At 39.5% G+C, this 288,358-nt stretch overlaps 2 protein-coding genes, 1 non-coding gene and 1 pseudogene across 7 annotated transcripts; 2 read left to right on the forward strand and 2 right to left on the reverse strand.

Annotated features, from left to right (window-relative positions):
* Positions 1 to 592: 592 nt before the first annotated feature.
* Positions 593 to 150,299, forward strand: Dgkh (diacylglycerol kinase eta). 3 transcript variants are annotated; one of them, XM_090342081.1, is made up of 30 exons: positions 593 to 853; positions 57,693 to 57,803; positions 61,100 to 61,180; positions 83,238 to 83,342; positions 83,598 to 83,730; positions 84,834 to 84,940; positions 85,612 to 85,737; positions 91,173 to 91,275; positions 92,488 to 92,647; positions 94,343 to 94,451; positions 94,577 to 94,716; positions 100,457 to 100,532; positions 106,341 to 106,426; positions 110,462 to 110,561; positions 113,316 to 113,589; positions 116,756 to 116,878; positions 120,903 to 121,034; positions 124,221 to 124,338; positions 125,395 to 125,505; positions 125,647 to 125,743; positions 128,360 to 128,467; positions 131,393 to 131,506; positions 131,746 to 131,880; positions 133,407 to 133,570; positions 133,748 to 133,853; positions 136,473 to 136,565; positions 140,840 to 140,959; positions 141,519 to 141,627; positions 143,768 to 143,898; positions 150,150 to 150,299. In XM_090342081.1, the coding sequence occupies exons 1-30, from the start codon at positions 608 to 610 to the stop codon at positions 150,237 to 150,239; spliced, it is 3,708 nt and encodes a 1,235-aa protein (XP_090198207.1). In that variant the 5' UTR covers positions 593 to 607; the 3' UTR covers positions 150,240 to 150,299. The 3 variants fall into 3 exon arrangements, with proteins under 3 accessions (XP_090198207.1, XP_090198208.1, XP_090198209.1); XM_090342083.1 differs by having other exon boundaries at positions 595 to 853; positions 143,773 to 143,898; positions 150,150 to 150,233; XM_090342082.1 differs by lacking the exon at positions 143,768 to 143,898.
* Positions 43,176 to 43,282, reverse strand: LOC150056922 (U6 spliceosomal RNA). The gene has a single exon (XR_016537202.1). It is a non-coding gene; the product is annotated as a U6 spliceosomal RNA (small nuclear RNA).
* A 30,276-nt stretch (positions 150,300 to 180,575) lies between the features above and the next one.
* On the forward strand, positions 180,576 to 224,472 carry Akap11 (A-kinase anchoring protein 11). Of its 3 annotated transcripts, none has more exons than XM_090342084.1 (12): positions 180,576 to 180,686; positions 197,360 to 197,467; positions 200,729 to 200,845; positions 203,007 to 203,054; positions 204,518 to 204,652; positions 205,942 to 206,218; positions 207,815 to 212,279; positions 215,031 to 215,186; positions 216,815 to 216,901; positions 217,675 to 217,715; positions 220,762 to 220,922; positions 223,874 to 224,472. In XM_090342084.1, exons 2-12 carry the CDS (start codon positions 197,408 to 197,410, stop codon positions 224,012 to 224,014), a joined length of 5,688 nt encoding a protein of 1,895 aa, XP_090198210.1. In that variant the 5' UTR covers positions 180,576 to 180,686; positions 197,360 to 197,407; the 3' UTR covers positions 224,015 to 224,472. The 3 variants fall into 3 exon arrangements, with proteins under 3 accessions (XP_090198210.1, XP_090198211.1, XP_090198212.1); XM_090342085.1 differs by having other exon boundaries at positions 216,818 to 216,901; XM_090342086.1 differs by lacking the exon at positions 216,815 to 216,901.
* A 52,376-nt stretch (positions 224,473 to 276,848) lies between these two features.
* On the reverse strand, positions 276,849 to 277,653 carry LOC150056924 (large ribosomal subunit protein eL15 pseudogene; annotated as a pseudogene).
* Positions 277,654 to 288,358: the final 10,705 nt, after the last annotated feature.

The raw sequence follows: 288,358 nt of genomic DNA on the forward strand, positions 1-288,358 counted from the left end.
TCGTAAGACAAACCACAGGGGCAGCTCTAGTCAGTCTCTTGGGCAAAGGGACTTTCGTTCTTCTGGAACCCTGCAACAAGGCCCAAGAGTCTCTGGAGGGATCTGAGTTCGTGGGGTGGACCGGGTCTGGAGGAAGCTCCAGGTTCCCCTCTCTTCTCCACGGGCCTTCCGTGCCCCAGAACCAAGGGAGCGAGTGTAACCACTACCTGGCCTTAGTAAGGACCGGCTACAGAGATGGCCCCCAGCCTCACCCCCAAGACCCCAGCTCCAGAAGAAGGGGCAGGGAGGCTACCCCCATCTTGATGTCACCCCACCCACCCCCACTCCCCTGGTGGTTTTCTGGTCAGTTATCCTAGAACATCCTCCAAGACTGAGTGCGCAGGGGTCCTGCTTGGGCAAGGATTTGCAATCCTCCCCTCCATCCTCCCCGTTCCTCTCTGGGGTCACCCTCCCCACAGCAGAGAGGGGGAGGGCCGGGGGAACGGAAGATGGCGGCTGCGGCCGGGTGCGGGGGTCCAGGGACCCATTAGTGCCCAACCCGCCTGCTGACCTCCGCTGCCGCCCCTCGGGCGGTACTGTGTCCCCGCAGGAGTCGGATTCGGACCGGATGGCCGGGGCTGGCAGCCAGCACCACCCTCCGGGCGCTGCCGGAGGAACCGCCGCCGCCGCCGCCGCCACCACCACCACCACCACCACCACCACCACCACCATCCCCGGGCCCCCCAGTGCCGTGGGCAACCCTGCCGCGGCCTCCTCGGGACCGGGAGAGGATTCGTCTGACAGCGAAGCCGAGCAAGAGGGGCCCCAGAAACTGATCCGGAAAGTGTCTACCTCCGGGCAGATCCGGACCAAGGTGAGGCGGGAGGGCGGAGATGGGGGAGGTGAAGAGGTGGGCAGGAGAACAAGGGGTGGCCCCGGGGCGGCCGGAGCGAGCGCAGACGGTCTGGGGTACCGAGGGAGGGGGAGGGGTCGAGAGTCGCTGGGGCGTGGCCTGTCACGAGGGCGTGGCCGGTCTGGGGGCGTGGCCGGTCTGGGGGCGTGGCCAGAGCGTCGGGACTTGGGCTGAAAGGGTGGAAGGGTTACTTCTGGCTGGAGCGCCGCGGGTGGGTTGCCGGTCGCTCGCTGGCAGAGCGGGGAGGCGGGGTGGGGTGTGTGTGTTGGGGGGCGGGTGTAGGGAGCCAGCCAACCGCTTGTCTGGAGCGTGGGAAAAAGCCTAGGTGCCATTCCGAGTTTCCACTTAAGGAACTGAAAATAAACGTTCGCGTTTTTTGCTTCTCTGCCTCGGTGCCAGGGTTCGGTCGCACGTGTCCAGTGGCGTGTGCCGGCCTGTCCATCAGCTCGACAGGGAGCCTTCGCTCCTTCTCCCGGGGCGCGCCGCCGGCTCGCCGGCCGGCCAAGGAGGCTCTCGCCGCCTTGTCCCCAGCCCAGGCTCCTCCTCGGGTACTGCCTGGTGCTCGCTGTTTAAGTGCCCTCTGTGCCCGCCAAGTGCAGAGTTCAGAGTGCAAGGCCTGGTGGCTTTCAGTAGGAAAAAGGAAAAGGAAAAAGTCTATATTATGTGGACATTCGGAGGATGTGTTGTTACTCCTGTGTCATTTTAAAGTCCATCTTAGTGTAGAAATCTTGAAGGTGAGAATCTGTTATCGGTGGGGGTCTTTTATGAGGAATTTGGAAAAAGAACCAATGAATTCATTGGTTTTTGAGTGCTTTCTTTTAAAATTTAATTAGCAGAGTTCATTCTATAGGTATTTTCATGGGAATTGGTTTCCTGAAATGTATGGACTACATGGAAATACGATATCTGTATGTACATCCATGTCTGTCTATAGACAGATGTAGATACTGTATGCATAGTTATAGATAACATCTATACATTAGTTTGGTGCCTACTTGTTTACTAAATTAAATATATGTAAGCACCAGGAGTAATGGCTTTTTTAAGCTTTACATAAGAGTCAAGTATTGCTTGAGTGTTCTGAGCTGCTTAGCTACTAGTTTTAAAATACTACTACTTTTAAAATAAAGACCCTGTTTTTATAGCATTTATAATAAATTGAGAATGTGGAGCTTGGTATGTTTGTAGGAGATTAAGGCTAAACAAGTCAGAAACTTTTCCAGTAGTGCTTTTAACATTTGAAGTATTAATTTAAAATCATGAAATGAAGTTAGTAGTGATTATAATGATTGGTTATAGAGTGGAATGTTCTCTGGATTTCAAAAGATATTGAATATCAGAAATTCTGCATCCTATGCTTACTCGAATGTTAGGATTCGTAAAATCATCAGTGTTTTCAAATATTAAACAGTTGTGATCAGGGGCTCAACTAGCTGAGATCAGTGAATCTCAGTTTCTTACTCCACACCCCCACAATATAGACTTTTATTTATTTTTAAATTATTGTCATTATTATTTTGTCAGTTTAGAGGCTTAATCACAGTATGCCTCACTCTGCAATCAACTTGATAGCTCATTACTGGTGCTCTTACCACTGAGCTTCCAGTCAGGTTTTTGGCTGATTAATTGGAGATGGAGTCTAGCTGACTTTTCTGCCCCAGCTGGCTTCAAACTTTGATCCTCTAGGTCTCAACATCTTGAGTGGTTAGAATTACAGATGTGAGCCACTGGGGTACTCCTCACAATTTAGACTTTAATACATGTGCTTTATCTGTTATATCTCTTGTCGTAACTGCTGCCACCTTTTATGTTATTGTTGAATGCCCAGAGATTCCAGGATCAGTTTTAGGCCACTTGTTACACTGTCATAAGCCAAGTAGGGTAAACTGCCCATTTCAGGAAATTTTTCATCTCTTGAGTTATCTGTCAAGGTCCTGAAACTTTGTGCGTCAAAATACCTGCTGGTTTATTAACAGCTGACTTTAATAAACTGCTGATTTATTTAACATATTCTTAGAGTTAATTTTGAACAGCCATACTTGGGGAAATGTACCAAACCATTGGAAAGATATTCAGAACTTTGTAACAATATTATATCTGGATTAAGACATCTCTTCTAGTCCAATAAGAAGAGAATAATGATTTTTTTTTTTTTTTTTTTTTTTTTTTGCCAGTACTGGGCTTGGGTTCAGGGCCTGAGCACTGTCCTTGGACTTTCTCAAGGCTTAGCACTCTACCACTTGAGCCTCAGCACCACTTCCGCGGTACCGAGGAATCGAACCTGGGTCTTCGTGCATGCTAGGCAAGCACTCTACCATTAGGCCAAACTCCCGGCCCCAGAATAATGATTTTTTAATTAGTATCTTGGTTTTCATTTAAAATGGAGGTTGTGTAAACTTTTGTACTTTAATGGTAAGGCAGTGTATGAAAATAAGGAATTTTGCTTTTTTCTGCTTTATGGAATACAATTTATGTAATGAAATCATCATCATCATTTTACCATGAACTCTAGGTAGAGTAGATCAGGAAGTACTTGCTCATCATTTTTCAAATTGTAGGTGGCAGCACATTCATAGGGCATGATAGTGAATTTACAGTATTTTTAACTGAAATAGAACAACTCTAAAAATATTAAAAATGTTTAGTGAATCTGAAACTACCATTAGAAATGTTTAGAACATCAGAACTGAGTAATGATCCACATAGGATAAGAAACAGCAATATGGCCAGAAGTGGGTTAAGAAATAAGGGTAAAGTGAGTGTAAATAAGGGTTAATATTCAGAAACTCAATATGGAGTGATGAAGGATGATCAGAGAAGAGCAGGAATCAACATTCATCTAGAGCAGTGGTTGGCTAGCTTTTCTAGAAAGGGCTAAGTAGTAAATATGTTAAGTGACTGTAAGGCCGTTGTCAAAATTACTGAACTCTGAGACTTATGGTGGGAGCTGAAGGAAGGGTTAGGTGACATTGGTCACGAGGTTTAAAGTTTCAGTCAGACAGAGTGACTTTGTCCTGGATAATAGATAAGTTCTGTTATAACTATGTCATAGTGATTATAGTAGGCAATAATGTGTTATACACTTAAAATTGCTAAGAATAGATTTGAAACATTCTTAGCACAAGAATTTAAAAGTAATGGATATATATGTTCAGTGTGACTGTTCTAATTAAACTTTATTGAACTTAAATTAAACTAAGATTTTAATTTGATATTATTTTCAGGCTTTGAAAATTATTTAAAAATTAATTTGTATAAACAGATAAAACCTGGGCCGGGAGTTTGGCCTAGTGGTAGAGTGCTTGCCTAGGATGCATGAAGACTCAAGTTCGATTCCTTGGTACCACATATGTAGAAAAAAGTTGGAAGTGGTGCTGAGGCTCAAGTGGTAGAGCTCTAGCCTTGAGAAAGTCCAAGGACAGTGCTCAGGCCCTAAGCTCAAGCCCAGGACTAGCAAAACAAAAAACAAAAATAACCAAAAAAACCCCAGATAATACCTTTGTGTATATGTTGAACCTTGGGGCCTGAGGGCTATCCCTTAGCTTTTTCCCTCAAGTCTGGTGTTCTACTATTTGAGCCATAGCTCTACTTCCAGTTTTTTGTTTATTCACTGAAGATAAAAGTCTTATGGACATTCCTGCCCAAGCTAGCTTCAAATCTTGATCTTTCTATTGCCCAACTCTTGAGTAGCTAGTTTTACAGGGGTGAGCCCCCAGCATCTGGCTGGTAGCTTTATTAATTCGTGAACTCCCACAATGACTACGTCCTGTAGGCTTGCTTGATAAGTACTGATCTCTATTCTTAAAGATGGAGGATCAGGTGTCTGCAGTACTGCAGAGTTAAGGCACTGTTAAGTATAACACGCATTTAAGGGGCCAAATAAAGCTAAATTTCAATCCATTAAAAAAAAATCTCATCTCTGTAGAACATTTTATTTTTAGCTTGGTTTGCGTCTTTGCTTCCATTTTAATGTGAACTAAATATAGACTGGAAACTCTGACTCTTGGTACAGTAATATATGGTATAACAGCTTTCTTTCCATGTTGATTACAAGCTAAACATGATATCCTGTTATTAAAGATAACAGACATCATAAATAATTGACAAAACCTTTATAGATAGCTTAAGATGCATTATTTCAAAGTATCTAAAATTAGAAGGCTTTTCTCAGTTTAAGGTTGCATGTTTGCCATCCTGGGGGATAGGTAAAAGGTTATGCTTAACACTGTTGTAAACCACTCGGGGTCCTTTCTGTTTCCAGGGTGCTGTGTTGGACTTGTATCACATTTGTTGGGCTTTACTTACTCAGGAAGTGTGTTTATAAGCAAAGGTTTTAATTAAAGAGAGTTTGTTTTACATCTAAGAATAGACTTTTGAAAAAGATCATAACATGTGGATCCCTTACGGTTTCACTTCGCATATTTGTTTAGTTTGGTTGGGTATGGAGTATTTTACTCTGTTGAGCCCCTTGTAGTACATTTGTATTTTTGATTGGGTTAAGTGGCCAAAATGGCCAACGGCTATTGTTAACAGTTTTAATTTAGAATTCATTATACTTTGCTTCCATCTTATATAGCTTTTCTTTTCTTTCTTTTTTAAAAACAGGAGCATAGGTGGTAATAAAGTCCCCTAATGTTTTTACTTATGAGGATGTTTAGAGAACTGTAAAGCTTTTGCTTTATACTGGGGAAATGTTAACTTTATTATGTGTGGAGCTGGCATCTTTAACTTCTCACAGACCCTTTTGAGTGCCAAGACTTTTTGAAAACACCAGAATGTAATTTAGTTTAATAAATTCCTTAAGCATAATTTTTTAATATAACTTAATTTATTTTTTTGAACTACAAAAGGTTATACAAGGTGGTTACAGTTTACCATACCCATCTCAGTGCCTAGTGCTTCCTTTTTAGTTATCCCTATCATCATTCTACCCCATCCCATCTGTTCCCCTCACCCCAGACTCATCTCACATTTCCCTACTTCCTTAATCACACAAGTACACAGACTAATCTTGCTGTGTTTTTACTCTGTTCCCATTTTCATTTATCTAGTCATCTCCTCTATCATCCACTTTACAATCTCATTTCAGCTTCTGGTATTTATTTTTTTAAGCTACCAACTTCTTGAAAGGTTTGCTACATGGAGAGATTCACTCCTGCATATACTATTCTTTATACTAGACTGTGTATAAATAAGCATATGGTTATATGGAAATTGTAGTTTGGGTCTTATATATACATATGAGAGAAATCATGCATCCTTTGGCTTTCTGGGCTTCTCTCAATATGATATTTTCAGATTGAATAATTTCCCTGCAAATGACATAATTTCATTCTTCTTGATGGATATATCTGGTTTATATGTATTTTCATTCATTCATTCCGGGTTATATGTGCTTTTTTGGGGAGGGGGGAGGGGGGTCATGTGGCTTGAACTCTGGGCCTGGGTGTTGTCCCTGATCTCTTCAGCTCAAGGCTACTACCCTACCCCTTTAGCCACAGCCTGCTTCCAATTTTTTAGTGATTAATTGGAGATAAGAGTCTCAACATTCTTTAGTGCCTAGCCTGGCTTTGAACCAAGATCCTCAGATCTCAACCTCCTGAATAGTTAGGATTATAGGCGTGTACCCGGCTTATCTGGGCTTTTATATCTTGGCTGTTGTGAACTGTGCTGCAATGAACCTGGGTATGCAAATGCCTTTGTTCTATCCAGATGTGTAGTCTTTGGTAAGTGTCTAAGACTGGTATGACTGGATTATTTTTTGAGGCATTTCCATACTTCTTTCCATTATGGTTGTACCAGTTTACATTTCTATCAACAGTGTAGTAGAGTGCCTTTTTTCCAGTATCCTACCCAGCTGCTAATATCCTTGGTGATGGTCATTTAAGTATAATCTTACTGCACTCTTTTCAGATTTTTTTTTCTTTTTCTTTTAAAGAATTGTAGTATTTACACATTGTTACACTGGTCCCAAAGTCCTAATCTCAGACTTCCCTGCTTCTGTTTCCTGAGTAGCCAGGGTTACATGTGTACCTACTCAGCCCAGCTATTTTAGAAATGTAAAAGTACTTTCTTAGTTAGATTTTATTGTTTATAAAGCAGATGATTGTATTGAATATCTTGCTTAGCTAAAATTATTTAAAATTTTCAATGATAAAACTAAGCCTGAAATGGAGATTTTTCTGTTGAGTAAATGGCAGAGCTAGACTTCAAAAGCTGGTCTTTTCCTACTTACTTGGGCTCAGAGGATATAGTAAGTGGACTCCATATGCCTTTCCTTATTCATAGCTCTAGAGCTCCTTGGGCAGGGCTGCTTGAATCTGCAGGATACAAGCATATGTTCAGGCTGTGGTATTCTTGTAACCTCTCTCCCTTTCCATTCCTCCCTTCCTCCCTTCTCCCTCCATCTTTCTGAAATTCCCCTTTGCCTCTCCCTTCTCTTTCCTTCTCCTTTTTTGCCTTCCTTTACTAATTTGCTAAATCTGTGAGCATATCTTCCATCTCTGCTTTAGATTTCGTAATGCCTTTTTGCATTTGAAATCTAGATTTTTAAGCAACAATGACAAGAATAGACATTTGAAGTCTGGTTTCAAAATTTTAGCTGAAGCGTGTATGAATTTTAATTAAAAATAATCAAATCATTTAAAAAAATCTTCAGAAGGGCTAATTTAGAAAGAAATGCTTCTAGGTACAAAACCCTTCAAACAGGTTTTCAAAGAAAATGGTTAGTTTCACTTCTGTAAGGTAAGATGATGTTTTTTCTTTTCTTTTTTTTTAAAGGTCACAATATAACTTTAAAAAGAATTATGTGAAGTAATTTTCCGTTTGACCTATTAAAACATATTTGAGGAAAAAATGTGAGTAAAATTTATTTTTAACTAGGTAAAGAATGAAAGAAACAGTTTTCGTTGGCCTACTTTTCACTATGTGTGTTATTTAGAGAAGAAAACACGAAGGTGGCATACCTGAGCAAGCACACCGCGTGAGCTAGTACAGACTTCTGCAGTTCTTGAAGATTTGGTAATATTATGGTATCCTATAAGTATATAAGAACAGACCTGCTGTTTGCAAAGCACAGTTTATAAAAATACAGCCTCAAAACCCAAACATTTTCCATCCCAAGCATCTTCCTGTGTATCTTTCCTTTTATCCTCAGTGTGGCCCCTCAGTGCAAGCATTTTTAAAAATGCAATATTTTAAACTCTGCCAGGGATTGAACAGCAAGTAAAACAGATAAGAACTTCTGCTCTCAAGGAGTTCACATATTAAAGCAAGGAGAATTTATGAATCATAAGCCTGTGAAATACATGGCCTATAAGAGAGTGGGAAGACAGAGTAAAAAAAGCACAGGGCGAGAGGGGTGAGTGGGTTAGGTTGCAAAGGAGGTCTCCTCTAAAAGGGGAGAGGGTATCCTGAAGGTACTGGGCCAGATGGATCTCTGTGGAAAGGGCAGTCTTAAGCAGAAGGAATAGCAGCTGCAAAGACAGGTCATTGGGGGCTGAAAGGAGAATGGGGAAAGCAGAGAGAAAGCTGGAACTGAGTTAAAGAAGTAGAAATCAGACACTAAAGAGAAGAGTTCTAAAGCCTGGTTTCATGTATCCCCAGCTTGGTTGGGCTAGTGACAGGTTTCATTCTCAGCTCTGTCAGATTCTATTAGGTGTCACCGAAAACTTTGCTTTGTATGGCAGAGAATTCTCTGCTTATCCATCCTGTGTTCCATGTGTCCTGGCCCATCTTTAGACGGCCGTTTGAAGGTTAGTGTCACCTGTATAATACAGGGCAGTATCTGTCCCTTGCCCTTGGAAGCTGTTTGGGGGATTCTCTAGGCTTGTCCCTTTCCTTACTTGCTATCTAGATGTAGGCTATCTGGTGGGAGGCTCTTGGATCCCTGAGGGATGCTCCTTCCTAAACTCTCACCATCCCATGATCTACAGTGGATTATGACAAGAAAGGAAAAGAGACCTTTGTGTGTTGTGTTTGGCCTCTGACATGTTAATATACTTCAACAATGTGCTTCATCTCTCTGAACTGTGTATTTCTTATTTTCAAGGTAGGGTAGTGATCATGATGAAAGAAATTCACATTATGCTTTTGTATTCTTATGGTTACTTTAAAAATAGTTTAAAGTAGCTCAATAACAATAAGTAGATCTTAATAATTTAATTGGTATGCTGTAGAGAGCACTGTCCTTTATTGACTATTTAAAAGTCTTTATAAACATAATTTTATTGAGTATTGTTTTTTTTTTAATTTTTTTTAAACCCTTGCTAGGGTGGAGAGTTTGGCCTAGTGGTAAGAGTGCTTGCCTAGCATGCATGAAGACCTGGGTTCGATTTCTTGGTACCAAGTACATAGAAAAAGCTGGAAGTGGTGCTATAGCTTTGAGAAAGTCCAAGGACAGTGCTTAGGCCTGAGCGCAATAATCCCTGGGACAGGCAAAAACAAAAACAAACACAGCCCCCCAAAACAAACCCTTGCTGTTGTGAAACTGATTCTATTCAGAAACCCATATGACAGGACGTGGTCAAGGTAGGGCCACTCTACTTGATGGTTATAGCTAAGGCCAACCCTGTTTCTAGAATAATGTATATCATAGTTTCTTACCAGGAAATACTTTCATAAAATGAGCTGTCCAACTTGGGGTGGGGGAATAGGAGGAAAAACCAAGAGAGAGGGCAGGAAGGCGTGACATTGTCAATAAGAAACATACTCTTTATCTGACTGATGCAAATGTAACCCCTTTGTACATCACCTTTATAATAACAAGTTTTTTTTTTTTTAAAAAGTAATTTCATAGAAGAAAATGATCCCCTGGAGGTGGTAGTGGAGGTAAATGGCTGGAGTTTTGGAAACTTTCATGGCCAGAGCCACTGTGTTTTATAATAATCTCCCCTAGATCTTTCCCTTGCCTTAACTCCTATCTATCTCTCAATCCACTGCCTTTTGGTTTCGGTTGACCTGCTACTTAATGCAGCTTCTTTTCAAAGCTCTCTCAGCAATAGAAAAGCACACTTAAAAAAAAAAAAAGGCATATAAGAAAGGTAACTTTAAATTTCAAAAGCAGAGGCAGATGTGAGAGAAAAAAGTACCCATAGCACCCAAATTTGTTAAGAAATACAGTTGAATGAAAATGAAGGAGAAACCATTGGCAACTTTAGCAATTCCATTATTAAGGGACTTAGAAAAGACATTGCATGAAGTGGTGGGTTGGACAGAAACGCATTCCTCAGAACCACTTGGATTCTGATTGCCTCTTCAGTTAGATTCAACTACTGACTCTTTGTTAGTTTATACTCGACTTGCTTTCCAAGGTCTGGGCTACATTTCCTTCATCTCCAGACATCTGCAGTGGGGCCTCTTTCCATCTCAGCCTCAGGGTTCTCAAACTAAACACATTTTTGTACTCTTCCCGCCACTGCTTGCATTTATCTGCATTATTTTATAGGGTTGGAAAACTTGTTTTCTGCCAAGGGCCATTTGCATATGTGTAATATTTTTATGGGCCATGTAAAATTATCAGTACAGGTAGACAATGATATAGGTAGTGGACAAGAATGATGCCATGCCCATGGCCTGTGAATTGGGTGCACCCCACCAGTGTCCTTGTAGTTAACTTTTAATTTGACTGATCATCTTCACTAGTGCATTTGCTTTCAATAAATAATTTCTTAGTACCTGTTGTGGCTGGACATAGGTTCTGGAGGAAAGAGCAGTGTGCAAGGTACAATTGCTACTCTCATGGAGTGCACTTGTGTCAGCAGTCACTGAATTTAATCAGGTCTGTGTATGCATTATTTATTTAGTCTGATGTGGGGCTTGAAATTTGGGCCTGAGCGCTGTCTCTGAGCTCTTCAGCTCAAGGCTAGTGCTCCACTACTTCCTGTTTTATGGTGGTTAAGTGGAGGTAAGAGTCTCTCAGACTTTTGTGCCTAAGCTGGCTTTGAACTGTAATCTTCAGATTTCAGCCCCTGAGTAGCTAGGATTACGTATGTGAGCTACTGATGCCTGGCTTCAGGTAGGGTTTTTTTTTTTTTTTTAATGTGTTGACTCACTTCATCTTCATCATAAAACTAGGAGAGTTCGTTTCCACACTTTAAATATGGGAAAACCAAGGCTTAGACAAGTAACTGTTGCAAGAACATAGCGGACAAGTGAACTTCTTGAGGCCCAATTTAACATGAATGTATATATGAATGTGTATGTATGTGTATTTATCTATTTTTGAGTTTGTACTGACTCAGCTTGCTTGGTCACTGCTGGTGTTCTATCCCTAAAACCCTGCTCCAGCCTTGTGTTTTGTTGGTTACTTTGGATATAAAACATCATGGATTTTTCTTCCTGAATTGGCTTTGATCCCTGATCTTCCAGTTCTTAGCCCCCTGTGTAGCTAGAATTGTAGATAAGAGCTTTCGGTAGCTGGCTCCAGAGGTTCTTCTCCCCCCCCCCCCCCCCCGCCAGTCCTGGCTTGAACTCAGGGCCTGAGCACTCCTGTTGCGCTTTCTCAAGGCTAGAGCTCTACCACTTAAGCCATAGCACCACTTCCAGCTTTTTCTATGTATATAGTAATGGAGGAATTGAACTTGGGTCTTTGTGCTGCTAGGCAAGCACTCTACCACTAGGCCAAACTCCCGGCCCCAGAGTTCTTTTTATAAAAGACAAATGTGATATATGGTCCATTTCCTAAAAGCTCTTAGATAGCTTAGTTCTAGTGAAATAAAATTTATTTTTTGGCACGGATCAATGGTTTTCTTAAATTTGATGTTATAAAACTTCTCTTATTTATTCAAATAGTATTTAGTTATAACTATTCTAGGAGCAGGACTGAAAAAACAACATGAAAGTTCTACTGTTGCAGAGCTATTATTCTATTGAAAGGGAAGCTGAGGAATATTTGCACACATTTATAAACACAATGAAGGGAAATAGAGCAATGTTAAGGAAGAGTGTGATGGAATGGTGTGTGTGTGTGTGTGTGTGTGTGTGTGTGTGTGCATGTGTTCATGTGTGTGTGTAAAGTGTTTTGGTGGAGTTGGCCAGGACAGACCTTCTCAATGAGGTAATACTTCATCAGAAGCCTTAGTGAAATGACTTGAGCTGTGCAGCTATGTGAGCACAAAACACCCAGGCAGAAGCATGTGTTTACTGTCACTTGACACTCTGGCCAGTCATCCCAAGCTCTTCTCTGTTCCCGAGTAAGGTAGATGTATTTATACCTTCTACATGTTTGTACATGGTTTTTTGTTCATTTGAAATGTCCTTTTTCTCTGCTGAATTACTCTTATATACTGTTCCTTTCTCACATTCCATGCTCCGTGTCTAGCTTAGGTGAGGTTATGAATAGAAGAGGAGAATGAGACCAGGAGGTCAGTGGGTTATTAACGTATACAACAGGATATCCTGTTCCCTTAAAGATGAATTATAAATTTGATCTCAAGCTTCTTGGCAGCCAAAGCAATGAGAGCTGCTACAAAATTATTCTGTCCAAAAGCACCTGTTGGATTTTACTGGGAAAAACTACTTCAGCTTTTCTTGAAGGGACAATGTGTTCTGTTGGGCTTTTTGCATAGTGGGGATGAGAGGTGAAAGTTTTCTTCCTATCATCTGAGTTACAGGACAAACTCCTTATATCATCCTTTCTTCTTAAGGCCCAGATAGAATGCAGACTTTCAACTTGTTGTGTGTTGGCTGATTTGTAGAGGATTTAAGAAAGTCACCTCTAGTTATGGTTGATTCCAGGCATAAAATCTGAATTAGTGTCTGCTGGAATACTTTCAAAATGTAGAATCTCATGTCATCTTCTTTCCTCACTTATTGAGGTACAGTTAAAAAGATGGGATGAAGCGGTATAATCCTTAGCTATTAGGGGAGAAAAATAAAAGCTGTTTCTTGGTGACTGTTAAAAGAAAATGTGATAAAGTCATCCTGCAGTCAGACATATTCTGTTTTGCTTTGGAGATGGGGTAGCCCATCTCCAACTATGTAGTCTAGATTATTCTTTTGATTTTGGGATCCTTCTGCCTTAGCCTCCTAAGTGCTAGGATCACAGCTGTGTGCCCCCCATTCCTGGCTGTAAACAGGTTCTTAAAAAATAGGTTTCTAAAAGCAAGGCACTAGTGGCTCTCGCCCATAATCACAGCTCTTCTAGAGGCTGAGATCTGAGGCTTGTGGTTTGAAGCCAGCCAAGGCAGAAATGTCCCAGTGAGACTCTTATCTCCAATTCGCCACTCAACTTGAAGTGGTGCTGTGTGGGTCAAGTAGTAGAGTGCTAGCTTTGAGCACAGAGGCCAGGCCCTAAGTTCAATTCCACAGATTCCTTGTGGCATTTGGAAAGCTACTATGTGAGTCAGTGCATCTGGACTTGGTTTTGTGAAGAGAGCACCATGAAGTTATCTGGAGGAAGAACAGAAGCAAGCAGAAATAACAGCAATTGCAAAGGCCCTGAGGCAGACAGATAGCATGAGAAACCTAGGGATGGCTATAGTGAGGTTAGTGAGGGGGCACTGAGGAGCAGGGAAAAGGTCACGGGGTGAGGTGGAAGAGATGGGTTGCTGTGAAGATATCCTTGACAATTTTAGTTTAGTGGTGAGCACATTATTAACCCTGGGTGCTAGTGTTCATCTTCGTCTTTATATTAAAGGAATGGGATAATTGCTGTGCAATTTTTTTTTTTTTGTAAAGCTAACATCTCAAAGCTAGCATCGTCAAAGAGAATTAAAACCATAGCTGGAGTAGGGATGTGGGGACCAAATGATTTTTTTTTTGAGGGGGGAGTTGGTTGTAGGGCTTGAATTCTGCGTCTAGGCGCTGTCCCTGAGCTCTTCAGCTCAAGGGTAACACTCTACCACTTGAGCCACAGCCCCACTTCCGAGACCAGGTGATTTATTAGGAAGAATAGAACATGTTTGTGGGCTGAGAAGAACCATCCAGTTGGGTAGGAAGATTGGAAGTAGAAAAGAGAAAGCATGGTTGCAGAGAGGATAGCAGGAAGAATTCCTAGGAGCAGGTCAGTGTGTCTGGTGGATGCATTGACAAGCACTTTTGTGAGTGTTTTTCTTTCTTTTTTTATTTTTTGTATCGGTCATGGGATTTGAACTCTGGGCCCGGGTGCTATCTCAGCTCTTCAGCTCAAGACTAGTGTTCTACCACTAGAGCCCACAGTGCCACTTCTGGTTTTCCAGTGATAAATTGGAGATAAGAATCTTAGGGACTTTTGTGCCCAGGCTGGCTTTGAACTGGGATCCTCAGACTTCAGCCTCCTGAGTAGCTAGGTACAGGTGTGAACCACCAGTTTCTGTTTTTTGCTGATGGTTTTGACTTGTGAGTGGAGTGGGAAATTGATTCATCAGTGGTGGGGGAGAGTGAAGGTGGAAGAGAAGTTGAGTGTTGAGGCCGAGGAGAGAAGGGTAGCAAGTACTGGAACAGGGGTAAGGGGAACATGAATGGGCTAGAAGAATGCAAGCTACATACCATGCTGCATTTAGGGCACCTGTCAGCCTGGAGTAGGACCTTGCTCAGATGCATGGGTGAGGGGAGATCTGGGCCTTTTTTGGTGGCCAGTTGTCTAAGTAAATCTGGCCAGGGAAGAGGGGGCAGGAGGCCTACAATGAGGCGCTATGGGCTCCATGCTCGGCTGGAGTCTGGTTTCAGAGGCCCAAGCCATCATTTCTTCCAAAACACTTCCAAAAAAATGAAAGAGATGAATGTTGACCAAGATTAAGCCCAAGCATAAAACCTTAATCGTTCAGATTTAACAAAACAAGAAAAAATAAAAAGAATAAATTCTATAATAGTTTTAATTCCTTTAAAATATTCTTCAGAGACACAATAATAATGGATTAATGGATTTTTTTTGTTCCCCTTCCCTTCCCTGACTCAGATAAATGTATATACAATACCAATACACTGGGTACCAAAATCAAATACAGTGACAACAGGAGATGAATCATGAGGGAAAGAAAAAAGAAAAAAAATTCACATAGTACATTAAAAACAACAACCACAAAGAAAAACCTTTTGTTTCCATATCTTGGAGTTCATTTTGCTTAGAATCATCTTACACAGTCAGAATGGTGAGACAAAGGACAAAATGTGAACCAATGCTACGGGTGATACGTGCAAGACAATATGTTGGAAATGTACAACTTGGGGAATTAGGAGGGTGGAGGGGGTAACTCTTGGACAGAAATGTATTCACTGCCTTACATATGTAACTGTAACCCCTCTGTGTACATCAACTTGACAATAAAATTAAAATTTTAAAAAATAATGGATTTTGTAGGGAAAAATTTTCAGGTCATACATATACAGCGGGGGTGGGGGAATGGGAGAGGAGTGAGGAGGTGGGGACGTGGAGCTTTAGTAAAATACAAAAAATATTTTACTTAGAATATGAAAAGGGAAGTTCCCCCAAAGAAGTAAACCAATTGAAATTGGAATTTAAAAAACATCTGCATAACACCTAAAACTCATTAAGTAAATGTCAGTCCTGGTTCCAGTTCATACTAGACAAGTTACAGTATCTCTGTAGGTCTAGATGTTGTGAAGACGATAGATGACGTCTCCAGCTCCTGCCTGGTACACAGTAAGGCTGGCATTAACTGCAGGTTCAGGAATTGGAGAGAGGATAGCATTCTTCCAATAGGGTACCTCTGGGATACTGGATGCCAGTGAGTGCTCATGAGCCTGTCAGTCACAGGGAAAACATTTTCTTGCTGTCCTGCTTTTGGTGAGCCAAAAAAACAGACGTTTTTTTGGTAAACTTTTGTGTAGGTTGGCTCTCATCTGAAAAGTAGACAGATTTTTTTTTTTTGAATATCATAGATCTTGTTAGGATTCCACAGTAGGAAGGGAGGAATGTTGAAGGAGCTCCAACCTTTCCCTGGGAATAAACATTTCTCCCTTATCATCATCCATTTATGTCACAATAGTTCTAAGTTACTATCTCTGCTTTTTTTTTTTTTGGCCAGCCCCAGGCTTGGGCGCAGGGCCTGATCACTGTCCTTGGGTTTTCTCAAGGCTACAGCACTACCACTTGATCCCACAGCACCACTTCTGGCTTTTTTTTTCTATGTATGTGTTATGGAGGAATTGAATCTGAGTCTTCATGCATGTTAGTAGGCACTCTACCACTAGCCAAACTTCCAGCCCCCTACCTCTGCTACTTAAAGAAGCCACTTTGAGCAGGCACAGTGCTCATGCCTGTAATCGTAGCTAGCTACTCAGGAGGCTGAGATCTGAGGATCAAGATTCAAAGCCAGCCTGGGTACAAAAGGAGCTGAGACTCTTATCTCCAATTAACCTCTAGAAAACAGGAAGTGGTGCTTGGCTCAAGGGTAGGGTGGTAACCTTGAGCTGAAGGGCTCAGGGACAGTGCCTAGGCTGAGTTCAAGCCCTATGACCCACAAAACAAACAAAAAAAGAAGCCACTTTGTTCCTTGGAGCAACATAATAGTGGGACAAGGAAGAGTCACTGAGAGGAGTGAATGTAGGGCTGGATACACAGAGCTGCATGGGGGCATGACTTCCTTGTACAAAGGGAGAGTTGGGGAGGGGGAGAAGGAAGCAGAAGAGAGGAGAGGGCTGATGTGAGCTTGTGTGAGACTTCCCCTAGAGAATATCCCACGGAGAGAGGAAGACTGGGTGCATAGGAGTGAATTAGAGAAATATGCAGCAAAGCATGCGTTAAAGTCATCCCTGGGATCCCCACATTTACCTGTGGGCTGCTATTGTTTACCTGTAGACTGACTTGTGCGTGTGTGCGTGCGTGTGTGTGTGTGTGCGTGCGCACATGTGAACCTGCATGCCTGCCTTTGAAAGGCTTGAACTCAGGGCCTGAGCTTTCTTTTTTTTTTTTTTTTTAAGCCAAAGCTAGAGCCACAGTTCCACTTTCTCAGGTTGTTTTTGTTTTGGTGGTTCATTAGAGTTGAGTCTTATGGACTTCAGATCTCAGTTCCTGAGCAGTTAGGATTATAGGTGTGAGCCAGTGGTGCCCACCTGTTGTATTCTTTGTTAACCACTTACATAGTACAACATGAGCATGTAATATATAGGACATTAAAGTGATGAAGCAGTAGAAGAACACCATGTTTATAGCAGTTTTATTTGCAAGAGCTGAAAAGTAGAAGTAACTTAAATGTTCACTGACAGCACATAAACAAAATGTAGTGCATAGAGAGAAAATTCTGACACAGGCTACAGTGTGGATAAACTTTGAAGCATTATGTTAAGTGAAGGAATTCAATCAGGAAAGGACAACTACTGAGTGATTCAGCACATGCAAGGAACCTTAGAGTCATAGAGGCAGGGAGAAATGCCATTGGCAGGGGTTGGGGAGGCAGGGTGGAGGATTATGGGTGATGGGGACTGAGTTTCAGCTTTGCAAGATGAAAATGCCATGAATGCTGGGTGGTAAAAATGAAGTTCATGTCACTGAACTATATATTCAAAAATGGTCAATAGGTACATTTTAGATTAGGTATATTTTACCACAATAAAATAATTACAAAGCAAGATTATTATAGGAATAGCCTCATATAGTTAAACAGAATTGTTTTACCATTCTAAAAGCAAAAACTAAATTAAGAAATAAATAAAATAATGTGATCACTGGTGACTCATGCCTATAATCCTAGCTACTCAGGAGGCTGAGATCTGAGGATCATGGTTTGAAGCCAGCCTGGACAGGAGTGTCTGAGTCTCTCTTCCCAGAGAGAAATGTGGCTTGAGTGGTAGAGTGCTAGCTTTGAGCCAGAAAGCTAAGGAACAGCACCCAAGCCCTGATTTCAAGCCCAGTACTGACAGAAAAGGAAAGAAATATGCAATATGCTAACAAGCAAACTGTAAAGCTTTACTGAAAGACTCAATGAATGCTGTATATGTCTCCAAGTTTATCAGTCAATTTTATAAAATTACGAATCCCAGGGTCACAACAGATTGGAAAGAGACTCAATAAATGGGACTACTTTAAAAATAAAAAGTTTCTGCACAGATAAAAACATAGCCACAAAAGTAGAGAGACAGCCAACCAACTGGAAAAAGATATTTACCAATAATACATCTGACAAATACTTAATATCCAGTATCTACAGGAAACTCAAGAAACGAATCCCCCCAAACCCAACAAACCAGTCACCAAATGGGCAAGGGAACTAAAGAGAAACTTATCAAAAGAAGAGATTAAAATGGCAGAAAAGCATATGAGAAAATGTTCATCATCCATGGTCATAAAGGAAATGCAAATAAAAGCAATCCTAAGATACCACCTTACTCCAACAAGAATGGCCAAGATTTTGAACTCAGACAATGACAGATGCTGGTGGGGTTGTGGAGAAAAAGGAACCCTACTATACTGCTGGTGGGATTGTAAACTAGTTCAGCCACTTTGGAAAGCAGTGTGAAGGTTCCTTAAAGAACTGAAAATTGACCTTCCCTATGATCCCACCATACCACTTCTGGGCATCTATCCTGAACATCATAACCCAAGATATGATAAGGACACCTGTTCAGCTATGTTTATCTCTGCACTACTCACAATAGCCAGGCGATGGAAACAATCCAGATGCCCTATTGTAGATGAATGAATACAGAAAATGTGGTATATATATACAATGGAATTCTCCATAGCCAACAGACAAGATAAAATAATGGCATTAGCAGGCAAGTGGATGAATCTAGAGTGAATCATATTGAGTGAGACAAGTCAAGACTAAAGGAACAAAAGGTGCATGGTATCCTTAATATGTGGCTATTAGATCCAAACAGTGCAAGAGTGAGGACTCAATATTTGCATACCCAATGATATGGACATAGTACGGGAAATATAAACACAACTACATAGTCGTAAAAACTTATGACTCTGTAGACATAATGTTTTATTACATAGATTAATATGTATCTATGATATACAAACCCTTAGCCTAATTTTGATTATGTTCTAAAAATTAAGAGCCCGTGATTATATAGAGATTCCATTCTTGAATACTTGTTTGTTAAACACATCATTTGAAATATGATGTAAAAATCAATGTTAATAAATTCTTTAATTAAAAAAATGAAATCTACTATTGGAATGTTAGCTAATTTATTAAAATGACCTATAAGTTCATAAAATAATAATTTGCTTCATACTAAAAAAGGAAGAGTAATAAAGATGCTCTTTGTCAAATCAGGTGTAATAAAGCCACAAAATGATAATTTGGCTTAGATATGAAAAAAAAGATGGATACAACGGAATAGAATTTAGAAATGTGCATATGAGGAAAATATATATAATACATACATATACATATATAATATATATAATGCATAATGTATGTGATATGTGCTCTTTGCCTCATACAGTTTAGTACATATATGGTATATATCACACATATGATATACATCATGCATACTGTATATGACATGTCAATTCATCTGTCTGTCTGTCTGCCTATCTATCTATCTATCTATCTATCTATCTATCTATCTATCTAATTTTACTTGAGGCCATTCTTGGTGTATACCCAAACCCTTTCTCAACCCATAATTGGACATGATGATGCAGCTATATGGAGAATTGTGGTTCTAGGGCAGTCTGGGTAGAGAAATCCATGTGGCTCCTGTTGTAGCTGTTATCCCAGCTACAACAGGAAGCCTAAAATAAACAGATTGAGGTGGCATAAACAAGGCGGGAAATAAGAACCTATTTCAAAGATATAGCACCAAAAAAGGACTCACATGTGTCAGCAGCAAGTGAACACCTACCTAATTGCTGGGCCCTCAGTTTAACTCCACTACTGCCAAAAATTAAAAAAAAAAAGAAATGCAATTTCTAATATAATAATCTGTTCAAGAGTTCAGATACCAGTTTATATTCATAAAGTGCATTTGATAAATAGATTGCATAATACTTCGTATCTCTAGGGGTAGTTTAAGGTAAGTGATATTCTGTAGGTAGCATATTACTATCTATTTTTTTGTGTTTCTATAAAAGGAAACACAGTCCAACACTTTCTAGTTTCTCTAAAAGAAAGAATAAGAAAATTACAGTTGTAATGCATACTTACAATGATGATTTATGTTAAACTATTGTTGAAATGCTAAAAGTGAAAGTCTGCATAAATAATTTTCTTCTAAGTAATAATGATTAAATATTTATAATAAGAATCAATCATCTATAAAGTTGGCCAGATATTTGTAGGTAAAGTAATCCAACTTGCATGGGACAAGGTCTACACAGTGCCACCAGAGCATTAGCATCCTGTGGTTTGGGTAGGGAGGAGCTGGCTGTGTCTACCCATTTGAAGTGGACTTGGAAACATAAACATTAAATCAAAGCAAAGGGACTTATTCACATTAAAAAATGCATGGGGAATAAAAAGGTAAATTCAGTTAAATGCCGAGTGGACAGCTGTTCAGATGGTTTACAGCTAAGATTTTTACACAGTCATTCTCCAAACCTATCTGCACGCAGGCGACTTGCACACATTCAGCTTCCAGCAAGCTTTCCCCACCCTGGCTCGTCCCTGTCACTGGGTCATTGATCATTAGTTTCTAGTCTCTGTCTTAGGAAACTGGCAGTTCGCTTCCTTTTTATTTAATTCTTAAAAAAAAATTAATTCTGAATAGAGCCCCCTCCCCCTTCAAAAGTAACAGTTTGATTTGTAAAGCAAATGACTCACCTTCAAGGCTGATCTATGTTTTTAATTTGTGTCTTTAACAAATGTAATATTCTTAAGATTGATAGCTGGGCTCAGATGGCACACACACCTGTCATCCCAGCTAATATGGGAAGTGCAAATAAGAGAATAATGGTCCAAGTGAGCTAATTAAAAAATAAACAGGACAAAAAGGGCTAGAGGTGTGGCTCAGCCCTACCTCTAGGGCTACCAGCCTAGGCAGTACAAAACTGAGTTTAAATTCTAGTTCAAGAAAGAAAGGGAGGGAGGAAGAAAAGAGAGGAAAAAAAAATAAAATGAAAAATGATTGAAAGTGGCCCTTCGCTTTTAGAAAACCTATCTGAAGCTGGGCACCCATGGCTCATGCTTGTAACCTTAGTAGCTGAGGAGGCTGACATCTGAGGAAGGGGTTGGAGGATAAAGCTCAAGGACAGCTTCCAGTTCAAGCTCCAGGACTGATAAAACAAGCAAACAAACAAAACAAAGGACCTATTTGGGAAAAAATACTTAGCAAATGTTATTGTCTTAACAGAATAGAATTGGAAACTCATTTGACAAAATATACTTATATAAATAGGTTTACTAGGCTGGGAGTTTGGCCTACTGGTAGAGTGCTTGCCTAGCGTGCAGAAAGAACCGGGTTCAATTCCTCAGTGATGCTGAGGCTCAGGTGGTAGAGCTCTAGCCTTGAGAAAGTCCAAGGACAATGCTCAGGCCCCGAGCTCAAGCCCAGGACTGGCAAAAACAAAAAATAAATAAAAAATTAAATAGGTTCACTAAACTTGCTTCTCATGTGAAAACCATTGACATTTATTTTGTCTTTAAAGACAAAGTGCATGACCTAGATTGCCAATGACATGCCTCATGTGACAAGTCCTAGTGAAATGGTGTCCTCATTCTGTCCTGGGTCAGAATCAGGCTCATAATTTGGGCAGTCTTTACTATAACTGCTGATGCCAGTGAGTTCAACACATTTAGTTAGTATCATTTCTCATGCAATAAAAATACTACATAAATGAACTTGGCATTACACAGTTAATCCTTCATACTAATGCCTTCTTCATTTGCAAATTCTTCCCACTGAAATTCGTTTGTGACTTTAACATAGTACTTCCAGACATCCAAGAGCATGGATAAAGTAGTGAAAAAGGTGAGTTGCCCACAGAGGATGAACCAGGTAACCCTTTGCCTGTGGCTTATCAGTCAGTGTGGACATGAATGACCTCACACACATGAAAGCATGTACATAACATGTGTGATACCACAGACCTCTGATCACACCCATGACAGTACAACATGATCCCACACACTGACCTCACATTCGTGACAACACACACACATATGACACAACATGTGCAACCTCACACTCATAACTTTCACCCAACCTCACGTGCTCATCATTGTGTATGTAACTATATATGACCTTACATGCATGATAGCACATGTCCTCATATGCATGATCACACACACACCAACATACACATGCATAATAGGTATGGTAACTACATACTTGACCGTATACACATGACAGCATGGGCGTGACCACACATGACAATACACGTGGATCATATACACGACTTTACATGTGTAATCTCACATGCATGACAACATACAGCACCACCCTCATGGCACTAAACAGGTGAGGTCACCTGTGTAGTCATCTGTGACATGCTAGGTCACAGATGACTTCACATAACTTTACACACACTACCTCATATGTATGACTTTGTGAATATGACCTCATATGCAAACCTCACATGACCTCATATACATAATAGCACACACATGTCCTCACAGACATGTCCTCATTTGCATGATCTCATTTTTTCTCTTTTTTTGTGTTTCTTGTTGGTGAGTGCCCCCACTTTAGTGCTAGAATACACCTGATGTGTACTATCAGCTTTTGGTCCTGAGTCCAGTGTTAATATATTGAATATATACTTCTTTTCCCAGAGAAGTACCTGTAAGCAGGGACGGACACATGTACAACAAGATTATGTATTGGACTGACTGAAATGTGAGAGGGATGTGTGGGATGGGAAGCCAGCCTGCCGTTCATTGTCTCCTGATGCAGTGATATAACCACTTGATGGACTATAGTGGGGACACAATGAGAATCAAATGTATGTAAGACAACTGCCAAGGAAGTTATTACTAATATCACTAAAGCCAGTATTTGAGTTGAAATCTATCCGCTTAGAACCTATAAATCAGAAGAGTATATAACAAATCTTCCACTCACAATATAAACTAGCTTAAATCTTGCTTTTCAATACTTCAAAAAGAATTCTGATGATGAAACACAGAATTGCTCTATTTTATGGAAACAACTAATTTGTCTTAACATTGAACACAGCTTTGGCTGAAAGGTAATCTCATGTCATAAAAAAATGGATATTATCTCAGGAAGAGCATAAAGGCTTGGAATGGCAAATACCTCTCATGGTGTTGGTGAATAATTAAGAGTTTCCATTAATTCTCAATCATTGGCTTTAATTATTAATTAGTGCCTTGACCGATAATAGTAGTCAATAGTATATGTTTTGCTTCTGTGTTGCTTTAAATGTGACAGCTCTGAGACTGGAAATAGACTGGTGGATGGGGTTTACTTTTGTTTCTACCAGTTGTTGTTGTCAGTATGGGGCTTGAATTGAGGTGGGAACTGTTCCTGAGTTTTTGTGCTCAAGGCTAGCGCTGTACCACTTTGAGCCATAGCTCCACTTCTGTTTTTTAGGTGGTTCATTGGAGCTATGAATCTTACAGCCTGCAAGAGAGGGAGGGAAAGGGAGACATGATTCCAAAAGAATTGTATCATTACCTGATTCATGTAGCTATAACCCCTTTGTATATCACCTCTACAATAACAATAAAAATAAAATAAAATAATCAAAACTAAAAAGAAGAACCACAAAAAGATTCTTACAGCCTTTCCTGCCAGGGCTAGTTTTGAATCGAGATCCTAGATATCAGTCTCCTGAGTAGCTAGGATTGCAGATGTGAGACAACTATCAGTATATTTTATTGCCTTTTCTCCAGCACAGTGACCTGTGGCATTTCTACTTGATGTATTCACATAGTAGATTCCAAAGATTATTTTTTTTAAAATGGAGTGGCTGCATTTTGCTTCTGAGTTCATATTGTTTAAACTTACAAGAAAAACTTAGGGTGTTTGCTTCTGTTAGGTTCACATTGGAACAGATATCAAGCCAGTCTAGGGTAAGCTGCTCTTGCCTTAGATGTAGTACTAGACCTAAAGACAATACGCATGATGAAATCCCAGTTGTTTTAGGAACCATAAGTGACTCTGGGCAAATTATTTAATCTCTCTAAACCCGTTTCTCCTTTGAAATTAGAGTTAAGAACTGTATTTGAGGATTTAATTAAGATAATATGACTTCAAAATGGTGACAAGAATATACTTGGTACTTAAAACTAGTCAGATGTTATGTTGATATCAAAAGAATATAAAGGATGTAATGTGTTGAAAGTTTTAACATAAGTCAGTACCTAAAATAAACTTCCCTATAATGGTGACTTTCAAGACAAAAATGAAAGTTTATCTTGCAAAGGTTATCTGGCCAGGCACTGTGGCTCATGCCTGTAATCCTATCTAGGCCGAGATCTGATCAAGGTTCAAAGCCAGCTCAGCACAAAAGGACCTGAGACTCTTTATCTCCAATTAACCTGTAGAAAATGGGAAGTGGGGCTTGGCTAAAGGGTAGGGCGTTAGCCTTGAGATGAAGAGCTCAGGAACGCCCAGGCTGAGTTCAAGCCACATGACCCACATAAAAACAAGGAAATACAGGTTTGCTAAATGACATGAGACAAATATTTCAGTGATGCCCTAAAAATAAAAAATGATAAAAGAATCTATATTTTAAGTATTCACTATCCAATGTGATTATAAAAGCAGGAGACGTGCTACATGGTATTTAATGTAACCAAACACTTTTGAGGTAAAAAGGAATGGAACATTTGAATGTGTAAGCCAGTCTTGAAATGAGTTGTACCTGGGGCTTTGTCACTGAGCCAGGAGTGTGGTAGTGCATGGTGAGGGGTATTATTTTTACTTGAATGTTTTAGGTCAGTTGCTCCTTCATATTATTTTTCCATATATTTTTATTGTGATTAATAGAAGGGTTATATTATATTTGCCAGATAGAAGGTGCATTACTTCACATACATTGATACCCTTTCACATGCCTTGGTCCCCATTTCCCTCCCCTCCACCAGCTCCTTCATATTCTTATCCATTTTTTATTTTTCTTTTTGGTGGTGGATGTGTGCTGAAGATTGAACCTAGCATGTTGCACAGCTATAGAAGCCTCAGTTTCCTAATTTTAAAGCTGAGATAATTAGATTCATGTTGTTGGGTTGTTAGGCAGGAGGCAAATATTAGTGAGCTTCAATCTTACTGTATTTTTTTCCTGCATTACAATCTGTTAAGTTACTGTGTACGATGATGAGTGGTGTTTGACAGTGTCCTAAATCCCTCTGACTTGGCAGTACGTTTTTAATATTAATTTTGGGGCTGGCAGATTTATGGCAGTTATGCTGCTTGCACCTTCTCTCTGATGGAAAGTGAAAGAGCTTTATAACTAAAATATTTACTTCATCATCATAGTGTGTCTCAGGTCTAAGGACATCAATGATTACAAGATCTAAGTGTAAAAGTGTAATAAATCTTTGGTTCCACCTTCCTCTAGCATTGCTTTTTGCACTATTCTTTAGCCTGTGAAAAGGCTGCTATCATTTTCCCTTCTTCCAGTTTCAGAAGTCCTTTTGAAATTTAGCCCTTACACATTTGCCCACTAGTCTCTGTGGTTGTTTAGTCTGCTTGTTTAGTCTACTTAAATGTTGTTTAATAATTTCTACAGAATGCTGGAGACACAAAAATTCAGAGAAGATGCAGGTGGGGATTCTTTTTAAGCCCCTGGTGAATGGGGGTGCATCTGGTTGCCATGGTTACCATGGTACGCACTGGCTGCTACCTGTTCTAGCAGCTTCCTCCTACTCTGCCCTATTTTGAGACCACAAATTCCGTCTTGCAGACTCATCGCCTCCATGCTACCCATGTTCCTAGTACCATCCATGATTTGTCTTGGAATTGGGCATTTCTTTGTGGAAAATCAATCAATCTATCTATCTGTCTGTCTGTCTGTCTGTCTGTCTGTCTGTCTATCTATTTCTGGCCCTAGGGCTTAAACTCTTAAATCTGGGTTCTGTCCCTGGGCTCCTTTTGCTCAAGGCTAGTACTTTACCACTTGAGCTACTGTGCCACTTCTACCTTTTCCCATAATTAATTGGAGACTAGAGTGTCATGGACTTTGCTGCACAGGCTGGCTTTGAACTGATCCTCATATTTCAGCCTCTTGAATAGCTAGGATTACAGGCTTGATCCAGGAAAACCTGGCTGTTCCCTTTTTTTTTTTTTTTTTTTGGCCTGTCCTAGGGCTTGAGCTCAGGGCCTGAGCACTGTCCTTGGACTTTCCTCAAGGTTAGAGCTTTACCACTTGAGCCACAGAACCATTTCTGGCTTTTTCTATGTATGTGGTACTGAGGAATTGAGTCTGGGTTTTCATGCTTGCCAGGCAGGCACTCTACCACTAGGCCAAACTCCTAGCCCTGTTCCTTTTTTTTTTTTTTTGGAAATAAATCTCCAGAACAATTTTTCTTTTCTTTTCTCCCCCACTTCTCTCTCTCCCTCTCTCTCCTTTCCTCTCTTCCTCCCTCCCTCTTTCCCTTTTTCCTTTTCCTTTTTATATCAGTACTGGGGCTTGAACTCATGACTTCAAACTCTTCCTCAGCTTGCATGTTCACAGGTGGCACTCCACCACTTGAGTCTTATCTCCAGTCTTCAATCTTGTTGGAATCTTACAGACTTTTCTGCCTGGACTGGCTTTGAACCTCATTCTGGGTCTTAGTCTCCTAAGTAATTAAGATTGTAGACATGAGCCACTGGCGCCTGGCACTTTGTGGCTTTTCTCAAAATATGTTAGCAATGGAATATTGATTTTTTAAAAGTGTTGCTGTTCAAACCATGCCCACCACCTACATTTGACAGGAGAGCCCATCCCAGAGAAGCTACTATAGGGCACTAAAGTAATTTGCTGTTCCTCCAATTTTTGTGTAACATTCAGAAAGAAGTTATATGTTGTTAGAATATTTCTGGGCTTTAAATATGCCTTTCCTGTGTATATGTTTCCTTTTTATATCTTATAACTGAGACTTTTATCCTATTAACTTCCTGAATGCTTTTCCCCATCAACTTTTATGGACTGTAAAATTACACATCACATTTTTTTCATGTTTATTTGTCCTCCCTCAGACATTTCGTTTAGACATTCTTCTTGGTGCTTTAAAATCAACCATATTGGAAATAGTCCTGTCACTAAACTATTAATAAATTCTGCAACTTAGCCCTAGTGAAACTGGGTAAGATGTAGAAAGACGGTAAGATTCACTTTTATGTTTTTCTGTATTAACTTAACATTTCTAAAAATAACAGTATGTTTTTCCGATGTGGTTTAGATCTCCATTTCATTAATACTTAAAAGGACAGTGTTGCAAACTTCAGAGCAGGAATCTATCATTTAAAAAGCGTGTTGTAAGAGCCTTTGGAAACTTCCAGAAGCTTGGCTATTGATTCTTACTGGTAGTACTTGGCTTAACTGCAGACCAAGAAACAATAAAGTCATTTACCCAAGGAATAAAATAAAAGGAGCTTCTACTGTCCATGTCTCTGACCCTTGACTTTCTTCATCCTTCCCCATCTGTTAAATAGAAATGCTAAGGTGATTTAGTTCAGCTTATTTAGAGATATCTTAGACAGTCTTCTGTTCATTCTAAAGAAATAAGGGTCTGCTCATCATTTAGGTTTAAATGTTGTTTGCTTCCATTGCAGCCATGCAAAAGTTGGGTTAGGGTAAATACACATCTGCACTTGTTAGGACGGTGTTCTAAGTGGCTTTCCTGCCCAGCCTTGCTTCCTTTCTGGCCTCTCTACAGATGAAGTGATCTTATTTCCTAGGAAACACTAATTTATTTGCAAAAACACTCTGAATTTTTGGAGGGCAGACAACTAGAGGAAGGGTAGAAAAATAGAGTCATGACGTTCAGTTTATGTATGTGGTAATTTGAAGGGATGGTCAGGGTTTGGAAGGATGGAGAGAGTGATGGAGGGAATAACATTGATCAAAATTGTATTCATAAACTGACATGTTGAATTGAAACTCTTTGGTATAGCAAAGAAAGAAAGAAGGAAAGAAAGAAAGAAAGAAAGAAAGGAAGGAAAGAAGGAAGGAAGGAAGGGGAAAGAAAGGAAGGAAGAAGAAAGAAAGAAAAAAGAAAGAAAGAGGAAGAAACATTTGCTGGGCATTGGTGGCTCGTGTCTGTAATCTTAGTTATTTAGAAGGCTGAGATCTAAAGATCACAATTTCTAACCAGCCTGGGCAGAAAAGTCTTGGATACGTTTACCTCCAGTTAACCAGCAAAAAAGCCAGAAGTAGAGATGTGACTTAAGTGATAGGGTGCTAGCAAAAAAAACCTCAGGGACAGTGTCCATACCCTCAGTCCAAGTCCTGGGATTGGCACCAGAAAAAAAAATGAATGTAAATAATGATGAATGATGTTATTTTTCATTTTAGCACTCAGCAAATAGTGTGCTGTCAGTTGTCAGCAAATAAAAAACCAAACAATAAAACAAAATGAATTAGAAAAAAAATCAAAGAGGGAGAAAGATTTTCCTCATGCACCATAGGCCTTTCAGTGTACATGGAGAGAGATCTGGTGAGGTGGTAAAGACGTAGGTGGTTCTGTCAGGGTAATAGTGGTGTGACACAGAGAGATGATCAGCAGTTTTCCTTCAGTAAACTGCTGACAGGTCACCCTTCCTTTCTGTTTGGTTTAGCCGTGGTACTCAAATGGAGAAACCATAAGCCACTATGTGGAATGAAAGGTTGGGTAATTTTACTGGTCATAATGAAGGGAGTTCAGGTGCAGTTTGGATTCATATAGCTTGCTGGTTTGAGATGACCCACGGAGGAAGCCAATGTGGCTTTAGGACATGTCACCTCTCTAGCAGGTGGCGTGTTAGGGTGGCATCGGGAGAGACCCCAGTCCTATTCCCTGTAGCTGAATTGGGGTTTCTGTGACCATCCTTGGCAACTATTGCTTTTTGAAAACCTGTGGCCGGCCACTAACCATTCTCCTTTTATTTGTCCAGCCCATTTCCTTTCTTCACTCAATCCGTCCTTCAATCCTAGTTCACAATTCTCAAGGGTGGCTGGACTACTGGAGCAGATAGCTTAAGAGACCCACAGAATGACTTCATTCCACTACTCGTGGGCATATATCCAAAGGAAAAGAAATCAGTGTTTAAGAAAGATACCTGCACAACAGTGTTTTATTACAGCACTATTTATAATAACCAGAACAAATGAATAAAAACACAATGTGTATACATATACACATATATATATTTGTATGTATTATATATATTAACAAACAATAGAATATTATTCATCCATAAAGACAAATGAAGTCAGATCATTTGCAGGAAAATGGCTGGATTTGTAGATCATCGTGTTGATTAATATAAGCCAAATTCAAAAAGCCTTATTTTTGGATTATAGGTCTTCAGTGACAGTCATAATCTTAGTAGTGGTAATGGGACATGAGTGTAAAAGGGAGACTGTTGAGGAGGGGATCAGTGGGATGGAGAAGGGAGGGGAGAAGAAAGGTACTGAGGGCTGAAGAGGATTGGTGGACATTGCATGTGTATACACACACACACACACACACACACACACACACACACACACACACAGCATGGTGAAGCCCAGTCCTATTACAAATGTATTTTTTAACTCAACAGAAAAAAGAGTTTCAAAGAGACACAAATAAAACAATCCCTCTTGAAGGTGATGTGCTGGAGGAAAAGGAGGGGAAGGAAGAAGAGGAGAAGGAGATAATATCTAGAAACTAATAATTATACAGAGTAAGATGTACCAGTTGAAGTTGGTGTTACTGTAATATAGAGGATTTCACACTGATGTTTCCATACATGTGCACAGGTATTTTAAACAAATTCAACCCCTCCACCACTATATTCCCATTCCTACCCTCCCCCTCCTTTTTTAAACAGCATTTGGTGGGCTTCACTATGCTGCATCTGTGTGTGTGTGTGTGTGTGTGTGTGTGTGTGTGTGTGTGTGTGTGTAACCATTAATAGAAACTGGTGAGTAAATATTAATCACAATTGAGATGTAATTGTGATAAAAGGACTCTGGTAACTGGTATTCATTTAACAACATTCAACCTGGGGCATAAAGATGTTTCTACATATGTGAGCTTCATCTGTGTTCAGAGGCTGCGCCATAAAGTGCTTGAAAAAAGAAGTTTGTCCTGTTCCTGCACAGGTATCACTTGGAAGTGCCTCAGTGTTCACCTCGTTGCTGTCCAAGTAGAAATAGTACAATCTGTTCTTTCTTTCTTTGATACTACATCATAGGAAATGAGCCCATCTGCTATTCAGTGTTGTGTATAAGAGTGCTTGTGTGTTTTTAGTTGAGGTATAAATATTTAAAACTACCAGATTTTTTTTTCAGGAAACTATTCACAATAGCCTCATTCATCTTAAAGGCTTTTACAATTAAAAACTGACGTAAGGGTTAACTGTCTATAAACACAGCATGTAGTCACCTACAAGTATCTGGTTACACCTTGGACTTTTGTTTAGTATTTGTGCTTAATGCAACTTATATTACTCTTTTATTCCTATTTTTTATTTGTTCTTGGTTTGGCTCTTTTCTATAATAGCTCAAACTGGAATTGAGAATTATAGGGATGTACCACCATTCTTAGCTCTTTCCACTTTAACAAACAAAGGAATAGTCCAGTTTAACGTAGTGTTATATTTTATGAGTTGAGGATATGACACAGCATAAGAAAAAAGTATTATTTGAGTATACCTAGTAGTATACAAAAGATGGATACAGTAAGCCTTAGAAAAATCACTTAAAAAATAGAAATCAGTAGCTAAGTGCCGGTAGCTCACATCTATAATCCTAGCTAGCTATTCAGGAGGTTGAGATCTGGTTTTGAACCATAATCCTCAGATCAGTTTTCTGAGTAGCTAGGATTACAGGCATGAGCTACCAACACCCAGCTTTGTACTGCTTTTATATGCCGCAAGTAGACACCTTATGAAGGAATAAACCATGGAACCTGGATAGAAGAACACCAAGACTCTGAACTAGTGTTTAACTATTGAAAGTAATTAAGGTATATGAAGTCAAAGCCAGACCAGGCAGGAGAGTCTATGAGACTCTTTTTTTTTTTTTTTGCCAGTCCTGGGCTTCAGCTCAGGGCCTGAGCACTGTCCTTGGACTTTCTCAAGGTTAGAGCTCTACCATTTGAGCCTCAGCACCACGTCTGGCTTTTTTCTATGTATGTGGTACCGAGGAATCGAACCCGGGTCTTCGTGCATGCTAGGCAAGCACTTTAACCACTAGGCCAAACTCCCGGCCCATCTATGAGACTCTTATATCACATTATTCACCAAAAGCTGGAGGTGGAGCCACGGCTTAAATAGTAGAGTGCTAGCTTTGAGCAAATAAGCCGAGGGTCTGTGGTCAGGCCCTGAATTCAGGTCCTGCGACTGACACAAAAAAAAAAAAAAGAGGAAAACTAAAAAGAAACCACTAAAAATAAACCAGAAACATAAACAATAAAGTCAGTAATGGAGTTAAAATTAAATATGAAAAAGCAAGAATATAATTAAAATGCAAGAAAAAAAGGAGCAAAGAATAGATGAGACCAATATGAAACAAATAGCAAATGGTAGATTTATATGTAATTATATTGACAGTCACATTGATTATGGGTTGTCAAAACACTCCCTTTCGAATGAGTTGTTAGACTGGGTAAATAATAGAAACCAATTACTTACTGTCTATGAAAAACCTATTTCAAATACAAAGGTACAGTATTATTAAATGTAAAATAATAGAAAGAAATATATGCCATGTAAATATTAATTAAAAAGAAGCTGGGATAGTTATATTAATATCAAACAAAGTAGACTTCTGAACAAAGACCAGTGTCAGGGATATTATATGACCAAGGAGTCCATTCAACAAAAAGACACTACAGTTCTGAATTCTAACTGGCTACTCACAGTCTCTAATCCTAGCTAGTCAGGATGCTGAGAGCTGAGGATTGTAGTTCGAAATTAATCTGAACAGGAAAGGCTGTGCAACTCCTTTCTCCAGTTAACCACCAAAAATCTGGAAGGGGAACTGTGGATTAAGTGGTAGAACCCTAGCTGTGAGCAAAAAAGCACAGTGACAGTACCCAGGCCCTGAGTTCAAGCCCTGGGACCTGTGTGTGTGCACGCATTCATGCACCCTCCCCCCCGCCCCCCCAGTCAGAATAGAATTTGGAAATACCCTTAAACATTCAAAACCTGAAGAACACATTTCAATCCTTGGGAAAAAAGAAAAAAATTATAGTTCAGATTTCAAGATATTTGGAACAGTAGGGTGAAATCTCAGGAGAGTCCATGGAAAACAATGTGAAACTGTCGCTACTGAAATGGCACACATTGGTTTTGTGGAGCAACAGTCCCATGTGGAGAGAGAAAACACTACATTCCAAGAAGCCAAACATTAGAGGCAATTAGTTGTCTTTCTCATTGACAAACTAGAAAAATAGAACAGTCATAGGATCCACCTGTCAAGTGGCAGCTGACCTGTCATTGGGTAGATCCTTACCATTCTTGTTCAGAAACACTCATGTGAAATCTCCAACTATTGAGCCTCTAGTAGCTCTGGAACTTGGACCCGCCATAGATATTCACGTGTGCATGATTTGGTGTAACTTTGCCTTAGTCAGATGACTATAAACTCATTTGTTTTCCCTGTGGCCCTAAGAAATGGCTGTTGCACATGTGGCTTAAGTAAATCAATGTCATGGTGATACAAATGAAGTTCAGTGGTGAATCTGGAACTGGAGTGACTTGTGCTCCTTCATGGTCTTTGTTTATGTGCAGGGCATAGTAGGCCATGTCCTGTTTTTCTATTGATAAGTTGCTTTTTTACTCACCAATATCGTTCTTCTGCCCTTATAGTTGACATCACAGAAGGCAACAGATCTTTCTAAACTCCCTTGTTCTGACTCTGGTGGATACTAGCCTGTTTTGCTAGTATCCTTGCTATCTAAAATAATGCCTGCTGGCCATCCCTTCCCCAGGACGACTTCACTGTTGGCAGAGTCCTGGAATTAGAAGGTATAGTTGTGCCCAGTATTACAGTTTCCATCATCCCACTAATTGGAGTCCTTTTGACAGTAGCTTTCATTAAATTCTGTATGAGACTAATTAAACATATTTGTTCCAGTCTCTGTCAGTCAGATTAATTAGAATGGCCAATTTAATAGCACATTGGCATGTATTTTCAGAAATCAGGATAGCTAAAAGAGAGGATTGTTTGAGAAGAACAGTCCATGTGTGTCCTCTACTTTTAAACTTGTTGGTGTGTCAGAAATGAAGTTTCCTAAACTACAATTTTTTTCCTAATGTTGTTAGTAATGGGGCTTGAACTCAGAGCTTAGGTGCTGCTTGTGAGCTTTTTCACTCAAGGCTAAGCACTCTACCACTTTGAGACACAGCTCTAAATCCAGTTTTAGAGTGGTTAATTGGAGATAGGAGTCTCACAGGGACTTTTCTACCCTGGCTGACTTCAAACTGCGATCCTCAGATCTCAGCCTCCTGAGTAGCTAGAATTACAGGAGTGAGCCACCAGTACCCAGCTTCCCTGACCACTTTTTACCTGAGCAACTCAGTGTTTTTGAAGGGGGAAAATGTGAGGGCTAAAATTGTCTTTCTTCCTGTAGGAAAGAGGAAGCTTGCTTACTGCCTACTGTAAAGCAGTAGACTCCCGAAGTATGTTGTTTTCTTGTAATGTATGCCTAGGTATCTGTGTGGGTCTATAAGTCACTCATGAGAATTGAGGTTGAGAGAACTGCAACAGGCAAGCTCTCATTACTTGCTGTGTCAAGCATAATGATGTCGCATTCCTTTGACCTTGTAGAGTTAGTCTTCTACCAGCACCCATGAAACAGGTAGCTTATTGGTGAGGGCCTAAATTCCATCTGTCTGACAGAATTAAGGTAAGAATCATACTAGGGGTCCTAGCCTGTGCAATGATAAAGAAAAAGAAGCGTAGTGTTCAGAAAGAAAAAAACAAGCAAACAAAACCAAAACTACTTTCATTCAGAGAAAATATGAATGAACTTCAAAATTGTTACTACCAGTAGTAAGTGGGTGAACATGGAATCCAGTGTCAATATACAAAAGTAAAAAATTGGGCTGGGAGTGTGGCCTAGTCGTATATTTGCCCAGCATGCCTAAAGCCCTGGGTTCAATTCCTAGATACCACATATACAGAAAAAGCTGAAGTGGTTCTGTGACTCAAGTGATAGAATGCTACTCTTGAGAAAGCTAGAGGACAGTGCCCAGGCCCTGACTTCAAGCCCCAGGACTGGAAAAAAAAAGTCAAAAGTAATCTTACATGTTACTGACAAATATTAGTATATGCTAGTATCTCCCATATCCAAGAACCATTATAAGTAGTTCAATTACAAATGGATAGAATGACTTATTGAGTAGATATTTCTCTAAAGGAAATAATAGGCAAATTATCAGCAAGCACATGAAAAGACAAAGATACTGAACACCATTGATCATTAGGGAAAGGTAAACCCAAACCACAATTGGATAACAACTCATATTCAGTAGGATATCACTACATTAAGAAAAAAAAAAGACAATGACAAAAAGAAAATGTCAAAGAGAGGAAGCAAAATCCCAGGACACTGATAACAAGAATTTAAAATAGTTGCAGCTACTGTAGAAAAATAGTATGATGATTTCCCTCAAAATAAAGAAGAAAAGAAGAAAATGGGCATATAGATATAGTCAAAGCATTGAATTTATGCTCTTGAATTGGTATTTGTACACCTATGTTATAACATTATTATTTGCAATAGTCAAAATGTCGAAACAATTCAAATGCTAATGACTGAATGAACGAAGAAACAGAAAAGAATGCCTTAGCTGGGAATGTGGCTTAGTGGTAGAGTGCTTGCCTAGCATACCTGAAGCCCTGGGTTTGAAGTGATGCTATGTCTCAAGTGGTAGAACACTAACCGTGAGCACAGAGAGGCTCAGAGATTAGAGACCAGGCCCTGAGTTCAAGCCCCAGGACTGAAGAGAAACAAAACAAAACAAAAAAGAAGGAAATTCCTTAATAGAATATTATTCAGGCTAAACAGGAGCAAAATTTTGACTTGAACTACCACATGGCTAAGCCTTATGGACATTATGCTACGCTAAATAAGCCACTCACAAAAGGATAAACAATGTTTGATTCTACGTATGTAAGGTATCTAGAATGATTGATGATCAAAAGTAGAATGGGTCAGGAGCTGGTGGCTCACACCAATAATCTTATCTATTTAGGAGTCTGAGATCTGAGGATTGTTGTTCAAAGCCAGCTCAGTCAAGGACATCTATGAGCCTCTTACCGCCTATCAACCAGCAAAAAGTCAGAAATGGAGCTGTGTCTCAGGTGGAAAAACACTAGCTTTGAACCCAAAAGCTCAGAGACAGTGCCCAGGTCCTGGCCCCAGACTCAAATGGATACATTCATGTGTGGGAACACGTGCGCATGCGCGCGTGCACGCACGCACGCACGCACGCACACACACACACACACACACACACATGCATGCACTTGCGCGCACACACACATGAATCGCAAGTCATTCTCACCACAGAGAAAGTGTATTTCCTTCCTAATAAACTTTACAAAAAAGTGTTTGGTCAATGCTAATGCTAACTGGTGATGGTGGCACATGCCTATAATCTCAGCACTTGGATAAGCTGGGGCAATAATAGTGAGACACTGTCTTAAAAACAAAACAATTACTTTGTAGGACTTCTTAAAGTCAAACCAACAAAAATTGCTAACATTCACTGAGTGGCTGCTCTATCTTAAAGAGTATTATATCACAGGAAAATACTGTGATCCAGGCAACAGTGTCTTGGGGAAGCCCACACTTCACAGTCCGTTTCTGTCTTGCTTCTCAGGCCTCCCTCTCCTTCCTCACTTCCTCAAGCTTTCTTCCTTAAGAATTTCTCTAGTCAGCCAGTCACCTGACATCACAGTGCTCATTTGTTTTCTGCTACTTTGCCATTCGTTTTTTTTTGCTTTAAAGACTAGTGACTATTAAAATAAAACAATTGTCTTTGAAGCGAAAGCAGAAAATAAACCCAGGGTACCTATTATGATGCATATATACCCTATGGTATACAGATATAGGAATGGACCAATTTGCCTGTCTTTCTGAGACTGCATAAAAAACAACATATGGGCTTTGCATAAACAAAAACTATCTCTATATTTCTCTCTTGGCAGAACTTTGTATAAAAATGTAAACCTCTTTTTCAAATAAAATTTGTAAATGATACAGTGTTGTGAATTTGGCTCTTAACTCTAGCCAACTGATAATACTCAGTTCATTATGCATATCTCTTGTCTGGGAGAAATAGGAAGGAAAAAAATGTAAAACCTCTGAGGCACATGAAAATCAAAAAAAGCATGGTTGGCATGGAGAGCTCAAGTCCAGTCTCCGAATGTCTTGATGCTTTTTAGAGATCTACCCTCAATTTCAGTATTCCCCCAAAGCCAGTATTCCCCCAAATCACCTAAGGTGATTCAAACACGTATGACGATGAAAATTGCTGAACAACTGAGTCAATAAAAAACCCACCAGTATTAAAAAGTTTGATCAGTTGCTGCCAAAAACTATTTTCACATGATTTTTGTGTTGCATGATAAATTTACCATCTTAAGTTCAGTGTAGTTTACCAGGATTTGGTACTGTTAAGTGCGTTGGTGGGAACTACTACCATAATTCTTTGTTGTGCACAACTGAAACTCAATATCCATGAGTAATACTTGCTGCCCCTCCTGAAGTCCCTGGTAACTAGCTACCTGTTTAGTGAATGTGTGTGTGTGTGTGTGTGTGTGTGTGTGATGTTCATGTATATGCATGCATGCATGTGTATGCACTCCAGGCCTGGGGGCTTTCCCTGAGCTTTTGATACCACAGGTCCCCTTTCATTTTTTTTTTTTCCTGGCTAATTGGAGATAAAAGTCTGGTGTCTGGACTGATTTTGAATCATAAGCCTCTTCAGTAGCTAGGCACAAAGATGTGAACCACATGTGCTTGGCCCATTCACTTTTGTTGTTGCTGTTTGTGGGGTTTGGACTCTGGGCTTGCTCACTGTCCCTGGGCTCTTCAGCTCAAAGCTAGTGCTCTGCCACTTGAAGCCACACACAGCAGGACTTCTGGTTTTGTCATGGTTAACTGGAGCTAAGAGTCTCATAGATTTTTGGACTTTTGTGCCCAGACTGGCTTTGAACCATGATCTTCAGATTTCAGCCTCCTAAGTAGCTAGGATTACAGAAGTGAGTCACCAGGGCCCAGCTTTAAGCCATTCCATTTTATTTTAATTAATCAAACAAGTAATTAATTAATTAATTTTTGCCAGTCCTGGCCTTGAGCTCAAGGCCTGAGCACTATCTTTGGGCTTTCTCAGGCTAGAGCTCTACCACTTGAACCACAGAGCCACTTCCAGCTTTTTCTATGTATGTGGTAGTAAGGAATTGAACCCAGGTCTTGTGCATGCTAGGAAAGCACTCTACCACTAGGTCAAACTCCTGGCCCCCATTCAATTTTAATTTGAGTATTTTATACCTATTGGGAGAAGAAATTAAATAATGTTTGAAATTGTGTTCTTCACAGTGTCCATTTAACTTGAATTAATTACTTATTTATTATTATTATTTTGTGTGTGTGTGTGTGTGTGTGTGTGTGTGGGGGTGGGTGGGGGTCATGGAGCTTGAACTTGTCCTGGGCACTGTCCCTGAGCTCTTCAGCTCAAGGCTACCGCCCTATTCCTGGAGCCACAGCACCACTTCCCATTTTTCTATTGATAAGTCTCAGGTCCTTTTGTGACTGGGCTGGCTTTGAACGATGATCCTCATATCTCAGCCTCTTAAGTAGCTAAGATTACAGGTGTAAGCCACAACGCCTGACTCATTTAATAAATTTTGTTCTGATTAATTTTCTTTCATATTTCTCCTCTTTAGAAAAAAGCCAGAGAAGCCTATTCTTGTTTTTGTTTAAAAATTTTAAATGTTGCCATCTCTACATATCTACAGGAATTTGTATATATTGTTATGCACACATTTTGCATCTATAAAACTATGATTTGATATTTGTGGGTAACCATTAGCCTAATACTGCTATAACTAACTCAGTTTAATTTAGGTTATAATCTAAATTACGTTTCACTCATTTACAAGTAACTGCATTTGTTGACATTGTGGTTTAAAAATTTTGTTTGATTGAATTAAATCTCTTTCTGTCTTTGTACACCAGATGCATACTTGTAAATGTCTATTCATTTTCAGTTTATTTTGTTTCTGTTGTTGCATTTGTGATTTTTTTTTTTAATTTGTGCAAATTCTGTAGTTTAAGGTCCCAAGTGATTTTGGAGAGGCTTTAACTTCATTGCAGATCTGTTTATGTAGTGAACTTCCTACTATCATTCCATGGCTGCCCATTCCCTCTCTCCAGTGAACTCTGCAGTACACATTGTGCAAGACCTGGTGGCTTTGCACAGATGAGTGAACTTGCTGCTCTCCTGGCAGAGTACATTCTTGTGACCCTGGGATCATCTTCATGTGGAGATGTATTTAAGGTGGAATTGAGAGAGCCATGAGAGAGGGAGGTTGATATGCAGGTCAGAGAGAAGAGGGAATTGTACACAGGAGGGCCTCCATGTCTGCAGATGGTTCCATTTCTCACTCACATTGCATTGATATTTCGAGTTCTAAGTGGGACTCCATCTTCCCACTGCTTTCTAGCTCCCAGACCTGAGAAATTTCTTTACAATCTGGATCTTTGAGGCTTTGCAGAATCCAGTCACCACCCCCTTCTCTGGAAGCTTTCAAGCTCTTCCCTCAGGGATCTGTAACTCTGCAGCAAAATTCACAGTGTGGGTTTATTTTCATCCACTGTGTGGGTTCCCCCCCCCCCCCATTCAGTCTTCAGTTCTGGGAAATGACTTTGAGTTATCTCTTCCTTTTGTTTTTTTTTTCCCTGTTCTTGCTTTTTGGCCTCATTCTTATTTGGGTGTTGTATCTCCTGTATTCATTGTCAGGTTTTCCTGTACCCCTCAAGAGTCCCATTTTTTATTTTCCCCTCCCCCATTTTTCTTTCAACAAGATTTGTTGGTTTTATTGTCCAACTCATCTGTTGTATCTTTTATCTCTTTATAGATTAATAAATACATATGTAATGAGATGTGTGTGTGTGTGTTTTCATGCAGTATCCTCAAAGGATTGGCTCTAGTATTCCCTGGGGAGACTAATATCAGCAGTATCTCCCATCCATTTTATATTACATGGATTTGCATGCAATGCCCTCCTGTATACTTTCACTCCTCTCTATATTATTTAGAATGTCTAATGTAATGTAAATGCTATGTACATTGTCGTTACCTTGTATTAGGAAATAATTACAAGAACGATTTTAGAGTGTGTTTTCAGGACAAGTGCAGCATTTCTGGAATATTTTCTGTCTGTGTCTAGTTGAATCCATGCATATGGAATGCGCTCACACACACACACACACACACACACACACACACACACACACACACAGAGCCTATGATGTCTGATGTCTGTGTCTGTGTATTTGGGCTTTGTCACCTAGTGTTTCACTGTCTGATCTTCTTGTCATTAGTCCCTGTTATCAGTATCTTTAAGACATTTCACTTCATAAATTCCCAGAGAAAATCTTTCTGGTGTAAAATTGTGGTCTTGGCCATCAGCAACTGGGAAAACTTTTTGGTAGGAAGTCTAGAGAGCTGTCAATATTCAGTTTATCAAATTTCATGTTATACTTGTTTTTAGGACTGTAGATCCATGTCTGGATTTTCTATTCCAGACCCTGTTTGACACCCCCTCCAGAGTAAACCTCTAGTCTTACTCCAGGGTGGGGGATGGTAGGAGCCAATGGGAGAAGAGGGGATACTTAGTGACTGTAAAACACATTATCCCCCAGTTCTTTTTCACTTTATCATTACCCTGGTACCCAGAGGTGCCTGGTGCTGCCAGTTCTCGAGCCATTTGAGGATTGTTTGTTCAAGGGGGTTGATTTTCAACTCTTCCCCACTGTTGTTGCCTTATGGCTATGTTAAGTCAGCCCTCATTGATCCATCTGCTTAACAGCTTGCAAAAACTTGCAACTTCTGTCTTCTCTCCATTTTGTTAATCTTTGTAGTTTTATGACTAATTTTGAAGTCATGGAAAGTGAATGGAACTAGGAAGCATGGATAGGAATTAGGAATTTGGGAATTTAAAACACAGGTAATAAAATGATGTTATTTATGTGTGTGTGAGTGTGTGTGTGTGCGTCTGTTAGTTAAAAGCTGTTTACTTGTAGAGGCATTTGCACCATTTTTACTAGCCAGGCTTTTTTTTTTTTTTTTTTTTTTTTTGCCAACCATGGGGCTTGAACCCAGGGCCTGAGCACTGACCTTGGACTTTTCTCAAGTCTAGTGCTCTACCACTTTGAGCCTCAGCACAACTTCCAGCCTTTTTCTATGTATGTGGCACCGTGGAATCGAATCTAGGTCTTCATGCATGCTAGGCAAGCACTCTACCACTAGGCCAAACTCCCGGCCCAATAGCCAGTCTTTTTTGATGACATCCTGGAGTCCTGATTCTTAATTATGCTTTTTCTGTTGTTTCCTTCACAGTTTTAGTGTGTGTGTGCATGTGAGATCTACATGATGCAGTAAATACTTGATCAGTGTAAGTAATCTATTCCCAGTTCTTGGTAGTATGAATTTATGAAATGAGTTATGATAAGTACACATTTGTTTAACAAATACCTGAATGTACATATGTGCTGGTTCTGAAGGAGGTCATTGTACTGTTCAGAGAAAATCAGTGCTGCAGTGCTACATAGAGAAAAAATAGATTTTTAAGGTAAAAGGACACATTCCAGAAGCATGCTGAAATGCAGAAGGAATTGCCTAAGTGTTTTCTTGGAAAAAGTCTAAAGTCACAGGAAACTTGACTATATGCCAAATTTTATGTTAGGCTTACATGTTGTAGGCAGTAACAGTAGAGTGAAATCTTTCCTGTGGGGCTAGGATAGCTTCATCTGTGCCTTGGTAGTCTTTTGTCACGTGTATGCTTCAAATGGAGTTTCCCATCTTCTCATCCTTGCTGACTCACAAGAGTCACAGGCTTGCAAGAAACTTCAAAGACATTTATGTCACTGGCCCTTTTTTGGCTGTGATTCCATCTTGTCCTGCTGTTTCTTTATTCCATATAATCAAATCTTGTTGATTCTTCCTCTGTTGTAATCCATTTCTAGTATCTCAATCTTTTCAGGAAAATACTTTTTTTCTGTGTGTTAGTTAATGGTGCTGAGTATTAGGACTATGGATACCTTTTATGTGTGCAAGTAGATATGGCCACTGCTAATTACAAGGCAGAGGTGGGATGTGTCTGGGAAAGTGTTTGCACAGGTTTCTGTGGCATCTTGGAGGACTGGGGCCTAGCGGCAAAGAAGAGCAGCAGAGGGCTGTTGAGTAGAGTTTAGTGCTGCTGAAGTTTAAATAGCAAGGCAAAGGGCATTTTCACCGCACAAGGGTGAGGACTTGAAAAATTCAAGATACAACCAACAGTTAAGAGTGTCAGCCATGTATGTGCCAGGCCACTATTTTGTTTAATTTATTAGTTAATTACTTAATTAATTTATTTTGCCAGTCCTGGGCTTGAGCTCAGGACTGTCCTTGGGCTTTCCTCAAGGCTAGAGCTCTACCACTTGAGCCTCAGCACTCAGCACCACTTCCGGCTTTTTTCTATATATTTGGTACTGAGGAATCAAACCTGGGTGTTTGTGCATGCTAGGCAAGCACTCTACCACTAGGCCAAACTCCCGGCCCCAGGCCACTATTTTGAAAGGCATATGACAATGCTGTGCTCATGAGTGGCTTGTATAGTATGATTAGAGATGAGAAGTGTCCTAGATAAAGCAGGATGGTGGAATTGGACAGCATGTGTCCTCATCAGGAGTTGAATGACTTGCTCACAATATTCTTTAGATCCCTGGGGCCGCAAGGGTTACTTCATGGCATCTAGAAGTATATGAATTTTATTTTTCTTGGGTTTTTAACATTTCAGAGACAGCAATACAATGGAGTGTGGTAAACATATACTACATACATGTGTACCATGGTTGCTGCTTTTGTTTGGGAAAAGGCCCGATGTCAAAGTTCTGTTCATATTGATTGACTTCTTTTCTTTTTTAATTTTTATTTATTTATTTATTTATTTATTTATTTATTTATTTATTTATTTATTTTTTGGGTTATAGAGCTTGAACTCTGGCCTAAGCGCTGTTCCTGAACTCTTCAGCTCAAGGCTACTGCCCTACCCCTGGGCCTAAGTGCTGTTCCTGAGCTCTTCAGCTCAAGGCTACCGCCCTACCCTTGAACCATAGCTCCACTTCCCATTTTCTAGTGATTAATTAGAAATAGGAGTCTCACTGCTTTGTATTGCCTGGGCTGGCTTTGAACCATGATCCTCAAATCTCAGCTTCCTGAGTAGCTAGGTTTATAGGTTTATAGGACCTCTGTGCCTGGCTTCTTTCTTTCTTTCTTTCTTCCTTTCTTTCTTCCTTTCTTTCTTTCTTCTTTCTTTCTTTCCTTCCTTCCTTCCTTCCTTCCTTCCTTCCTTCCTTCCTTCCTTCCTTCCTTCCTTCCTTCTTTCTTTTTTTTTGTCAGTTGTGGAGCTTGAACTCTGGGCCTGAGTGCTATCCCTGAGCTCTTCACTCTTCAGCTCAAGGTTCACCTGCTGTCACTGTCAGGACAGCTCCATTTCCAGTTTTCTGGTGGCTAATTGGAGATAAGAGTCCCATTGACTTTTGTGCCCTGGCTGACTTTGAACCACAATCCTCAGTGGTTCCACTAGCCTCTGGAAGTAGCTAGGATTACAGACACCAATTCCTGGCTTTGATTGACTTTCTGATGTTTTGTTTACATATTCAGACCTACAGGTATATATAACTATGATAGGACATCTTGTGTATTTTATACATAGATAATCGACTGCTAACCTTACTGGAAAATCACTTTCTAGGAATACAACCCACCCAAATTCTTGGAGTACAGTAGTTGCTTTTTAACTTTGAACTGTCTTCCTTTCTAAATTCTCTTGCACAGCATCACCTGAGTGACTTTTTAAAAGATTGTAATTAATAGAAGGATTACATTATATTTGCCAGATGTGCATTTCTTCACAAATATTGATACCCCTTCTCATGTTTTTGTCCCTATTTCCCTCTCTCCACCCCCTCCCCTCATCTTGTTTTCCCCTTTCCCTATCCTATTTCAAATAATCAAACATATATACAATGTACCAGATAACAAGGTTAGATACTGTAACAATACGAGATAACCAAAGGACAACAAAAGAAAAAATATGGAACGCTTCACGAATTTGCATGTCATCCTTGTGCAGGAGCCATGCTTATCTTCCCCTTATTGTTCCAATTGTAGTATAGGTGCTGCCGAAGCGAACATGACTGTTTTTTTGAACGCTGAAACTTTTAATTACATGCTTAAATCTCTAACCTTATTGTGGAAGAAAGCAGATCTAAATATCAGGCACAGCTCTGCCACTAAATGTTCAGTAATCTTAAGAATGTCTTGGGTGTTGACTTCTTTGTTTTTGTCTAGATTTTGACCAGTACAGTGCTTCCTCATCTCTTTATGATATTTCTGGCTTGTTCACCCAGTTTCCTCTCCCCCACCGCCGCCTGCTTACTACTCATCCCTGCTCCAGTCCAGCCATGTTCTTCACTCCTGTCTCTTCCCTTCCCCAAAGCACACAGCATTTGCTGATTAATTATGCTCTGAATATATTCATGCTGTTTTCCCAGGCCAGAGTGGCCTCTTTAGCTCATTGATTTATGTTCTCCACAGTCTTTAAAAATAGTTTTATTAATTATGGTTAAAGAAAATGTCTTGGAAGAATAATAGCAGTACCTAATGATGCCATATTAAGATAGGAAGATGTTAATGAACAAGCCATTTAATCTGCAAGCTTTGCCCTCAGAACAATAGCCACTGGATGGCTGTTTAAATGAAATTCAGTTAAATGACATACAATGAACAACTCAGATTCGCAGTCTTAAAATTCACATATGTCTCGTGGTAGTCTGTCAGATGATCTGTACAGATATAGAACATTTCCATTACTGCAGAAAAATATGTCAGAAAGGGCTGGTCCATCCATAGGTGGCTTGAGAGTTCACTCTCAGGGCCTTCTGCAGGGGAAATTTGCACATTGATTACAGGGATGTGTTTGATGGAGAGATGTGTATAGATAGTTGATTCTAGGGGCAAGAAGAGACATGGGGAAAATGTAGTATTTCAGAAAAAAGAGCGGTATGTGTATGTTTGGGGGAGATGGGGGGGAGAGAGAGGAGAATGGAAAAAGAACATGGTTAAAGACAAAAAGCTGTGGCAATGGAAAGACCAAATCTGTTCTAGACGTTGGAGGTGGAATATGTGGGAGGAAGTAGACAGTGTGGATGTTGGGAAAACAAATGAAAAAAGATGTTGAAATAGGTTTCATTCTGTCTCAGGTTGGCCAGAGGTCCCAGAATGTTGCCAGCAAAACAATGCCTAGTAATGCATGATCTACTGTAAAGCCTTTCTGAGAGTTTGCAAGACTCATCCCACATCCTGGTTGAAGAGGCCTGGAAGGAGCCTGAGGGCAGGGAGGAAAAGGATGATTCCCTGGGACCTCAAGCTTAGTCAAGGGGTCAGCTGGAGGCTCCTGGCTCTCTTGTCTCAGTCTGAGTTCTTTGGAGGCTTTTGGTGGTGATGCTAAACATAAACTGAACATGCGCGCGCGCTCTCTCTCTCTCTCTCTCTCTCTCGCTCTCTCTCTCTCTCTCTCTCTCTCTCTCTCTCTCTCTCTCTCTCTCTCTCTCTCTCTCTCTCTCTCTCTCTGTGTGTGTGTGTGTGTGTGTCCATCCGTCCTAGGGCTTGAACTGGGGTCCCGAGTGCTGTCTTGAGCTTTTGTGCTCAAAGCTAGTGCTCTACTGATTGAGTCACAACACTACTTTTATCTTTTTTTGCTGGTTAATTAGAGAGAAGAGTTTCATGGACTTTCCTACCTAGCCTGGCTTTGAACTGAGACCCTCAGTTCAAAGAAATCCTCTTGAGTTGCTAGGATTACAAGCGTGAGTCACCAGCACTTGTCTGGACTGGACATGCTTAAAAGCCAAACGCGTACTGGAGCTACTCATGCCTGGCTGGCTGCAGGAGAGGAGAGGCAGTCACACAAGGAGCTCACTATGCTTTGGCTAAAGACAAGATAACTGAACCCAGTTTCCATGGGCCAGGCATGAAGGGCCCTAGTAGTCTACAAGTCGGCCCCATCTAAAAAAGCCTTTCCTGTTGAGGACAACAAGATTTCACTGTTGGTTAAAGGTGTGCTCATCAGCAGCTGAGGAGTGGGCAACACTGTATGTGATCAAGATTGCTGGGGCGCTGACTTGCTGGAACAAATAAGAGGCCAACTTGAGGAACCAGACCTTTGGCTTGTGAAAGGAGTTGACAGAGCACCTTCATGTGCTTGAAGTATGTGGAGCAGGGGGAATTAAGCTAGAAGGGCTTCTTCTTCACCGCCTCCTCCTCCTCCTCCACCTCCTCCTCCTCCTCCACCACCTCCTCCTCCTCCTCCTCCTCTTCCTTCTTCTTTCTTCTTTCTTCTTCATGATGGAAAGCCTTGGACTAGATTTTCTCCAGGATTAAGATATAAGTGGGCTTGTGCCTGGCTTTAAAGGTACATGGATAAAAATACAGGACTTTTCTGTCTGACTGTGCAGTACTATTTATTTGGCTTGGCAGCAATGTGGATTTAGAGTTTGATGAACATGCAGAATGTATAGAAAAGCCTTATAGATATGTTGGGCAGTAATAAGAAGTTAAAGTATAGTAACCTGCAATAGACCAGCCTATTTTCAGTGAAGCAGCAGGAGATAAGGAGATTAGGTCTGCTGGAATTTTTGCCTTCCTTTTCAGGAGTAAGCTGTTTTCTGGCATGTGATGAGATTTCTCGGAGTTCACAGTTTTGATCATTTGATGCTCCATCATGATGTGGGTTGTCATTTTGAAGTGGGAGTAAAGTGTGTAGAAAATGTAGCTTTTACACAGCTGGGTTTTCTCTGTGCTGCTTTGACAAACGTCTCTTCCATTTCTTTAACAATGGAGATGGAGGTAGTGTATTATGCTTAAGATAGGGTAGAGTGTTAGGTTATTTCTATTCTTAGCACTGGCTTGTTTATGATGTACATAGTCGAGGGCTCTTGCCACACTCCACCAGTTAGGGTGATATCAGCTGTAGCTAACACAACCCTAAACCATATTCTTTAAGTACTTACTACTGGGGCCAGATCAGACACACATCTCCCTGTGATTCGTAGGGGTTTGCTGTCCTCACTGTCTGAGTAGTATCCTCAGACAAGTGCCTGGATCCATTCCAAGTGTCATATCCAGATGGAGGGCAGAAAATAGGCTGTTTCTGTTGTAGTGCACAAAGCAGCTCTCTAGAGACCTCCCTTTACAGTTCATTGGCTAGAATCAGGGTATATCTCACCTCTGAACTAATTACTGATGACAAGGGGAAAGGAAGTCTCCTGAGCAATTTACTAGAGCAATTAATACCTACTCATGAGAACTTGGAATAGAGTCTGCATCCTCTTAAGCACTTGACTTGTGGAGTACAAAAAGTAGATATTTAAACCATATTTGGGTTGTGCTAGGAAGGGGAAAAGGGGATATGGACTCTGTCTGTGTAATTTGTGTAGTCATCCTGCACCTAGTCCTACAACTATAACAGCTAATGGAGTTAATTTAAAAAAAATGATTCAATGGCAGAGTAGTTGGCAAAAATTTAGTATGTGTAGACTAATAGGCTGTGTCAAAGCTTCAAAATCAAGTGGTCTAAATAATATCGAAATTTCTTTCTGAGACACCAATGACAATTTAGAGGAATGTGGTTTAGAGTTAGAGGGGTAGAATGCACTGTACCACGAATATGAGAGTTTGCTAGGTTGTAACAACAAAGAAAGTCCCAGATCCAAAGATGCAGAAAATGAGAAGGCTTTTCTTCAACAACACAGCCCTAGAGAAGCATTTGAGGTGAGTAGCTATTTCTCTTACATGACACCATTCAAGGACTTAGGTCCTACCCATTCTATTTTCTTGTATCATCTTTCCAAGGGATTAATTGTCTTTCTGATGATTCTTTTTTAAATTGGTGCCGGTACTGGGGCTTGAACTCAGGGTTTTGTGTTTTTGATTGCCCCTCCCCCGCCTTTTTTTTTCATTCTTGGTTCAAGGCTCAAACTTTTATCACTTTAGTCATATCTTCCCTTCTGACTTTTTTGCTGGTTAATTGGTAAGTCTCACAGATTTGTTTTCCTGATCTGGCTTCAAACCATGATCGATCCTCAGATCTTGGCCTTCTGAATAGTTAGGATTGTAGGTGTGAGCCACCAGTACCTAGCAGGATGGTCCTCCTTATATGGTTCAAGGTGTGTCACCATTTCTAAGTTCCCACAAGCAAGTAGAGAAAGAGAGGTGGGATTGTGAAGCCTATGAATAAATCTGAGGTCAAAGTGACAATTGTGATTTTCCATTTCATTGGCAAAGCTGTAGGCACCCAGAAGCTGAGAGGACATAGCAGTCTAGAAAGGGTGTCCTTCTTCTTAGATTTGTGGTGGAGGCCTGAGTGTCTCAGGAGCTGTGCTCCCTGGCTTAGGGGCTGTGTGGTTTGGCCCTGGTGGAGTAGAGATGGAAAGGGTCTGCAAGACCACGATTGTGAGCTTACAGAGAACCAGAAAATCTCATTCTGTGTTTAAAATGGCACTCTCTGTTGACTGCTCATGTTTTGTAGAACCTTAATTGAATGTTCTTGTCTTGTTGGTAAAGACTGTAACAGTGACAATGCATTATAAAGTGACACAGCGCATAAGATTCAACCCTAAGAAGAGAATGAAGTTCTGTCATTTGTTCCATGATTAGAACTGAAAGTCACTATGTGAAGTGAAATAAGCTACACACAGGAACACAAATGCCATGTGCTCTCACTTAGACCTGGAACCTGAAGAAGTTGATGATGTCATAGAAGTTCAGAGGGGCATAGTGGCTACTTGGATGGAGCTGGGAAGTGTGGAGGCAAGGAGCATGGGAAAGTTTGTCAGTAGATACTAAATTGCAGGTAGATTGGAGTGAGAAGATCCTGGTATGCACAGTGGAGTGACTGTGTATATTGACAGTGTACTATATAGTTCAGAAAGCTAGAAGAAATGATTAAAAAATGCTTTCTGAAATGGGGACCAAGACATGAGAAAGGGTATCAATGTATGTGAAGTAATGCACCTTCTATCTGGTGAATATAATGTAACCCTTCTGTTACAATAAAAGTACATGAAAAAATGCTTTCTACCATAAACAGATGATAAATGTGTAAAAAGATATGTTTGACTTGATTTAAACATTACAATATGTGTGTGTTGCAACATCCTGTAGTACTCCATAAATGTGTACAATCTGCCTATAAAAAAATCAATTTGAGTAGTAGTGTGGTTCAAGTTTGACAGAGTACCCGCCTTAAACCAAAAAACTAAGTGAGAGTGTGAAACCATGAGTTTAAGCTCCAATACTGGCAACTCAGACCCCCTGCTTCCCACCTCATGTGCAAGGCACACACGTGTGTGCATGCACACACAAACATAGAGTGAAAATTGAGTAGACTTGCTTTCCACACTTGGGTCAAACTTGCAGGGAATGCAGAGGGGGACAGATGTCCTTGTGTCCTTGTGCCACTCTGCTCTCCACCAGGAGATTCTTCCTTCAGTACGGGGTCCTGGAAGCATTTCTTTCCAGTAGACCATGACTGTGGTCTAGTTAACAATGACACAACTACAATGATTGGGGCCTTGCAATAGAATCAGCAGACCAAATCATTTAGGGCAAGGGAAGCTGAACAGTAGCTTGGCAGGTTGTGTATGGGCTCAGTTTGAGAGTACATTAAGGGTGGGTGACTTATACGTGATGTTATAGTTCATTGCAGGGAGTTGGGAATTAGATTTAGGTTTCCTGAAGCAGGCCAGTGTTCCCCCCACCCCGCCCCCACTGCTTCAAGATAGATCATGCATGAAGTAGATGCCACTGGCAGAGCTTGAGGTGGTGATGCCATTTCCAGGTGGTGATGTTGAGTGGGCAGTTGTAAACGAAGCTAGAGCAAAGAATTGAAAACAAGTATAGAAATTTATTTTTGGAGTTATGTGTGCATATATATATATATATATATATATATATATATGGAGAGAGAGAGAGAGAGAGAGAGAGAGAGAGAGAGAGAGAGAGAGAGAGAGAGAGAGAGAGAGAGAGAATTGAGCTATGGAAAGAAGTTCACTCAGAGCTCTGTTCACAGGCTATAATTGGAAATAGCTGAGGGGCAAGGCCTCTTGAAAGGAAGGAAAGCTATCATGTCATTGTGCAATGAGGCTGAAGGGAAGGAAGGAAGCTACCCGAGAATCATCTTACTTTAAAAAAGGAATTTGCTGTGATGGAGAGGAAGGTTTATTATTTTGTAACACGTACCTGTGAGAAATTTGACATGTTATGTTGAACCATGTTAAGGGGGATAATGGGCTGAGAGAGCAATTAGAGAAGGAAGATGGAAGGGCTACATTTAGTTTAACCAACAAATCCTAAGTGCTGCTGAGGTGTTAGGCCTAGTGCTGGATACTAAGGATGCAAAGATGAAGTGTCCCTCAGGGAACTTTCTTGCCCAGTAGAGGAACAACTAATAATTATTGAGCATTGTGTCCCAAACTGCTGTAGAGATCTCAGAATACAGTAGGTGTTGTCATCATCCATAAGGAAAAAGAAACTCGGGCATGCAAAGGTTACATGATTTGTTAATGATCTTTAACAGCTAGCCAGCTGTGGGGCCAAAGATTAGAATCCACACTGAAGCTCTGTATCTTTGTTCTGCCAAGAGCCGTTTGATTATTTATAACATCATTCTCAGGACATGCAAAATTACCAAGACAGTGAGACAGGCAGGCCACTGAAACCTCAGAGGAGCAGAATGATTTTGGGGAGCCTTACATGTTCCCACCATAATTACAGATAATTAATTACAGGATGGTGCCAAGATAAAAGTAAGGATAATGGGCAGAAGAAGTCTAAATGAGCGAGAGGTTAAGTTTTTCTGCGTAAAGTGGAGTTGTCTAGGGAAGAATCCACAGGGAGAATAAAGAGATGACAGGGATGGATCCAGGTAAAGGAACACACTGTCGAGATAAGGGGCTGGGGTCTGTGGTGGGTGTGGGGTTAGTGCTGATGTTTTTGTAGGTGAGGGGCTCTATTTCTGTCCTAGCTAGTCATTTGTATAGGCTTCACCTCTCACTCTTCCTCAGTCCATTTGTTACCCCTCGAGGACAGTCATATGTGATTCTATCCATTTATGTGATCAGTGAAGATATTTAAGTAAAAAAACTGGGTTATCCTTTTAGGGGTATACTTACTCCCCATCAAAAATGAAACACTGTGTGTAAGTGACCCTTTGTCTCTGAATTGAAAGAACTGAGAGATGTCTGAGATTTTTTTTTTTCCTGTACCGTTTGAGGCCTAGATATTCTCTGAGGGAAGAACTAGACAACAGGAGAAGCAGATTGTTGAAGATACAATTGAGATTCCAGAAAAATCAGCTGATCTTTTGAAGAGGAATGGCCCTTCCCAAATTGAGTCTGAGTAGGAGCATCTGATTCCCAGAGTACAGTTCATCTTGCAGCTCCCTGTTTTTCCCTGGGGCTCCAGTAGTATCTCTGACCACACCACTGTACCTCACTCCTCCCTCATCCTCCAGCTGTAACCTAGAATTGGGAACATTAGTGACACGGCTATGCTGTAAGACTCAGAAGTGGTGTATGGTTGTCTGTCTGATATATTAGCTACTAGTTTAAAAAAAAATAATCAACGTAATGTTTAGCATATTTTGGGCCTCATCAAAGTGCCCCAACATCAAAACAGCTGTATCATGGTGGCCATGTGGGAAAGTAGTTCTTTCAAAATGTCATGTGTGGGCAAAGGGATTATTCTTGGAAGTGAGTAGGGGCGTTTGATAAAGGAAGAAGTTAATTCAGAACTGGAAGAGTTCTTTTTGTTTTTTTAAACTCTTTACAGGAGTCACTGAGATGCCACTCATGAGTTACAGGCAAGGATTTATGTAACAGAAAAAGGCCAAGCTGTGTTCTGGAAGAAAATCGTGAACATTAATATAGCACCACTGCCACCTTGTGGCCTGCCGTTTAGTGCTGCGGAGGCAGAGGCAGGATTACCTAGATCTTAACACCAGTTGGGGGGCTACATGTACAGTTGAGATCCCCTGTAAAACAAAGAAAAAGAAGCTGGGCATGGTAGCTACTCAGGAGTCTGAGATCTGAGGATCATGATTCAAAGCCAGCTGGGTACTAAAGTCTTTGAGACTCTTAGCTCTGATTAACCACCAGAAAACCAGAAGTGGCACTGTGGCTCAATGGGTAGGGCAGTGAGCTGAAGAGCTCAGGGACAGCACCCAGGCCCAGATTTCAAGCCCCATGACTGACCCCCCCCCCAAAAAAAAAAAAAGAAGAAAGAAAGAAAAACTGGCTTTTTTTTTCAGTGAGCTATTACAGTGGCTTTATCTGAATGCCAGTCTTCCTTCTTTCATTTGTTTACGAAATAGTTAAGAGCTATTACAGGATCCTACTGGCTCCTATTCAAAGCCAGGCTGGGCAGAAAAGTTCATGCCACTCCAAAAACTCCAGTAGTTTTTGTTTGTTTGTTTGTTTGTTTGAAGAGAACAATTACCAGGACTAGGAATGGTGGCGATTGTTTCTTGTACTTGTTATTGAATGTATGCTATACAAGATCCAAGAATGGAGTAGTTATGTAGAGAAAAAGGTATTTGCCCAGGGAGTGAACGTTTTTGTTTGGCTGGCACTAGGGCTCGAACTCAGGGTTTTATGCTCTTGCTAAGTAACATTTATGTTTCTTTTTAATCATAAATGCTGAATCAAGATTTCTTTTTAAAGAGAAACTCATTCTCTAAAAGTATTCACCAACGTAATCTTTGTTTCCTTCATACTTGGCTTTTAATATATTTCCTCCTTCCACATTGTTTCTTTTTTCTTTTTTTTTTTTTGGCTTGAATTTAGGGTTTGGCCACTGCCCCTGAACTTCTTTTGCCCAAGGCCAGCACTTTACCACTTGAGCCACAGCTCCACTTCCAGCTTTTTCTGAGTAGTTTATAGGAGATAAGAGTCTTTCAGACTTTCCTGACTGGGTTGGCTTTGAACCTTGATCCTCAGACCTCAGCCTCCTAAATAGCTAGGATTATAGATGTGAGCCACCAGCATCCAACTTTATTCTACTTTTATATGTCACAAGTGAAGACCTTATGAAGGAATAAACTATGGAACTGGATAGAACATCAAGACTCTGAACTTGTATTGGAGTAATTAAGACATAAATGGTCAGAGCTTCCTTAGTCTCAAAGTGAAAATGGTTTGTTTCCTGACACATCTCTAATTATGGCTTGATAATAAATCAGGGCAAAAAGGAAATCCAGAGTGAAAATGTGACATTTGTACATGAGTTGAGGGGATGAATATTATAATTCACATTCATTTTCCATAAAAAAGTTTTTTTAATGATATTGGGAAGAAAACAAGTTGTATATAAATAGTAGTATGTATCCAAAAACCAAAATTTTCAAATTGAATAAATCATAAAATTAAAAAATTAGGCACTGCTTATATATTTTAGAATATGCTTGGATGAGGGCTGTAATTATTAACTAATGTTGAAATCACAGCAGAAAATTGGAACCCAAAATGTTTTTGTTATTGTGCCTTATCCTAAGTAATATTTAAGCATGTCATTCCAAATGCTATTAGGAACTATTAAGCCAACAGAAGAGAAAGTTAAAGGAATTAGTATTTGCTACTCATCATCATATTTAAGACCTAATTTATTTATTCTTTAAAAAAAACCCCAAACTCATACAATATGATGGTTACTACATGAAGGTCATTATTTTCAGTTATAGTACATTCAGAAAGTTCATGAACTCCTTAAAATCATATGAAGTTTACTTGTAACTGCGCTCATGTGTGTGTTTCTAGAGACAGCTTTTTTGTTTTTGAGAGTTTTCTTCAGATTGAAAAAGCCTTCTTGATCCCAAGATTGTGAACTACAGTCCCAGAAGTTATTTTGTCTTTTTTCCTGTTTACACATAGTCTTCAATTCAAAGTAGATTTTGTTCTGGAAGTAGTCTGTGTATGAATTGGTGTTTTGAAACTTAGACCATCCCATATTTCATATTTCCATGACAGCTATATAGAAAATTAGGTGTACTTGTACACATGTGCATGCATGCACAAACACATACACTCCTATAAATACTGTAAAACCTCTATAATAGAAATACAAACTCCAAGTGGTTTGTAATTTTGGGTGTAAAGACACATGTATATACTCAGTTGAGATTGAACTAACATCAGTAAACTCCTTGTTCATTTTTCTTTTCTTTTTTTCCTGTGAGGATTTAGCATTTCATTATGCCACTTAAAAGAGTGACATTGTCGGGGGTTGGGGTGGGGTTGGTCAAAAAAAAAAGAGTGACATTGTCTTCATAATTCTTAATATTCTACCCAGGTCTTGGGAGAGGTTTTGAGATTACACTCCTAGCATACCCTGTCATTGTGGAAGTGGTACTAGAAATTAGTACTTTTATAATATGTGATCATTTGAATGTACATTCCAGGTTGAAAACATACCTTAAGAATTTGAGAATGTTATGCATATTTTTTTAGGTAAATTACACCGTTGGTCTTAGGGAGTTACACCTGGTAGAAACCTTAGCTGTGTAGTTCTCTTTTCAAGTGCCTATGAAGTCCTTACAACTTCCCTAGCCTTCTGACCCCCACAAGTTTACACTGGGGTCAGATGGCTCCATGGCTTTTCTGCACTTAGGTAGCTATGTTCTTCGTGTGTTTTGCCTTTCCATTTTTCTTTGTGCTTGAAATTCCTTTCCTTGAAGCCCTGTTACCTTTTAATGTGTTCCTTTGGCTTATAGCGTCCCCTCACCCTGTGAATTCTCAGTGTAGGGCATCCAATATTTTCCCTATGCACTCTTCAGCTTTTCCTAGAATTTTGTCAAATGTTTTCTACATTTTCACCTATTTTACCTTAAGCCTTATTTTTATTTTATTTTATTTTCAGGATGATGTATAGAGGGGTTAAACCTTTAAACTTACACAATTTGAAGATCCATGACTGGATTTTTATACAAAGGACTTTAAGTCCTGTTGTCTTTTTAAAAACTCCTTAAGGATTTAAGAATCTTTAGGATGCCAAAACTGCCTCTACCATCTATTTTTTTGAAAGATTTTATTAACAGTGAATTTTACATCATATTTAAAATGTCATGTTTAACAAACAAGTATTCAAGAAGGGAATCTCTATATACAATCACTGGCACATAGGTTTTAGAACATAATTAAAATTAAGCTGAGAGTTTGTATCTCATAGCTACATATCAATTTATGTAACAGGTCTATAGAGTATATATCCTATCATAGATTTTTATGTCTATGCAGTTATGTTTATATCTCCAAGACCATGTCCATAACCTTGAATACCTGAATATTGAGTCATCGCTCTTGTACTGTTTGGATCTAATATTCACATATCAAGGATACCATGCGCCTTTTGTTGCTTTGGTCTTGACTTATCTCACTCAACATGATTTCTTGTTTCATCCACTTCCCAGCAAATGCTGTTATTTTATCTTGTCTGTTGGCTATGTAGAATTCCATTGTATATATGTACCACCTTCTTTGTATCATTCATCTGTAGTGGGGCATCTGGGTTGTTTCCATCGCTTGGCTAATGTGAAGATTGCAGCGATGAACATGACTGTGAAGGTGTCCTTATATCCTGGGTTGCACCTCACCATCTTTAAGGAACATCTTTTAATTTAGAGTCTTTCTTTGGGCTGGAAGAAAGAAACTGCTCCAATGAGAAACTCTTGATTTCTTTTTTTTTGGGGGGGGGGGAGGGGTGGTGGTGGTGGTGGTGGTGGTGGTTGGGGCCAAGTTTTATGAGCTTAACAAAATCGTACTGATTTTTCATTGTCTCAAGCAAAGAATAAGATTAAAAATAAAGCTCTTGGGCCGGGAGTTTGGCCTAGTGGTAGAGTGCTTGCCTAGCATGCATGAAGACCCCGGTTCGAGAAAAAGCCAGAAGTGGTGCTGAGGCTCAAGTGGTAGACTTCTAGCCTTGAGGAAAATCCAAGGACAGTGCTCAGGCCCTGAGTTCAAGCCCAGGACTGGCCAAAAAAAAAAAAAAAATAGCACCATTTGCCTGCAGCGTGGGGGCAGAGAGAGAGGCAGAGTTTCAAAAGTTAATCAGGGAAACACCACAATTTAAATACAAATGACAGTAACATGGACTGACAAGAGTCTCTTTGCATTTACTGAGCTGTGTAATGCATGTGCAGAAAATAAATTTTTTGTTTGTTTTGTTATTGTTGTTTCATTTTGTTTTCACTGGCTGGCTCTAGTATACTTTAATCTTGTTCCTCATTGCACTCCCAATGTGAATTTAAGAGGAGTGAAATTTTTGAGCCATGGTTTTTTTGTCTGTTACACATATGCCACTTTATGGTTTTATTAAAAATAAGAACACATTAGTCCAATTAATAAACACATACATGTTCTAAAGAGAAATACTTTAACAATATCAAAATATAGAAGAGTACAAGTAAAGGTACCTGGGTACTTCTCTTGGTACAGATTGTAAAAAATGTAAAAAAGAGAAAAATGAAGAACAGGATAGGCATACTTCACATAAAAGACAATATCAGATTTCACTATAACACAATGGCATTTCAGATTTAAATATTTGAGCTGTAGTTTTGATTTCTTCAAGCAATCCTACTCTCCATCACCCTCTCCTTTGCATCTAGCCCCCCTGCCCCAAGCCAAATGTGTATGTACTTTTCCCCCCTTTGTTCTTGTCCTTCCCTTGCTCTCCATTTCTAGCAGCATTTCCAGTGGAAGGAAGCTGTCTTCAATAGCAATCTCTCCTTTGTCTACCTGGATGAAGGTACTCCAGCCCCAGGATCTGTCTGTCTTCCTTATCATCCTTCAGTAGCCTCCTGATTGTTTCTCCACTTCCTTTTACACTCTCTCTTCCTGCCTCAAACGTTTTACTAGCCTTTTGCACTTAGGATAAAAAGCAGATTTTTCTTGGTGGCCAGCAAATCCTGGCTCTTGTTTCCTATAACTTCATCTCTTGGTACTCCCCATCCACTCCAGCTGTGTTATTTGCCCTGTCCGTGGCCTGCAAACATTTATTTGCTTCTTCCAAGAAGCTTTTATAATTTGATGCCTGGAAAAATACTCCTTGAATTTAATAGCGTAATGATGTAATAATAATAACAACACTTTTTGCCACTAATGTTTTCTGTCACCCCAGCCGGTGTGCTAAGTGTTTTCCAGACATTATCTTATCATGAAATTATATGCAACAAGTTTGTAAAGTTCTAGTCTTTTAGAGAGAAAACTGGGGCTCAGAAGGTAGAGTGACTTTGTCTCACTTCATGCATTAGCATGTCGTGGAGTCTGGGGGTTTGGCTGGCTCTAAGTATGCTTTTTGGTACTGACATTTTTTTAAATAATTTTTTTTATTTCAATGTATAGAGGGGTAACAGTTATATTCTCTAGATAGAAAGTGCATTATTTCTTACACATTGATATCCCTTCTTATGTTTTTGTCCCCATTTCCCCCCACCTCATTTTGGTACTGACATTCTGAAGTATTTTGTTAGCATTGAAATGCAATGATCTCAAAATTACTTGGAGGACCGTCTTAGAGCAAAGAAGCTGTAGAGCTATTTTTGTAGGAAGTTGAAAGTATTTACCTTACTGAGACAACACACTTTTCTGTGTTATGGATAAGAGTATGAGAAAGGATGAGTATGCTGTGAAGGCTGCACATAAACTCTGGAATTAAGCGCAAAGGTGTTTAATCTCAACACACTTGCCATCCATTCATTCCTTCATTCATTTAGACCACATCAATCAGGTATGCTGAATGTTGTTCTTGATACCTGAGACACATCAGTGTACCTTTCAGTTGGATGATTTAAAACTTTGGCTCCATCAGCTGTTTTGTCCTAGTGTATTTAGAAATAAACATAGCTGTCTTTGATCTCATCCCAGAGACTCTGTTTGTGTCAGTCTCATGGCATGTTCCCTGAGGATAATGTTATAGGAAGGAGTCTTACTTTCTCTTTTCCTTCCAATGAAAATGAAATACTACTTTGATATTATTAGACGTAATAAACTCGGGTGCTTTCTCTCCCAATAAGGGTACCATAATAAATAAATGGCATTTGATGTTTGAAGATGGCTGGGTAATAAAGTCATCATGGGGAAGGCCGAGGACAGCAAAATCAAGTTGTGGTAGTGAACAGGTGGTAAGTGAGCTGGGTCTCAGTAGCCATGAAACTTGAAGGCAGTGAAGGATGCAGTTGCTTGTCTGAGAATGGCTGAGCAGAGCAGGTGAGAGAGTGACCTGTTCACAGTTTAACTCAAGAACACGCAAACACATGTTTGAGGGCAGAAAATCATATCAAATTTACTTTTACTCTTTGGGCCTTTGTGCATATACCTTCTTGGTTCAGGGGTCAATGAGAAGGAAATATTCTCTATAATTTTTAGTGTGTGGGAAATATTCAGCTTGTTACTGGTCCTATGTTATCATTTCTGAATTGTATTCAGTGTTGGACTTCATTATAATTATATATCATTATATTCATCATAATCTATATCATTGTTCTCTTTCTCCCCAGACCAGTATTAAAGAGGGACAACTATTGAAGCAAACCAGTTCTTTCCAAAGGTGGAAAAAGCGATACTTCAAGCTTCGAGGCCGCACACTTTATTATGCAAAGGACTCAAAGGTAATTTCAAAGGTTGTGAATGAAGTTAAAGTTTTGGCTTGTATCCTCAGCATAGCATCCTCCCTGAGGATGGACTGAGTCCATCACATGGACTCAGTCAAAGCATGCTACATCTTGGGCCCCATCCCCAAGAGTCATTTTAGTCATTCTTGTAACATGTGCCTAAGAATAATCCTATGGGAAGTACAAGGAATTCACTTTGTTTTCTTATTCTTGTTTTTCTTTCCTCCTGACTTAAACATTAAGCATAATCTTATTAGGTATAACTTGAAAATTTTGGGTTCGTCGACTTTCATGCTAATTTTTTTAAACCGTTTTTGTTTCTGACTATGAGAGGGCGGCGTTTTAAGAATTTATGCTCTGAAGCCAGGAACGGATGGCTCACACCTGTAATCCTCAGGAGGCTGAGATCTGAGCATTGATGTTTAAAGCCAACCTGGGCAGGGTTTTTTTCTTTTCTTTTTGTCTTTTTTTGTTCATTTATCTGTCTTTGGGGAGGACAAGGGAGAGGCATAGAAATGGAGGGATAAAGGAAGAACAAATGCAGCAGTGCTATTCAGTAGATTCTGTACTGAATACTGAAAATGAACTGTGCAACTTGTGGGTGCAGATTGGTAGAAAAATCTGGGAGAGGAGGGAAGAGGTGACATTGTACAAAAAGAAATGTACTCTTTATCTGAGTTATCTAACTGTAACTTTAAAAAGCCTGTACTCTGGGGTTGGGAGTTTGGCCTAGCGATAGAGTGTTTGCCTAGCATGCATGAATACCCAGGTTCGATTTCTCGCTACCACATACATAGAAAAGCCATAAGTGGTACTGTGGCTCAAGTGGTAGAGCACTAGTCTTGAGGAAAGCCCAAGGACAATGCTAAGCAAGAGCAAAAGTCCCTAGTGTACATGCATATACTCAGACATATGACACATACACAGGACACACATACATATTCAAGCTCTGGGTTCAGATACAGGTTCATATTCCACTTCAATTATATCTCATGGTACGTCTGTGACTTACATGTGTTATAGAGAGAAGGCCTAAAGTAACAATGCATGTCAGGTGCTTACATAAAGCCTAGCACAATTTCTCCCATAATTCTAGCAATTAAGAGTAGAAATATTGAAATAAAATCAAGATAAAACAATATTTACATAACAGTTAAATAAACTAATAACATAGTTTGGATGAAAAAAATTGTAATGATGAGCTCCATTACAACTGATATTTCAGTATTATTTCAAAAATAAAACAAGATTTCTTGCTACTATGCCAGTGGAATAATTAATCATTTCTGTTTTTCAAAATATTATGTTCCTGATGTTATTATAGTACAGTTATATAGTAGGAGGTAAAAAACAAACCAACCTAATTCTTAGTCTATGTAAACTATTATAGAATAACCAAATTCTTATGTCTAAGTTGGAACAAAATAAAATAATGCTATTTTAAAAGTCACAAAAGTTCACTGTGGTCCTCCTGATCTGGCTCCATCTGGCTTTGGATGTTTATCTCTGGAAGCATTGACTGGCGGTATTCTTTTCTTTCACTGTGGCTCATTTCCCATCTTCAGAGGGGCTTCCTTCTCTCTGCAGTTGGTGAAGTGCCCTATTTTCTCTCAGGTCCTTAGTCCTTATTGCTATCATTTGTCAGAGAAAAGAATGCCGTCATTTTTTTACTGGAGCAATCATTGGTGATCTCCCTCAGCACTTCTTCTCTTTGACTTTTAACAGTCTTTCCTGTGCTGTAGTGTGTGTGTGTGTGTGTGTGTGTGTGTTGTGTTAGTATCCATCCTGGGGCTTGAACTCAGGGCTTGAGTTTTGTCCCTGAGCTTCTTTTGCTCAAGGCTGATACTCTACCACTCGAACCACAGCTCCACTTCCAGCTTTTTTGGTGCTTAATTGGTTGGCTTTGAACCACAATCCTCAGATCTCATATTCCTGAGTGGTTGGTATTATAGGGTATGAGCCATTGGCGCCTGGCAGTTTTATCTGTTTCAAGTCCTGTGTTAGGTTGGAGACTCCTTTTAGTCAGGAATAGGTTTGTTATTGGTTGAATTGGAGTAGGCTCTCTGGAAAGGGGTGTGGAAGCCTTTCCCCCTGCTGTTGTAGAAGTGTGTTGTTGCCCCAGCCTTGCTAGAGGATTGCAGGATGAAGGTGAACTATGACTCACTCAAAAGTGGGAAGCTGGGGGAGGGTAATGGGTACCAAGACATGTGAAAGGGTATCAACGTATGTGAATTAATGCACCTTCTACCTGGCAAATGTCATGTAACCTTTTTACTAATTACAATAAAAAAACTAAAAAAAAAAAGTGGGAAGCATACTGTTTTGTTTTGTTTTGTTTTTTTTACTCAGACTTTCCTATTGATAGCTTGTTAATTTTTTTTTGATTTCTATTTTCATGGAACTTTTACCATTGACCTATTTTTGGAGTAAGACAATGTTGAAGTACACAAAAATTTTTTTTTTAAAAGGTACAGAAGATGCATCATCTTCTGTTTGCAGGGAAGTGGTACCCACTCATTTGAACGTGGACTTATAGAGGTGGGAATAAGAATCCAGACTGTTAGTAGTTCACTGTGATCTGATCTGGGAGGAGTAAAGTGTGTGTGTGTGTGTGTGTGTGTGTAACACTCAGTGGGTTCGCATAAATTATACCAGTTGTGCTTCTAGAGCGCACAGAACATTTAGATTTAAACTATGCCAAGAATCTTTTGTTGTTGTTGTTGTTTATTTTGATGGTAGTGGGGCTTCAACTTGGTGTCTTAAAGCTTGCTATATAGAAGTTTTACTACAGTATAATGCCTCTAGCTCTTTTTTGCATTTGTTATTTTGTGATAGGGCTAATGCTTCCTGCTTGGGCGTGTACCTGTATCTCAGTCCACCTGTTTTAAGCTTCCTGTGGTGAGATGGCAGGTGCCTATTAGTTTGCTCAGCTTCTTCTGTTCAGATGGAGTCTTGTTGAGGTGGCCTAGAACTTTAATCCTCCCAAATTTTTGCCTCTCATATAGATAGGATAACAGGTGCAAAGCACTGTATTTCAGCTTTTGGTTGAAAAGGGGATCTCATGAGCTTTTCTGGGCTGACCTTGAAAGTGGCTAGGATTATAGTTGTGATTTTCAGTTTATACTTTATGGTTTCACTTACCCTTCCTAAGAAGAAATTGCAAAGTATCACTAACTTTAGTTTTATTTTGTTTCTTCTTCTTAAGAATTATTGTCATGACCTGATAGCAAAATACATAGAAGAGCAGAGAGCTAGGTTTCCATGTAACCTGTTTGTTTTCTTTTCCTCAACAGTCTCTGATATTTGATGAAGTTGATCTCTCAGATGCCAGTGTCGCTGAAGCAAGCACAAAAAATGCCAACAACAGTTTCACGGTATGGTTTATTCTAACTTTCTTCCTGCCGAAGGTTGTAGAATGGTCTTTCCTAAACATGCATAGATGCCTCATTCGGGCACCAGCTGCACATCAGCTTACACAGATTGGGTTCTTACTGATACCAAAAGCTGCAGTGATATATGGGACTGCTGACATCCACTGCTGCTCATGATGGATTGGCTTAATACACTTAGTCCTAAGGGTGGTGTTTTAAAACATATTATTTTCTTTGCTTTAAACTTTTGAATCCATCAATTCTTTCAACTATTATTTTTTCCTAGTCAGTTATGGGGCTTGAACTTAGTAGGGCCTGAGCATTGTCCCTGGGCTTCTTTGTGTTCAAGGCTAGCACTCTACCATTTGAGCCACAGTGCCACTTCCAGTTTTTGAGAGGTTAACTAAGAGTCTCATGGGGGACTTTTCTGCCCAGGCTGGCTTTGAACTCAGATCCTCAGGTCTCATCCTCATAAGCAGATAGGGTTACAGGTTTGAGCTACTGGCACCAGGCTTGTTTAACTATTTTTAAGTATTTAAAAAACTTTAAAAAAATGAACTACAATCTTCAAAGTACTGTTTTCTCTTTCTGCCCTATTTTTGCTGTGGTTGTTGTTGAGCAGACAGTTGTTATAGCTTAGGCCTCCTTTGGTAATTCATTGGGGAACTATTTAGTTGTCCTCTGTTCCAGTTTCCTCCTTTCCATCACAAATTGCCCTGTTGAATAGACAGTTCTCCATTGTTCTCCACTGCCAGCAACGGAGCTCAGTTATGAAGTCTTGTAAGACCAAGTCCCTACGTTCTGTGCCAGTGCTGATTACTTCTTGTCCTGACATGCCCCTGTGTCTGCCTGAGCTCTCCTGTTCCCTCCGACTACAGTGATTCTGCCCTGGCCTGTAGCAATTGGAATCCCACCAATCCTCCCAATTCCTTCTCTACTTCTCTACATTCATAAGTTACCCAGCACTTGCCAGGCACTTATGTTAAGCAAGGAAGGTCAGAGGTGAATATAGATGCAGATACAAATATAGGCACATAAAATTCTCCTCCTGCTCTTCATAAGTGAAGCTCAAGTGGAATACTTCATATAACCTCGTCTTCCTTCACTCCTCTGAGTTGCACAGCTCTTGCTCTGCTGTCATGCTCATTTACGTGCCCAGTTCCTACTCCAGGAAGCTACCACACTACTGAGTAGTAGTAGTACTCACATCCTTGGCATGCCCTATAGAATACCAGGACAGAGGTGAAGGGTGAGCAGTGAGAGGAAGCCAGTGAACTCAGATATAGTCATTGATTTATGGGCACATGGGATAATTCACAGTGTAAATATTCCTCTCCTTCTCCTTCATCCCCAGGGGGAATTCAGTTTGAGAGGAGGAAAGCCAAGAATAGAATCCTGGGAAAATGCTAAAATGTAAGGTTTAACCAGTAAAGACTGAGTCCAGAGCATTCCTGAGTAAAGAAGGAGACTCTTGCAGCAGTGATGTCATGAAAACCCAGTTGGAGAGAGTTCCAAGATGGAAGTTGTTAAATGTCAGGCTCAAATGCTGTGGGGAGGGAGCAGTGAAGAAAGCTCTGGAAAGTGATTGTTGAACTTGTGAACTTGGAGCTCATTTGGTCCTGTTGATGTAAGTGGGTGCAGAGGTGGGTGGCATGCTTTAAGCTGCACTGCCAGTGCAAAGCAGAAGATAAATGCTCTGGAATTTTTTGTTTGTTTGTTTTTGGTTTTGTTTTCCTAAAGCTTGGCTGTTAGAGGATTTGGCTAGAAGAATGTTTAGCCTAGAAGAGAATTGTGGTTTTGTTGTTGTTATTGTTGTTTTGCTTTAAAAATGGCTTTTTGAATATGTTTACATGAAGAAAAGAAAGAACTTAGAGGCAAGAGTTGAAGACTCAGGAAAGATGGGGAGGAATTACTGAAGCAAGTAGACAGAGCACTGGATAGCTACAGGCAGGAAATTCACGTGCCTTAAACCCAATTTCTGCCATTTTGTCAGTGAACTGAAGATAAGATTGTCTGCTAAGAGTGAGAACTTAGGGGTGTCGAGAAGACAGCATTAAAAGTGAAGAGGGACTAGCAGAAAACACTAGGTCAGAATTAGTGACCACCAAAGACTGGAGAGCATCTTTAATAATACCCTCAATTCTTTTTTTTTTTTTTTTCTTTTGCAGTCCTGGGGTATGAACTCAGGTCCTGGGCATTGTTCTTGAGCTTTCTCAAGGCTAGTTGTTCTACCACTTAAGCCGTGACACCACTTCTCGCTTTTTCTGTGTATGTGACACTGAGGAATTGAACCCAAGGGTTTCATGATCGCTAGGCAAACCCTCTAGCACTAGGCCACACTCCTGGCCCCTCAATTCTTGTATTTGTAGAAATGTTCTTTAAGTGGGGATAGAGAATAAAGAAATTAACCCAGATTTGATGGTTAATGGGGCAATTTTTTTTATAGGAGTAAAGGAGTTGCTGGATGCTTAAAGATTTCAATAACTCATTCCTCCTTCAGCTCTGAGCTGTCAGTGTTAGAGCAAAACAAAAACAATAAGAGACACAAAGAATAATAAACACTTTGTTCATGGTAAACATTATCCAGTAGCCACTGGACATTGGCCTTCTGATAAATAGTTGGATGCTTTTCATTCCTGTCAGGTAGACATGGGAAAAGCCTTAGCCGTTTTCCCAATTGGAGTAGCTACTTGCCTTCTCCCAAGGACTGGGCAGTTGTCTCTTCTTCCCTGTGGAAACTTATGGGGAGAGGGTGAGAATGAGGGTTCCTGTTTGTTCCACAGCATAAATTTGGGTGAAAACAAGGTTTAAGGTTTGGAACAGAGGTTTGAAGACATTTTATTCAGCTCATTTGTACAGCTCTTTCTTACCTTCCACCTGGTCTCTCCCCTCCCTCCCTCTACCCCTGCCTCTCTCCTTCTCTCCTTTCCTTCTCTACCTTTCTTCCCTTTTCTTTTTTGTCAGTATGAAGGTTTAAACTCAGGGCCTCGTGCTTGCTCAGTTGGCACTCTTATCATTTGAGCCACATCTCTAGCCTGGCTTTTTGCTGGTTAATTGGAGCTAGAGTCTTGTAGACCTTTTTTGTCTGGGTTGGCTTTGAACCTCAGTCCTGTAGTACTCAGCCTACTGGGTAGGTAGGATTATAGGCATGAACCACGGGCACCTTGTTCTCCCATTGTATCATTCTTGCAGAATTCTTGAATCTCACCTGAGATGACCTGGTTCACCATGTTTTCTGTCTCCCAAGTAGCTGGGTCTACAGGTGTGTGTTGTCACATAGTGCATGTTGGAGATGATATCTCATTAACTTTTATCTAGGCTGGCCTCAAACCGCCATCATCCTAATCTTGACCTCCCAAGAGCTGGAGTTATAGGCAGGAGCCACCATGCCTGGCTCAGAAAGTTTCTTCATTTGCCTTGATGTTGTTTCTGATGTTTGTTGGATTAGAAATGAAGGGATTAAAATGTTAGGTATGTTGCTAAGGGCTTTACAGCAGAGGAACTTGGAATAAAACTTTCTAAGATGTAAACCGAAGCAACTTTGAGGATATATTTTTTATTGTTAAAGTGATGTACAAAGGGTTACAGTTACATAAATGAGATAATGAGTACTTTTTTTTTTTTTTTGGTTGGTAGTGGGGCTTGAAGTGGGGCCTGGGTGTTGCCCCTGAGCTCTTCAGCTGAAGGCCTCCACCTTACCCCTTGAACCACAGCGCCACTTCCAGTTTTCTAGTGGTTTATTGGAGATAAGAGTCTCACAGACTTTAGTGCCTAGGCCAGCTTTGAACCTCAGTCCTCAGATCTCAGCCTCCTGAATAGCTAGGATTACAGGCATGAGCCACTATGCCTGGCATCTAGTACATTTCATTTTGAACTATGTTACCCTTCCCTCATTTATGGTTCTTAAGAGGGTTTAAAACATATTCTACATAAAAAGAAAGAAAGAAATATGGAGAATATACTTTCAGGGCATGTAAAATACTAAGAAGTTATACATTTATGGAATCATCTAGAGAGCAGCTAGCCTTTAATGGGAAGGAAAGAATGTTCTTGAGAGTTTGTTACTTCAAGGTTATTTTGTTCTGTTTTTCTCTTAGCTTCCTCTCAGTTGACGTAGTTCTGTTTATCTCTCTCTGAAGAGGGATATCACATCCTTTAAACCTAATGAAAGTCCCACTTGGTTATATCTGTTAGTTATTTCTGGAAAAAGTTATTAAAAAACATTTTCTTTTCAAATCATGTGTGAAAACATGGCTTGAAAGGTATTTAGGTAGTCACCTGAATAATGAATAGTAAGCCAGATGCCATAATGAATAGTAAGCCAGATGCCAATGGCTTATACCTGTAATCCGAGCTACTCAGGAGGCTAAGGTCTGGTTTGAAGCCAGCCTGGGCAGGAGTCTATGAGAATCTTACTTCCATTTAATCAACAAAGAGCTGGAAGTGGAGCTGAAGCTCACATGGTAGAGCACTAGCCTTGAGTGAAAAAGCTAAGGGACAGCTCACTGAGTCATAGTTCCTGCATCAGTACTAGCACACGCAGGTACCCCTCTCCCTACACCAAAATATAGTTCTTTACCTTATTTGGTATTTTTAAAAAAATTCCTTGTTCCTTCTTTATACTTGATAACTCATTTAATAATTCTCCATGGCAACCCTAGAAGTTAAGACCTTAGCTAGTATCTAATAACTAGAAGCCGAGCAGCTAGTCCAGGCCTGTCCCTTGACCACTTTGCCATCCTATCTTCTCACTGAAGTTCTAAGTAAACATAGTTCTGATAGTATCCTATGAATTGCTTATTCCATGTGCAGTTGTCTTCTCTACTTAGTCAAATCTACTTCAAGTCTGCTTAGACTCTTAGGCGACATTACTATGTATGTATGTATGTATGCATGTATAATGCTGATTAAATTACAAATCTAGTATCTCACATTATGTTTTGGGCACTGTATCTAAAGGGAAATGTTGGTTGAAAGGGCTCATGGAAGAAGGTATCCCATATTATAAAACTTTCTCAGATTTAGGGTATTGTCATCATTTTTTAATATTTGGGAAAATATGGTAGATCTGGGTTATTAAGAATAAGTTGAGGGCTTATTACATAGGAAAGGTGGAGACCTATGGTTGAATCCACAGAGTTGGAGGATTCAAGTTCAATGTGGAAAAGAATTTTATAAATCAAGTCATCTGTGGAACAGGCCCCTTTGTGAGGTAATCACCCTGCCCAGTCTTAGAAATCTTCAGTGATCTTCTTCCCTGGAGCTGAAAGGAGCAGCTCAGGTTCAAAAGCACTAAAAGGTCAGATATAGGGCCATTGGTGGGGATGGACAAGGATGAATGTATTTAGAGATTGTTGATCAGGTGCTAGACTCTTTATACATGCTTTCTCACTGCTTGCCCACCTACCTTCAAGAAGACTGTTGGAGAGAGCTCTGGGTGCTATGTGAATGCCAGAGTGCTGGGAGGAGCTGATGGCGATGGGAATTTCTGAGTAGGTACAATTGTTTTCATTGGATCCCCAAGGCTAGCCTGGGTGCCTGGCACAGAAGGCACAAGCCAGTACATATTTTTGGATTGATTGAAAGACATGTTCTTGTGGAATGAATGAATGAATGAATGATAGCCTAGTTTTTCTTTAGGCATTCAGAATCACCACACGTTTTAGGATAAAACTCTATTTCCTAATTCCTTCTGCCCATGTTTGGCTTTATATAACGTGTCCATAAATATTTGTATGTGCATGAAATTTTTATATGTTGACGTAGAATGTTTTATACACCCAACAAATGGTGATTTCTACTTCTCATTAATAATTGCAGTAGTCTCACCTTTGTTTATATGGTATTAGAAGCCTGGTAGCAGCAAGCTGTATATTTTTACATCTGTATTGGTTAAAATATTTTATAGCACTCTATAATGATACCATCTTAATACAATTTAAATGTAACTTTACTGTTTCATTTTTTAAAATATACATATATACATTTAAATTTTTTTTGTCAGTCCTGGGGCTTGAACTCAAAGCCTGAGCACTATTCTTGGGCTTTCTCAAGGCTAGTGTTCTACCACCAGAGTCATAGCACCACTACCAACTTTTTTCTATGTATGTGGTACCAAGGAATCGAACCCAGGTCTTTGTGCATGCTAGGCAAGCACTCTACCACTAGGCCAAACTCCTGGCCTTAATTTTTTTTTCATATAAAAAGGTGAATTCAATGGGGGAAGTAGATGGTGAACTGACTGGCCAGGGACACAGTGCAGACTCGGGAGCTGACACTGTGACCCTGAGCGGCTCTCATGCTGGGTTTTTAAGGGCAAAACCCATGCAGTTGAACCTGGCTGGCCCTAAATTTTTAAATTTTTTATTGGTACTGGTGTTTGGACTCGGCCTCATAACCTACTTGCTTGTTGCCTGCTCTGCTGGCACTGTAGCATGCTCCCAGCTAGAGTTTTTGCTGGTTATTTTGGAGGAGGGAGTCTTACAGGCTTTTCTGCTTTGGCTGGCTTTGAACCTCAGTTTCTGGAGCTCAGCCCCCTGAGTAGCTAGGATTATAGGTATGAGTCACTGGCACCTGGATAATTTATATATAATTTAGATGGCTATGAAGCTGATGATTTGTACATCTGAAATTTATGTTCCTTTTTCTGTATGTTAGATAATAGGGACTTTTGGAAATGGCACCTCTTCTCACAATCTATGGTGCTTTATCGTATTTGTCCTTGCATGTAGTGATGTAGTATCTTGACTACAAATGTAACCCGGAGAATGTATCTTGAGGTTATTATTGGCCTTCTCAGATAAAAGTCCTGGAAAGTTAAAAACCAGTGATTTTGTAGCAGGGTGGAAGTCGGGCATGGTGATAAATTGTGGGTAGAACCATGCTTTGGGCTCTTATCTTTATTGGGATCTCTGTACAGACTTCTGAAAGCCTTACCTCTCCCTAACTGTCACATCTGGGCCCTCTAAAATATGATAGGGCCTGGTTGTCATTTCTTGCTGGGACTTCAGTCCCCTTAGGCTTTTTCAGGAGTGCGTAGTATTCCAGAGCTGTGTTTGGAATCACTTTCTGAGCCTGCTACCAATAAGAGTCTGCAGAAATGCCCAATGAGGAGATGCTAATCCCAAAGGGTTCAGGGAGCCTGGGCCTCCTGGCCCAGGAAGAGAATTCCACAAGTGGATCAGAACAGTTGTGTTCCCTTCCTGAGAGTTCTATTTGGTCAGGGGTCTTCGAAGGTTGAATCTGAACCCAGGGACAGAGGTTCCAGCACAAGCCCCTGCCACAAGGAGAAAAAGGATCTCACAATAGAACAGGACCCAGGGGTCACCTGACCCCATTGGAGACCCTGAGGTCTACATTGCTGGATGCCTTCTCCCCCTCTATGGGACCTTTTAATAGAGGAGGACTAGAATACAAACCAACCATTCAGATGTACCTGCACTTTCTGTGTGACTAATAATTGGAAACCGTCAGAAAATGCCAGAATTGGAATGGATTAAGACAAGAGAGTTAAACTCTTAGGGGTCACTTATGTGCTGAGATAATTCAATACAGCCCAGGGACAATCCACAGAATGCTACAATCCACTGGTCGAATCACATAGTATATGGTATATTCCAAAATGTAGTGATTCTTTGTGTGTGTGTGTGTGTGTTTGAGAGAGAGAGAGAGAGAGAGAGAGAGAGAGAGAGAGAGAGAGAGAGAGAGAGAGTGTGTGTGTGTGTGTGTGTGTGTGTGTGTGTTCGTTCTGGGGCTTTAACTCAGCCCCTGAGGACTGTCCCTAAGCTTTGTACACAAAATGTTGGTGTTTTACCACTTGAACCACAGCTCTACCGCTGGCTTCTATTTTTACAAGTTTAAAGTCTGTGAGATGCAGATGGGAAATAATTAGGAAACTCCACAAATAATTGATTTATAAAAAGAAGATTTAGGTGTGTACTTATCAGTAGCACATATGTATGTGCCTTATTAAAATTGATCTGTTGGAATAATCAAAAATAAAATAAAATATGGTATGCCTGATGAACATCCTTTGGGTATTCTGGCAGCTTTAGAGCCTGGGAACCTCAGGATTGTTTGCAAAAAATGAAAACAAAAAAGACAAATTATGGAAATTCCAGAACCTAGATCGATTTTATGAAAGGACCTGTCATGGTGGGATGATTCATGGTTTATCAGTAGGTGGGAGAGACCTGTCACTCGGGGAGATCATGCTGTGATTGATCAGTAACCTTTGACTTGCTGCATCCAGGACTTCTGTGTCCTGGATGACACACAGCAGCCCACTTCCCACCTCATCTTCCACTACTGCTGAGATTGCCTTTTGAGTTCATTCATTCATTCATTCAGCTATATTTATTGGGAGCTTATTGTATGTATCCAGACACTGGATGTATATAGACTATGGATGCAAAGAATTGGTTGCTAAGAACCGATTTAAGTTAAAAAGACTTAACTTGAATTAATAAAAATTTAGAAAGATTCAGTGACTGCCTTCAGTGACTGTCCTTATAGCTGTGGCCTTTACAGTATGGTTCTTAGAACAAAGGAATCATATACCATTTTGCACAGGAAACTTCTGTCTCAGGGGTCTGAATTTTAGGAAAGAGAGACTACACGGCCTAATTGACCTTGAGGCCTAGACTGAATGGGGTTTTACACAGATTTACCTGGATTAATTTGTTCTTCATTATAAACATGTCTTCATGCCAGGAAGTCAAAGCCTAGGCACTGTCCTTAAGCTTTCTCAAGGCTAGTACTCTACCACTTGAGTCATAGCACCACTCCCAGCCTTTTCTGTGTATGTGGTATTGAAAAATTGAACTCTAGGCTTTATGCATAGTAGGCAAGCATTCTACCACTAGGACATGCTTCTGTCCCCCCAAGCCAGGATTTCTGATGCCCAATTTGGATAACCGTGTAGAATTTTTTTTTTCTAAGCCTGTCTATCAATGCTTAGGAACTTGGCACCTTATAGATGGCCATTGAAAGACTGTTGTCCAGATGAAATGTTTATCCAGTTTTAACATTGTGTGTTGGCATGCTGACCTTCCCCATGCTCCTGCCATATCTGCCCCTAGTGAATAGTCCATAGTCTGCTCCTTGTCTTGGGACTAATTATAAATCTGCATTTCCAAACAGTTGGTACTAAGTTTCTGCTGACATTGTCACCCTGATTTGACAACCACACAACTATGTTGTGTTCTTTCTGCAGAGACTCTACTTGTCTCAAGGTTTAGAACCTGCAGCCTAGTGCTGCCAACCACTCCTGCTATGCAGATGCTTAGAAAATGTCCGCACACTAAATTCTTTGCCTCCACTCATGTACTTAAAGAAGAAGCTACAGAATATGCTTGATGTCCACCGTGGTCTTTCCCTACTGCAGCAGTTAGTTACAGGTTCTTTCCTTCCATTCTTTTAGCTGACTTTCCATCCCCATTATGATACAGACATCAGCTATGACCGATAGTATCCTATCTCCTGTAGATACCTGGAATCAAGTTGTAGTATGGGAAAACGAGCCATATGCACCAACAAAACATAAAATAAAATACAACACTATATATAAATATTAGCTGAGGAAGGTCTAAAATCTAATGACCATATCAATGAAGTAGCAGAATCCTGGATGGTATTTTTTCATATATTTTTATTGTAATTAATAGAAGGGTTACATTATATTCACCAGATTGAAGATGTATAACTTCACAAACATTGATACCCTTTCTCATGTCTTGATCCCCATTTCCCTTCCCCCCCACCCCTCATCTTGTTTTCTCCCCTTCTCTATCCAATTTCAAATAACCAAATACGCATTATCCAATATATCAGATAACAAAGTGAAATACTGTAACAATATGAGATAACCAAGGGACAGCAAAAGAGACGAGAGATAACAGTACATTAAGGACAACAGTCACTCATTGTATGGCTTTTGTTTTTATATCCTTTCATTTAGCATCATACTGTATGGCCTTATGTATCTACATTTTGCTCTACTGTAAATCTCTGCTAGGAGAGCCCAAGGTTTCTACTGATTATGACAAATGAGGGAAACCATTGAGCCTATGTTCCTTTGGGTCTGGCTTACTTCACTTAATCTAATTTTTTCTAAGTCTTTCCATTTCCTTACAAATGGGGTGATGTTGTTCTTTCTGACAGCAGCATAGAATTCCATTGTGTATAAATACCACATTTTGTTGATCCACTCATCAACTGAGGGACATCTGGGTTGGTTCCATATCTTTGCTATGTTAAATAGTGCTTCAATGAACATCATTGTGCTAGTGGATTTAGTATGCCCTAGTTTCTGGACGAGTGGGTAAGTGCCAAGTAGTGGAATTGCTGGGTTGTAGGGGAGCTCTATGTTTAGTCTTTTGAGGAACTGCCATACTGCTTTCCATAGTGGTTGAAGGAGTTTGCACTCCCACCAACAGTGTAGTAGTGATCCTTCCTGGCCATTCTAACTGGAGTGAGGTGGAATCTTAGAGTTGTTTTGATTTGCATTTCTTTTATGACCAGAGATGTTGAGCATTTCTTCATGTGTCTATAGGCCATTTTTGTTTCTTCTTCAGAGAAGACTCTTTAAGTCTTTGGCCCATCTTTTAATGGGTGGTTGTTACTTTGGAGATTAGTTTTGGAGTGATTCAATTTTTTTTTTTTTTAGCAATTGATTTAACTTTATTTTATTTGGTGGTACATAATTCTAATTCATTTATAAAGCTATTCACTGGTGTGCAAAAAGTCCATAAAAATTCAGTAACTTTTTCTTTTTTTTTTTTTGCATTTTTTATTGTAATTAGTAAAAGGGTTACATGATATTTGCCAGATAGAAGGTGCATTAATTCACGTACATTGATACCCTTTCACATGTCTTGGTACCCATTTCCCTCCCCCCCCCACACCCCCTGATTCAATTTTTTGAGCTGTTGATATATTTTAGATATAAGGCCTTTGTTCGTTGTATGGTTAATGAAGATTTTCTCCCATTTTGTAGGCTTCCTATTTAATTTAGTAGCTATGCCCTTTGCCCTACAGAAGCTCTGCAGTTTAATGCAGTCCCACTTACTGGATGATATTTTTTATCTTGGAAATTCTGCACCTGGCTAGCATAGTAGAGTTCTGTTTTGTAGGAATTTCAAGGTTCTGGATCTTCTAGGCAACCAGAATCTTTGATGTCCTACTAAGCAATTAGAAATTGTCGAGAAGGAAGTGGTGAAACTCTCCAGAAAAATCCATGGCAGTTCTTTGCCTTAGGAAGCAGTCCAAACTTAAGACATCGAATGACCTTGATGATGCCTAAGTTGATGGCGTCAGAAAGGGCCTCTGTGGGGCTGGGAATTTAGCCTAGTGGAGTGTTTGCCTAGCTTGCAGGAAGACCCAGGATCAATTCCTCAATACCACATACATAGAAAAAGTGGTGCTGTGGCTCAAGTGATAGAGTACTAGCCTTGAGAAAGCCCAAGGACAGTGCTCAGGCCCTTAGTTCAAGTCCCAGGACTGGCAAAAAAAGAAAAAGAGAAAGGGTCCCTGTATCCCCCATACCAATCATACTGATGACTTTAAGGCTGGAACTCGAATTCTGCATGATAAGCTCTAAAGATGAGAACACATTCAGAGTTTGGCACCATTAGACAATTAAAAGCATCAACCTTTTACTTTCTAAAAGGATATTAAAATAGTGTTAGGTTTGCCTTGAATGCTACTAAAATATTTATCAAACAGCACTAAGGAAAGCCTATTATTCTGCAAGATAAAAACATGTAAGGTGCTTGTGATACGGGTTTAAAGAATAATGATTTGTTTCTGAAAACTTTGGGATATCCTATAACAAGGGACAAACAGTAATGAACACAGCTATTATTCATTCTGTATCTCATTTGATTATTTCAGTCAGCTCATAAACTATCCTTTTTTCCATTCAGGATAATGAAGGTAAGGTTCAGAGAAATTGATTTGTCATAAAGGACTATAACTATATTTCAACTGCATGTTCTTTCCATGTTAGTAAATGGCACCATGGAATTTTCAAGCCCTTTTAATTAAGAGTATAATTACTGTGACAGGGAAAAATGCCACCATTTAGAATTTATTCCTATGGCGTAAGTTTTCATTTCTTTAGTTCCTTCTGGAATGACCTCCTCTTCTGATTTAGGAATAGTTTAGTCCTTTTCAGGAAGTATGTCAGTGTGGCAGGAAATAAGATCTCAGGTATGAGTTAATGGGACCACAGCCTTTGTACATCTTGGGTATTTGCTACTGACCTGAGCCTCTACATCACAACCCTTCAGTTAATCAGTACTCTCTTCACATCTAACCGTGTGCAGCAAAACCTTCAGTATACTTTCTGGACCATTAGTCTGTGTCTAGCCCGTGGTATGGCTAGGGCACAGTTACCAACTCCACCCTTGTAACACCAGAATGGCACACATTGCTCCTTTACAGTGCCATTTCTCATATACTTGGTAGACCCACCATATTTAAGAGGATGTGCAGCAATCTGGCTGTTCCTGGTGAGTCTTCCTTACCTGCAAGTGAGAAGAAAGATTACATTCAATAGTATGCTTGTGGGCAATGAGTAGATGACTGGCTCATTGAATGGTCGTGATTCTTGTGGTCACAAAGCTAATTGTCTTGATTGGACAAGAGAGGGAAATAAATTTTAGATCACCCTCACTCAGTGTTGTGATCTGAGGTAAGAATTCAGTTTCCTGACAAGAAAGTCATTCGTTTTTGGCAAAATGAGACTTTTCATTCCATGGTTTCTTCTTGTTTTGTTGTTTGGCCAACACCCAAATCTGAGTATACAAAGGCAAAGGTAGGTTTGTACTCATTTGTCATAATCCACTTTGTAAGACAAAAGTAAAATAAACAAGATCCTTCCATTGACAATAGATGGTTAAGTGTTAGTTAGGTGGAGATTTTTAGTTTTTAGTCTAGGAGGTTTTAGTTTTTACAGGTGAAGGCATGTTGGTAGCAGATCTAAAGGCCTTTGGTATTCCTAGGACTCAGGTTGTATTGACTGATCAGTTAGTTAGAGATCACCCGATCTCTTCGGATACTCTGAGAAGCTTTTAACAAGCTAACCCTATTGGTATGTGGAGTGCTTGTTTTTATATTTTGGGAAAAACAGATTGGCTGTGTGATACTATTACAGCAAGCTGAGAGAAGAAGTTGTGGCTATACAATAACCCTTGTCCTTGACATTAAGACTTGCTATAAAGGCAAGCCGGGTGTGGTGGCTCACGCCTGTAATCCTAGCTCCTCAGGAAGCTGAGTAGTAGGATCAAGATTCAAAGTCAGCCTAGGCACAAAAGGACCTTATCTCCAATTAACCTCTAGTAAATGGAAAGTGGGGCTGGGCTCAAGAGAAGAGCTGAAGAGCTCAAGAACAATGTCCAGGCCCAGGGATAGAGTGGTAGCCTTGAGCTGAAGAGCTCAGGGACAGCACCCAGGCCAGTTTAAGCCCCATGACCCCCCCAAAAAAAATAAAAATAAAAATAAAAATGAATTGCTGAAATCCTTTCTTTTGAGAACCCGTAATGTTCTGCATCCATCCAGACATCAGACATTGCTCGGGGACGTGGTCTGTAGTGATTGGTTATTTGGGCATCTTGTCCTGGAAATGCTTCATGTTAATGAAGCACAGCCCTGTTTGGTATGCCTATCAAACAGTGGGCAGCTGATGATAGGGGATGGGTAGCCAGAAGCCACCATAGGCCTGCCCTTCAAATTTCCAGGTGGAAGAGTCAGAAAATTCCATGTTTTATAGATCTTGTGTATAAGAACAACAGAGCGAACGTTTGACTTCTGTCATTTGGTTTCTACACATAGGGTTGGCCATTTATTCTGTGTGCAGCTATATGGTTCTCTACACTTACACCTCTCAAGAAAGCACAAAGTCATGTATAGCTAAACCGTTTCTGGAGAGAGTACACAAGAAACTGACAAATATTTGCCTTTCAGAAGGGAAGTTGATAGCTGAGGGAGACATGCCCTTTTAGTAAGAATGACTCATTCTAAATGCATTTACAAATGTGTATTGCTTATTCAGAAGTTTGGAAAACATGCTGCAAGGGATCCTTTCTGGCAGCTTCCTATCAGATGTTTTTGATAAGAGTGGTGGACTTGGCATGAAGACCACTGTGAACAACATTGTATGTCGGGGGAAGCTGTGATACAGGGGTGTGAGTCGCCCTAAGATTGTCTGCTGTGGGAAGGAGAGAAGCTGTGGCCAAAGGAAGGGGCGAGAACGGAGAAAGCTTCTATCAAGTTGTTGAATTTGGAGAGGATAGGCACTAAAGGATGCCTTTAACACAGGGTAGGAAATGGGCATAGAAGGCCTGCAGTGGGTGGGGTAAAAGGAGGCTAATGTTCTAGGTACTGTGAATTAGGAGTCATTACAATATCTCTTGGGAAATGTGTAGCAGACAGTTTAGAGGTGCTTTCAATACTATTGAAAATGGTTAAAAGTACTTTTTGGTAATATTTTCATAGTTCTTTCTAATTAAATTTGTAGCATATTAAAATATCCTCTCAACTCTTTAATTCTGATTACAGAGTAATGGAAAATGTAGGTTTTAAAAATGCCTTTGTTTTCAAAATGAAATTTCCCATTGTGTACATGTCCTGAATAATGACATTTATGGTTACAAAGCAAAGACATTGTGCCAAGGGATCAAACTTTTTATTTTTATTATTATTTTTATTGGAGTACTGTATAGAGGGGTTACAGTTACATTTGTCAAGTAGTGGGTACATTACTTCTCAAACATTGATACCCTTTCTCATGTTTTTGTCCCCCTTTCCCACTCCTCACCCTCTCCCAATCATCTTGTTTTCCTCCACTCTTCCCTATTTCAAATAAACACATCTGCAATATATCAGGAAACAAAGTCAGATACAGTAACCACATGAGATTAACCATAGGGGGGAGAAAAGAGAAAAGAAATAATTTCACATAGTATATTAAGAACAATCACAAAGATGATAATCTTTTTAATGTGCCACTAACCAATACCATTAATTTACAGTCTACAATACCATTTAATATGACAGTCTACATAAATAATTCCTGAAGTCCCTGTAATCACTGCTATTCCAACTAATACCAGAAAAAAAAACCCTGCCCCTTATATGCACAATGTTCTAGGATGATACTGTGTGTGATTATGTGTATTAAAAGTATTTTGTTGTCTGAGGGTGGCTGCTATGCCTCTCTGTAATTTCTTTCTGGCTCATCTTTAAAAGATCAGGCATGTATAAATGGTGTCACAGTACAGCTGAACTGTACCCACAAAGTTTTTTTGTTTGTTTTTGTTTTGCCAGTACTGGGGCTTGAACTCAGGACCAGGTGCTATCACTTGTTTTTTTCAGTGATTGGCACTCTATCACTCCAGCCACAGCCCTCATTCTGGCTTTTTGCTGGTTAATTGAAGATAAAAGTCTCTCATGAACTTCCCTGATAGGCTGGCTTCAAACTCTGATCTTCAGATCTCAGCTTCCTGAGTGACTAGGATTACGGACATGAGCCACTGGTGCCCAGCTTTAGTTATTGTAAAGAAGAAAAACTAAGTAGCAGCTGTACAATTTTTGCTACCTGAGCTTCCAAAGGAAGTATTTGGCTAGCAAGGCAGGAAGAATTGTATTTAAAATCCTACCTGTGCCTTGTCACTGGAGAACTTGCAAACCTTTCTGAGTCTTAGGGCCTCTAAGGAAAGTAAGACTGGTACTTTTTAACTTGTGCAGGTGAAATGAGATGATCTGAAAAAAATGTGGTGGTCAGAATTCCCTCTCTCTCTCTTCTCTGATTGGGTACACAGAAACCTGAAGGGAAGTCTTGACCAGATTGAATACTTATACAGTTTGGTATTGAACAGTGAAGGAGATAGCTTTAGTCCTCTCGTGTGGTTGGTTTTTATTAGCTCTTCGGATAAGCAGTGTATTAAAATTATGGACTAGCTTAACTCATCTAATGTCTCTGTTTCTTTCTCAACAATACGTTGTAATGAAGGCAACTCATCTTTAATTTAGAGAGAGGATAGAAGGATCAATAAGATGCCCACTGCCTTATCGATGTAACTCAGGAGTCAAGTATTCCTATAGAAAAGGAGAAAAACATATTCTGAGTATAAATGTTCCCCTGTCATCCAGAGCTCTTTTTCCTTTCCAATTCATTAATTTTTTTACAATAATTGTGTTGAATACTTATAAAATTTTCCATCAGAAATTGTTTTCCTATACTTCTTTTTTTCCTTTTAGAATCTTGGTTCCAAGTAAGTAGTATTTCATATCTTTGCTACACAATTCTCAGTTATGTAATGTAACTCTCAGTTTTGTAATGAAGTATATAGGTCATTACTGATTTGTAGCTTGATTTTTCAAACAAATACTACATCCAGAAAATATGTAGCTTCCAATTTTTGTAACAAACTCCCTCCTCTTTATTTGAGTGCGTGTAAAGGTCTTTTGAAGTTTGGGATCTGCTAACCCCAATGTAGGAATGCCCGTTGAGATGAGGAAGCTGTTAGTCTGCCAAAAGTTCTGACCAGTGAGGATAATTAGGTGAAAAACCTAGATGTAAACTGGCTTTCAGATATCTCTGCTTTCTGACTCTTAAGTAGAGGATGTGCGTGGGAAAGACCTCCGTTCAGTACCAAGTATAACAATTTAAGAACCTGTTTGCATAGTATGCTGCACTGTGCAGATTTTTTTCATGAAAGTTTACCTCTCTATTGGTAGCAATCCCTATATGAGTGCGAAGTACCAGTCAGCCCAGTGCCATCACAGATTTAGCACATCTTCAGAAGTTAGTTTGCCTCATGTTAGGTATTGTAAAATTTGTGTTCTAGGGTTTCATAGAACACCTGTCTTTCTTTTGGAGCCTTCCAGAAGTAGTAGTAGTGTTCTCACATGTAAAATGAAATAGTGTCAGAAAGTATCATAAAGTTTCTTAATGTAACAAATTCTGTTACTCCTCTAATTTAAATGCTAATATTAGTTTACAATACCTATGACACCTTCTTTGGTCTTGACCCCAGAATGCACTTACTGTGACATTGTACCTCCATTCTGTAACCCTAATGTATTGTGTAGTTTATTTCAAATTTAGGCAACCTTAGGAGAATGTATGCACTAACCCTTTATCATTTATTAACACCTCAGAAAAATTGCTTTTTACGTAAATATCTTTTTGAAAAGAAATGGGTTTAGGACAATGGCATAATGAGGGTAAATACTGACTTAGAAATCAGGAGTTGAAAGGTTAGTACAGGACTGGTAAAACTAGATGTGTGCAGGGACCACTCTGTAACATCCACTGTGTGAAATGTCAAAGACTGGCCTAATACACTTGTCCTTGTATTTGTCTAATTATGATTGCTTTTTTAAAAAATAATATTGCAGGTTTTGCATCAAATTGCTAAACAGTAACATTGGAGTTCATAATTTTGTGATTTCTCCTATATTACATGGGGTGATGTAGGAAGAAAGCTTTTCATATTGGTTCCCCAATAGAAATCCTGATTTTTTTTTTAAGAATATGAAGGTTGCTGGAAAGAGAACAGGAAATTTTGAAGATTTAGAGCACTTCCTTGATATTGTTAAGACCAGACCCTGCCTGTACTAATAGGTGAGTTAGACACTTGCATTACACTTTCTGGCTGGTAAAACAGAATCACCCGTGTGGTTTAGCCAGAAATGTGCCTAAAATTTTCCTCACCTCCCATCTCCCACCTCTAACTTGGTGAGTCTGGTTGCAGCTGGGTTGGGTACGTTTGTATTCGGTGTACATCTGTGCTTCTGGATGGTGAAGGAGCCCAGCTTATTCTGAAACATAGAAGTGTCTCTGCTCCCCAGATAGCCACTTAATATGCATGATTATCAATATTCTAGGTTGGCACATTTACATTGTCAAAGAGAATTATTTTGCTCCATTAAAAAGAAGAATGGGAAAAACACTAACATACATAATTAAAGAGGCATATATTTCATAGGGAAAGATGGAAGAAGTCTATTAAGACTAAGCAGTTAGCAAATTCAGGAATAATTGTAAAGTTAGCATTAAAAAGGCATATAATTAGCCGGGCACAGTGGCTCACATCTATAACTCTAACTACTCAGGAGGCTGAGATCTGAGGACCAAGGTTCAAAACCAGCCCAGGCACAAAAGGACCTGAGAATCTTATCTCCAGTTAACCTCTAGGAAACGGGAAGTGGAGCTTGGCTCAAGGGTAGGATGGTAGCCTTAAGCTGAAGAGCTCAAGGACAGTGCCCAGACCGAGTTCAAGGCCCATGACCCACAAAAAAAAAAAGCATATAATTATTATCTGACTAGTCTGTGACAAAAGTCAGATTCCCTAAATTAGAGTAAATATTGACCAGAAGTATTACAGCACACACTATATTTGTCCTGCTTTTTCATGAAAGACTCTCTTCTCACCACATACACAGTTTTATTTAGGTAAGGTGTGGAGTCTCATGCCTAGAAGCCCAGCTACACGGGTAGCAGAGATTGGGAGAATCGTGGTTCAAATTGAAGCCCAAAGCTAGAGGACACTTTAGGAAGCCAAGATTCACCTCCTTGGAGAAACTGAGAAATCCTCTGATTCCAGGAACTTCTTGGACTTGATCCCTGCAAGTTCATTCTTTCCTGGGGAAAGCTCTTTCCTTCCCTTGTGTTAAAGTGACCAGGTCCTTGTTTTCATAACCTCTGTCCTACTTGTCACAACAGAGGCTGACTCAAATATTCTAGAACCAAGTAACTTGCAGAATTTGCTCTCCCTCACAGTATTTTCCTAGTAAAAATGTGAATAAGGAGCGTTGTGGTGTAATAGAGCTTAGCTATTAGTCTGGAACTATGACACTCAGATTATTTCCTGTGACATCTGGGATAGGAGGAGAGTCACAGCTGGGGAGTCTCTCAGGGGGAGATGAGGGTGGAGAGAGTTGTTTTGGCAGAGGTGCAGGTTTGCTGGGTCGACCAGGCTTGTCTTCAGTGAGCCTAACTAAAATATTTTTTTGACACTCCTGTCTCAAAAGCCAGATGTCTTTATACATCATATGACTTTTTTTCCCCCTCACACTGACTTCTTGTAATGTAATGTCATAAGCAGCATAGATTCTTAGAATTATTCGCAAGATCTGCACATTAAATAAGTGTGTGTGTGTGTGTGTGTGTGTGTGTGTGTGTGTGTGTGTGTGTGTGTGTGTGATGGGGCTTGAACTGGCCTGGACTCTGTCTCTGTGCTCTTCAGCTCAACTCTACAACCCTACCCCTGAGCTTGGCGGTTGTCCCTGAACTCTTCAGCTCCTTCCCCTGAGCCAAACCCCACTTCCCATTTTCTACAGGTTAATTGGAGACAAGAGTCTCAGGTCCTTTTGTGCCCAGGATGGCTTTGAACCTTGATCCTCACATGTCAGCCTCCTGAGTAGCTAGGATTAGAGGTGTGATCATGTAACTTTTGATTAGAAATGTGTTATAGTCTTTACTTGCTTGATTCTGTTTTTTTTTAAAACAGGCTTTTGCTAAAGTAATATTTATGCTATGTTTAGCTTCACTAGCATATAAGGTACACACATGACAAGGTTACACAATTTTGCCAGAGTCATTGAGAATTAAGATAGTCAAAATGGTTCCGAAAACTTCAAGGGGAAAACAACAACAACAACAACAACAACAAAAACCATATCCAGGAAAAGGACGCAAGCAGTGTTTTGTGTTTTTTGTTATTGGTGTTTTTGTTTTCTTGGGGTCTTGTTTGTTGATTTGTCTGTCTTTAGGAGGGACAGTACAGGAGGGAGGCAGGGTAAACAAGTGCAGCAGTGGTATGATGTTCACTAGATGTGTGTTGAAAATGAACTATACAACTTGTAGGTGAAGATGGGGGGAGCTGGGAGAGAGGGAAGGGGTGACACTGTTCAAAAAGAAACACTCTATCTGACTTCAATAATTAGCCCCTCTGGATAATAACAACAAAAAATTTAAAAATAGAAGCTACTCTTTTTTTTCTCCTCATTTTATAAATTCGTGATGGCTTTTAAAGATTTTCAGAATGAAGGCATTAAAGATAGTTTTTTTTTTAACTTCATTGGGTTTTAAACATCAGTCATATTATAGTACTTCGAATTCCACAGAGGCTGAAATGAAGACTGAAACAGCAATGTCTGAATAATGCAGATTTTCTCTTATGATAACAAAGGAGAGGGAATCCTTATATGTATTATATCACAAAGTATGGCAAAAGATAAATAAATGTTAGAGGTGATATTCAGGAAACATCAGTGAATTGGTGAAACTCAGGCTTCTGGAATAGTATTGAAGCCCTCCGGGCTGGGAGTATATTATGATTTAATGGTACTTCTCTGCTACGTTTGATGAGCTGTCCTAGGAAAACATTGTGAAGCAATAAAGGATCCATTTGGCTCCTAAGTAATGAGAGAGGCATTGCTCTTTGCATTAACTATTTATTCAGGAAGAAGAGTGACCAACGGCTAATAAGTTTTATCCAAAGAAGGTCATTTAAAGCAGAAGAAAATGCACAAATGAGGTTGTCTTCGATTTCACATGCAATTAACGAAGACCCAGAATGTGGTTGGTGCCCCTGTGCCATGTGATTTGGGGCTGGCTGTATTTAAGTGCTGATGCCTGTCGGGTGTGGTAAAAAGCCTCTGGGTCTCAGGAAAGATGGTGTAGTTGGACCTAAACCAGTGACCTGAGTGGAAGTCATGGCTGGTGAGTGTCAGAGATGGGTTAGTTTTCTAAATCTCTGTTGAGAGATTTATTTTCTACCATCAGTGGTCCTGAGTCAGGCTCACTAGTTTCTTCTTTAAGTGAAGCATTCCTTTTTCTTTTCTTTTCTGGTTTTTTTTTTTTAGGTCATTATTTTTCATCCCTTGTGTAATGTGGAACACTTACTGTTTGTTTTACTTTTATTTGTCTTTCTTCTTTCCCTTGTGGTACTTTCTTGGTAGTGCTAATAACAGATTTTCTGTCACCCTGTACTAGTCATTGAGTGAACGATTTAGTTTAAATGTGGGTATGTTTGAATTTATAATTTTATAGGCTAGAAATAGTTCAAAGTATTCAAAAATTTGAAATCTTCTGAATGTACATCAGATGCTTTATGTAAGTTATACTTTGGTTATCCCAAGCATACTTTCCTGTAAGACTTTTGATTAACAGATTTAAGCCTGAGGAAATTTCATTTTTGGCATATAAATCCATCCCTAGTATACTGTTTGGAAGCACTTTCTGCATAGAACTGTTAATGTTTTATTCTTGTTTTCTGAGTACATGAATGGTCCTTTCTTTGCAATATAGGATTTGGTAACTTTGAAATTGCATCCAGAATTCTGTATTCACTCACATGTAAGCGTTTCTTTCAAGACAGTTACGACTCTTACTTTGAAGCATTTTTAACAGCTTTAACCTTCTCTTCCTCTTGGTCTAAGGATTTTAGTGCAATTATTTGACATGGCTAGTAACAAGAAAGATGAAAGTCATTGCTATCTCTTCCTTTAGGACAATGAAGGATTTTCATGCTAATTCCCCTCCACATTCTGACTAAAAAAGTAAAACAATCCCTACCTAATCCTTCACATATATCTTATTCAAATAGGCAGCAGAACAGCTTGTAAATTCAACTATTAGATCTTTCTTGATAAGCTGTAGTGAATCAACTATGTACTTAATATTGCAACCACTTAATATTGCATTTTAGCTTAGAAATATTTTCCATGTTGAAAATTCTGTAATAGATGGAAACTGTGAATTTCTTCACAGTATACATTTCAAGATATGGTCCACAAAATAAGGTGGAATATGTCTGGGAACATAGCATTAAAGGGCTAGAAAACTTGCTAATTAAGTAGCAACAGTATGAAAGACAAGACAAATCTCCTAGGAATCAATCTTTTTTCAGCATACTATATCAAACACAGAGAACAAAATTCATCTATTTTACAAGATTCTTATTTTGTTAGATGGAAGTGTCTCATAAAATGTTGGGTTTTGCAAAAATCCCTTGTGTTGGTTAATTACTAGATCCGATTATCTCTGTAGATAATCACTCCATTCAGAAGGCTGATGTTGTGTGCTGAGAATAGAAAGGAGATGGAAGATTGGATCAGCTCTCTGAAGTCTGTACAAACCCGAGAACCTTACGAGGTAAGAGCATCCTCCAGTCACCTTGTATTCTTACAGCATGAGTGTTAACCAAAGAACTAGAGCTGTAGTGATGTATAGTAAAATAACTAGGTATAGACCCAGATTTTGGTGATGTTTTAATTAAAAAATGTACTTTGATATTAAAATTAATGGATTGGGATTTTGGTCATTACCGTAGTCTGTGCATTCTAGTCATTCACTTGTAGCCTTGTTATTCCTCTATTTGGCAACTCTGTCCTAACATCTCCTTTCTAGGTGGCCCAGTTCAATGTGGAACATTTCTCAGGGATGCATAACTGGTACGCCTGCTCCCATGCCCGCCCCACCTTCTGTAACGTGTGCAGAGAGAGTCTTTCTGGAGTCACCTCCCATGGCCTGTCCTGCGAAGGTACTGTGTACTGTCTTACATGTGCTCTTCTAGACTTCACAACAAATGTTTCTCCCATTGCAAGGGAAACAGACATTGCAAGAAGGGTGAGGGTTATGAGGGGAAGCAATGGCTAGAACCTCTCAGAGCATAGTGTGTTTGTTTTTTCAAAGCTTAACATTGAGCCCTGAATGCTGAGAGGACTAAGGTGGAAAATATTGTTTCTCTGGAAAAGATAAAAATCATCTGAAAGGAAGCACAAATTGAAATGTAGCATTTTACTACTTAGGAACTAGTGACTACAGTCTAGAAAACACCTTTGAACTTGACAGCATCCTAGTATTCTTGATTCTTTTTTTTTTCCCTGTGGGTTGTGGACCTTGAACTTGGCCTGGGCACTGTCCCTGAGCTCTTCAGCTCAAGGCTACCACCCTACCCTTGAGCCAAGCCCCACTTACCCTTTTCTAGAGGTTAATTGGAGATAAGAGTCTTGGAGTCCTTTTGTGCCCCTTTTGTGCCCCGGCTGGCTATGAACCTTGATCCTCAGATCCCAGCCTCCTGAGTAGCTAGGATTACAGGCGTGAGCCACCATGGCCGGCTTAGTGTTCTTGATTCTTATTGACTGTGGAAAGCAAAAAGTTTTGCTTTCCAAAAAGTTTTGGGTGGTCAGTACAGTGTATGTATTCTTCTGAAAATTTCTGATTTGTATTTAATTTCATGGTTTGAAACTCTCTTTTGTTTGATTTTTTGTTTACTTTCAATGAATTATAACTGATTGATAATCAATTATTGTGATGCTGCTGTGTTCAGGGACTTCATGCATTACTGGGCAAGTGAAGAGCTATACTGGGCAAGTGAAGAGTTATAACTCTTACCCCCAAAGTCCTCTTTTTAAATTTCTTAAGTTTTTTTCTAAAACTAAAACCTATGCTATTGCTTTTATTATAGGATTTTTAAAAGTTATTATTTAGGAATAGAGATTACCAACAACAAATACAAAAATGCTTAGGACAGTGCCCCCAGGCCCTGAGTTCAAGCCACAACACTGGCATCCAAAAATAAGTGCTTGTTCATTTTTAAAGTAGTTGACTTTTTCTTCTTCCTCTTCCTTCTTTTATTTAAAGTGTGTAAATTCAAGGCTCACAAAAGATGTGCAGTGAGGGCAACAAATAACTGCAAATGGACCACACTAGCTTCTGTCGGGAAGGACATCATAGAGGATGAAGACGGAGTAAGCTGCCATCTCTGATCCCTTCCCAGTGCTGCCTCTATGGCCTGCTGTTGTAGAAAATAATGAGGAGTGGGAGTGAGATAAGTCAGATAAAGTAATGAGATAAGTGGGAGTGTTGACTATTAGGGTTAACTGGATCATTTTTGTTGATTTTTGTGCATTTATTGTTAATTTCATAGCTTCCCCAGCTTTCCTCAGCTCCTGGTTTTGAAGGAGATCTATTATGAATGGGATTTAAGAATTGTTGCTTGGCTGGGCTGTTTAGATTCCCGTCTGACAGACTGTGGTCTTCTTTAAGGATCAGCTGACATGCTCACAGTTCAGACTCCTGTCAACAGTACCCCCAGTTTCAGACTGTCTCCATTGTACTTTGCATACAAATCTCTGAGGTTTCTTTAGTGATCACTGTTTCATAAAACCCTTTGTATAACATTTCTCCTCGACTGCCTTTCTGCTGAATCCCAAAGAGCAGGCTTTGGTCTTGCTTATCTTGTAACTCAGTAGGCTTGGGCATGGCAGATGCTCTTCAGTAAAGGTGGGGGAAATGAATGAACACCGTGCATGCCACATTACTGACTCCTTGAGTTAGAAGTCATTCCATATCTTCTGTAGGGTGATATGGTGTTCTTTCCCCAACTTCACCTTGGCTGTGTTTTCTTCTTGCCCTATAGATTGCTATGCCTCACCAATGGCTCGAGGGCAACCTGCCTGTGAGTGCCAAGTGTGCTGTCTGTGACAAGACGTGTGGCAGTGTTCTCCGTCTGCAAGATTGGAAATGCCTTTGGTGTAAAACAATGGTGAGGTTTGGAAGTCCTTTTTATTAGCTTGTTTCTTATGTGGTTAAGAGACAAGCAGAGAAGTTATGTCGGAGTAGAGCCTGGTAGTAGTTCTGCATGATTTTCCCACTCTAATATTGTGGTGTTCAGTATTTTAACTGTATTCTTCTGTTGCCTTCTGTCCCTGGTCATTTTTCCCAATGCCCTGTTGGTAATAGTTTCTTTGGTTTTTATCTTTGACTGTGTCAGAATCCCCTTTCTCCACAGTTTTCTCTTTTCCATATTGCTTTTCATACACAATGTTCTGCCGTTTCTGGGCCTATTTTACCACCTGGTGCCCATGAAATGCATTCCTACCTGACACGATCCCCCATCTTCACTGACATTCACAATGTGATTTTACTGCAGCCTGTCGGTGTACATTCAAATTCAGTAGGCATTGATTTATTTTATTGTTAGGATCATATACAGAGAGAGGGGTTCCACTTGTATTCATCAGGTAGTAGGTACATTACTTCTTGAACATTGTTATCCCTTCCCATGTTTCTCTTCCACTTCCCCCCCCCCCGACCTCCTCCCACTCATCTTGTTTTTCCCTTACCTTCCCTTTTCCAAATAAATAAATGTATATACAATATACCAGGTAACAAAGTCAGACACAGTAAAACATGACATAAACCTTAAGGAGAAAGTAGCTTCACATAGTGCACTAAGAATAACAAACACAAAGATAAACCTCTTGTTTCCATATCCTGGAGTTTATTTTGCTTAGCCTCATCCTATATGGCCATATGTTTATAGTTTTGAGCTATTGTAATCCTCTGCTAGGAGAATCCTAGACATATACTAATAGTTATAAATGAGGGAAACCATGGAACCTATGTTTCTTTGGGTCTGGCTTACTTCATTTAAGATTATTTTTTTCCACATCTTTCCATTTCCTTATAAATGGGGCAATGTCATTCTTTCTGATGGCAGCATAGAATTCCATGGTGCAAATATACCAAATCTTCATGATCCGTTCATCTACTGAGGGGTATCTGGGTTGGTTCCATATCTTAGCTGTGGTGAATAATGCTGCAGTGAACATGGTTGTGGTGGTAGGTTTATTATGGCCCTGTTCCTAGATATTTGGATAAAAATCTAGGCATGGGATTTCTGGATCATAGGGGAGCTATGAAATAGAGAAAGCAATCCAAAAATTCTTATGGAATAATAAAAGACTCCAAATAGCAAAAACAATCCTTAGCAGAAAGAACAGTGCTGGAGGAATATTAATACCAACTTCAAACTCTACTACAAAACTGTAGTAATAAAAGCAGCTTGTTACTGGCACAAAAACAGACCCAATGGAATAGAACTGAAGACCCAGAAATCAACCCACAGACCTATGGCCACCATCTTTGATAAAGGGGCCAAAAATGCTGGCTGGAAGAAAGACAGTTTCTTCAACAAATGGTGCTGGCAGAACTGGCTAAACACATGAAGAAAATCAAAGTTGGATCCTTATCAATCTCCCTGCACCAAAATTAACTCCAAATGGGTCAAAGACCTTGAGGTAAAAGCAGATACTCTGGAAAATTTACAGGAAGAAATAGGAGACACACTTGGGCTCCTTGGCACAGGTTGAAACTTTCTTAATAAAGGCCCAGAAACACAACAAATCAAAGAAAGTTTGGACAAATGGGACTGCATTAAACTGCAGAGCTTCTGTATGGCAAAGGATACAGCTAGCAAGTTAAATAGAAAGCCCACAGAGTAGGAAAAGATCTTCATTTGCCATAGAACAGACAGGGTCTTATATCTAAAATATGCCTACAGCTCAAGAAATTAAATTTTTCAAAAAACAAATCCTCAAAGAAGCAACCATCCCATTAAAAGGTGGGCTGAAGACTTAAAGAGAAACTTCTCTGAAGAGGAAATAAAAATGGCCTATAGACACATGAAGAAAGACACCTCTGGCCATAAAATAAATACAAATCAAAACAAGTCTAAGATTCTACCTCACTCCAGTTAGAATGGCCATTATCAAGAAATCTAATAACAGATGCTGGCAGGGATGTATAGAAGGGATCACTACTGTACTGTTGGTGGGAGTGTAAACTTGTTCAGCCACTCTGGAAAGCAGTATGAAGGTTTCTCAAAAGACTAAACTTTTTTGTATTTTAAATTACAGAAGTTTATATAATAGGTATAGATACATAAATCTGGAAGTGTTAGATTATCTCCTCCCCTGTATTAAAAAGTATATTTCAGTGGAAAAAAAGAAATACTTAACATTTGGAAGTATGGGTCAGGTGGTAGAATATCTGCCTAGAACGTACAAGACCCAGCCAGGTGAGGGTGGCTCACATCTGTAATCCTAGCTGAGGATCCTGCCAGCCCAGGCAGGCAATGTCTGTGAGACTCTTATCTCCAATTAACCATGCCAAAAAATTGAAGTGGTTCTGTAGCTCAAAGTGATAGAGTGCTAGTCTTGAGCAAAAAAGCTCAAAGACAGCCCCCAGGCCCTGAGTGCAAGCTCCACTATGGATTAAAAGAAAGAAAGAAAAAAGTACAAAGACTCTTAAGTTCAAACACCCATACCACAAAAAATTAACATTTTAAAACTCTTTTGCAAGGCAAGTACACATAATGTGTGTCAACAGCAGTGAATGATCCCAATAGTGGCAGACATCATGAAAACGGGGGACTGCAAGAGGACAGTCACATCACACTAAGGATGTCATGCAGACAGGTAGAGTGGATGAATAGCCCATAGGATCAGCAGGCCACAGCTAGGTGTGCTCCTCTTAGCAGTGGGCAATGCTAGCTGACTGTGACAGTGGTGGCTTTGCACTGTAGCAGATTTGTTCAGGGTTTTTTGTTGTTGTTGTTTTGTTTTGGTCATGGGGCTTAGACTCTGGGCCTGGGCGCTGCCCCTGAGCTCTTCAGCTCAAGGCTAGTGCCCCACCCATTTGGCTACAGCACCACTTCCGGTTTTCTAGTGATTAATTGGAGATAAGAGTCTCATGGACTTTAGTTCTGGCTTTGAACCACAATCCTTAGATCTCAGCCTCCTGAGTAGCTAGGATTACAGGCGTGAGCCACCATACCCAGCTTCTTCAGTATTTTTTTAAATTGAATTTTATTGTCTGGGTGATGTACAGAGGGAATATTGTTACCCTTCCCACATTTTTCTCCACTTTCCCTCCCCTCAACTCCCTTTCCAAGTGGTAAAGTTCATATCCAATATATTGTCTTGTGAGTGTCGCTTTTGCATTGGTTTACCCTTTGTCCTTTGTCTTACCATTTTCCCTTCCTTAATTCAAATACACATATACGATACACTTGGTATCAAAATTACATGCAGTGACAACAGGGGATAAACCATAGAGGGGAAAAAAAAGAAGTAACCTCATTAAAAATAATAACCACAAAGAAAAACCTCTTGTTTCCAAAGTATCACCGTGGTGTTCATTGTAACTTTTTAACATTACTGGCCCAAATTTGGGAGTCACCCCAAAATTATGAATGTAGTAAAACTATTGTTTTGTATAAGTATGGTGAAGATAAGCAGGAGGGAGAAATGTATGGATTTCCTCATTAGTGAGATTGCTTTTTAAGCCCCATAAGAAAATAAAGTCTATGGAAGTTTGGTCAGGCCTGATGAGGTGATTTATGATTCCTCCTGATTTTCAATTCAGATATAATTCCCTTTGTCCTTATACTTTTGCCATTCTTTATCAATTGCCTCTTTTATTAGCTATAATGTGTTACTTTTTATTTCTCCCTACCTAATGTATGATATACATTCTTTGCAGGCATCTTCCCTTCCACTTTTTTTTTTTTTGCCAGTCCTGGGCTTGAGCTCAGGGCCTGAGCACTGTCCTTGGACTTTCTCAAGGCTAGAGCTCTACCACTTGAGCCTCAGCACCACTTCCGGCTTTTTTCTATGTATGTGGTACCGAGGAATTGAACCCAGGTCCTCATGCATGCTAGGCAAGCACTTTAACCACTAGACCAAACTCGCGGCCCCCCCTTCCACTTTTAAGTAGACCCCGCTTCCTAAAGTCCTGTAATGCCATTCTTTATTGTAATGGAATGTTGTCCATAAACAGGTTCCTCAAAACTACTATTCTACCTAAGAATTCTAATTTTTCTAAAGCACATTTTGGTGGTTAATTAACATAAATCATAATAGGAAATTTTCCCCAAATAGGCTATCAAGTGAATACAAATTACTATTAAATTCACTTATTCTCCCAAAGTTTTACTCATTACGGGTTTAATTAATGTGTCACTTTTCTTAAAGTTCTTATGAAATAAGACTGTATTAAAAATACTTTATAAAATCTCAGTTTTACCAGTTAAAACATGGGAAAAGCTCTTCTAAATGAACCTACAATGAACCTAACTAGTCTGGCTCCCACTGGATAAATTAGTTCTGCATGATTTTCCATAGTCATCACTTAAGTAACTTTCAAAGTTTCTGGTTTTGCAGATTTAGCATTTTTACAGCAGGCCTATGCTGTTTGTCATGTTACTGACACCATATATAACATGTTCGTGACACCATGTTTAAACATGTTCATGACACCATGTTTAAATTCCGTAAAAGCAATGTGAATGGAAAAGTTATAAGATCAATGTAGAAAGAGTAGACATATTTCACATGTTATTTATTGTCATTGAATTCCATGACAATTTGACACGTTTACATATTTAACATGTTCGTGACATTATATTTAAACATGTTCATGACGCCATATTTAAATTCCATAAAAGCAATGTGAATGGGAAGTTATAAGATCAGTGTAAAGAGAGTAGACACATTGCACATGTTACTTATTGTCATTGAATTCCATGACAATTTTACACGTTTACATATTTAACATGTTCGTGACACCATATTTAAACATGTTCATGACGCCATATTTAAATTCCATAAAAGCAATGTGAATGGGAAGTTATAAGATCAATGTAGAAAGAGTAGACACATTGCACATGTTATTTATTGTCATTGAATTCCGTAACAATTTTTATAAGACAGGTACCTTTAATTTATTTTATGGGCTTGATAACAAAACGCTGGTTAGGACCTCTCTCCCTCTTTTTCTTTTTCTCTTTGCCTCTGTCTGTCCCTCCCTCTCTCCTTTACCTTTTTCTCTCCTTCCTATGCATCTTGTTTTCTTGCCCTCTCTTCTTGCTTTCACCAGGTATGCTTTAATGCATTGACTTGTTCGAGACAATCAGAGAAATGTGCTATACAAGCCAAAATCAAATTCCCATCTGTAAAAACCATAGTCTATTCCTTGGAAATATAAATATGTGTGTCATTGAAGAACTTTATAAGTTACCAAACATTTTGTGATGCTGTTGATCTAGATGACTGGTTCTATAGATGTAGTTTATTGCATAGCAAAACATTGATTTGTTTTTTTATAACTCTTGAAGGTTGATTTGTTTGTTATTAGGTACACACTGCCTGCAAAGACTTATACCCTCCTGTCTGCCCACTTGGCCAATGCAAAGTATCTATCATCCCTCCAATTGCACTAAATAGCACTGATTCTGATGGTATGTAGCAGTAGTGTAAGTATGTGTATTTCTGAAGTATACATTTGCTTTCCTAGAATAAGAACTGTGATACGTTATTCTTTTTTTTATATGAATATTTCATTTGAGGTGCTGAATAGTACATTTAATTTTTAAAATAACATTTTTAATGAAAGTTGTAACCCCTATCAACATATTGGTGAGTTATCCTGTAGATTTTTACATTTAAGTCAATAAAATTAGATCATCATTTTGTATTGACGTATTATCTGAAAATGGTAATGTTTTAAGTGCTTTTTAAAAAATTTCCTTACCATAATTGAAACTGCCTATTAGTGTGATTGTTTAATTTTGTTTTCCTGTAATTTCATTGTAGGAATTTATATTCCTACAAATGCATTTACTTTTCCCAGATTATTGTAGTTGATCTGTAAATGCTGAAGAAATTTTCTATTGGTTTTGGAACTACATACTAACAATTTCCTTCTAAGCAAATCATAGTAAAAGACTTTTATTACTTCCACAACTGAGATCTTTCCTGGGTATTGTGCTTTACTTTTAATGTGAATTATTCTCGTAGATACCTTAGATATAAGTATCTAAAGTTCAAAATAAGTTTCTAAAGTTCAGAAATTCAAAGTTCTTCAGTAAATTTTAAAGCTAAATTTTAACTTCAAGCCATACATGGTGGCTATGCCTATAATTCCAGCTACTCAGGAGGCTGAGATGTAGAAGGTCCCCATGTTAAGCTAGCCATTCTCATTTAACCAGAAAAATGCCGGTCTGGAGATGTGGCTCAAGTGGTAGAGTGTCAGCAGTGAGCAAGAAATCCAAATGAGAGCTGGAAGGCCTAAGTTCAAGCCCCAATACAGTCACAAAACAAATCAAATATTAAAAAAAACTGAACAGAGCAGTTATTTGATTATGGATATAGGTAGTTTTTGAAAATTGTGAATTCACAAACTATAGTTTATCTTATAATTATTAAGGCAGGTGGTATATCTCAAGTTAGCTGTGATGAGTACTTCTACTGTCTTTGGCATGAATTTTCATTATAGAGCTTATTTTAATGTAAATAGCAAGCCTGCCTCCATTTAGGGGCTAAATTATTTCTGAATGTTCCATTAATAGAGAAAAGATTTTATTTTGTGAACTGATTTTCTTTTTTTCTCTGTGTTAATCATTTAAGAGAGGAAGCTATATACACTGACCTTGTGTTGTGTTCTTTCCCAGGTTTCTGTAGAGCCACCTTTTCCTTCTGTGTTAGTCCTCTGTTGGTTTTTGTCAATTCTAAGAGTGGAGATAACCAGGGAGTAAAGTTCCTTCGTCGTTTTAAACAGTTGCTAAACCCGGCTCAGGTGTTTGATTTAATGAATGGAGGTCCTCACTTAGGGTAATTCCATTATTGCTATTATTTAAATAACATGTAGCACTAGGCATGAAATAAAGCTGCCTTTTTCTTTTCTTTTTCTTAAATTACTTGTATAGTTTTGGGGGTTGGGATCCAGGGCCTCACATACACGTTTGGCTTTGCAGCTTATGAAATTCCAAATCCTCTGGACAGATCAACATTGACCTTCCCTTTCCTTTCTGTTTGAAGCTCTGCTTGCCAATTTCTTCTCATATTTTTTTTTCCTGTTGGACCTGGGACTTGAACACAGGGTCTGGGCTCTGTTCCTGAGCCTCTTTATACCCAAGGCTAACACTCTACCACTTGAGCCACAGCGCCACTTCTAGCTTTTTCTGAGTAGTTTATTGGAGATAAGAGTCTCATGGCCTTTCCTGCCCAGGCTGGCTTTGACTGTGATCTTCACTCAGGTCTCAGCCTACTGAGTAGCTAGGATTACAAGTATGAGCCAACTTGTACTCAGCTCTGCTTGTCAATTTTAAGGTACTTTTAAAAGCTAGTTATAAAACTTCCTTATAGTCATTCTAAATTCCTTACTGAATTGTCCAAATTCCAAAATTTTCTTAAAAATGTTGTAGAATATATGTTATACCACACAATGATAATAATCTGTTTAGCTCCAGAAAGATCAGTTTGCATAGAGGTAAAATACAAAACAACATTAGAAAATTACTTATCTAGAAGGCTAACATTAATTTATATATACAGCACTACCATGGTTCATAAGGACAATTCCTGAAGGATTTCAGACTCTGATCACATAAATGACAATGAAAAACTTTTGTTTGCTGTATTTTTTAGCTTTCTAGGATGTCATACAACTCTAAATCTGAAAAAAAATTAGTTAAGTAGCATTTTGAAGCGAAATATGCCTTGAGAACTTCATACACCTTTGGTATATTACTATGTTTTTTTCTGAATGGCCCTTAGTGAGGGAGCCATTCATTTTATAAGACTTTGAATATCTCCAGCTGAAATTTCTCAAGATGCTTTCTGAGGATACTTTTCATATTTTCCACAAAACATTCAAGAAGTAGAATATGTTAGATATTGAAATGAAGAGCTAAGCACTGGTGGGTCATACCTATAATTCTAGCTATTCAGAAGGCTAAGGTCTGAGGATTGTGGTTGAAAACCAGCCCACACAGGGAAGTTTATAAGACTCTTACCTGTAATTAGCCCGCAAAAACCCAGAAATGAACCTGTGGCTCAAGTGGTAGAGCACTAGCATCACTGAGGCCCTGAGGTCAAGCCTCAGGACCAGCAAAAAAAATTAGAAAAATTAAAAACTGCCTCAATCACATAACATCCCACCCTAAATTTCTCCCCAGATCTGTAATTCTTGAGAGACAATGGAATATCCTTGTAATGAAAAGAGAAAAGGCATCACTGTTGTCTCTCACATTATTTACCCTTTCTTTTTCTTTCCTAGTTCTGCCTTGTTTTTAGTTTTCTCATTTTTCTCCCCCCTTTCCTTCTAATTTTATCTCTATCTCCACTTATTCTTTACTTTCTTATGCTTCTTAACAATTTGAAAGCTTTTTTTTAAACATACTCATTTTTGAAGTATACAACATATAGAAAAGTTCACATATTTTATCTGAACATGGGATTCCAATGAATACAAAATCATCAAGATACTTTTACAATATACTAAGATGAAGTATTTTTTACTTTCAGTTTAAGATTATTTCAGAAATTTGACAATTTCCGGATTCTGGTTTGTGGAGGAGATGGAAGTGTAGGTTGGGTACTGTCAGAAATCGATAAGCTCAACCTAAATAAACAGGCAAGTGCTAATCTTTTTGTTCTGCTGGTTGATGTGAATGCAAACTAACACACTTGTTGGAGAGGCATAGAACCATCGATGTGTCTCGGCTAATGTAAAAGCCTCACTGTTGTGCTCTCTTATAGTGTCAGCTTGGGGTGTTGCCATTGGGTACTGGCAACGACCTTGCTCGTGTCCTTGGCTGGGGAGGTTCTTACGACGATGACACTCAGCTTCCTCAAATACTAGAGAAGCTAGAACGAGCCAGTACCAAAATGTTGGACAGGTAAAAGAGAATTCTCTTCCAAAATCATGTTACCCGTTTCATGAAGACAGACATTTCCTTACTTGGTCCACTATTTGAGTCTTGAGCTCAAGACATAGCTGCCAGGGGGTAGACACACTTGATAAAGATGCTTTTGAAAGAATTGTAAAGAAAAACAAACAAACAAAAACCCTGAAAATCAATTCCCATGGCTACATTATTTTAAAGATAGATGACTGTGTTGATGTTAATTTTTAATTGCTGTTCAAGTAAGAATGAAAATAATTCATTTTGGGGGACTTACAGTGAATATAAGAAGTAGAGTTCTGTGAAAATGTACAGATTGGTTAGATCATCTCTTCCTAATTATTTAAATTAAGAATGAATATTCAAAACCTGGGCACAATGGCTCCTAGCTACTTAGGAGGCTGAGATCTGAGGACCAGCCTGGACACTAATGACCTGAGACTCTTATTTTCAATTAACAACCAGAAATCTGGAAGTGGTGATGTGGCTCAAGGAGTAGGGCGGTAGCCTTGAGCTAAAAAGCTTAGGGACAACGCCCAGGTCCAGTGTTCAATTCCCATGACTGAAATTAAGAATTTAGCCAATGTAATATTTTATTACATAGATTAATATGCATCTATGACATACAAACCCTCAGCCTAATTTTAATTATGTTCTAAAATTTCAGTGATTGTATATAGAGATTCCCTTCCTGAATACTTGTCAAACACGTCATTTGAAATATGATGTAAAAATCAATGTTAATAAATTCTTTAAATAAAAGAATTCAGCCAAAGAAGAGTTAGATATTTTCAAAGGATACAAGAATCTTTTCATAGGGACAGGAAATTAAAAGGAGAGCTGTAAATGAAGGAACTCACTATTTATGCTAGCCTAGATCACATTTCTTTCTCTAATTTTTTCAATGCTGCGGATTGAACCCAGGGTCTTGCATTTACTTGAACAACTGCTTCACCATTCGAAATAGTCCCTGTTATCTTCTGTTTGTTTGCTTGTTTTTTTAAACCAGTCAGTCTCTTTATTCATTTCAGTTTTCCAAAGAGATTGACTACCTACTCAACAAATCAAATAACCCTTGTCTCCTCTTAACACCTTCTATTTAGTTTTTGAGATGGAGATCTCACTAACTTTGCCTGGCTGGACCTGAACTTTGAATTCTAATCTTCAGCTTCCAAGTAGCTGGGATGATACAATGTGCCCTGCCTAGCTGATTTTTGTCTGTTATCTGCCCATTTATAAAACAAATCTAAATGTTTGTAAGCTGATGGTTGTGAGGAAGGGGTTCAGAGCAGGAGTTTTAAACAACAGGACTCAATAAGCAGTAATTACCTCACCCACCCTTCCCTTGCAGAGGAGACAAATGTCAAAATATCATTATAGCCTTGAGCTTGCATGAATCAAAACAACTTTGATAGGATTAACCATCTGTGAAACTCTTCCCGAAAATAACAGAATTTCATCTGGGAGGCACCAATTTAAAATGTAATTACTCTAAGATGAGCTGTAATCTAATTAATTATAATCTTATCTGTCACAAGGTAATGTAATACTTGATTCCTTTTGCTGACAGAAGTTTTTTTTTAAAGCTGGCCAGTAGAATTGTGCCTATATTTATCCAAAATTGAATAAGAGAGACACTAGTTTGGCTGTCTAATGGTTTATAACCTGCTGTTGGAGCTAGATCCAGTGTCTAATCCTTAAAAAAGCCTGGAAGTTTATAAAATGTAAAAAGATAACCATGTGAAGTGATGGACAAGTTAATCAGCTGATATAATGATTATTTCACAGTGTTTATATTTAAAACACCAGGTTACAGACCTTAAATATATACAGCTTTTAATCAAGTTTTATCTTAAGGAAGCTGAGGGGAATAAAAATTGGTGAGAAACAAATATCATCATTGTTTACAAAAGAGCTAGGAGGTAATTTCCCAGACAGCTGTCCAATTCTTTGCTTATCAAAAAAGCAAAATATTTTAAATGCTTTCTTTGTTAAATTTAAAGACCACTCCAGCTGCATCCTAGGAAATGGTTCTAGATGTTTCCTGTATCCTGGGCATGTGCTTAGTTAGCCTGCATGTTATACAAAGTCACTTATCCAAGTGGTAAATTCCTTCCTACCAACAGGCACGTAGAAAACACAAGAAAAAACAAAACAAAACAACAACAAAAAAGCCCAAAGCAGATTCAAAACCATAGGACTTTTATTAGAAACAAGAATAGTTGTTCCTGTGTTTTATCTGCTGTTCCAACAGCAACAACAACAATAAAACCAGTCAGGCATTGGTGACTCAAGCTTACCGTCATAGCTATTCAAGAGGCTGAAGTCTGAGGATTACAGAAGTCAACCTGGGCTGGAAAGCCTTTGAGACTTTTATCTCCAATTAGCCAGCAAAAATCTATAAATGGAGCTGTGGTTTAAGTGGTAGTGTCCTTGAGTGAAAAGCCAAGGGAAAGAATCTGTACACTGAATTCAAGCCCTAGTACTGGCACAAACAACAAACAAACTTAAAATGGTTACCCTAGTACCACAGGGGAAAAACAGCAAGGGAGATCACTCTAATAATATTCTACGTTTTGATTTATTTGATTTTTAGAAACACTGGCATGCCTCAGAAAAGCATTATTATCAGGATCTTAGATTAAGGCTTTTATAGACTATGAGAAAAGAACAAATAATGTTAGATGTCAGGCTGACACTTCTAATAATTTTATTCAGTCATCACAGCACTGAGAGGAAAAAAACTATTGTCATTTTAATTTTCCTGGTTAGAAAGGCCTTAGGAGGTTTTGACATGATGAAGATCCTAGCTACATAGTGCTATAACTGGTGTCTAAACCTGAATTCAAGACTCCAGTTCTAGAGATCTTTCCTCAGCAATGCACTCTTTGCCCTTCAAGTTGTAATCTCTGAGAATTACCAGCTTCTGGTTTGTGATTCTATGCCTAGCACAGATGTACCCTCTGCTAGCTGACTCCTTCCCCAGCTTCTTCAGTTCCATCTGTTTTATGCTGGGTAGAAAGCTGTAGCATGAAAGTCAGAGTAAGGGTCAGTTTCCTTTCATTGTTTAAACTCTCTTTTGACTAGAAGAGTATATCCAACTCTAAGGATCTTGCCTGTTTTGGAGATACTGGGATTTCAACTCAGGGCCTTGCCTCTTGCTAAGCAGGAGACTGATAACCTCTGAGCTTCTCTTTTTGCTTTTCCTATTTTTCTAGTAGCCTTACATTATGTCTGGGCTGTGACCCTCATATTTATGCCTTCTATGTAGCTGGGGTGACAGGTACACACTACCACGTACAACTTCTTATTGTTTTGAACAGGCTGGCCTGAACTATCATCCTCCAAGCGTTAGGATCATTCTCCCTAGAATTAAGATTACAGCTATGCACTACCATACCCTGCTATGAATGAGAATTTTATATCTGCAGTTCTGGTTTTCTGTATTTGTATATTTGCAAGTTCAGCTATTTTGATTACTTGATAAACTAGTGCTTCTTTACTAAAGCCTTCTTTGCTTTTGTGTTTGGGTGTGTTTGTATGTGTATGTAGGTATGCATTGAACTCAGGGTCTCAAACTTGCTCAGCTTGCTTACTGGATGCTCAAGAAACATTCAAGATTTGTCTGTTACATGATAGATGGATGGGTGGATGGGGGGAAGGAAGGATGAACAAAGATGGATGACTTTTGATGCTCAAATACAAATGTCTTTACAATATTTTCACATCAAGATTTGAATAATACCTGCACTTTTACATATTTTAAGAAACAGTGCATGTCTATTGGAAAAGTTTTGGGAATTTGGAATTCAGTTCATTTGAATGGTATAGGAGCTCTGTTTGAATACTGAATTTGCCTTTGAGTTCAATGTTATAGTCCTGCTTTTATAATACTCTGTTGAGTATTATATTTTTCTCTTTTTTTGTCCTGACTTAACAGTTCTTTCCAGTTTTGAACATCATTATGAGATAGAAGGGATTATCCTGAGTTGACTGCTTTTCTTTTTTCTTTTTCTTTTTATTGTGGATCATGGGGCTTGAACTCTTGGGCCTGACCACTGTCCATGAGCTCTTTAGCTCAAAGCTACTGCCCTACCTGTGGGTCTGGGAATTGTCCCGGAGCTCTTCAGCTCAAGGCTATTGCCCTACCCTTTGAGCCACAGCCCCACTTCCCATTTTCTAGTGGTTAATTGGAAATAAGAGTCTCATGTTCTTTAGTGCCTGGGCAGGCTCTGAACCTGGCTTTGAACCTTGAGCCTCAGATCTCAGCCTCCTGAGTAGCTAGGATTACAGGTGTGGGCCACCACACCCAGGTTTAAATGCTTTCCTTTTTCATTCTCTTTCCTTCTTTCTGTCTTTCCTCCTCTCTTCCCTTCTTTCCTCCTCTCTTCCTTCCTTCCTCATTTCCTTCCTTCCTCCCTCTCTCCCTTCCTTCCTTCCTTCCTTCCTTCCTTCCTTCCTTCCTTCCTTCCTTCCTTCCTTCCTTCCTTCCTTCCTTCCTTCCTTGCTTGCTTGCTTGCTTGCTTGCTTGCTTGCTTGCTTGCTTTTTTTATCATGGGGCTTGAATTTTGGGCCTAGGCGCTGTCCCTGAGCTCTTCAACTCAAGGCTACTACCCTAACCCTAGAACCACAGCCCCACTTCCTGTTTTTATTGGAGATAAGAGTCTCATGGTCTTCAGTGCCTGAGCTGGCTTTGAACTATGATCCTCAGATCTTAGCCTCCTGAGAAACTAGGATTACAGGCATGAGCCACTGAGCCTGGCTTCTGCTTTTCTTTAACACCAAATTTGAGTTGAAATTATTTGTTTTGAAGCTAATACATTTAGCAAAGGGAAATAAATTTCCTTGACATATTATTTCTGGTTCTATTCCTCCCCCTAAATATTGTACTCATATTCATTCTTAAATTAAGCAATTTTCTTTTCTTTTTTTTTTTGCCAGTCCTGGGCTTGAGCTCAGGGCCTGAGCACTGTCCTTGGACTTTCTCAAGGCTAGAGTTCTACCACTTGAGCCTCAGCACCACTTCCGGCTTTTTTCTATGTATGTGGTACCGAGGAATCGAACCCGGGTCTTCATGCATGCTAGGCAAGCACTTTAACCACTAGGCCAAACTCCCGGCCCCAAATTAAGAAATTTTCAATTCATGTCTAAATGTTTGAGCTGCTTTGGCAAGAGTAGTTAGTATATAGGTGGTGACTCCTCTTTCTAGTTGATCTATGATAGCTTATTTTTTTCCTTTAGGAAATTCTTTTATCCTGTAGAAAAATATTTAATCTAGTATGGATACTATTTTAGACTTTGGATTGGAGATTTTAATAATTTATAATCTGGTTAGTAGCATTGAACATTATTTTGAAGGTAGAACAGAAGTTAAGAAAAACCAGAATTCTTCTTTTACCTAGTGAAGATTGAGAGATATGTGGTATTCATGAGCATTTTGTTGAGAGTGTGGTCTTTAAATGTTAGGAGAAATGGTAAAATCTCCACTCATTGAAGAATTGGTAAAGTCATAAAATGAACCAGTGTTTTATGAGATTACCAAGTTTTCATATCTTTTTTTTAAAATACAACAAAACTGTAGTCCAGAAACAATCTGTGTATATATCTGTCACTTTTAAACGTTCAGCATATATCTGATCAATGGATGGATGAATGGAAGGAGTGTGAGTGTGTGTGTGTGTGTGTGTGTGTGTGTGTGTGTGTAAAGTTATACTAAAGTATTTTCTCCCCTCAGGTGGAGTATAATGACATATGAGCTCAAATTGCCACCAAAGGCTTCTTTACCTCCAGAAGCACCTGAAGAATTTTATGTAAGATCAATCCTTTACCTGTTTATCCTTTGAAAAATAGGGGTAGCTATCATGTTATGAGGGATGAGGTGACCTACCTACTCATGATTGTAATGTGTTTTATTTTAATTTGGTGGGAATATGCTATCATTGATAACCACTAGTATGTGCCTGGAGTAAAGACTCCTAAAGATCTAGAATAGCCTCTGGCTACCACCTACACTGGTGGTGTCAAGTGAACCACATCTCTGTCACTCATTAGCCTCCTCACTTCCACTGTAGAGTGAAGCTGCAGTGTTGTGAGGATTTATTCACACAGTAGTTGTGTTTAAGTTACCTGGCATGCAAGTTCCCTGCTTGACTCTCTGCCTGTTTTCTGTTTACCAATAAAGCTCCAGGGCAGTCCAGCTGGTGATAGCTCCTGTTAGCTTTTACCCATCTCCTACCTGGCTGTGAACACCTATTACTGTCATCCCAGTTCCCTTAAGCAATCTCCAAATGTACCACACTCCACATCACCTCTGCCCCACTCACTTGCCTGCTCCTTTCAGGGGTCAACAGGACAAAGCTAAGCCTGTAGATCCAGAAAAAAACAAAGAAAGGCAGCTCACTTCCTTCTACTACCGCTACAGGCCACAGATGGCTGCAGTCTTAGATGTTTTATTAAATCTTAAAAGCAGGATTGATTTACAGCAAAGCCAAAATGCCACAGGTCCATTCTCTGGCCATTTGATCTATAATAGCTTATATTTTCCTTCAGAAATATTCAAGTTTATTTTGAAGTTGGAACATTTGCTATAAAGAAAATTATGATCTTGTCAAAACTGAGGCAAAGAGTAGTCACTGGAGATTTAGAACTGTTACTTAGAAAACTCATTGTACTTAAAACCTTGTTCTGATATAATTTTTTTTATTTTTTATTGTCAGGATAATGCATAGGGGGGGCTACAGTTACATTCACCAGGTAGTAGGTGCATTAGTTCTCACACATTGATACCCCTTCTCATGGTTTTTGTCCCCATTTCCCTCCTCCCACCCCCTCCCAATCATCTTCTTTTCCCTCCTTCCCTTTCCTATTTTGAATAAACAAATAAATGTATATATAATATACCAGGTAACAAAGTCAGATACTGTAACAATATGGGATTAACCAAAGGGCAAAAAAAAAGAAGAGAAATAGCATAGTGCATTAAGAACAACAATCATACAAGATACAGCTCTTGTTTCCATATCCTAGAGATCCTTTCATTTAGTCTCATCCTATATGGACTTATATACCTAGGTTTTGAGCTATTGTAGTCCTCAGTTAGGAGAGTCGTAGATGTGTGCAAAATTTTCTGTTTTTTAATATTACCAGTTTACTAAATATATTACTATCTTTGTCTCTAGAGATAGAGATAGAAATGTCTTTGGGTTTTTTAAAAAAAGTAAAATAAAATAAAAAAAAATAAAAACAAACTAGATTCTTGGGCTGAGTGCTTGTCTAGCATGCACAAAGACCCAGGTTCGATTCCTCAGTACCACATACATAGAAAAAAGCCGGAAATGGTGCTGAGGCTCAAGTGGTAGAGCTCTAGCCTTGAGAAAGTCCAAGGACAGTGCTCAGGCCCTGAGCTTAAGCCCAGAACTGGCAAAACAACAACAACAACAAAAACTAGATTCTTCTTCCAGAGCTGTTTCAAGTGGTTTCTTTGTAGGACTTGAGGTGAGGGAGGCCATAGTTCTCATTTTGCTTCCTTCACAGTTCTAGAACTCTCTGCTTTCCTTCCATCATCCCTTATCATTCCCTTTTGTTTTCTCCCTTTTCCTCTTTACCTCACCAATCTTAATTGTTCTTTTTTCTATTTATTCCCTCTGATATAAATTTTTTAAAGGTATGAAAAAAAGAAGAATCAGAGTCCTACTATTCCAGGACAATTGTTATTGAAGATTAAGGCATTTCCTGCTTCATTTCCAGCATTTTTTACTTACATTATTATCCCATCTGGTTATGACCATCAGTCATGTTTTTATAGAAAAAAAATCTTTTCTCTGTAGTATTTTTTGAAAAGGTTGGTAATTTTCTTCTCCAAAAGAAAAAAGACAAGCTGGGCACTGGTGGCTCATGCCTGTAATATTAGCTACTCAAGGAGCTGAGATGGAAGAATTATGGTTCTGAGCCAGCCCTGGCAGAAAAAAAACGTTTACCAACAATAAACTACTTAGAAAAAGCTGGAAGGGCCAGACAGAGGCTGGCTAGATCAATAGGGCTGCTGATCTCTCCTGGCTTTGCTTCCAAACAGCCTGAAGGAGGACCAGGATTGGGAGGTAGGGGAGTGCTGGGAGAGAGGAACAAGAGGTGGGGGATAAGGTTAGGATCTTATCTACAAGAAGCAGGCTCTATAGTCCAAGTTGTAGAGCACTAGCCTTGAGCCTTAGAAGGTCAAGGACAGTGCCCAGGCCCTGAGTTCAAGCCCTAGGACCACAAAAGGAAGAAGAAAAAAAAAGACTCTATTTAATGATACTTCAGAAATGTCAATTTCCTAACGTATAAAATAGAGGCAATTTACTTCTCTCATTTCTGTGTAATCACATGAAGATGGAGTATAATTATGAGTACCTGAAGGAAATTGCTACTCTTTTTTTTTAGTGTGATGGGCTTTGAATGAAACTGGTATTTCAAAAAAAAAAAAGTACTTTTATAACAAAGAGTCGAATAGTTCAAGATAATAGATCAAGTGAATGTTCTTGCTGCTGATTAAGGCTGGACACCCCCTGTGGACTTTTTGACCTCTGAAGTACCTGAAAAGCAAGCGACAACATTTCAGCTTGTTGCACTTCTTCGGGTATAGGGCATTGGCAAAACACTCAGCTGCTGTTGCCTCAGTCTCCTTGGAGGTAAAACTGGACAATGAAAGGAGTAAAAATATTTAACAATGCATAATTTGATTGTCTGGTGCACAATGAATAATGTCAGCTCTGATTACAATTAAACTTTCATCACTGCTAAGGGACAGACTGGGCAGTAAGTTAAGAAGTGACAATCATCTTGTTTCCCCCCTTCCCTTCCCTATTTCTCATAAATAAACATATGTACAATATACTAGGTAACAAAGTCAGACACAGTAACCACATGAGATTAACCATAAGTGCCGGGGTCCTTTGTCCCCGGTCCCTCTTGACTAGTAGGAAGGATGGGGAAAACATGCCCTGACCAGGACTACCCATGGGAGGAGAGGGCCCACTGTCCTCCCACACTCAGCCTTCACTCCCAGGAGCATAAACAGAAAAGCCATGCAGCTTGATCAAGGCAGGAAAATCTCTCTCTCCAAAAAAACCCCCTCCTTAGGAAGTCCCTCCAGCTAATACACCCTCACTCTAGGTCCCAGCAGAGAGTGATAAACAATAACACATTTGTAAACAATGGTAATCAAGTCTTGTGCCCTGCCTCTTGAGCCTTGCCTAGTCTCAGCAGAAAGTTATTAGACATGGAGTTACTCGGCCCCCAACACACAAGGGCAAAAAAAAAAAAAGAAAAGAGATACCACAGTACATTAAGAACAACAATCATAAGATAAAGCTCCTCATTTGTAATAATTAGTACACATCTAGAACTCTTCCTAGTAGAGGATTACAATAGCTCAAAAACCTACGTACATAAGGTCATAGAGGATGGAAACAAGATGCCATTTATTTATTTATTTATTTTTGTGGGTTGTGGGTCTTGAACTCTGGGCCTGGGCACTGTCTTTGAGCTCTTCAGCTCAAGGCTACCACTCTACTCCTTGAGCCATGGTGCCACTTCTGGTTTTCTGGTTGTTAATTGGAGATAAGAGTCCCCTGGGCTTTAGTGCCTGGACTGGCTTTGAGCCATGATCCTCAGATCTCAGCCTTCTGAGTAGCTAGGATTACAGGCGTGAGCCACCAACACCCGGCTTGTTTTTGATGTTTAAATCAGCAGATTAATAAAATGGATTTGGGATCTAATACAGTATTATGTATAACTTTGAAGTTCCTATCCTTTCTTGCTGTCAAGTAATCTTTTTGCTTTTTCATAATCTGCCTTTGAGGGAGATAAGCTACATAGGATATTAATTGAGTCTTCAATTAAATCTATTTTTATAGTAGTGGGGCTTCAACTCAGAGCTTGCAAATCACACCCCCAGCCCATTTTTGTGTTGGTTATTTTTTCAGGTAGGTGTCATTTTGGCTTAGGTCAGCTTTGGACCATTACCTTCCTATTTATGGTCCCCAAGTAGTTGAGCTCATAGGCATCCACTACAGTGTCCAGCCGTCAGTTGTGTCTTCGCAAATAAACTAATTGGTGAGAAAGGCAATGGAAAGCTGTCTGAGTGAAGCAGAAAGGAATCAGAGCCCTGCATTTAAAACTGAAAGATTTGGAGCTTGTGGCTTAGAGTGCATATGAAGCCAACATTTGGTATGTGTTGCTGAATATGAGGTTATTTAAATCTTGTGCATATTTTAGCATATCAGGAAGATGTTCTCTTTAAATGAAGTTTTAAAGTTTGAGTCAAATAGAAGTTATATACATATATATAAAACTTAGGTCATATATATGATTTAGGTCATATATATATATTTATTGATAGTATATATAGAGACAGAAAGAATAAAGTGACATTTGAAATTTTCAATATTTAAGAGATACATTTAAGGGCCAGGAGTTTGGCTAGTGCTAGAGTGCTTGCCTGGCACACACGAAAGTCCCAGGTTCGTTTCCTCAGTACCACATGCATAGAAAAATCTGGAAATGGTGTTGTGACTCAAGTGGTAGAGCTCTGGCCTTGAGAAAGCCCAAGAACAGTACTCAGGCCCTGAGTTCAAGCTCCAGGACTGGCAAAAAAAATGAGATACACTCACTTATACGATTATATATTTGTGTTCATAACTAAGACTGGTTGGTAGCATTAAAATTATTTCATTTTATTTTACTTTTTGGGCTATACCTTGCACTTGCTAGGCTGGGCACTCTACTGTCTGAGCCATGCCTCAGTAGAGGGGGTCTACTGTTTTGGTTTTTTTTTTTTCTGCATCTGTCTGTATTTGTATTTATTTTTATCTTTAAGTAGTTGTACAACACAGCCCTTCACAGTTTTGCAGAGAATTCTTTGGGGAAATAAATTGTACAGTTCTGTAAACTTGGTTGATTTGCTTTGATTTATAAACATATGTCAAAATTAGCCCAATTAAGTTAATCAAAAATACCTAAATAGATCATTGGTATATCAGTATTTCCTTTTATCCACTGTGTGATATGCCTTAGATAAGTTTAAGAGGATAAGATAAATGGATAAACTCTGTTCCCTGTAATTTAAATTATACTAATGTTAAATTTTCCTTTCTGAAACACCGAAAGTCTTAGAATCAGTACTTTCAGATCCCTTTAAAAAATTAATGCAGAGGGGCTGGGAGTTTGGCCTAGAGGTAGAGTGCTTGCCTAGCATGCACAAAGGCCCGGGATTGATTCCTGGGTACCACATACATAGAAAAAAGCCAGAACTGATGCTGAGGCTCAAGTGGTAGAGCTCTAGCCTTGAGAAAGTCCAAGGACAGTGCTCAGGGCCTGAGCTCAAGCCCAGGACTGCCCCCCCCCAAAAAAATAATTAATGCAGAGCGATGTAGGTGGCTCCTGCTGGTGATCATAGCTCCTCAGGAGGCTGAGATGTGAAAATGGATGTTTGAACGTAGCTCCAGCACAGCTCCTTTTTCATTTATCAGCATTTCTCTGTGTCACATGTATCATGAACCGTCTGTTTCTGAAGCAAGAACTCCTGAGTTGTGTGATAACCTGCAAAAATGATGCAGCCTAGGTTTTGTTCTCTTTTTCAGATGACAATTTATGAAGACTCAGTTGCAAGTCACCTTACAAAAATCCTCAACTCGGATGAAGATGCAGTGATTGTATCATCTGCCAAGTGAGTGAAGCTAAGCACTGTCAAGATTCTGTGGGGGACTTGACCTGTCCCTGTGATTGTCTTTCTAAGAATATGTAAAGTAGCTTACAGAATTAAAACCTTACATTTGAACTCAATTGGGTGCAGGGTGCTAATACCTGTAATCCTAGCTACTTAGGAAGCTGAGACCTGAAGATCCCAGTTTAAAGCTAGCCAGGGAAGACAAATTAGAGACTCATATCTCCAGTTAACCAGCAAAAAGCCAGAAGCAAAAGTGTGGCTCAAATAATAGAGCATTAACCTTGAACAAAAAGGCCAAGCAAAGGTTTGAAACCCTGAGTTCAAGCCCCAGTGCTAGCACAAAATTAAATAAAAAAGTAATATAAAATAAATTCAAATTGATTTTTAAAAAATCACCTTAGCATATTATTTGCAGTAGAGTGTATTTAGATGACGTGCTTTCTGTTATATATAAAATTTGTAATATATGTCCTGTAGTATGTGATATATAATTGATATATGTTATATATACTATATAAAATATCTTAATATATGTGTATGAGTGCGTGCACATGCACGCATGTATGTATGTGTGTGCGTGTGTGTGGACCTACCTGTCTGGGGTCATGAACTCGTGTTATCTTATCTCTGAGCTTTTTTTTTTTTTTTTTTGCCAGTCCTGGACCTTGAACTCAGGGTCTAAGCACTGTCCTTGGGCTTTCTCAAGGCTGGAACTCTACCACTTGAGCCACAGCACCGTTTCTGGCTTTTTTCTATGCATGCAGTGCCAAGAGTTTAGCCTAGTGGTAGAATGCTTACCTAGCATGCATGAGGACCCAGGTTCAATCCCTGAGCTTTTTTGTTCAATGCTAGTATCTACCATTTGAGCCACAGGTCCACTTTCAGCTTCTCAGGTAGATAATTGAGATGAGTTTCACCAGTTTTCCTGCCTGGGCTGGCTTAGAACTGTAATCCTCAGATCTCAGCCTCTTGAATAGCTAGGACTGCAAGCATAGAAGTCATCGATGCCCAAGCAGAGGCTTTGTTTTTGCTGCTTAATTTGAAACATTTGGGTCCATTTGTACAAGCTAGTTTAGACTTTCATTAATCTTATGGTCTGTTTAAGAAAGTATTTGTGATTATAAATTGTGTATCATTACAATTTATTATTTCATAAACTACATTGCTTGGGCAACTATCAGTGATATGCTTCAAAGTTATATTTGTCAGCATGTTTAAATTGCATGGTAGATTTTTTTTTTTTGTCATTTGTGGGGCTTGAACTCTTGGCCTGGGAGCTGTCCCTGAGCTCTTCAGCTCAAGGCTATCACTCTACCACTTGAGCCACAGCACCATTTCCGGATTTTTGGTGGTTAATTGGAGATAAGATTACAGGCCCAAGCCACCAGTATCTGGCGGCATGATTAGATCTTAATGGAAAGTTATTCATCAGCTGTTGGTTAAGTTGATTCTGTACGTGGAGCAAAACCTACTTGATGTTATTTTCCTAACTGCTACTTGGCTAGAATTTAGAATTTAGTTTTGAAGCATCCCATACTGATGTCATGAGAACAGACAAATCAGCTGGAGGCATTGGGTAAAACCCACTAAAAATTTAAACTGCTATTATATAAAAAGAGAAAATGAGTGAGAATGTTGAAAGGGGTGATATGAAGATACAGTGTAGTCGTAAAACTGCTCTGTCGAATGACAGCTCCTTTGTACAACTACTTAAAAATAATGAAAAGAAATTTCAGGCTAGGGATGTGGCTAAGTGGTAGAGTGTTTGCCCTAGCATGTATGAAGCCCTGGGTTTGATTCCTTAGTGCCACAGAAAAAGAAAAAGCCAGAAGTGGAGCTGTGGCTCAATTGGTGGAGCTCAAGCCTTGGGCACAGAAAGGTTCAGGGATGGATTCCAGGCCCTGAGTTCAAATCCCAGGACAAGCACAAGAAAACAATTTTTTTTAAAGTGAAGATAAAGGGGAAGAAGGAAAGACAAAGAGATGAGAATTAGAAGCATTCCAGTATTTACATACTTAATGTACAATGATAAGGACACACAAAATAAATCATTACAAACAAGTTTACTACTGGTAGAAAGATGAGTGTAGCAAGACTCTTTGATGACATATTTCCAGAACTGGAAACAACTGAATAAACAGTAGGGAAGAAAAACTAACTTGACACAAGTGAATCACAGTGGTTGGCAAGTGGTTGGCACAGGCGGAGATGGGTAACAGTTTGCTAGTAGCATTGCTGCTGGTTGGTTTTTCAGTGAATTGTGTTACAGAAATGTACACAAACTTCAAGATTTAGCAATCTCTATTGTTGTTCTCATCCTGGTCCCACTTTATATCCACCCATTACTTGCACGGTCCCGGTAGATATTTGAGGCTGCTCCTCCACCCTGTGTTTTTAGGAAATTTCAGAAGCAATTGATAAAAAGATGGAAAATGGAAAAAATTGCTTTTCAGAGATGTAACAAATAACAAAAGAATTATTCTGGGACCAGGAGTTTGGCCTAGTGGTAGAGTGCTTGCCTAGCATGCACGAAGACCCGGGTTCGATTCCTCGGTACCACATACTTAGAAAAAAGCCAGAAGTGGTGCTGTGGCTCAAGTGGTAGAGTGCTAGCCTTGAGAAAGTCCAAGGGCAGTGCTCAAGCCCTGAGCTCAAGCCCAGGACTGGCAAAAAAAAAAAAGAGAAAGAAAAAGAAAACAAAAAAAAAACAAAAACAAAAACAAAAGAATTATTCTTTAATAGACTAAAGTGTATAATTTACGTGACCACCATTCTACTAACTTTTATGTTTGTTCTGTTTGATTATCATCTCCTCTACATTTTCTATGTAATAGAATTTGGTTAGTAATTATTTTTAATTCAGCCCTAGATCAAAAAGCTTTTTTGTTTAAGCCATGACTTGAACTCAGGGCCTAAACTCTATCTCTGATTTTTTTTTTTCTTTAAGGCTAGCTAGCACTCATCACTTGAGTCACACGGCTCTACTTTCAACTTTTTTGGCACTTAATTGGAGATAAGAGTCTCATGGACTTTCCTGCCCAGATAGGCTGTGATACACTCTACCACTAGGCCAAACTCATAGCCCCCTGAATTGGATGTCTTAAAGGGAGACAGTGAATGGATTTACAGAAGTCTGTCACTCAGTTCAGTGTCATGCTGATTTACAGTACAATAGGCAGCCTCTTTCTCTTCTCAGCAACAGTGTGTTACTAGGACACCCATGTGGCCCCTACAATCACAATATAAATATTCACCTCTTGAGTTGACCCTTGTAGGTTCTATTATGAAAACAGCAGGTGTGGGAGATAATGTGTGTGCATGTGCATGTGTGCATGCTTGCGTGCATGTGTGCATGTGCGTGTGCTGGTTATGGGGCTTGAACTCAGAGTCTAGGTGCTATCTCTTAGCTTCTTTCACTCAAGGTTAGTGCTCTACCACTTGAGCCACAGCTCGACTAATGGCATTTTGTGGATTAATCATAGATAAGAATTTTATAGATTTTCTTGCTTGGGCTGCTTGAACATCCAACCTCAGCTCTCAGTCTTCAGGATTACAAGTGTGAGCTCTGCACCTGGCTCTACATTATTTTTTAAAAGGTATCTGAAAGTACTCTAAGACTTCCAGTGTTTCAGAAAGGCTTGTTAAAATTAAATATAACTGTAAAAAAGAGAGCAGAGTTTATCCATGTGTCTATTCTTCAGTTGAAAGGTCCTAACCTCATGCTGGGATGTAGCTCAGTGACAGAGCACTTGTCTAGCAAGGACTTTGTCCTGGGTTCTGTCTCCAGTATCAGTAAAAAGAAAAGTCAAAATAAATATAGTGGAGAAAAAGAAAAAAAAGCAAACAAACAAAAGCAACAACAACAGAAAAGGTCTGAAATTCATCCTGGGCATATTACACAATGGATAAAAAGGATAAACATACCAACGATCTAGGTATTTTTTAGTTTACCTAATTATGCTTATTTTTACATATGTTTATAAGTCAGAGCAAACCAGTCAAGTTTACTGAACTGTACAATTTCTTTCCTCAAAGGATTCTCTGCGAAACTGTAAAGGACTTTGTTGCCAAAGTAGAGAAGGAGTATGACAAAACAATGGAAAATGCAGTGGTAGCTGAAGCCGTGGCCAACAAAGTAAGAGGGACACTTCAGGGTCTCTTTCCCAGAAGGCTGACACTGAGCCATGTTCTAAAGCTAAACTGATGTGGTGGTTTCCTTGACACCTAAAGCAGGAGAGAGAGGGGAAAAAAAGACATTTTGATCAGCTATGAGGATTTTGAAAATATTCTAGTTCATGTTTTCCTTTACTGTGTAACAAAACTGCATGATTCAAAACCATTCAACAAACCAAATTCGATGCTGCTGCTCCTAGTTCCAGTGTTTGACATTTTGGATGCTGTATAGGTGGGTTTTAGTGACAAGAGAAACAACTTTTCTGTTTCCAAGTGAACTTTGAAAAAGTCCATTTCCTGCCATCACTGGTCCTTCGATTCCTTGAACTTTATATATGGTACATTGTCTCTTGCAAATGTTCATTTCTTGCATTGATTGCTATTTCTTCCCTTTCAAAAATCCCTCTTCACGAGCTTTCTGATATTAAAATAACCATAGCTTATTTACCCTCAAAGTGACTGTCTTTCATTAAATTAACGGGAGAGTCAGTTCACAAAGACTTGGATATCTTTTTTTTTTGGCCAGTCCTGGGCTTGAGCTCAGGGCCTGAGCACTGTCCTTGGACTTTCTCAAGGCTAGAGCTCTACCACTTGAGCCTCAACACGACTTCCGGCTTTTTTCCTATATATGTGGTACTGAGGAATTGAACCCAAGTCTTCGTGCATGCTAGGCAAGCACTCTACCACTAGGCCAAACTCCCAGCCAGACTTGGATATCTTTGAGCTTATAAAGAAATGGTGGATTGATAGAATAGAAGGGGAAATAAAGAAAATAAACATACACGTTTCAAGCATTCCACTCTATTTATGGAGAATTTTAGAAATCAGAAGCCCTTTCTTGGCCACACTTTTTTCCCCCATGTGTTGGCTTTATTCTTCATCTGTTATGAAGGGCACAATAGCTGTTATAGTGCACATGTTTATGCCACTATACTGCCATATCTCAAAAGAAAAGACTGGCTGGAAGCTGGTGGTTTATCCTTAGCTACTCAGGAGTTAGCCACACTTTTTCCACTAAATTTCTGCTGTGGCTGTCCTTGAAGGAACTGGAAATTGTAGAGACAAAAAATGTGTACACTAGGGGGCAGTATTAACAACTTCACTCACTACCTTCGGTCAAATGAGAAAGGCAGAGGAACCAAGGGCCTAGTGCTTGGTTTTCTCTCTTCTTTCCTCCTCATTTCTGTGTTTTGTTTGTTTTGTTTTGTTTTTCTATACTAGGTCTTAGATCTTAGATAAGGACTGGGCACTGTCCCTTACCTTTCTTAAGACTAGTGCTCTACCACTTGAATAACAGCTCCATTCTGGCATTTTTTTTGCTGGTTAATTGGAATTGAGTCTTACAGTCTGGTTTTGAATTTTGATCCTCAGATCTCAGCCCTGAGTAGCTAAAATTATAGTAACGAGTCACTTGTGCCAGGCAACCTATTTTCTTTCTTGCCCTTTCTTTAGGCCAATAATTCTTTAGATATTGTTTACTCTTCTGCAAACCACCGCTTGAACACCTTGACAAGGTTCAGCTAAGCTGAGGCTAATGACACTCAAAATGATGTCATGAACCAATTACTTAAGAAAAATCAAAATGTTTTTAATGTTTTATGAAACATTACTTTTTGATGTAATGTGCCACTTTATGATAAAGTATTTGTTTCTTTTCAGAGTAATATCTGTGCAAAGGTCAGTTATAAGTTTTAAATGGAATGTAGTCTTAATGGTTCTGGAAGTGTAATTCAAAAGTTTAAGCTAGGGATGTTGCTATATGCCTTTAATCCCATCTACCTGGTGGGGCAGAAGCAGGAGGATTGAGAGTTGGAGGCCAATTTAGACTAAATTAACGAGGTCTTATCTCAAAACCAAAGTAAAAGCAAAAGTGGGTCAGGCATTAGTGGCTCACATTTATAATCCTAGCTACTCAGGAAGCTGAGAGCTAAGGATTGTGGTTTGAACCCAGTCCAGCAGGAAAGTCCATTGAGACTCTTACCTCCAATAGACTATTCAGAAAACATCAGAGTAGTGTTGTGACTCAAGTGGTAGAGCATTATCTTTGAGTACAAAGAAGCTCAGGGCCCTGAGTTCAAGCACCAGGACCAGCAAAAAAAAATAATAATAATAACATTAAAAAAAAGATAAGTGGGGCTGGGAGCATGGCCTAGTGGTAGAGTGCTTGCCTATCATGTATGAAGCCTTGGATTTGATTCCTCCCAGTACCACATACAGAGAAAAGGCTGGAAGGAAAGACCAAGGACAGTGCCCAGGCACTGAGTTCAAGACCCAGGACTGGCAGGAAAAAAAGAAGTTAAGTGACAAGGGTTTGTTTGTATGTCTTAGGTAGTAGCAAACATAAGGCCTGGGGTTCAAGCCTATTAATGGAAAAAAAATGGGATAGGGAAAAGTTTGTACAGAATTATGCTATTTTTCGATGATAGATTTACTCTACTGGTCCCAAATATAAATTATATACATATCCAGTTAATAGTGAGCATCAATCTATGAAATTTTTTCCCCAAGTCAGATACCTTTAAATGGTTACTTTCACTCTCTACCAAATGTTAAAATAGATGCTTCCTGAATATAAGATGATAGCTTGACTTTTGTGCTTTTCTACTTAGTAATTAGATAGTCAGAACATCTTACATAAAGAGCTTCTTGTATTGCATTTGCCAATAGCACAACTACCTGAATTCCTTGCTCAATGTTGTCTTTTTTGGTTTCCCAGTGTTCAGTCCTCAATGAGAAGCTTGAACAACTGCTACAAGCCTTGCACACAGATTCCCAGACTGCTCCTGTCCTCCCAGGTGTGGGCCCTGTCATCTTAGAAGAAGACACTGTGGAATCTTCCAGTGAAGAGTCCTTGGGTGAAAGCAAGGACCAACTCTTGGATGACATCACAAAATCCTCTTGCCCGAAAACTGCCAAGCCCAGGGAGATAATGCTGCGTGCAAACAGTTTAAAGAAGGCAGTGAGGCAAGTCATTGAAGAGGCCGGAAAAGGTACACGTGCACTAAACGAGCTCTGCGAGAAGTGGGCAGCATTCTTGTTGCAAGTGCAATGGAGGTTTTTGATGCTCACATTGCACACACTTAAAAACATTTTAAGGTGGGGAGTTTGGCCTAGTGGTAGAGTGCTTACCTAGTATGCATGAAGACTCGGGTTAGATTCCTTTGTACTACATGAGTAGAAAATGCCAGAAGTGGTGCTATGACTCAAGTGGTAGAATGCTTGCTTTGAGGGAAGCCCAAGGACAGTGCTCAGGCCCTGAGTTCATGCCCCAGGACTGGCAAAAAAAATAAAAAAAATTAAAATTAAATAAAAAAAGCATTTTAAGCTGGGCATGATGGCTTGTGCTTATAATCCTAGCTACTCTGGAGCCAAGATAGGGAAGAATCAGCTGTTGGAGGCCAATAAGACAAAAAGTTGTAAGACTGCTCCCTATCAACCAATAAACTGGACCTGGTGACAGGAGCCAGCCCTCCAGGCACCTGCCTATAAATAGGAGACCCTACAATCGAGGCCAGTAGGAAGTGTGAGGAAATGAATCCTTAGACAGTAAGATAATGAAAGCAAAAAGAGCTTAGAGTATGATTCAAGTGGCAGAGCACTTGCCTTCCTAACAGGCTTAGGGGCCCTGAGTTCAAATGCCAACACTGTCAAAACCAGTTATAATCTAATAACAACAGATGCTGGAGGGGATGTGGCCAGGAAGGATCACTACTACACTGTTGGTGGGAGTGCAAACTCCTTCAACCACTATGGAAAGCAGTATGGCAGTTCCTCAAAAGACTAAACATAGAGCTCCCCTATGACCCAGCAATTCTACCACTTGGCATTTACCCAAACATCCAGAAACAAGGGCATACTAAATCCACTAGCACAATGATGTTCATTGCAGCACTATTTACCATATCAAAGAAATGGAACCAACCCAGATGTCCCTCAGTTGATGAGTGGATCATCAAGATGTGGTATTTGTGCACAATGGAATTCTATGCTGCTGTCAGAAAGAATGAAATCACCACATTTGTAAGGAAATGGAAAGACTTAGAAAAAATCATATTAAGTAAAGTAAGCCAGACTCAAAGGAACATAGGCTCAATGGTTTCCCTCATTTGTCATAATCAGTAGAAACCTTGGGCTCTCCTAGCAGAGATCTACAATAGAACAAAACCTAGATACATAAGGCCATATAGTATGACACTAAATGAAAGGACCTCCAGGATATAAAAACAAAAGCCATATAATGAATGATTGTTGTCCTTAATGTACTGTGTTATCTCTCATCTCTTTTGCTGTCCCTTGATTATCTCATATTGTTACATTATTTCACTTTGTTATCTGATATATCGTATATATGTGTATCTGGTTATTTGAAATTGAATAGAGAAGGGGGGAAAACAAGATGAAGGGCGGGGGAGGGGAAGGACAATGGGGAACCAAGACATGAGAAAGGGTATCAGTGTTTGTGAAGTAATGCACCTTCTATCTGGTGAATATAATGTAACCCTTCTATTAATTATAATAAAAATATATGAAAAAAGAAAAAAATTTATAATGTATGATAGAAAAAAAAATCTACCAAAAGATTTTTTTTTTTTTTTTTGCCAGTCCTGGGCTTGGGCTCAGGGCCTGAGCACTGTCCTTGGACTTTCTCAAGGCTAGAGCTCTACCACTTGAGCCTCAGCACCAATTCCGGCTTTTTTCTATGTATGTGGTACCGAGGAATCGAACCCAGGTCTTCATGCATGCTAGGCAAGCACTTTAACCACTAGGCCAAACTCCCGGCCCTACCAAAAGATTTTTATGCTTACTTTTATTTATGGTTTTAATGCTGAAGACTAGAATATGAATGACAGAGTCCTCAGAAATAAGTTGAGGGCTAGACTTGTATCTCAGTGACAGTGAGCTTGCCTAGCACACACGAAGCCATGGGTTCCATTCCTACGGCTGCATGCCCTCCCCCATTCCCCTGGGCTCCCCCAAAAGTAGGAAATTAAATTTATTTATTTATTTTTGATGCTGGACTTAGGGCTTGAATTCTGAGCCTGGGCATTGTTTCTGAACTTTTTGTTCTCAAAGAATTTATTGGAGATAAGAGTCTCAAAGGCTTTCTTGCCTGGCTGGCTTTGAACTCTGATCCTCAGTCTCTGAATAGGTAGGATTACAGGCATGAGCTCTTGGCACCCAGCTTTTACCTTCAGTGAACCACTCAAAAGCCAGAAGTGGAGCTGTGGCTCAAGTGGTAGCAAGTTAGCCTTAAGTAGAAAAACTCAGGGACAGTGCCCAGCCCTGGACTCAAGTCCTGGGACACACACACACACACACACACACACACATACACATACACATATACACACACACACACACGCGCGCGCACACATGCACAAACTTTTATTCTTACATAAGACAAATAGTATCTTGAGAGAGCTTGTTTGGAGGTTCTAGAAGGGGAGAGCAGCTACTCGTATACCCTTGACCAAAGACCAGTCCTCCTCTATTGGGGATGGTTGTCCTCTTCAACCGAGCGGGCAGCTTTGGGAGGGATGCACATGGAGCAGTGAGGAAGGGAGGGGGCACCCGTCTAGCCAGCCAGATCAGCCGAATCAACCCTGGCGATCATTGGGGTGACAGATGTCGCCAGATCGCCCTCACATACACAAATAATAACTCTAAAAATTTGAATTTTTTTTACTTGATTAGAATCTCTTGAATTCTTAAAGAAAATCAAATATGTTAACTACTTTGCAAATGTAGGAAATATTTTCTTAGCAATAATTTTCTAAATGTTTATGCTGCTTTCCATAGAATATATAAGCTTTTACCACGTTTTAATTTTTAATAGGATGCATTTCTCTTTGAACTTTCGGGATAAAGAAAGTTTATTATGAGTGATTGATGTTCAAAAATCCCTCTGTAGATTGTATCTTATAATTGGACTTTTATTTAATTGTGTAAAATTGTTGCATATTTCTTATATTTTGGTAAATATGTAAATTTAACAATTTTAGTTTTTTAATCTCTGTACTTACAAGAATCACCTTCAGCTTTATTACCCATTAATATTTATTTGCAAATAGACTTTTTAAAAATCCTAATAGTATCTTATTATGAATGGTTTTGTTTTTACTTATGCAAATATACCCATCTTCTTCCCATGTAAAGTGATGGATGAGTCGACCGTCGGGTCTTGGGAGACAGCCAGCCAGCCTTGTGATTTCCAAGGGGCAGGTGCAGATGGGCCTAAGGAGGAACCCAGGGCTGATGATAACAGAGAGCCGCTCACTGGTAGGAAAACCATGACATCATTGTTTGGCAATACAAGGCGGTCATTTTGCTTTTAGTTTTCAAAAGGCAAAGCAGTTTAGAATGAACTATTTTGGTTTTGTATTTGTGTATTTATTTGTTTGTTGTGTCAGTATGAGGGCTTCGCTCAGAGCTAGTACTCTACCACTTGAGCCACTACTCCATGTCCAACTTTTGGTAGCTAAATGGAGATAGGAGTCTCACAGACTTTCTTGTCCAGGTTGGCTTCAAACCTATAAGATGATATCCAAGCCTCCTAAGTAGCTAGGATTATACACTTGAGGCACCGGTATCTAGCTCTTTTTTTTTTTTTTCTGAAAAAGTGTTTTGAAGCGTAAAACTTGGTTCTTCAAATCTATTTTTTCACAAACATTAAAGTAACAAAAGTAACATTATTTAGACTATCATACAGTCCTCTCATAGATCTTCTAAAGGATATAGCAGGATTAAAGATAAATATCTTTGATTTCCTATAGGAAGAGGGAAAAGACACCTAAGCTGCCCCTGCTTTATTCCTAGACTTCTTTAATAGTTGTGGGGAAGTTGCAGGCCCCCGTGGCCCAAAATTTGGCTTATAAGTGGTTTAGCAGTCCTTCAGATTCATTGACTGGGGCCAGGAGTTTGGCCTAGTGGTAGAATGCTTGCCTAGCCTGCATGAAGACCTGGGTTCAATTCCTCGTTACGACATACATAGAAAAAAGCCAGAGTGGTGCTGTGGCTCAAGTGGTAGAGCTCTAGCCTTGAGAAAACCCAAGGACAGTGCTCAGGACCTGAGCTCAAGTCCAGGACTGGCCAAAAAGGGTGGGGGGAGCAGAAAAAAAAGATTCATTGACTGACTTCTAGATTGTTGCTCCTGTCACTAAATCAAACTTTTAAGCCCACAGGACATTGATTTAACCTTTCTTTTCTGAAGTTATTCTTGTCAGAAAATTAGTATTATTGTTTGAAAAATATTGTATCTTTTGGTTTTCAATGGAGGATACATTATACTCTTAATATTGGTTTCATAAACAAAATATTTTTCACTTACAAAGCAGAAAGGAAAGTATTAATAAAGATGAGCTCATGTCAGTGTAAGTACCTGCTGCTCATGGAATTTATATTTTGCATTATAATTATAGACTTGCATTTAGATTTTCATTTAACTTTTTTCTTTGACTTTTGTTATCTGTGGACTTGAGCCCACTGTGTAAAATCTCCCTGTAGTTTTCTCATTGTACAATATGGATATTAAATAACGTGTCAATGCTATGCTCGAGGTTAAATAAATTACTACATGTGAATTGCCCAGGACACTATTAGGACACTGTAAGGTTTTATATATAATATAGATGGTAACAAGTTCTGGCACTTGTGTAGTGCTTTATGATTGGTTTAAGAAACGATTCCACACTGAAATGGAGGGACCTGCTGTGAGCAAATGAAGCAGTGGTACTCACTGGACATTATATGAAAAATAAACGATACAACTTGTGGATGGGACTGGAGGCAAAAACTGGAGGAGAGCAAAGGAAGAGCAAAGGAAGAAGTGGCTTGGTCCAAAAAGAAATGTATTCATTACCTGACTTATGTAGCTGTAACTGCTCTGTACCTCACCTTTATAATAACAATTTTTAAAAATGCGTCTCAAAAGAAAGAAGTAATTCCAGCCGAATGCAGTGGTACATGTCTTGTGATCCTAGCTACTTGAGAGGGAGCAGGGAGATAGAACTGTTTCAAGGCCAGCCAAAGAAGCAATTCTAAAACAAGCCAGGTGTAGTGGTACATAGCTGTGCTCCCAGTTACTCAAGAGGCAGAGCTTGGAAGACTGTATTCCAAAGCCAGCTGGAGCAAAAATTCATGACCCTGTCTAAAAACCAACTCAGAAGCAAAAAGACTGGTATGATTCAAGAGATGATTTTTCATGAGACCCCGCTGAGTTCAATCCCACTACTGCCTAAATAAACAGAGATAAATGAGTAAGTGCAGGGCTGCACAAGGTTTTTGCTGCTTTTAAGATGAGTCCCCTTGTGGGATTTTTCTTCCAAGTGTGGTCCCTTGCCCCTGTGGTACTGCAGGTGCCCTTCGTGGCATCCTGTCCTCGCTCCCCACATAACTCCGGACCACCATCTGCTCTCCGTTCCTCTAACAGTCTTTTCACTTGGTTTCAAACCTTGTGTTTCTCTGGTTACACCCAAGAAAATACAAAGAGAATCAGAGACCATGTTTTGAGATGAGAAAAGACCATATGCTGTATCTAAACTTGTTTGGTGAGTGTTGGGGGGCTAGATGTAGATTTCAGAGACCTTAATGATGCCGTCATTGACATTAATTTTCATTAGAAGGGCCAACTGATTGGAAATCAGCAGCGAAAATGTGTCTGTATGGAAGTTGGGACAAAGATTATTTTGCTGAAGCACACTTTCTAATCATTATTAAATGGTAGAGCAATGTGTAGGTCTCATATAAGCGAAGTATAGTATATTCGTGGAATCAATGAGATATTTATTTTAATTACGAAGTACCTAGAAACACTAATTTAATCATTTGGAATAGAACATTAATTTTAGTCATTACTACAGTTCTTGCTTTTATCAAAGATGAATATCAAAAGTTGTTTTTATAGTAGAAATTAGCTCCAGAAATCCCATTTGTGAGGAAAGAAAAAAAAGAGAGAGTGGTTGTTAATTTCCTGTAATGAAACAGGACTGTTTTAAATAGAGAGAATAAAGTATAAGGTTAATATAGTTAGTTTGTAATTCATCTGAGAGAGAGTGAGGAGAATTAAGTTTTAGAGTACTTTTAAATTCAATTTGAGTATTACTGTTTTTTTTAATACCTCCCAATAGCTTCTAAATTAGTTAAAGGTACTATTTGCAATTCATTAAGTTAATATAGTTTAGATAGAATTAAATCTTCCCTTTTTGTTTAATTTGAGTGTAATTGTGTTTCAGAATAATATTTGTGTGTGTATGTGTGTATGATGGGGCTTGAACTCTAGGTGCGGGCTCGTACCGCCCTACCCCTTGAGCCACAGCCCTGAGAGTTGTTACATCAGTGAAATAGCAGTCACTTAAGAAGAAAGGCTTACGTTTCTAGTGTACATCAGAACACATATTTGTCATTCTCAAAATTGTCAGGCTTCACATTTTCTAGTTAGCTATCATTGTGGGATGACCACATTTCAAATTGAGTGTATTTCATTTTAGTTATGTAACCATTTATTTTCTGTTGATCATTGGTTTGAGATCAGAACAGCTCCTCTTAGCAAAAGGAAAATTAAATAGCCACAGACAGATACAATTAATACTTTTAGTCCCAGGGATTGGTTTTTAAATAGATATCCATTTTTTTCATTTCTCATTTGTTTGTCTTATGCCTTTCTCGATATATACTTGTATGTATAAATGACATATAAAAGGTAAAGGGGGGCCGGGAGTTTGGCCTAGTGGTAGAGTGTTTGCCTAGCATGCACAAAGACCTGGGTTCAATTCCTTGGTACCACATACATAGAAAAAGCCAGAAGTGGTGCTGTAGCTCAAGTGGTAGAGTTCTAGCCTTGAGAAAACCCAAGGACAGAGCTCAGGTCCTGACTTCAAGACCTAGGACTGGCAAAAACAAAACAAAAACAAAAACCTCTGTCTTTAGCTGGGTGTGGTGGCTCACACCTGTAATCCCAGCTATTCAGGAGGCTAAGATCTGAGGATCACAGTTCAAATCCAGCCTGGGCACTAAAGAATGTGAGACTCTTATCTCCAGTTAACCACTAAAAAATGGAAAGTGGGGCTGTGGATCCAGGGGTAGGATGGTAGCCTTGAGCTGAATAGCTCAGGGACAGCGCTCAGGCTCACAGTCCAAGCCCCATGACCTACAAAAAAAAAAAAAAAGTAAATACATTATGTAATTTTTAATATGTGTAATTTTTAACATGGATTGTATTTTGTATGTAAACAAAACACATATAGTATAATAACATGAAGGCAGTGTCATCATCGTAACTGTTTTCATCTGGATTTTTTGCCAACAGTCAGAACTGTACCTCGGTCTCCGGATGCTAGGGCATATCGTGGTTGTCCCCAGGCTGACTCTGTTCCTGGCTCAGGAGTGACTGCCACCAAAGAAAACCTTCCAGTCCTCAATACTAGAATAATTTGCCCAGGTAACACAGATTCTGAAACATGGTCTTTTTTTAAGTCTATCTGTGAAAATGTGTGCTTCCATAAACTACAGAAATATGTTCTTAAAGATAAACGTTCCTCACTTGTTTGTTAAACTTGTCATTTAAAATCTGATATAAACATAAGCCATATAATGAATGATTGTTGTTCTTAAGGTACTATGTTATCTCTCATCACTTTTGCTGTCTCTTGGTTATCTCATATTGTTACACTATCTCACTTTGTTACCTGATATATCGGATATATTTGTATTTGGTTATTTGAAATTGGATAGGGAATGAGGGAAAACAAGATGAGGAGTGGGGGTAGGGGGGAGGGAAATGGGGTCTAAGACATGTGAAAGGGTATCAATGTATGGGAATTAATGCACCATCTGTCTGGCAAATATCATGTAACCCTTCTATTAATTACAATAAAAATACATGAAAAAAATTTGCCCAGGATACTTAATAAGTCAGAATCCTAGGCCAAACCCTAAAACTGAGGATTTCTCAGGGTAAGGCTGTAAGAATCCAGAACCTGAGGTTCTTCTATATGTAAGAAACAGAATATTCAAAATTATGTCTCTGGGCCTTACCCTGAGAAAATTTGATTTTTAACATCTGTGACCTTTAAGTATCTTTGCTGCTTCCTCTTGGGTTTAAGCCATTAATCTTTCTGCAGACATTTTTTTCTTCCTAAAAGCATATTCTCCCACCACAATGGAGTCAAAGTAGAAATCAATAAGAAAATGAGATTTTGGGACCAAAGAGGCATGTGGGATATGTATAGGTCAAAGAAAAAATTACAAAGGAAACTAGAGAAAATGTTTTTGCAATGAGTGGAAAGAAAAATATACTATACCGACTTATTTGATGCTGCTGAGATAGACTTTGAGTGGATAACAAATCGTGGAAGGGATGTGACAAAATTGCTGTAGAGCTGTATCAGCATTTCCACTCATGTAAGCTGCTGGTAGAAATGTAAAATGGTATAGTCCTTCTGAAAGACATGTTGACACTTTCAAAAAATTGAACATACAGTTATAAACTCTAACAATCCAACTTACTAGTTATATATCCAAAAGAACTAAAATTATTTCTTTCCCGTGAGAACTTTTCCATGACTGTTTGGTATAGCATTGAAAATAGTCTCAAAGGGGAAATAGACCAAATACAACATTAGGTGATATATAGATTGACAAGAAGTATATCCTCCCATGAAGTTGTATGCAAGAACTTGTGTGTATTCACTTTCCTGTAGGGCAGATAGAGGATGTATTTTACCTTGAACTTCACCGCTAAGTTTGAATTCAATGTTTCACACTTGAGCCACATTCCTAGCCTTTTTTTTTTTTTTTTGCCAGTCCTGGGGCTTAAACTCGGATCCTGGGCACTGTCCCTGAGCTGCTTTTGCTCAAGGCTAGCACTCTACCACATGATCCACAGTACCACTTCCAGCTTTTTCTGTGTATAGTACCAAGGAATCAAACCCAGGGCTTTATGCATGCTAGGCAAGCACTCTACCACTAAGCCACATTCCCAGCTCTCCCAGCCTATTATTAAACATAGTTTCCAGGTAGAACTGAAAAAGATCTAGGCTAGATCCAGCTGTGATCGTCACAATCTTTACCCATTCTTATTATTTTATAATGAACTACATATTAGTAGTTAAAATAATGGGTAAAAGCTGGGTGGTAGTGGCTCATGGCTATAATCCTGGGTACTCAGGAAGTAGAGATCTGAGGACTGAGGTTTAAAATCAGTCTGGATAAGAAAGTCTGAGACTCTTATCTCCAGTTAATCACAAAAAAACTGGAAGTAGTACTGTGACCCCAAGTTCAAGCCCCATGACTGACTGGTTGACTAAATAAGTAAATAAATAAAATGTTTATTTTAAAATTTAGAATATTTTAACATTTTAATAAAATCTAAAATTAAAATATAATTTAAGATAAAATAATGGGTGGTATAACCCAGTAAGAAGAACACATTGGGTGGTGGGAGCATAGCCTACTGGGTAGAGTGCCCATCTAACATGCATAAAGACTCGAGTTTGATTCCTTAATACCACATACACAGAAAAAGCCAGATATGGTGCTGTGGCTCAAGTGGTAGAGTTCTAGCCTTGAGAAAACCCAAGGACAACGCCCAGGCCCTGAGTTCAAGCCCCAGGACTGACAAAATAAAATAAAAACACGTTGACAGCAGGAACTTTTGCAAGTCTGTTTTTTCTAATTTTCTAGTGTTTCCCAAAGTGTAGCATGCTTTTTGTTTGCTCTTTTTTTTCCCTTTTTGTTTGTCTCCTGTCACTTGACCTTCTTCCTAGACTTGTGTTGCTAGCCTTCATATTAAGGTGGGTAGATCATAAAATGTATTAACCTTGAACACCATAATGAATTAGAAGAATCAGGTGGAAATGTATTTGAAGTTTGTATACTCACATGGAAGATAAATATTTTGTGTTTTGTTTTTTACATTCATTGAAAACACATACGATCTGCACTTAATCATTTACTACTTGTTCTTGATAGCCCTACTGAGTTTTTAACCTTTATAATTATCTTAGCCTGTTAAATTGCATATTATTATCTGTGCTTGAGAATATGAAAGGGATAATTCTATGATTTGAGGTATTTCAGCCTTTATTGTTAATTCCTCATACACCCACAGTATGGTTTGCTATAATAAAAGAAGTAATATAGATTTACTGGAGCTACAGAGTTAGTCAGAATGTCACAGAGCCACCCTTTCAAAGACCTCTTTTTCTTAATTTTTCTTTTTTTTAGTACTGGTACTGGGGCTTGAATTCAGAACCTCAGGCTATGGCTTGGCTTTTTTGTTGAAGGTTGGTACTCGACCACTTGAGCCTCATCACCTCTTCCAGCTTTTTGGTGGTTAATTGGAAGTGAGTCTCATGGACTCAATTAGCTTTGAACCACAATCCTCAGCTCTCAACCTTTTGAGTAGGTAGGATTACAGGTGTGAATGCCGAGCCGTCTCCTTAATTCTTTATGACTATGTCTAGATACTTAGTTTTAAAGGCCTCATATTCATAAATAATATAGTTCTTAGTTTTGGTAAATGATTTAGCCCAGAAACCCTACTTCAGGAGCAATGTTCATGATGAACTGGAACAGATGGGTTGTCTTCACATGCATTCCTGTCTGTGCTTCTCTCTCTGCTCAGGTTTAAGAGCAGGATTAGCTGCCTCGATTGCTGGGAGTTCCATCATTAACAAAATGCTACTAGCAAACATTGATCCTTTTGGTGCAACACCATTTATCGACCCTGACCTAGATTCAATGTAAGGCGATGTTTTTATGATTACTTTGTTTTACATTGTATAAAATTTTCTTCTTTACATTGTATATAAATTTTAAATGTGTATACATTTTAAATTTTAAGCCATACCTATGGTTCCATATATGAAAGGGAGATCAGAAAATCTCTGAAATTTCAGATAATGATAAGGACTTTAAGCCCTTGAAATTTAGTGGACTCCAAGGCTCTCCTGTTCTCTTTGAGAGCAACGTTCTGGCATTCATTTTTCCCTGGAGGCTCTTACCTAAAGTTTCCTTAAACTGGTTTTAAGTTTCCTTAAACCTCTTATCACCCTCACCAAACTAGTCTTCCTATACCAACATCTAGATTTTCTTATGTGTGGACACTACTTACCACATTGATCTCTTTTCTTCTCAAAATTCCCCCAAATGTTTTTTTCCAGCTCATTGTACATATATCATTTTATTTCCTTTTTTTTTTCTTTCAAGGCACTGACATCCACTGGGTAGCTCAGACTGGCCTTGAACTCATGATCCTCCTGCCTTATCCCCTGAGACAGCACTGCTCATGCTTTTCATTTTCAATTTCTTGTTTGCTTTTGCCTTATCCCCTTTCTGCAATTGCACTCCCCAGGGACAGTGCCACATTTTAAACTTCAGAAAATATTTAAAAGAATAGATTGATTCTAGTGGCTTTTATTGTGCAATAAATATTTGTCCATTGTTAAAAGTTGAAGTAGAAGAAGGGACTTTCTGATGATCAAAAAGAACAGTAAAGCTACTTGGTTACAAATCCTTCTCATTTGCCCATATGATGAGCCATCTATTTAGGAGATGGACTCCAGCTTGGTAAAATTTAGTTTGAAAGTAAGCCATGGCTGCATCTGCTTTGTCTTGTATCACATGTACTATGCTTGAGCACGTAACTTACACGTAGGTCATGTGACTTCATATGTGGCTTCACAATCGTCTGCAAGAAATGGAAGAGTAAGTGGTTTTGAGTGCTATTTTGTGAATAAATTGTAAGTGCTATAAACAACTTGAAATTAACTTCTATGTACTTTCCCTTATTTACATAGAGATGGATATTCAGAAAAATGTGTCATGAACAATTACTTTGGGATTGGATTAGATGCCAAAATTTCGTTAGAATTTAATAATAAGAGAGAGGAGCATCCTGAAAAATGCAGGTAATTTCAATAATAGTAATAATGTTACTACAGGAAGGTGATTTTACCTGAATATCATTTACTGTCTCTTGTGCTTGCCTTGCCTTTAAGGGGTATAGTAAATCAAACTCCCTGAGATGGCTCACCAATATTTGTTTTCAGGAGCCGAACCAAAAACTTGATGTGGTATGGAGTCCTTGGGACACGGGAATTATTACAGAGATCCTACAAGAATTTAGAACAAAGGGTTCAACTTGAGGTAAGTGCATTTTGAAGGCAGTGCATTTCAAGTGATCCTACTTAGAGAAAAATTTCATATGTGGGAGTTAATTGAGCCTAAATTCCTCTTGATTCATGATTAAATGTTAAAGGATAAAAAAGGCAGTGGGGGTCAACTTGATACTGAAAGAGTCAGGCACTGCATGTGAGCAGTGTCATTAATTCTGGAATGTGGGGCTACTGTGTCCTAGTGTCCCACAACCAAGTGGATCAGGACTGCACTGAACATAGGGTCTCCCAAGGACAGACAGTCCTCAGTTAAGTTTCCTGAGTCAGTTTCAACTCAGTACTTGCTCAGATTTCACAAATCCTCTGAATATAACATGTGTGCTTTATATAAATTTAATATTAATAACATCATTAAAATTATCCGTAATTAAAATAATAATCATTATTACTATTATTTTGTGCCAGTCCTGGGACTTGAACTTAGGGCTGAGAGCCATCCTTGAGTTTTTGTGCTCCAGGATAATGTTCTAAAACTTGAGCCACAGCTCTACATCTAGCTTTATTGGTGGTTAATTGGAATTTCATGGACTGGTTTTTAACCTTGGTCCTCAGATATCAGCTTACATAGGATTATAATCTTGAGCAACTGGTGCCCAGCTGGTTCCAATTATTTCTAAAAACAAGACTTCGGGTTCTTTTCTTTTTTTCCAGTCTTGGGTCTTGAACTCAGGGCCTAAGCACTGTCTTGCACTGTCGTTGGGCTTTCTCAAGGCTAGAGCTCTACCACTTGAACCATAGCACCACTTCTGGCTTTTTCTATATATGTGGTAACGAGGAATCAAACCCCTGTCTTTGTCCATGCTATAAATTCACTGTTCCACGAGGACAAACTCGGGCCCCAAGACTTTTAGTTATTTTTTTTTAAATTACTTTAGATTGGAAATTAAGGACAGCAAAAGCTACTTAATTGTGTCCAAGAATAAGAAGGTTGGAGACATGTCTCAAAAAAGTATATTACTGAAAATTTTATTTTTTCCTTTTTTGCTTGTCCCTGAACCCACTACTTGAGATAGAAGACATACCTTTCCTAACTTATAAAACTTCCATAACCGGATTTGTGTCTGTGTGTGTCGGGGGCAGGGGCGTGTCATGGGACTTGAACAGGGCCTGAGCACTGTCTCTGAGCTCTTCAGCTCAAGGCTACCACTCTACCCTTGAGCCAAGCCTCACTTCCCGTTTTCTAGAGGTTAATTGCAAATAACTCTCAGGTCCTTTTTGTGCCTGGGCTGTTTTTGAACCTTGATCCTCAGATCTCAGTCTCCTGAGTAGCTAGGATTATAGGTATAAGCCACCACACCCAGCTTAACCAGATATTTTGAATTAAAGCAAAACATTTATACAAAGTCTTACATGCTGTGGTCAGTGGATTAAACTGAGCATTATAGTTTGGGTGTTATCTTAACATTGGAATGTGGGCCGGAAGAAGTGCCCAGGTCACCCATTAACTGAATGTCATAGAAAAGTTCAGTCCATTACTTTTTCACTATAAAAAGTTTGATTTGTCATGATTTGATGAATCAAATAGAAATTACTGGGAAGGCTTACACTTTCAAAATCCTATCCTTGGTGGTCCCATCCCCAGGCAGCCTAGGTGAGATACACAGTGTTGTAGTCATTCCTTTTTTCAATCATATCCCTAATCCACCACATTCCTCAAGAACAGGTAAGACACTGAATCCTGACTTTTACCCTAAGCATTCAACACAGTACCTTACCCTGTTTTGAGGCAGATAGATGGTTATTTAGCATAATTTGGTAAGCACAGATGCTCCTCAACTTATGACAGGATTAATAAACATTATAAAATGAAAATACCATAAGTAGAAAGGTTTATGTTTGCACCTACACTATCACACATCATAGCTTAGGCTTGCCTGTCTTAAAAAATGCTCTGAAAAATGTACATTCATCCACAGTGAACAAAACTGTCACCTGTTTTGTTTGTGCTTTCCTGCACCTGCAGTCCTTCCCATCTCAATCTCCCACGCAGCAAGGATGACAGGTGTGTACCCAGATATTGGTTGAGATATAGGGGACAATTGTAATCTCTTTGCTTGGAATGGCCTTGGATTGCCTGGATTGGCCTTGAACCATGACCTTTCAGATTTCTGCTTCCTGTTAGCTGGGCATCACTAGTGTCATCTGGCTGGCACTCAGTTCACATCTCGCCATTCTCTGGTTAGTTATAGAACACCATCAGTGTGCCAGGGGCTGTGAGAAGCACAGGGTGACATGACCAGTGACTTCCACGGTCTGCTTCCCTCAGGATGCCTGAAACTAGTATAGTGAAGACAATAGTATGAGGGAGAAGAAAGATTCAAGGAAAGTGTGGCCTGACCTGGAGAGAAAAAACATCTTTAAAAAAAAAAGATTCAGATTTCTGTAACTTTCTGCTTTTCTTAGGTATACTTCCAAATGTTTTAATTAAGGGGAAAAAAAGGTCACATCCTTCATTATGTGTAGGAGTGTATTCACTAGAGAGCACACATTGTCCCTTGTTCTCTCCCTAGGTCTGTAAGTCTTTCAGTGTCTTCGCAAAGGGATGGTTTTGCTCTTCCATTTGACCTCCCCGCCTTTTGCCTTGTAGTGTGATGGGCAGTACATCCCTCTCCCCAGTTTGCAAGGCATCGCCGTGCTCAACATTCCCAGCTATGCCGGAGGTACCAACTTCTGGGGTGGAACCAAAGAGGATGATGTAAGTCGGATAGCAGGTGTAAAGAGTTGGTTTCCTCAACAATAATTAATAATCAGCTGGGCGCAGTGGCCCATGCCTGTAATCCTAGCTACTCAAGAGACTGAGATCTGAGGATCGGTGTTCAAAGCCAGCCTGGGTACTACAAAGCTGTGAGACTCTTACCTCCAATTAATCACTAGAAAAGGGGAAGTTGGGCTGTGGCTTAAGAGTAGAGCGGCATCCTTGAGCGAAGAGCTCAGGGACAGTTTCCAGGCCCAGAGTTCAAGCCCCATGACCTCCATTTCCCCCCTTCCCCCAAAAAAGAATCGATTTCAATAAGATTTAATTCTTTTATTTTTTCCCCCAGTCCTGGGGTTTGAACTCATGGTCTGAGCACTGTCCTTGGGCTTTCTCCAAGCTACTGCTCTACCATTTGAGCCACAGCCCCACCTTTTCTATGCCTGTGGTACCAGGGAATCGAACCTCGGTCTTTGTGCATGTTAAGCAAGCCCTCTTACCACTAGGCAAAACTCCCAGCCCTTAACAAGCTTTAATTTTTATCCTGAAATGTAGGCAACGATTTTTGGGGGGGAGTAGAGGCATAATAAGTTTACTTTGGAAAAGGAAATTTAGGAGCTAAAAATGAAAGTTTCTTACTTTGTAATTCCATGGTTGTATTCATCTTCCATTGCTATAACAAGTCAACACAAATTTAACAATTTAACACATTTGTATCCTCTTATAGCTCTGAGTGTTAAAAAGTCTGATATGGTCTCACTGGGCTAAAATCAAGGTGTCAGATGGGCTGTGTCCTTTTTGGAGGCTCTAGAGGATGATACATTTGTTACTATTCTCAACTTTTAGTGGTTACTGACATTTCTTCCTTTGTCTTCTAAGGCAACAAAGTCATATTGAGTCCATCTCACACTCTGTTGCTGTGGTCTCTTCTGTTTTCCACCTTTCACTTATAATGACATTGAGATGACATTTGGCCCCTAGAGCACCCCATTCGTCATCCCATCTCAAGGTCCATAATTTAGTCATATTTGCGAAGTTCTTTTTGCTATATAAGGTAGACATGTTCACAGAAATTAACACAGGGCTGTTTTGAGCTGGAGAGGGGGCTTTATTGAGCCCACCACAATAATTTTCTGTCCTTCTAATTTTCTAAACCTACATGTGTATTATATCTATTTTTAATTTAAGCTGTATCAAGTAGATTCATTTAGCTAGAGATTGAGGGCTACTTTTATCCTTTTTATACTTTCCAGTATTACAAAAGAGAGAGAGAAAAGGACTGACCTCACCAAAAAATTGCTCTGAAAAGGATGAAAGAGAAGGAACAATTACTGAAGTAGATATAATGGTATAATTGAGGTGTTAGCATGATCTTTGAAGATTCAGCAATGGCTTCTAAAATAATGCCATTATAGGTCTACTGACCTCTTTTCTTGAGACTCTTAAATGGACATGTAAGAATTAAAGTACTCAGTAAATAATAAAGTATGTGCAATGTTCATAATAAGAATATAGTCTAACAGTATTAAAGTATGAAAAGTAGTAGTCAGTATTTTTTTTTTTTTGGCCAGTATGTTACCACCACTCTTAAATATTTTGCAGGTAAGAAACTATCAAGATTAAGATAAATAACGCTGACAATCCTTGCTACATGGTCACATGATGCCCTCTGAGTTTCACATTATTTAATACCCACATGGGGTTTTCTTTGGGGGAGGAGTACAGAGGAGACAGTGCTAGGATTTGAACCCAGGGCTTTGTATTTATTAGGCAAACCCTCTTCTACTAAGCTTATACTCCCAGTCCAGTTCTAACACTTTAATCTGAACTTTACCATTGAAACACTTGAGTCAAAGATTCTACAGTACATACCAGAGATAGGATATAAAGTCAGGTAATCTGAAAACTAAAATTACCAAAAAAAAAAAAATCAAGTTTAGCAAATTTGTGTCCTGATATTCTCAGTGTAGGTTTTAAGTAAGGACTCCTCTACACTGAGTATTTTTCAGCTGTAGCTATTTATGATATCTTAAAAGAGAGAGTAAACAGGAGAAAATAATGCACCCTAAATTTAATTTTTAGAGTGAATTTTGTGAATGTTCATCTAACATACAAACAACTAAGTATACATGTTTTTAATCCTCCAACGTATCTGGTTCCATACTCCCTAACACTAATTAGTTGTTATTGTAAGATGTAAGGCATATTATATATATTGCTTATAACACCAAGTCTAGAGCACAAAGCTCTGAGTTTAAGCCCTAATACTAGCACCAAAACACACCATGGGAGCAAAATCATGTATTCACTAGTTTCACTTTATAAAACAACATTACTTTTCTTTCTTTTTAGGTTGCCCCAAATCACATGTATCCCTTTTCTTTCTTTTCTTTTTCTTTAACTGTCCCTGGGCTTGAACTCAGGGCCTGAGCACTGTCCTTGGGCTTTCTCAAGGACTAGTGCTCTACCACTTGAGTCACTGCACCACTTCTGGCTTTTTTTTTTTCTATGTAAGTGGTACCAAGGAATCGAGCCTGGGTCTTCGTGCATGCTAGGCAAGCACTCTACCACTAGGCCAAACTCCTGGCCCCAACATGTATCCCTTTTCATGTCACCTAAGTTATGCATGACAGATACTTGATGCATTTTTACAAGATGAATTTGATAGAAATGCATTATTTCACAGTGCTTTATAAAATAAATTTAGGTTTATTTTAGAACTACCTTCAGTGATTCCCCCCCCCCCGGCCCCTTAAATTGTCATTTATGTGGTACTATTTGCTTTTTTTTTTTGCTCACTATTTTTGTTTTTGTAAATATATGTATGTATATATATATATATATATATATATATATCTTTCACGGTTTATGTTGCCTAGTTGGCCATTTTACCTAAAGCCTTCTGTGAAAATGTAATTTGCCTCTCAGATATTTGCTGCACCATCATTTGATGACAAGATCCTGGAAGTCGTCGCAATATTTGACAGCGTGCAAATGGCAGTTTCAAGGGTCATTAAGCTACAGCATCACAGAATAGCCCAGGTCAGTTTCTCTGATCAAACTAGACTGCACTTTTTGGGTCAGAGAGGGTAGGGGACAGTATTTGAAGTGACGCCTGTACTGGGTCTGCTTCAATACAACACTGACTGCTTGTCACATCAGTATTTACAGTGCCATTATAAATGAGAGCCTCCTGTTTCAGAGTGCACTGGAAATCCAGCCTAAGCTGCACTGGTTTCATACATGACTTCTACTCTAATCATGTTTTTGTTCTATTTCAGTGTCGTACGGTAAAAATCACTATATTTGGCGATGAGGGATTGCCAGTGCAGGTGGATGGTGAAGCGTGGGTCCAGCCTCCAGGGATTATCAAAATTGTGCACAAAAACAGAGCTCAGATGCTAACAAGGGACAGAGTATGTAATAAAACATTTCTTCCGGAATGCCATGAAAGCTGTTTTTTTTTTTTTAATCTTTTAAGTATTAGATTTATATGGAAAATAGAAAACCTGGGAAAAGATTTGAAGTGTTTCTTAAATCTGAGATTTCAGTGACATGGTTTTACAAAAATATGAACAAATAGCTATTGATCTTTGTTGCAAATTGAAGTTTTTAGAACAGTTCAGTTTAATAGAAAAAAATGGAGCAGAAAGTAGAGATAATTTGCACTTCCTTCTATTATCATAATTTCCCCTATTAACATTTTGTATTATCATGGTACATTTGTTATAGATGATTAACATATATAACATTCATAGACGTATACATGTATACACATGTATACACATGTATATACACATACATATGTATATACATGTGTGTGTGTGTGTGTGTGTGTGTGTATGTGTGTATTTTACTTTCTCCTGGAACTAGTGCTTGAATTCATGGGCTCTCAAACTCATTAGTTTTCTTCTTCAAGGCTGGCACTCAACTATTTAAATCACATTCCATGGGCCGGGAGTTTGGCCTAGTGGTAGAGCATGCACAAAGACCTGAGTTCGATTCCTCGGTACCATATCCATAGAAAAAAACCAGAAGTGGTGCTGAGGCTCAAGTGGTAGAGCTCTAGCATTGAGAAAGTCCAAGGATAAGGCTTGGGCCCTGAGCTCAAGCCCAGGACTGGCAAAAAAAAAAAAAAAAAAAAAAAAGAGTTAAATCACATTCTAGTCTGGCAGTTTTCTTTTGAATTGGAGAGTGAATCTCATGAACTTCTTTCCACGCTGTCTTACAACTATAATCTGATCTCAGCCCCCTGAGTAGTTAGGATTATAAGTCTTACCAGTATTAGACAAGAATTCGCCCCCTCCCCTCCTTGCTTTTGGAAGTACTGAGCTCAGTGCCTCATTCTTGCTTAGCCCGCTTCCTAAGCTGGCTTTCTACTATTTGAGCCATGCCTCCAGCTGCTAATATCAATATATTATAAACTAAAGTCCTACTTTCCATTTTTCCTTATGACATGTGCTTGAGTTTTAACAAATGCATGATGTCTTGTATCTACCCTATAGTGTCATGCAGAATAGGCTCACTACACTCCAAGTTCCCTAGACTCCACTGTTCCTCTATCCCTTCCTTAGCCTATTCCCAGAAGCTAATCATCTTTCTACTATCTCCCACCATATATATTTTTAGTTATTACTACCCCTCTACAAATAAAGCTAACAGTCTTCATACTACCTAATAATAGTAAAATGAAGTAAGATGATGGAAATTGAAAGAGAAATTCCTTTTATTACCTTTCCAATGATATATTCATCCCTATTGACCATATTGCTCTGTGTTTGTGGTGACATGTTGGAAAGCTTTTAAACGTCTTTTTTTTTTTTAATCATGATGTTTGATTTAATGGGGTTTTATATCAGAGAAAAGCAATCAGCTTTCATATGCTATCTAAATATACATTTCCTTGGGTCTCATTCACTGCAATGCTGCTTTTATTACATAGGCCTTTGAGAGCACTCTGAAATCATGGGAAGATAAACAGAAATTTGACTCTGGTAAACCAGTTGTGCGAACACATTTGTACATCCACCATGCTGCTGACCTGTTAACAGAGGAGGTGTCCCAGATGCAGTTGTGCTCACAGGCTGCAGAGGAACTCATTACTAGGTACCGTGCTTCTGTCTTTCCTACCTAATAGGACGAGGTTTGGTCTCCGCCAATGTTTCTGCTATTTGGGGTATCAATAAGGGATGTGTGTGGTCTTCTTCATTCATAGTCTCACATGTGTGATTCAGTACCTCCCCTAAGATTTTTGTTATTGTTGTTAATTTTGTTTCATTCTAGGATTTGTGATGCAGCCACCATTCACTGTCTCTTAGAACAAGAACTGGCCCATGCTGTAAACGCATGCTCCCACGCTCTGAATAAAGCCAACCCAAGGTGCCCGGAGGTGAGGATCTAATGGTAAATTCTTGTTCCACAGATTCCTTTGGTGTTACAAGATGCTTTAATACTGTAAACTGTGCCATGCCCCATGTGATCTCTTAGACTCTTCCACAGGCAGAGGGCAAATTTGTGGCCAGATTGTTTCTTTTTTCTGCTACTTTAATATTTTTCCCAAATTCTCCTACTTTATAATCACTGGCCACCATCTTTCTTTAAATCTTTTCTCTTCAACTGTGATATCTTTCCTTCCTTTGTCTTTTGCCTTCTCCCCTGTATCTTGAGAAAGGGCAAACCCAGAAAGCATCTGTGGGCATTTCATTAGAAATATTTACGCACTAAAGTGTTTATTTTTACTGGTACTTGATCTCAAGTCCTTGAGTTCTCACTCAAATTTTTTTTTGTTGTTGTTCATGGCTGGTGCTATTCTATTTGAGCCATACCTGGCTTTTTTTTCTAGTTAATTGGAAATGGGAATATTTGTAGATTTTTCTCCTTGGCCAGGCTCTGAACCTAAATCCTCATATTTTACCTTCCAGAGTAGTTATTATTAAAGGCATGAACAATTGGCATCCTGCTACATACTTTGATTCCCTCAAAGGTCAACTACTGATGTTGACAGATAGCATAAAAAATGAATTAGGACATGGTATGTTATATGGCTTATATATAATGGAAAATATGCAAGAATCATAAGAGGCCATTTTCCCCCTCTACGACCCTCTTTTCTTCCCTCTTTCTCTCCCTCCATCCCTCTCTCTCTCCTTTTCTCCTTTCTCCCTCCCCTTTCCTCTCCTTCCCTTTCCTTTTCTTTCCTTCTTTCTTTCACTGGTATTGGGGGCTTGAATTCTGGGCCTGGGCATTGTCTTAGGTTTTTTGTTTAAGGCTGGTTCTCTACCACTTGACAGAATTCCACTTCCAGCTTTGCTTTGCTTTACTTTATTTATTTTGGGGGGGTCATGGGCCTTGAGCTCAGTCTGGGTGCTGTCCCTGAGCTCTTCAGCTCAAGGTTACCACCCTACATCTTGAGCCCCTCTTCCCATTTTCTAGACGTTAATTGGAGATCAGAATTGCAGGTCCTTTTGTGCCCAGGCTGGCCTTGAACCTTGATCCTCAGATCTCAGCCTCCTGAGTGATTACAAGTGTGAGCCACTGGTCCAGCCACTTCCAGCTTTTCAATGGTTAATTGGGGGAAAGAGACTTATGGACTTTCCCATGTGGGCTGGCTGTGAACTACAATCCTTATATCTCAGCCTCCTATGTAGCTAGGATTACAGGAGTGAGCCACTGGTGCCCAACAAAAGGCCACTTTTGACTGAGACGCATAGTTTACTACAAGCTGCTCAGTGAGGTGGAGATGACTAGTATCCTATGATGTTTCCTTTGAATGCTCAGTCCTTGTGCTCACTGATGTGGCAATAGCCTGTGTTCTACAGTGATTACAGCGGGCATGCGCACCCCAGTTAACTATATGAAGTTAGGATTTAATGCATCTCTGTTTACACTCCTTCCAGCTGCAAATGGCACCATGGAAGGTTTGTCTGTGTACAGTGTGTACATTTTGATAGATTTTAACTTTCTATGACAGGTGGGTACATATTTTGTAATAGTAATTTAGTAATTGCATAGTAATTGCAGTTGCCTGTTATCTACATAATGACTATAATTATTTTATGTACTTGTAATACATCTTTTTTTTTTTTTGGTCAATCATGGGGCTTGAACTCTGGGTCTGGGCTCTGTCCCTGAGCTCTTCAGCTCAAGGCTACTGCCCTACCCCTTGTGCCACAATGCCGCTTCTGATTTTCTAGTGGTTAATTAGAAATAAGTGTCTCATGGTCTTTAGTACTCAGGCTGTGTAGCTATGATTACAGGTGTGAGCCACCATGCCTGGTGTGATACACCTTTTTTAAAATTCTCTTTTCTAACTTAAAAAGTTCTTTTCTAATTGTTGTAAATCCAAAAATAAACGTCCATTTAAAAGTAGTTGTCAAGTGATTGCGATGCGTGTTGTTCAAGGCTTATCTCTGTATGACTCTTCAAAGCATAATTTTCTTTGATTTTGTGTGTGTATGTGTATGTGTGTGTGTATGTGTGTATGTGTGTATGTATGTATCTGTTCCAGTACTAGAGCTTAAACTCAGGGCCTGCAATTCTTTAACTCTTTTGAGCCACAGCTACACTTCTGGTTTGGGGGTAATTAATTGGAAATAAGAGCATCACAGAATTTGCTGCCTGATTTGGTTTCGAATTGCAATCCTCAGATCCTGAGTAGCTAGGATTATAGGTGTGAGCCTCTGGCATATTGCTGATTTAGCTTCTTGGGAAATTATATTTGTTGGTACTAGCACATGTATTTATAAATATCATGATCCTCATGATATTTACCATAATTAGTACATTTTCCTGGTTCTGTGATATTTTAGTTAGAAGAAGAAATCATATTAGTTAACATGTTGACTATGAAGTTTTACAATTAACATTGAATTTTGGCAGGCTTTTAAGAATTGTAATGTGAGTTTAAACCATGAGGATACAATTCAAAGTACTTACTGATGATGAAATCTCAGTTTGATGTAGAACTTTTCTGTTTGTTTTTGTATTTTGTGTTTTTCTTCTCTTCTAGAGTCTTACGAGAGAATCGGCCACTGAAATAGCCATCAATGTGAAGGCGTTATATAATGAGACAGAATCTTTGCTAGTTGGCAGGGTTCCATTGGTAAGGAAAAGAAATGATTGGTAATGGTAAGACTGATGAAATTGACTTTCATTAGGGAACAAAATGGACCAGATCCTAAGGCAAACACAGCCTAGTGGCATCTATCTTTGGACTTCCCTTTTTTGTGTGCTATATTGCCTTGCAGAAAATGTGTGGTTAAACCTGAGAGTTAATATTTCAGGCTAGCAGGAGTAGAGATTTCCCTTCAGAGATGCCATCGTGTTTATATCCCATCCTCTGCTCCTTGATCAGCTTTGACAGACTTTGTTTTACAAAATGGGGCAGATATTCTTCGGTACTCAGACAAAAGTAAAGGAGATCATGGGTTTTGTTTCTGAATTAACATTTGAAATACGATTGTTACAGTCCTGAAGATTTGGTTATGAGAGGACACTTTCGCAAAAATGGCATTTTAAGAATTAAATTTCCTGACCATCCCTAGTTTAACTCTGTTTGTTCCTGGAAATCAGGTTTAAGTGAGTCTGATTCTAACCATGGCCACAGACCTGAGCATTAATACTGGCCCAGCGTCAGCCTTTCTTTAAAAAGACCTCGGCTTTTGTTTTGTTTTTCCCAAATGTTCCAGCCTGTTAGATGTTATTGCCACCTAGAGTTTGATTGTGGCATATTTACATATGTTGTCTCTGTGTGGAAAGCTGGAGACATTAGCTTTCTTTCTATTGACAGTCTCTGGCTAGGGCAAATGTACACCTAAAGAAAGTTATAAAAAAAATGAAAATTGTAGTGCTTGTTGGACTAGATGTCTGAATTGCTGGTGCCATGAGGCCCAGCTGGTTCGTGAGTGTGCTGGAATTTCTGCTGGTGGGTGATAGATGTGGTCCAGCCAAAGGCTGCCCTGGGAGTCCCTTTGCTCTGAGCTGGTACTCCCTTCTATGCCCACAGGAAATCGAATGGGCTTCCTTGGTACAAGAGGTGGTTGCCTTCACTGTGACCATCCAGGCACAGACTGCGATAGAGACTTCTTCATGCTGATGTTGGCAGTGCTCTTGTTAACCAGACTCTTCTGCTTTTTTTTTTTAATTGTTAGAATAATGTATAGAGGGGTTACAGTTATATTCGTCAGATAGTAGGTGCATTACTTCTCACATATTGATACCCCTTCTCCTGTTTTTGTCCCCGTTTCCCTCCCCCTACTCCCAATCATCTTGTTTCCCCCCTTCCCTTCCCTATTTCAAATAAACAAATGAACATATATACAATATACCAGGTATCAAAGTCAGAGTAACAACATGAGATTAACCATAAGGACAAAAAAAGAGAAAAGAAGTAACAGTACATTAAGAACAACAATCACACAAGATAAACCTTTTGTTTTCATATCCTAGAGTTCAATTAGTCTCATCCTATACAAACTTTATGTACATAGGTTTTGAGCTCTGCTATGAGAGTCTTAGATGTGTACTAATTATTACAAATGAGAGAAACCATTGAGCCTATCTACTGCTTATATACTGCGTATAAGAAATAGGTGAGCCAAAAGTTACCTTCAGTTTTAATTCAGAGGATATATATTTTCTTGTGCTTCTTGAAATACATTTTAAGATTATATTTGACAATAACTAGAAACATGGGGTCTAGTTCAAACAAAACTTAATCCTTATACCAAAAGTATGCTCTTTGTCTTTTATTAATATTTATCTATTGTGTTGTTTAAAATGGAAAGATTCTCTCTTCTCTAATTTTAACTTATTATTTTCAAATGTTTGGCTTGAAATATATTCCAGTAAAATTTTATGAAAAGCTTTGACAATAGCAATATCATAATAAAGAGATTACAATGATCGACATATATGAGAGATAAAGTTCAGTGCTTATTATTCTTTTAGAATGACTATATAAAGCCATCTTATCAATTTCATAAGACATATTCATAGACTAAAAGGAAAATGGTAAACATTAGTAGAATGGAGAATCCATTTTTTATTAACTTGGATAATAAGGAAAATAACCAGTTTTTTAAAAGAATGTTCTTAACAAATAGTAGAATCATTTATTATAGTCTCTCAGACCTTCCAATTGTAAAATTCAATGGACATCTATGTAGGTACTCTACAGTTTTAAAGTAATTCATAAAAATACTGATTAATTAGAAGAGATCTCAAAAATAAATATAGTGACATCATGCTGTTCCTGAAGAGCTGATTAAGGCTTCTGAAATCAGTTAGTCATCCTTTGCTTGCACAGTTAGATAGAAACAAACCCAGGAGTAGAATCCAGTCTACATCCTCCCAATTAATGTGCATAACAGTGTTAATTTGTTCATTTATTAAATGTGTAAGTGCATTTTTTTTTTGTAGGTCATGGGGCTTGAACTCAGCCTGGGCGCTGTCCCTGAGCTCTTTAGCTCCAAGCTACCGCCTGCCCTACCCTTAGGCCAGGGCATTGTCCCTGAGCTCTTCAGCTCAAGGCTACCGCCCTACCCTTGAGCCAAGCTCCCCTTCCTGTTTTCTAGAGGTTAATTGGAGATAAGAGTCTCAGGTCCTTTTGTGCCCAGGCTGGCTCTGAACTGTGATGTGATCCAGATCCTCAGATCCCGGCCTCCTGAGTAGCTAGGATTACAGGCATGAGCCACAGTACCTGGTAAATGCATTTTCGTAGATAATAAGTGAGCAGTTACATTTTCTTTAACATCCAGAAGCTATGTTATAGATTGTCAACTATTTAGAGTTTTGCTTTCCCCTGGCTTTTATAGTAACTTTTTACTATAAATTTTTCTGAGATTCAGTTTTTGTACTTCGCATCCAAATTTTCTCCAGTACTAGTCAAGGCTTTACACTTGTTTAGCTTTACCACTTGAGTGCTTTGTTTTTTCACTGGTTATTTTGGTGAGGGAATCTCATGGGCTTTTCTGCCTAGCCTGGCTTCAGACCATGATCTAAGTAGCTAGGATCATAGGCATGAGCCACCAGTGTGCCCTATTTATTTTCATTTTCTAGGACATTTTTATGTAGTTCTTTTTATATAATGTTTTTGACCAACTTGAAATGTATGTCATCACTTATATAAATCAGAATGATTTTTAGCACAAATACACATAGAATAATGAGATAGCTTATTCTTGTAAACATGGGAATGAAGGATTAAGAGAGGAGAGAGACAGACAGAAAGACAGAAAGAAAGAGAGATGAGGGCTGAGAGTTTGGCCTAGTGGTTAACGTGCTTGCCTAGCATGCATGAAGACCTGGGTTCAATTCCTCGGTACCACATATAGAAAAAAAAAGCCGGAAGTGGTGCTGAGGCTCAAGTGGTAGAGCTCTATCCTTGAGAAAGTCCAAGGATAGTGCTCAGGCCCTGAGCTCAAGCCCAGGACTGGCAAAAAAAAAAAAAACAAAAACAAAACAAAAAAAAAAAAAAGAAAGAGAGATGAAAAGAAGGATATTACATAGAAGAAAGACCAAAAATAATACATCCTCTTTGAAATTATTAAATCACTATATTTAAACTAGTTTGTTAGGAAGTGGAATGTACCATCATAACATAGTCTATTTAACATAGTCACTGAATATTGTCTTGGTTTGCCTTTTATTTTTGATTATATATTAATTGTACAAAGGGCTATATTACGGCATTCCAATGCATATATAATATACTTTGATCACATTCAAACCTTGTGTTACTTTCTCCCCTTCTCCCTCCACCTTTTTTTATTTTTACAATTTTTTTTTTTGCCAGTCCTGGGGCTTGAACTCAGGGCCTGAGCACTGTCCTTGGGATTTCTCAAGGCTAGAGCTCTACCACTTGAGCCACAACACCACTTCTGGCTTTTTCTATGTATGTGGTATTGAGGAATCGAACCTGGGTCTTCGTGCATGCTAGACAAGCACTCTACCACTAGGCCAAACTCCCAGTCCCTATTTTTACAATTTTTAAAATTACATTTTTATCTTTAAGTAGTGTAGGAGAACTGCCATTCAAGAAGTCAGTTCATAAGAATAATACATTTTGATCAATATCAGCCCTTTCACCATTCTTCCCCATCCCCTTTCTTAAGTTTTCTTAGACTTACAGGATGTACATTATGACTTTATTCTCCACCTCTTCCCTTTTTTATTTATCTACTTCACTCTTTGACCCCTCCTTCTACACCTTTCAAGTGCCTATTTAGTTCATTTATTCATTTAGTTGGATTTGTGAGTTTTTCAGAGGAATTATTCCATTTGAATTTTCCCATGCAAATACTTCAACATCCTGTACTTTCATCATACTCACTCCCATCACCCTCTTTGTTTTTCTTTTCCCTTGCTGGTGAGTAGCAGTTGGAGTCTCCACACGAAGAGCGGGTATCCAGTGCCTTACACTCTGTGGAGGTGGAATTGCAGAAATTAACAGAGATCCCCTGGCTTTATTATATCTTACACCCCAACGAGGATGAGGTAAGAAAACTCTGTTTCTTCATGCAAGATATCTAGGAGCAAGTGACTTTTGAACTGAACAATATCTACAAATGTACTGATCTTAAGGGAGAAGAGGTATTTTGTGAACACAGGCATAAAATGAGGATGAGGATCTTTTCCTTAATGCCTTATATCATGAACAGGTTTTTTTGTTTTGTTTTGTTTTGTATTTTTGTGACAATCCTGGGACTTGGAATTCAGAACCTAAGCTTTTTTTGTTCAAGGAAAATGTTGTGCCACTTTAGCCACAGCTCTGCTTCTGGTTTTTTGTTTGTTTGCTTAGATAGTTAATTGGAGATAAGAGACTCTTGGACTTTGCTATTCAGGTTGACTTTGAACTACAATCCTCAGATCTCAGCCTCCTGAGTAGCTGGAGTTACATGTGCGAGACATCAGTACCAAGTATCATGAATGTTTTTGAAGAAATGATTCTACGTTCAGTATTTACAATCTACTGCTATGTTATCTCTATTAGCAGGTTGTGACCTTTTCTCCATATTCTAAAACAGTTCTTCTTTGTTTTGTTTGATATGCACAGGAGCCTCCCATGGACTGCACTAAAAGAAACAACAGAAGCACAGTATTCCGTATCGTGCCAAAGTTTAAAAAGGAAAAAGTTCAGAAGCAGAAGACATGCTCACAGCCTGGTAGGTGATCCGCTCAATGGGGAAAGTATAACTGATTAAAGTGGTGATGAAATATAAGTGATAGAACATTGCTCTGGAGTGAGCTAGTGAGCATTGTCCAACATGAAGAATGTATTAAATGTCATTGAATTGTACACACTTTAAAATAGCTAAAATAGTGAGTTTTACCATACCAAAAATGATAACAAGTGTCAGTAAGAATCTGTAGTTATAAAGTCCAGTAAAAAGAAAAAAACCCAAGATGCTGTAATTTGCTTCTCTTTTGTTGTGTGGATGTCAGTGTGTCTTTTCAGGTGGGTCCTTATCTTTTTCCACAGTAGCAGCTCAGGACATGAGTGTGTAACTTTTTTCTGTTCTTCAGAGTTCAAAACTGAGATAACTTTGAAGGGAACCTAGAAACTTTCCTTTACTTTAAGTTACTAAACGTGTTTTCTGTCTAAAGTCATGTGTTCTCTTTCTTCTGTTTTACGGACAACCATTTCAGCCTTTGATAACAAGAGTCTGCTGTGGCACCTGCATTCTCAAGCCAAGACTAAACCTTCTCTGAGCTGCTGTGTGTCTAGTTCCTCTTCCACCTCTCTCAGAGACGAAGTGTACTCCTGTAGGAATGCCAAAGCACCTTCAAGTTCAGTGTATGATCACTGCATTTTATAAATTATTTTATAGATTCTTGTTATGAGTTAGCGGTCACGAATTTTCTAAAAGTAGCACAAAACATTTGGGTATTCATATGGAGTACCTGTTGAAGTGCATTTAAAAACCAACCATAACTGGGCATCAGTGGAGTGGCTCATGCCTATAACCTTAGCTACTCTGAAGGCTGGGATCTGAGGACTAGGGTTAGAAACCAATCCAGAGGGAAAAGTCCATGAGACTTATTGCCAGTCAGTTAACAACCAAAAAGCTGAAAGTGAAGATGTGGCTCAATTGTTAGACCATCAGCTTTGAGCAGAAAAACTAAAGATCAGCTCACCAGCTCTAATATTAAGCCTTAGTAAAATATCAAAAATTAATGTAGGCTTTATTAAGCTAAGTAGTCGCTGAAGTGTATGAGGATGGTTGCACATATGAACAGTAGCATAATACTGACAGTTTTTAAGTGAATTCAGGGGCTGAGAATGTGACTTCATGGTAGAATGCTTGCCTAGCATGCATGAAGCCCTAGGTTTGATTCCTCAGTTCCACATAAACAGAAAAAGCAGAAAGTGGTACTACGACCCAAGGGGCAGAGTGCTAACCTTGAGCAAAAGAAACTCAGGGACAGTGCCTAGGCCCTGAGTTCAAGCCTCAGGACTGACTGTCAAAAAAAAAAAAAAAGAGAGAGGGGGGGAAGGAAAGGAGAGAGGGGAAAGAAATTAAGTAGGTTTCACAGCATATTTATTGCTATAATCATCCGCGGTAGTAGACTCAATGAAGAAAACACTTAGTCAGGTACCAGTGGCTCACACCTATAATCCTAGCTACTCAGAAGACAGATCTAAAAAGAAGAAGAAGAAGAAGAAGAAGACTGAGATCTGAGGGTAGCAATTCGAAGCCAGCCTTGACAAGAAAGTCCATGAGACTCTTATCTTCAATAAACTACTCATAAAAGGCTGGAAGTAGCTCTGTGGCTCAAGTGGTAGAACACTAGCCTTGAGCAAAAGAAGCACAGGGACAGTACCTAGACCTAGAGTTCGAGCCCTAGGTCTGAGAAAACAGAAAACATTTGAAGTCAGCAAGATACCCATGAAGAAATTGTGAAAGTATGTACCTTATATCAGTTTTAAATGTGAATTTGCATTTGTAACTCATTTCTGACTGTATTTTCATCTATGGTTCTAAGGAAATCATCTGAGTACCATAGATCCTAATGCTACAAGAAAATTTTTATGATAGTTTGGGTAGTTTTAAGGAGGAAATTGGACAAAAGCTAAAAGGCACGAGCCACAGTGGTAAATCTTTTTGTTTAGTCAGCTCCTTGTGTCCATCGATAGTCCATAAGCTGCATGAGAAAAATGGAGCTATAGTTTGTTGAAGCACCTTTGACCTTTCCCTTGCTAGCACTGCTGCTGCTCTGTTTTGCTGCTTCTTGGGCCAACCTTTGCTTTGTAATGCCTTGAGCATGTAGAAATTAAGGGGGTTTTGCTCTTAACTTTGGTAGTTCAGAAATGGGGCACAGAGGAAGTTGCTGCTTGGCTGGATCTGCTCAATTTGGGAGAGTACAAAGAAATCTTCATCCGTCATGACATCAGAGGGGCTGAACTTTTGCATCTGGAAAGGCGAGACCTGAAGGTATTTTCTTTGTGCTACTCTTCTGCTCTGGAAAATTTTTCTTATAAAAACAGAATGCTTTCTCCTGTGCTGCTTCTGTTCTGTGCTTTCAGCTTGGCTTGTGGTATACAAATGTGCAGTCACATCTGACCATTCACTATCTGCTGTCTGAGTTCCCTGTGTGCTTTCTAAAATAAAAGAATATCAGCAATACTTTCCTGTCAGAATCAGACAATTACAGCTGGAGCACAGCATGCACTCACTAATTTTTTTCTCTGCATCCATCAATATGGCTGTTCCTTTGTAAATATTTCCAACTGCTTCGTGTTTCTATCAGCTCATTGTATGTGTCAGCATGGAAGTGACTGTTGCTGGAGACTAAACAAATCTAACATAAGGTTAACACCGAATAATTCATGAAAAATACCAATAACTAACCGTTTGTGTTATGCCGAACTAGATAAAAGAATACAGCAATGACTACTTAAGAGTCCCGTGATTCATTATCCTATGACCACATCTTAAATTAGCCCTTTCAGAAGCTGAACAGATAACTAGACAAATACATTTCAATTTTTTTCCATGATGCAGCATTCATAGCCTATTAATCTCCAAAAGAAGTGTAGTGTTCCCTTAGGCTGGAAGCCACTTAAGAGTCTCCTTGCCATTTGTAACAGAGAAGGAATATTATTAATGAAGAATCTGTGGAACTTATTTTTTGTCTGAATACTCGGTGATAGAAACAACCAAATAAGCAGTTCTGTCTCAGGGATAGGAGTAGGATTGTATCACCCTATGTTTTTGTATCACACACTGCCTGCTTAAAAACTACAGTAAGGAGGGCCGGGAGTTTGGCCTAGTGGTAGAGTGCTTGCCTCTAGTATGCACGAAGACCCAGGTTCAATTCCTTGGTACCACATACATAGAAAAAAGCTGGAAGTGGTGCTGTGGCTCAAGTGCTAAAGCTCTAGCCTTGAGAAAAGTCCAAGGACAGTATTCAAGCCCCACAACTGGCAAAAAAAAAAAAAAAAAGAAAACCCAAAACTACAGTAAGAGCTGGATATTGGTGGCTACTAGCTACTCAGGAGACTGAGATCTGAGGATCACAATTTGAAGCCAGCCCAGGACAGAAAAGTCCTGGAAACTCTTACCTTAATTAGGCATCCTCCCACCCCCACCCCCTGCCTTCAGAAGAAATGTTAGAAGTATGAATCCATGGCTCAAGTGGTAGATTGCTAGCATTGAGGAGAAAAGCTTAGAGACAGCACCCAGACCCTGAGTTCAAGCACAAGATCAGCACAGAAAAAAAAATAAGTAAATACATAAAAAAAATAGAAATTAACCCTACAGTAATGTTGTTGTAATGATCCTTTTCCTGTAGCCCAAGTTTGAGAATGCATGGAATTTTGTGCTTTCATCAGAGTCACTTAGCAGAGAACTTTGCACAGATACTGGGTAGTGCAAAGTACACATATTCACTGAGAAGTCATACAGTGTTTTAGCACACTAAGAGCTGAAAAATTAGCAAGGTTCAGTGGGTGGCTTATGCCTGTATTCTTAGCTACTCAGGAGGCTGAGATGTGAGGATCAAGGTTCAAAGCCAACTGGGCACAAAAGGACCTGAGACTCTTAACTCCAATGAAGCACTAGAAAACGGGAAGTGGGGCTTGGCTCGAGGGTAGGTGGCAGCCTTGAGCTGAACAGCTCAGGGACAGCACCCAGGACCAGAGGTAGGACGGTAGCCTTGAGCTCAGGGATAGCACCCAGGCTCCAGGCCCAGTTCAAACTCCATGACCCACCAAAAGAAAAAAAAAAGTGAAGAATTATCTAAATAAATTTCCATAATAAGAATACCCTGATTGAGAGTCCTTATACTGGAACAGAGTGATAAAAACAGTGTTAAAAGTTCATACTGCAGGGACCAGGTACGTATAGCTTAATGGCAGAATACTCATCTAGCATGCACCAAGTTTTGGGTTTCATTCCTGGGTACCACATACACAAAATAAGCTGGGAGTGGTGCTGTGGCTCAAGTGGTAGAGCATTAGCTTTGAGAAAGCCCAAGAACAGTGCCCAGACCTTGAGTTCAAGCCCCAGAACTGGCAAAAAAAAAAAAAAATAGTTCATACTGCAAAGGTTGATTTAAAAACTTGAAAAGAAGCTTTCAGCTGCTTGGCAATCAGTAGCAATGATTGAGTAGTTATTGATGAGGCTATTATGTCAGTTTCTCTCAGGTGGTATCTTTAATGGAGAGACTTTCATCTCATTGGCCATGAATAAACACACATTCAAAGAAACACCTCTGTGTGTATGAACATACATATTACATATACTTGTGACTGTATGTTATACAAATATATACAAGCACACACATGCACATATACACAGTGAATGATGCTCAGTTAAAGTGATGGTACATGTTTAGAAAAAGGAGTAGAAAGAAGAAAGTTGTAATAAGCTTTTGCTAGCTTCTCATGATTTTTTGTTGTTGTTTATTTTTTAAATACAAATTATATTCCCTACTTTGAAACTTTCCTTTAGTAAGTTTTGACATTGTGTTAGCCCTTTTGGTTGTAAAACAGAGTGTGGTGGGATGGGAAAATGATATTTTTATAGGAACAGGCTTCCAAACTACAAATCATGTCACTGGAGAATGGTCTCTTCCTGTTATCTGGTGTTGAAATATGAAAAGCAGCAGAATCTCCAGAATAACCTCTAAGTTGGGGAAGAATTACCCACTTGGCTTATCTCATCCACACTCATTGTCTCACTTGCTACCTGAGAGCACATCTATGGCTCACAAGTTCTCTCTAGACTTTCCTAACCTTAAGGTGTGTCACCCACTTTCTAAAGATACTTGAACATAACACAGTCTTAATATTTCCAAAACCAAACTTGAATCTCCTATCCCACTCCAGCTCTGCCCCTTCTCTAGTGCTTTGTATTGGTTCTCCAGGTGCTGTAGGCAGAACAAGAAGAATCCTATTTAGGACCTTCCTCTTTCTTACCATCACCCTCTCCCTATCAAGACTCTATCCAAATCTTGTGGACTTAAGTTTCTTTTCATTGCCTTCCTATAATCCTCCAGAGTGGAGTTACATGTTGGTATGCTTTGGTAAAATTAGGCTTATTCAAGCCGAGTTCAAGCTTATTCAAGCTGGGCACTGGTGGCTCACTAGCTACTTAGGAGGCTGAGATCTAAGCATCATGGCTTGAAGCCAGTCCAGGCAACAAAGTCCATGTGAGGCTCTTAACTCTAATTAACCACCCCAAAACTGGAAGTAGTATTGTGGCTCAAGGGGTAGAGCACTAGCCTTGAGCACAGAGAGGCTAAGGGATAGCACCCAGGCTCTGAGTTCAAGCCCCAGGACCAGAAAAAAAAAATAGGCTTAAATCATCCAAAGAAAGTAAAAGCTAATAGTAATATGACAAAAAAAATTACATAACTATATTCTAAACATATGTGCTGAATGATATAATAAGCATCACAAAAACTTTATCAAAGGACCTGGTACACACCAGTAAATACTAGCTATGTAGGAGAAAAAGGTAGGAAAATCAAATTCTGTGGCTCACCCCAGACAAAGATATGAAATCTCACCTAAAAAATAAAAGCATAAAAGTCCTGGGGGAGAGGGAATCAAGTAGTAAACCCCTAGTTTAGCAACCATAAAACTTTGAGTTCCCTATCTACTCTGGAGGCTGAGATCTGAGGATCATGGTTCAAAGCCAGCCCGGGCACAAAAGGACCTGAGACTCTTATCTCCAATTAACCCCTAGAAAATGGGAAGTGGGGCTTGGCTCAAGGGTGGGTGGTAGCCTTGAACTGAAGAGCTCAGGAGCAATGCCTAGGCCTAGGGGTACAGCAGGACAGCACCCAGGCTGAGTTCAAGACCCATAGCCCACCAAAAACCAAAACAAAAAAACCCCACAAAAACCTTGAGTTCAAAACCTAGTACCATAAAAAGAAGCCAACACAGGAAACATCATAGCCTGACCCATAGAAGAAGTAGAAATACTAACTTTGACTCAGGGCACTGGTGGCTCACACCTGTAATCCTTAACTACTCAGGAGGGTGGGATCTGAGGATCACAGTTCAAAGCCGGCCCAGGCACGGAAATCTGTGAGACTCTTATGTCCAATTAACCACTTGAAAATTGGAAGTGGTGGGGCAATAGCCTTGAGCTGAGTTGCTCAGGGACAGCGCACAGGCCCAGAGTTCAAGCCCCACGACCAATAACAAAAACAGAAAACGCTAACTTTATTATTAAGAAGATAATGTAACATCAGGTTACATTATGCACAACATTGATGTCATTATTCCAAAATAGTAATTCTGAGTAGAGACTACCTACCCTAAAGAAGTTTATCTTCTGGAGAATACAGTGGGTATGTGGCCTAAAATGAAATATTTGGTATTTCATTGTTTTATGAATCCATACCTATGTTATTCCAAAGAATACCTAACTATTCCACTGAGCAGTACGTACCTGTGACATGAACTCCTTTCTTCCACTAGGAGTCGGCCTTGCTTTTAAATTTGGTATGTATCGTTACCCGCGAAATGAGTAGTTGGTTCAGAACTGCTTTTGTTTTTGCTAATTTTTTCTGTGTTGGTTAAATGTGAAATGAGGGCTGGGAGGTTGGCCTATTGGTTGAGTGCTTGCCTAGTATGTACGAAGACCTAGGTTCAGTTCCCTGGTACCACATACACAGAAAAAGCCAGAAATGGTGCTGCAGTTCAAGTAGTAGAACACTAGCCTTGAGAAAGTGCAAGTCCAGTGCTCAGGCCCTGAGTTCAAGCCCCAGGACTGGCAAAACCAAAACCAAAAAACAAAAAATAAACGTGAAATTAGGATAGTAGTAGCGTTGGGGGTGGGGAATGTTTTCTGGAAGGACTGAGAATGGTTGAGCATATTGCTATTACAGAACTGAAAGAGCTCACGAAACCTGAGAGATAACATACCGTGCAGGTAGATGTGAACCAGATTAAAAATAAATTAAGTCATAAGAGTATGTGGGATTTTCATCTTTTCTGGCAAACAGTGGTGTAGTATCTTACAATTTTGCTTCTAAGTTTGTTATGTAGGTCTTTTTTTCTTTTTCTTTTTTTTTTTTGCTACACATTTTCAACTCTTCACCATTTGAAGTAGTTTGATCTCCCACACTTGCAAGCTGATTATAGTCATTAAATGTAAAGAAGCTGCAGTTTAGAGGCTGTAAGCCTCTCGCAGTTTTTTAGGTAGTGGTGATTTTAGCTGTCTTCATTCATTCATTTATTCATCCATTCTTGCAACAAGTATTTGCCTTTACTGCTCAGGCTGCACTCATCATCTACACCTGAAAGACAAATGTTGGATTCCTGACTCTTTCAGAAAGACAGATGTTCAAGCAATGAATAAGTGTGAGGCAAAATAAGTGTAAAGAATATTTGAATTGGATAGGGTACCCAATTCAAAGGCTCTTGCCTACCCTTAACATGTTTTGGTAGTGAGGCACTGGTTTCTTCATTGTTCATTTCCCATATAAGTTTACCCTATATTCCCATAAGCTGAGACTAAAAGACCAAGCCTTGTTGTTTAAAACCTGGGCCTGATAGAGTTAGAAATAAAGATGATTGGATAGAGATACTTTATGCATGTGTATATTATGCATACACAAGAATATACAGTTGCCTTGGATTTCCTAAGATGCTCTGTTGTTCTCCCCCATTTGCCTCAGAGATCCCAAGTGATCCTGTCTTTAAACAGAGAAAGAAAGTTGACTATGGGTGGCTCACAGCAGTAGTCCTAGCTACTGTGGTTGCTGAGATCTAAGGATCACACTTCAAAGTCACCTGAGCAAAAAAGTCCCAGGGACTCTTTATCTCCAATTAACTACCAGAAAGCTGGAAGTGGAGGTGTGACTCAAATGTTATGGCTCAGAGGCAATCTCCAGACCCAGAGAGAAAAAGAGGAGAGAAACTATGTTACTTGTTATGTTACTTTGATTCTTGAACAATGAAATTATCACAGTTGTGTAGGATATAATTTTTTGTAAGTTGATAAATTTTTAACATCCAGTTATTTTTGTTTTATTAATTTGTTTTTCCTGGTTGTCACTTCCTTAAACCATTGACTTAAAAACTAAAATAAATGAACTGAAGACTATGTTCCTTGCTGGTTAAATATTTAATCTTAAGTTTTCCTTGTTAATAAACTTGTTTGTTTCTTTTTTCCTCCTTCCTTTTCTGTCTTTGTTTTTTTCCCCCTTTCTTTCTTTATCTTTTCAGGACCTGGGGATACCGAAAGTGGGTCATATGAAGCGAATTCTTCAGGGAATTAAAGAGCTTGGAAGGAGCACTCCCCAGTCTGAGGTGTAATCATATCGGTGCTATTCCTTGGAAGAGAAGTGATTGCTACTCAATACAAAGTTCTTGGAAGCCTTTGGCTGTTCTTGTAGTTTTCTATGTTGATAAGTAAGCACCACGGAAACACCTCTTTGGCTTGATGTTTTGCTGTGGGTGAAAATTTCGATTTGAAGTATTAGAAAACATTTTTGTGCCAAAAAATTTTCTACAAAGCCATTTTCTTATAGCGCAAATCTGACGTGTTCAAATATGTTCACAATAGTTGTTTGGTTTTTGAAAGTAGGAAGAATATGAGATTACTTAAGTTGACTAAAAGGGGAATTGCTAATTGTTTGCTTTCCTTAGATCACATGTTAGAAGATTCTTATTGTACAGCTGTGTGGCAGTATGTGGCAAAACCTTTTTGGGTTCCATTAGAGGAAACATTGGCTTCTGTCTTAAAATCACTAGGTGGGAGATGAAGATAGAAGTTAAGCTTTGCTTTGACTGTTAAATTGGTATCACCCAAAGGATCACTTCAGGTGATCCAAGCAAGCATTCACTGGTCAAAGAATATGATTAAACCAACCCATCAAATACTATGAATAATGCAAACCTTCATGCACGGTATTTCTGCCTGAATTACCTTATTTTTTTCTTGCATGTCATATCTAATATTATAACACTTTAATAGATTTAATGTCAGTTTAATGGAATTTAATTTATTATTACCCAAGTACCTTTTGGTTGGCTAAGGGCACTGCACTTTTCTGTTCTTTAATGTGGAATTTTGCATAAATATTCTATACCTAAGACTCTGTGAACATGTGTCTATGCCATAATCAACAAATGATGTGCATCTTATGCAGATAATTTTATTCCCACATACCATAAACCATAGGTGTGCATATTAAGAAAATTCTCGGAAGTTTGATGAGCTGACATGCTCTGCTGCCCAACAAAACTAACGACAGCCTTCTAAACCAAAATTCCCATACTTCCCTATTCTCTTTTTTTTCTTTTAAGTTTAATAAATGTCTAACTTCCTGTCTGAATTTATAATGAAGTATTCACATCTGCAAGGTCTCAACTGAGATTTATACACTGCCTGCTCACTCACATTCTAGCCACAGTGACATCTGACATGAGCTACCCAACAGAAGAAACTTACAGTTCTTAAGGGCTTTCTCTTATGATCTTACCTAAACTGTTATATCCTATTAAGTAGATTCTACTTTATTTCTTTTTCAAGCCTATTATGTATCAGTATTGTTCAAAAGAAGTGAAATCTCTTCAAAGGTATACATATCAAATGTCACAAAAAAATCTTTAAGTTTTTTTTGCCATTATATACCCCAAATTAATTTATAACATTTTAAGTGTTCTACGTAAGAAAAGTAAACAGAGTACTGACCCAGTGGTAACAATTTTCATGAAGTAACCTTGTAGGTGCTCAATAGATATACATGCACAAACACACATACATATACACATGCATGTGTATTCATATACATACATTATATACATTTATATTCACACATGTATATAAGATACGGATTTATAGTATCCCTGATATTTTCTAGACAGTTGATTGCCCAATATTTAAAGAAAAATATTGATAAGAACACTTTAAATGCACTATTGTCAGACACATGATTTAATTATCAAAATAATTTAACTCTTTGACAGGTTATTCTTACTTACAGCTTTGGGATTTAACTACTTGTAAAATCGAAACATTTGGTTATCTTTAAAAAAAAAAATGAGGACTAGGGATGTAGCTCAGTGGTAGAGCATGTGCCTAGCATACACAAGGCCTCAGTTTGGCGCCCAGCACTGCAAAAATAAATTACAAATAAAAATAAACCTATGGGTTTCTAACTACATCTAATCATATATTTCTCCTGTGCTCTAGAAAAATTGAATTTTTTCCAAAGGGAATTTATATTAAGTAGTAGTGTAAAAGGGTAGTAGGCTACTCCATAATTTTGTTTTCTTACTGACTTGGGAAGTCAACGGTCTCCTCTTCCAGTCTTTCTGGTGCCTTCCTTACATGGTAGCCATCTCTAAATGCTTTCCTGTGAACCCAAAATACCCAGGACTCTTCTCACATCCCAGATCTTTGTTCAGCTGTTAGGAAAGGGAGGAGATTGGGGCCATAGAGGAGAAGCTCTAGTGTAATGTGTTAACATGAAATTACTTATTGGTGGGCTAATACAAGTGCCAGTAGAAAGGATTCTCAAGTTGTTATATATTTTAAATGTAAATGTATGAAAATTTAAGTGTATGATGTAAATAATTGAATTTTTTGGTTTAATGATTCTTTGTACGTAACATCTTTTATCTATTCTTCAAAGTCTCAGTTAATGGAATGTTTCATTGCCTAGAATGTCCCTATAAATGAGTTTTGGATGGGGGCAGTGGCAATCTGGATACATCCTTTTTGATAAATGAGAGCTGTGTTCCTGGATGCTTTGTCTGGATATATCCCCAGGACCTAGACAACTTCACAGGTGGCAAGTGGTTGCCAGCAGGTGACCCAGAGCCCTCTTAAGCCCTTGTTTTGCAAATGAGGTTTTAAAAATAGTTTCTACCGATAGGAATTTCTTCTCCCTAGGAGGTGATCTCAGCCTGGGGTGTGCAGATGAGACCTCAGAGCTTCGATTCATGCCTGAACTGAGCACCTGGTGGCAGCTGTGGCTGTCCCTTCCTCCCGCTGACTCTTCCACACTTGGTAGAGGTGTGGGGATCACAGCCCAAGCCTATTTCCCTTTCCTTTATTTTCCTGAGGAAGGTAGATGGCTTTTTAAGAAGAAAAGGTTCAGTAACACTCGAGTGTTCAGTATTTCTCTTAGCGTCTGTCCATCTCTCTTTCTGAGTTGCCTTCCTACATCTTAGCTTTCCATGTTCTTCGATAGCCCATTCCAAAGATGACTGTTCATTTCCCTTGCTGCCTTCTATCCTTTCCCTATCTGTTGCCTCATTATAAAAGGACCCTTGTACTTCACCCTGTCTATCTTAAGCACATGTTTTGTGTCATCTAGTGAATTATTAGGAAAAAGCCCTATGCATTGGCATAGACACGTTATCCTACCCACATCGGAGTTATTTAAGGATCTCTAGGATAGTTGTTCTTCAACCCACTGTTCCTATCGGTTCTCTGGCTGATCCTAGAAATGAGCTGGAATGAATGCATCACCCTAGCAGAGTTTTCTTCTCAGCCTTTATACCTAATTCTCATTCCAAATGAGCCCTCCCTACCCTTGTACTTTATTTCTGTAGTTAAGGTTGAGCACAGGAGATAGGCTCACCAACATAGCCGGCTTGTATCAGTCCCTCTGAACCAGGTACTGTCAGGCACTAAGAACTGTGTTTGCTTACTTTATTGCTCATGAGGCATGATGACTTAAGTCATGAGGCACGTTGAGTGGCACATTTAAGACAGATATGTACTGAGATAAGTAAAGCTTGGTCAGTCTCCTACAACTTGTACATTTTCATGACCCCTTATCACTTGATTATCCAATTGCCATCTTCATATTTGAGGACACTGAGCAGTATACACACATTAGCTGAATCGCTAAGGCATGAAAGAAAAAAAGGGGAAAGGATCAAAATAATTACAAGTAGAGGTAATGCATCATTAAAATCCTCAAGAGAAGCAGGTTTTGCTCTGTTCTGTTTTTCTTATGCCTAACTTACCTTCATGTCTAAGTTGTTTTTAAGTTCATAAAATAGTATCTGAAGAGTGATACACTATCTCCCAGATGCAAATGATTTAATTCTATAAGATCTTTCCCAGTGACTTACTGTCAGGAATCCTTCACTTAATAAATTTTATAGAGGGGTATAATTTACCAAAACATAGCTGCCTAGCTGATTTTTATGGATGAAGGTAGACCTATTTTAGACTTCATGGAGTATCTTTGACAGAAATTGAAACAGAAAATAGTCATACAAGCTCTGACTTGGAAAATTATGAGTTCCCTCTGTATATTACCTTTAAAATAAGTCACCCACTACCTCCAGCAGGATAGCAATGAACTTTGGGTTCTAAGAATGTGAATTCTTTAGGAATATTGCTTTTAATTAAGCTATAAAAGTTGTGTCTTTCGCCAGGCATGGTGGCTCATGGCTGTAATCCTAGCTACTCAGGAGGCTGAGATCTGAGGATTGTAATTCAAAGCCAGCTCGGGCACTAAAGGCTGTAAGACTCTTTATCTACAATTAATCACTAGAAAATGGGCAGTGGGACTATGGTTCAGAGGTAGGGCGATACTCTTGAGCTGAAGAGCTCAGGGACTGTGCCCAGGCCCAGAGTTCAAGCCCCATGACCCACAAAAAAAATAAAAATAAAAAATTAAAATCGTATCTTTCAGCTCTGTCATTTAGATCTCTTCTGGCCCCACCCCAACCCCTACCACTTTAGTCACCTATTTTGCATTCTTCAGATGTAAGTTGGATAAGCAGTGAGTTTGAAGTTAGCTGATGCAACTGGCAATTTTAAAACACCAACTTCTCTTCAATACACACACACACACGAGAAAATTTCTCAAATAGAAATGTTTGTAAGAGTACTTTTTCCTAGTGGTTCCTACTGTTAGCCACCAAGCTTCTCCTCCTTGCACTGCTCACCCCATGTATGACCCCACGAATGGGTCTTGTCTCTGCTCTGGCACCCTCATCCCACCCCAGTTTGTCATTTGCGTTAAAATCTGTGTTATGTCAGTGATAGGAAGCCCTTTCAATAAGATGCCTTCTGCAAGAAAGCAACCAGAATTTGTAAAAGGCAAGGAGTATTTATCTTTATTATTCTTTACTTTATTGTTTTCCTATTTTGTGTAGAGGTATTTATATTAGTAGAAAAAATATAGTGGTATATCATTACAGAAAACAGAAGGGTCAGATACAGCTGGACTGTATCTATTCTTACAATTCTGTTATTGTCAGGAAAAGAAGGTTGCCAGAGTAACTGAAACTGTATCAACTCTGAAGAATGTGTAAGATACATTCCATATTATAATACTTTATAATATATGTGAACAAGTTAATTCTTTGTATGTGACTAACAAATTCTGTTGATATTGTTTATATGCCACTCCTGACTTTTATTTAATGCACTTCAAAGTTTGGGTTGGAAAAATAAAAACCAAGCCTTACTATTTAAAAGTTATAAAAAGCTTCCATATAAAATATTTAATTTAGCCATAAGTTATTCATTAACGTAGAAATTTATAAATATCTGGGCATTTCATAGTATCTGCATTTTGAGAATAAATTATCCAAACTTAATGGAACATAGGGTTATTTTTAAAAGGCATCAAAATAAACAAAGCCTCAGACTCCTCAGATAATACTGTTGAAGTAGGATAATGCAATCTAGAATGGAAAAGGAGCATCGTCTGTGGCCCTGAGACGGATTGCACTGTGGATTCCCACTCCTTAGCCATCCCTACTCACGTCTCTCAATTGCAAGCCAATAGATAGCTAAAGATTGCTTCCAGTTCTGGTAATGGGTAACTAGCACTATGTAGGCTTTGTTATTCTAACATTCCCAGTTTTGTGAGTTATATATTGAATATTAAAGATGACTAGTAAACTAGAGTAATATATTTACCTAGAGCTGGGAAAATGTGATTATTTTCAAATCTTTAACTTGTATCTATTTTTTCCATTCTTAAATATAAAAGCCCCTTGTGTGTTAAAATGTCTATTTATACAATGGGTTTCTCCTTTTACCTGTGTTATTAATTATCATATTAAAACTTATTACCTGTTATAGCACAATAATTATCATGCCTAATGTATTTTAATATTTTGATAAGACAAAATACTTAGTACCACACAATATGAAAGCTTTTGTATATTTTGCTGCTTTAGAGACAAGAGATTTACCTTTGGATTTCTATGTGTGAGAAATTACTGACATTGGCAATCAATTACAGGCAGTATTACTTATAATCAGTGCATTTATTTATTATGATGTGAAAAGTAATCTTCCTACAAAATGCATATTCTAGCTCTTATCCTTTTCATTGCTGTTACCCGGAGTGTAATAACTGTACTAATGATTTATTTACATACTTGAAGTACTCATTTCTGTCAAACAGATGCCCAGTGGGTTTTCCTTACTTAAAAAAGATATTCTTCACTCTCACAGGTAACAGGTAACAATGATGTTCATTTCTGAAACAAAAGACCAAGGAAACCACAAATGCTAAGAATCTAATATAGTTAGGCTATATTTTGTAATATACAGTGTGTCTTCAATTAATTGGTGAATTTTTAGTTTTTGTTGTAGGTGACTTTATGGCCAATATGACATTTACATGAACATTGAATCTTAAACCCCCAGAATGGCACAAACCTCTAGCATTCTCTTCTTGGGTCCAGGGCACATACTTTGAACATTCTTGACTTCAGGCTACATTACAAACAGTAACCACAGTGGATAATTTTCTTTTTTCAATCAAGTAACTGGAGCCTTTTGTGAATGTGTGTGTGTGTGTGTGTGTTTGTGTGTTTGTGTGTGTGTGTGTGTGTGTGTGTGTAATCTGGTCCTGGGCTTGAATGCAGAGCCTAGATGCTGTCTCCAAGCTTTTTTGCTCAAAACTACTGCTCTGCCACTTGAACCATAGCTTCACTTCTGACTTTTTGATAGGTAATTAGAGATAAAAGTCACAAGATTCCCTGCCTGGGCTGGCTTTGAACTATGATCCTCAGATCTCAGCCTCCTGAGTAGCTAGGATTGCAGGTATTGAGTCACCTGTGCCTGGCCATTTAAGGACATTTTTAACTGGGAGTTTATTTTTTAATTAATAAGGAGATTTTTAATTATTTAAATATATTCTTCAATCTAAACAATTTAAACACAAGACAATGTTTCAGGCAGAAAATAAAACCACTTGTTTTCAAATAATACAGTCAGACGATCTTTTCATTTAATGTAAAATAGGGTAATTCAGAACATTCATTTTAATCTGAATTCAACTCTTAGTTTACAACATAGATTAATTGTGAGCTATTTAAGAGGTATTATGAAAAGGACTACTTTGGTGTAATGTTAAAAAAGAAAAGAACAGTATGGGCTGGGAATGGTAGAGTGCTTGCCTAGCATGCATGAAGCTCTGGGTTCAATTCCTCAGTGTCACATAAATAGAAAAAACTGAAAGCAGTGCTGTGGCTCAAGTGGTAGAATGCTAGCCTTGAGCACAGAGAGGCTCGAGAACAGGGCCCATGCCCTGAGTTCAATCCCTAGGATAAGCAAAGAAAAAAAAAGGTCAGGCACAGTGGCTCATGCCTGTAATCCTAGCTACTCAGAGGACTGACATCTGAGGATCAGGGTTCAAAGCCAGCCCGGGCACAAAAGGACCTGAGACTTTATCTCCAACTAACCTCTAGAAAATGGAAAATGAGGCCTGGCTCAAGATAGGGTGATAGCCTTGAGCTGTAGTGCTCAGGGACAGCACCCAGGCCCAGGGTTAGGACAGCATCCAGGCCAAGTTCAAGCCCCATGACCCTCCAAAAATCCCCCCAAAAAAACTTTTATTAAGCACAAACATAGATGGTAGGGAAAAATCACAACAGGTTTGGGGGGAAAGGAAGTTGAAGGTGGGGATTGAGGAGCAAATATTTCAGAGATACCCCTTTCCTGTATTACAGAATCTCAGAGCACAAGTGTATGTCATTCAGTGGACACATTACCACAACACACCACACTGGGGGTAAAGTCCGAAATGCTGTCCTCCAAACCAATGGATGCAGGGAGACCTTCTTACTGTTGCAATGCAGAAGCTTGTGTAGGAAGGTGCACGGGTGATTCCATCTTGCAGCATTTGCTACAGCCCACACAGGAGCAGGTATCTGCACTTGCCCAACTCAGTGATAAACACAGACTTATCAGAAAGGAATAGCTCACCATGAGATTCTGCTTTCCTAATAGTTCTTTCAGAACCCTGGGAACTGTGGTCAGCTAAAGAGCTTTCAATGAATCCACTCAGCCTTGAAATGTGTTGGTAAAGATAGGACTTTTCACTTGAAATAACCATCTTCTTTAATTTGTAATATTTATATAGAGCCAAGTTCTTTTGTTCTGAAGATGGGAATGTGGTTTTAGACTAATTGGGTTAAGATGAGTGACTCTGGCACTGCCTCACTGTGTTCTTTCTGTAAGCTGTGTGTCCTTGTCCTCCCACTTAAAAGTCCCACACAATGCTATCAGTGATGAATTCTTGGTAATTTTTCTATGGGGAAAGGAACTATCTAAGTGTGACTCAGACTTAAATGTGCCATTTATTTCCCAGTGCCATTTAGATAGAAGGTGGTAAATTGAAGTCCAAATTGGAATTCCTGATAGTCCATTTACAAGTGAAAGTAAGGGACCTGGGTATGTCTTAGTGACCCGCACTTGCCATCTAGCATGTTTAAGCCCTAGGGGCAATCGCTCACACTGCAAATATTTATGCATATGACTGCAAGTTACTTATTTGAATGTAAGCTAAAGCTCACTTCTAGGGTTGGAGGTCATTCAGCTGGCAGAGCACCAACCAGTAAGCAAAAGCAAGCATCAGATAGCAAGTTCAGTCCTAGTTGCAGATACCCCCCCAAAAAGTCATCAAAAACTTTTGAGTAATTTCCTTCTATATTCACCTTACACCATTACTTTATATAGGTAAATATGTTTCTTCCCACCCCCAAGGCCTTCATATTTTCCCTTAAGATTTATTCCCTGAAGAGGAAAATACCTATTCAATTGCTGGTGAAAAAAAAAAAAACTGTAAGTAGTCCTCTCGCTTTGTCCCTTGTGACACCGCTGCCCTGATGTTAGGTGTATTCTAATGGTCTGGAGCAGGAGGAGACTTCCCTTCTCTGGTTGTAGAGTGGTGCTCTCATGCACTGAGCCTCACACTCCCACACATAGCGCCTTTATTAATGCTGTGATGGAAATCTGGGCATGATTAAGAGAAATAAATTTGAAATTCAAACTTCATAGGAGAGTAAGTTGTAGGATGAATCTTATTTCTGCATGATATTTGAATTATTCTTCTTCCCTTCCCCCCCCACAGCCCTAGGGCTTGAACTCAGGGCCTGAGCACTGTCCTTGGGCTTTCTCAAGGCTAGAGCTCTGGCACCTGAGCCATAGCACCACTTCCAGCTTTTCTATGTATGTGGTATACTGAGGAATTGAACGGGATCTTCCTGCATGCTAGGCAAACACTCTACTGGGCCAGCTCCAGCCTTGCCTGTGAGTGAGAGTGTGTGTGTGTGTCTTTTCTTTTTCGGTACTGGATCAAACCCAGGACGTTGCACTTGCCAGGCAAGCCTTTTGTCACTGAGCTACATCCCAGCCTTATTCTTGACCTAAATGGATTTTTTGGGGGTCATTTATGGGACTTGAACTCTGGACCTGGGTGTTGTCCCTACCCCTTGAACCACAGTGCCATTTCCAGTTTTCTGGTGGTTAATTGGAGATGAGTCTCTTAAACTTTAGTGCCCAGGCTGTCTTTGAACCTCGATCTTCAGATCTCAGCCTCCTGAGTAGCTAGGATTACAAGCATGAGCCATCCTGCTCGGCTCTAAATGGGGTGTGTGTGTGTGTGTGTGTGTGTGTGTGTGTGTGTGTGTGTGTGGTTGTTGTTGTTGTTGTTTAACTAGATGTGGTAATCATTCTAACACAATATAATAACTTGGAGCTCTGGTGGCCTTTCCTTCCCTGAAAAATGTCCAGAGTGTAGAAGAGTTGTATAACGGAAAATATTGAGTGCAATTCATCAGCATGTTTGTTTCTTTGTTGATTTATTTTGAGACAGGGTCTCTCTATATAGTCCAGGATGGCCTTGAACTTTTGATTCTTCTTTCTCAGCTTTCCAATAGCAAGGTTTTTGTTGTTGTTGTTGTTTGTTGCCAGTCCTGAAGCTTGAGCTCAGGGCCTGGGCACTGTCCTTGTGCTTTCTCAAGGCTAATGCTCTACCACTTGATCCACAGCACTAATTCCAGATTCTTCTGTGTATGTGGTACCAAGGAATTTAACCCAGGGTTTCACATATGCCAGGCAAGCACTCTATCACTAGGCCACGCCCCCAGTGCCAAGCAAAGACATTTTGTTCAGCTTTAATGGAATAACTTAATTTTCGTGATGACTGTTCTCTAAATGATAATTCCAAAATGACTTGATAGAGTGACTGAATGGAAGTTTTCCTGGAAATTTGCTTCCCATGGTGAGTTGATGTACAGGCCTTACTGTCTTTGAATTTGATTTATAATTTTAGTTGGAACTTTCCTTCACAAGGTTGTAATATTCTAGGAACATGCAAACATGAACAGTCTTTACTTGAAAAGTTCTCAAAAAGGTATTGTTTTTGTGGCCACATTATATGATTTATGCTTTTCTGCCAGGAAACTCATAACCTAAAATACTGGAACAAAACCAATGTTTAAACCTAATTTTGGTTATGGATTTTGTAAGTATGAGCACAATCTAGTCTTCGTATATTTTTATGTATATCAGTATTCTACTTCCATACTATGTAGTTATTTATTGGCATTTCGTATTCTGTTTTTAGGTACAGTAAAGTAAATCACCCAGGCTTGTCTTGCTGCAGACCTTCACTAGTTCTCTCTTCTTTTCTTTCTGTAGATTGTCAACACCCAATGTTCTTACTTCTATCCTCTTCTGCCACAGCAAGAGAGACAAATTCCCATTTCATTTCTACTTCTTCATAGTGTATCCACCCGCTGACTAACAGGATGGCTAGCCGGTGACCTTGTCTCTTCCCACTCCCAGTCTCTCTACTGAGTTTTGGGATTCCAGGAGTCTGGAACTGCACCTAGTTTAGTGCCTTGGCTTAATCACCGATCAGCTTATTTGAGAACCAGTTCAAATTTAACTTTATCTAAAGCTCTACCTGATATCAATCCTAGTAACGTTCTATATTGAAATAACATCACAGTTCCTTCTGTCGGTCTGACCGTCTGTCTCTTGCCCTTCTTCCCTCTCTCTTCTGTCTGCTTCTCCCTCTCTCTCCCTCTCTTTTACCCTCTCCTCCTCAAGTTTCTCTATCTTTGTAGTCCTGGTGTCTAGCTAGCCCATAATAGGACTTCCTTAAATGTTTTTAAGTAAAGGAACTATAAACCCACATATCTATATTTTTTTACTTTCATAGATAAAAGCTTAGCACTCCCTGAGGATCCTGTGAGGTAAGCATGCATGCCTGTTCTCTGGACAGAGCAACAGAGCATAGCCAATGAAGAGTAACTAATCCCCTTTTGAAGGGTCATCATGTGTTACCTGTGTATCAGAAATGAGCCTCACAGTTTTTCATGTAATTATCAAATTCTTGTTTGTAATTCATACCCTAAGGATTATGTTCTCATTTATAGACCCATACAGTCTTCATAAACATATGCTGATTACATACATGTCGTGTGAGACTTGAGGAGTGAAAAGCAATAGTAAAAATGAAATTCCAAATACTTCCAAGACCCTATCTGAAAAATAAGGAAAACAAAAAGGTCTGGGTGCATGATTCAAGTGGTAGGGTGCCTATCAAGTACAGGGCCATGTGTTCAAATTCTAGTACTACCAATCAATCAATAAAAGGTTTGCTTGGGACTATCTAACCTTGCCTCTGATAGAATATAAAAACTAAAACCTACCTGAAGGCCTTTTTTCTTCTGTGGTTCTATAAAGCTTTCTATAATGTCCCCAAATAATGATTAAAGTTACACACACACACACACACACACACACACACACACACACACACACACAGAAAACAGAGGATATCCAGAGGCTCTTTTATGCCCAGAAGATCTAGATACAGTTGTGTACCTGTTAGTCTACTAAGAAGTATAACATAGGTGGTTTGCAACCAGGCATGTATGTAGGCAGAAAGCAAGATGTGGCCCCCAAATAAGCAAAGATCAGCATTGCAGTCATGACTCACTGATATGAGCCCTGGTTATCAAGCATGAGTCCCTGAGTTCAAATCCTCATACTGGCCGAGAATTTGGCCTAGTAGTAGAGTGCTTGCCTAGCATGCATGAAGACCCAGATTTGATTCCTTGGTACCACATACATAAGAAAAGCTGGAAGTGGTATTGTAGCTCAAGTGGTAGAACTCTAGTCTTGAGAAACCCCAAGGACAGTGAGTGCCTAGGCCCTGAGTTCCAAGCCCTAGGAATGGCAAAAAAAAAAAAAAAAAAAATCCTCTTACTGCAAAAAAGTATGTGAGGCGTATCTTGTAAATACAGGCACAAGAGAGGTCGTAACATAATGAGCACTCAGTTGGAAATTAGGTTATTTTTAATGGGGAGTAGTAAGTTATATTTAACAGGTAGCATACTATCTAAGCATAGAGTAAATGTACCAGGTATTTGTGTGTCTCAAAGTTCTGCCATATAGCATAAACAACACAAAGTATTTGAATTATAAAACATTAACTTCTCTGAATATTTTTTCCTTGTGAAGGGAGAGGGTTCTTTTTATAAAAATAAGGGAAGTGTCTATCTTATTTTCAGTAAGTAGGGGAAAATCCTTACTAAAAACCTTTATTGTATGAATCTTCACATTTTGATAGGCATATTTTGAACACAGTATTTCCCATAGTTATAAAATATTAAACATTTCCATATTCCCTGGCAAAGGAAAATTCTTAATTTGATAACTATCCATCTTCAACTTTGTAAAAGGTCTACAGTTAAAGTGGGCTGGGAAGACTGAACCACGGGACTATTCTGATTCTACTCAGCACCTTCATTTTACCTTTCAATAAAGATAATCAGAAATGACTTACTTCCTATCTATGATATGTTGAAAAACCTGACAGTATAATTAGTTCTTGCTCTTCATTATATTGCAAAAGATAGTTTTTATTTAACCTTGCCATAGTATTTAAAACCAAGAACTTACTACATTTTGGTAGTCTGTTTGGAAACTAAATGCTTTATCTGGAAGTTGCAGAAATTGTATTTCTTAACCAGTGGGCTCTGTTTGCTGAAGAGTGAACTTTTCACAACTTAGCACACTCACCAGGGAAATATACCTGACAGAGCAGAGGTTATAACTTTGGCTCTAATTACTTTTAATAATGATAAGACGTGAGTTTTGTTTGTTTACATGCTGTTTACAAATGGCATAATTTTTAAAATATATATACAACATTTGAGATATTTATTGCATACTATTTTAAAGATGTTTTATGTGTTTTCACCTTTGGGATATATTGTTACATTCCCTTGTACAGATAATTTGGGTGGCTTTGTTAAAGTAGCTAGTAATTTTTATGACTACTAAGTGACCAGTTTTTGGTGCCTTTCATTGTGGGATGCATGATTATGTATTTATTGTACGGAAGTCACTGATGTGTGTATTTTTGTACTTTGCTGAAAGTAATGGTTGACTTAATGTATATGATAATGAGAGGTGTCTTTCCCAAAAGGCACAGCCTTGAGATTATCCTTCTCAAATTAAAAAAAAAATGCATTTGAAGAAAGTGTGAAGTGTATCTTCTTTCTGGTGGGAACTCTTTATTGTGGATAATTGGAGATTCAAGTTTGATTTTAGGAAATGATATAGAGTAAATATTTGGACCCTTATCTTCCCTCAGTAGGAACCTCTCTGGGAGAGTAGAAAAGTATGGTATCAAACTCAGAGCATGGGCAATGCCAAGGAACTGAACACTTGTATCACAAGGGTCCCTCCATTATTAATAAGCCTGTCTTATGCTTCCTTCACACACACATCTACTTTCTAGCCAATGGCAGCTACCAATCTGTCTCTGTTTCTGTGACTATTGGGTCATTGTATTAATGGAATTATATAAAATGTGATGTTTTCCATCCTGCATAATTTCTTTTTCTTTTTTCTTTAGGTCACAGGGCTTGAACTCTGGGCCTGGGCACTGTCCCTGAGCTCTTCTTCAGCTTAAGGCTACTACTCTACCCCTGGGCCTAGGTGTTGTCCCTGAGCTCTTTGGCTCAAGGCTACCACCCTACCCTTGAGTCAAACCTGTTTTCTAGAGGTTAATTGGGGATAAGAGTCTAAGGTCCTTTTGTGCCTGGGCTGGCTTTGAACCATGATCCTCAGATCTCAGCCTCCCAAGTAGTTAGGATTATAAGTGTGAGCCACTGCGTGCCGGCTCATTCTGCATAATTTCTTGGAGAATCATCAGGCACTATAGTTTTGGTCTGTTTTATATTGTTTTTATATCATCTGGTGGAATGTGTGTGTGTGTGTGTGTGTGTGTGTGTGTGTGTGTGTGTGTGTGTGTGGAGTGGGGGGGGGAGGCGTGTTGTGGGACTTGAACTCTGGGTCTGGGTGTTGTCCCTGAGCTTTTCAGCTTGAGCACAGTGCCACTTCTGATTTTCTGGTAACTAATTGGAGATAAGAGTGTCATGGACTTTTTAGTGCCAGGGCTGGCTTTGAACCTAGATCCTCAGATCTTAGCCTCCAGAGTTGCTAGGATTATAGGTGTGAGCCACCATGCTCAGTTTGGTGGAATTTTTTTTTTTTTTTTTTTTTTTGCCAGTCCTGGGCTTGAGCTCAGGGCCTGAGCACTGTCCTTGGACTTTCTCAAGGCTAGAACTCTACCATTTGAGCTTCAGCACCACTTCTGGCTTTTTTTTTCCCTATGTATGTGGTGCCGAGGAATCGAACCAGGGTCTTCATGCATGCTAGGCAAGTACTCTACCACTAGGCCAAACTCCCAGCCCCTTGGTGGAATTCTTAATGGTCAAAATAAAATTTGGTTTATGCTTGTGGCAATGATTCCCTTTTACAAAAAAAGTGCTTGTTGTGAGCCAAATGCACTGGCGACAGTTGTTGCCTAGGGAACTGTATTTTAAGAAATAGAGTATGATCTGGATGCCAGTAGCTCACACCTGTGATCCTAGTTACTCAGGAGGCTGAGATCTTGGTTCAAAGCCGCTTGGGCAGGAAAGTTCATGAGACTCATGTGGAGTTATCCATCAAAAGATCTCATGGAGCTTTTTGCACTATGGCTCTGGTCCTGAGGCTTGAACTCAGGATCAAAACCAAACCAAAAAAATTTAAAAAAAGGAGGAGGTGGAGGACTGATAGTAGACATTAAAGTTTCACCTTGTAATCTCAGCATGCAGGAGGTTGAGGCAGGAGCATTGAAAGTTCAAGGCCAGTCTGGGCTATTCAGTGAAACTTAGAACAAAATGAACTCAAAACAACGAAGTATTATAGCACGAAGTATGAAGAATTTTTAACACCAAGTCTTATGTGCAGCAGCAAAAACTATGCCAACAAGTAGGTGCAACAGGAAAGGAGGCCCAAGACATGTTCTGGGTGCATCTTAAATCTATTAGGTGAAGTCTGAAGTCTGTGGGTGAGCAAGGCCTAGAAATGTTGCAAGAAAAGCCAAACAGCATAAAGGAAAAGCAGTGTGTGTGTGTGTGTGTGTGTGTGTGTGTGTGTGTGTGTGTGTGTATGTATGTATGTACCACAACACAAGAGTAGGGAAAGGAATGGAGGGACCAGTCTTAAAAATAATTCAGTATAAGTAACCTACCTAGGAGCGTGGCCCAGTGGTAGAATGCTTGCCTAGTATGCATGAAGACCTGGGTTTGATTCCTTGGTACCACATACATAGAAAAAGCTGGACGTGTTACTGTGGCTCAAGTGGTAAGTGGTAGAACTCTAGCCTTGAGAAAGAAAGCCCAAGGACATTGCTTAGGCCCTGAGCTCAAGCCACAGAACTCAAGCCCCAGAACTGGCAAAAAAAAAAAAAAAGTGACCTGGCCTTGAATACTACCTATGGATGAAATAGAAGAAATGAAGCCCAGGTTTCTGCTAACTGAAGAGGAAAGCTGAAACACCAAGGTCTCATTCACATGGGGATGGGGTTAAGGTGAGTGTAGGATGATAGTGGTGGAGAAATGGGAAGGAAATAGAGGCTGAAAGCTATCTTCATGAGGATTGGCCTCATTAGACAAAGTATTAAAAGACCCACAGAAACTCAAAAAGGAGCCCCAGCCAAGCTGGGCTCAGATCTCAGAGAAGGAAACTGTCAGGCTGGAGGTTCTGGCAGTGCCAGCAGCAGAAATACAAGAATGAAACCAGATGCTGCCACCAGGGTAGCAACTATGCTACTGGAACAATGGCACCAAACACAGAACAGTACATGTGAATCCTTTTGTCTCCAGTATGAATGGAATTTTGACATAGTTCCCTAATGCCTAAAGATGTAGAGCAGTTCTTCATGGTTTTCTTTTTCATTTTTTCTTTTGCCATTTATTTAGTTATCTACTGTTCCTTAGGCTTGAATTTGGCCTGAGCACTGTCCCTGAGCTTTTATTCTCCTTCCCCCCCTCTTCCTGCCCCCTCTTCAAGGCTAGTGTGCTCTACCATAGCACTACTTCTGAGTAGTTTATTTGAGGTAAGACTTTTAGGCTTGGGCTAGCTTTGAACTCAGATCTCAGACTTCTGAGTAGCTGGGATTACAGGTGTGAGCCACTGGTACCAAGCCATTTGTACTTCTTGTAAGAACTGTCCAAGTCACTGCCCATTTACTGATTGGATTATGTGTTCTTTTGTGGGTTGCTTTTGAGTTCTTTATATATTCCTAATAATCCTCTTTTGAATGGCTACCCACATTATCCCATCTGTAGTCTTTTGTTAATTCTTTTGCTATGCAGATTTTTTTATCCTGTGTACCAGTTTATCAATTCCTGTTATTCCCTGAGTTATTGGAGTTTATTCAGAAAGTCTTCTATGTCTATATCTTGAAGTGTTTTCCTCTAGTGGTTTCAAAGCTTGGGATCTTACACTGAGATCTTTTGTCTATTGAATGTTTTAGTACCGCTGTTAAAAATCAAATCAGCCAGGATTTCTGAGGACTTCTTGAACCTAGGTTCCCTAGTGCTCTATTTAGTCTGCTTTCTGGATCACATTTCATGCTTGGTGTTGAATCCTTTGACACATACTGCATTTGTGTACTATCTTTGGGATAGGAATGAGCTCCAGATTGGAGTACCACTTTGCTCTGTTGTGTAAAACCTGTTCCAATAGGGTGCCTCAGTGCAATAGAGTCTCAGTTAAGAGTTGGTGACAATTTACAGCTCTCAGCACTTGCTCAGCTTTCTGACTTCCTTCCTAACCCGTGTCAGGCTGATCAAATGAGACACTCGTGTGAATCCAGGTCTTTAAAATAGAACATTTATTAGAACACAGCTGTCTTTCATGACCTTCCTTCACTGCTCATACATAAAGTAGCTTTGGAATCATACCCTTTTGTCTGGAGATGATAGGGACATAGGAGTCCTTTAAACCTGTATATAGGAAAGCACGTTCTTAGGCTATTTGCCTTATGAAATGCAGTGTCACTCTGCTTTTCCATGCCATTTATATAACTATGTATTTGAACAACTTTGTTCTACTATCTGAAGATTTCTTCCTTCTCTTTCATAGAGTTGGCTTCTTTTTTCCAAACCCACTTATTTATTGCTAGTAGAGACATACCAACTCCCACACTGTCTCTGGCAACCGGACCACAGTAACGAACAGAGATGTGCTTGTTACCCAGTTGAGCTCTGCTTTCTCTGAGACAGACCCTTGCAAATGTAAAGCACAGTCCTGCCAAGCCTGCCTTCAGGTGGCAACATGGTCAGCCTTGTTATGTGGAGTAGCAAAGCTAGTGTAATGGGTGAAGCAGGAATTGGCTGGACTCTGTTTGGAAAGCTTATCCTGTGCAGTCTTCCTGACAAATAATCTTTTCAGGAATTCTCAAGAAGAGTGAGATCCTTGTGGGTAGTAGGTGATGCTACCCATCCCCTAAAGATCTCTCTAAAGATGTGATAGCAGCAGGAGCATCAGCATTACAAATCCCCACATAATCTTTCCTGTAAGACAGTGGCCAAGGACCCCAAAGGATGGTAAGAGATTAGGTGGCAGAATCTCAACATTGGTTATTTGGGTTCTATTCCATTTATTAAAGTGCTGAATTTAATTTCCAGTTGACATCATTTATATATTTCTTAATATCCTTTATTAACATGAAATATCCTTTATTAACATGAGTAGGAATAGAATTGACCAGAATGAAGAATCCTTCTGATGAAGTTTACTTACTGCAGAATGTACACTGTATAATTCAGCAGTTGCAGGAGTACATCAAAAATATGATTGTGATATTGTCTGAATGGCAAGAACATGAGCCACATGTTCTATGGACGTTGTCGAGGGCTGTAGGGAGACAAGTTACCAAGATCTTACTGGATTATGGGGTAAACTTATATAGGGCTTAATAAGGAAGCAAAAAAAAAAAAAAAGGGTGTGGTCTCCTGGGGGTCCAGGGTGGTGTCTTTGGCCAGGCCCACAGTAGAATGCTCCACCTTGGATGTGGGGGGTATTATCCCCTGGAGTCCAAGGTTAGAATGACCTGCCTGTAGACAAGCACATGCGCATGCACCTGGTGCTTTGCTTGGCCTTGGGAAATAAGGCAGGACCCTATCCTTCATATTCCATCTTTAGATACATAAAAGATTGGTCCTAGAGGAAGGAGAAGATCCTTCAGCGTGGATATTTCTGACAGGTGTTTGTGCTGTGCGTCTTGTGTATCACAGATTCTATATGGTATCTAAGAATCATTTCTTCAGAGAGGGCTCCCTGTTGTGGGATGACATCATTAGGTTGGGTATTAAAGAGGAGATAGAGCAGAATATGGCCCCCTGCAGACACTTGTCTCACAGGTTGATGGGGGAAGGGGAAGCAGCTAAAACCACTCCCTTGTACAGAAATACCACTTCCCTAGCCTCGGCTGATTGAGAACTGCCTAAAGTAAGAATTTCTACTGATTACCAGTTCTGCTTTTACCTCATCCATAAAATCCCTGTTGCAACCAGACAGTTCGCCCAGGGGATTCACTTGGGAGTTTACCCCAATAAACTTTCCTCTATTTGCCTTATTTCTTCCTGTGGTGCTCTTTTCTCACCTAAAACCTTACACTTCCGTGGAACATAATGGTCAAGAACTGAAGAGGATAAGGACTTTATGTTCCCTGGAACTTGGTTTACAGATGATCAGATTCACATAAGACTAGAATGAATGGGAAATGTTTGTGGGATTTTTTTTTCAGTTACAGAAAATAAACTAGGACTACAATTTAAACAGGCCATTGTAGCACCTTGTAAACATTGTGACTTCTATTTCCCAGAAAGAAGGCTGTTTCCTCACACCACTCATAAAAATCAGTGTGATAACTGACCAGACCTTCCTTACTGCACAGAAGATGGGACTTTCATCCAGAGTTTATGTGGCAATTCAAGAAAAGCAAAGCCCATCCACAAAAGAGAAAATCACAGGGTATTTTACTGTTAAACAAAAGCTTATTACACTCCTTACACTGAAGATAACAGGATCTTTGTAAGAATCTGACTATCTAAGGGGTCAAGATAACAATCAGTACAATTAAGGGTCAGATAAGGCTCACTTTAAAAGGAAGAATTTTAAAAAGCAGTTCAGAGATTTAAAAACATAGTATGACAAAGAGATCATAATCAGCTTCACAATCTTTTCCTTTTTTAAAAAGAAAGACTTGGAAAAAAATCATATTAACTGAAGTAAGCCAGACCCAAAGGAACATAGGCTTAATGGTTTCCCTCTCTTGTAATAGTACACTTCTAGTACTCTCCTAGTGTTATGGGGTCAGGGATTCCACATCCCACCAAAGTCCACCACACAGAGACTGTCTCCTATAAAAAGGTGAATTCAATGGGGGAAGTAGATGGTGAACTGACGGGCCAGGGACACAGTGCAGACTTGGGAGCTAACACTGTGAACCTGAATGGTTCTCATGCTGGGTTTTCAAGGGCAAAAACCATGTGGTCAAGCCTGGCTGCATATAGGTGGTCAATGGGATTGTTACATAGTAAGCTCCAGCCACATGCAGGTAGCCAATAGGGTTACAGCATAGTGTTTGAATTAACCTATCATCTTCCAGTTTGGCTGATCTCCACACAAAGCAGCCACCCACCCCCACAAACCAAGTGGATATAGCGCCTCATGGGGATGGGGTGTGGATAAGGTTGCTCTCCCTAGAAGGGCAAAGATAGCTGGGCTGCTTTACCATTGTTGGCCTTCCACAATGGGGCAGGGAGGTCTAAGATTGTGCCAGTCTTTGCTACCCTTAACTTTAGCAGAAGATCACAATAGTTCAAAAGCTAGGTACATAAGGTCATATAGGATGAAACTAAATGAAAGGATCTCTAGGATATGGAAACAAGAGCTTTATCTTGTGTGATGTTCTTTTAGGTACTATGCTATTTCTCTTCTTTTTTTTTTTTTTTTTTTTTGACCTTTGGTTTATCTCATAGTTATGTTGTGCCCAGATTTCAGGGTCCCCAAAGACCATGAAGGAGCCTAATCCGATGTAAGAGCACGAGAGTCTATTGCAAGCTGGAGGCTGGACTCACTACTGCACTACTGACACCAACACAGCAGGTCTGAGTTGGAGAGTACTGACTTCCTGTTGTACAGGGTTTTTAATAGGGTTCTGGGAACTTTCCAAGCATGGTCACAAGTTTGAGCAAATCATAACACACTGTGGACATATGGCTGGAAGTGATTGGTTAGCTCAAAGGATTGATGTATTATGAATTGATTGGCTCGTGCTAGGGATATGTGCCAAACTGCCAGGCAGCTGCTCAGGATATCACAATGGCTATCTTATCCTGGAGCCTTTAATCACTGGGGGTGGCTTTTACAAAGGGAGTTGTCTGGAATTTACTATTTTCTTTGAAGCTGCCCATCTCTGCTGATTTAGAATTAGTTCAGAGTGACCTTCTAGGGGGTCTGGGTAACCTTCTGGTGGGGCCTGCTTAAAAATAACTTTTTACTGAAGTTGATCAAACTTCAAAATTAATTTAGGTTTCTCCGTTACTGTATCTGACTTTGTTACCTGGAATATTGTATATACGCTTATTTATTTGAAATAGGAAAGTGAAAGGGGAAAATCAAGATGATTGGAAGGGATTGGCAGAGGGAAATGGGGACAAAAACATGAGCAGGTGTATCAATGTAGGAGAAGTAATGCACCTACTATCTAGTGGATGTAACTGTAACCCCTCTATACATTACCCCAATTTATTTATTTATTTATTTATTTATTGCCAGTCCTGGGCTTGAGCTCAGGGCCTGAACACTGTCCTTGGACTTTCTCAAGGTTAGAGCTCTACCACTTGAGCCTCAGCACCACTTCTGGCTTTTTTCTATGTATGTGGTACCGAGGAATCGAACCTGGGTCTTCATGCATGCTAGGCAAGCACTTTAACCACTAGGCCAAACTCCCGGCCCCACATTACCCCAATTTAAAAAAAGATATTTTCCTTTAAAAAATATTGTATGAAAGGTTAAAATTCAATGTCAATTTAAGAGTACAATGCATCTTGATCCACAACATTTCTCCCTCCTATTTATTCTGGTATTACCCATCCCCTCGGTTGTTTTTGTTGTTTTGTATGACTGGGTCTCATTTTATAAGCCCAGGCTGGACTCAAACCTATGACCTCCCAGCCTTAGCCTCCTATGTGTACAAAGGACTTAAAAACAAGCTACATAATAAAAAGAAATAAATTGACATGAATTACTTATAAATACAACCCACAGTTATAATGCAATTCTAATAATTACTTTTTTCCCTTATATTTGAGCCAACATCTATCTATATCTTCCTTCTGAAGGAGCAGAGAATACTCAAGACATTTTATATAACTTTTCAACTGAGTTTATGAGGTCCCTTTGAATCTCCCTCCTCTAGGTTAAATACCAACAGTTTAAATTTCACATATGTATTCCTTCTTCTCCTCTCTCTGGTCATAACTGACCTTGTTAACACAGGTGTGTGGACTCACTAGTTGGTGTGGGATAGTAGGACATTTGCTTCAGCTGAAAGAGTCTACAATAATCATGAAGCGAGGCAGATCAAGAACCAACAAATCAGATGGTGGGGTTCCTTGGGTGTTCATGAAGATTGGATATGAGAAATCGTAGTTTATCCTTCAAAAAATTTGTGTTTTTCATAAATTCCACTGTGAGGATGGGGCTATGTCTGTTCAGTCTGTCCCTAAGGAATTTAAATTTAATATAGATTCAAAACAATGTTTGGTCAGACTATAGATACCAAGCATAATTTAATGTTTTACAATCTCAAATAGGCTGGAAAGCATTCATAGTATCTCCAAACTATCTTTTTCCTAGGTTGTGAACACAGCAGTTAATGACTTTGACCCAGAAACAGACATGAAATATTCATCTTTTGTATTCACGACTGTTACTTAAAGATCCAATCATATACAGATATTTCTATTAAGTTTTATGTGAGTTAACTAGACACTCTTAAAAGCTCAAGTTAATGTGTTTCATTTGAAAGGCAAAGCAACTGAGCTAGTCATAGACTAGTCTTAACAAAGCAAACTGCCCTTTAAATCTACAACTCAGAGAAAGTTATTATATATATATATATTTTTTTTTTTTTTTTTTTGGTCAGTCATGGGACTTGAACTTTGGGCCTGCTGAGCTCTTCAGCTCAAGGCTAGCACCCTACTCCTGGGCCTGGGCATTATCCCTGTGCTCTTCAAGGCTACTGTCCTACCCTTTAAGCCACAGTGCCACTTCTGCTTTTCAAGTGGTTAACTGGAGATAAGAGGCTCACAGACTTTAGTGCCCAGGCTGGCTTTGAACTGAGATCCTCAGTTCATGAGCCACTGCGCCCAGCTCGAATATCTTTTTTAATGTAGTAATATGCTGTTTGGTTCACACAAAGAAAATTAACTTCAGTTTTTGCAAAAGACACTTTTGAAAGGCTAATATAGCTGAATGTATTTTTCCATTTGCTAATACTGCTTTAGGAATGCTCACTGGATTAGTAATGTCCATAACAATCTTTTTACAAATAAACTGCTATCATAAAGGTGATATACAGAGGTTACAGTCACATAAGTCAGGTACAGAGTACATTTCTTTTTTTGGACAATGTCATCTCTTTTCTCATTCTTTCACTATTTTTACCTGCTATCCCCACCAAAAAGCCATGTAATTCATTTTCAACAGGTCTAGCAAGTATCACTGCTGCATTTATTCAGTTTATCCTTTCATTTTTCCCTCCCAAAAAAGACAAATGAGAAAGACCACAAGATAACAAAACAAAAACAACAACAAAGAGAAAAAAGACCTCATTTCCATTTCTTGGAGTTCATTTTGATATATTTTATTGTATATGATCAGAGGTGTAACAAGCCTTTTAAAAGCTTTTACAATAAATGGTTAAAGTCAGCAAGGCAATGTTATTTAAATTTCCATATGAAAGGTGAGTAATAGTGAGATTGACTCAAACATATTGTAAGTATGTATGCATGAAATGTAATGACAAAATCTTTTTTTATAACTAATGTAAGCTAATAAAAAAGAAACTCCTTAATTTCATTTAGACATGGTTTTTATTTAATTATATTTTTATTATCTTTAACTAGTTTTACAAAAGTTACGGTCCAACAAATCAGTTTATACTTACTATGCATTTTGATCAGTGCCTACCCCATCAATCATTTCCAACCCATCCCTCCCCTTCAGTTTTCTTAGTTTCACAGTTGAAATTTGTTTTCAAATTTCAGACAATTACGTGTTACCTTTTCTTAAAAGAGTACATCTGTATTTTGTACACTGGATAGTAAATACCTATGATTGTGATGATTTGAATCAGAAGAATCTTTATATTTGAGTAGGGTATATAATAACACTCAGGTTTACTTTCTATTAACAGAATCTTCCATAATTTGGAATAACACTTTCAAGTCATGGGCTGGTGTTACTATTCATTAAAAAGTGTAGTATGATTTTAGAATTCATTGAATATTTTAATTAGTATGTGGTATATACTAAAACACTAGCAGGTGTCATGTTATAAAACAATGGTTCAGATGTTTCTACAGTTCAAAAGACTACCAAAGAATTTTGTTTATAAGCTATAAATGATCTAATAGGCTGTGGTGTAATTCATATGCTTTTAAAACAAAGGCATGAAAACTAAAGGTATGTAGCACAGTGGTAGAGTGGTTGTTAGCATATACAAAACCTTGAATCAAGCAAACAAAAGAAAAATAAAAGACATGGGTATACTTCATATCTTATTTCTGAAAAGCATTTTTATAGCTGGATTTCAGGCTTGTTCCTATAATCCTTACTCAGGAGGCATAGATCAAGAAGCTCACCATTTGAAAGCAAAAACTTGGCGAGACCTCACCTTAACCAGTAAGTCTTGTGTAATGACACGCTCCTGTAATCCCAGGTATATGGGAAACCAATAGAAGTCCAGAACCGCTCAGATATAAAGATTAGATATTACTTGAAAAATAACTAATAAAAAGAGACTAGAGACATAGCTTCATTGGTAAAGCACCTGCTTAGCAAGTACAAAGTCCTGAATTCAAGTTTCAGTAAGTACTACCAGAGATAAAAAAGAAAGAATAATTTGCATATATTTAAGTGGCCGGTGTTACGATTTTTAAGTTTTCTACTTTCAGAATTTTCATACTAGTTTATTGTTAATAATGCATATTAAGCAACTGCCACAAAGATGGCCTCTTTCATTTACCTTGTATCTTCCAATGTTCAACATGAGTGTATGCTAACTTAAAATCGTAAAACAAACAAAACACCCAAATCTCCAAACTCGAGAATGTGGACAAATAGGATGTGACATCCTTCTATCTCTCTCTTTTGAGTGAGCTGCCAGCTGGGGCTATCACGCAGGCAGGAAACACCACTCAGGGAGGAATTCAGCAAGGGAGCCAAAGGGAGAGTCAAGTTCTCAAACAGGAAGGGCTGGGGAACCGGCTTCTGGCTGTCAGAGGTTGCTGGTGTGAAAAGCTCCAAAGCTTCTGTGGAAAGATGACACCTGTCTTTGTAGTCAGAAAGTTACTGCGGGTGTGGGGGGAGGGAGATTAAGCTGAGAAGACAGCTTTGTGTGCTATGATTAGTTTTATTGAAAGGTAGTACCAGGCTCAAGAAGCTAATTTTAACTTAATCACTGACATTTAGTACCTGATGCGATCTACAACAAATCCTTCAAACTTCCTGGTTGTAATTCTCTCATGTCCCTGTCACCCAATGGTCTTGGCTCCTTTAGACTATGTCTCTAAGTCAAAGCAACATTTTTTTTTTTTTTGCCAGTTTTGGGGCTTGGACTCAGGGCCTGGGCACAGTCCTGGGGTTTTCTCAAGGCTAGCATTCTAACATTTGAGCCATACCACTTTTAGCTTTTTCTGTGTATGTGGCACCAAAGAATCAAACCTAAGGCTTCATGCATGCTAGGCAAGCCCTCTACCACTAAGCAACAATTTTTATTCAATTACAAAAATTACATTCAAGGAGATATCACCCATTTGACTGCTAGAATTACTCTATTAAAATGTCCCTGGAGACATGTGAGGGTTTCTTGAGTTCCCTTCGACACAACCTGTACATTGCTGAATTCTTACCTAGGGCTAGGAGCCATACCATCTCCACCTTGGAACAGGCATTGTCAATAGCTCCTGTAGCACAATGCAGATTTAGTGTTTGTCAATAGTTTACTCTAGATTCTTGCAAAATGGGAAGTAGAACACATAATACTCAGGAGATACCTCCTTTATCCTCTTCCTCTTGTTTCCTTCTTTCCCTTCTCTTCTTTTCACCTTCCTATGAGTAGTTATTTAGTACTTACTGTGCACTTAGCATTGAACAACAGATGTCCCTACTCCTAAATTCTACAATCTAGTGGAAGAGGCAGACAGACATCAACCAATCACAGAAACAAGAGCCACTGTAGGCTGACACATACTTTGATGGCAAGTAGAATTCTGGATAAAGGAGAAATTACTTGGTCTGGGAAGTAAGGACAAAAGTTCCTGAAGAAATGATAGCACAGTTGAAAGTGAAGGATTTTGGAGTGTTCAGAGGTTAAGGGCACAGACAGGGACTGATACACAGAACTGAAGGAACAGCTTGTGGAAAGATGCTGAAACAAAGTCTGGTCATGTTTTGCGAAAACAAAGGAGTGTGAGAGTAAGAAGAATATGAGAGCAGAGAAATTTAGGCAGACCATGCAGGTAGCCACAGGACACTTGTGAAAGTGTGGTTAGGTGTGAATTGCCTGAGAATACCTCTGTGGATAGAATGCACCCACCCCTAACAACAGGCAAGCAAGTGTAAGCCTAGAAACACAGTAACTGTGCTCAGAAAAGCAGTGAAGATTTTATAAACTGATCAATTTCATGCCTAATTTTTTTTTTTTTTTTGCCAGTCCTGGGTTTGAGCTCAGGGCCTAAGCACTGTCCTTGGACTTTCTCAAGGCTAGAGCTCTACCACTTGAGCCTCAGCACCACTTCCGGCTTTTTTCTATGTATGTGGTACCGAGGAATTGAACCTGGGTCTTCATGAATGCTAGGCAAGCACTCCACCACTAGGCCAAACTCCTGGTCCATGCCTAATATTTTTGAAAGCATAAACAACTTCCAGCTTGTGCCCATAATTCTAGCTTTTCAGGATACTGAGTTCAGGGATGAACAGGGTTTGAAGACAGTCAGGGAAGTAAAATCTATAAGCCTCCATTTCCAATTAACTAGCGAAAAGGTGGGCTGGGTGCATGGCTAAAGTAGAAGGGTACCAGCTTAATAAACTCAGGGAGTGATAGTCCCATGAGATCAAGTCCTAGTACATGCCCCAAAATGAAACTAACTCAAACATCTATCTACTGATAAACTGACATATGCTGTATGAATAGAATGCAATCACATTTTGGCAATAAAAAAGGAAATAAAGTACTGGTACTGGAGGCATGCCTCAAGTGGTAGAGCATCTGCTTAGCAAGAATGAGTCACTGAGTTCAATCCCCAGTAAAAACAACTAGAAGTGAGACATAATAGATTCCATTAATTGAATACTCCCCACAAATAGGGTAATTTATAGAGAGACAGATTAGTGATTTTTTAGCATTAGAGATGAGGTAAGGAGTTACTAATGGGTATGAACTTTTTTCTTTTTTAAGGATAACAAAACAGTTCTAAACACTAGGTTTGGGTTGGCCAGATGGTTGCACAACTCTGAATGTACCGAAAACTTGGAATGGGGTTGAATATGTGAATTATTTAGCAATAAAACTAATTTTTAAAGGTATTAAAAAGAATCCATAAACTAGAGGAACTGCACAACTGTGATCCTAATCTTAAATAACTTCTCATCTGTTTAAATCTGTAGTTCTCAGTTAATCATTGGGAGAGAACTTAATTGCACTTTAACAGTGATCTTAATTCATTAAAGTAATAGCTTTTTATTTTTCCCTTAAACAGTAACCCTATTTTTATTTATTTACTTATTTTGCTAGTGGTGGGGCTTGTACTCAGGGCCTAAGCACTGCCCTTGGACTTCTTTTTTTTTTTTTTGCCAGTCCTGGGCTTGAACTCAGGGCCTGAGCACTGTCCTTGGACTTTTCTCAAGGCTAGAGCTCCACCATCTGAGCCTCAGCACCACTTCCAGCTTTTTTTTTTTCTATGTATGTGGAACTGAGGAATCGAACCCAGGCCTTTGTTCATGCTCGGTAGGCACTGTACCACTAGGTCAAACTGCTGACCCTTATTTTTTTTTTTTGAAATCTTGTTTATATTAAAAATGAAGGGTTAGATTCCCTTAAGATATTGCCTCAAGGATTCTAAAAAATTATGTACACACTAGTAGGACAGAAGTTGGATCGGCATATGTGAATCACTATTCATTGCATGCTACACAGGTTCAAAATAGCATCAGAGAAAGGGAATATGAGATTGGGCAGGTGGCAATGCTTCCGTTTTCCGAGACAGTGAGAAGGCCAGTGTATCTTAGGAAAGCATTCCTGGTATCTCTATTCATCAGCGTCATACTTCCCCAGCTGGTGTCTGTATCCAATTTCCTTTGGCTTGTGCTGTGACCCTGATAGGTTTTCATAATAGTCTGTTTCATTTCCCTTTCCAACTTCCTTCCTACTGCTATGTATGCCCAAGTGGAACTGAGGCTTAACCACTGGCATGTAGACTAAGTTGCCTTGTTTTATGCATGAGGAAGATGAGACTCTAGGTGATAAGGAGCCTTGATTTACTTGTGTCACTAAGGAGAGGATTTCACATTAGAACTCCTTTGCTGATTGATTTGTATTTCTTTTAATAACTCCTTCAGTTTCCAGCTTTGAATCTATATTTTCAAATTGTATGCTAAGAAATAAGTAGGTAGAGGGGATATTATGTTCTCTTTTCCTTAGAATTGACTTTGAGGGAGAACAGGTGGTAATAGTGAAGTAAATAATGTAGACAAGAAAACCAAGAATGAGGTCTTCCTTTTAGCCCATGTGTTTTCTCAAGTAAAAAAAAAAAAAATCCTGCTTGTTTTCTATGACATAGGAGAAACCCATGTGGTTTTAAGAAAAGGCAGCACACAGTACTAGAGCTTTGATCTAACATCTTGGAAGAATGCCAAGGTCACAAACTCTCACTTGGATTACAGTTTGATTCAGTTTTGTCCTCCTTATAATCCTTCCTCCATCCATTCTCTGAATGGAAGGGTTTTTTTTGAGTCAACATGGGGGATTTGTTTCTTCTGTTTGTAACTCGAAAACATTAAAGAGTAATGAATTCCTTTCTAGGGTAAGAAAGAATGAACATCTAGAGGATCTAGTCCCTGTTTACTTCTCACTTCTCCAAGCTTAGTTCTTAGTTTCTCAATCTCCCACCCGCTAAAATAAGAGTAAGCCTCAATTCAGGGCCTATCAACTACAATTTTCCTTTGCCAGAGAGATGCTCTTTTCTTTTCTTTTTGCCTGATTTAAATTTTTTTTTTTTTTGCTTAGTTTCTGAACCAGTGCTGGAACAGGCTGGTGCTCCACCACTAGTCACACAGACCCATTTATTTTTCTTTCTTTAATTGGTAATTGGAGATAAGATATCTTAAGATTTTCCAGGCTTGGCTGGCTTCAATTGTGTTCCTCTCAGATCTCTGCCTCAAGCCTAAGGGTTACAGGTGCTATTGAACTATGTCTCTTCAAGAGGACCGCCCCCTCCTCAAGTAGTCACCGATGATGTACTTACACCATATTACTTACAGTTATACGCATATAGCGTAACACAACAAATTATTTTTTTCTCTTTTCTTCTTAGCTTTCTGTGACTTTACCTTCATCACTAGCTTGGGCACTCTTGGCGTGGTGCCTAAAATTCCTAAGGGCTCAACCACAATTTGTTGAAGTGATTATCTATTCCGTCCACCCATCCACCCATCCACCCATCCACCCATCCACCCACCCATCCATTCATCCATCCATCCATCCATCCATCCATCCATCCATCCATCCATCCATCCATCCATCCATCCATCCATCCATCTCCAGACCTCTCCTTCAGATCGGACAAACGCTAACCCATCATGAAAATCCACAGGGGGGAAAATGTCTTTCTCATCCATGCAAGCATTTCCAGTGTGCGGCTGGGTTGGTTGTGCGCACCGAATCTGACTGGTCGCAGTCAACCCCTCGGCTTGTCATTTGGGCCTGGCGGCTTCCGCCGTCGCCCGGTAGTCGGGGTGAGCACTAGGGCCCGGGGGCCCCTCGGGCTGGCCCGCGGGGTTCAGGCGGCAACGCGGCCTCCGAGAGCGGTCCTCCCGGGAAAGAGAAGCTAGGGCGCCGGGCGCGGCGGTGGGGGAGGACGGGCCGAGCCGAGGCCGCGGGCCCGGCGGGGCTGCCGGCCGCTCCCGGAAGGCCCCGGGGGCTGGCCACCGCAATCGAGCCGGCCTTCGGGAACGGAAGGCGTCGCTCGGACCCCGGACCAGAGGCCTCAGGGGTGGCGGGACAGACGACAGAACTCCGCAATGCAACGCACCTGCGGGGCCGACGAGGCGCGGGTACGCCGGCGGGAGGAAGGGGTTAACCCGTTTCCAGGGCAACGACGAGGCAGCGGCGCCCGCCGCGGGTGCGTAGGTCAGCCTCGGGATTAAAACTCCCACGGCGGAGCGCGATCTTGACGAATGGAGAGGCCGCCTCGGCGTCACGTGACCGGAGGGCTGGCTGCGTGTTCGTCCCCCCCCCAGCACGTGGGGAGGCGTTATTTATTTATTATTATTAATTATTATTAGTTTTCCTTTTCCCCTTTTAAGATCCCACCTACTTTTGCGCGGGCTGGTCCGTGGTGTGGTTCTCGCGAGAGGTGAGCTTCCTTCTCTCGCGAGAGTGAGTGGGAGGCGTGGGGAGTAGGCCGGGTCGCGAGCTGGAGCGGCGGCGGCGGCGGCGGCGGCGGAAGCCGAGGGGGTGGGCAGGGCGAGGGCGGGGGCGGGCCGCGGGGCTGGGAGGGGGGGAGGGTGGGAGCCTCTGCCGGAGGGGGCGTTCGCTGCTCGCCGGGCTCGCGCCGCCGGTCGTTGTGGGCCGGTGATGACGGGCCGGTGACATGCCCGAGAGCTGCGGCCGCCAGGTGAGCCGGACGTGGCCTCGGCCGTCCGCCCGCCCGCGCTGGGAGCTGCGCGCCGACCTGGGTGGCGGCGGGTGTGGGGCCGGGTTGGATGGAAGGATGGATGGACGGACTGACTGACGGACGGATGGACGATGCTGCCCGGCTCCTCCGCCCCGGCCTGTCGCCCGCCGGCGGTCCCTGCTTAGGCTGCGGGTGGGGGGGGGGCAGCGCCGGGCTTGGCGTCGGGAGGCGCTGGGGAGGGGGTGGGGGAAGGGGCTCTGAGGGAAGGCGCGGGGGGGGGGGGGGGGGGTTGCAAATGTGGCGTTGCCACCGCGGCCCCACCCCGGGGTGGTCTCCGCTGCGGGGCGGGGGGCGTGCGAGCGAGCCCGTACAGGAAGAGGAGGACATTGCACTTTGTCCCCGAACAGCATCTTTGGCTGTCAGAACCCTCGGGCCCTGGAACCAGATCCGGTGATGGAAACGCAGAGCGTCCACGGGCTCTTCTGAGAATTGATGGCTGCGTTTGCCGTCCAGTTCTCTCCCAGGCTTTGTATGGAGACCGTTCCGAATTCCGAACGGATTGGTAATACTTGTATGACTCTGGAAAGAAAGTGTAGCTATTGCTAAAGCATTAAAACCTAAAACAAAATGACAGTGACAGTAAACTCGAATACCCCCGTGGTTTGGTTTATGAACAGTTTTTTCCCCCCTCTGGGTATCCTCTTGAAAATCTTATTAATTAGAGATGTTTGGGGTTTAGGTATTAAGTCAGTCGATGGTGAGAAAAGCTGGCTAGAGCTTATGGCCTTAGTAAAGACCTACTGGAGTTGATAATTCTGTTAGCACTTTAGCTTTGTAATTATCCTGCCCCTTAGTTTCTTTGTCTCTCGTTAAGAATGTTATGTCCAGGGATAACTGATTTCGTTATATATGAAAACAGAAAATAGTGTTCAGAAAAGATGAAGCGTCTGATTAAGCAAAAAGGATTTTTTTTAAAAAATGTCTTGATGATTTTAGAAAATATGGTAGCTCAGTGCCTTGGTGCGATTGGTGTCACCTGTTCAAATAGTGCCATTTCATGAAGCTTTTACATACACATTCAACATTTTTCGAGTAGTACCCTGGTTAGTCATACTGTTTTATGTCCCTTCAGGCAAAATTGACCCAAAGGTGATAAGACAATTCCACATTTACTTGTGCCTGTAACGGTGATGCAAAATTAAAGAATGTTAATGGAATCAGGGAAGAATTGAGCTCAAGCTGAGCTCATGACTAGTGTATTAATCCACAGAGCTTCACTATTGAAAAGATGGTAAGGACTTTGAGACTGTACTTCTAGGTCATGTGAAATTCTCTAGTCTTCTCTAAACTCGTTAAGTCCAAGAGTAACTCTAGAAGCTGAAATATTTCCCTTTGTTTTTAATTAGGTTGTGTGTGGGGGGGGAGAGTGGTACCTTTAACTTTTTTTGTATTAATTCCAGGACCTTACTGTCTGGAAAAGGAACTTGGACCAAAAGTGTGAAAAACTTAAGAGAATGTCCTTTAGTCAGTGGGCAAAGGAGGCTAGTCTACATTTGAAAAGCTCCCTCCCATACCCTCTTGGCAAAGAGGTAGAAAACCACATTTTATTGCTGGTTTTGTTTTTTTTTTTTTTAAACAATGATTTTGCAAGGATTTCAAATTTTAGGTTATTTGTTGCTTTGAAGAGTAATTGAAGTAACTTTGGGTAGGTAATTACTAGTTACTTAGGCAGATCGATTTGCCTTTTATGAAGAGAACTATTAGTAATAAATTAATCCTTTGGAGGGAATGAAAGGTGGAGCAAGTCAGGAAAAGGTATAATCTGTGTATGAGTTAAGGGGATATGTAAACCATTAGTATGGTGAAGAGAAAGGAAAATGCTTTATTTCAAAACAAATTGGTCAGTTCTAATTGATTTAATTTTCCTCTTCATGTCTACATATAAATGTATTAAAATATACTTTGAAATGGCTGCTGGTGGAAGCAGCCTGGGCAGGAAAGTTTAAGAGACGCTCATTTGCAATAAATAACCCAAAAGCTGGAAGTAGAGGTGTGGCTCAAGTGGTAGACCACCAGCCTTGAGTGGAAAAGCTAAGAGACTGTGCCTAAGTCCTAAGGTCAAACTTTACTACTGGTCCTCTGGTCCCTCTCCCTTCTCTCCCTCCCACCCCCCATCTCAAGCCCTCTCTGTCTCTGTGTCTGTCTCTGTCTCTCTCTGTCTCCATACAAATTTCTTTTACAGCTGCCCTGGACTCCTTGGTTATGTTCTTTTAGATTCTTTGTTAATCTTGTTTCCCAACTAAATCTGTTTTTTAGTTGCCTTTTGGATATTTTCAATAGTACAAAGTACTGTCTTATGATTATTGTATAGATGACAATGACTCTACCTTTTGTTTCTCAGGCTTGAGATCTTAAAGTTATCTCTTACACACTCCCTTTTTTATGCCCTCAATATCCTGTTTATGGAAATATCAGTGTTGCATTATAGAGTGCCTTCTATGGTCCATACACTGATCATCTGTAGAGCAGAGGCCTTCACATATTTCAGCTCCTGACTGCTTGTGGGTGGGGGTCTTGTTTGTAGGGGCTTTTTTTTTCAGCAATGATACTTTTACAGGTTGTAGTTTTAGGTGCCACTGATGAAAAGACTTGTGTTCCTAGATTAAGATTTGCAACTTTTTGTTTGGTCAAGTAATCTTACAGATGGGTTATTGTCAAAGTGTAAAAACATTACTTCAGCCTGTAGATACCGTATTCACATTGAAAGTACAATGTAAAACTTTCAGTTTAAGTTGTGCTTACTGTTGCTGAGCAGGGAGTTTTGAAGTCAGTAGCAGTCCACACTTGGTATTTGTCAAGAAGGCTCATATCGATACTTTAAATGCCGGTGACTGGAAGGGCTCAAACATGCTTTAGAAGTAGGTCTTCACCAGGAAGCAGTTCAGAGTGCAGTGATCTTTTTTTTTTTTTTTTCCTTTTGAAAAACAAATGTGGAAAAACAACTATTTTATCCTGGGTTTTTATTACTTTTTTATTTTTTTTTTAATTGTATTTTTATTGTCGGTGTGATGTGTAGAGGGGTTATACTTGTTTGTCAGGTAGTGGGTACATACTTCTTGAACATTGATACCCTTTGTTAATCTTTCAGAAAGTCCTTAAAGTGGAAACCATATTTTCTATTTGTGATATTACCCTCGCCATCAAATGCCTCTCAGTTTCTTGTTCAGGATGAAATTTCCCTCACAATAGTAATGGCTGTTTATTGTGGTTACTGTAGGAAGAGTGCAGAGATGAGTAAGCATAGCATTAGACTATAGACTGAGAGCAAGGACTTTCCATTGTTGTATCCCAATCACTTCAACTTAGACTTTTGCTGCATATTGGTGCTGAATGTTATTAGTATTTACAAGTTAGTGCTGGTGCATAGTCTTGTTAAACCAAGGCAGTGTAGTCAAAAGTGCTAAAATAAGGCAGTGATAGTTTTGTTTCCCAAGAGATACTTGGCATTTTTTCATAGAATTTTTATTTTTCACAGCTAAGTGGATGTTGCTGGCATCTAGTGGGTAGAGTCCAACGATGGTGAAAAATGTCCTCACTACAGTGCCCAGACTTATCTGACCCAGAATGTCCATGGTGCTGAGATAGAGATACTGCAGGGGAAGAAGAAAATGGTATATTGTATGTGCAGAAATGAGACTGAATTACAATAAAAAGGGTAGAAAATTTGAAGACGCGAGTATCTTAATGTTTTAAATATTATCATTGTTTAGAAAGGCAAAACGGTAATAACTGATATTTTGGTAACTTTAAATTTCATAAGTCACACAAAGCTCTGTACCCAAAAGCACATACTTTGCATATTTGGCAAATTTAGCACTAGGCACGTGGTATAGGTGATCTTAATAATCCTTATGGGTGTTACTTTTCTAATTTTTAGGTCTCCAATAACTGAAGCAAGACTAAAATTCAAGCTTTGGTTTATACAGCTTCTTTGCCCATTCTCTCTACTGTAACATGTTCATGAAAATTATTTTATAAATGCAAAGAGAAGATAAATGTTAAAAGATTTTCTAAAAAAAACCAAAAAAACAAAAACATGTTCACAAAAACAGATTAAAACCACATTTTCACTTAATGCTGGGGATAGAACCCAGGGCCTAAAGCATTAACTAGGCAGGTGCTCTGCTATTTAAGACATACCTCTTACCCATTCTGGGTTTTTTTGTTTTGTTTCATTTTTTTTTTTAATTTTGTTTTGTTTTGCTTTGTGGGTCATGGGCTTGAACTTGGCCTGGGCACTGCCCCTGAGCTCTTCAGCTCAGGGCTACTGCCTTACCCTTGAGCCAAGCCCCACTTCCTGTTTTCTAGAGGTTAATTGGAGATAAGAGTCTCGGGTCCTTTTGTGCCCAGGCTGGCTTTGAACCTTGATCCCCAGATCTCAGCCTCCTCAATAAGTAGGATTACAGTCGTGAGCCACCTTGCCTGTTTGTTTTTTTTTTTTAGTTTTTTTTTTGGGGGGGAGGGGTACATTTTGTTTTTAACATATGATCTCACTAGCTTTTCTCCAGTTGGCCTCAAACTAGATATTCTCCTGCCTCCACCATAGTATATGCTAGTATTCTAGTATTACACGCATATATCTGCATACCCAACTTCTTGCAACCTCTGAAGAATTCAATAAACAGTTTTCCCCAGCGGGGGGCGGGGAAAGGGTGGCTTCCACTCAAGGGTGGAGCCAACTTTGGAATACTTACCTGCCCTGTCAGGTGCTGTATTGTACCCTATTGTATGGCTTTCCTGTTCCAGTGAGCCTCATCTCTACTTTGCAGAACAGCAGGGTAACAACATCTGTATTCCACAGCTCAGTGGATTGGTATTCTGTTTTACTTTTCAGGTATTTAGGGTATAGGATTATTTTTGCCTACAATCTTTCTTCAAATAATATCATTTCACATACAGTATGAAATCTTTTGGCAGTATTTTTCACTTTCCACCCACTACATTTTTTATCACATATATTTCACTTTTATTTGTAATACATTGTGACTATTTTAAATTTTGAGCAGTTATTTTTTTTAAAAGAGAGGAGAACCAGAAAATAATTTTAATGTTATTGTACTTACCATTTCAGGTGCTCTTTTGTTACTTCTTTGATAATCCAAATTTCTAGCTGATGTATTTTCTTAGAGGATTTCTTTTCACACTCACTCTATTGTGAGCAGCTGGTGATGATTTCTCACAGCTCTTATTAGGCTGAATAAATTTTGCCTTAAAATTTGAAAGATGTTTTCATTATGTATGGATATTTTAGTTTTGCTGTTTTTCCTTTCCAGTGCTTTAACACATCCTTTGTTCTCTATATATGATTTGACCTTTTATGATAGTTTTTATGAAGTTCTTTTTATCATTGGTTTCTACAAATTTAGTTGTGATGTGCCTTGGTTCTTTTTATTGTATTCCTCTTGGGGTTCGTTGGACTTTCTTGGATTGTCACTTTATGGTTTCCACCAAATTTGCTCAATTCTGAACCATTGATTTAGTCTTAAATTATTTATTCAGAATTCAGAGTGCTGAGCATTACACAATGGGGCCTTAAATTATTTTTTCTTTCTTCCCATTTTTGGCCTTCATGGACCCACTTTTTTTTAAGCAATGCTGAATAGGTTGCTTCTGTTGTTTTATTTTACATAGTTTCTATTAAAACTGTACAAATTTGCTTATTTTCAGTGTTTAACCTGCTGATTGTGCTCAGTGTTATTTCATTTTAGAAATATTTTAAATTCAGCTCTAAAAATTTAGTTTTGATTTCTTTTATTCCTTGTTTCTCTCTGTGTCATATCCTTTCCCTTCTGTGTGTGGAACATATTTGTTCGGCAGTTTTAGAACTTTTCCCTATTCATGACCTCATCTCTGTCATTTCTAGGTCTGCATTTACTAACTTTTTTCTCCGTAGGGCTCATTTTTCTTCTACCTCATATACCTTGTGATTTCTTATTATATGTCAGCTGCCATCTGTTTGTCTTTAATATTGTATTTGTTGGGGTACAATCTGTTGATTGTTTGTGACTTGCTTATTTTAAGTCTTGCTAATGTGACAGTTAATTATAATTGTTAGCTTATTGGATTGCGGGATGTCTAGATTAGTAAAGCACACTTCTGCTGTGTCTGTGAACATGTTTCTCTGGAAGATTAATGGAGTAAATTCTGGTGAGTGGTACCATCTAAGGCGCAGGAGGTCCAGGCAGAATAATAAGGGGAAGACAGAAAAGCCCAAGAGGACAGCTCAGTTATCATGGACCAAAATCTCTTGTGAGCCAAATCAATCCTTTCTTTTAAGTTGATCTGCTAGGTGCTCTGTCTAAGCAAGACACAATCTGACTTGTGTCCTGATGCCTTATTTTTCCCTATGAAGGTCATTTCTTTCCCAAGAATCTACCCGTTCCCTGATAGACTACAAAGGCTTTCTCTACTCCAGTTAAAAAACTTTAGTTTACTGTTTTATGGTTGCTACTTCTCTAATCTCAGTCAGCACAGATAGTATTGAGCCAAAATTTCTTGGGGAACTAATCCTTTTCCAGATGACTGGGGCTCTTGCTCTCATTGCACCCAGCTGGCACTGTGCCCTGAAAATTCTAGCCACCTCATTTTCCCTGGACTGAGCTCTTTGTCCAAAACTCATTGGCACTACTGAACTGCCTGGCTTTCCTGTCCTTGTTTTGTGACCTGGAAACACCTGGCAGACTTTATTTCCCTTAAAAGGCCTCACAGTCCTGTATTGCCTGTTGTTTAATGTTTGAATACCAGTGTTTGTGTGTGTGTGTGTGTGTGTGTGTGTGTGTGTGTCTCTCTTTCTCTCTCTCTCTCTGTCTACACACACACACACACACACACACACACACACACATTGAGCTATTCTGTTGTAATAATGTTGAACAGAATAGTAATGGCATTTGGTCAAAATGTGTTATTTGGAGCATTTATTGCAAATATGATCTCATAGTATTGCAAACTTTAAAATATCTTACAAACAAGCCATAAAGTGTAGATGCATCCATTTAAACATGTAAAAGCATACTTTTCTCTTTGAGGTTATTATTATTATTATTTTAAATTTTGAGCTGTGTTCTGGTAGATCACACCTGTAATCCTAGCTACTCAGATCTGAGGATTGTGGTTCAAAGCCAGCCCAGCATGAAAGTCCATGAGACTCTTTATCTCCAGTTAACCACCAGAAAATGGAAGTGGAGCTGTGGCTCAAGGGATAGGGCGGTAGTTATTAGCTGAAAAGCTCAGGAACAGTGCCCAGATCCAGAATTCAAGTCCCAATACTGCCAAAAAAAAAATTTTTTTTTTGAGCAGAGCCTTGATATGTAGACTGGCCTTAAATGCACAATCCTTGCCTCAACCTGGTGTTAGGATTGCAGACATGTGCTGCCACTCCTGGCATAAGATTCCTCTTTATTCAGGAATTACTTGAATGTCTACTATGTTAAAGTACAAGTGCATAAAATATTTATGTCTCCAAGGAACTCACAAGAGGGAAATATACAAATAATGACATAAAAGAGTTAAAAGACAAACTACTTAAGATAATAAAGGAGGTAGCTACTATTTGGACAGTGAGGGAAAAAAGAGCCAAGAAAGAGAGAGGTCATTAAACTGTGTTTACAGATTAAGCTCAGCTAATAGAAGTGAAAGTGGGAAGTAAACAGGAAGTTTAGGACCATGACAGGTCATGGTAGTGTCTGCAGTTTATTGTCCCTTTAAAGTTAGAGAATATGGGAGGAGAGTGTTTAGGGAGGCGTTTTATTCAGATATTAAACAAACCAACTTGAGAATAGCTGATTATTTCAGTCTGTTTTGTGTGTTGCTATAGCAAAATACTTAAGATTAATATCTTACATAGAAAAAAAAATCCATTTACCTCACAGTATTAGAGGCTTGAATACCTCACAGTATTAGAGCTAGTTTGGGTAGCTTCATCTGTTCAGCCTCTGATGAAATCTTTCTGGATACATCACAAGATAACAGATAACATGATAGTGTACATGATAGGACAGAGCCAGGGAGCAGGGAGAAGCCAAACTCGCTTTTATATATCAGCCATCTTGGGGTACTAATCCAGTTCCATGAGAGCTGAACTCCAAAAGACAGTTTTAAGACATTCATGAGGGAAGTTCTCCTAAGGTCTAAATATCTTCTGGTAGGTTCCACCACCACCCAGCACATGATCCTCTCAGGGGAAGTCCTCATAGGAATATTTAATTGGATTTATCTAATAGAAAACTAGATATAGGAAAGGAAATGGAAGCACAGAACTGAATTGAAGATATAGGGAGTTATTTTCATAGTTCAAACCAGGGAAAAAACTCAATTGAATGAAAACCAAAGAGGGGGATGAAGGTAAGGAAATAAAAGCATTTGAGAATCAAGTATTTGGGGAAGTAAACCAGTATGATTGGAGAGGTACACAGTGTTTTTCAATCAGAAACTATCATTGTTTACAATATAGATTTAAGCAATATCTCATGGAGATGTGGTCCTTTGTGTGTGTACTATAGAAGTAAGCTTATTTAGCTAGCATGGTGACACATGTCTGCAGGTCTACTACTCAGAAGTCTGAGGCAGGAGTGTAGTGATTTGTTTGAGGCTATGTCAGCTATAATTAAATAAAACAAAAACAATCTGAGTGCTGGTAGCTCATGCATGTAATCCTTACTGCTCAACAGGCTGAGACCTAGAAGGAGGATTGTGGTTCAGAATCATCCTGAGCAGAAAAGACTATGAGACTCAAGCAAAACTGTTGGGCTGCAAGCATGGGTCTAGTGGTCAAGTGTCAGCCATGAGTAAGCAAACTGAGTGACAGCTTGAGGCCTTGAGTTCAAGCCTCAGTATTGGCACAAACAAGCCTTAACCAGAAATCAGTCTGTCTATATCTATTTGTCTGTCTGTCTATCTATCTATCTATTGCTCTGGAAGTTTGCAAACTAAGGAGTAGGAGGCAAGTCAAAGTGGAACAGACTTGCTAGAACACTGGAAGAGTTTCATACTCCTTAGTATGGTTAATTCTAGTTATTAATGACATAATAATCAGGAAGATAATGTTGCATTGAATGTTTCTTAGGCTATGAAAGGTAGAAAGATTTGAGGACTATACATACATACATACACACACATATACACATGTGCACACATATACACATATATATACATATATATATGTGTGTATATACACATTTATTACCTGATATATATTTAATTGCTTTTAAAATTTGAAACAGGGTCTTTCTGTGTAGCCCAGGCTGGCTTCAAATTCATGATCTTGCTTTAGTCTCTCTCTTGTACAAGGGTTATAGGTGTGCACCTCTGCACTTGGTTGAGAATATTTCCTTGTTGTAAAAAGTATTTGCATCTAATTAGGGGTGGCGGTGGGGGGAGGGAAATGGGGACCAAGACATGAGAAAGGGTATCAATGTATGTGAAGTAATGCAACTTCTATCTGGTGAATAATGTAACCCTTCTATTAATTATAATAAAAATATATTAAAAAAAGTATTTGCATCTAGAAAAGAAGACCAAAAACAGAAAAAACAAAACAACTATGATTGCATCTACCCAGATAAAACCACAGCATACATTCCTTTTTCATATTTCATAATGTATACATATACATGCTTATGTTATATATATACTTGTATTGGAACCAATCTTAAATCTCTTCTTCTATATACAACATTTAAATTCCTTGTCTTGGATGACTTATAAATTTAGTATATCTCCTTGAAGGGATGTACAAGTGTGTGTTTAATCATATATGAGAGAACACAGTTCGTAACATTTTGCAGCTTATATGTGTAATTCAAATTCACTTTTTCCAACTGAGTCGAGTCAAGAAAATGTACTATATCTGAATTGATGAACATTATTTTTATTTTTTCAATTTTTTTTATTATAATAAAGATTATTTCATCTATAAGTACATTTTGTGTAAATGGGTAGAATAAGTTTTGAGTCAAATTATGAAATCAAAGGGTATGTGTATATGATTGGTTCTGTTAATTGCTTTAATTCTTTTGCATCCTCTTGTTTTCTTTCTTCTTCTTATTTTTTTTCCTAGGCCAGTCCTGAAGCTTGACTCAGGGCCGAGCACTGTCCTTGGACTTTCTCAAGGCTAGAGCTCTATCACTTAGGCCACAGCGCCACTTCTAGCTTTTTTTCCTATGTATGTGGTACTAAGGAATCAAACCCGGGTAGAGGCAAGCACTCTACCATTAGGCCAAACTCTTAAGTCCCCTCTCAGTTATCTATTAACTCTATTTAATATTTTCCAGGTTAAATCATATTGCCCTTTTTAAAGTGGTTATTGTTGATGATGGTACTCATAATTTGGAAGGTCTTTCCTGAGCTCTGGTGCCTCACTGCTCAGTTGTTGACTCTATCTGAACTTTGTCTCTCAAGTGCTTTCTTCAATCTGGTTCACTTTAAACTCTTTAACTACCACCATATTAACTAACACAGTTACCTCCTGCTTAGAATTATTGTTTACTTACCCAGAAGAGGGCACATAATAAGTAAAAAATTTGTTATAATAAGGGAAAATCCTGTATTTTTTTCTCTTGTGCGTTTTGCCTAGAACTCTGTCTCTCTAAATAAGGAAACTTTAACCTAGCTAGTGATCCTTGTCTGTCTGCATCCTTTCCAGATTTTTCCCCCATAGTTTACTGGAAGTATATCATAACATCTCATGGGATTTGTTTGTAGGTAGATTGCACAGATACTTTGTATACATTGTTCTTTGTGAACATTTTAAAGTTAAATTCAAAAGTGGTGGACATAGGTTTAATATACTTGTTTTCCTTCATGAGTGAAGCATGGTATAAATTGGAAATTAAACTTAGTTTCATATTAAAGGCAGTGATACAACCTTTGAAGTATTATTAGATTATGAGAACTTGGTGGGGAACATGTATATATTATAAATATAAATATTTATTTGTTGTTGTGAGACTAGGAGTCAAACTTAGTATCTGCTGCTTTGCTAATTGGCTGGTGCTCTACCAATTGAGTCATACCTCCAACATGCTTGTTTTTCTTTTTGCATGCATTTTTTTTCTTCATATATATTCACTATGTTTTTTTCATAGGTCCTGTATTGCATTTGTTTCTTGATCTTGAATAGTGTTTTGGGCTTGCCACTCAAGGTGGACAGAAGACCCTAGTTTACTTGTCACCTTCAGGATCTCATCACTTAGGCCTAACTCAGCATCCCTATGGAATTGTGTTTTCTGCCTCAGGGCATATCAGCTAGAGAGCCTGTGAATTTTCTGGAAAATCTTCCGTGAGTTACCTGTAGTTAACTTTACTCAAAGCAGTTCTTTCAGTTAAGACTTGTAATCTATTCAGAAAACAAAGATGTGATCCAGCATCTCTCTGACTTTTTTGTTTTTTCTTTTCTTTCTTTTTTCTGTTTTTCGTTGTTGTTTGTTTTTGTACTTGGGTTTGAACTTAGGGTTTCCTGGCACCTAGGGTATTCTTCATTACTTGAGCCATACACACAAGTTGCCCCTCCTTTTTTTTTAATACAGAGGTATTTAATTTTATTATATTTTATTCCTTGTTATTTAAGGAAAATATTTTCAAGTTATGTCAACATGTACTATATTAACATATTGAATCTATCAGTTCATAATTATATTCTTTTTTATTAAAGAATTTATTAACATTGATTTTTATATCATTTCAAATGATGTGTTTAACAAACAAGTATTCAAGAAGGGAATTGCTATATACAATCATGGCACTTAGTTTTTAGAACATAATCAAAATTAGGCTGAGAGTTTGTATGTCAAAGATATATATTAATCTATGTAATAAAACATTATGTCTATAGTCATAAGTTTTTATGCCTATGTAGTTGTGTTTATATTTCCAGTACCATGTCCATAGCATTGGGTATGCAACTATTGAGTCCTTGCTCTTGTATTGTTTGGATCTAATAGCCACATATTAAGGATACCATGTGCCTTTTGTTTCTTTGGTTTTGACTTGTCTCATTCAACAAGATTCGCTCTAGATTCATCCACTTCCCTGCAAATGCCATTATTTTATCTTGTCTCGTGGCTATGTAGAATTCCATTGTATACATATACCACATTTTCTGTATTCATTCATTTGCAGTAGGGCATCTGGATTGTTTCTATAGCCTGGCTATTGTAAATAGTGCAGAGATAAACATAGCTGAGCAGGTGTCCTTATCATATCTTGGGTTATGGTGTTTAGGATGGATACCCAGGAGTGGTAAGGCAAGATCATAGGGAAGGTCAATTCTCAGTTCTTTAAGAAACCTCCACATTGCTTTCCAGAGTGGCTGAACTAGTTTACAATCCCACCAGCAGGGTTCCTTTTTCTCTACAATCCCGCCAGCATCTGTCATTGTCTGAGTTCAAATTCTTGGCCATTCTTGTTGGGCTAAGGTGGTATCTTAGGGTTGTTTTTATTTGCATTTCCTTTATGACCATGGATGATGAACATTTTCTGCCATTTTAATCTTTTGATAAGTCTCTTTTTAGTTCCCTTGCCCATTCAGTGAATGGTTTGTTGGATTTGGGGGAGGGGGAATTAGTTTCTTGAGTTCCCTGTAGATACTGGATATTAAGCATTTGTCTGATGTATTATTGGTAAATATCTTTTCTCAGTTGGGTGGCTGTCTCTCTGTTTTCGTGGCTATGCTTTTATCTGTGCAAAAACTTTTTTTTTTTTTGCTAGTCCTGGGCTTAAGCTCAGGGCCTGAGCACTGTCCTTGGATTTTTCTCAAGGCTAGAGCTCTACCACTTGAGCCTTAGCACCACTTCTGGCTTTTTCTAAGTATGTGGTACTGAGGAATCGAACCCGGGTCTTCGTGCATACTAGGCAAACACTCTACCACTAGGCCAAATTCCCGGCCCCTGTGCAGAAACTTTTATTTTTAGGTAGTACCATTTATTGAGTCTCTCCAATCTGTTGTGACACTGGGATTCTGTTCAGGCACCTTTTGCCTTTGCCTGAGTTCCAGTGTCTCTCCTACTCTATCATGTAGCAGTTTCAAGGTTTCCTGCCCCTTTTGTTTTGTTGGTCATGGGGGCTTAAATTCAGGGCCTTGGTGTTGTCTCTGAGCTTTTTCATTCTATCATTTTGAACATCAGTGCCACTTACAGTTTTCTGGTGGTTAATTGGAGATAAAGAATCTCACAGACTTTCTTGCACAGGCTGGCATTGACCTGTGATCCTCAGATTTCAGCCTCCTGAATAGCTAGGATTACAGGCAAGACTCACCAGTGCCTGGTTCCCTTTTTTACTTTAGTTATTTCAGATAGGGTATTGTGTTCCCTGGGGCAGTGTCAGATCATGGTTCTCTTGTTTATGCCCCTGGGATTACAGACATGTACCATCAGGCCTGATTTATTGATTTTAACGTTCTCTAGTTTTGCCCAGGCTGGCCTAGAACTATTATCATCATAATCTGTACCTTCCAAGAAGCTGAAATTGTAGGTTTGAGCTACTTTGTCCTGCCTACTGTCAGTGGAAGAGTGGTTAATTGTCTTTGGTGCTGGAGTTAGAAAATTTGGATTTGTTTGGGCCTGGGCAAATTACTGAACTGGCCTCAGGTTTCTGGGTTGTTAGAGTGAGATGTTAACGTAAATCTCTTAGCAAGCACTTAGTTATCATGAGTTCTAGTTTAGAACCTTAGGTGCTGTTCCAGGGTCATTGTTTTGACTAATTCCCAAAAGTACAATTGCTAGGTTAGAGGGTGGAAATATTTTCTGAGTTTTGACAGATATTATAAATTGCTTTCCAGAAAGGTGGTGCCATTTTACTCAGGAGCTGATCTTGAGAGGTTTTGCCTTTCCAGAACTTTGAGTGGACTTTTGTATTTTATGTCTTGTGTGAAGTTAGGGTATGCTCCTTTGCCCCTGTGTCTGGGACAGTGGAAAAGAATACTGTGAGAAGGACTGAGAGCAAGTTAGTACTGTACAAATAAAAGAATAATTTTATTGCTTTGTCCACATAGCTTTTGTTGTTGTTGGTGGTGGTCATGGGACTTGAACTCTTTAGTTCAAGGCTACCACTCTACCCTCGAGCCACGCCCCACTCCCCATTTCCTGGAGGCTAATTGGAGATAAGAGTCTCAGGTCCTTTTGTGCCCAAAGTGGCTTTGAACCTTGATCCTCAGATCTCAACCTCCTGAGTAGCTAGGATTACAGGTGTGAGCTACCACATCCAGCCACATTAACTTTTATACTTAAAGCTTGTTTGATAATTTTGGTATTTTTGATCATTTTGTTCCATAGGCAAATATTTCATTTTTCTTTTACTTGGGTTTTGTACTTCTCAAAGTGCCCTCTTTAAATATTTTTTATTTGATTTTCACAAAACACTAAATTTATTGTGAAAATCATAGAAAATTAGAACTTATCGCCATTAAGTATGATACTAGCTGTGGGTTTGTCATACACAGCCTTTATTATATTGAGGAATGTTCCATGGATTCCTAGTTTCTCCAGAGCTTTTAACATAAAGGGGTGTTGGATCTTGTCAAATGCCTTTTCTGCATCTATTGAGACAATCATGTGATTTTTGTCCTTGCTCTTGTTGATGTGTTGAATTATGTTAATTGATTTGCGTATGTGGAACCAGCTTTGCCTCCCTGTGATGAATCCTGTTTGATCATAGTGTATAATTTTTTTGATAAGTTGTTGTAGATGGTTGGCCAGTATTTTGTTGAGAAGTTTTGCATCGATGTTCATCAAACAAATAGGTCTATAGTTCTCTTTCTATGATGAATCTCTGTCTGGTTTGGGGATGAGGGTTATACTGGCTTCATAGAATCAGTTTGATAAAGAACCTTCATTTTCAATTTCATTGAAGAGCTTGAGGAGTATGGGTGTGAGCTCTGCTTTGAAGACCTTATAGAATTCAGCTGTGAATCCATCTGGCCCTGGGCTTTTCTTAGGTGGAAGTTCTCTTATTGCCATTTCTATTTCAGAGCTTGAAATAGGCCTGTTGAGTTGGTTTAGTTCTTCTTGGTTCAGTGTGGGTATGTTAATATTGGCTAGGAATTCATCCATTTCTTCTAGATTCTCAAATTTGTTGGCGTAAAGGTTTGAGAAGTATTCCCTCATGATATTCTGGATCTTGGTAATTTCTGTCGTGATTTTTACCATTTTCGTCTGCAATTTTGTTTATTTCCATATGCTCTCTTCTTTTTTTGGTAAGATTTGCTAAGGGTTTGTCAATCACCCTGCACTAGAATAAACTCCAAATGGAACAAAGACCTGGAGGTAAAAGCTGACACACTGAAAACTTTACAAGAAGGAATAGGAGATACACTAGGCCTCCTTGGCACGGTCGAAACTTTCTTAATAAGGACCAAGAATCACAGCAAATAAGAGAAAGGCTGGATAAGTGGGACTGCATTAAACTGCAGAGCTTTTGTATGGCAAAGGACATAGCTAGTAAACTACGTAGGAAGCCTGCAGAGTGGGAGAAGATCTTCACCAACCAAACAACGGACAAAGGCCTCATATTTAAAATATATCAGCAGCTCAAAAAATTGAATCACTCCAAAACTAATCTCCAAAGTAACAACCATCCCATTAAAAAATGGGCCAAAGACTTAAAGAGAGTTTTCTCTGAAGAAGAAACAAAAATGGCCTATAGACACACGAAGAAATGCTCAACATCTCTGATCATAAAAGAAATGCAAATCAAAACAACTCTTAAGATTCCACCTCATTCCAGTTAGAATGGCCAGGATCAGGAAAACTAATAACAACAGATGCTGGAGGGGATATGGCCAGGAGGGATCACTACTACACTGTTGGTGGGAGTGCAAACTCGTTCAACCACTATGGAAAGCAGTATGGCAGTGCCTCAAAAGGCTAAACATAGAGCTCCCTTACGACCCAGCAATTCCACTTCTTGGCATTTACCCAACCATCCAGAAACTAGGGCAATACTAAATCCACTAGCACAACAATGTTCATTGCAGCATTATTCACCATAGCAAAAATATGGAACCAACCTAAATGTCCCTCAGTTGATGAGTGGATCAACAAGTTGTGGTATTTGTACACAATGGAATTCTATGCTGCTGTCAGAAAGAATGACATTGCCCCATTTGTTAGGAAATGGAAAGTCTTAGAAAAAATCATTAAGTAAAGTAAGCCAGACTCAAAGGAACTTAGGCTCAATGGTTTCCCTCATTTGTCATAATCAGTAGAAACCTTGGGCTCTACTAGCAGAGATCTGCAATAGAGCAAAACCTTGATACATAAGGCCATATAGTATGAAGCTAATTGAAAAGATCTCCAGGATATTGAAACAAAAGCTATATAATGAATGATTGTTGTCCTTAATGTACTATGTTAATGACTATGTTATAGTCATGTTACATGACTATAATTTTCAATCCCCAAATAAAATTTTTATAATAATTTTATATTCTCAGTGACTGGTATATACTCAGCTATTTTCTCATGTGTATGTATATGTATGTATAGGTATCTCTGTCTCTACATATACACTATATGATTAATAAATTTTTAGGGCTGAATTTTTAATTTTGAGTTTAAAGAAATTTAGCACAAAATGCTTGCTTCAGTTTCTAAGATATTGTTTTGTTACATTTTCTTTAGGTGTTTTGTGGATTTACTCTTCAGTGATTCAGACCTAGTAATATAATTATGGCGACTTTCCAGCCTTTCAGGAAGAGTCATATGAAGACTAGAACGTCTGTCAGAAAAGTAAGTTTATTCTATTAGTTGTTTTCAGAAAGTTTTAACAAAAAGGTTAATTAAAAAAATCTGATTCTATGATATTTAATTTTTGAATGAACACATTATTAAGTTGGTAACATTGAAATACCACAAATTGGCATGTATAAGAATAGCAATTTGAAATAATATCCATAATGATTTTTTTAATGTGTTTTTTTCTTTGCCTATCCTGGGGCTTGAATTGAGAGCCTGGGCTCTGTCCTTGAGCTTCTCAAGGCCATTGCTCTACTATTTGAGCCATAACACCACTTCTGGATTTTTCTTGTATTTGGTACCAAAGAATGGAACTCAGAGCTTTGTGCATGCTTGGCAAGCACTCCACCACTAGGCCAACCAAACTCTTGGCCCCTCTATAATGATTTTTTACCCAAACTCTTTATTTCCTACATTGCACTGTCTATTTTTCATTTCTTTTCAGTAAATTGCTTCCTATCTGTTTTATTAGGAATATTAACCATCAAGAGCAAACTTACCTACATACTTCTGGCTTTACCTCAAATATGAAATATTACCATTGTTTCATTTAATAAATAGGAATTTGAGGGCCAATGATGCATATTGGGAAATAGTATTGAATGAAGTAGCATTCTTTCTTCTACACTGAGGATATCACTAAGAAGCAAGAGAGAAGATGGAGATTGGAGGATGTTTAGCAGTCTTTGTTGCCCCTTTTCCTGGCCTTTATCTTCTGCACTATGTGACACTATTGACTATTCCATACTTGTTAAGATAACCTCTGAGTTTCAACACAGTGTTTTTCTTCTCAGTGTTTTTTGTTTTTTTTTTTCTGCTCCCCGTTGATATCTGTCCTCCCTTGTGATACTCAGAATGGAGAAAGTAATTCATGTAAGGTAGATGAGGAAAGGGTAAATGCCATCTAATTATCAAATTTCAAATTAATGACTTGGTTTAGTCACCTCCACTGATAGCAAGTACATTTACAGTTTCTCATTCATTTATTACTATTTCTCTGGATTTATGGATTTATAATTCTATGCTTTACAATATTTTATTTATATGTAGTTATCTAGCCATCTGTCATTGCTCTAATTGTCTCCAAATAAGTGCTTAGAAACACCTGTTAGCTAATGGCTGTCTCCTTTTGTTCCGGCTTTTATTTCCTTGCTTCCTTGCTTTTTGGTTGCATCCTATTGATGTATAGGGTGACATGATTTCACACATTTCATCACACTTGAACTTGACTGTTTTTCAAAGAGCCCTGGAAAGGATTTGGAAATTAAGATCTGGGTATTGGAAATGCTTCTTAGTTCTACAGTGTCATAAACTTATATAGATTGTTTCAAATTCAAGTTCAGATTTTGTGTGTCATTTTATGTTTTGGCTTTATGAAAACTTCCATTCATAAATGAAAATTAAATTGCTTAAATGTTAAACATGTTCCATAGAGTTATAAGTAGAATTTTAAGATTATTCTGTTTATACTTGTTAGCTTGCATTCATTGGTAAATAACAGTACTTCCAAGATTAAATTCAGGAGTTGCAATCCATTACTATTTTCTTTCTGATATCTTCATTATCCAAATTTGGTGAGCCAGACTAAGTGGGCCTCTGTGGTTTTTTGTTTTTTTTTTTTTGGTTTTGTTTTGTTTTTGTTTTTAAACGAGGCAATTAGCCATTGAGAACTTGTATTCTGCCACAGTTAGATGTTATAGGCTCACCTTGCTTTCTCTTTCTCAGATGTGGAACAAGCCTTCCCCCCCCCCTTCTCTCTTTTCTTTCTTTTTTTTTTCTTTTCCCTGAGGAGCTTTCATTTTCTTAATTGGTGATTGGCATTTGGAAATAAAAATGTGGATACTGGTTTTCTTATTGCTTCTGAGGGCCATAGCTTCTAAGAACTTTCAAATGGAAAAATATAGTACATGTATTTGAAGACTTACTGGTTCATATTGATATATCACATTGAAATTTAGAACTACATCTTGTTTTTCTTAAATTCTTTGCTCTCATATTTATATTGCTTTCTTAGAACATAGCATTGATTAACTTATTAAAAGCTGTTTGTTAAGCTCATATAGGTGTGAGATTCTGAAATCTGAGGAATCAAAGTGAGTGAAATACCGTATCTAACCTTAATAATTTAGTTTAATAGGTAGGAATGACAAATAGCTATGAGAATCGTAATTATAATATATATATATGGTATAGATGAAAGATCTTCATATGCAAGCAATACAATAGCATGTTGAAAGGGTTTTATTATGACTAAGGATGGGAAAAGTAAAGTTAGGGATAAATTGAATGTTTGAGATTAAGGAGCAGGGACATTTCTGATAGAAGAGCAGGTCAACAAATCAGATGGGAAATGAGATATGAAAGTATGATAAATGAGGTTAGAAGGAAGTTAATGGGGTCTCCTTATGTCTGACTGTAATATTCTTTCTTTATGTAAATGTTCCTGCCCTCTGATTCTTTGCAGTTGTGGCATCACAGTCCCCCAAATGTAGAATCTCCTACCTCATTTTCATAATATAACTACTTAAGACCTCTGAGAAACCTTATTTTCAGTGGCTACTGCTTTTCTTTTTCCTTTTTTTTTTTGTTGTTGGTGGTCATGGGCTTGAACTCTGGGCCTGGCCTGGGCGCTGTCCCTGAGCTCTTCAGCTCAAGACTACCACCCAATTCCTTGAGCCACAGTGTCACTTCCAGTTTTCTAGTGGTTAATTGGAGATAAAAGTCTCATGGTCTTTAGTGCCCAGGCTTTGAACTGTGATCCTCAGATCTCAGCCTTCTGAGTAGCTAGGATTGCAGGTGTGAGCCATCACACCTGTCCTGCTACTGCTTTTCTGTCTCTAACTTGGTTAAGAGTAATCTTCGTCATTAGCTAGTGTGTCCTTCTGTAGCTCTAATATCTTACCCATTATAGAAACTAGTGCTTTTTTTCCCATGGAACTTGGAAATCAGTATGTATTCTTTTTGTTTTTTTACCATAGGGTAATAAGAAGTAAATAGGGAGCATGAAAGCCTATGTGGTATTCCAGTGAGCCTAACTTCTTGGCTCTGGTGTATTTGTGTTTTCTGGACACATAAAAGTCAACTTAAGCCTTTTTACCTGATTGTCTTTTTTTTAATTTAGTGAATAGAATTCACAAGGTGCCAAATAAGTAAATGGAAGAATGAGTGACTTCTAAAACTTAAACCATCTCCATATCTCTTCCTTGTCTTAGAATTAAATAAACTAAGCATGTCTTTTTTGTATTTTTTTCCCAGAGCTTCAGTGAAGATGTGTTCCAATCTGTGAAGTCTTTATTAGAGAGTGAGAAGGAACTATGCAGTGTATCAGTAGAAGACTGTGTAAGGCAGGATGAACATGCCAATTTAACAGAGGTTTGACACATTTTTTTCTAAACCTTTCTTAATAAAACACTGTGTATTTTCATGCATCTTTAGGACTGTATGACCTATTTTAAAAATCTCTCTATATTATATGTATTAGAAATACCTATTTAGAATACTCACATAATTGTCTTAATGCACTATAATCATATCTAATTCAGTGCATAGATGTTACTAACACATTGGGCTTGTGGATAGGACTGTATTCAATGATTTCCTCCCAAATTCAGTCCTGAGGTTTTCTGTTCCAAAACATAAACGAGCTTATTTAATATATTTACTTTTTGTCTGTATCAGTGCTTTGATTTTAAATTTAAAGGTAGTGATAAAGCATCTGTGTAAGAAGTTAGGATTTGAAAAAAGATATCCATAATCCATTATATTCATATTAGAAATTAGGAGATGTAGTGTTGGGGGCTGGGAGTATAGGTAAAGCTTGCTTATCATGGGTTCTAGGCTCCATCTTTATAGTACTACCATTTTATTAAGTGGGGTCATTTGTAATTTTATTGCTAGTTAATCATTGCCAACAGTTTGGTGCATTGTTTGCCAGTATTGTTTTTGTTCATATATATGTAAAATGCATGTATTGTATCTTCATATATGCACATAAACACACAGATTTGGGTTTTTACATAAGGCCTCATGCTTACTAGGCTGGTAGTGTATGACTGAGCTTCTGAGCTGTATTTCCAGCTCTGCTTTTTGCTAATTAGTTTTAGAATAGGGTTTCACTTCAAACTCCAGCCCCATACCTGAGCCTTGATTATCTTTAGGCTTCTTGTTGTTGGTGGGATCACAGATGTATACCACCATGTCTAGCTTCATTTGTTGAGAAGGAGTCTTTTTTGGGGGGTTGGGGGTGGGAGGAGCCTGGACTGTTTTGGAGCTGTGATTCTCTCAATCTTACACTCCCACATAGCTTCGGATGACAGATAAGGCACTGCGCTCAGCCATGGAATGAGAAGGTTCTCAAAAATTTTCCAATTCAGGTTGGCTTTGAATTGGAATTGTCCTATTCTTAGCTGTTCAAGTAGTCAGGATTATACGAATCAGCCACTGATACCTGGCTTTTGTGCATGCGTTAAAAAAAATAAGGTGAAATTGTGTGTGTAATGTATATCAATTTTTTTCTGTAATGTTCTTTTTACTTAGTGTGACATTTCCCAATGCTGTCAGATATTTGTAAACTCTGTAGAGTGGTGCTAAAGGAAATAAATGATAGTAACACATACAGCCAGTGGGAAAGTAGCCTTGGGAGTCTACTCAGAGAAGATCTTTATGAAGAGGTAATACTGGAGTTGGAACTTGAAGAATGAGAAGGATCCAGACATGGCAACATTGAAAGGAAAAAGATTCATATTAAAGTGGCAAAGCTTTGAGAGCCTTAAGCAAAAATATACAGTTTGGGGCTTGAGTGCTATAGCTCATTCCTGTAATCCCAGTTATTGAGGAGCTGAATTACAATCCAGTCTAGCCTTTGCAAAACTTTAGTGAGACCTCAGTGAAACTAGCCCATGTGCTTGTCGTTCCAGATGTGTGTGTATGTGAGGTGTGATGTAAACAGGAAGATGTTGATCTAGGCTGGCCCGTGGCAAAATACTCAACCTTTTCAAAAAAAATTAAAGCAAAAAAAAAAAAAGCCTAGTTGAAGTCATAGAATGCTGGTTAATAGCCTGCCTAGCAACTGTGAGCCCCTGAGTTCAACCCCCGATACCAACCCCCAAAACAATAATAACTGTATAGGATATATAGGAATGTTTGAAACCCAGGAAGGTGAACTATATGTTTGAGTTTATGTGAAGCCTGAAAACCTTCTAACTCCAGTTAGGATTTTCCTCTAGGAAGCATAATTGTTTCTGTGAAACAGTGATGTGACAGGAGGACCTACTAAGAGAGGATGGTGGTAGTGTGGATAAAGGAAGGGGACTAGAAGGGATGAGGATGAGTGGATAAGTTTAGGGATAAAATTGTTTAAACTTACTAGTGAGGAAGATATGGATGAAGTATAGATGAGTTTTGAAGACTGCAGAGATCTTTGAAAAAAATTACCTTGTCTGAGGCAGTGTCAGCATTTTATATCTTACCATGTCAGTTCTGTCTCCAATCTGCAACAAGACTAAAATCCAATTAAAAACTTTGTTTTATTCAGGTGACATTTCTAGGCTTTAATGAAGAAACTGATGCTGCTCGTATACAGGTATGGTCAATTTATTGAACTGGAAGGGACAATAGGAGATTACTTAGAACAGATTTAAAAAGTGAAAAATATACTTTAATACCTCAAATTTACATTAAATTATTTGTATCTTTCTTCTTACTATTCAGTGAAAATATATGGTAACTTTTGAGTATTCTTTGAATCTTTTCTCTTTCTGTGTGGTATATAGTAACATTTATTTTCTTCATTTTGATGGGTTTCATAATTTAACCTCAATAGTATATGTTCTTTTATATTTTAGATGAGAAAATTAACCCTAAAAATTTATAAAAAGTCATTATTAGTTGATGTAAAAATTTTGTTAGTGTGTTTTATTTAGGCACTCCTAGAGGGACTGATACTTGAGATTTAATATTAACAAGTTGAAGCAGCTCTTGAACGGGTGGTGGAAGCTCTTTTGATAGACCACTTTTTCATGCTGAAGCTTGAATTTGATTGCTCCAGTTTTCCTATTGAGCTGCTGTAGGAGGAGCATTAGGAACATTATTCCGAGGAACATTACAGCTTCCTGAATACTACCCAGCAAGTGATGATGGATGGAAACTCTGTTGTGTGTCTTGATACCTTAGCTGGAAGGAAATCACTTGGTCAGAAGGAGCAGAGGATATATTCTTGGGAACATTAGCAGGAAAGAGAAATAGTTCAAATAGTTTCTCTGGTACTTTTTCTTTTTTCTCAGAGTACTCCTTAAGGGTCAAAAACTTGAATATTTCTTCAGCTGAATAAGCTATTTACATGAGAAGGCAAACAAAATGAAAAGAACTGCTTTCTTTTTCTTTAACATTTATAAAATTTTCATTTGAAGTCTAATACAATACAATACCTTTAGGAAGAGAGGTAAAAAAATGGACTTACATTTTGCAAAGTGAAAACTTCGATTCTGAGGCAGTACATCCAATAGCCAAGAACCCTGTGAGAGAATTCCAAAATTAAACCTGAGAGTCATAGGTTGACATTGGCTAAATAAATTTGAAATTTGGGCTGGGAGCATAGCCTAGTGGTAGAGTGCTTTCCTAGCATGCAAAAAGACCTGGGTTCGATTCCTTTGTACCACATACAGAGAAAAAGCCAGAAGTGGCACTGTGGCTCTGGCAGAGTACTAGCCTTGAGCAAAAAGTGTCCAAGAACAGTGTCCAGGCCCTGAGTCAAGCCCTAGGACTGGAAAAAAAAAATGAAATTCCTGATTGTTCTGGGTATATGAGGACCGTATTAAAATTCAATATAGACTACTAAAATATGTTTTATGGGCTATGGTAATTGTAACTCTCAGTTATTTTAGTATATATTTTTAATTAAAAATTGAGTTTATTTGTATAATAAACTGAAATGTGAATTGTTATGAAACTATTTACTAGTAGAACTTAGGATTTTGGATATATATAATATTGTAACTTTAACAATGTTGCTCTATAATATTATTTATTTTTATTATTTTAAATTAGGATTTAGCTGCAGTTTCTTGGGAACTTCCAGATCTTCTGAATTCACTACACTTCTGCAGTCTAAATGAAAATGAGATTATTTGTATGAAGGATATAAGTAAAACATCAGATATGAACAGTCGTCCTCTAAATCAGGTAATTTATTGTGAGTTTTCCAGAGCAAGTTTTAGTGTATTTGGTCAGGAATATTAAACTTTGTTACTTTAATGGTCTCTGAGAAGCTAGGATTAAAGGTGTGAGCCACCCGCACCCGGCTAAAAAACTTGGATTTTTTATTCCATTATAAGACAGTGCTTTGCCTTGCTGGTGCTGGTGCTCCTCTCAGGGGGCTGAGACCTGAGGATCACAGTTCATAGCCAGTTGGGCAGCACAAAGTCCCTGAGACTCTTATCTCCAATTAACCACCAGAAAACTGGAAGTGGTGCGGAGGCTCAAGGTGTAGGATGGTAGCCTTAAGCTGAAGAACTCAGGGACAGCACCCAGGCCCAGAGTTCAAGTCTCACGACCAACAACAACAAAAAAATGAAACTGCTCACTTTATTCATATTTTCTTTATTTGTTGGGATTTAAGGGGTGATTATTGCTTTTAGTTTCTGCTTTTGCAAATAATTTGTTGATATTTTCACTTATCACCTTGGTAATATATAAGAAAAAATCTAGCAACTTGCATTTTTAATCAACAGTAAGCATTACAAGTTTTAAAGCTGGAAAAATTTAAATAAAAAGGAAAAATTTTATTTTGTTAGAAAAATTGACATCATGTTAAGTTACAGGAAAATGGGACAAAAATGAGATAGAACTTGGTTTCTTTTATAGTGTAGTTGATAACACAAATGGATTATTAAATAAGACACTTGACAGGCTTCACAGTAATATAGGAAACCTAATTGCCTAAGGGAATGGATAGTAGGTTTTACAGCATTTAAAGAGACAGATAAGGTAGAATTTGAATACATGGATAAGAAAAAACTTGAGAGTACTAGGAGTTTGAACTAGTGGTAGAGTGCTTGCCTAGCATGCACAAAGACATGGTTTCGATTTCTTGGTACCACATACATAGAAAAAGCCAGAAATGGTGCTGTGGCTCAAGTGGCCTTGAGGAAAAAGCCCAAGGACAGTGCTCAGGCCCTGAGTTCAAGCCTCAGGACTGGCAAAAAACAAAACCAAAAAAAACCCCCAAAAAACTAAAAAAAAAATCTTGGGAGACTAGAATGAGGGACATTGTAGGAGGGAGAGAAGAATAAAATATTATAAAATAAGGGATCCTTTTAGGATATAGGCACTTGCTTTTTGTTTGTTTTGTTTTTTGATTCTTTTCACTTGTTTTTCTACTGAGTCTGTATTTGTTTGTAACCTGTGCTACCAGATAATATGTTTTGTATTTAAAATTAATACTGTTTTCATGATCTCTTTTCTTTTCCTAGAATCATCATTCTGGAATGCTTTGTGTCATGAGAGTGTCACCTATATTACCAAGACTCAAAATTGATTTTATCTTTAGTCTTCTAAGTAAATATGCCACGGGTATAAGATACACTCTGGACACATTCTTGCATCAGAAGCGTCAACTTGAGATCACCGATGAAGATGATGATGATGATGATGATGATGATACTAACCAGTCTGTGTCTTCCATAGAGGATGATTTTGTCACAGCTTTTGAGCAGTTAGAAGAAGAAACTTCAAAACCACATGATGATGGTTTGTTTTTCTTGATAGATACTTTTTAGAAATAAGAGATTAGAGTTGAAAGGTTAAGATTCAAAGGAAGATTTGTTCATCTGAAATTTGTTACACTTTGGTCTAATTTGAACATTTTAACCTTTTATCTAAACTGAGAGAAATCAATTTCTTTGTGATTTTTACCTTTATTATTAACCTGGCTTTTAGTTTTGCTTTTTGTATTTTTTCCATATATTTTTTATTGTAATTAATAGAAGGATTACATCATATTCACCAGATAGAAGGTGCATTACTTCACATACATTGATACCCTTTCTCATGTTTTGGTCCCCATTTCCCTTCCCTGACCCTCGCCCCTCATCTTGTTTTCCCCCCTTCCCTATCCAATTTCAAATAACCAAATACGCATATATACAGTATATCAGATAACAAGGTGAAATACTGTAACAATATGAGATAACCAAGGGACAACAAAAGAGATGAGAGATAACATAGTACATTAAGGACAACAATCACTCATTGTATGGCTTTTGTTTCTATATCCTGGAGGTCCTTTTATTTAGCGTCATTCTATATGGCCTTATGTATCTAGGTTTTGTTCTATTATAAATCTCTGCTAGGAGAGCGCAAGGTTTCTACTAATTATGACAAATGAGGGAAACCATTGAGCTTATGTTCCTTTGAGTGCTTACTTTGCTTAATATGCTCTTTGTATTCTTATTTAAGTAATGCTGTTATCAAGTGTCTGTATATTCCTAGGTTCAAATATCAGGAGAAACATCACTGGGGGCACCATAGTAGGGTTTCACATTTGTGTGATACCATGCTATAAGCATTCCATAGATCAGATATCTACAAATTATAGTAATAAAAGACATATTTTCATACTTGCCATGAATCTTTTTAGTATAGAAACATATTAAAGTAAACATTTTGTGCTTTGGTATCAATTTATTCCATTGATTTGATATTTTTATACTACTTTTGTTAGTGCATATTGGTTGTACAAGGGAGATTTCACTATAATACTTCCATATATTCTGTAATACACACACACCTCATACAATATAACCTGATTGAACTCTGGGCCTGGGTACTGTTCCTGAGCTCTTCAGCTCAAGGCTAGTGCTATACCACTGAGCCACAGCACTATTTATCTCTCTTTCTTTTTACAACAATTTTAGCAAGTTTTATTTTTGAAACTCTGTATAGAACAACACTTTGCCTCATGTTGTACAATATATTATGTTTTAAATCTAGACTCTGCAAATGAGATGACAGCATGATATTTTGTTTTTTGTTTTGTTTTGTTTTACCAGTCCTGAGGTTTGAACTCAGGGCTTGAGCACTGTTCTTCGGCTTTTTCCTCAAGCTAGCACTCTACCACTTGAGCCACAGCACCACTTGCGGCTTTTCTATGTATATGGTACTGAGAAATCAAACCCAGGTCTTTGTGTATACTAGGCAAGCACTCTACCACTAGGCCAAACTCCCAGCTGGTTTTCTTGCTCAACATGATAATCTATTTCATTCACTTTCTTAGAAATTACTTTGATTTAAGTGTGTAAAAGGTATTTTCTAGAATAATACAACCCCCTTATTGTTTTCTTATAGGAATAAATATTACCACAGTAAAAAGCCAGTGTGATGCTGCCTCTCAGACTACTTCAGGTCATCACTTAGAAACTCATGATTTAAAGATACTGGTTAGCTCTGGACAGCCAAAGTCATTGGCTAAACCTCCATCTTTTGTAAATATTTTGGGACATAAAGAACCACCTTCTGTGAAAACTTCAGTCACAACATCTGTTTCAGAGCCCTGGATCCAAAGGAGTTTCTATAGGTCATCTAATGCTTCAGATAAAGGTAGTGATGTACAGAAAACACTTTTTTCCTCCTCTCCTGCCTACTCATCTGAATCGGAATGTTCTAGTCCAAGTCCTGTTATTTTCTTGGACGAAGAGGGATATCAAAAAAGTTTAAAAGCTAAACTCGAGCTGCCTAAAATTCCTGTGATGAAAGATGATATAGAGGATTCAGACTCAGAAGTCAGTGAATTTTTTGACAGTTTTGATCAGTTCGATGAACTAGAACAATCCTTAGAAACTTCTTGTCTTCTTATTAAAAATCCTGCTGTTGGGAAGTCATTGCAGAAGAAAAGGCACAAACATGGAAAATCTTGTATGAATCCTCAAAAATTCAAGTTTGATTGTCCATCTCTCCCAGCTAATGTTAGAAAGCCAACTCCTCGAAAACCAGAATCTCCATACAGCAACCCAGGGGATTCTCCAGATTCTCCACGCCTAGCAAAGGCATCAGGAGATGATAGTGGTTTATTTAGCCCTGTTCGATCTTCTGCTTTTAGTCCTCTTGGAAACTATACTCCTGCTGAATGTTTTTGCCAAACAGATATTGGTGGAGATAAGAGTCTTGAAAATCACAATTCTACTTACCACACTTATGAAGATTATGCAAATAACATTTCATGTGAAGTACTAGGCTCAGTTCTTCATACACAAAATGTTAATGCCATGTCAAACATTAATAGCGTTAAAAGGGGAGACAAAATTTTATCTTTTAAGCATGGAAACCTTGATCAAAAAAATAAATCTAAAAACAAATCTTTAATGATTAAAGGTGGCATTCAGAAATTTGCAGCAGATCTTGTGGAGAAAAGTTTTGGCAGTGCATTTAAAGACTTACAGAAAGGAGTCTCTTCATGTACCAATGTGCTGTGCCACTTAGCCATCAAATTGACATCATCTGTTTTTCAGATGGCATTTAATGAACTAAGAAGGCAGCGTGCATTTTACCTGAAAGAACGTGCCATTGGTAGTTTGGCTAATTTTTTGGTGAGTGAAGCCTTCTCAAATGCCTTAAAAGATTTAAAGTATGTGAAGAGGCAGATATTTACTAACACTGTTGCCAGGTTTGCCGCAGATCTTGCAGAAGAACTTGTTTTTGAAGGTATTATGGAGGTGTGTCAGTTTTCATATCCTCCAACACCTGCATCTGCACAGGGTTGTTCATTTGACTTTGAAGACAAAGTATTGAAATCATACGCAAAAGATTTGTCTGAATCTGTTCTACAGGAAGCATTCATTGAGCTATCACAAGTTGATGTGACCTTCACAGCAAAAGCAGCAGTTAGTGTTTCTGTGGATAGCAACAAGTATGAGAGGGCAGAAAGTATCCCATCCACACAGACCTTCACATTTTCTCCATCTTTCAACAGTCCATTGAATGTGGCCACAAAACCGATACTGGACTACAAAAAGGAATACTCAGTGCAGCAGGCCTTGCTTTGTACTTCAGGAGTTGTCACTTCCATACCAGTGCCTTTGGCAGGAAGTGCCCTTCTTCCATATCATATTTCCTCTACTATGTTTCAGTTTAAGTCTCATGTATTATCTACTGATAGTAATCCAAATGGTGATTCTATGCAAGGAGATGTTGCTATAAAAAACAAAGAGGAAGTAGCATGTGCCAGAAATACATGCTTACCTTCAGAACCCCGTCCAGATACTCAGAATGACTTAAAACCAACTAATGTTACTGAAATGCAGGATTCTTCAAAACTGACAAGTGAGCCGGAGATTATCAGCAACTTTTCTGTTGCCATGGTACGTACAATAATAAATGAAACTTTAGAATCAGTGACATCATTCAAAGTTACAAGACCAGGTGATGAAACGACTGACTCTTTAACTAAAACAATAAAAGGGAAAACATCTTTCCCCCATTGTGATCAAGCGGCATCACAACAGAGTGAAGCTAGCAATAAGGATCTGTTTGCTGAGCAATTATCTAAATGTATTATTAAACATTCCATAGATAAGAGCAAAACAGTGATCCCGAATTTAGATAAAAATGCAGTATATAAGAGAGGCTTGCCTATTGTTGGAGAAGGATCACAGCAGACCTCGGAAACGTTCCCTAAATTATTTGAGGCTCACGATCACTTACCTCATTGTTCACTTTCATTTGGAAAAGATTGTGCTCCAGGATGTAAAGAGTCTATGGATTCTTATGGACTTCCTTTAGAGATAGTGCCCTCTGGTACAAGTCAGAAACCCTATTTGAAGGAACTTGCTAAAGATAAACCAGCGAAAAAACATGCAAATAACACAGCAGTTGAACCCTTGTCTTTGGGACAGGATTGTTCTTTTCATCACTCACACCCTTTGTCATCTACAGTACTTACCTGTGCAGATGGCCTACATGTGGAAGATAAACAGAAAATCAGAGAGAGAAATATAATACCAGATACTCCTCCATCAACTCCTCTGGTACCCTCCCAGGCTAGTTCCGAATGGGACATAAGGAAGTTAACCAAAAAGCTCAAGGGGGAATTAGCCAATGAATTTGCACCTGCTACACCACCTTCTACACCTCATAACTCCTCTGTTGGTAGTTTGACTGAAAATGAACAAAATACTATAGAGAAAGAAGAATTCATGCTGAAACTCATGCGATCTCTTTCAGAAGAAGTTGAAAGTGGTGAAGGTGAAGAGCATCCAGAAATGGATGTCAAGTCAGAGAACTCGGGGAAGAAAGTTCAATTTGCAGAAGCACTGGCAACGCATATCATATCTCTTGCAACTGAGATGGTGGCCTCCCATTTAGAGCATGGTGTAACTCAAGGACTTGAGGTTCAAAACCCTTGCTTAAGTGTTCAGAGTCCAAGAAGTACACTGCCTACTTTTGTAAGTCATTCAGATGAAAAATTTCAAACTTGCAATTTTGCACGTGATATGGCGGCAGAAATTATTACAGAGGCTGAGAAAGCAGCAAAAGTTAGGAGTTGTACACTTTTCAGACAGAAGAAGAACAGTTGTTACTGTAATAGTGACCAAGACAAATCAGAAGAGAAGTTGGATACAGAGGTTGTAGTGCACCCCAGAGAAGTGGATCCATTTATTCTTTCTTTACCACCAAGTTCCTGTATGTCAGGTCTGACATATAGGTATCCTAGTTGTGAAAGTGTGACAGATGAATATGCAGGTCATATTATCAAAATACTGAAACAGGAAGGTGGTAATGGTGAGTTAATAATGGATCAGTATGCCAATAGACTTGCTTATAGATCCATCAAGTCAGGATTACAAGAAGCAGCTAAGACAGCCAACATGAAGTGTAACTCAGAAATGTTCCCTGAGCGAAGTTCTCAAGTGAAAAGCAGCAATGAACTGTTGGTATTCTCAAATAAGGAACACCACCTAGAAGAAGAGAAAACAAGACCAAGGAAAAGAAATGGAGATCACCTTTGCAAAACCCAAACTTGCGAAAAGACACAGGATTCATGTAGAAATGATTTCTCTGAACTGCATAGTTTCTCAGCCTCTCTTGCTCACAGTATAACAAAAGATGTTAAAAAAGAGCTAACATCACCTGCGGTTGACTTGACAAAATCCCTAACAGATTCTTGCCTTTTTGAAAAATCTGGATGTGTTGAAGATACTGAATGTGTTCTTAAACCAGAATTCCCTAAATCTTGTCAGTGTTTCTTACAAAATCGTGGCTTTTACCATCATGGTGGCAGCTTCAGTGAATATTGCTCTGGGGATAATGTTATCCAGACCATAGAACAGTATGCTAAAAAAGTAGTGGATGATACTTTAGAGCTAGGCTTAGGATCCACAGTTTTCCAAGTGTCTGAGGCCATGAAATTGGCAGACAGAATCACTTATGCTGAAAAGTTGTCACCTCTTATAAATCAAGCTTGCAGATATTGTGACCTTAAAGAACTCCATGATTGTACTGGAAGCTCATTGCAGCAGTTTTCCAAACAGGGATCATGTGGTAGTAAGAAGCCAGCTTCACATCTAAAACTTGGCAACATCTATCAGAAATCTCGAATTTTTCATCTTGATGTCCCTCAAATTCATGTTAATCTTGATAAAAAGACAGTGCTTGCTGAGAAAATAGTTGCTGAAGCCATTGAGAAAGCAGAGAGAGAGCTGAGCAACACCAGTTTGGCAGCTGATAGTGGAATTGGACAAGATGGCATTAGCTTTGCTGAAAGCCTTACCACAGAAATAATGACATCTGCCCTGAATGTTGGGCATGATGTCAGCAGGTAAGTTTCATATTTCTTTTGGGACATGATAGAATGGAAAGCTAATTTTGAGCATGTCTTAGGGACTTCATAAAAGTATGATTGTTTTCATCCTAACTTGACAAAAATTTTCTATGTTGCATTTGTGTATGGCTTCATATTCTACCCATGGCTTTTGTACATTTTTGTCTCCTGATCCCTTTTGAGGGAAGGATCACCCATTTACAGGGCTGGAAGATGAAGGTTAGAGAACATAATCACCTTGTCAAGTTCATGGAGCTATGAAGCAGGTAAAGTTGAATCCAAGAACAGCTAGAGAATTTTATGCACAAAATGTAATCACTAGCACATATTAATTAGCTACTATGAGATAAAATTCTTTTTGGTGGGGGAATACTACAATTTGAATTCGGTGCCTTGTACTTGCTTAGTTGACTCTTTACTTCTTGAGCCATGCCTCCTGTCTTGCTTTTCTGGGTAGTTGAAACAGACCCAGTGGTTGAGTCTATAGGAAGAGTTCATGAGCCTCAACCATAGACTCACATTTTCTTTGTTCCTATTATGATAAGCAAAATACATTGTTACATTAGTAAATTCTAAAAATGAAGTAAGTTGTAGTGAGATGAATTTTTTTTTTAATTTGGTGGAACTTTCCTCATACCAGTGACCTCTGATTATTTTTATTTTTATTTATTTTTTGCTTGAACTCAGGGTCTGAGTGCTGTCCTTGGACTTTTTTTCTCAAGGCTAGAGCTCTGTCACTTGACCCACAGCACCACTTCCAGCTTTCTATGTATGTGGTACTGAGGAATCGAACATGCTAGGCAAGTACTCTTATCACTAGGCCAAACTCCCATCCCGGTTATTTTTATCTTTTTCTCTCCAAATTTTAGATTTATGGGAAGAAAACTATAGGTAGAAGATTCTAAGACATCTTTCATGGGCCTTGCAAATACGTTTCTATTCATTCATTCTTCACTATGATCACTTTTCTTTTTAGAGCTGGGAAATAGTCCTTGGAGTTCTTCCTGTAACCCAACTTATTGTCCAGGCAGTATTTACAAAGAATATTAACTTGTTGTTCTTTGCCTGTTTCTCTTAATTGTACTAGGATCCTGCACATGCTGACTGTTAAAAGTTTGACTCTGGGGATGGGAATGTGGCTTAGTAGAATGCTTGTCTAGCATGTCTGTAGGCCTGGGTTTGATTCCTTAATAACACATAAGCAGAAGAAGCTGTTTGTTTCAAATGTAAAAATAGTCTTTCAAGCTGAAAGGAAAATTCATTCAAATGAATTATTTTCTAAGACATATTCTTTTGGATTATCCATATTCTTTTTCTCATAAATGTATGATGCAAGGCAGTAATGATAAACTGTTATGTTCATAGGAATAGCATACGGAATATACTGTCATTTGTACTATATGAGAAGAATAGAACATCTAGACTCTCAGCCCAAATAAATCATTGAATGATTTGGTCATTAAATAGCAGTCACTAAAAGCTTTGTTTTAGACTTCATCCTGTCAGTTGTTTCCCTCCAAATATGTAGCATGGATGAAAAGAACTTTTCCAAAAGAACAAAGTATTGCTGTTACTTTTCAGAATTACACTGAGCCTTTCCCACTATATATCATAGTAAACACAAGTGAAATATAAAACAATTTTCTAGAGGGGATTGTAGTTTAGGGACTATTCTGCTCACTGGGGTACAGAGAAAATGAAACAGGCCAAAATATGTTTTCTTGGTGTTTTTGCTATGGTAGAAGACAGACACTAGCTAAATAAGTTATATTGTATGTTCAATACTGAAAAGTGCTTCAAGGGGGGAAGCAAGTAAGAAAGGGAATGAGAGAGTGCTGGTGCAGTTGTGGTCACAGCACTTGATGATCGTTTGTGGTTTTAAATGAGTTACAGGAGATGCAATACTGTTACAGTGGTGCTTGAGCCATGAAGGTGAAGAAAGAATAAATTGTTGGGAATCAGAGGGAAATGAGTTTCAGGTAAAGGCATAAGTGTGTTCTTGTTTGAGAAGCAGTGAAGAGGCTCCTAACACCAGAGAATGGCAAGTGGTCAGGAGACCTGTGTAAGGTAGAAAAGCTAGTATGTTTTAATGACTTAGACTGTCAGTCGGATTGGTGAGAAGCCGTCGGTAGGTTTTGCTAAGAAGTCTGACATTTCTTCTTGTTGACCAACATTACTTTCTCAACAACTGTGCCAAGAATCATATAGAAAAGAGACAGTTAAGATAATACTGCAGTGAATGGACTTTGTAACAATGTGATAGAAATATTAAGTGCTTCATAATTGAAAACAATGAAAAGAGCTTTATTTAGTTCGTGCTCTAATCTTGAATATATTTGGCCAGTTTGACTGGTACTACTATAATTTCTTTAAGTACTTTTTTTTCAAGTTGTCTTAAAGCTGGAAAGAGGTTCCATTAGTGCAAATAAAACTACTGTTTTACAAAGCACTTAAGGCTTATTATACTCATTTAATCTCTCAGTTAAAAGTATGAAATGCTTTAAACAGAACTCAGGTAAATGATGCATCAGGAATGAATCCATAATAGACTAATACCTCAATTAACTTTTCAATCATTGCATTGCCATTCAAAGTCTTATTATCAGTAGATACAATAAGTTGTTCCAGAGACATGTGTCACTCTGTATATCATTTATTACTGTCATCTTTATCATCAACTCAGTGGTCCAATAATTTATAGCCTGTGATTCTTTCAGTGCTATTTATTACTATTTTGTCTTTTCTTAGTTCAAAAGAAATAGAAGACTTTCCATCCAATGAGTCATTTAGTAGCCAGCAGATGAATCTCAGTGTTGGTGAGGACAGCACAGGTAGCTGGTCCAATTTAAGTTTTGAGGATGATCACCAAGATGAAAGCAGCAGTTTTCATCATCTGAGTGAGAGGTAACTATAATTTTATATATAATTTTGTAGTTTGGAATTTCAGACAATAGAATGAGTTATAAATTTACATTGAATATTATTTTAAAATTCTAAATTTGAAAATCTGTTACCTTAAAATGTATTTTATTATTCATATCATGTTTCCAGCACATTCAGTTTTGCCTCAGCTCCCAAGTGCTAGGATTGCAGAGGTGTACCACCATCCCTGCTGTCCAGTATTTTTTGACACAGAACAAATGTAGTAGTTACCAGAGTTAATATTGTTTGGATGTGCTTATTGTTGACTTGAAAAAATATAGTAGGTGTTTAAAATTTTTTTTAACCTTTTAAGCTTCTTCTGAACGTCTGGAAGAAATTTCTTTTTTACTTTATTCCTTAGGTGTTTTTTTTTTTAAATGGTAGGAAATGGAACAGATATCTCTTAACTGGCATCAACATAGCCTTTTTTTTTCACTTAGTGTGTATTTTTGTATTACCTTTAGTTGTACAAAGGAGTTCCAATTCAATATGTCAGTTTAAAACAACAATGTACCTTGATCAATGTCACCTTTTCATCATTTTCCCCCACAAACAAGCATTTTATCTTGCTAGATAAAATGGTATGCCCTGTCCCTGGGGGCAAGAGGAGTAAACAAAAAGGTATATAAATTATTTGTTATTAAATAATCAGCCTTTTTTGGGTAATCTTGTCAATATTTACTGATTCTTGAGAACCAAAGTTTTGGTTTGTGAAAATAATGATTTTTATTATTGATATGGTTCACATAGGGACTAATAGCTGCTCATCACTGCAAACTAATGTGCTTACTAATTCTTTTAATCCTTAGGGATGATTAGAATTTTGTAATTGCATGTTGAAGGCCTTAATCTGAAGAACTGAATTTAATTTTGTTTCTGAATATGGTTGCTTTTTTTTTTTAGCAATTGCTTTTCTGCAGTTTGTAGAATATAATTGCTTTCTTTTAGTTTAGTAGTATAAGTTTTCTGTGTATAGCATTAGTGACTGGCTGACCAGACAAGTATAGTACTTAATTAAACTTTGGTTATTCCACCTTTAATTCTGAAGAAAATAAATGTTATTTACCACCTACTGAATCATACATAATATGTGAAGCAACTGACATATTAACATAAGAGCATTTTAAAATCTGTCTGAGGCTGTTTATATGCACCTGTCCCATTTCCCCCACACTCCACACAAGCCTGTCACTGTTTTGTATATTTAAAAATGAGAAAAATTTAACTTTTTTTTCTTTGAAGACCTTATCTAAACCAGAGGGAATTACCCTTAAAGAAATGATGCCTTAAGATTTACTATATGACCTTAATTTTATCCTGCATTTATTTGCTGTCCTAAAAGCCATTTTGTTCTCTTAGTATACAAAATTGTATGTGAGTTTAGAATAATTTCCAAGATGTATTGAGGACAAAGAAAAAGACTTCTGAGTCTCCACCCTTGTCAAGTACTGTAGAGTAGCAGTGATGGTCTCTCTTCCGTTCTGTGGAGGCTCCACTCCATTGTGGCATCTTCAGGACATGCGCAGTAACCAAGGACAGCTGTTCCAAGGAAACGAAGGTGGTCTTTACTATTCATTTTCTAGTTCAGCTCTGTTGTTTTCTTCCTCTAGCAGTAATGGTAACAGCAGTAGCTGGAGCAGTCTTGGTTTAGAAGGAGATTTGTATGAGGACAATTTATCCTTTCCAACATCAGACAGGTTGGTCTAGTCTGGGAACTTAAAAACTGATGAGTCTCTCACCTCTAATGCATGATGTCATATTCTTAAGAGAATGCGGGCTACAGTGTCAATATGTATCCACTTGCTTTTCTCCTGTGTTTTGACATGATTCTGCTTAGTGTATTTACATCTAATGAAAACATTCAACTGTCTAAAATATGACTGACACTTAATTGCAAATGAGTTACTGTTATGCATGGGTTACTCTGCTTGCTTTTTTTTTTCATTCTGCCATCATTAAAAAGAGCTTGCTTCCTACAGGATTTCTGTTTGTCTTTTGATTTTGTTTGTTTCATTTTGGTTTTGTATGTTGACTTCATATATGATAAAAGTATAGGAAAATGTTTTTTTACTAAGTTAAAAAGTATTAAATAATGTCAGGGGCATTAATATTCCATTGTTTATTACATTCCATTGTTTATGAAATTCTATGATATCAGATACTAGAGCTAAAAACAGCTTGGAATATCTCTGCTTTACATTATATTTAATTTACTAAGCAATTACTTGGCTCTATGATCAGGTAGGATTTTTTATTTTTTAAAAATAATTTTTTGCATCATTTACAATTCTCATTTTTTAACATGAAATGGTGTGAGAAGCAAGGCTTCCTTTTTATATCATTTCCCTCCTTCTAAATGTCATATTGTAACACCTATTGCTCACTGCATTTTTAAGAAGTGGTTTTAATGCATTGCTAACTCAGCTCCTTTTTTTTAACTGCTTCTGCTGTTTGCTGTTTCTTCAAAAAGTGATGAGCCTGAAGATGAAGAGCATGAGGACGATGTAGAATGTAAGTGACAGATTTTGACAGTTTTTTTTTTTGTATTGTTTCCTAGAGAAATCTTTGTAATTTTTTTTTTTTTTTTTTTTTGCCAGTGCTTGAGCTCAGGGTCTGAGCACTGTCCTTGGCCTTCCTCAAGGCTAGTATTCTACCCTGAGCCACTGCACCACTTCTGGCTTTTTCTGTGTATGTGGTACCGAGGAATCGAACCCAGGTCTTCATGCATGCTAGGTAGGCACTCTTACCACTAGGCCAAACTCCTGGCCTCTTTATAAAATTTTTATTCAGCTTCATGAGCTAGGCCATAGATTTTATGTATTAAAAAATAATGGGACCGGGAGTTTGGCCTAGTGATAGAGTGCTTGCCTCGCATGCACAAAGACCCAGGTCCAGTTCAATTCCTTGGTACCACATACACAAAAAAAGCTATAAGTGGTGCTGTGGCTCAAGTAGTAGAGTGCTGACATTGAGGGAAAGTCCAAGGACAGGGCTTAGGCCTTGAGTTCATGCCCCAGGACTGGCCAAAAAAAAAAAAAGTTTATAAATTTGTTGGGGCTGGGAGTTTGGCCTAGTGGTTAAAGTGCTTGCCTAGCATGCATGAAGATCTGGGTCCGATTCCTCAGTACCACATACATAGAAAAAAGCCGGAAGTGGTGCTGAAGCTCAAGTGGTAGAGCTCTAGCCTTGAGAAAACTCAAGGACAGTGCTCAAGCCCTGAGCTCAAGCCCAGGACTGGAAAAAAAAAAATCATAGTGGGCTGGGAGTGTGGCCTAGTGGTAGAGTTCTTGCTTAGAATGCACAACATTCTGGGTTTGATTCCTTGGTACCACATACACAGAAAATGCTGGAAGTGGTGTTGTAGCACAAGTAGAGTGCTAGCTTTGAGGATAATGCCTTTGCCCTGAGTTCAAGCCCCAGGACTGGCAAAAAGAAAAAAAAATGTAGTGTGTTGTTTTGTGGTGGTACTAGGGATGGAACTAAAACGTTGAAGCTGAGCTTTCATTATATTCACATAATTGTTGAATTTTCTTCATATTTTTTCCTTAATGAAATGCAAATGGTACTGGGATTTGAACTCGGCCTCACCCTTAAAGTTCAGTTGGAACTTTACTGCTTGAATCACATCTCCATCCTGTCGTCGACGTCATCGTCGTCGTCGTCTTTTGATGGCTATGGGACTTGAACTCTGGGCCTGGGCACTGTCCCTGAGTTCGTCAGCTTAAGGCTGCCACCTTACCCCATGAGCCACAATGCTACTTTCGGTTTTCTAGTGGTTAACTGGAGATAAGAGTCTCAGGATCTTTAGTGCCCAAGCTGGCAATGAACCTCGATCCTCAGATCTCAGCCTCCTGGTAGCTAGGATTACATGCATGGGCCACCATGCCTGGCACCATCCTTTTTTTTTTTTTTTGCTGGCTAGTTTGGAGACAGATATGAGCCACTGGCCCTAGCTTTCTAATCTTTTTTTGAGGTTTATATGTATGTTTCTTTTTCTTTTTCTTTTTTTTTTTTTTTTTTTTTTTTTTGGCCAGTCCTGGGGCTTGAACTGTCTTTGGACACTTTTTGCTCAAGGCTAGTGCTCTTGTCACTTGAGCTACAACACCACTTACAGCTTTTTCTGAGTATGTGGTACCAAGGAATCCAACTCAGGGCTTTGGGTGTGCTAGGGGAGCACTCTACCACTAGACTACGCTCCTAGCCCCTGTATGTTTCATTTTAACTTTAATTACAATGATAGCTTTATAATTTTACTGTTTCTCCTTTAACTTGAGAGTTTTTATTTGACAAATTATCATATTTTAGTACTTGAATACTTCAAAGTACTCTCTGACATTGTGCTATCAATAAATGATCTAAGTTATTTCTTTGTTTTAACATTATTTTTTCCTTTTAAAGAAATATTTTAGTCATGTTATCATATATTTAGGAAAAGCATTCACTGAGATCTTAAGAAGTGGAAGTGGTGGTCCGGGAGTTTGGCCTAGTGGTTAAAGTGCTTGCCTAGCATGCACGAAGACCCAGGTTCGATTCCTCGGTACGTAGAAAAAAGCCAGAAAGTGGTGCTGTGGCTCAAAATTCAGGGACAGTGCTCAAGCCCTGAGCCCAAGCCCAGCACTGGCAAAAAAAAAAAAAAAAAGAAGTTGAAGTGGTGTGGTGAGTCAGGCTCATAATTCTAGCTATTTGGAGGCTAAGTTTACAAGGATTATAGTTAATGGTCAGCCTGGGGAAAAGGTTCTCAACAGAAAAAGCTGAGCATGGTTGTATGCATATAGTGTCCCAGCTATAGCTGGGCTGGTCCAGAAGAGAAATGATCTCTGGACTGGAGGTATGGCTTAAGTGGTAAAGTCTCTGCCCAGCAAGCACAAGGCCCTGAATTCAAACCCCACTACTGTAATAAAAAAAGAAAAAGCCAGGCCCAGTGGCTCATACCTGCAATCCTAGCTACTCAGGAGGCTGAGATTTGAGGATCAGAGTTCCAAGCCACTGAAGCGAGCCTGGGCATTTAAAAGTCTGTGAGACTCTTATCTCTAGTTAAGCACTAGAAAATGGGAAGTGGGGCTGTGGCTCCTGGGGTTGGATAGTAGCCTTAAGCTGAAGAGCTCAGGGACAGTGCCCAGGCCCAGGGGTAGGTCAGTAGCCTTGAGATGAAAAGCTAAGGGTTAGCACCCAGGCCCAGAGTTCAAGCCCCATGACTGACCAAAAAAAAAAAAAAAAAAGAAAGAGAAGAAAAAAGGGCTGGGACTTTGGCCTAGTGGTAGAGTGCTTGCCTAGCATGCACGAAGACCCGGGTCCGATTCCTCGGTACCACATACTTAGAAAAAGCCGGAAGTGGTGCTAAGGCTCAAGTGGTAGAGCTCTAGCCTTGAAAAAAATCCAAGGACAGTGCTCAGGCCCTGAGCTTAAGCCCAGGACTGGCAAAAAAAAAAAAAAAAAAAAAAAGAGAAGAAAAAAATAATGAAAGAAAAGAAATGGAAAATATTTGAAACCCAGAGTATTGGAAACCAGAGCTGAGTTGACTCATTTCATCCAATATGTTATTGTTTAAATTTATTAGGTTTGGAGCAAAGTCGAAAGACTCTACTGATAACAAATATTGATATGGAGCCGTTCACAGTAGACCCGCAGCTAAGGATTATTCTTCAGTGGCTTGTTGCCTCTGAGGCTGAAGTTGCAGAACTGTGTGTTCATGACGCTGCAAAGAAGGAGTTCATACGAGTAAGTACCTACCTCCTTGAGTGGTTATGAGGGTACGTTTAGTAGTGTACAGTGTTCTGGTCATGTTGTTGGTGATAATGAGATGTCTGTTGATGGCAGGGTGGTCAGTATGTAGGCAATGAAATAGGTTTATGTGTGTCAAGTTTTGCTGCAGCAGGGTATCCTAGGGCAGATGAACCAGACCAACCACCAGCTTCCTTTGCCGCAGTTCAGGAATAGGAGTGTGGAAGTTGTGTTACAAAATATGTAAGGTTTAAGGATAATACTGTAAGGAACCAAATACTAAGTCTAATGCTTGTTATGCACTCAGTCCTTAATGTTAGATACAATGAGTTGGGACTTTATATATGTTCTTATGAAAGATCAGTTTATTCTGTTTAATTGATTCATAATTGTACTTATTAATTAGGGTATTTTAGTGATATCCAGCTTTATATACATGAGAAACTGGTATAATCAAAAGCCAGTAAATATTTAAACATGATAGTTTTATGAATTACTTCCTATGTACCTTGCATCTTGTTAGTCAAGATATTTCAGTTTACAGTTTTATGGAATTTTTTTTCCCTCATAATGGTTCTTATGAAAACTTTGGTTTAATTGTAAAACAGGCTAGTGAGTAACTAGTATAGATTTATCATTAATAACAAAAAGGGACACTCAAGTTACTCTATTTTTTAATTCAGAATTTATACTATTGTTGTTGAAAGAATTGTGAAAAGATTTAACATAATTTTTGTTTAATTATTTGTTTTATCCATCTTGAGCTTTATGTAGTTAGGTTTCTGTGTGGAGCAGAAAGAGAAAATAAGTCAGAAAGGTTTGCCTAGGAAATGAATTGCCAAGGGGAAGAAATAAGTAGAGGAGTTGTTAGAACTGACTTTTGTGAGACTAACACTGTGGGAGTCAAGTAGTCTTGGGAAATTGAGGCCTAAGGAAGGTTTTAGATAGAACTGAGAGTGATGAGATTGGGTAAGGGGGCTTTGTCATCAGGGACCTTTGCCCAGTGATTGAGCAGGATGATGCCTAACTGCGGGTGGATAGGTGGAAATGTCTTTTATGGCTTATTTTAACTGCATGGCTGATTTTAAGTAATAACCCTTATTGACCATGTCTGGCTAGAACTCCACAGGGCTGCTGGGTAGTTATGAAGCACTTAAGAGGTAAATACAAGAGTGGAAGCATAGCCTAATGGTAGAGTGCTTGCCTACCATGCACGAAGCACTGGGTTCAATTCCTTGGTACCACATACACAGAAAAAGCCAGAAGTGGTGCTGTGGCTCCGGTGGCAGAGTGCTAGCCTTGAGCAAAAAGTGTCCAAGGATAGTTCCCAAGCCCTGAATTCAAGCCCCAGGACTGGCCAAAAAAAAAAAAGTATGTACAGATCATCTTTGGTGATAATGAGAATAAAAATAACAACTTTTTATGTCTTTCTAGGCAACGTTATTAATTTGGAATAGTCTTAAATTGAACAAATTATTATTACCATAAACATAACTATAACATGGGAACTATAATTGTATAGAAAAAAAGAAAATGTAAAAGTATATATACATAAATGAAAAAAGACGAAGTTCAAAATTTAAAATGGGCTAGGGCTACGAGGCTGTGCATGCATAGAATCTCAGCTAATTCGGAGGTAGAAATTGGGAGGATCAGTATTCAAGGTCAATCTGGGCAAAAATTAGTGAAATCCATCCCATCCAATTAGCTAAGCATGATGATAGTAGTACATACTTGTTATCTACCAAGGGAAAAGCTATAGGTAGTAATCCAAGGCCAGATTTTGTTTTCATGCAAAAGCATGAAACCCTATCTGAAAAATTCTTAAGCAGCAATGAGCTGGGAACAAGGCTCACATGGTAGCCCCCCTCTCCCACCCCGGGCAAGTCCCAAAGTTGGTTGCACATATGCCTGTAATTCTAGTAGCTGGAAGGCAGGAAGATTGTGAGTTTGAGGCCAGTCTATAGTACATAGTGAGTCAAGCCAGCCTGACCTACATAGTGAGGCCCTGTCTCAAAAGCAAAGAAACTAAACTAGCCAGGCTGTGGTAGCAGAACCTTGAAATCATTATGCTAAGCAGAAGGTGTCCCCAAAGGATGTACACACAGAATTTATCATTGCATTTATTATAGGAAGTGTCTAAATATACAAGTCTGCAGAGATCAAAGGTAGGGCTGGCAGGGGATAAAGGAGAGTAGATTGACAGGTGGGTATTCTTTTGGTGTGATGTGAGAAAATGTTCTAATTGTGGTGTTCTATTTGTTGCATAGAGATTAACTCAGGCTGCTCTGAAAAGATTAAGCATATCTGCAGTACAAAAAAAAGTAACATTTTTAGAATTTAACTTACGGAGAATTCAAGAACTTTTACAGAGCTAAATAAAAATGTGAAGTCATGTTCTGATCTGCCATGGTGGAGTTTCTGTAAACCTGTATTTATTTACTTTTTTTAATAAAAAAATTGAAAATTAAATTTCTTAACTTAGAAAGCCCTGTTTCCGATGAGGGTAGAAAGGGTATTCCAGAAAAAACCCACACTGTATGTGGTGGAAGGAAAAGCCACATCCTTTTATTAAGCTTGACGTTTTCTTGATTATTTTATGTTTCTAATCGCGGGTGTGGCAGATGTATTTAGTTAGGTGAAGAATTTCCTGTAGAAATTTAGCCTCCCACACAGACTGTCTGCCTGTTGAGGTTTATAGAGCTCTGTCTCCAGCAATCCCAAAGTGCCTTTCTGTGGAGGAGCTATGTTTATAAAGGGAAGGAAGTGAGAATGTTTAATTTGGGTAAAGGGGTGGTGGTTTAGGGGAGAGCTTGTTAAAATTGGGGAACAATATTTTGTTGTAAACTATATAATTCTCAGTTCTCATTGTAAAAACAAAACTTCAGTGGTCTAAAATTGTTTTTCTGCTGTTTGACATATCTTTTCAACTTTTTTTTCTCTTTAAGCTTTCAAAACAGTTACAAGAAAAGGAATGGAAAGCAGGAGACCTCCTGCAGGCTGTACTTAAATACTATGAAGCAGTGGAAAAACCCTCCAGCCAGGAGAGGTGCAAGTCACTGTTCGATTGGCTCCTGGAAAATGCATAGAACAGACCCCGAGCTAATATATTTTATTATTTGTTTGGGAAAGGAAGAAACAGATTAATATGTTTATGATAAAATTCAAATAGTGAATATTAACATCTTAAATGAGTTGGGAGGAAAGTAAATACAGCTTTTTAAGTGTGTTCTGTCATTACAGTGTATATAATTCATACTTTTATAATCTCTGTGAAAATATCCCCGCTTATTCTTCTCTGCATACATGTGTGGTGTGTTAGGACCCTAAGAACATGTATGTGAAGGAAGGTCTAACCACAAGGTTTTCTGGGACATTATCCAACAGCACTCTGTCTAGATTCAAACAGTGCTGCTTGAAACTGCACTGAGCTGCTGGGGAGAGGGTCCAGCGAATGAAAATTATAATTTTGCTCTTTTGCAAACAAATGCCTCTAATACCTTAGCATCAAAAAAATAATAAAATTGAGTCTATTTTTTGTTTGTTTCTCATAGATGTTTTATTCTTTTTGTTCTGTTTTAAAAATTGGCTTTATTTTCATAATTCAGCTACTGATAGCTTTCTGATTCCTTAAACTAATGTTTTAGGTTTCTATAAACACCATGAGTGTTACTTTCCCTAGATTGCTATCAAATGACATTATTTGCTAATACTGCCAGTTATTTTGGCAGTCCACCACTTTCTGGAAATGAAATGAGTATGGGAGTGTGTGTGTGTGTGTGTGTGTGTGTGTGTGTGTGTGTGTGTGAGAGAGAGAGAGAGAGAGAGAGAGAGAGAGAGAGAGAGAGAGAGAGAGAGAGAGAGAGAGAATGAGAATGAAGGAGAACTAACTTTGCTACTGCTTTGTTCAAACCTTTTATTTTAATGTTTTTTTAGTTAGAAACCATCTGGATACATTAAAAAGGTGCTTAAAATAAAATGTCTTTAAAGATTGTGCAGTAAGAATTTTTGTCTTTTTGACTTATCCTATAAATAACAATTCAGATTACAATACATTGAAATTTTTAAAATTACTGTTAAAATAGAAATGCATTCAATGGAGCCTGTAATGGTTTTCATTGTAGATTTTTGAAAAAAAAAAAAAAACTCCCCATTTCATCAAGAATATTTTTATTCTAAAAAGAGGGGGCAGGAATTTCTCTTCCAGTAAAATGTATCCTTACTATTTTATAAAGTTCTTTGACATGGTCTTTCTGGCCTCTCTTCATGTCCTGCCCCTTTTTCTGTAGAAACGAATAAGAGGACCAAGACTGTGTCCTTTTTTTCTTTATTTTTGGTTGGTCGTGGGGCTTGAACTCTGGACCTGGGTGCTGTCCCTGAGCTCGTTAGCTCAAGGCTAGTGCTGTACCACTTCAGCCACAGCACCACTTCTCTGTGTCTTATTTTTGTGTATAGACAGATGTGGAGTATTGGGTGTGTGAATGGTTTCCATTCTTGCACCCAGTAGGTTTTGTAATCCCAAGTAAATCCCTTTTTTTGGGGGGGGGGTGCTCCATTACCTTTTTCCTCTTTGCCCAAACACTCACTATTTTGGAAACTGCACAGAATATAGAAGACATAGCACCTGTGGGAAGCAGAGAGCCAGGGCACTTACATCAATCCAAACCTGTAATCTTGTTGAAGAAAAGAAATGTATGGTGAAACATTTAAATCTGCTTTATAAAAGTATTCTCTAAAGCTACTGAAATACTTTAAGGTTACAGTGTATGTTTTTTTTCTCAACTTAAGGTAGAGACATGGGGCAAACCATTAAAGATAAAATTTCCTAAAGTTTTGAGATTTATGTGTGTGTGTGTGTGTGTGTGTGTGTTGGTCATGGGGCTTGAACTCTGCCTGGGTGCTTTCCTTGAGCTCTTCAGGCCAAGGCTACCGCCCTACCCTTGAGCCAAGCCCCACTTCCCATTTTCTAGTGATTAACTGGAGATAAGAGTCTCAGGTTCTTTTATCCCCAGGCTGGCTTTGAACCTTGGTTCTCAGATCTCAGCCTCCTGAGTAGCTAGGATTTACAGGAGTAAGCCACCATGTCTGTTGAGAATTTTTTTCAAGTGGAGAAATGCAGGAAATGTATAACTGATTTCTGCATTTTGCTTTTCAGAGCATGAGGTACAGCATTATGTTAGGACCAGGAATATACAAGGTAGATTGATTGGTCATCCGTAGCTGTCAAATTATATTTAGCATTTTGGGTATATATATATATATATATAGGTTTGATTGGACAGCACAACTGAATTTTCTCTTACCCAAACATGAAACTTTTCATTTGGAAATGTTTATTTCTGATAATAGTGTCATCATTTTGAGTTAAGGTTTCCTTCCTCCTCTTAGTTCCTTTGCATTTTGCTGGCACTGCGCTGGTTTAGAATTCTCTTACTTAACCGCTAGAACTCCACACCTGTATCAGTTCTATGCCAGGGGCATAGAGAGAAAAACACTAAATATTGGCAAACATGGAAAAAGCTCTGAGTTAAGCTCTCTTACATAGAGAAAATATGTGTCTAGGTCAGTATCTTTTGATCAAGTATATTGTAAACTTTAAAGGCACTTTTGATTTTTCCAAAGACTTTCTAGATCTGTTTGGTTACTTGTTTGGTTACTTGTTCTTTAGAACAACTATATTGAGATCAGCTCTACAGATTTGCTTGATATATTTATATTATTGCCATTTTGCACATTTTGATCCTCATGAAATATGTCTTATTCAAAACCATTCAGTTGTGATGTGCAGTGAGCTGAAATGTCTGTTTTCTGATTTCTAACCTACCATGGGATCTGTGGATGGGAGGCCTACTGTAATGGATTAAAGTATCACTTCTGACCAAAATATGATGGCCCTTTCTTGTTCTGCATTTCCAAAGCCAAGTTTAAATTACATTTGTATTTTTGCTATTATGAATGTTGATTTTGAAAATATTTCCTGATTTATTCAGAATAATGATTGACTTAAAAATCATAGAAGAAAATGACTATACCTATTGGATGGTTTGATATGACTTAATGACATGAAAATCTTTGAGAGTATTCATTCACTCATTGAACCTAAGGGATATCTTTATGCTTTGAGAAATGTTCCACTTATGCTTTCATATATTTGGTGGGAATTAGCTAAGTTCTTATATAATATGTTAATTCTGCCTAAAGAAGGATTTTATATTGCTTATAGTAAATTAATACCTTACTTCTGCTTAAATAAGAGTTTTATATTACAATTAATATATATTGTGAACTGCATATATAGTGAAGGAGTTATAACCCATTAGACATTTGGTGTCTTTGGCATTCGTGCACCTTCTCCCAACACATGGCTTAATCATCACTCATCAGAGTCTAGAGTGAAATTTCTGCTTAATTATTTTGCTAGATTATTATTCCACAGTTAAATACCATCAGTTTCCCATTTGTACATCATTTTACATTTCATGTTTTTTGAAGAAAACTATACAGCATTAAAAATTTGATGCATCTATGCTTGGGGTAGGGAAAATGCTTTCCCTTTCAAGCCCTACCCAGAATACCTAGAGCCTCAGTGGGAAGGCAGAAAAGTGGGCTATGAAGTGAAGGGCATGTTTTCTGTTTTCAGCAGCAGCCCTACAGGGATTCACTTGTTTATTCCCACTCTGAAGATGCAGGTGCAGTCTTAGTAACTCCGGCCACTTTATTTATTTTTTACCATCCATGTACATTCCTTTTGAATAGAATTGTAGGCCTAGAAGTTCTCGGGGGGTGTTTTTTTGTGGTAAAATTTGGATGTTATTTAATGTCAGGTTTTAATATTGCTGGATTTGCAATGTTTGGTTATTTGTGCAGTGTTGGAAGTAATCCACATTCTTGTTTACCAGATAAAAGCTAAAGCAGTTTTGAGTAATTATAAGCTGTTTATTTGGCTGTGCTCAATTAGTACATCAGTCTTGTACTGTGTAACAGTAAATTTTCTTTGCTCCTTAGTAAATGTTCACTTACCAAACTATGAACTTCGGGATGCGCTGAAATTTTCTTTTAGCAAAAGCTCAAAAAAGTTTCAGAAATAACCTTTGTGATAATTTGCAATTAATTGGTTTTTTTCTCTTCATTGTTTAAGCCTGTGGTCTTTCCTTTCCCAACTAAGAATTCTTCAATAAATTTAAGAAATGCCTAGTGTTGCTTTTCATTTTGCCGCATCTTATCAGCTACTCTGTGTTGAACTGAAGCCAGAGCATGTGGGATGCTTGCTAGAGGACCATAAAAGGATCTGTTCCCATCATGATAAAAAAGTATTGTTATTCTAAAGATATGTATAAAGGAATTACAGTAATACAAATCTAGTAATGAGTACATATCTTTTTGAAGAGTGTCATTTCTTCCCCAATTCTCTCCTAGATTTATTTTCCCTCTTGACCCCCCATCACCACAAGTTGTAAAAGTTCATTTCTTACATAATGTCTAGTGAGCACCATTGTTGTATTTGTTTACCCTTTGTCTCCCTCTTTCTTTTTTCTTTTTTGTTTAATTGTATTTTATTGTCAGGGTAATATATAGAGGGGTTACAGTTAGATTTGTCAGGTAGTGGGCTCATTAATTCTCGAACATTGATACCCCCTTCTCATGTTTTTGTCCCTCTTTCCCTCCCCCCACTCCCTCCCAGTCTTCTTTGTTTTTCTCTTCCCTTCCCTATGTCAAATAAATAAATATATATGCAATATACCAGGTAACAAAGTCAGATACAGTAACAGCATGAGATAAACCATAATGTTTCCTACTATTCCTGTGTTCTCCTTTCCCTCACCCAAACCGATAAACTTTATACAAGACAAAAGGTACAGAAAAAATCTACACTTGGTCATGTTAAATTATACAGGACTCTAAACATTCACGCAGTGAGACCAAAGGATATTCTCAGGAGAGGACCACGAATGCTCAATAGCTCTGTGCATATGATCGTATAAAATGAAGTTTAGCCTGACACTGGTGGCTGTATCCTAGCTACTCATGTAAGAATGTTTTACACTTCCAGTGAAAATGGAAAGCTCAGGGCCAGGAGTGTGGTCTGGTGGTAGAGTGCTTGCCTAGCATGCACAAAGCCCTGGGTTTGATTCCTTGGTACCACATACACAGAAAAGGCTGGAAGTGGTGCCGTGGCTCAAGTGGCAGAGTGCTAACCTTGAAAAAGCCCAAGGACAGTGCCCAGGCCCTGAGTTTTAGACCCAAGACTGGCAAAAAAAAGAAAAACACATGGGAAGCTCAGGATTCTTAGCCAATTTGGTAGAAAGTTACATTGTCTCCTTAGTCCCAGAATACCCATTCTGGTTTTTTTTATTTCTTTGGGGTTTTTGTTTTGTTTTTCCTTCTAGTGTGACCTTTCATTTCTATTGCTTGCTGGGCCCTGTGACTTGTGGTGGTGGTGTGTAGAGCGAGGTGGAAGGAGCCTGGCTTTCACTACTAGCTCTCATGAAGTTATAAACTCGTGGTTTTATCTTAGCCTCCCAAGTGTTTGAATTACAGGTATGCATGCAGCCTCTGCCAGCAGGTAAGATGGTTAATTTGAACAGAGGACCCAGTATTCTAGTAATCCTTTCATGTTCTAACATTGCTCAAAGAAGAGAACATTCTAGAAATTATAGACCTGGTGAATTTACTGCTCTTGGGCAGAAAATAGTCATCTTCAAATGTGTAGGATTTTGAATATACAGAGAAGGGAGAGCCAGTGTTGATTTACCAAGAACAGATTCTATCAGATTTCTTTTTTGTGTTTTTAGTAGAATTACTCTCCTAGCATATTAGAATGCCAGATGCAACCTAGATTTTAATGAGGTCTTTTATGTAGAGGGAAGAAATGAATAAAGACTGCTGCCCAAGGTTTAAAAAATGTGTTCCAGGGCCGGGAGTTTGGCCTAGTGGTAGAGTGCTTGCCTAGCATGCACGAAGACCCAGGTTCGGTTCCTCGGTACCACATACATAGAAAAAAAAAGGCGGAAATGGTGCTGAGGCTCAAGTGGTAGAGCTCTAGTCTTGAGAAAGTCCAAGGACAGTGCTCAGACCCTGAGCTCAAGCCCAGAACTGGCAAAAAATAAAAACTTAAAAAAAATGTGTTCCCATGTTGAAAATGTGGTTAATATTTCTCAATCTACCTGGCATCAGCAATGTGGTATGTCAAAAGCCATTTCATGTGTTGTCTTTAGATAGCCACTGTGTTTGTGCTGATCAGCAATGCCAAAGAGCGTCACTGAGCACTGCACAGAAACCCTATTGAAGGACAATATTCAATCCACTAGAAAGGAAGGAAAAGAACTGAGGAGGGACTGGAGTCCAACCCTCTCTTTTATCTTTTGAATCAGGGTTTTGACATTTTCCTCCAAACGTGGGAATGTTCCGTGTTTGTGTATTACTTTTGCATATATATTATATATATTTTCCTCCTGATACTGTTTTTTGTTGTTGTTTGTGTTTGGCCAGACCTGGGGCTTGAACTCATGACCAACCAAAAGAAAAATAGGAAAAAATGCAGAATTAATATGTAGTCTGCCTGTTACCTTTTTTCTGCTTGCAAATGGACTGAGTGATTAGGTACTTGGAGGAAGAGACTGAAAAATTTCAATAGCATCTAGTCTACAAGCTCCTGTTTTTAAAGCCAGCCTTGGTTGTTTGTGGCAAAGGCTTGGAAAATGGTTAATCCTCCCAAACTCATGTGTCCCAGTATGCTCTGAGGTTGTTTTGTTTTCATTGGCATTGGGTTTTCACTCATGGCCTCATCTTGCTAGGCTGGTGCTCTGCTGGATTTAATTGGCTAATGAAACATGGTCATGGTTGGGGTCTCGAGAAAAGCAGGACCAGCAAGTTGTTTAGGTACACAGCCATCTCTGTTGTACATCAGTTTGCCCTTCTAGCTATAGCTTCATGTTGTCTGTCTGAAAGAGTGACTTGTTTCAATGAATGGGCTCATGCAGTTGGAAAGACTGGCAAGTCCAAGTGTACAGGCCAGACAGCATGGAGACAAAATTCCCAGTTCCTTGCAGAAGTGTATGTCTGTTTTCTCCTGAGGCCTTCAACTGACTGGGTGCAACGTCCACCTCTACCTCATGGAGCATCATCTACTTCACTTTGCGCCTACTGCATGAAATGTTCATCTCATCTAAAAACAGCTCACAGCAGCATCCAGACCAAATATCTGATAATATGGCCTAATCAACTTGACACTTCAACACCACACCAAACTTTAGGGCCTGGCGGAAGTGTGTACACATGGGTAGATCAATGGGGACAAAATTAAAACTAGATAGGAGCCAGCTTCTGGTGTGCTATTGCACAGTATAGCGATGATAGTCATTCTACACTTTATGTGAAAAGTATTTCTATAAGAAATTATGCACTGTTTACATAAAACATTTTGAGGTTTAATATGTCATCCAATGAGGTGAATATTTGTAAGCTGACAGCCATTTTACAGTGTGCTATGGCTCAAGTGGTTGAGTGTGAGCCTTGAGAAAGCCCAAAGAAAGCCCCAGAACTGGCAAAAAAAAAAAAAAAAAAAAACCAAAAACTAAAAACAAAAAAACGTACTACTTTCACATTAGAATGGCGAAGTTGGAAGGAGGCATAAAAGAAAAGAAACTCCACCCTGGAGAATGCAAGACTAGTTTTCTGTCCAAACACTAGTAGTAAATAAAGGGGAAAAATACCTTTCCTAAAAATTCATAAGCTAATTTTCGTATGAGCCTGATGGCTACTGGGAATTTTAGAACCATAGCTAATACCAATGGATTCTGTGGGACAACTATAGCTGTGTTCCTTCTACATAATGTAACCAAAACTACATCAGCATACATCAACACTACTGCAATGTAGCAACAATGCCAAGAATGTGTTTATTTAAGGCTAAAAGAACTGTGTTAGGAGGAGAAACACATGTATACATATATACACAAATAGATGAATGGGACTTTAGGGGCGTGTGTGTGTGTGTGTGTGTGTGTTGGGCCATTATTGGGGGTTGAACTCAAGATCTGTTTACTGTTCCTTAGCTTTTTTGTTTGAAGTTGTTATACCTCCATTTACTGGCTTTTTGGTGGTTACTTGGAGATAAATGTCTTGGGGATTTGTCTGCCTGGGCTGGCTTGGAACATCACTCCTAATTCTGAGCCTCCTGAGTAGCTATGTTTATAGGAGTGAGCCATCCAGTACTTCATTATAATCATGTATGTGTTTATATATATACTTATGCACCAAAATATATTATTTAAAATTGTATTTCATCAGTAGAAAATCCAAGACAGTTACCAGAGTTGACAAAGTGGGTGAAGGATGCATCTAGGCTTCTAAGATACAACAAACAAAACAAAAAACCCAAACTATGACATAATATAGTTGTAAATACAACCCTTTCATCATATTTTAAATTTTTGTCATATTTCATTTATCATTTAAAATGATAAAAATTTGTCTAAAGTCATGAGAGTTTATTAAGTGGTTTCTGAAATCTTTGCAAAAATATTTGAAGAGGGGGCTGGGAGTTTGGCCTAGTGGTAGAGTGCTTGCCTAGCATGCACGAAGACCCAGGTTTGATTCTTCAGTACCACATAGATAGAAAAAAGCCAGAAGTGGTGCTGTGTGGCTCAAGTGGTAGAGCTCTAGCCTTGAGAAAACCCCTGAGCCCAAGTTTAGGACTGACAAAAAAAGACAAAAGAAATATTTGAAGAGAAATATATTGTTAAACACAAAATATAGCTCTTTTTTTTTTTTTAAAGAACCAGGCAGAAAGCATTTCTGTACTCTCTGAATTTCCTCTTGGGAAGAATACACCATCCAGGGCTTCTATTTCATCCTTACAATTGGAATGGATGGGATGAGGAGCTGGGTGATCCTGAGGCCGCAGGAGAAGGGCTGACCTGCCTGCCTTTTGTCAGTCTCTGCACCTACTTCCCGTTTGTATTCTGGGATCCTATCCATCCCTGTTTTTACACCAGACTTCCAGTCATCTCCGCATATACAGTTTTAGCCCCATGCTTCAGTCCTGCAAAGGGACATGGATTAAACCCCAGGAGAGGGAAGGAAGGGTGCCCTTAGCCTGCATGGAAAAGGGCAGAGGTACACCTGGTCCTATAAGATCCTTCAGCTATGAGTAAGCCATGCTGGTGGCATGGAGGTTGGTGGTGAAAATTCAGGGACTGGGTAGCTGCCTTGAAGATTCCCTAAGTATCTTGCAGGTTGTTCTCCATGGCTCACTATAAGGAAGCACTTAGTACTTGTGAGCAGGCCCGGGGGCCCCTACCTCTTTGCTGCAGTGAGGTAGACCTTGGGAACCCACTAGAAGGCCAGACTCCCTGTTTCAGAGCATCTGCAGAAATGGTCAGTCAGCCCAAAGCTGCAGTGTCGCGCTGAGCCTCAAGGTGGAACAGCAGCACAGCCTAAGGCTCACACAAATCCTCGGGAAAAGCTTCCTTGGGCGCAGCGAGCCTGCAGAGCTGTTTCTCGGGCTGTTGGATTGCTTGCTTCAAACTGGTTGACTCCTAGGCTAACCTGACCACCAAGGCCCGTGTGTGCTGACCTCTTCCATCCCCTGTCAGAATCAAGTTTTTGGTCAGTGAAAAGAAAACTCTCTGGCCAGGGTCACCTGCAGAACAACCTCCCTGCTGGACGTACAGTCTGTTCTAACAGGCACCACTAGAGCCACACCAGGCAAAGGGTACCTGGGAAATCAAACATTCTCTTGACAGTTGCTGTCATGCCCTGGAAAGCCCAGTCTGGGAAGCACACTGGAAATAGATACCAGCATCCTTCCTTCACAGATCCTCCACTCTGTCTATGTCATTTATGTCTATTCCGTCCAAGCTTTTAGTCTAAGTTGTACTCCATGTTTACGCTCACTCTTCCTCTCCCACACCCCTAATGCTGGAGTTTGGTATCAGAGGCTTACTCTGACTCAGCTTGATTGCTTGGTGAGCACTCTACCATTTGAACCATACCTTCAGTCCTGCTTTTTACTGGTTAATTTTGGAGATGGAATCTAGTGGTCTTGGTGGTGGTAGTGGCATTTCCCAGGCTAGGCTCAATCTGAGATCCTCTCGATCTCTGATTGAGTAGCTAGGATTAGAGGTGTAAACCACTGATGCCCAGCCAGTTGTCATTTTATCTATATTCCCTTTCTTAACCACCCTGTGAATAGCAACAAACTTCCATCTCTCTTGTCCTTTCACATTGCTTAATTTCCCACGTGAGCCTTTATGCAACCTGACAGTAATTATGCATTTGCCATCTCTTTACCTTTGAGAACCGGGACTTTGCCAGTTCCATTCTCTGCTGTGTTCCTAACCCTGGAATAGTATGGGGAGTGCAGTAAGCCTTGGGTAAGTGAGTGGATGGATGATGGATTGGTGGATGGGTGGATAGATGGAGGAGGTAGGAGATATTAACCTCAGTGGGTCCGTGGAAAAGGTAATATTATAGGAGTTTGGTATCGAGAGGCTGTTGTCCCCCCAGGTTGTAAGGGTGACAATGGCAAACTCAGGCTGATAAGTCAGGCTCTCTGTGCCTCCTGTGCTGGACCATTGGAAGGGATGTTTTGCGCTTATATCCTCAGTACCTAGTAGGATGACTGGAACATGCTCAGTGATTATTTGTAGTGCATGCATCTAATAGTGCTGACTTCTAGAAAGTGCTTCAATATGTCATAGCAATATAGTAAATACATCTTGAAAGTAATATCTCAAAAGGAACCAGAAACTCTGGTCTAACAGAAAATCGGAAGCAATAGCTAGGCCTTTTTCCTTTTGAGCAGTATTTGTGAGCAACAAATACTTATCCCTCGAAGACAGGGTCATATACTATGTCCAGGAAAGAAAAAATGTAAAGGAGAATTCCAAAAGGCAGCCTCAGATGACTGAACCCAAAGAGCAAGACGTACCATGTAATGATTTCTCTTTGGCCTATTTCGTGTCTCTGTGACAGATTCTCAGCAGTGCAGGGAAAAATGTCTTGAACTCAGAATTAGGAAGCTAACAGTTTTTCTTTTCTTTTTTTTTTTTTTTTAGAAATGTTGGTTCGTCTCTGGTTTGTTCCATGATCAGTTTAGCTTCCCTTAAATTCCCTTTTATCATACCTATTAAAAGAGGTGTTTATGTTTATCTGTAATAGAACTGTGAGGGTTAGTAACTTTACTTAGGGGATTTTTTTATTATAATTAATAGAATGGTTACAGTTATATTTGCCGGATAGAGGTTGCATTACTTCACACCCATTGATGCCCCTTCTCATGTTTTTGTCCCCATTTCCATCCCTGAACCCCCTTCCCTCATCTTGTTTCCTTCCTTCCCTTTCCTATTTCAAATAAACAAATAAACATAAACACAATATACCAGATAACAAGGTAATTTAGCTTCCTTTAAATTCCCTTTTATCACACTCTTTAAAAGAGGTGTTCATGTTTATCTGTAATAGAACTGTGAGGATTAGTGACTTTACTTAGGGGATTTTGTTTTAATATCAGAAATCATCAGCCTTGGTAAACAAATGATACCGAAATAGAATTTGAGAATCTTATCCGTTGCTTTACTATCGTCCTAACATTGATATTTGTGGATTCTACTATTCAACTGTGATGATAGGTCCAGAATATCACATTTGGAAAGTGTCTACCATGATAATACACAGCTAAATGTTGCTGGTTTTTCTTCTCTCTGTATGAGGTCATTGCTTAACTCAAATGAACTTTGTGCCATTAAAACTGGGGGAATACAATTTATTTCAATGCAATTTGAGTCTGTTTTGAGGTATTGTGGACGGAAGTATCCTGGTTACTTGGTTGGGATGATTCATGTAGCAGAACCAACTGGAGAATAAACTATCTTGTCCTCATCTTTATTTTTGTTTTCTATATAGAAACTTATCATTTGAGGTTAGCAACATGAATTTGGGCTAAATTTCTTCAATAAATTGGTTTCCATATTTCTGTACCCTCAGACCAATATATATAAATATTTATATTTATATTTATATTTATCTGATTCCAGGCTGTTTTCCAAGAGCAAACCTGCTCTGAAGCAGCCTGAGATGACTGAGAAATTACAGTAAGTCTTCTCTACGGTTGGTTAGGTTGACAGCCCATTGTATTTTGGTCAAAAACAAGAGTGTTACAATTGAATCCCAAGATCAAGGGAGATAATTAGAAGGGAAAACACTGTCAGTGGAGATGGTTGCCTGGTATACACACAGGCTGACCTCACTAGTTTGGTTTCCTTGCTAGGCCTTGCTATGGGTAACCAGGAGAAAATACTGGTGATGAAGACGTGGTCTATTTGTCTCACAGCCCCTGTACTAGGTACTGACTGAAGACTGGAGTGGCTGGCTTGGTTAAATAAATGTGCATGTGAACTCCTACCCTTTACCAGTTATGTTTTCAGGATACTTTTAGAAAGTTCACAAGTTAAGACAAATGATATGGCCTCTCATGATGAAAATAAATATCCTGCCTGCTAAAAACAAGCTAAAAATGAAGGGGTCAAGGCAGTAAATACCCATGGAGAAAATAATAGAGACACAATTTAACTTCTCTGTGAAAGAATAGTAACTTATTCTAATGATATTTTTAAGGTTTAAGTAATAGCCATAGATAGTGATCCTCTCAAACTAATATTTAATATCCTATTTAATATCAAAGAATATCTCATTAGCTAAAATTATATTTTCATTGACTAAAGACAAAGTAAATACCTTAATGTCTGGGAGAGTCCCATTAGACGATGTACAACACAAGCACTGGATGTAGCTTTGAAAATGGTCCTCCTTACTCCTCCCCTCCTCGCACTGTTCCCTTTCTGGTACATGAGTAGTTTCCCCCATGTAATGTGATGTTCGGCTTCAGGGCTATTGTAAGCAGTGCCATTTATTTCCTTTTATTTTCTCCTCTTTACAAGCTGGAAGGGATGGAGCCATAGGGCAGTCTGTAATTACCAGTGCTCTATGAGTTGCTCAGAGCTCATCTTTTTGATTATGATTCTACTTGGAATGAACAAATGTGGCCTTTGGTGACTGGACCTGGAATGATAGGACACTGTTTTGTTTGTTTCTTTGTTTGTTGCTAGTCCTGGGGCTTGAACTCAAGGCCTGAGTACTGTCCTTGGGCTAGAGCTCTACCACTTGAGCCACAGCACCACCAGCCTTTTCTTTTTCTTTCTTTCTTCTTTTTTTTTTTAATTTTAATATATAGAGGGGTTACAGTTATATTCGCCAGATAGAAGGTGCATTGCTTCTCACACATTGATACCCCTTTCATGTTTTCCCTCCTCCCACCCCCTTCTCCTCATCTTTTCCCCCCTTCTCTTTCCTATTTCAAATAAACAAATAAACGTATATACAATATACCAGGTAAGAAAGTCAGATACCGTAACAATATGAAATTAACCAAAACCACCATCTTTTTCTGTGTATGTGGTACTGAGGAATTCCTCAGTTTTTGTGCATGCTAACAAGCACTCTACCACTAGGCCAAACTCCTGGCCCCAAGCCACTAGTTTTTAGTGTATGCCAGCACTGGAAATGCTGGAGGAGTGCACGTGTTCCCTTTTCCCCCCATGCTTGGCTATACTTGTTTAGTTTGTTTGATAACTAGCCCTTTTTTTTTACTGGAGAGAGGCATTACTTATTGTGGTTTTGATTTGCATTTCCTTGATGGTTAGTGATGTTGAGTACTTTTCCATACAACCTTTGGGTTCTTTTGGATTTCTTCTGTTTCAGTCTATTGTGTAATTTTTCTATGTATGTGGTACCGAGGAATCGAACCCGGGCCTTTGTGCATGGTAGGCAAGCACTCTACCACTAGGCCAAACTTCCGACCACTCTATTGCATATTTTTAAATAGAATTATTTGGGTTTTAGCTTTGGATTTTTTTTTGAGTTTCTTTTATGTTCTGGATGTTGACCTCGTGTCAGATATAGTTTGCAATATCTTCTCCCATTCTATAGATTGTCTCTTCACTGAGCATTGTTCCCTTTCTTCTACAGAATCATTTTGTGTTGCTGTAACTCCATTTGTGTTTCCCTTGATTTGAGGGGTCTTGTCCAAAAATTCTTACCAGTTCTAATATTTTGAAGCATTTTCCAATTTTTATTTCAATAGTCTCATAGTTTTGAAACAGGAACTGGAAGATCTGTTTAAATAGTGACATTAAAATGGACACATAAAACAGGAAGCTGTGGGAAAACTGGATAAGACCAGTAATCACCAAAATGAGTGACTTAAAGATTCTCTTGAACCTCATTTTATCTCCATTACATCAACCTAGTAAGGTTTTTTTCCCCCCCAGTAGAGTTAGAACACAAAATGTCAGTACATTTCAGCCCTGTGCAATGAAGTGCTGGTGAACTAAAAATCTTTCTCTTTCCTGGAAAAAAAAATCACAGAAACCTCTACCCTTGTCCATAAAATGAAGTGTGCATCAGTATTCCTGGCTCCTCTGCCTCAGGGATGGCACAAGGACGATGGACCCTAGCTAGTGGCAGCTTCAAATTTTGCATTTAAGTCATGAATTTGTTTAGGAGATAAGGGTTTAGCGTTGTTAGCATGAGAATGCCTGATTGAGACAGCATCATTTATTGAAAAGTCTGTCCTTTCTTCACTGGGTATTCTCAGCACCTTGGTTGAGAATCAGTTGGTTATAGATATGTGGTGCTATTTGTAAGCTTATTATTCTCTCATTCATAAAATCTTTTTCTTAAAACTTTTGAGGAATACTTCTGGTGCATTCTGTCACTATAAGATGCTCCCGACATTCACATTTTAACAAGTTCTATCATAGTGTAAAAGTGAAGATTTATAATTTTCTACCACTACAGCTCCAGATTCGCAAATTGTCCTCCTTACTGGTTTAACTTATCATGTCCAAGAGTAAGGGTCTTTTTTTTTGTCTTTTACTATCCATTGTGTTTACTTGTAGATTATAGGCACATTTTAATTAGTACAAATGAGGGAAACTATGCAACTTATGTTTCTTTGTGTCTGGCTTACTTTAGTATAAATTTTTATAAATTTTTCCCTTTCCTTATGAAGGGGACAATATCATTCTTTCTGACGGAAGTATGAAATCCCTTAGGAGAGGATCACAAAGGCTCAATATATATGCACATGTGATCATATAAAATGATGCCTGCTGAAATAAATTCACAGAAATGGAAATGGGGTCTTTTTAAAAAAAATGATCTTTTGTATTTTCCCCTTTAATGTTTTTCCCCTTTTGTCACTGCTTTTGATTTCTGTACCCTTTGTCTTGCATGTAAGTTTATCTGATGTGGGGATGGTAAGGGGAAGCCCAGAAATGGTGGGAAAAAGGGTGAACTAATTCAACAGTGGTACTCACTAGACACTTGGTTGAAATGAACTATACAACTTATGGGGGGATGGGAGGGAAGAGTGGGGAGAAAATGAAGACATGACTGTTCAAAAGGAAATGTACTTACTCATTACCTCATGAACTCCTCTGTATGTTCCCTTTATAATAAGAATTTAGAAAAAAGAAAAAAGAAAAGTGGGGCTAACTATGGGTGGTGTTGAGGTATCCATTCAGTCAAAGATAGGCAAGGGGGAAGACCAGGTTGGGAATGAGCCTAGGGTGTGTGGGGTAAAGCTGTTGCCCACAGCATTGAGTATCTTCTTGTGTGTTCATGTGTCTCCATGGGAGAGGTAAACGCTCTTCCATCTACCCCCAAAACTGCTTCATACCCTTTGTAACTGGGTTAGCTTAGTGTCTGGTCACAGAAGAATGTGTGTGCGGTGTCAGCCCAGCAAAACATGGAGGTGCACCATGAACCCTCCCTACTGATCAGTTTCCAGTGAGGACAAAGCCAGAACCTCCGCGCACAAAACCACCCAGCAGGAAGGTAACTGGCTCTTGCTTATCTTGGCTTTTTCTTGGTTCCATATTTGCCTTGGCTTTTCTGACTTAGCTGAACACGTTTACCTTCCAGAACGCATCTGACATTGTTTCTATTTAGCAAGAACAACAACGTACATGCACTGTTTGGCCTTTGGAAGTGGAATGTCTGATCGCAGGACCAGGACTCATTTGTTGTTCTTATTGAGGAGCTTCCCATGTTCTTCATTTTCATTATTTTTATCCTTTCTATGCCGTGACACACTTCCTGCTTCCATCCTCACAGATTCTCCCTTGCTCTGCAGGAAGCACATAAAATGTCTTTCCAAGTAACTCATCCTGGTAAGACTCCTGGCTGACCCTGTGGCATTCTAAGAGCCCATGCTTAGCATGGCAGCCATTATTGATCATGTCTGCTGAAGAACAAGGGTGGGGCAGTAGAGTTGTGTTTTGTTTCACTCCTGTTACTGTTCTTGAGTTTATAGCAGAGATTCATTTGAAATGGAATTTCTGTTCTTTTATTTTTTTCTATTTGAGGCAAGAATGCCTCATTTTCTTACTGCCACCTGGGAAGGATTTGTCATTTCAGTCTTTAAGGAAAAGGAGAAAGAACCACATCTGATGTAATCAAATGTAAGTCTGTGCTAAACAACTCTTCTAACTCTGATGCAGCCATTCTGGCAATTTGTGTGATTATCCGTGTTACATGAGATCACTCACTGAGAAGATTTGGGAGTTTCCATTCCAATTATTTTTTTCTCTCTCTTTCATACTTCTAAAGCTCCTAATTTGATGGGGAAGGCGAGGTAATAAAACAAAGCAAGTTATCAGGGAACCAGGAGACCCACAAAGCAAAAAACCCTTTCAGTGTTTGCAGATTTTAACAAAGCACTAGGCGGAGCTGTGGTCCTTGCCTCCAGAATAGTACCCAGAATCTGCCTCCCCACTTCGTTTTCCCTGGGAGTTCCTCTCCAGGCCACCCCTCAACTGAGGAGGTACTTTCCTGTCCTCTCCCCAAGGAGGCTGCTCTGGGCTTCCAGCCACTTGCTGTGACCTTGCAGTCACCTCCTTCACTCCCTGCTTCTAGGGATCTCAGTGAGATTCCACACTCAACCCTCACCTATTTCCTTTGCCCAGATAGTCACAGAGCATGGCCTGCTATGAACCTAAGACAGTGGGGTCTATACTGCAGGGAAACCTGGCTTTTTAAACATGACATGTTGCTTCCTGCCCTGAAATGGCTGCAGATGCGCATAAGGTGACCCAGTCCATTATCCAAGGCCCCCTTCTCCATGAGGGCCAGAAGGTACACACCCAGAGGCCAGAGCAGAGTACAAACACATTCTAGGGCTTCATTAGGCTATTCTTTAGATATGGGAATCCTACCTTGCCTGCTCCCAGAGTCCCCTTTCCTATGGCCTGCCTCTCACTTTCCTCTTATCTCACCAAGTCCCGCAGATTGTCCTCGATCTAGCAAGACAACTAATTTAGATGACAAGAGAAGCTCTGGTAACTGGATTCTTGAAGAACCATGACCTGAACGATCAATCCCACCCTACTACCAGAAAACAAAATCACACAAAACAACTCCCCAACAAATCTCTCTTGCTTGTAGGGATTGGATGGGGAAAGTTGGGGGGAGAATGATATAAGGGGTTAGACTGATCAAGATGCATCACACTTATAATCTAACTTCTGGGACAGTAGCCTTTTCGTACAACAATTTATTATATATAAGACATAATGGAAATAGCATTATATTTGTGTGTATACATATTTATATATATGCATCCTTCTTGGGTGCAGACCTTCATACTCTATAGCTAGACCTTCATACTCCAAATACACATAGAACACAGACTCGGGGAGGCTGAGAAGTGAAGAACAAAGCCAACCTTGTCTTACCACAGCTCCAGAGGTGTCAAGAATTCCCACATACATGCAGGTTTTGAAAGTTTGCTGCATTGTTCTGCTCCCACGACAGCAGAAAATTCGAGCTGCAATTAATCACTTTTTTTTTTTTCAAATTCCACACTTCCCTTGGCAGCAAGCCCCTGCTTCTTGCGTGAGTAGTACCTCCGTCTCCTCCCGGGTGAAGGACGGTGTCTAAGGCCCCACGCTCAGCTGTGGCTGCATAACCCATCTGCCCTGCATTTCCTTCATGACTCATGCCATTCCTTCCTTGCTGTGGTTTTTCAGACAATGATGGAAATATTGTGCTAGGCAATGAGGATATTGTTAGTAATAACAAGACATTGTTTTTGGTCTCACATCACAAAGACATTGCAAAGCAGAGGTGCAGGGCGATTTCCCTAATGTATATGCAAGTGAACTCACTTGCATTTTTTTTTATTCTTGCATTTCCAGGGAATGGTGGGTTTGGAAAGCTCTGGTGGAGGCAAGGTGAGCTTTGATGTAGATAATCAAGAGAATTTTCTTCTAGAAGTTGAAATTTGGCTGTGGCATGGAAGGAAGTTTAGGATTGTGCCCGTGAGGAATACACAGTTGGAAGTGCAATTTAGGCTAATAGAATTCACGGAAGGTACCCATCAGGGCTTGCGCTTAGACATCTCAGGTGACTGCTGAGGTAGCCGTGGGAAGATGTGAGAAAGCAGAATATGGGACTGGCATTGAGTTTATAAAGGGCTTTGTGCTATTGTTTTTGTTTTATGCCTCTATGCTTTAGTATTTAAGAATGCAGACAGACTCAGGCCAATCTGCTCAGGTATAAACCTCAACTCTGTTGCTTCCAAGTATACTCTTTGGCAAATTTGCAACTTGTATTTTCATAACACAGCATATTTTAGTTATTATTATAGAATAATAATCTATAATATGGATACATAGAAGGCTTTTTCTGTGGGCAGTACTGGTTTGAACTTAGGGCCTTGCTCACACTTGCTTAGTAGGAACTCTATCACAGAGTAACCTTGCCAGTCATTTTTGGAGCTAGTTAATTTTGAGATAGGGCCTTGCCCTGCTTAAGGCACTTGCCCAGACCACAATCTACCTATTTTTCTCTTCCCACCATAGCTGAAATAGTGGGTGAACACCCTCAGGCTTCGTTTCTTCCATTACGATGTGTCTTATGAACTTCTCTGCCTGAGCTTGCCTAGAGCTCATACATCATGCCCAGATATTGGTTAGAAAAAGAGTCTCATGCATATGCAAGGACGGCCTCAAGTAGCACCCCTTTTAATCTCAGCCTCCTAAACTAAGATTCTGGCATGAGCCACTAGTGCTTTGGCACTACATAATGGTTTTGAGTGGTAACAGTTTTTCACTTTATAGATCTACAAAACAGCTCCTTGTAAATGGACTATTAAGATTGCCTCCAGTCTCTGTGTTATATAATAATATGAAATGATCTTTTTAATACATTATAATGATACTCATTATAAATACTCATTGTAATGAGTATTATTAAATTATAAAGTGGCATATCTGTTTTTCCATAATATCTTCAATGCAGTTTTCACGTTTTTAGTTATGCTTTGATGTAGATTTAGTTTGGGGTATGATGTCAAGGGTGAAAAGTATTCAATGTCAAGATGATATTGAAAAACTGTACACATCCATCTTAGACTTAAAAGAACATTTTTATGCTCATTCTGGTATTTGAACTCAGGGCCTTGAATTCTCACTGAGCTTTTTCCACTTGGGGCTAGGCTCTATGATTTGAGCCATGCCTCTAGAGCAACATTTTACTGATTAATTACAGAAGGAGTTGTGCAGAGTTTTCTTTACAGCCTGGCGTTGAACCACCATTCTCAGATCTCAGCCTTCCAAGTAGCTAAGACTAACTTAATAGACAAATCTGTGAGTTAAAAAAGGAAGAAACATAATGCATAAGTAGGTGACTATCCTTTAAATGTCCATATTTTTCTAAGTTTTAGAAAACGAGTGTGCTATGTTCATAACTAAGACCAGGAAAGAGAACAATTTTAAAAGTATCAAATTAAAAGTTTGTTGAGAGAAGACACTTGCTCAGTTTTTAGAACAAGGGGTATATTATGAAAGGAATACCTAAGAAAACATTGCAGCTGGTTGATAGCTAAAGCCCTAGATACTATGTCAACCCTGCGATACTATGACCATGATAATAGATATGAATATTTGGAGTTTCTATTCATTGAAAAAGCAGAGGCACTATAGATTAGCTCAAGTACACCAGAAAGGGAGTATGTGTTATATGTCACAAATTATCTCCATCAACATCATTTTGAAATAATGTTATTTAAAGAGTAATGAGCTGCTATCAGAAATATGTGCCCATCTAGAGAGCTTTATAACTTGACAGTCCTGGATAAATGAGGCCTCACTACATTTGGTTTTCTTCAAAGAATACTGTTGCTGCTAAAAAGGCTATCTTCAAACAAATCTGTTGCTTATGACTTGATTTACTGTCTTTGATTATACTGTTCTCTCCTTGTTCAAATTGTTTAGGAAAATATCAGTATAAATACTAAGAGGACCATGCAAGACATGGAAAAATGACCTACAGGTCTGATTGGATCACTGAGAATTCAAGGGACTTTCCAAATTAGTTCATTTGGATTCCACTTGGAATTTGTATTTTAAAAAGAGGCCGAAAGACACTTGTACACTTTTTTGTCGTCTATAAAAATAGTTTACAAAACAAATAACTTAAGTTTCAGGGAAGAAATTTCTCAAGTCTAATCAGGTTTTAGTATAGGTATCTATTTGCAGGGAATTTGTGGATGGTATGTGACTTTACCATCTAATCTTAAAAATTAACTCCCTACAACATTATAATAATTCATTAGTTTTCTTGAAATGGGGTCTGAATTATTGACGCTAATATCTCATTTAGTGATTTTGTTGTATGAATATTCTAGAAATTGGTCTTAGATTTCAATCTTTTTTTTTTTTTTTTGCCAGTCCTGGGCTTGAGCTCAGGGCCTGAGCACTGTCCTTGGACTTTCTCAAGGCTAGAGCTCTACCACTTGAGCCTCAGCACCACTTCCAGCTTTTTTCTATGTATGTGGTACCAAGGAATCGAACCCGGGTCTTCGTGTGTGCTAGGCAAGCACTCTACCACTAGGCCAAACTCCCGGCCTTAGATTTCAATCTTTTTAAAAATATAATTTTAGGGCCGGGAGTTTGGCCTAGTGGTAGAGTGCTTGTCTAGCATGCACAAAGGCCCGGGTTCGATTCCTCAGTACCACATACATAGACAAAAAAAGCTGGAGTGGTGCTGAGGCTCAAGTGGTAGAGCTCTAGCCTTGAGAAAATCCAAGGACAGTGCTCAGACCCTGAGCTCAAGCCCAGGACTGGCAAAAAATATATAATTTTATTGTTATTATCCAGGTGTTATATAGAGGGGTTACCATTTCATAAGTCAGGTAATGAGTACATTTCTTTTTGGACAATGTCATCCCTTTCTTCAAGTTCAATCTTTTTTCGTTTAATGTGAAGATTTTATCACGGTAATTTCTACTCTGACCTATATGGGCAGAGTAGGTATTTTCTCTTTCAAAAAATTATCTGTAAGTTGGGGCCAGGAGTTTGGCCTAGTGGTAGAGTGCTTGCCTAGCATGGACAAAGACCCAGGTTCAATTCCTCAGTATTATATACATAGAAAAAAGCTGGAAGTGGTGCTGTGGCTCAAGTGGTAGAGCTCTAGCCTTGCGAAAGTTCAAGGACAGTGCTCAGGCCCTGAGTACAAGGCCCAGGACTAGCAAAAAATTATCTTTAAGTATTACAAAAGGGCTTTAATTCAACATGTCAATTTATGTATACATTGGGTTTTGATCAATGTCACTCAGCTATTTTCTCCTTATTCCTAATTTATCCTTGTTCCCAAGGCTAATGATGACTCTGCTAGCCTACCCTGGGCTGAACACTTTCTTTCATTCCATAAAACTAGAAAATACTATTGTCTTCCCTGGAAATGTGATAACCCGTTTCTAACCATCTTCCAAAGGCTCTCCACCAATGTGACTCAAGAGATCGTTTTAGGAAATTTTTCATGTTAAAGCAATAGATTCTTGCCTAAATAAAAGGGCCAGAGCCTTCTTGCTAGGACTCTTATGTTCCCAACTTCCATGAAGTTGAACGTGAGGAATTTGGCAAGGCTCCCCTAAATGACCTACAGGTTCCCCCACTCCCCTCCCGTTTTGGACCGCAGGAGATTGCCTCACATTTCTGGACTACAATTCCACTGTCTTTAGTATAAGAGGGCTATTCCCGCCTCCCCTCCCCCCCCACCAGCCTTTTTATTTGAAGGGGATGGTCTAACTATACTGCCTAAGATTAGTCATGAACTCCCATGCTTAAGTGATTCTCCTACCTGAGCCTCCTGAGCAACTGGGACTACAGGTATGAATGTGAGAAGGTGATAATTACTTTACTGTATCTGGTTTTCAAGAAGCTTACCTTCCTTTTTTCTTTTTCTTTAACATGTAATTCATTGTGTTAATTTTTTTTTTCTTTTTTGCCAGTCCTGGGCTTGAGCTCAGGGCCTGAGCACCATCCTTGGACTTTCTCAAGGCTAGAGCTCTACCGCTTGAGCATCAGCACCACTTCCGGCTTTTTTCTATGTATGTGGTACCCAGGAATCGAACCCGGTTCTCCGTGCATGCTAGGCAAGCACTCTACCACTAGGCCAAAGCCCCGGCCCTCATTGTGTTAGTTTTGCACATACATATAATGAGATGTTGATAACTGTTTTGAATGATAATTTTTTTAACAAGGCTTTGATTTAGCTGGGCGTGGTGGCTCATACCTGTAATTCTCAGGAGGCTGAAATCTGAGGATGATGGTTCAAAGCCAGCTAGGACACTAAAGACCCAACAGACTTTTATCTCTAATTAACCACTAGAAAATTGGAAGTGGCACTGTGGCTCAAGGGGTAGGGCAGTAGCCTTAATCTGAAGAGCTCAGGGACAATGCCCAGAGTTCAAGCCCCACAACCACCACCATCACCAACAACAAAGACTTTGATTTAACCATTACGAAGATACGATGAAAATGCATTTGTTTTTTTTTTTTTTTTGGCCAGTCCTGGGGATGGAATTCAGGGCCTGAGCACTGTCATTGGGCTTTCTCAAGGCTAGAGCTCTACCACTTGAGCCACAGCACCACTTCTGGCTTTTTTCTACGAATGTGGTACAGAGGAATCGAACCCGGGTCTTCGTGCATGCTAGGCAAGCACTCTTACCACTAGGCCAAACTCCTGGCCTAAAAATACATTTGTTATCAAGTTGATTCTGAACTAGCATGAGGTCAGTGGGAGATTTTCATCATGGCATACCCAGCCAAGGCTGAAAAATATAGACAGGGGGAGCTCATCCATTCCCTCTTTGGATGCTTGCAAAATAGATATAGGGTTTGGGTATAGTTGTCTGAACAAGTAATTATATACACGTAGAAGGCAGTATTATTGTTTTTTTTAAATAAGTTTATGACTTCACATCAAAGCTCATTGTTCTTCATACTAAATGATGATATTACTCTTCTGTGAATTGTTTCCAACTAGAAAGTGAGAAATAGGTAAGATGAATTTTTGCTGCTTAAAAATAATTGTTATTATAGATGTGTTATAAAGAGAAGTTACAGTTATATAAGTCAAGGAAAAAGTGAAATTCTTTTTGGACAATGTCATCCCTCTCCTCACCCTCTACCAGTTTTCCTTCCCATCTTCACCCACAAGTTGTGTAGTTCATTTTCAACATAATGTCCAGTGATTACTATTGCTGCCTTTCTGACGGTGGTAATTTTAGAGATCTTTCTGGCTCTGAGAGTCTGTGATTTTAATGAAAGAAAAAGAAGAGAATGTTCTGTGTGTGGTTTAAGTCAAGCCTCACGTTCCTGATTTTCCTCAGGTGGGTGGAGCTGTCTCACACTTGTAATCCTTGCTGTTTGGGAGACAGACCTGGGGGTCGAAGTTTGAAGCCAGTCAGGACAGAAAAGCAGGAGAGATTCTTCTTTTTAAGTAACTAGCAAAAAAAGAAATGCTAGCAGTGGAGGTGTGGCTCAAGTGGTAGAATGGTAGTCTTGTGCAAAGACTCCAGAGGAGCTAGAGCATGAGGTCCTGAGTTCGTCTCAATATAGACACCAATTTACTTTATTCTTTTCCTTATCAACTCTCATTCCATCTCCATGATCCAGGATTTACCACACTGCTTTGCCTTTAAGAGTTCATCATGTGGTTTTCTAATGATCTGGTCGGTTGTGTTATTTGTCTCCTGTGGGAACATCACCCCTTAGGGGGAAGGGGCTAATCCTTGGTCTCTGTGAAAACTAACTTAAAGGATTTTGCAGCTATGAAGTTTCCCAACAGGAGGAGATTATCCTGGATTATCTGCATAGGGATAAGCATCCTATGCAATTACAAGAGTACTTTGGAGAGGAAGGCAGAAATGATTTGATGTAGAAGGCAGAAGGCACTTGATGATGAAAGCAAAGGGAGATTTGACAATGCTGCGATGCTAACTCTGAAGATAGAGGGTCCCCTTCAGGGACTTGATATGGATGAACTAGCTCTCTTTCTCTCAGGATTACTGAGCTGAGATTTTGTTAAGACTGGAACTTATTGTGATCTCATTTTCTCCTTTGCCCTCCACCTGGATGAGTGCAGTGATAGGAACCATATGGTGGCTATTCAGAGAGAAGCAGAGCTGAGACCTGGGGCAGAGAAGAGTGAGGCAGGGGGAGACAGTGAGACACAGAGAGAGACCGAGACAGAGGAAGACAGGGACAAAGAGACAGAGACAGAGAGAAAGAATTGTCAGGGAAAGTGCTGGCATCTTGCAGCTCTCAAAACTGAAGGATCCAAGGTAACCTCTCAGATATCCCAATCATGTGAGCAAGTATGTTCTCTTCTCCTCAGTACTCTGAGTTAGATTGCTTTCACTGGACTTGTGGATTTTATTGGTATGGCTAGCAAACCTACTGATCTTATTTGAAATAGGATTTAAAAATTTACTTCTGCTCGGAGGAGAAAAAGAAATTATTCTTGAAAGGTTATTCAGCAACAGAAGAAACAACCTATTTTTCACAATAACCTTGTCACTGGCTCCAATTAATCTAGGCCCTAGCAAAGCCACTGTCTCTCTGGTAAGTCCCGTTCCATCCATCCATTGTTGTTCCATCCATCATCTCTCCCCTGCCCGAGAGAACCATGGTACATGAGCTCAGTGATTTCATCTCCAGAATTCTGTCTGTGTCTTGTTGGTGACTATCTAGAAAGAATAAAAATATAAGACTTAGAGGGCAGAGAGTTTTCTGTATGTTTCATGTGTTCTATCTGTAGATCCTAGAAATATCTGCGATTTCAGTGAGTACTTTAGTTTTGTGTGTGTGTGTGTGTGTGTGTGTGTGTGTGTGTGAATACATACAGATTAGCAACATTTACCTTGTACCTGAGGTGCTGGGGACTTTCAGAGATAAATGGGAATGGAAGACATTAGGAATGGTTTCCTGTACTCACACAGGGTACAGTTTCCTTTGCTGACTCATAGTGTTTCCTTAACTAGCCAGAAACCAACAGCATTTAACTCTGGTGCTAAGTTTCTGTAGGGGGAACTGAGAGGCTGCCCACATGGCCTAGTATGTATTTGAATCCTTCCCATGTCTGTCTGTCTGATCAGTACTGAGGTTTGAATGAAGGGCTTTTTCACTCAAAGATGACAATCTACCACGTGAGCCCCAGCTTCCCATCTGGACTCATGGACTCTTCTGCCTGGGCTGGCTTCACACTGTGACCCTCAGATTCCAGCTTCCCTGAGAAGCAAGGCCTCTGTTGCCTGGTAAATCCTTTTTTAAAAAAAAATTAGTTCAAGCTCAGTGACTGAAAAAACACTGGATTCATACTTTTGAAAAAAATATGCTTCAAAGAATATCACTATTCTTAAAGCCCCTCACATGATCTGTTTCAGGTATTTCCTTAGATGTTACAAATGCATAAGTATCAAATACTTAAGAATGGCATCCTTCTTGGGTTACTCAAGTCTCTTCTGATGTGACACAACCAATCTTTTGTTTTGAAGTATTGGAAATATATAATTGAAAAAATGATTTCATTACACAGCTAGGGTTAAAACATGGCAGTGTATTCATTCTGTGTTATTCACAGAGCAAATATAACCCATTCAAGGAAGCCATGGAAATTGTGAATCAAATTACCATAACAGCTTTGTGATGGTGGTTTTCTGAATGTCACGAATCAGTCTACAATGGGAGATCTGCCAGTGGTAACTGTGCGTTGGCGCTAGGCTTGAATCATGGCAAATCTGGTGTTTCCCTGACTTGCTTGTATTATTTGTGGTAAATCCTTACAGACCCCAGAATCTGAGAAATCTGATGCTGTGTGTGTGTGTGTGTGTGTGTGTGTGTGTGTGTGTGTGTGCAAGCTCAGAACAAGAGCAACAGCCTTCCCTCTGTAGTGAACACTGTGTGCAAAATCAGCAGAGTAAGCACTAAGTGCTAGCTCCAGCTTGGCTACATTGCATCCATGAGGCACTGTCAAGTTCACATCTGCAGTCTCCCAGATTCCGCAAGGGGAGATGTGCACCAAGCCTAGCACTAGAGTTGGGTGCTGTTTGCTTCCATGTATACAAGGACTCATTATTAGCCAGAAAGGAGCTCTGATGACAGCTTGGTCTTTGTGGATTTCTTGAGTGAGTGTTTACACAGGAACACATAATTAATGGTCTAAGATACGTGGCAAGGTATTTAGTCCAGTGTGCATTGTACAATAGTCATTTTTATAACATTACTCTGGTAATTCTGTGATGGAGGAAGCTGAAAGGGGCCTTTTCGATTCACTTTTCCTCTTCTGGTAATAGACATGAAGAAAGGGCATGGCTACGTCACTTGGAGAATCCTTATTGTTTTCACAGACTGTGTGTGTGTGCATGTGTGTGTGTGTGTGTGTGTGTGTGTGTGTGTGTGTGTGTGTGTGTGTGTGTGGTGTGCTTTGGCATCCTTTGGAACCTGACTCTGAGCTGTCCGTTGCTCCAGGACCCCTATGCAGGAGTGCTGAATCTGGTTGGCTTTACTTTTCCCTCTGTGAAGCAGAGATGTGAGGAACGAGTCTTGCCTAGCTTCTAGGTGGGGGAACCTGTGAACTCTTGGGGCTCTGAAGACAGGTGATATGCTAATGTGAGATGAAAGCTTCTAGAGTGAAACAGTGAGGAGAGGCCTTTGGAAGGCTCACACCCACACAACTGATTCATTTTCTTTGTCTTGCCAGTTGAAAAGAGGAGGTACTAAAATGGCCTGTGAGATTTCTCTCTGCTCTTCTACTGGGGAAATGGGAAAGAGAGGAGAGAAAGAAGGGAAGTGGCGGGGGGGGGGGGGGGGGGGAGTCGCGGCTTTGTTGATGATCTCTTCCTAAGAGGAGAGAGTTAAATCTCTGCACTAGGATGTTCACAGAAGGTGGCAGCCATCTTTGAGCTTTTCCTCTAGAGGCTTCTCTCAACCCAGATAGTCTGAACTCTTCCTTCACCCAGGGCTGGAGAAACTCCAGTGTTCAGGAAGGTGGGGAGTTACTTAGCTCCAGAACTCTATCATTTGTTCTTTGTCTGTCTCTCCCACCAGGCAGAACTCTCTTTTTTTAAAAGTTCTTTTTATTATAATTAATAGAAGTGTTACAGTTATAATCACCAGATAGAAGGTTCATTACTTCACATACATTGATACCCCACTACCCTTCCCCCACCCCCTCCCTTCATCTTGTTTTTTCCCCCTTCCCTTTCCTATTTCAAATAAACAAATAAATGTATATACAATATACCAGATAACAAGGTAAGATACTGTAACAATATGAGAATAACCAAGGGACAACAAAAGAGATGAGAAATAACGTAGTGCATTAAGAACAACAATCACACATATGTAGCTCTTGTTTCCATATCCTGGAGGTCCTTTCATTTAGCCTCATTCTATATGGCCTTTTGTATATAGGTTTTGACCTATTGTAATCCTCTGCTGGGAGAGTCCAAGGTTTCTACTAACTATTACCAATGAGGGAAACCATTGAGCCTATGTTTCCTTGAGTCTCGCTTACTTCATTTAATCTGATTTTTTCCAAGTCTTTCCATTTCCTTACAAATGGGGTGATGTCATTCTTTCTGATGGCAGCATAGAATTACATTGTGTATAAATACCACATCTCCACCAGACAGAACTCTTTAAGGACCAGAGGGAGCTGGGTCTTATCTAGCAGAAAGAACTTTAGGAAGGACCAGTCTTTGACCTGGGCATTGACTCAGCCTTCAGATAAGAGGTGGTGTTTTAGCTAGAAGGAGTGGTATGACCACAGAGAGAAAATATGCAAGAACAGTTGATTTGGAGGGCAGAATGTCTTTAAGAAGGAGGAGGGGATACTAGGAAATGAGGTTTGATTGATCACAGAAGTGAGAGAATTAGTTTTGTCTCATGAACAATGGGGGATCCTTGAAGATGAGGTGTCTAAAACTATGGACTGTTAGTAACCAGTGGGTCTACCATTGTAGAAGTGGCAGGTCCAGAACCTTCCTAAGATGGCTGCAAAGGCAGATGTGCTGGCATTGAAGAAAGATCAATTTTTCCGGTACCTTCATGTGTTCTTCAGGGACCAGGCACACCACGATGATGCTAGATGTGTATCGAACATTTGTCAGGTATGTGTTTACTTGTCTGGGATCCTGACTTATGCATCTGGATAAACACAGTCTTGCCAGGGAATTCAGCCATGATGTTTTCTACTATTTATGAATTAGACAAAAACTCATGACCACATGCAAACCTCCATTAGACATTCATTGTTGTCCCAAACTGCTAGAGCACAAAAATTTAGTGAGTGAATGATTATACAAATTGGTATGCTTATATAATAGGATTATTATTGTTTAATAATTATTACTAATAATTATTATACAATCCTTATAGATTATACAGTGTGCAATATGTTTTATGAGAATTTCTATACAAGAATTATATAATCCTGGCACTGTTGCTCACTCCTGCAGTCCTAGGTATTTAGGAGGTTGAGGTCTGAGGATCACAGTTCAAACCCAGGCTGCACAGAAACATCCCTGTGGGACTCTTATCTCCAATTAACTACTCAAAAACTACAAGTAGACCTGTGACTCAAAGTGTTAGAATGCTACCCCTGAGCAAAAGATTTCAGAGACAACATCCAGAGTTCAGATACCACCCTGAGTTCAAGCCTCACGTCTGCCAAAGAAAAGGAAACATTTATATAGTAATTATTATTTAGTGTTGAAAAGTATCAAGCTACCTAAACCCGACATCCCACAGAGGATGCTGAAATGCTAAATGCGCCTTGATTAGCAAATGAAACCAATCTCTAATCTGGAAAGGCTGCACAGTTTGACTACAAACACCATGACATTTTGGACATGTCCAAACTATAGAGATAATAAAGTTAATGTGTACCCGGGATGGGAGTGAGGAGAGGAGAGGTGAAGAATAGTAGGTAAGGTCCACGGGGTCTCTGGGGTGGCATCTGTTCTGTATGCTGCAGTTATCCAGACTCATAAAACAACGACACAAAACCGAATCTAAATACGAGCAGGACGACGCTTCACAGAGTACCTCCATGTTGATTCCTAAGTTGCAATAAGCATATTGATTCATACAGGAAGTTAGTAATAGGAAGATCTGTGTTTGGGGTGCTAGTGTAAGGGGACTCTGTCTTATCTGGTCAGTTTTTCCAGATATCTAAAATGGTTAATACAAAGTCCTGCTGTTCTTCAGATATAAGAAGATGTAGGAAGTCACAGACCAAGCTGAATGAGCACCAGGCAGGCAGAACTGTTAGAGAGATAGGAAACTCTTAGCTTATATTTTTTCATCACATTTCAATCATGGTTAGAATGTTGAAACTCCTTTTTCTCAATGTTATATAATATTTATAGAAAGTACATCCTTTTTAATATAAATTTCACTAGGTGTATTTTTGCAATGTAAGAAGCTTACAGGGTTAAAAATCAAGGTAGAATCCTGGTCTGGCTACTTTGCTGTAAATCTCTGATTCATCTTTTAACCCTCTTGCTTATAATTAATTTGTGCTAAGTGCACTGAGCACTTGATGGAAGACTTCTAGCAAGGCTGAGTGCTCAAGCTCCAAACCTAGTGATCTTGGTTTGTGGGGTGGTGATGGTGAATCTTTGCTGTTCTGTTTGATTACCTGTGTAGACCTTGCCGAGAGGAGAAGGCCATCCATATTGCTAGCCACTCATTAGGGCAATTTAGAAATAGAAGGTCACAAAATTCTTTAGCCTTTAAGGATGAAGGGAATCAGTTATGGGGTGGTTATTTTTATTCGGGAGCCTAACAATGGCTGCTGTGGCCAATTGCTAACCACTGATATTAATGGCAGAAGCATTGATCTGTAGTCAAGTGGTATTAAATATGACTTTACACTTCAGCTAATAATCACTGGCGCAGCTAATGAAGTCAAGAGGCACTGAGAACTCCAAGATTTCAATTAGATTGAGTGTGATGGCTTTTTTGGGTTTTAGCAATTTTCATGGCAGTGTCCTGATACCTTTGTAGTGCAACCTTGAGGTAAAATCTGTTATAATAATTTAGACACAAAGTGCCCATTTCATTAGGTTGACATTGGCAATGACAGTGGATAATACTGTGCTTGGGGCAGTGGCCCCAAACTTACCTCATTGTCCCCACATTCTTCCCTATCAGTCTCTGGCAATCTATGTTATGTCATTCTGTCTTTCCCTAAGCCATCACATCTTTCTTCCAACTATTAAAACTATTTCCCAAGCAAACGTGTATTATTTGGAGAGATCAATACAGGCTCTTGAGAATAAGTACCTCTGCAATTATCTGGGCTGTGAACAAACTACATGTATTCTTGATGGAATGCCATATTTATAAGGATGGCACAGACACACAGTGTCTCTTTACAGTTGTACATTTGCCAGAATTTTCTCAAAAAAAAAAGAGGATAAACCCAAGCCTGAAATTTCAAGGGAAACAAAAATGATAGTATTTATAGCCCGTGACAAAATGTGAGCCTTCAAGTGGAAGTTAGAATATTGAAAAACTTTCATCCGCCACCGTGAGCTTGGCAGCTTTGCAATGCTTTGAGAATTTTCAGTGGTGATGTAATAAGTTCAAGGTTTTGATACTGTGTAATAGAAGTGTCAACATTTCAAAGATCCGCTAGTATTTTCCCAAAGGTAAATACATGATGTTACAAAACCCAAATTACAGGAAAGATGACTAGGTTTATGGTTTTACTTTGCATATTGCAATTAATCTTTAAGGATTTTAATTATGAATGGTTGAGGGTTGAGATAGTGTGGAAGAAATGACTACTGAAGTATTGTTATTCTTATAATTTTATAGCTTTGTGAGATTAAATTGTCTTCATATGCTTCAACCTAAGCATATTTTGCAGTGAGCTGGATGCACAAGTAGATTTGAGAACCCAACTTTTTCTATTAGGTCAGATGTTAAGGAGATTTATAAATGCAAAATGACACCACTTATTGTGTGTGCCAGTACTGGGATTTGAACTCAAAGCCTTGGCTGAGCTTTTTTGTTTAAGGTTGGGGCTCTACCCCTAGAACCACTTTCTGCGTTTGGATGGTTATTTAGAGATAAGACTCTCATGGACTTTTCCTGCATGCAGTAGCTTCCCACAGGATCTTGAGATCGTAGCCTCCCGAGTAGTTAGGATTATGGGTGCTTAGCAACAATGCCACTCTTCACTAACTTCATTGTCTTGAAAAGTATAATTTTCATAAGAGCATGTTTGCATTTTAACATAAAATGGTGTTATCTTTTGTCTCTTTAAAAAGTATGTATTGAGAGATTATTAGATTTAGAATATCATATGGTAACTATTGATATATAAAACCCACATCAATAAGATTCTTATGGATCCTGTATAAATTTTTTTGGCCTTTTTTATTAAAGAATTTATTAACCTTGATTTTTACAACATTTTTCAAATGACATGTTTAACAAACAAGTGTTCAGGAAGGGAGTCTCTATATACAGTCACTGGCACTTAGTTTTTAGAACATAATCAAAATTAGGCTAAGGGTTTGCATATCATAGAAACATATTAATTTATGAAATAAAACATTGTATCTGTAGAGTCATAGGTTTTTATGTCTATGTAGTTGTGTTTATATTTCCAATACCATGTCCACAGCATTGGGTATGCAAATATTGAGTCCTCGCTCTTGTACTCTTTGGATCTAATAGCCACATATTAAGGATACCATGTGCCTTTTGTTCCTTTGGTCCTGACTTGTCTCACTCAACATGATTCCCTTTAGATTCATCCACTCTGTATAAAAAATTTAAAGAACGTGGCAGGTTTCTAAGACTAAGGAGTTGAGAAATTATAAGGAACAAATCCTGAATTGTTAGCAATCATCTCTTCATGGAGTCTCAGTACATTCTGAATGAAGAATATGAGTGAGAAATGTGCCCTGGCTAGCATTGTGCTTGGAATGTGCTCAATAAACATGAATGGACTTTTTCATCAACGAGGTAAGCTGCATTGCTCTGGTTTGGTGACTGTTGTGAGTGTACAGTCCATGTGTTCTTTGTAGCAGCCTGTCAGGATTAGCTGTCTGATCCTGTTTTTGTTTTTGTTTGTTAATTACTTAAACTGCTTCCATGTAGTGTTTTCCTGGTGAACAGGACCAGGAAAGCTCTCCTTTAAAAGCTCAGCCCCAAGGAAGGTTTGGGCTGCTCTTTATCAGCCCAAAGGTGGAGAGTAGCTGCTGTGCTGATATTAATCTGACTCCTAGCTCTGTTCACTGAGTGCTGGTGGCTCTATTGCTGGGGGCTTGGGGACCCCAAAATGGCTTGGATATTACACTCTTAAACACCTGTGTGAGATAGAAAGTGTAACACAGCTGCCTTGTGAATGTGTATCCCTTTAAATCAACCTCAGCTGTGACTGATGTGTTTACTGTGGCTTCTGTGTCTTTTCATCAGACTCAGAGACCCAACACCCAACTTGACAAAATAAGATACAGACCCTTTCTCTCACGTAATTTAAAAATTATGGTGATTATGGTACTGGGGTTTGAACTCAAGACTTCTGGATTGCTTTACCACTTGGGCCACACCTCAATTCTTTCTGCTTTATTTTTCAGATAGAGAGTTTCTATTTTTCCTCTGTGATGAGTAGGGGCTGATTAAGAGCGCAGTCCTGGGACTGGCAGTTTGACCTTGAGTAGAGTGCTTGCCTAGCATGTACGAAGACCTGGATTGGATTCCTTGGTACCACATACATAGAAAAAGTCAGAAGTGATGCTGTGGGTCAAGGGGTAGAATTCTACCTTGAGAAAGCCCATGGGTAGTGCTCAGGCCCTGAGTTCCCAGGACTGGCAAAAAAAAGAGAGGAGTGCAATCCTCCTATTTATACCTACCATGTAGCTAGGATAGTCACACACCACTACACTTTGGTTGTTATTGTTGTGTGTTTTTTTTTAAATTGAGATAAGGGTCTTGCTAAGGTTTTGTTTGGGCTGGTCTTGAATCATGATCCTTATCTCTGCCTCCTAAGTACCAGAGATTCCAGGCTTTTGCACCATATCTGGACTATGATGATTAAAAAAAAAAAAACCTTGTTGAAACTAATTTGAACTGTGGTAAGGAAGGAATAAAGTAAATACTAGGCTTTGACAGAGCTAGGCATGTGTCATGCTATTTAACAACTAAGACATATCTTTTTTATTTATTTTTTTTATTGTCTGGGTAATGTATAGAGGGTTACAGTTACATTCGTCAGGTAGTAGGTGCATTACTTCTCACACATTGATACCCCTTCTCAATGACATGTCTTATAAACAGAATTTTACATCTCAGATGAGGAATTCTGACTTGAGCAATAAAGTTTGTCAGTAAGAGAATCCTTATTTGTATATATTTAATGGAAGGAAATAACACCAGAAAAGTTTGCCACTTACTAAAGTTGTTTAATCAACTAAAGCTTTCCATTAAATTTATTAGTCATAAGCTCAATTGTTTAAAATTCAGGAAGCAGATAAAGTGAGCTGCTTAGACAATTCTTCTCTTTAAATTTGAATCACAGGTATTTATTGAACAATATGATTCTAACCATAGGAAAGCTGCTGTGCTAACTAGTGGAATACATTATGAGATATAGGCTCTTCCTTTGGAAGTTGGTTCCTATTTTAATGTTCAAGTATTTGATCATATGAGTGTCTTCCTTCATTGTATACTGCTATAACAAAACACTTCATACTGGTAAATTTATAAAGAACAGAATTTCTCACAATTATGGAGGCTGGGAAGTCCTAGGTCAAGACAACTGCCTCGGCTGACTCCTGACAAATGGAAACCTACTAGTACTGCTACCACTGTGATGATAGCTATTGGAGCTGTGAGGGTATCTACTTCTGCTAAGCCATCAGTACAACACATCAAGACAATGGATTTTAGCAGTCACTGCTTCTAGGCATCGACACTCTAAACAGATTAAAACATTCTATCAACTACTGTTCTGGTAATTGGAATTGACATCATCATATATTTGTTTTGTAGGCACTCCATAAAATCTCTTAATTTATGTTCTGATAGCATCTTTTATTTTCCTTCATTCATTTAGAAGTTTCTCTGCTAACAGTTAGTCCTCAAATGCAGCAACTCCCTAAAAAGTATTGACACTCAACAGAATGTCGTCCTCTTTACATTGCCCTAATTACCATGGGAAATTCAAATCAGATCCATTTGTAGCCTAGAGCCTGAAAAATATATGATTCCATCCACCCAGGACATTTGCTGTTGTTGCTCAATGATTCTGAACTGAAGATACTTGCCACACATTGCAGAAATGCTTTGGGCTTCTTGCTCCACAGATTTTTTTCTTTCTTTTTTATGATTGCCAGAGTAATCAAGAATAAATTTTGAATTGTGCTTTAGGGAAGACATGATCTGGCAACTGTCTTCATGTTTGACAGAAAATGTTTGCTTCTAATGATTCATATCTTTAGGAGAATGTGAAAGTAAGTGACAAAAAATTAACCAGGTAGATGCGGTTGCTGGCCCATGGACCATTTGCTTCATGGGCTATTTGCAAATTGTGTTGGAGAACTCTATTTTTGTTTGTTAAAAGGATCCCATCTTCATGTTGTGTGACGATTTTGATGTGACATAAAATCCTCATTGTATTCAATTTCATCCTCACTCTTTAAATAATAGAATCACTGAGGTTCAGGGGAAGGCACAGGAACCCCATTTCCTAGGTCGCCTGAGTTAGGAATGTGTTCAGTTCTTTCCCGTGGACCATAAGCTGCAACTTCTTGCTACATCTTTTAAAAAGAAGCTTGTTGTTCTATATCTGAATGAAGAGGAGGTACCGTGGATGTGGGTGAGAGCAGACATAGAAGGATACACTTGAAAAAGTGAATTTGGTTTTATGCAAATTAGGTCTTACTACAGAAAGAGAAAGAGAAAAAAAGAGAGAAGAAAAAGAGCTCCACCACCACATCACCATCATCACCTGGACCACTATCACCATCACCACCACCACCTTACCACCATCACCATCACCACCTCGCCATCACCATCATCACCACAACCACCAGATCATCACCACCAGATCACCACCACCACCACCACCATCATCACCACCACCATCGTCCCTACCACCACATCACCACCACCACCACCATCACCACTACTACATCACCACCACCACTACCAACACCATTACCACTACCACATCAGCACCACCACATCAGCACCACCACCACCACATCATCATCACCACCACCACCACCATCACCACCACCATCACCACTACTACATCACCACCACCACCACCACCACCATCACCACCACCACCATCACCACATCACCATCACTACCACCACATCATCACCATCACCACCACCACCACCATCACCACCATCACCACCACATCATCATCACCACATCATCATTACTACCACCACATCACCACCATCACCACCACCACCACCACTATTACCACCATCATCACCACCATCACCACATCACCACCACCACCACCATCACCACCACCACTATCACTACTACTACATCACCACCACTACCACCACCACCAACGCCATTACCACTACCACATCACCACCACTACCACCATCACCACCACCATCATCACCACCATCACACCACCATCACCACTACCACCACATTACCACCACCACCACCACCACTTCCACCACCACCATCACCACATCACCATTACTACCACCACATCCCCACCATCACGACCACCACCACCATCACCACCACATCATCATCACCACATCACCATCACTACCACCACATCACCACCATCACCACCACCACCACCATTACCACCACCAACACCACATCACCATTACCACATCACCACCACCACCACCATCACCACTACTACATCACCACCACCACCACCACCACCATCACCACCATCACACCACCATCACCACTACCACCACACTAACACCACCACCACCACCACTACCACCACCACCATCACCACATCACCATCACTACCACCATCACCACTACTACACCACCACCACCACTACCACCATCACCACCACCACCATCATCACCACCACCATCGTCCCTACACCACAACACCACCACCACCACCATCACCACTACTACATCACCATCACTAACACTACCAACACCATTACCACTACCACATCAGCACCACCACATCACCACCACCACCACCACATCATCATCACCACCACCACCACCACCATCACCACCACCATCACCACTACTACATCACCACCACCACCACCACCACCACCATCACCACCATCATCACCACCATCACCACATCATCACCACCATATCACCACCACCACCACCATCACCACCACATCATCATCACCACATCACCATCACTACCACCACATCACCACCATCACCACCACCACCACTATCACCACCATCACCACCATCATCACCACCATCACCACATCACCACCACCATCACCATCACCACCACCACCATCACCACTACTACATCACCACCACCACCACCACCACCACCAACGCCATTACCACTACCACATCACCACCACTACCACCATCACCACCACCATCATCACCACCATCACACCACCATCACCACTACCACCACATTACCACCACCACCACCACCACTTCCACCACCACCATCACCACATCACCATTACTACCACCACATCCCCACCATCACCACCACCACCACCATCACCACCACATCATCATCACCACATCACCATCACTACCACCACATCACCACCATCACCATCACCACCATCATCACCACCATCACCACATCACCATCACCATATCACCACCACCATCACCACCACCACCATCACCACTACTACATCACCACATCACCATCACTACCACCACATTACCACCATCACCACCACCACCACCATCACCACCACATCATCATCACCACATCACCATCACTACCACCACATCACCACCATCACCACCACCACCACCAACACCACATCACCATTACCACATCACCACCACCACCACCATCACCACTACTACATCACCACCACCACCACCACCAACGCCCTTACCACTACCACATCACCACCACCACCACCACATCATCATCACCACCACCACCACCATCACCACCATCACACCACCATCACCACTACCACCACACTACCACCACCACCACCACCACTACCACCACCACCATCACCACATCACCATCACTACCACCATCACCACTACTACACCACCACCACCACCACCACCATCACCACCACATCATCACCACATCACCATCACTGCCACCACATCACTACCATCACCACCACCACCACTACCACCACCATCATCACCACCATCACCACATCACCACCACCATATCACCACCACCACCACCATCACCACCACCACCATCACCACCACCAGCATCACCACATCACCATCACTACCACCACATTACCACCATCACCACCACCACCACCATCACCACCACCACCATCACCACCATCATCATCATCACCACCACCACCACCATCATCACCACCATCACCACATCATCACCACCATATCACCACCACCACCACCATCACCACTACTACATCACCACCACCACCACCAATGCCATTACCACTACCACATCACCATCACTACCACCACATCACCACCATCATCACCACCACATCATCATCACCACATCACCACCATCACCACCACATCACCACCATCACCACCACATCATCATCACCACATCATCATTACTACCACCACATCACCACCACCACCACCACTACCACCACCATCATCACCACCATCACCACATCACCACCACCATATCACCACCACCACCACCATCACCACCACCACCATCACCACTACTACATCACCACCACCACCACCACCACCACCAACGCCATTACCACTACCACATCACCACCACTACCACCATCACCACCACCATCATCACCACCATCACACCACCATCACCACTACCACCACATTACCACCACCACCACTTCCACCACCACCATCACCACATCACCATTACTACCACCACATCCCCACCATCACCACCACCACCACCATCACCACCACATCATCATCACCACATCACCATCACTACCACCACATCACCACCATCACCACCACCACCACCATTACCACCACCAACACCACATCACCATTACCACATCACCACCACCACCACCATCACCACTACTACATCACCACCACCACCACCACCACCATCACCACCATCATCACCACCATCACCACATCATCACCACCATATCACCACCACCACCACCATCACCACCACATCATCATCACCACATCACCATCACTACCACCACATCACCACCATCACCACCACCACCACTATCACCACCATCACCACCATCATCACCACCATCACCACATCACCACCACCACATCACCATCACCACCACCACCATCATCACCACCATCACCCTGGGCCCCATGGAGCCAAGTCCAGTAGTTGCTTTGCCCACAATCTCTATTCCCCTTTGATAAAAGGAACTATGCTTGAGTTAAGCTTCATTAAGGTTTGGTGGGATAGCTGGATTATAGAAAATTTGCCTGCATCCTAATTACTAGTAGTGTTCTAAACTTTCCACACTTTTTATTTTCCCATTGAGTAAAGAGCTTTTATAATAAAATATGTGAAGAAGGCAAAGAAATGGTCTCTTTTTTCCTTCCTTCCTCTCTCTCTCTCTCCTTTCTTTCTTTCTTTCTTTCTTTCTTTCTTTCTTTCTTTCTTTCTTTCTTTCTTTCTTTCTCTTCTTTCCCCTTCTCTTTTCCCCTCCTGCCTCCCTTCCTTTCTTCTATTTTTTTGTGTGTATGCCTTGGGCTTGAACTCAAGGCATGAATACTATCCCTTAGGTTTGGTTTTTCACTCAAAGTTAGTGCTCTATGCTTGAGCTACAGCTTTACTTTTTTTTTTTTTGGTGGTGGTGGTTAATTGGAGATAAGAGTCTCATGGACTTTCTTGCCCCATCTGGCTTTAAACTATGATCTTCAGATCTCAGCCTCCCAAGTAGCTAGAATTACAGGCTTCCCAGTTGAAACATGACTTTTTTTGTGGCTCATGGGGCCTGGGCATTGTCCCTGAGCTCTTCAACTTAAGGCTACTGCCCTACCTCTTGAGCCACAGCCACATTTCCAGATTTTTAGTGATTACTTGGAGATAAGAGTCTCATGGACTTTAGTGCCTGGTTTGCCTTTGAACCATGATCCTCAGATCTCAGCCTCCTGAGTAGCTAAGATTACAGCAAAACATGACTTTTTAAATGATCTTTTCCAAGGCAGTGGGCCAAACTCAGCTTTATATCACAGACACTTTTAGTACCTTTTTTAAGGAATTGTTACTGTAAAGGTGATACACAGAGGAGTTACAGTTACATGTCAGGTTATGAGTACATTCAGTTTTGGATAGTGTCACCTCTTCCCTTGTTTTCTTCTCCAATTTAATTTCTTTTTCAAATATATTTCTGGGTTTTTGTTGTTAAATGGAGTTATAAACCCTGTCACACAGTGATTATAACCTGGTTTAAAAGCAACAAAGCTGTTGTAACCATCCATTAAGTGAAGTGGTTCTCACTGACTTCATTTCGTAGCTAAACAAGGAGACAGGAAAATCATGCTATGGAAAAATGGCGTTAACATTGGGAACTTTAGTGTGTCACAAAAAATGGGACGGAGAACAATAGAAATTGTGATGATGTGAGTAAGAGGTCACTCATGTTGGACTTGATCGCTGATGGATGCAAACCAGGCCCCTCTTGAAAGAGATGTGCCTTTTGCATTTGTCAAATCCCCCAGCTGCACTACAGAAGCGGAAAACTCTATACACATCATATAGCTTAGCAGGAAAGAAATTGGGAAGCTGCAGGGACCAATAGAAAACTCCCCCTCCCATATTTAGTCTGTGGCCTGTGGAAATGTGTTGGACTCTACAAGTGGGGCTACCTTTAGTCATAATAGAAGGAGCTGAGAGATAGGGAGCAGGTGTGAAACACAACCCAGATTTCCTTTCAAGCTCAACTATAAACAACTTTTTTTTTTCCTACCACTGGTACATCTGAGATGGTAAATAGTACAGAGTGTAGCTCAGAAACTGGAAGTGGAAAGTTGTTAGTATGTCTGGGACTGAGGTTTGCATCAAGTACTTCCTTTGCTTCTAGTGAGGTAAGAGGAGTATTCTGTGCTTTTATTTTTCTTTTTGTTATGATAGCTTTTATTGTCTCATAGTGTGTGTGTGTGTGTGTGTGTGTGTGTGTGTGTGTGTTTCAATACTGGGACTTAAACTCAAGGCCTTACATTCTCCCTTGACTTCTTTGCAGGCACTCTACTACTTGGGCCACATCTCCCCTTCTGGCTTTCAGATGTTTATTAAATATGAGTCTTATGAGCTTTCCTTCCTTAGATCCTGAGATCCTTAGATCTCAGCCTCCTGAGTATCTAGTACTGGTGACCACCAACACCTGGCTGTTCTATCCTAATTGTTATACTCATATATTGCGGGGAATTCTAGTACTATAGAATTTCAAGGGTATTATGGCTCTAAGTAATGGCATCTTCACTATCCATCATTCCCCCAGAAATATCAGAGAAAATGATTTCTTAGTATGGGAAGTCGATGAGTTCAATTAGAATCCAACTTTCTTATTTTTTGGCCTGTAGAACCTTCAGAATCTGGCTTGAAGATGGTGTTTTCCCAGCTCTTCCCATTTTTCCCTCCGTGACAGAATGGTAAATTGTGACTGGAAGCCATCCCACTAGACCACATTAAGCATTACTTAGCATTCTTGTTTTGGCATGGCCACGTACCTTCAACCATAACCGTTTTATCACCTTCTGCTTTGATATGAGTCAATGGGATCTGGAGGACAATCCTAAAACCCTGAGGTGGTTCTTAAGAGGGAGATAGCTAGAGAGCCAGAGGCCTCTCCAGCCTCAAGCCCAGGGGTGCCAGACCGGCTTCAGAGGGGAGACCACGGATCAGGGGTCTCAGTCCTTTCAACCACTGCCTTCTTTTCTAAGGTTGCTAACAAGCATGCCAATTTCTGTGGTGGTTTTTGTGATGTGGTGGTTTGTCCACTAAGAGATGACCCCAAACCACAACTGCATTTAAAATTGTCAATCCTACTAGAGATAGAAATAACCTCTTGTCTGTGTTGATCCTAGCTAGTGACCAGTAGTGACCAGGAGGTAAAGTCTTGAGAATAGAGGTCTGGTGTTCTGACTCAGCAGACACCACATCTTGACATTTTTAGCCTCTTTTTTGATCTTGTCCACTATAGAGATGATTCTTCCCACAGGCTAAATTGGACAAAAGAGTCCCACCAGATCTGCAACAGCTATCCCTCTTCCCTATAAATTGGCTTTATTTCTTGTGATTCAAAATACATTTCTCTAAGGAATCTTTTGAGTTGTCTAATACTTAAAGCAATAGGTAAACTAAATACCTGGGAAGAGTGGAAAATCCCCATGAATCAATCATTCTCAGCCAGGAGTGGTTTAAACCCCAGGGGATATCTGATGACAGACATACTATTGGTTCACACAAGGTGAGGGTGTGTGTGAACTATTGGCACCCAGTGGGTAGAGTCTAGCAAGTGGCTGAACATCCTGCCAGGCTCAGGTCTGCTCTTTAAAACAAAGAATTTTCCTGCCTAGAAAGACAATAATGCTGAGATTGCAAAACCCTGACATAGATGAAGATTAAGAAGTCTTCCTACATGTGCTGTGCTGTAAGAAGTTTGTGAGCATTTATTATGTATATAAATGGTCCTATGCTTTATCAAATTTTAAGTAATAAAAGTAATATTAACATCAGAAAGCTTCCAGTATACTTCAAGATAGCATGTACACAATGAAAAGTTGTGTTAGTTATTACAGCAATTGTGCCTTTGCAAGGAAGATTGATACTTAAATTAGTTTTCTCGGGAGACTGTAATAAAGTACCATAGACTGGTTGGCTGGAGCAATGAAAATTTATGGTCTTTCAATTCTGAAGCCTGGAAGGCCAAGGTCAAGATGTCAGATTGGTTTCTTCTGAGGCCTTTCTTCTTGGTTTGCAGATAGCTATCTTCTCCCTGAGTCCTACAGGTCAAGAATCTTTCCTGCTTTTTGATTCAGAAATAATTTTCTATTATCTTTAAGAAGTCATACAAAGGGGTTTCAATTGCACATATCAATTTATGAGGACAATGCACCTTGATCAATGTCATCTGCTCCATAATTCTCCCTTAATAATCTATCTCAACCCCACACATCCTGTCAAGTTGCCTAGTAGAAATAACTTTCTTTAAAAAGCCTTCCACCTTCCCTTTATCTGTGTCCCAATCTCCTCTTCTTAGAAAGACTCGAGCCATACTGAATGGCCTTATTTTAACATAATGACTTCTTCAAACATTCCGTCTCCAAACGCAGTCACATTCAGAAGGATTGGAGGGTTGGAATGTCAATCTAACAATTCAGCTAACAACAGTATACTTATGCTATACTTTGATTTGTGGAGGTAGAAAGATAAGAAGCCACATAGGAATTCATTTTAGGGCTGCTACACAAATAAGAAAAATAATAATTGTTAAAAGAAAGGAAGGTATTTAAGAGTTCTACCATGCAGTATAGTTAATAATAACAGATTGTATATTTCAAAATATGCTAAAAGAGTATAAGATTTAAATGTGCTCACTACAAATAATGAATATCTTAAATCAGCTTATAATGTAAATATATATCAAAACATCACTGTAATAACCTGGCAAGCTTAGGTACCAAATTGTTTTTGTTTTTGTAAAAATGCTTCACCTGCTCGACCATCTGTGAATGGTTACGACCACCTGTGTGTGGTTCCATCCTCGTGGTTATTGACGGTGGGTGTGGTCAGGTGATGTTGTAAGGTGAATACCACCTGTGTGGGGTGTTTACCCTTAAAAGCTCAGCCCCACTGAAGGTCAGGGCTGCCCTCTATCAACCCAAAGGTGAAGGGTAGCCACTGTGCTGCCATTAAATTGATACTTAGCTCAGTTCATTGAGTGATGGTGACTCTGTTTCTGGGGGTTCAGGGTCTCCTCAAATGGCTGGGATATTACAATCACATTATACTCATCAATATAAATTTGTTGATTTAATATGAAATTTAAAGCTTGGTGCTACTGCCTCATGGCCTGTAATCTTAGCTACTCTGAACTCAAGAGGAAAATGCTGGGTGCAGTGGTACATACCTGTCATTCTAGCTGTAAGGAAAGTATAAACAGAAATTGTGGTCTAGGTTGGGCCAGGAAAAAAAACAAGGCTGTATCTCAAAAATAACCAGAGCAGCCAGGTGCCAATGGTTGTAATTCTAGCTCCTTAGGATCAGGATTCTGGTTTGAGGTTAAAGTGGGCAGAAAAAGCTCAAAAGACCTTTTCTCAACTAATAGCTATCTTTGGTGACACTTACCTGTTATTTTATGTTCCCCAAAAGGGGGAAGTGGAAAGGATTTATGAAAGAAGCCAAGGACCAGAGGGAAACTTTTGATTTCAGAGCTTTCACTTAGTTGTTGGGCCCTTAAGGACACAAGCTATGTTGGCTGTCATAGCTGTAGATAGAGACAGTTGCTTGAGAGATTCAAAGCTAGTGTGAATCCTAGAGGTTGGAGTCCAGTGATTCAGTGAATATGGGTAGATCAAAGGAAGGAAAAAACTCTGGGCTGTCCAAGGAGTTGGGTGGAAGCAGGGCCAGCAGTCCAATTAGGATAGCAAAAGGGTTTTAGATGAACTGATGAGGTTAGTTTGAATTATGGGCTCTATCTTCATGAACTTTGTTTAGTGTTATTTCTCCCAAGCAGATCCCTGATGAGGATATATATTCAGGAAAAGAAATGACAAATAGGAATTGAAAAATAACACAAGGTGCATCAAATATGTTAGTGTCATCATCTCCTAAGTATTTGCCATTTAATCCTCTTTAAGGACGTGAGAAGGTAGAGATGGAGGGACCATAAATCCCTTTCACTTTGTAGATAGCAAACTGGTATGGAAGAAGAATAGTTTTTCATCTGGAGTGAGAAGTCAGTGGTGAAGCTACTTCGTAATTTACTTTCTTCCTATTCTTATTGGTATTTACTGAGTAAACAGAGACATGGACATACACATAGCGAGAGAGAATAGAAGAAAGAGAGCAAAAATGAAAGAGAAGAGTAAGAACGAGAAAGAAAGAAAAAAATTCACTAAGTGGAAGTAGCATGGTATCTCCTGCAATCAAGCCTTTAACAGTTAAGGCTCCTGGGAATACCCAAGGAAAGAACATTCTTTATTTATAAAATAGACTTGGAAGAAAGCACAATTTAAATATAGAAAAGTGCACCAGTCACAAGTGCTCCATTTGAATGAGGGCAGAGTGACACACCGGAGACACACCATAGCCCAGCACAAGAAAACAACATGATCCACTTTTCTTGGGCTCCCTCCCTCCCTCCCTCAGTGAGCCACTTTATTTTTCCAGCTACCAACAAAGAAGGTTAGGTCTTTGCTCAGAAGGCTCCTTGGTACCCAGGAAAAGGAAGTAGATGAACTGAAAGTCCTGGGGAAACAAGGAATTGGGAGAAGAGTCAACAGGTTGAATACCCATAGCCTTTTCTTGCAGTATTCTAGGGTCAGCCGAAGGAATGAAGGATGATTGCCACACACTCTATTATTATTTTTATTTATGTTGGTTTGTGTTTTGCCTCTCTGTCTTTGCTGCTGCTGGAGTTTTCTGGTGGGGTGTGGGAGTGGATGTAGTAGTGGTGAGCCTTATGGATTCATAGGCTTAGTAAAGCTGCTCTCCTCCACATGCCCCTACCCTAGTCTGTCTCTAAGCATCAGATGCTCCCAAGAGCATGGAGTCCAGTCAGAAGCCTAAGGTCAGTTTATCCTTTCTGCTTCAGGGATGAGCCATTATGAGGGCTCTGGAACAAGAGTGAGCTAGATAAGAGCGGTCTTCACCTGATTCAGCAACAGAAGAAATCTATATAGAAAATCTGTTAGATAAGTGACATCTCATTTTTTAACCTATTCTGTTGATTGGCAGTTGAGTCACAGGTCCTCCTCACACTCAAGCAGAAGGGCTCAGACAGGAGTGTAAAGATCAGGGATAATCGAGGGTTTCCAGTCTGTCCTGTCTGGGTTTGTGAAATGATGCTGTTCTAATCTAAGCACTCCTACTGTGTATGCAAAGAAATTTTCCCTTGTGTTATTTGGCTATTCTTGGTGTCATCTATAAGGAATGGGAGAACAAATGCCATACATTCTTCCCTTTTAATTACCGATTTTTTAACTGAGTTGATTCTATTGCATTCTCCACTGGCAGCCAATTATGTGGGCACAGATTGTTAATTATAGAAATGATTTTGTGTTGAACATTCAGTTTATTCCCTCCTCAGAAGTTCATATTATGTTTTAAGATTTATCTATTACATGGTGTGTGCTTATCATTCTTGGCTTCTATGTGTTAGATAGGATCCCATAGTTTGCATGACCTCTTGTACCTATCGGCTCACATTTCCTGGTCTCTGCTGTGGTGAGCATTCTCACGCAGCATCTCTTATGGACCCTCATGACATCAGGGAAGTTGCTTGGCCATACAGTGTAGTCAATTTAGGAGTGTCAGACTGCTTTTCTAGAGTGGCTGCACAAAGCCTATCTCCCAGGAAAGTGATTTATTAACATATGCAGCTCTGCCTAATGAGGGAAGAAACACCTCAGTGTCCGCATGGATTTTATGCCTTTCATTAAGCTGACCTATATCTCTTAGAGATGTTTTAAAGCTATCCCTATTAGAAGAATCCAAGTTTTCTCCACATTTTCAAAGCTACAGCCCAGCGGGCAGGGGAGTGGGGTGGGGGTGGGAGAGGAGACAGGATCTAAGAAAAAGAACTCTACAGCTTGGGGTGAGGGGAGGAGAGAGGTGATTGGGAGGGGAAAAACTGGGAGAAAATGGAGGGCATGGCACTGTTCAAAAAGAAATGTACTGAATTCCCAACTTATCTAACTGTAACCCCTCTGTACATCCCTTGTACAATAAAAAAAGAATCTAGCACTTACCAACTTAGAACATGGTAATCTGGTCACTAGATTATCTAGGTTATCATATGTCAGAAATGAGGGCAAGGGAGATGAGAGGAAGAAGGAGGGGAAGGAAAGGACTGGGAAAGAAGCAGGAAAATGATTCCTTTTATTTGGGAAGAAGTAACGGGGAAACATATAAGTGAAATCACACTTTCTCTTGCAGTCATGGAAACTGAGCCTCTAGGGTTATGAGTGTGAGACTAAGGAGTGGACATGGTGTGGGGCATGATGTCCACAAGGGTGGAGGGCAATGAATATGAAGAGGGGGCTGAAAACCGAGGGACAAGACTGACTTGTGGACAATGTCAGCACTTAGGGTCAGCTAAAGAGGAATATGTGACGTAGGAAGGACCTGTCTGTCGTCTCTTAGGGATGGTGCACTATTTGAGTACTTGGTGAGCCACTAACGTAGTCTTCAGAATGGTTCTTGTGAAGTAGGGGTTACTGTTTTGCCTTCCTAGAGGCAGGAACAGAGACACTCAGAGAAAAGCATTTCCTCCATCTCTAGAAGCGAGCAAGTGTGGAGCCATGATTCGCAACCATGTTTGTCAGTGCCACGCACATACCACAGAAGGCTACAAGGATGCTGTGGTGAGCACACCAAGTGCAGAAGAGAGGTCAGGGGAGGAAGGAGAGGAAGTGGTTTTAGAAACTGTGATCCTAGGTAGAAAAAGTCCTTCACCAGCTTCTTCAGGTTCTTGAGTAGGGCAGAGTGGAGGTCAGATCTGCTGATCTGGGGAGCCTCTAAGACAAGTTAGAAATACAGAGGGGAGGCCTAAAGGCAAAGGGAAATACATGGTTGGATCCTGAAGCCTTCAATTAGATGGTTTCAATATAGAATTTTGCTGGCTTAATCACGAAGTGAAGGAAACTGTTAAATAACCAGATCAACAATGGCTTTTGCCCAAGTCCAGACAAATTGGAGACTATTCAAATGGTGCTGATGCTAAGGGCATTAGAAAGGGACTGGAAAACTGCCAAGTCCAAGTGCCTGTGTCAGCAGAAGGTAAAGGGGGCAAGGAAGGGCATTTTTAGTCATCGAATTTGAAAGTTCACTGAAAAAATAATGTGTTGGGGAGCAAGGAGCAAAGAAGGACCGGTGAGCTTTCTACCTGCCTTCTACTCTTTGGAACAGAACATTTCAATTTGGGCAATCTGAAATAGCAGAGTTTTCTGCTCTTTTTTCTTTTTCCCAAACAGCATGCTAATTAGCAGAGCATAAATAAAGCCATTGCTTCCAAAAAATACAGAGACTCTAGCTGAAGTGGCAGAGTGCCAGGCAAGTCGCCTTTTGGGTTTTAGAAAAACCCAGTATTTCATGACCATTGCAAGATCAAGGCCAGGTTTACAGGATGGCTCTTTATTGAAGCCAGGTGTGAGCTGTCTCCTTTTTCTGGTTGGGAGGCTGTTTGGGTCCTGAGGAGTATTTCCTGTGGTGGGTGCTTTTCAGGCCCAAGTTCCAGGAGCCAGCAGTCTTTCCAGTGACTCCCACAATCTCTTATTGCCTTTTCTCTCTCCCTTCCTGTCCTCCTCCACCACCTCCTCTCCTCCTCCTCCTCTTCCTCCCCTTCTTGCTTTCCCCCTCCCTTCCCAAGTCTTCTTCCTAGATCAGTTCTACTCACACACTGTATTCCATAAACTTGGAAAAAAGATGTAAAATTCTATCATTTGGCTTTGAGTTTGGGACTAGGTGTTGTTCAGTCAAGTCTTCTGCTGTGTCCTTGTTTACTTTTAGCTGGAAAGAAGCTGTATGAGCAAACTTTTGCTTGGCAATTTCTGCTTTTGCCAAGCAGGAGCACAGTCCTGCAAGGAGAAAAATGAGGCATGTGACAATTCCTTGGACAATGCCTGGCACCCAGGAGCTTGGGAAATAAGTTTCCTCTGATCACAAGGGCAGGAGACCGATCCCCTCCAGGCCTTCAAAGCAAAGGAGGACTCACCTCTTCCTTGCAAATGAGAAAATCTTGAAAATGGAATAGGAAAGTCCGAGAGGGGAGCCTAGCAATCTATCACCTAAGCCAGGGGCTTGAGACCAATGAAAGTTATGATTAAAAAAATAGATACTATGGATATAGAAGTTGTAAATATTTAGAATGTACAACTGGTATTTAGAGATAGGACACAGAATATTGCACAAAGCTCACCAAACTGTAGTTAATCAATATATCAATCTCTATGCAGTTGCCTTTGTTTTTGTCAATCTAAGGACTTGAAGGTCCTAGGTGGTGTCCTTGAGCTTTTTTGCTCAAGGCTAGTGCTCTACCACTCTGAACCACAGAACCACTTCTGGTTTTTGTAATGCCCTGACAGGCTTAGCAGCCAAATGGTTTTTGCCTTTGTAAAAATGCTCAACCTGGGGGCCAGGAGTTTGGCCTAGTGGTTAAAGTGCTTGCCTAGCATGCATGAAGACCCGGGTTCGATTCCTCAGTACCACATATAGAAAAAAAAAGCTGGAAGTGGTGCTGAGGCTCAAGTGGTAGAGCTCTAGCCTTGAGGAAAAGTCCAAGGACAGTGCTAGGCCCTGAGCTCAAGCCCAGGACTGGCAAAAAAAAAAATGCTCAACCTGCTCAACCACCGGCAAGTGGTTTCATCCTTGTGGTTATTGACTCTGGGCACCATAAGGTGATGTCATACCGAGACTACCACCTGCCTGTGGAGTTTACCTTTAAAAGCTCAGCCCCACTGAAGGTCAGGGCTGCTCTCTATCAGTCTGAAGGTGGAGAGGGGCCACTGTGCTGCTATTAAATTCACTTCTAACTCGGTTTCCCCTCCCCCGCTGGGGGCAGGAGGAGGTTCAGGTCGCCCCAAATGGCTGGGATATTACAATTTTCTAGCAGCTAATTGTAGATAAGAGTCTCACAGGAACTTTTTTGCCCAAGCTGCCTTTGAACCATGATCCTTAGATCTTACCCTTCTGAGTAGTTAGGATTATAGGCGTGAGCCACTGATGCCTGGCTCACAGTTGCCATTTTTGAACTATTGACGAGCATTACCCTATCTTCTAGTTCCTGGGGCTCGCCATCTTTGTTTTTTTATGAGTCCTACATATAAGAGATCATCCAGCATTTCTTTTTATATCTGTTTAATTAACATATCATTTAGCTCCACCCATGTTGTTACAAACACCAGGATGACCTTCATTCGAACCCTGAGTAATATTCCGCTATCTGTCTTGGTGTGGGAAGTCTTAGATCTCTTTCTTTGGATGATCTTTCAAAATTGGTATGCCTAAGATTCGGACCTTAGCATTGTCCCATCTTTTTAGGCAATTAGATAAGTATCTTCACTTTTATCACATATATCTGCACATGACAGATATTCCTGAGGCACACCCTTTGAACTTAGCTTGCACTAGCTAGTTGGTATGTCCACTTGTTCTTTCTTTTGTCTGTTCTTTTAATCTCTCTCTCTTTCTCTTTCTCTCTTTGTCTCTGTCTCTGTCTCTCTCTCTCTGTCTTCTTTTTTGGTGCCACTGAGCAATACCCAGCCCTAAAAGGTTGGGTTTGTTTGTTATCATAAGTGTTGAATAGAGAATAATCCTTTATTTTTTTTGCCAGTCGTGGGGCTTGAGCCTCTTTGTGCTTATCTAATGCTCTACTCTTTGAGCCATAGTACCAATTTTGTTAATCCCACCTTCTCTTTCTAGCCCCCTCCCAGAGTTACCTTAGGTGAGGCCTCCAGCATCCCTTCATAGAAAAGCCATAGCATAGTATCAGGTCCCCTGACATCTGGTTTTGTCCCTCTGTCCTTTTTCCTTTTTCCTTCCCATGAGTGGTCTTGACATTGCTTCCATCTGGCTCACAGGAGATAAGTTCTAGATCTGGAAAAATGTTGGTGACTAGCTCTTCCCCATCCTGGGATGTAAGTTGATAGCTTGCTAAGCTGGTAGGAGCTTCACCCAGGATGGAACTCTGGGCCTATGCTGTATTCCTTCCAGCACTGCAGATACCTGAGCTTTCAATGATCTAGGCTGAGGGCTGCCACATTTTTTACAAATGAGGGATTTCAGCTTCAGGTTCTAGGTCATGGTGGTGATCCTGACTCAAGTCACCATTCTTTTTTTTTATTCAAGCCATTATACACATTTTTTTCATTTGTAAAATTACTTTTTATAGAAACACAATGTCCAGTTCTCCAATGCAGTATATATTTCATTATCACTATGATAGAGCATCCTTAAAAATTAACAGAAATGTCTAGTGATACGAATACAACCTTTTTATGTGTGTGCTGGTATTGGGAATGGAACTCAGGTGTTGGGCACTGTACCTGAGGGATTTTGGGGACCAAGGATAGTGCTCTACCATTTGAGCCATAGCTTCACTTCAAGCTTTTTGATGGTTAATTGAAGACAAAAGTCTGATGGTTATTTCTACCAGAACTGGATTTGAATCATAACCTTCAGATCTCAACCTCTTGGGTAGCTAGCTAGGATTACCAATGTGAGCCACTGGCACCCAGAAAATACATATACTATTTGATTTAGTCTTCTCAACTCTCTAAAGCTTTCACAGTAGCCTAGGTTATTTTGACATACTATGTTTATATCTTAGAATTTAAAAGGGTAGATGTTCACTCCTTCTCCAGATAGAAGTAGTTTCTCTGAGTACATCACCTACATTTGGTCATCTTTTTTTTTAGGTTATTACTAAGCTTTTTACTTCATCATTGCTGTTTTTTTTTGTTGTTGTTTTTTTGCCAGTTCCGGACTTGAGCTCAGGGCCTGAGCACTGTCCTTGGACTCTCTCAAGGCTAGAGTTCTGCCACTTGAGCCACAGCACCACTTCTGGCTTTTTCTAGATATGTGGTACTGAGGAATTGAACCCAGGTCTTAGTGCATGCTAGGCAAGCACTCTACCAGTAGTCCAAACTCCTGGCCCCTGATCATTGCTGTTTTGATTAAAAAATGGTTTTGTGAATCATGAAACTGAAGATGCTCTCATGCAAAAACAGTTTGTGTTACTGTTTTATAATCTGAATAATATCAAACTGCATTTATTTACTTGTTTATTTTTTTTCGATTGTGGGACTTGAACTCTGGGCCTGGCCACGACGGTCTCTGAGCTCTTCAGCTCAAGGCTAGCAATCTACCACTTGAGCCACAGTGCTACGTCCCAAACTGCTAACCTGCATTTATAATTGTTGATAATTTTCTAAATTTATTTTTCCACTTGTTCAATACATATTTATTCCTTTAGTCAAACAACAGAAAGTCTCACAGGAGCCTGCTATGAGTATTTCCTGGAAATCAGTAGGCCCTTTTAAAACCCCAGAGATAGATCAATTCAGAGAAGACACCACTTAGATTTGGAAATTGAACCATCACTGACAAGAAACCCAGAATTTCTAATAAAGGAAAATTCTTCCTGAACTTATCTCATATCCAAACATCCACTGGGAAACATCATAGTATACTAGAAGACAGAATACAAATGAAAATACAATTTATTATCAAGCTCAATGGATGACCTAATCTTGTGGAATGCAAGAATTTTGAGGGTAATTTGAACAAGGATGAGAGATGTAAAGCTAGATTGGAAACCACAAATATATAGTCTCCTTAGTAGCCTTAATAGTAGATGAGTTATTCCAAGATGGTTTGACTAGATCAAGTGAGGCCTAAGCTCCCCAAATTGTCACAGAGACTTTAAATGTAGATTGAAACTTCATTTTTAAGCTCACACTCAAAATGTCAGTGCCAGTTTAGCCCACCCCTCCCCATCTACTGCTAAGCTTACAAACCTTAAGGTAAATTTCTCCTCACCCATCAGCTTCACAGTACCAGTATCATCCTAGATGACTTTAGAGTCATCATGAATTTCTGATATGGGGACTTGGGAAAATTCTACTCAAGCCAGATTTTCTTAAAGGAGCCACATCATAGGTTTATTGAATTTTGAAAATGTCATTTGGAAAGCTTTCTGAAACAGCAATTCCATGACTGTTTAACATGGGCTGGCACTTGTGATTTCTACATAATTCTGGTGAGCATGTTCTCACCCCTCCAAATTTCAGAGCCAAATCCAATCTTGTTTGTGCTTGTCCAATCCCCAAACCCCAGCCACTTTAACCAACACCTCCCCAATACAGCTGCAGGTTCCAGCACATGCACCCGACAAATCTACAGGGCTAGCCTCAGTGATCCTCTTTTCAAGAATTTTATTTCATACCTATTATACCACACTGCAATGTTTTAAATACTGACATAGTTCTCTAACAAGATAAAGTAGAGACAGAAAAAGTTTTATCTTAATAGAAACAAGACACACCATCATTTTAGATTTCAAACATTATTGCACTTCCATAACTTGACAAAGCAGTCATGAAATAATCTGTAGACTCATTCTAACAGACAAATAACACCTCTCAGCAGACATGACTGTCCTAAATTGTTTATTAGGTAGGAATTGTACAAACATTACTTTTATTCTTAGCGGTAACGGTGGAGCTGGAGGGTATTGCGCCTTCTTCATGCTGCTCTGCGAGAACCACCAATAGTGTGGTGGAACTGGTGGCCCTTCCCGAGGCCACGGCTCTTGCGGCCTGCAGGTGTCAACCCATGCATCTCTCTGTGCTTGTGGACGAGTTTGGTGATTCACAGTGTGTCGGGATTTCTTCTGATGGCCTTATGGAACGGATTAATGAGAATAATCTCCAAGAATTTGTATGTAGAATCGTCACCAACCCAATAAGAATTTAGGACTCTCCCAGTGCCACAGTGACGCCCAGCTCACTCCTTGGCAACAGACTGAAGACTACCAGCAAACTTGAGCTGGTTAACTCGGTGATGGACAGGCTTGCCTTAAGTTGCGCCCTTAGGTACTGGGCGTTTGCGGCTACCGCGGCACACACGAATCGTGTACACAACGTAACCTTGCTTGACCTTGTATCCCAGGCCATGTGCCTTATCTGGCCAGGTGGGGTGGGGCGCCCAGTGCAGCACTGAGAGCTGGCAGTACTGCCAGCAGCTGACTCTCAGAAGACTGCTTCTTCCTCTATAGCTCCTGGATGTACTTGAGGGCACCCATTTTGGCTTACCTGATGGCTGTTGCCAGATGGAAAGGAAGAGACCTTTAATATTTTGTGCCAGTTCTGGGGCTTGAACTCAGGGCACAGGTGCTATACCCGAGCTTTTTTTTGGCTGAAGACTTGAACCGTACCCTTAAAGCCACAGCTCTACATCAGGCTTTTGGGGATCAACTGGAGAGAAGAGTCTCATGTACTTTTCTGCCCAGATTAGCTTTGTACTGTGATTCTCAGATCTTAGCCTCTGAAATAGGATTACATGCATGATCCATTCTTCCCTAGCTCATATGATTGTATTTTAAATACATACAAAAGTGTTTCCTATAGCATCACTGTGCTTGGTGTAGAGTTAGGGAGCTTAGAACATGAACTCACAATTCATTGAACCTTGGCACATCTCTTTGTGTTGTCATACATAGAAAGGTGCTTGGAGAATTTTGGTGGTTTGCTGTTAATTGAGACATGGGCCTCCGGCAGGCTGGAAGGTGAGAAAAATCAAGTCACCACAAAGTGACAAAGTGACAAAGCTCAACATCTGAGGCCTTTCTTCTCTGACTGAGGTCTACCTCAGAAAGCATTCTTTCCTGGCAGAACACCAGTGTTAAGTTACTCTAGCTCGTGGAGGGAGGACTGACCGCAGTGGGGGGAAGTCTTCTTCCACCTCACAGCATTTAGTATTACTGCCTTCTAAGTTACTCTGTGGCTCATCAGATGATTTGGGAATCCCTGAATTTGGGTTCCTGGACCAGTGGCTCTGTGTTTCTCTTGAGCAATCTGGTTTAGTGGTAAAAACAGGATCAGGACTGATTGTTGGGGGGACACCAACTGTGTGCAAAATTGAACTCACGTAATCCATAGAGCTGGCGGATTGTGTCAGGCTCCATGGATACCGTCCCTGGAGAAAGGGCTATTGGAAGTAAAGAGTGTGATTACAATCTAACTTCAGTGTAACTTTGTCTCCTCTGTGTATTTTCCTCATTTCTATCATGAGTCATACTTTTTTTTGTTTTTGTTTTTGTTTTGTGGATCATGGGGCTTGAACTCAGCCTGTGAGCTGTTCCTGAGCTCTTCAGCTCAAGGCTACCACCCTACCCTTGAGCCAAGCCCCACTTCCCATTTTTCTGGGGGTTCATTGGAGATAAGAGTCTCAGGTCCTTTTGTGCCCAGGCTGGCTTTGAACCTTGATCCTCAGATCTCTTGAGTAGCTAGGATTATAGGCATGAGCCACTGTGCCTGGCTTGAGTCATACATTTTTTTTGTTTTGATCAAAGCAAAATCTATGGCCATCTGAATTTTTTTGCCAGTCCTGTTTCTTGAACTCAGGGCCTGAGCACTGTCCTTGGACTTTCTCAAGGCCAGAGCTCTACCACTTGAGCCACAGTACCATTTCTAGCTTTTTCTATGTATGAGGTAATGAGAGATCAAACCTGGGTCTTTGTGCATGCTAGGCAAGCACTCTATCACTAGGCCAAACTCCTGACCCCGACTATCTGAATTAAACTCCTCCGACCTGAAGACTTTATCCAGTCGTAGAAAGAAACAAAGTGCCACATCATCACACTCCATTTGTCCAATACAGGACACAGCTCTTTGTTGTTTATTCAAAGTGTGTGAGGTCTCAAAAGCTGAGCTGTGGGTGAATTGGGAAACCCAGTTTGCTGTGTGTCTCTAAAGACCTGGTGGGTAAGAGACATGGCTCTTTGTATCTGACCAGCATTTAGTTCCAGCCTTCTAGGAACAAGATTCTTCTCGCTAATATAGAACAGATTCCATAGCTTGAACCAGGGACATTCTGCCATGCAGGACATAGTATGACCCAGGAGTTGTTCCAAAATGGTTACATTACCCAAGCAGAATCTTCCAAGACATTTCTGCCGAACTACTGAGAAATACTTGCATTCCATTGGTGTGGAATGAATGCTGGCAGAGGCCTTCCTACATTTGAGAACACCTGTCCAGCAGGTAGAGACAGAGGCAGAACTCTGCTAACATTGCTTGGGATTGTGTATGTGTGTATGTACATGCACATGTGTGAATGTTCACGTGTGCATATGTATACTATTCCTGGGGCTTAAATTCCCTGAACTATTTTTAACTCAAGACTAGCGCTCCACCACTTGAGGTACAATGCCACATCTGGCCTTTTGGTGGCTCTAAGATTCCATCTCACTCCAGTTAGAATGGCCAGGATCAAGAAAACTAATAATAACAGATGCTGGAGGAGATGTGGCCAGGAGGGATCACTACTACACTGTTGGTGGGAGTGCAAACTCGTTCAACCACTATGGAAAGCAGTATGGCAGTTTCTCAAAAGACTAAACATACAGCTCCCCTATGACCCAGCAATTCCACTACTTGGCATTTACCCAATCATCCAGAAACAAAGACATACTAAATCCACCAGCACAATGTTCATTGCAGTACTATTTACCATAGCGAAGATATGGAACCAACCTAGATGTCCCTCAGTTGATGAGTGGATCAACAAGAAGTGGTATATGTACACAATGGAATTCTATGCTGCTGTCAGAAAGAATGACACGACCCCATTTGTCAAGAAATGGAAAGGCTTAGAAAAGATCATATTAAGTGAAGTAAGCCAGACTCAAAGGAACTTAGGCTCAATGGTTTCCCTCATTTGTCATAATCAGTAGAAACCTTGGGCTCTCCTAGCAGAGATTTGCAATAGAGCAAAACCTTGATACAAAAGGCCATATAGTAGGACGCTAAATGAAAGGATCTCTAGGATATAGAAACATAAGCCATATAATGAATGATTGTTGTTCTTAAGGTACTATGTTATCTTTCATCTCTTTTGCTGTCCCTTGGTTATCTCATATTGTTACAGTATCTCACTTTGTTACCTGATATATTGGATATATTTTTATTTGGTTATTTGAAATTGGATAGGGAATGGGGGAAAACAAGATGGGGGGATTGGGGGAGGGCAATGGGGACCAAGACATGTGAAAGGGTATCAATGTATGGGAATTAATGCATCATCTATCTGGCAAATATCATGTAACCCTTCTATTAATTACAGTATATATATATATATATATATATGAAGAATCTCACAGTTTTCCTGCCCAGGCTGCCTTCAACCACAATCCTTATATTTCAGCCTCCTGAGTAACTAGGATTACAGATGTGAACCACTGGCATCTGGCTTTTTGAGATATTATATCTAGCCTAAGGTCAAAAGCATCTAGACGTGCAAACCCATGCATTTTTTTTCTTGCTTTAATTTCTACTGAGTTGAATTTCTCTTTCTTGAAATGGAACACATCTTGACTTGTATGTGCAGGACTTGAAAGAGAAGTCATTTTGCAGAATTCTTGATACCAGCTCTCTGTTCATAGTCATCCATTCAAGGCTACTTATATCCATTTATGATGAATTCACTGTCTTTAGGCACATTCGGGGTAGCTGTTCTTGAAGCTCATCAGATAAGGGCTTATTTTTTTTATATATCTGAAGCATGAGAGTATTTGATCAATGAATGATGGAGGCTACAAAGAGTGAAGGTTGAAGAGAGAGAGAGGAGGGAGATGGTATATCGTTAGTGTTGGTGCCACACAGGAAGCAGAGTTATTATGGGTCTATTTGAAGAGGGGCCAACAGCTGAGAATTCTCCCCCTTGGTGCCTGATAGGTTTCTTCTCTTTCATCCAGGACTGATGAACTGTCAGTTGATCCAGAGTCAAAATACTTTTCCCCCATTGAGACCAGGTATGGACACAAATCATGCAGTTCTCAGGCTATATCTCCGTTCATTTTGGAACACTCTTTTTCTGCCTTGTGGAAAAATAAAACAGGAGTCAAAAAGTGCAAGTAAGCTGGGAGTTTGGCCTAGTGGTAGAGTACTTGCTCAGCATGTACGAAGACATAGAAAAAGCTGGAAGTGGTGGTGCTGAGGCTCAAGTGGTAGAGCTCTAGTCTTGAGAAAGTCCAAGGTCAGGGCACAGGCCCTGAGTTCAAGTCCAGGACTGGCAAAAAAAACTGCAAGTAAGTGCAAGTCTCTACAAGCTATAGAGGTCATGTCTGCATATAAATGATGGAGGGATTGTGGGCTTTCTAGCAAGGAGACTGAGGAACTAGGGTGGGTTTCCTAGAAGTTCAAGAGAAAAATGCCAAGCCAGGGAACTGCTAGGCTTACCTCCTCCCACTGAACACTATAGAAGTTTTGACTCAGGATTGTTGTCCTTAATGTACTGTTATCTCTCATCTCTTTTGCTGTCCCTTCGTTATCTCATATGGTTACAGTATTTCACCTTGTTATCTGATATATTCTATATATGCTTATTTAGTTATTTGAAATCGGATAGGGAAGGGGGGAAAAAAGATGAGGGGCAGGGGTAGGGGAGGGAAATGGGACCAAGACATGACAAAGGGTATCGATGTTTGTGAAGTAATGCACCTTATATCTGGTGAATATAATGTAACCCTTCTATCAATTACAATAAAAATATATGGAAAAAAGAAGAAGTTCTGACTCAGGACTCACAGATGGAGTAAGGTTGGGTAGAGTAAGAGGAACAGCAAGGAAATAAGGCAGAGAAAAAGATGTATAAAGCAAATGAGGAAGAGGATGGATGAATGGATGATGAAAGCCTTGTTCTTTACTTCTATGTATCATGGTTCGAAGAGACCCGAAGTCTTGATATGAATTGGACAGCAATACTGAAACCCCCATTGGAGGGAAAAGCAAGTGGGTGGGGGTGGCTTGTGGGGAAATGAAATAGAAGCAAGTGAAAGCTTTCTTAGAATCTTCTGACACAGCAGGTCGACTAAGCATGGAGTATCAGGCTTATTCAGGTGGAGCACGGAAGGCTGACATCAGAAGACAGCTACAGAAGAATTATGGGATTTTCTACCACAAGGAGATCCCAGTGCACTGATATAACCTCATCACTGTGGCCATTTAAATGGGCAAACCCAAAACTGCAAGACACAGCTTGTACTGGATACAGACAGCATTTTCTGTGAGGTTACACTCTATCATGTACAGTTCCCCCTGCAGTCATCTCTGGCTTTTCATTTCCAGACTCAGTGGATGAAGCCATGGTCAACTGTCCATGTGATACATGTTTGTTCTAGGCCAGTGTGGAGCAGAGAACAGAGGTATGGCCTCTCTGCCCACCCTTCTGAGTTCTCCAGGTAGACCCTGTAAGTCTTTGCTCAGACTCAAGAACCAGTGATGAGGGATGTACACGGTTCCTGACCAAAAAAGATGTGTCCTGCTTGTGGTGTATTGACGGCCTTCCCCTTTGTTCTTACTGGCCTCTGGCATGCCAGTGGAAAGAGGCACCATGAGATCAAGGTCTTTACCTCCTGCCCTGGGTCTAAGGAAAGCATTCTTGAAGGCCTCAGAAATGATCACTCACTCCATTAATTTTATGTGTGAAAACGATGGGGGGATATTACTTTAGGAATTTATTCTGTGACACCATTTGCGACCCTTGTGGTATCAGGGATGGGAATAAAGGACAGCAAAACATGCATTATAAAATTGTTCATTTCCTTCATTGCATTGAATAATATTATGTCTATGGGAAAAACCCAAGATCAGAAATATAGGCAAGGGACTGAAATAAGTGACCCTTGTCAGCCAACACAAAACAATGTCATTAAGAGAATTAAATGCAAGCAAAGGATAGCATGTCACGGCCATCAAGAGACCTGTAGGTTGAGTATCTCTTGGGCAGTTATTCAGAGGACCTTGAGCAAGAGTATATGTTAAACAGGGGCTTCCAGATCTGAGTTCTTGGGCACGGACAGAGGAGCCATCATCGTAGTCTCCAGATGGGTTTCGGAAGTCTGTTATTACAAGTGATCAAACCTGGACTTAGGCTGAGGTCTCAGGGTATAGTGAAGCCACCAGCTTTGTTTTGGGTCTGGGGAGAGCTTGGCAGCTCCCATCCACCACCACCGCCTTTCTTCGAACTCTCGTGTCTCCCTAGCAGCAACCCTTCCTGCATGGTGCCATTCCCTGATGGGTGTTGCCAGGAATAGACTTCCTTTGGGTACCTGGGCAGACACTGCCTGGACCGCAGAAGTCCTGCTCTGATCTCGCTTGTGGTGAGGAGTGGAGGTTGGTTGATATGCCTGAGCCACTTACTCCAGGATTACTCTGGCTGACCAAGTTGGCCGGCTAAAAATTTTCTTAAAATGGTTTTATTTTGTATTGCTGTATAAAAAGTATTCTAAAACATCGTTGGCAGAAAAGAGAGCTTTATGATTTTTATAAAACTGGGCATACTGCATTTTTGTTTGTTGTTTAAATTAAAAGGCTAGAAATTATGGTGACAAAAATATCCTTCCTAATAGTTTACTGTCTGGCTTAAGTGAGTTTAACTTTAAGGTGTGGTGGCTCTGGAAATTTATCATGAGTCACTACATAATAACTGGCTACACCATCAGACATCGGCCCACACACAATTTTCCAGCCCCGAACTTTGAAAGTTTTGTACAAAATGAAAATATTGCAGTCTTATGTTTTATTCTAGGCATGAGGTGGTTGGCCTCAGCTTAGAATTTGCTGGAGACTTGTGAATCTGATGTTTCCTACTAAATTAAGATGTATTGAGGAAGTATCTAGTTTTTAGTTGGCAAACACAAGCTCTTTTAAGAGAAGAAGAACGATGGAAATATAGTCTATGGTCTAGAGACTGATTTCCTCCTTTGTGGGTTATTTGCTTGACCTGGACCATCGTCTCCAAATGGCCAGCTCAGCTCTTGGAATTATAATTACACATGAGGAGGAAGACTAAACCAGAAAACACAGATGGCTATCTCTCTGCATATTTTCTTTCCTCCTTTCTTTTTATTGCCTCTCTTTCACTTTGTGGAGCTAGAGAATCTTTCTTTCTTTCTTTCTCTTTCTTTCTTTCTTTCTTTCTTTCTTTCTTTCTTTCTTTCTTTCTCTTTCTCTCTTTCTCTTTCTCTCTCTCTCTCTCTTTCTCTCTTTCTCTCTCTCTCTTTCTTTCTTTCTTTCTTTCTTTCTTTCTTTCTTTCTTTCTTTCTTTCTTTCTTTCTTTCTTTCTTTCTTTCTTTCTTTCTTGGATGAGGACTCTAACTCAGTATCTAATACTTTCACTCACTATCTGGCACTCAACTACATGAACCACACCTCCAAGCCCTAGAAAACATTAGATATTCTGTCTTGTGTAGTGAATCTCTTTCTGCGTTATAGTCTGTCTCCTTAAAATCCTCCTTTGAATGATGAAAAGAATGGCATTGGTCAAGATGCAGTGTACTTACAAAGTGGCTTGTTGAATGGTAACTTCTTTGTAGAAATACTCAAAGATAACAAAACTATAATTTAAAAACTCCACCATAGGTTTAGTAGTTTGGCTAGCATGCATCCTTCCTTGCCTCCTTCCTCCCCTGCTTGCCTCATGCTTTCTTCCTTATGCTTGCTTTATGTTTGCTACCTATGTCCATTGAAGTTGCTTTTCAATGTGTCATTTCCACAGGCTAATATGATTGCCTCAACAAGCATATTGATTCATTGTAGGGCTAGTGGATTTATTAATTTTTGTAATCTACTATAGTTTGCATATTAAATGTCTCCCTAAAGACCATGGGTTGACGTATCAGTCCTTAAGAGACCTATTGGTGAGGTCTAATGGGAAGTCTTTAAGTCGTTGGCATGTATGTCCTTAAAAGGAATTGAATGATCTAACAACCTCTTCTTTTCTCTGTCTTTTGATCCCCGGCCATGATGTGTAGTTTAACGTTAGGTACTCCTGCAACAGTGTGCCGCCTCACTACAGGCCCAGAAGCAGGGCGGACAATTGATCATGGACTGTAATCTCCAAAACCAGTAGCAAAATTCATCATTTCTTCTAATAAGTTGATTATCTCAGGTATTTATTACAGTAACGGAAAGTTGATTAACATATAGTCTCATTGTCTAACATAAAGCTCCCAAAATGCTTTCTGTTTGATTTGCTATGGTAGTTCATATATTTACTAATTCTCATACAAACCATGTGGAAGACTGAAAATTAGGTACTTTCATTTTATCTCCACTGTCTTATTGAGTCAAGGACTGTAGGAAATACTGAGATCTCTCTCTCTCTCTCTCTCTCTCTCTCTCTCTGTCTCTCTCTCTGTCTCTCTCTCTCTCTCTCTCTCTCTCTCTCTCTCTCTCTCTCTCTCTCTCTGTCTCTCTCTCTCATCTTATTTAGGCCATGCAACTAAACCACAGTGAGTACTCCTGGAACACAAATTAATTTATTTACAATTTAAAGCTTCTTCTGAAATTCAATCTTTACAATAAGATGTGGAATGATGGGAGGCAAAAGTGCTTCCTTTTCCAGTTATGGAAGCCTACTCAAGAACTCATATTGGATCAATACTAGAACCTGTTGATGAGACCCACAGGGATTGATAATTCTTTAAAATTTTATTTTTATTGTAATATATAGAGGGGCTACAGTTATAGTTACCAGATAGTAGGTGCATCACTTGTCACACTGATACCCCTTCTCATGTTTTTTCCCCATTTCCCTCCCCCAACCCTCCCAATCATCTTGTCAGCTTCTGGTGACCTCTGAACAGCTGTCTGTACCCACAGTCTCAATTAGTGCTGGAGACATCTCACTGACAGTCTTACACAAAGTTCTATGCTGAACACCATGGCTAAGCAGTGTCTTGGACAGCTTTCTCCCTCTCCCCCCCCCCCCCCCTCTCTCTCTCTCTCTCTCTCTCTCTCTCTCTTTCTTTCTTGGCCTTTGGACAGGGCCTTTAATTTTCTGTGGCTTTCAGTTCTTTGCACTTTAGTTCTTTGCAATTTATACCGAAAGCTTTCTTCTCCATAGTTTACAGCAGGCCAGAAGGCAAAGGCAAATAGCCAACTCTAAGGAGAAGAAAGCAGTTCAAGAGCTGCAGAGTAGGGCCTTGGAATCCTTGAGCGCACTGCAAATGAAGATTCCTGCTGCAGCTCTGCACCCTGTGTTCACAGAGCAGCACTGACACCTTGTACGATTTGCTGCGTGGCAAGCATAGAAGTTGAACTGGCTTGCTGGGTGGGAATCTGCATGACTGTACACAATGAGAAATCATGGAGCCTCATAGAAGAGCTTTATGACAAAAGGAGAGACATGGCTAAAGTATTCTTGTGGTTTTACGTAATTTTCCTTTGTTAGTCAATAAACCAGTCTTTGGGGGTGGGGAGGGATGTGAAAAATTTCACCCATGCATGACACAGTTTCTCAGTGTCAAATGTCTGTCACAAATTTTGCTTGTGGTCACCCTTAAGCCTACAATTTTTTTTTTAAATACTGCAATTATCTCAACCAAAGTGCTATTGAGTGCACTTTCCAGTGGTTGCTCCTCAGCCTCCCTTCCCAACAATATTTTCCTCATTCAAAAAAACCCAAAGGAGTGTGTGCGTGGCTCTGAAGCCGAGAAGTCAGTTCCATGGAAAATTTGCATGCTGTAAGTGAGTTGCTGGGAATACTCACGTAATTCTTCAGGCTTGCAGCGATCTTGTTTTCCTGCAAAGTTTAGGCTGGCAACTCAGTTCCTCAGTGCCTTGTAACCTGGTTGGTTATAAGGTTGAATCTCTGGATTCCAGCTCAGATCACCTGATCTTCTGGAAGCTGAAGCTTGGTTGGCGGATGCTCCTCCAGTAGGCTATACTCTTACTACTCATTTGGAGTATTGCATTTTGCTCTTTTGAGTTTTTACTATGGAAACCTCTTGGGTCCCTGGATCTAGGTAAATTCTTAAAGGGATATGACTTTCTTCTTTATTTACATAAGAAAGCCTGCAGATGCCAGCTCCTTTTGCTGAACCTAAGGATGACTATCGAGTAACTGGAGTATATGTCTGTGGCTCTCTGCACACACATGGCATGAAAATTAATTAGAGTAAATTTGTAAGTTGAATTGAATGTACCATGAATCTGTAGAGTTTCCTTGATTTCCCTAATACTAAAAAATGCAATAAGAACACACACACACACACATATATATATGTATATATATAGAGAGAGAGAGAGAGAGAGAGAGTGTGTGTGTGTGTGTGTGTATAAATAGTGAAGTGAGGAGGGCTGAGTCTAATTAACTTCTTAGAGCCATCCTTGGCCCTCTTGATGGCTCTCCATCCAGTGCTGAAAAGCCTAGAGGTTCCAGAGGGCATTCATTGAATGCACATGCCTAGCTCCAGGTGAGCTATGAAGGCTTTGCTTTAGAGACATGCAGCCATCATAGCCTTAGGAAAGCTTCACATGTAGAGAATACTCTGATTCTGCTTTAATTACTCCCTTAAATGATTTGAACCATCCACCTCTGGTAGCCTCTAAGATTTTTCCTATGTGGAAGGTTATGGTATTATCTTTCCTAGATGGAAAAGTTCTGCTGGTACCTGAGATTATACCTAAGTATGTATATAAAAGGTCTGCCTTTGTTAAGGCTTGGTCTGCACCCCACGTGTGTGGTTATTGTCTTTAAAAGTTTGGTGTGGAGCTGGGCATGGTGGCTCATGCCTGTAATCCTAGCTACTCAGGAGATCTGAGGATCAAGGTTCAAAGCCTGCCTGGGCACAAAAGGACCTGAGACTCTTATCTCCAATTAATCTCTAGAAAACAGGAAGTAGGGCTTGGCTTACGGGTAGGGAAGAGCTCAGGGACAGCCCCCAGGCCGAGTTCAAGTCCCCTGAACCGCGCCCCCCCCCCCCCCCCCCCCGCCACACACACACACACACACACACACACACACACACACACACACACACACACACAAAGTTTGGTTTGGGCTTTGTTAGGGGCTGCAGATTTTTGGACAGGAATCCATCTGCAGAGCACCAGTGTGCTGTAATAAAGGCTCCAAATTGGATCTCTCAAAATGTGGCATCTCTGTTTTTTCCCCACATGACAGTTGGGACTGTGTTGGATCTTGTCATT

Source organism: Megascapheus bottae, chromosome 11 (genome assembly GCF_031878675.1).
Source record: "Megascapheus bottae isolate mThoBot1 chromosome 11, mThoBot2.hap1, whole genome shotgun sequence".
In the NCBI taxonomy this organism is placed as follows: Eukaryota; Metazoa; Chordata; class Mammalia; order Rodentia; family Geomyidae; genus Megascapheus; species Megascapheus bottae.

What these genes read in the sequence shown, in the direction of transcription:
- Dgkh (XM_090342081.1), top strand. Translation starts at nt 608, where the DNA reads ATGGCCGGGGCTGGCAGCCAGCACCACCCTCCGGGCGCTGCCGGAGGA. An exon ending in CCGGGCAGATCCGGACCAAG is followed by an intron (nt 854 to 57,692) that starts GTGAGGCGGGAG and finishes CTTTCTCCCCAG; the next exon opens with ACCAGTATTAAAGAGGGACA. An exon ending in TAGTTGGCAGGGTTCCATTG is followed by an intron (nt 136,566 to 140,839) that starts GTAAGGAAAAGA and finishes GCTGGTGAGTAG; the next exon opens with CAGTTGGAGTCTCCACACGA.
- Akap11 (XM_090342084.1), top strand. Translation starts at nt 197,408, where the DNA reads ATGGCGACTTTCCAGCCTTTCAGGAAGAGTCATATGAAGACTAGAACG. An exon ending in GTTGGGCATGATGTCAGCAG is followed by an intron (nt 212,280 to 215,030) that starts GTAAGTTTCATA and finishes GTCTTTTCTTAG; the next exon opens with TTCAAAAGAAATAGAAGACT. An exon ending in TTTCATCATCTGAGTGAGAG is followed by an intron (nt 215,187 to 216,814) that starts GTAACTATAATT and finishes TTCTTCCTCTAG; the next exon opens with CAGTAATGGTAACAGCAGTA.